The sequence below is a fragment of the Scomber scombrus genome, chromosome 18, assembly GCF_963691925.1.
Source record: "Scomber scombrus chromosome 18, fScoSco1.1, whole genome shotgun sequence".
Taxonomy (NCBI): domain Eukaryota; kingdom Metazoa; phylum Chordata; class Actinopteri; order Scombriformes; family Scombridae; genus Scomber; species Scomber scombrus.
The window spans coordinates 20496384-20756360 of record NC_084987.1 but is presented as its reverse complement, the minus strand read 5'-3'; the positions used below and the strand labels follow the sequence as shown (position 1 = coordinate 20756360).

Here is a 259977-nt window from a genome sequence, read left to right as displayed (position 1 = left end):
ATCTAGTCCTGACTTGCAAGAATAAAGTTAGACAGTGAAACTAGTCCCTTTTTCGGCAATATGTGTGTTTAATTCACCCAATCTGCTTTATTCTGAAGACTCTTATTGAAAGCAGAGGCGGGGGAGCGCTCGCATGGTGAGAGGGGCAAAGGTCACGGGAGGCAATAAAAGTGAAGGCTTATGTGGAGCTGATAAACATTGTCTGCTATAAAAGCAAGGTGGATTAAGTCTATAAAAGTCTTGGCTGCTCGTAAACCAGCGTCACCTCATTTTCAGAATTCTTTTAATACGAAGGTGTATCAAATCAAAGATGTACACAGCAAACAGAGCCTGTTATTCTTATGTGTTGTCTTATTTGTTTGTGTGTAAGAGGACCACTAAAGCTACAGTTTCGTGTATCAAAGTGTTTCTGAGGTGTTTCAAATTTCACCTGCTTGTGAAAATACCCAAAAATGAAGATTTTGTACATTACAGGAAAAAGCTTTAATTGGTATGTCTATTATTATAGTGTGTTAACACCATGTTAATCCGAGCAGAATTAAGTCAATTAATCAAAGATATTATAATCTGACTTTTACAGTATTAACAATATTTTTATGATCTGGTGTTTGATTATCGGTCCATCCTCTTATTGCCAGTCCTAAATCTTCCTTTTCTATCACTCTGTGGTTGAATTGACTTTCTCACACTTCTCTATGCTCTTTGCTTCTCTGCTTATGAGCGGAGTAAAAAAAAGAAAGTAATACAGATACAAGTTTATATGTAAAATATGTCAGACGAGGTATAGCTTTTTGTGTTAAAAACATTTCCCGCCTCTTCGGCGATGACCGATTTATTGTGTTCTGTTTGGTTTCCCTTAACAAACTCACCATTTACACAAAAACGCACATCTTTGTGATTCTGACACACAAAACAAACAACATTATTTGGACCCATGCTGAACATTTCCAACTGAAGCGTCCACCTTTCCAGTACATCATCTCTCATCTTCCTATCCGGCAGCCACCTTACAGGGTTATAAACATCTTAAGCAAACACACACATATGACGTTGTAATAGCACGGTTGGCTTGGGGCACAAAACCATTTAGTCCCATTACAATTTCAAGTGAAGAGGCTTTTCCGTCTCAACACACCTTGGCACATTATCGGCGATGTGTTAAAAGGAACAAGACTCTTGGTTTTATTGTCTCACAGTGGCTGTTTAATAGCAACTGAATGCTGTTAACTGTGGCTGTTATTGTTAGTCTGAGAAAATGACTCCAACGCGGCACTTTCCCCTCCGCATGTAAGTAGATAAGAGGGATGTTTTAATGGAGGCCTTCCATCAGCTCAAACAGGTGGATGAGCATGTAGGCCACACAAACACACACACACACACACACACACACACACACACACACACACACACACACATACACACACAGTGGAAGAGTGCTGAGGTGAGAAGAACATATTGTAACACAACCTGAAATAAGGATCCCATACAAAAAAAGTCAAACCTTCAGCAAAATTTGTAGTATAGAATAACTTTATGAATAGACCAGCACATTTTGGCTTGCAGCATTCATCAGGGTCATCAGGATGGGTTATGAAGTTGTTTCTATACTACTACTAAGTTTTGCTGAAGCTTTGACTTTTTTGAACTTGTTTCCCTTCTCCATGCACCTTGGAAGTAGGTGAAACTGTGCCAGAAACCTCTACCCTGCTTCTACATAATTATTCCTTACAAAACATCCTGTCTTTGTTATGCATCTTACGTCCCATCACCTCCTCGACCGCATTACAAATTCAGACAATGATTTAAAAGATCGGCAAGTTTCCACAGATACTAAAGATGCCAGGCTGAGAAAAGTATACAAAATGATGCAAACAGTGTGACATGTGGAATTTATTATTTGTTGTCACAGTGCTGCCATAAAACAATGCCCTTTTGTATTTGGGTCTCTATGTGATATAACTGGAACAAACAGAAAGGACATTGTTTTATTGGCAAACAGAAAAAAAACAATCATCTTCCATTTATTCTGACGCCTTAACATTTTCATATTCGATTCGTACAAATACTGTGAATATTTGAGGCTTCCATTCACCATCATTGAAAACATGTTTGTTATTTGAACTACGTATTATTCTGTCTGAAAATAGTCCCCACCAAGCTCACTTTTTAAATCTGTCTTAGAGACATTTGCTAAAAACTACCCAGCTGTTTTTTTTGTTTTTTTTTAATGAAAGTACACATTTAAAAGTTTTCAAGAAGATTTACATCTCTAGAAAATCAATGGGCTTGGGTCTGAGTGCCACAGACAGAGTAGGGACGACAGCACTGAGAAACTAACTCATTGTTGATTTTGGACTTTAAATGGGATTTCTTTAACAATAACAGAGAAACAGACAAATACCAGCCTTATCCTTTAAATAAAGGTTAAAGCTCTAAGACCCCGTCTGCTGGGACCGAAGAAAACATGGGGATTGAGGTCAGTGTAGATAAGAAGAAAGGCTAATGATTAATATGTTTATGATTAAGCTGTAATTGTCCTCTGGTACCTCCTTCCTCCTACAATTTGAGCATATCAAACGGCATCTTACTAATAAATCAGGAACATAAATTACTGACTGACCTTGTTGACATCAAATTGTTTGACTTTGACCACATTAAAGACCAAAGCTCAAACATAACTATCAAAACACACCCACACCTATATATTCAAGTACCCTACATATGTCAAAATATGACCAAAAGGGGTCATACGACATTGTGTTCTAACTTTATCGCTTATTTTAAACCTTAAGTCCATGCAGTGGTGTTTTATGATTGCAGAGAAGATAAAACATACAAGCCTTCTTGTTGCAAAACTGCCCCCGTCATTCCTACAAACTGTTTCATATGTTATTATCTAACAAAGCTATCTGGTGCTCTCAAGTTTTCTGGCTTTTGATGTCTTACAAAAAGCAGTGTATAGTCGGGTCATATTCCAGATGTCTATGAGTTGTTAACAGCATTTTTCCCTCTAAACTTCTCACAAGGTATTATTTCAATAAATGTTTAAATGACCAAAAACTGCAAACAGATTTGTGTATCATAACTGTTTTTTCTTCTTTCCTCTCCCATTAATCATTTCATGACCCTTCAGATTCATCTGCTGACCATTTGGAGGGGCCCGACCCCTAAGTTGGGAACCACTGGACTGCTTCTTCCACTAATGGAACATGTAAGATAAACATGTGTTGTTTTGCAGGCTGGAGGCTGTTTGCTGTAGGAGAGTCAGCTGATAATCACCTAAATCCACACAGTGTGAACGACGCTGGACTTCATGTGTATTTGTAAAGAGATGGTGAGAAATGCAGTGACAGTATTTAACAGTTCTGCTCTGAAACAAGAGACTTATAATTTCACCTTGTCTTATATATATGTAGTATCTGCTTTGTTTTGAACAAGCACAGTGGCGCTCCTGTGTGGTGCTATCTCTCTCAAATTCTGCCCTCTTGTGGATATTCTGGCTCAGTGGAGACAACATGCTGCAAAGAAGACATTCTTTTCCTAAAAGATAATATTCTATTTAACACATTTTCATACAGATCACCTCATTATTAAACTATCCAGGTTCAAAGTCATTGAGAAAATAGCTTTAGATTTTTTAGCATAAACCTTTTCTCTTTGGTCATGTTGAAGTGGGACTACTGTATAGAGTTTCCAATTATACTAATACAATAACATGGTATTGACTTGATTAATTCATGTAAGACACTTGTGTCTATACAGATTCATTAAGCACTGTACTGTAGCTCTGCACTGCAACGTGTCACTGCTGCCTGGTTTACCACTGATAGCTGTGAATGTAAGGGACTGAAATGCACCCAGTGAAGTATAGTGCATGCAAAAAGTATTTATAACAGCTAGGTGTGTTTTATGGGCTCAGAATCTTTACTACACAGTGCAATCTAATGTAATGTGATCTAGATTGATCTAATCCAACCTAATCTAATTTAATTTGAATTCAATATAGTCTACTGCTATTTAATGTTTAGTATTTTGAAGAAATCTCTAATCGCATTATCAACGTTTTGATTATGTAATGTAATGCTATATAATCAAATCTAAAATAATTGAATAACAATAATTCATTTTAGATCATCTACTCTAATCTAATTAAATATAATGTAATACAAAGTAACCTAACCTAATCTAACCTGACCTAATCTAACCTAAACTGACCTAATCTAACCTAATCTAGCCTAAAGTAATCTAATCTAATATAATCCAATGTAAACTAATCTAATCTAATCTAATCCAACCTAACATCATCTAATCTAATATAATTTAATCTAATCCAACCTAACATCGTCTAATTTAATATAATCTAATCCAACCTAACATCATCTAATCTAATCTAATCCAATCTAACATCATCTAAACTAATCTAATCTAATCTAATCCAACCTAACATCATCTAAACTAATCTAATCTAATCTAATCCAATCTAAAATCATCTAAACTAATCTAATCTAATCTAATCTAATCTAATCTAATCCAACCTAACATCATCTAATCTAATCTAAATCTAATTTTATCTAACCTAACCTAACCTAACCTAACCCTATTTAAATCTAATGCATTATGTTATAATATAATATAATATAATATAATATAATATAATATAATATAATATAATATAATATAATATAATATAATATAATATAATATAATATAATATAATATAATATAATATAATATAATATAATATATCTTTTGCATTCATTATATATGTATACATGACATGTATATATACATATATTATATATATATATGTATACATGAAATATACATATATATATATATATATGTATACATGAAATACACGAAATATATATATATACAAGAAATAAAGACATTCCTGTTGACGCACTCTTCAACAGCAGTGAGAGCACCTCTGGTTGCCTTCCTTAATTTAGTTTCATCAGTGTCCCTTCTGGCACAGACTTTATGGTAACCTACTAAAGATGGAGATAATTAAGTCTCCACTGGATACAAGACTGTAAAGTTTTAGAGAGCGCCAAACAATACAAAAGTCTGCAGAAGCACATGGATTGCTGTGATTGCTGTTATTTGGGTCTGTAATTGAGTAATCAAATGTAATTTCAAGGCAATTTTTTGCAAATTTCTAACTTAATGTTGCACAAATCTGTGTGTACCATTACACAATATACTCTTTTGTATTGTATTTTCTATTTATTTGCTCTCATGCATGTTTTAATATGTATTAATATGGTGTCCCCTGCTATAATAATGCTCCTTCTCATTGATAAATACGGTATTACTATTCTACTAAACAGTGTCTGTGCTTCATCCATCACTTCCACTCGTTCTCACATGTAGGTAAAAGGTTAACTCTTCACTGGAACGTACAGCGAACTGCCCCGCCCACTTATCGACGTCACTCCTCATGTGATTGGCTGCCGTGTGAATGACAGCGTTGCAAAAGAAACCCGACACGTCCAGCATGCGGTGTTTGTTGAGGTGTTGAACTAAAGCCGAGCCGAGCTGAGCAAGCAGGACTGTGCTCCAAAAGTAGAACCATAACGGACTGTCAGCTCACATAAGAAGACTTATCAGCCATATTTTAATGTCGATTACATATTGAATGATTTATTTCAACTGACTGCTGAATATCGGGGTTTTTTCTCTCATGTGAAGGGTGAAGGAGTATTTTTGTGTGTGCGTTTTGGACGTGAAAGGTACGCACTGTCAACCAAGACAACACTTTAAAAAAGAAGAGGAAATGGATCGCCTCTCGTCGGACCGAAACATCCTCTGTCTGTTTGACGTGGATGGGACTCTAACACAGCCGAGAGAGGTGAGCTCACGTCCAATCAATAAATCAACAATGTGTTCGGTTATTGACTGTTACTGTACAGGCTTTCGTAACAGCTCCTCTGCAGCTGCACGCTCCATCGCTTATATCATGTTTATTTTCTTCTTTCTTTTTTCTGGAATGATTTTCACGGTGCAAGCACACTGTGTCCTAGAGAGCTCACACGATCCCTCTTTCAATGTTTTCATGTTTTTAGATTTTAATGTCATTTTCCTGATTTTTCCTAGTTATTATGTAATGAGTTCTGTTTGCATTGCATTGGTTTTGATTGGGTTCACCTAGGGTAACTGTGTGTGTGTGTGTGTGTGTGTGTGTGTGTGTGTGTGTGTGTGTGTGTGTGTGTGTGTGTGTGTGTGTGTGTGTGTGTGTGTGTGTGTGTGTGTTAGAGAGAGAGAGTTAACCCCAGTTAATTGGGGATGATTTGTCCAAATTGGGGACAAAAGCTGTGTCCCTAATTTGGAAAAGGCAGATTTTGGGGTCAGTGGGTAAGGTTAGGTTAGTGTAAGTCTCTAGGAAATGAATGTAAGTCTATACAATGTCCCTGAAAGTGACTTAAGTAAACGTGACTGTATGTCTGTGTGTGCTTGCCCAGATATTACATAATGCAGCCTCCTTTGTGTGCTACTCAGGCATGTTTTCCTCTGTGCATATGTTACAAAATTGGGGATCCGTTCCAAAATTGCAATACCAGAAGTCACGTCCATTGTTCTCTGTTCTCTCTGTATTATAACAAGTGAATAACATAGTGCAACACACAGATTGTTCCTTTAAATGATGGTACTTGTGCATGCATGTTCAAGCCTGTGTGTCTATGCGAGACAGAGCTCCTCCAGTTAACACAAACCGATGACATGCTGTGCATTTTAATGTCATCTGCAGAAAATTGACCCACAGCTGGATGAGTTCTTCCAGACTCTGCGGAGGAAAGTGAAGATCGGCATCGTCGGAGGGTCGGACTACTCCAAGATAGCAGAGCAGCTTGGGGAGGGAGATGATGGTGAGTCACAGACAGCTTCAACACTGTACATCACATTGCATGACCTGACACTTTTTTACTTGAACCTCTGCTTAATTGGACGCCAGTCCACAGAGAGTTGATCTGAGAGGATGGGCTTTGGGAATAATTTGGGATTATAGATGTGCCAGTTACGCAGCTGAAGAAAGAAAGCATGATTACACAAGACTTTCCCTCACTTTATCTGTGCAGCAGTTAAATTGGAAAGGCTAATAATTGCCTCATGATGACCAACTGTTGCATTTTAACTCATCGTCTCATTATATGGTTGCACAACAGCACATAGGGAGCCACAGTTCAAAAAGTGAACACACTAAACTCAGTCGCCTGTGCTCTTGCTGATGCATGAGCTCACATGATTCGGTTCGGTTTACGTCCTCTCAAACCTGCTGCTAAAACACACTGTCCGTCACGCTGCAGCTCCAACGACATCCCAGCTGGGTTGACACATGACTGCATGAGCAGGCACGAAACCGGTTTATCAGTAAATATTTGGCTACAAATGGAGCGCAGACATATTGTGCCAACGGGGAGCAGTGCAGTTCCATAACCGGGCCAAGTGTGCTAAAGGTGAATCTTTTTATACATCATGATGCATACAATCACAGCTGATGTTGGCCTGTCGAAAAAGGCTCTAAAATGATTCTGCACTGGGGTTAAAAATCTAATGCAAGCTGTTAATGTTGTTATAACATTGTGTTATTACAATATTTTTATACTTATGATGAAAAAAGTTAGTCAATTTTATGATATCATCAGTTAAATGTGTTAAATCCTTTATTAACTCAATAATCACTCAACAGTTTATTCCTAAAATAGGTTTAGTTACATTTTAAACCCATTTATCATAATTTGTAAGATTATCACACTATCCATAGCTTTAACATGCCTTAAACCTGCAGGATTATGTAGTTTCCTATATGACTTCTGTGTTATTAAAGTGATCAAAGTCTCTGTCTCTGTTGACAGAGGACACACTGGCCAGAGTGGGTGCTAAGGTCAGACAGATTAAACTTGACTTTTCCAGGCTGTGTTACGTACACAGTAATCTGGAACCCGTTAAATATAGAAGGCTATTCTCTTCCTCCGTATTTAGAGGATGACCCACTGTTAATTTAGCATGAGTACCGCATGAGAACTTTAAGTCACATGTCTCTTGTCTTGCAGTGATAGACAAGTTTGACTACGTGTTTGCTGAGAACGGGACTGTGCAGTACAAAGATGGGAAGCTGCTCTCAAAACATGTAAGTGAACGTACGAACCATCCTCTGGTAAAATTATAGAGCAGCACATGTTTGAATTTACTTCACAGTACAATAAATCCTTCATGTTATAATAAGACAACTTAGATGATTAAGAATACTACCTACATTACCTCTTCCTATTTCTTCAATTGTGTGTTTCATTTTTATCCCCACAGGCCATTCAGAACCAGATTGGTGAGGAGCTGCTGCAGGACCTGATCAACTTCTGCCTCAGCTACATGGGGCTCATCAAGCTGCCAAAGAAAAGGTGAGACGCTGACCAAAATCACAGGAAAGTTACACCAACAGTTACGTCAGCACTCAGGTGGACACGCCTGGATGCCTGATATGCAGGAATGTCACATGTCTTGATTCATCAGCACCAACATTTTTATAGCAGAAAAAATGCAGAATTTATATGTGGGACAAGGCTTTGAATTAATGTCAAACCAAATCTAGGTTTCTGCCTCTGTTAAGTCTTTTTAACAGGTAACTTCTTTTAACGGAATGTCTCTTCTTGCCTGCAGGGGAACATTCATTGAGTTCAGGAATGGTATGATCAACATTTCTCCCATCGGTCGGAGCTGCACACTGGAGGAGCGAATCGAATTCTCTGAAATCGACAAGGTGAAGTTTTTCATCATTAGAACATTATTAGTAACCAATGGGCATGCGTGGTGTTAATGGTACTTTTTATTTGAGGTGCCGTAAAGGCCAAATTCAACAAAACATCTGCAGTGTTTGATAAAGAGGTGCAATCTGTATTAGTAGATCAGGACTGTCTGTGTGAGAGGATTTACCACTTTGCCTCCATTGCAATTAACTTTAACCAAGAATCGTATTAAAATGCACAGTATCAAGATTCAGCAGCCAAACAAACTGTATGTTTATACACATCAGGCACTGACAGTCCTGGTTGGGCCACCTCCCCATCTCTGTTTCATGACTTGTTCAATTAAGCAGAGAGACCACAAACAATGTTAAGCTTTCAGGACAGTTTAACAGGCTCTCCATTGATGGTTCACAGAGCCAGGCGATATGGAGGAAGCAGAGGAGGCGAAGTTTAACCCTTTCAGCTGCTTGCTAACATTTTTACAGCTGAATCTTTAGCTAAGTTCACACTGACACGTGATGTGATGAAGGTGACATAGAAGCAAGGAAAATACTTGTCTTTAGTGTTGATTGTGCAGCAGCAACGTTGGCAAACTGAACTAACTGTTTTCATTTTCCCCACAGAGAGAGAAGATCAGGGAGAAGTTTGTTGCTGCCCTAAAAGAGGAGTTTGCTGGGAAAGGACTGCGGTTCACTAGAGGTGAGAACCGAAAGCTTTAGAGGCGAACTTCACATTTGGGAGAGCCTTTGCTGAGCCTCACTGAGCCATGATCGCTTCATTTCTGGCTAAAACTTTACAGCAGTGTTTCATCAATACTTTACCTGAGTGCTGCTGAGTTATATATTGACTGTTTTTAACTGACCACTAAGTAAAAAGCTCCAAATAACATTTTAGCTTCTCTTTGAACCAAGTGCCATGATAAGATTGGGTTACATTTTGCATGATTACTTATAAAAACTGCATCCTGTAATATCCTAAAAAGTAGAATTAGTTCTTTTCTTTTTGAGTATTAGTGGTCAGACCAGTAACAGCATCACTGTTTTTATTCCTGGAGTGTTTTTCCTCCAGGAAGAAAAACAAGCTCATCAGTATTCAGTGTGTCTGTTTACAGCAGTGTAGCTCAAAGACCAACCAGTTCCACAGCATATCTGCCCACTGTTTCTTATCTCTGTTGAATAAAAGAAATTCCAGGTATTCACACCTCTCATATATGGAGGAGCTTGTGCTGGACATTGGAGCCCCCACTTATCTATTACACACACACACTGTTCCCTCTCTCCCTGCCACTGTAAGGTAAATCACGTACTCTCTGTTTGCTTACGTGCTCGGCGGGTCGTTAGCGTCTGCTGATGATGCATGAAGATCGTTCACAGTTCAGACAAACAAATGAGGCGGAGAAACTTGTTTTCCTCAAGACTCACCCCTGCCAGTTCTTTTATCCTATATGAATAATTCATCATTTTCTTACAGCAGGTGAGATTTATTTTCCCCAGATGATATTATTCACTGAGGTAGAAAGCAGTTTTTTGTGCCGATTGCGGCGGTTTCACAGTTTTCTCTGTTGACTCTGACACCGAGGAAACGGGCTCATAGGTCCGGAGGATGTACGCAGTTTCAGATTTATTTGTTTACTCTCCTCACTGTGTATCTGTTTCTGCACGGCTGCCCCTTGTCAGCTGACACTGCCGATCCCTGCAGAAGGTGTTGGGGTATAAACCCGACACTCTTCCTCTATCCATTCTGCACAGAGTGTACAGAACTGAAGGGACACTCTGTTTTCAGGACACAGACTGATGATCTGAGGTGAAAGCTATTACGCTTATTATTACATGATAAAGATCACACAGGGGAGCTGGTGTAGATAAAAAGAAGACATTTTGTGTGTGTTTATTTGCATACATCCTGTCCTATATAAAGAGAATTTTAATTTCTGTAGTAACTGTCATTTTTCATCAGATTTGCCATTCATATTTTCTTTATTTTTCTGAAACATTTTATATTTTTGCCTCCTTTTGTCCAACATTAACCAAAAATGCTTTTCAACCCTAATTGATCAAGTTAGGTTGTGTAATAAATGTAGGTTTGTTTACAGCATTCAGGGATTAAGAGGTTTCACAATCAAAACACACACCCATCTATGCATTGTCAGCTATTCAGGAATGAAAAAACCGCAGGGATGGGCAGGCAGTAAATGCGGTTCATCTACTGAGATGTTTATGGTCTGAGGTTGAAGGAGTTTTGGAAGGAGGCGTGTGGAGGGTGTGTGAGGGGAAACGGCCTTCTGATTGGCTGGATGCTCCTCAGCTGGCGCTTTAGTCACTGGAGCTTTAAATGCTCCAGCTGTGAGACGAGGCAATGAAAGGAATTTAAGGTGGAAACGGGGGAAGGGCGAATGAATCAAATGGAAAGACAATGCTGCAGGGAACTTTGCAGCCACATGTCACGGTTCAGAGGTCACTGCGGTCATTTAGACTAACAACTGAGCTACAGCACTGTTTATTTTACTCTTACATTTAAAAAAAAACACAGTTGTAATGAAACCCAGACTTGGCTTGTGGTAAATGCAAGATTTTCCAAAACACATATTGCAATAATCATCTTCTCTCTGCAGCCAAAGCCACACAAATCACAGTTTATCCCTGGAATGCTTGATTTTAGAAAACTCAAAACACATTGGGTGTGTTTGGGCAACGCTTTTCTCCAAGTCCAGTGCGTTTCTCTGCAAATAATTCTCTCAACTGTCAGAACAACACAGGTCTGTCCCTGCACAGCCTCCATCAGTCGCAGTATAAATAATGAGCACAGCTATGGGAGGTGTTCAGTGTAAATACAGGTAGAACAATGCAAAAGGGAAAGTATTGAGCAGTGTATTGAATGTACTGGTTAATAAATGTCACACAGTAAACGCAGCATTGACCTCTTTTGTCCACTCTCTATTGAAAAATTAAGCAAATATGTGACTGGTATCAGGTGTCATTGTTCTCTTTAAAGTAATCCTAAAGTACACATTGCATGAGTGTGTCTGTTTAAACCTCTATTCATTTATTGTTTGTCCTCTTGAGGGCAGCACAACAAGCTGTAAACAAATCATTGACATGCTGTCATTCTTTTAAGGTAAACTGTGTTGTTTTTTTTAATGAGCGGCTCCCTGTTGTTTGTCTCGTGCACACATACAAGGATACACATGCACACGCCTGGGTGCGTAAAGCTCAATGTCAATATAACTTTTTGTTTGTATGCAAGAAAACTCCACAGGGTATTTGTTTTTTTGTTTTTTTAAAGCAAACTGTTGTCCTATTTACACATCCAACATGTAACTGGAGTTTCTGGCTACCAGACAGATTGAATTCAGTGAGTTTAGCTTCTTTGTTGAAAGCAGCTGCTGCTGGATTATGAACGCAGTGAGAGTGAAGCGTGGATTAAATGTGCACTAAAACAATGACCTGAAAGACAATAAAATGCTCTGTATGGATGAAAAGAACTGCTGAGTCAGGTGATAATTATCTGCGGCTTTGTCACCGCGTGTGTCACCTTTCACATCACGCCTACTAATTTATTCCGTTGTCGGCAGCTTTAAGATGATGATGTTGATGACTGTTAATTGTGGGCTTCTTGTTTTAGGTGGTCTCATCAGCTTTGACATCTTCCCGGAGGGCTGGGACAAGAGACTGTGTCTAGAGCTGCTGGACAGTGAAGGCCTGGACGCCATCTACTTCTTTGGCAATGAGACGTCAGATGTAAGTGCAGCTGCATGTTGAAATGTTGTCAGGAAATGTGGATGCAGTGCTATGATAGAACCTATGATACGTACTGTATTTGGATCCCCTGAAGTGGGCACAGATACTGGCACTGATCTATATGAGATTATTGAACATCCCGTTAGAAAACACTCACAGAAATCTGCTGCTATAGAAGCTTCTACTGCTGTAAGAAGGTTTTTCCACCAGATTTAAGAGCATAAGTGAGGTTGGGTAATTATGCTGGGTGATAAGGCTTGGCTCACAGTTATCGTTAAGAAATGCAATGAGGTTAAAGTCCAGACAGTCAAATTCTTCCACTCCGAACTCAGAAAAGCTGTTTATGGTTTGTTTATGGCTTCCTGGGAACCACAAAGTTAGAAGCATACAGTTGTTTACAGTCTGCAGCATTAAGACATGTACACACATACATCACATACATGCACAAACACAGTCACAGAATCAGTGGAAGGCATTGCTTTTCATTTAGAATCATGTTTGTCTTTTCAGAATAGGTCTTTTTAGAATAGGTTTTTGTCTTGCAGTGTTTTATTTATTTATTTATTCATTGTCTGTAAGGATTTTTTTCTTTTGCGGACAATGAAGAATATCGATCTAATTGAAGTTTAGGGATCTTGTAGTTTTAACTTATCTATTTGTGGACAGATGGCGGTCCATGACAGTGCCACGCTAAAAATCAGTACAACACCTAGCCTACTGCTGAAATATTTGTCAATGGAGATTCCATAGATGTATGAGAAGGGGTGTCCACATACTCTTGGCCACATGGTAATTATGATTATCTAACAGAATTCAACTAAATTTTCATCCTAACATTTGTTGCTGTGCAGCAAAACGACATCACCACATACTTTGCTCTGTGAGCATCACAGATGATGCAGATAAGAACAGAGGCAGCTGCAGTATGTTGCTGTAATCATGACTACACGCCCGTAAAGCCATGCCTGGAGCGCTCAATCAGATAAAACAGAGGCCATCGACTGTTTGTCCAGGCTTAGGGGTCAAAGTTCACGGTTGTACAATAGATAAGGAGAGCCTCGGATGAAAGAATGCGAATCAGTGTGAAAACCAAATCAGCCCACTGGTTTATCATTTTCATGACTCTCTTTTCAGGGAGGAAACGACTATGAAATCTTCAACGACCCGCGGACAATCGGCTTCACAGTGTACTCCCCCGAGGACACGGCCCGGCTCTGTCGGGAGCTTTTCTTTGACGCTCCACCACACGAATCCTGATGTCTTACACTCCCCGCACCCCTACCCCGCCCTTAATCCCTTTCTTTACCCACAAAACCCCTCTGAACTCTGGCCTGTTGGTCCCTGATGGTAAGATAACCAGAACATGGAGCCCAGGCTGTTTTATGAACTGCTGAAAGATACCACTACTGATTTTTTCCATGTTATTAATATCATTATTGAGTGTTTTAATTACATTTTTACCACACATCCCTCGGAAATGTTACACGTTGATGTACGTTCAAGTGTTTTTACTGCAGCTGAGGTTTTAGTACTGTACCAGAAGATGTGTTTGACTGCAGTGTCACGCCACGGCAGTGTGTAGCATGTAACGTGAAAGTAACCAAAAAGCTCAGAGATTATAAAGCATTTTGGTAGTATTTAAAGTTAATACTCCACATAATGTATAGAATAACGTACCTGCTTCTGTTTTGCACTAATGTTGGCATCATTTTATACCAATAGTTGGTATATTCTTGTTGGACACTGCTGAAGGAAGTGATAAGAGAGATAGAGAGAGAGAGATAGAGAGAGAGAGAGAGAGAGAGAGAGAGAGAGAGAGAGAGAGAGAGAGAGAGAGAGAGAGAGAGAAGAACAGGTGAGGAAGCCTATTGTTTATTGTTTTGTGAGATTTTTGAAAATGAGATATAAATGAAGCATTAAAGAAGAAGTGGAAGAAGATGCATCTTCATATGAATCATTCCAGATATTTAATGTCATTACAGCGCTCTGAAGTGGATGGGATTCATTGATGGTTTACTGTGTGATCCCCTGAATGTCAAATGTCTGTTTTAAACTCACAAAGGTTCTGTAAATAAAAGGAAGAATATAGTTTATTTTGCTTGTTTTGCAGCTCTGGAAAAAACATGAACATTGCATTGAATTGTCAGGATTTATTCAATTTATATTAAAAACAGAACTGACTCAATTAATTCATCTTGACCAGTGAATTAAGCTACTGTGACCAAGTCACTCTACAAACTTTAACCAGTCGATATGCAACTTTGTATGTAAAATATTTTTATAAGTCGAATGCATTCTGAATAATGGATGAACATATGTGTTGATGCTTATTGATTTATTCCTTTCTGCTCATTCATGCTGTTGTCAAAAGCTGCTTAAAGGGTTTATTTTAACAACTTGTGTTAAAACTGCTACTTTTCATTTTCCCATAACAAGTTAATGTTTTATACTATTGTCATGATTCAGAAAAATAATGACTCCTTTAGATATTATTATAAAAATGAAGCTTTTGATGAGTCAGAAACATCAGCTGCACTCCTGTGTTTGACTGTAAACACTAAATATCAAAGGCTACGATGATCATGTAGATAAGACTATGATGCACAGAAAATGAGCCTGTACAGTACAATGTGTCCCTGATGCTAATGGTGGGATTGGTCCAGCTGTTTTTCAGTCTTGTATGGATAAAAATGTCATTTTGTGTCGATTCATTGTAATAAATCTTTTTTGATATCATTTCACTGACCTCAGCGTATTTGACCAAACTGGGCTTTCACCCAAGAAAGGCTTTTTGTAAAATGTGAAGCACCTCATGTAGCTGGTTCATACTGTAACTCTTTCACAAATTCATTGCCCACAGTGTCTTTTTCAATGCTACCACTGGGGGTCACCAGAGATGTCAAATGTTACATATACAGACACTTCACAAATGAAATACAGTTAAATTGGCTTTTGGCTGTTAAACACCACACTTTTTCCTCCCTCTCCACAGTGCAGGAGGGCAGGAGTGCAGGAGGGCGACAATATAAAACATCCAAATCAGACACAAACAGCAGCAGTATGAAATGTGTAAAACCGCTGTAGTAACAGATATTGCAAGCAGATGGCGCAATAGGTAAATTGCAAAACATGTCACTGGTACTTTCCTGGCTGCAGATGTTGCATGTGTGCATGTTTACAGTCATCACGCTGAAATCATTTCATTGTTCTCAGTGTTAAATCTTCACCATTAATAATAATTAATAATAAATCAGTTCTGTTTATTAGCTCTGTTGTTGTTTTCATAGTTTTTTGCAGCATGTGTTAAGACACTCTTGTGTTATAAGGTACTTTAAATAAATGTTGATTTGATTCTTCTTGGCACTGTTGGGCTAACAGCCTCCTGGTTATAATCAGAATGACCAGTTATGTGTTGCACATATAAACACCATATCCTGGTTTCAGTGCTTGCAGGTGTGTCATCAATTCAAGTTACTTTGAAGTTAGCCATTCATGTAAAAATAAATGATGTTTAATAAGGATGAGCAACATGTTGAAAGTCAGTTATCGCTTTGGTTTTCCATGACTGGCGATCAGACAGAGAAGCTAAATCCAGCAGAATAACAGATGCTGCAGAGTTCAAACAGCCACAAGCCAAACTATGTTCATTCTCATTGCTGAGGTTACTCAATCAGTACAGATTTAAGTAGCTGAGATATCCAGAAATCAGTGCATTTGTTTTAGAATAGTAATAAATGAATAAAGTTATCAGTTGTTCACTTATGTTACACTTTGGCAGGACATGTGACTATTGTCAAAAGCAAACCTGTTAACCAGAGCTCATACCACTCTTCCCCATTCTCCCTCACTTAGTGTCAGTGGATACCTAACGTTCACAAACAGCTAAAGAAACAGCTTCCACCAGACTTGTGAATCATAAAACGCTTTAATGTTCTTTCAAGGCTCAGTAGAAGTAATCGTGAGGATCACCACCACAGTGGCTCGTCCACAAAAGAAAGTGTCCTTTGATGTGACAGAAACAAACAAATTCAGGCAGTGACACGTACAGACACACAAGATGCATAGAGACTGTGGAACAGATATTATAGAAAATGACATACAGTACATTATATAACAGAGCAAAACCTGAATAACTACAAACAACATTTCTGTAATAATGATGTCTATTGGCACCAACTATGGAGTCATGTAGTTCACCATCACACTGACTACTCTCAATGAATCACACACAGATACACTGTTTTTCTAATCATAGAAAAAGAGATTTAGAAACAGTTTTTGTTTTTTGTTTTTTTGTTTTTTTAAATTCGTGGCTTCAGATTTTCAAACTGGACAACAAATTGAGTAAAACCTGATGTCTTTAGCAATGTGGCAGTTTCATAGTGGAAGTTCAAATTTGTTTAAGTGCAAGTTTTGAATGTGTTACAAAAAACAAAGAGCTTGCAACACATGTGAGCAAATCATCAAATAAATAATGAAAATAAATAACCACAAACGAGACAATACAAGCAAAGATATGCATTTTTCAGGAAAAATACTTTTCCCTTCACAGTAAAATATGTATACAGTATATATGGGTTTTTTATGTTTGAAAATGCTTAGGTTTAAAGGACAGTTTCACCGTTTGTCAAACCTAATTTAAAATAATAGTCAGTTAGAGGTTTTGAGCTCCTGACGGTTATAAAACAACAACTTGAAAAATGAAGAACTCTTCCTTTAATGTGGTGGTTCTGCTTCAGTTCTGGTCATGCTTTTTCTGTTCTTCTGAATTTCTCTTACTCTCCTCCTGACCTTCAGTACATTCCCCTTACCATTTAAAAATAAAACTTCCTCTTTTTTTTGGTCTCTATGGTCATGTTTCTTAACTGGTGGCCTGAAACCCCAAAAAAGCAGTTAAATCTTCCTTTGACTTAAGCAACACAATCATTCAACATCTCTTCAGCCACGATTTCCCAAACTACTTGCTTTTACATCCATTATCTCTGTTGTCCTGTCTGTTGAATTCAAATTTGTACTCATCTTTCCAGTCTGCACTTTATATTAAAACAGCATAGGTTGAGATAACGAGTCATCGGACCAATGTTAGCACCCAACATGTGATCCTAAAAACTTTGGTGAAGTAAACAAGCGCGTAACAGCTGCAAAGAAGGGAAGTAAAACCGAACTCAGCCTTTTCTCTTAAATTGCTCCCTTCCTTGCTCGAACACTCAGCAGTCATGCCTCAGTTTGCAGATTTGCACCACACAGTTTCCCCAATGTTTAATACTTTATACAGCTGATCTCTAGGAAAGATTAGGCCCACAAGCTCCTCTGGGTTTCGATGTTGGATCCCCTGCTGATCACTTTATATCCCCATCTCACATTTGACTTTGAACAAAAAAAAATTGAAGGAATAAAACAAATGTGACTTTTTCCTAACAATGCATGACTATCAGAGTAGTAGACAGACAGTTTTAACATCTGCTCTGTGAGTATAAAACTGTCATCGCCTACTACAGCTGAATTTATTGACACTTATTAACACTCGACACTTTGCTGTGTAGGTAAAACATGTTTAAAAAAAGAAAGAAAAAAAAAGAATTCGAGCACAGAATATAAGCTAATCAGTCCCTCAACACCTCAACCCCCCACCACCACCCAGCCTTGCCCAGCATCACCCACCAGGCCTAGAGGTCAGGCCTACGAGCTCATGATCTGCCCGGACCAGGTCTCGTGTTTCGTCCCTGGGTTGAGATGTATGATCTTCACCTCCACCGCCTGCACCTTCAGGTTTTTCGGCGGGACCCGGGACACTTTGTATGTAACCTCGTCACCCTCAACTGGGACATACTCCCCCTCGATGCTGAAACAGAGAGTAAACATGGTGTTTAGCTTTGTAAGGTCTTGTTGTTTAAAGGGTTACAGATTAGGCGTGACCTGAGAAAGTGCCATCACGAATAAAATTACAGCCTACTTAACAGACACAAACAGGATGCATTCATCTGTTTATTAGGGGGGAGGAGTTTCACTTTCATCCTGCGAAAATGTGTTAATGCACAGGTGGTGATTTGTAACTAATTGAATAACAGAAGAAAATCCCTAAGAGATGTGATAATTAATCTCATGTCCCTTCTGCTAACGGCCCTCCAGTTATTTTGCGACCCTTTGAGGTTGCCTGACTGGAGACTGATTGATTTAAAGGAAGAGTTATGGAGAGTGAGATAATAAGATACCATTCACATACCTGTGTCACGCATGAAGCTACAGCCAGGAGGCGATAAGCTTAGCTAAGCATTAACACTTCATGCAGGAGGAACTAGCTAGCCTGTCTCTGTCCAAGTTAAAACATCTACCTACAAGCATCTCTTCAGCTTATTAATTTACACATTGTAACTATTTGAATGTATTTGTTAGCAAATTTTCTGACTTCAATCCAGCAGAGACTCATGAAAGTCACCGTGCGTGGCTCTTGTTAGCCAAAAATTAGCTACAGTACAAAACTGACTTTATAATCCTGTTTGTGTATGAACTCGACAAACTAGGAACAAAGTATAAATAAACATGCTTTAAACGTGCTGGTAGGCATATTTTTAAACTTTGGAGACAGCCAGGCTAGCTTCTTCCTCCTGTTTTCAGTCTTTCTGCTAAGCTAAGCTAATGGTGCCAGCTTCAACACTTTTTTTTCTCTTTTGCTGTCAAAAATAACACGTTTTTAGCCTCTATCTGCAGTATTTGCAAGGCAAAAAAAGGAAATGAAAACATCAAATTGTATGCCTCCAAAAACCATAATCACAACAAAATTTAAATGCAAAACTCAGACCTTTTTTGTCTTCAGAAATAAATACCATTTTTGCATTTCTCTCAAAAACATCTTCACATCTGTGTGCCAAAAATATTGTCTGAATGTGTGACTTTAACAGGTTGCGGAACAGTTTCCATTTGTCCACACACAGACTCGAGAGTGGTATCGATACTCTCATCTCACTCTATGAAAAAAAAAAGAATCTGGTCCTACAAACATATACACATCTCTGCTACAGCACTTGTAATGAGGACAAGTAACAAGACAAGATAAATGGAGTTTCAGACTCACGATGCAAATGTTTGGCTATATCATCCTGCATAATCTGTTTGGAGACTTGGTGTAGATTTGCTTTTGCTAATGCTATAGTTTGATATACTGCTTGTCCTGAATTTTAAAAAAAAAGAAAGAAATACACTCTGAAAAAGCTTTGCCAGTAAATAGTGTGGTTCACTGAGTTCTTACAGTCCTGTAAGTTGACACAGCAGATCTGCAGTAGGTTTTTGTTTCTGCTTTAAATTCAGCTCATGTATGCTGTTATTCTCTCAGTCGACAGTTGTGAAACGTGTATGATTTTGTTGTCTAAGAGTGTGTTCAGTGTTGCTGCCACTCACTCTGATATGTGAACAAAGATGTCTTCAACGCCGTGGGAGGGTTTGATGAAACCGTGACCCTGTGACCTGGAGAAGTTCTTACACACACCCTTAAACACCGGACCTGACTGAGCACGTACCGTACTGCAGGGCGAAGAGAGAAAAACAATACAATTCTCAAATTAAGCATAAAATTACAAATTTCAGTACAGTTTACTGTTAAATTGTTTCAGAAGAGCAGTTTAGAACAGTTTTTTTCTTTTTTGTAATAGAGTTTATGGCTCAAGCCCTGACCAGACAGAGGAATGTAGACATTTATATGAGGTGTCATCAGTCTGAGTTAGTCATATCAACTGGATAAGATGGTAAGTGCATGATGATCTTAATGGTAATTATGAACAGGGGGAATGATTATAGCAAGAAAAACCTGTTTCAGTGTTCATTTGGGTGCCTGAAAAATTGTGAACCCCTCCTTCAAAGGACCTGTAAACTTATTCTCTCAGCCACTTTTTAACTTTGAGCGACGAATATCTACATGAATTCAAATTGCTCTGCCAAAAACTTCACTTAAGAGGTTTCTGCATTTGTGTTCCTGTCTTTGCTTTCTTCACTGGTTTGAATCATAAACTGGTGACAGTTGTTATTTGCTCATGTTACCCGTTGTGTCAGTCCATAATTATAAAACCACAGTCCTCACGAAGCAGAAGAGACTTTGAGTGATAAACTCTTAAGAGATAACAAGTAAGGATATTCTAACTTTCCAACTGTTTATATAGTCATGAATATTTCATATTAGAGAAAAGCATGTCATTTGAAACCAAGTTTTTTTTGGGGGGGTTTAATATTATAAATGATTTACTAATGCTTTATATATAAATTATTACCAAGTTTTTGGTTGTCAGCTAAAGGGATTTTCAACAATCTGGCAACCCACACGTTGTTGATATTATTGGCTTAAACTGATCCATAACACTTAAGTAAATCATTCATTAATCATTAATAAAGCCATTAAGTACACCTTTTATACAGACTGCCTTACTTAGAACATCATATGGAAAAATGTAGGGTGTAAAAAGTACAATAGTAAAAAAATGTCTTTATAATTTAGTTAAGTAGATGTAATTGAGTAAATGTCTACTTTTCACCATTGACTAGTGGTTAATAGACTAATCATTTAAGCACAGGCTGGTCTATAACTACTTACGCTGAGTAGGTGCGAGTGCGTTTGGTTGGCAGCGGGCTGGGCAAATCCCGAGGCAGCCCCTGCTCCGCCCTTTCCTCCCATACCCGGCTCCCTTCCCTCAGGAAGGGGAAGGAGAGGGTGAGCGAGGTGTTAGGGGAGCGCAGCGGGGTTCGAGAGGGAGACGTGAGGCTGGGGTCTGCCATGTCAGATGTGACAGGAGGAAGATGAGGATGGGGGAGGATGGTGTGAATGCAGTGTTCTTCCTCTCAGTCGGATGCTACTGCTGCTGCTGCTCCTTGAGCCACAGGCTGCTGATGAGCTGCTGACACTGCTGTCTGTCCGCTGTAGTATCTGAGAGTTTGTCTGCTTGGAGAGGCCTGCCTGGGTGTGGAACACAGGCTCAGCGGTTATCCAGGTCAGCACTGTCACTTCAAGTCTGTCAGAAGGGCTGGCTGTGAGGAGAGAGACAACAGTGAGTGAGTGAAGGAAGATGAGAGAGGTGCCGTATGGCTTTAGACTTGATTGGAGTAGGACCAACCAACAAAACGCCTATTAAAGTCAGGAATCAAGAACAATTTAACCTTCATCCTACTGGGGTCCTGAGGAACACCAAGAATAAACTACTCTAAGAGACAACCAACACAGAAAAAAATATTTTAAAATGTATTTCTTCTAAAAACATTATTATTTATGTAATTAATTTCATCTGAAAAAACAGATTATTATTATTTTAGGAAAGTTACAGTTAATTTTGCATATTGTGTAAAATGAAAATTTAGGCAGACAGAGATCATGTTTGTGTCTACTGCATCTGTAACCATCCCCTTTAAAAAATAACTGACAAGGTACCATTCCCCATGGTATGTGAAACTTTAAATTATGACCATCAACTCAATGAATAGTTCCGTCTATTAAAACTACATTGGTGGAATTGGGTGCTTTTGAGTGGGCTCCCCCAGGACTCCACTACATTGGTATTTTTTTAAAAACAGTCATTGAAACAGAACCAGGAAACAATGATATAAGTCAGCAGGAATAAACTGATTGACAAAGTCATGAAAAATTGGAATGATGAATTTCCCCTCGGGGATAAATAAAGTAATTTTGAATTTAAAGCATCTGTAAGATATGACAGTATAAGTATACCTCTGGGGTCGGTGTGTACCCCAGCCAGATTAGCACTGAGGGACCAAGAGAGAATGCCTTTTTTATTTTTTACCTGGTGTCTAGAAATATATTGTTCTACCATTTTATGTCACATTTACTTTATTGGATTAACATTTCATCCAATAATATAGACGAGGTGACATACCTCATTTTTATTATTCCTCATCTTCAGTCAAGTCTCCTTAAAGTCTTTTAAATGAAGTCTCTTCTAGTGTTAAAGGGGTACTCAAGTTAGTAGCCTGCTGCTCATCCATTAAGTTGAGGGACTTAATAGGGATGGACTTGATGATCAAGCAGATCAGATCAAGATATCCTGACTTCTACTCCATAGCACGGACTCAACATTTCCCATTGTACAACCCAATAGTATGTTTCCATTAGATGTCAGACCGTCTGTGTGTGGTAGGCTAAATGCCAACATCCTTCAAAATCTACACCTCCAGTGTGTAGCACAGGCAACATTTGTTGACTCGAGACATCATCAGGGTTATTGTTTGAGACATGACAAAGACCCCTCCAGAGCCACAGAAGACACAGATACAACAGTAGTACTCATGACGAATTGAGATGCAAAATTGGTACCCCGTTACACCTACCTGGAGTCTTTGGAAGTGTCCCTTTGGCTCAGCTGCTTTATTTCACTGCAATCCCACATGATTATACACCATGGTTTATCTTTTAAGCTATACGCATAGTATTAATAAATGCGGAGATTAAATTTTCATATCTACTTGCCTTGCATTACTGTACTGTGGATTACAGGGTACTACCTTTACGGTGTGTATATATATATATATACAATATCAAGAGTCACACAGTATGTTCCTAGTTTATTATTAATCTTATTCAGACTTGCTATAGTTATTCAATTATTAATGGATTTGTATTGTATTTCATTCTTGAACTACGTCATTTGTTGTATGATTTACGTGACTAGGCTACTGTAACACTACAATTATCTATCTATCTATCTGGTTTATCCCTACATTGATATTTTCAAGGTTAGGTTGAGAAGGCCACTCAATGATAACCTGTCAGTACTCAAGGTTGAATTCATCCCAGAAAAAAACATTAACACAGCCGGGCAACAAATATACAGTGTGTGTGTGTGTGTGTGTATGTGTGTGTGTGTGTGTGTGTGTGTGTGTGTGTGTGTGTGTGTGTGTGTGTGTGTGTGTGTGTGTGTGTGTGTGTTTGTGTAGGACGTTTTTGTTTTTTTACGCCCACTCCTCCCCTGCATGCGATGATGCAGGCAGACGCGTGTGACGTCAGAACAGCTGCAGAACGCCACCGCCTCTGGTGGTGCGTTCGTGACGTCAGCGCCCCTTTCCCAAATGAACAATTACATTTAGCTTCAGTAGTACTAGAGAAATAATAACGTAGCGTTACCACTGGATACAGTGACAATTAAAATACACAGTGTCTGTTACAAACTGACTCTCAATGTAAGTACTCCATAAAGACAGACATGTATCATCATAGGAACTACTGTGAGTGGATCAAAACATTTAGAGACACCCAGAGTTTACACTTCATGTACAGACAGCTACAGGAGAACATCTGGATGTGCGGAACTAAATCTAAAGAATTAAGTGGGTGGAAGCTCCCTTGGTCCGGGTCAGGAATGCATCTCTTCCCAGTAGCCTACCTATGAAAAGACACGACCCGTGTGTGTGTGTGTGTGTGTGTGTGTGTGTGTGTGTGTGTGTGTGTGTGTGGAGTTTGTCCGTTGATTCCAGCTGATTTCATTCACGTCACTCAAAAATCCTTAATATAAAATCTCTATTTTATCTCTTTGCATCCCCCCTGTTGCATCCCCACTGTTACAGCCTACAGCGACCCTTACAGAGATCAATCTGGTTCCCTGCTCCTATCTGTCCAATTTATAGAAATACTGTGTGGAAAGCGTAAAAACAGTCAACGCTGCTGGACAATAACTTAAGACAACAGCAGGGTGACAGGTCCGTTCATACAGACGAGCAAAGACCAGCAAATAACGGCCGAAATGTTGACACCGACAGTCCTCCATACAATCAGAGACATCCTTTAAACATCGCTCTCTTTCATTCAGCTCCTCTTCTCTTCCAGTTCCAGGCATGCAAAGCAATAATTGTCCCGGTATAATAACAAAGCCACACTGACACACTCCCCCCCTGCAGCCACATCCACATGCAAATATTCACAGAAATGTTACTTACTGCAGGTAGGTTGAGGTCGATCAGTTTGTGCGCGAACGTGTGTGTTCAAAGTCGGTGTTGATTATATAACCAGTAATTAAATAAATAAGTCGACCAAATCCGCGCAGAGCGGCGGAAAACCCTGATGTGACGGTGTGATGGCTCCTGAGTCTGCGCAGCTGCCGGAGATTCCGATGGCGTGATGCGACTGTGTGTGTGTGTGTGAGGGAGAAAGAGAGAGACAGAGAGAGAGAGAGTGTGTGTGTGTGTGAGTGTGTGTGTGTGTGTGTGTGTGTGGGTGTGTGTGTGTGTGTGTGTGCGGGGTGCGCAGACAATGACTTTCCTCATTCCTTGTCATGCATGTAATGTGTTGGAGGAGATGTGTGCTCAGTGTAGTGGACATCACACTTGTGTTATTTCTCCTGCCAGTGCTGTGATTTTATTATCTTCACATTGCACTTCCTGTGCAGCTGTTTTTGAGCTGTTCTGTTACAGATGTTGTGTTATTCGGTAGACCGGACACCAGTAACACAATGAATTTTGCATTGTCCAAATGTATCTTCTCATAGAATACTCAGTTGCTAATGAAAATCACCACCCTAACCCATGAAATGTCTGAGATAAGACAGGCTGGTAACTGTATACTGTCACAGAGTCTGCTGTATAAATACTTATTTTCATGGTAAATGATTTCATTGTTTTTTTCCCTCAGATTTCTGCAGGCAATATGTCTGCAGGGGTGGTGATGGGTCACATGCAACCCATCTGTTTATGTTAATAAAACTCTGTAGGGTCTAACTTAGTTTGAACACAGATCATTGAGACAAGCATCAACTGGTGCCGTTGTCACATGAAACACAGCTCACTGCATGTCTGATTGCACAACAAACACAAATGTTTGCATGTATGTGTGTGTGTGTGTGTGTGTGTGTTGCAGACTAACGCTGACCATCATTAGGAGTGCAGATCTGTTATAAACAAGTGGGACCTTCACTGCCCTTCAAACTGTAGGATTTAAAGGCTTGGAACTAATCCCTTTCGATATACTTCCTATAATCACACCAAATGACAAATTCACGAATCACGACACTCGCGCTGATGATACGCCTTTTTACTGCGAGACAAAACAAATACAAAACGCTGTTAAACAAACTGAAATTGTGTGAAATAAAAACTGGTGTGGCGCTATTATTTAAAATAAAAAGCATATCTTTCAAATATGACTCCCAAAATGTTTTTTTCTTTGATTTGGATTATGATGCCACAAACGCATTAGACATCTAACCCACACATCAATTAACATCAACAACAATGTCACTCAGCCTCATTTCTCTTATCTTGATTAACTACTAAAACTCAGAAGGGCAACTTCCCATTTTCACAGAATCTTGTCTTTAGTCTAGGACTAGTCTTAATCTCTCTGAGAAAATGGACCAGAGTGTCCAAATCAGTTCTTACATCATTAAGCACCTGAGACGTAGGTGCTGTTTAAAACTGAAAACCCAGTTTTAAACCGCACCTACTTTGTTGAGCTGACTCTCATAAAGTGGTGATGCTATTATGATTCAATAGATTATATGATTCAAATGATTAATGACTTCATTTATTCTTGTTTCCTTTTTATTTGGGGTCAAACTCTCATGTGAGATGTACCAACTGAATGTGAATGTTCATCAATCAACGGTAAGTTTTCCATGTTAACATGAAGCTGGTATATAAAGGTCAGTATTTACAATAAAGTCCATCTGAGTGTGGCAGATGTGTCATGAGTCACTCTGACACCAGCCTGATCTTGTTTCAGACGGCAGCTCCAATTTGTCTCTTGACTCTGTCCTGTACTGAAACAACAGGGCTCGGCGTCTCCAGCCGACCGGCCCGATCAGTCACGATGGTCAATCTGTTGGTAAAAAAAACCCCGACATCGTTGTCTTCCTCTGCGGCGCTAATTGTTCCACCATGACAGCAGCCCCAGCCCCGGGTCACAGATGGTCCCCTGAAACAACACCACTGGGGGTCAGATGGTTGTGAAGCTTTTGTTTTAGCAGTTTAATAGTTTTCTGTTTGACCTGGTGATGTAACAGTGTGTTAGTCATGAAGTGCGTTCTTACAATCAGAGTGTACGGCGCCTCCTTCTTCTCCCCGCTGACCTCTGCTGGCGGCGCCGTCGACTGTCCCGGTTGCGGCGCCGTTGCCGTCGTCGCAGTGGCCGGGCCCGTAGGTGACGTGTCCACGAAGACTTCATCTGTCACCCGAAAACGGATCTCCTCTCCTTGGTCCATGTAGAGGTCGTGGGCCCCCTCGTCCGTCTCGTACTCCCAAAGCCAAACTTGCTCTGCTTCATCGCTGAAGCTGCAGCTAAGGAAGACTCAACACGATCACTTCTAGATATCAAATATTATGTGGGAAAACTGTTGCTGAGATGAAACCACAGCGCTTCACTTCATCTGACAGAATAATTGAGGCGAGGATACAATTTTGCGGGTTGTTGAAGAGACTCTGGTGGAATGAGAATGTCATCAAAGAAGCCCATCGTCACTGTGGATCGGAAAGGTAACAGACTGCAGTCAGTGATCAGTATCATTCAGACATTCGACAACATTATATTTTATTTTTTTTAAATATAATTAAACTTAAGAGAAAATATGAACATACAAGAGAAAAGACTGACATCTTCAAATACTGCATGCACCAGAGAAATATTTTGAGCACCTTTTATTTCTAGTTGCAAGTGATAAACACCCTGAAATCTGTAAAAATATAAGTGAGCCTTTTCTGTTTTTCCTCAGAGTAATTGAAGGCATATTTTCCTCCATGATGAGCCAAGTGTGACTCAGCTAATATTAAAGCTGCTGGCTTTGCTGCTTGGGATTCACAGCAAATGAAAGCAGAGCAGACAGGAAGTGCAGGACTGTTACATGAGACTTTCATACTGTCGATGTGACATCTCTGCTCCACACATAGTACATCTTAGTTACATCTTTGTACCAAATAGCTCCTCAGATCCCAGACTCATAGGTCAGTGTTTGAACGCTTCACTCATACTGACTAAGGACAATCTGGGGCACAGTTCTCGCTACCATTCAAGATATTGCAAGACTACTCAGATCCTAATGAGACTCTTCTTTTGGTTGTTTTTTTAATGCATTTAACCAGGTTACAATTGTGTAGACAGCACAACTGAATGGATACAATAAGGCAAAAAGGTAAAAGTGTTGTCTGCTGCAGCTGACTAATTACAATGATGTAGTTATATTAAGTCACAAAAAATGACGAATTACACTTAAATATGTTCCTTATAATCAAATTACTTGATTTGTCAATTCACAGAAAATGATACATAACTATTTAGATCATTAATTATTCATGAGGTAATTTTTCAAACTGAATTTTTTATTTCCTGCTTCTCCCATGTGATGATTTCCAAACCAAACACTGGCTCTAGAAAGGGTCTTTTGTGTTTTTCACAAGACCAAATGACTAGTACATAAATTGAGAATATAACCGTCAGCATTTTCTTTTCATTTTTAGGTTTTTCAGAGTGAATTTATGAATATATTTCTGGAGATTTAATCAAACACGCTGAAATGAAAATGAGAAAACTCTGACATTACCATGAACTCCCTCCTGACTGCAGTACTTGATCTTGCCGACCAGGATCTCATCGAGGAAAGGGTGGAAAACAACATACCTGAAATGAACTGAGAGAAGAAGCAAGGGAACGAATCAGTGGGTTACAGTCAGAAAACAGTCTGTGAATCCTCATTGTAACTGTAACCTTAGATCTGAATACTAGCAGCGGCTCTTTTTGATGTCTGAGCCCAGCCTGTCTGAATATCACTGTGTGTCTTTCTACCCTTAGTTTGGTATGAAAGCCTCTGATAAGCACCACATTTCTCCAGAATCACCCATCACAATGAAAGTAGGTGGGTTGAATGACCCTCACATAGGAGGGCATGTAAGAGCGTTTCTATTAGTCTGATAATGGGATGGTTTCATTTCTACTTTGGTAGCATCCTAACACCAACTCTTTTTCACTATTATTGTGCTTATTGTGTGAATTATGGTGCCAATAAAGCACAAAGTCCACTACACATATTAAAACTAGAATATTAGAGGAAGGCTTAAGTTATGACATGGTTTGACAATGTTTGTGAATTCATAAGAAGGAATAAAAGTGCATTTTTTAAATGAATGAATAATCTCACCAAGAGTGTGTGCAGATGAAATAAAGATCCTCATTCAGTTACATGCTATTGCAATCAAATACAACAGCTCTGCACTAAATTATACCTGAATGCAGCTTATATATTTTCAGTTTTTGTTGACATGACCAGTAAGGTGATCATTCTATTTAATGTTTACTATTGAGGTCATAGTGGGTGATGGTGGTGTACTAGAGTGCATTATATTGAATGGTGTTCCTAATATTTTGCCCCCTTTATGTAAGTTAATGGGGTGGACAAAATATAAAAATGAACTTCAAAAAAATATAATTTATAGCAGAGCTGTTGTATTGGATTGCATTAGCTTGCATAGATGTAACTAATGAAGTGGCCAGTGAGTGTATGTCGTCATCATACCTTTGGTGTGTGAGGCTCCATCTCCTGGGAAAATATAGGAGTCCTCCAGTTTAGTGATGTCATACAAGCAGATGCAGAGGCCGACATTGTAGACCACCTGAGGAGCAGATACAGCTGTGCTCAAAGTTCAGCTTTACACAGTTGTGTTGCTTCATTGGTAACTGAAGTGTCTCACACACACTATTACACACTCTCTCACACACCTTGTTGGCCAGCTTCTTGTTGAGCTCCTCTGCTATGGCGTCGTTCAGTTGTCTCTGAAAGTTCCACGGAGGGATCCTGACCGTGTCGACCATCTCCACCAACACAAACATGATGTAGACTGTGAGCAGGTACTCTCTATAACTCTATCACAGTCCCACTCTCACACACAGAGCAGCGCTGCTACAACTACCGGCCTGAACTGTCAGCTGCCGCTTATTTTCAGGACATTTCTTGCTTTACTTAAACACAACAAGTGCTCAAAATCCAGCTAGAGACAACACGCAGAGGTACAATAATCTGCACCATAGTCAAACACATCCATGATGTTTCCACGTGATTGTTTACGATAGCGACGTTTTTACGACACGTCGCAAAACTTAAAGGCACAGTGTGCTGTTTTTTACCCTTTGCATTACCATTATGTACTGTTTGTTTTTTCATAATTTAAAAATGTTCTTTAAGGAATTTGAACATTATGCTAAAACTATATCTTCCTTAACACTTAAATCAATTATTTATCCTGGTTATTTATTATCTCTGTCTATATTAATATTTAAATAGCCTATTTGTTATTTGTTACCTATTTGTTTTCTATATATACTATAGTTTTCTATCCTTTTTTTTGTATTTTTCTATGCATTTTAAATTTAATACAGTTGCTTATAAACATTTTAAACTATGTATTTACATCCGAAGTAAATTAAATCCATTCATGTAGTTCACTTTAAAGCTTAAATTAAAGATCATTTATGAAATTTCAATTCTTTTTTAGCAGTTTTTTCCCCACTTATTTAATTAAGGTGTCACAATGTGAAGTTGGACAGTAAAACAATATGTAATTGAAGTGAAAAACAAAAGGAAAAGTATTTCCTTGTCTGTATTACATGAGGTGCAGTGCACACATGTACATTAAACACATGTAGTTCTATGACCACTGTGCTTTTATGTTATCTATACACAGTGCATGTCAGTAGTAACAAACATCTCCTGAGCTACTTTTAGTCCCCTTCATTAATCATTGATGCACCCAGAAACCACCTCCTACTGTGCACTTTAAAGTTGTAAATATGAGACAGATTTTTTTTTAAGAAAAAGAAACAAATAACTAACATCTGAACTAAAAACTGAACACTGACTAAAATATAATACCATGATATAACCTGGTAACATGCTGTGTGCATGCCAGTCAAGTTTATACAGTGTATTGTCTTGTATAGGTGTAGTAAAGTTAGTTACAGTCAATCTACAGTAAATATATATATATATATATATATATATATATATTACAAGTATATAAAATACATGTGTGAGTATATTTAAGTACATACTGCACAGGTATGATAATATTTCAGAATTGTGTAGATGGACATTATTCAATAAACAAGTGAATATCAGTGAATGCATTTCAACACTTAATGGCAGCTTATTAACTGAACTGAAACCCATTCTTCCTCAGCTGCCTGTACATGAATTGTAACACTACAATAATGATAATCACATGATTGTATTAAATGAGGAACACAACAACAGCCACTTCAGAATTTTATCTTTATTAATTTACCGTTTATATTGTAAAGATGTCAAGATATTGGATGTCTTGCGAGCTATAAAACTGCAAGCATTTAAATCATCTAGTTTTACAAAATCAAGTTGAATTTTAAAACAGGAGTGTGAGGGGTATCATCACTATAAATAACATCTGTTCATATGAAGCATGTTAAAGAACTGATTTCAAACACATCGGAGGAAGCTTGACCAAACGAAGCACACCTGAGTACAAAATGACACAATGGGCATGCTACCACACAATGTCTTCATGAACATCATTATTTGATTTGTCACTTTACAGTGGTGCTTTTTAAAAACTCAAAGACCTGAACCAGTGAACAACAAATCCATATCTTACATCACAGTATAAGCAAAATGCATCACAAGCTGCGCTTTAAAATGTGCTAAAAGAGGAAAGTTGAAATGAATCAGTATTTTTGAAGATGATGAAATCTAATCAAGTATGTGGGGAGAAAAAAAAACACCCTGTACATATTCAGATTATTATGGACATGGTGATATTTTTTCAAAATTCACATGTAAATGGGCCATGCACAGCAACAACAACGTCTCATGGATAACCACAACTTCCTCACATCCATATATTTTTATTAGGCATCTTTGGCAGTTTAATTCTGACAATCTGACGTGGAGTGTTTCACCACCGAAGTGATGAGTGTAATGGGGACATAAAACCATTTTTGCGATGATTCTCAAAGTGTTTAGCGGTTGATTGTATGAACAGCAAAAAGTCTTGAAATCAAGGACTCAAGGTTTCAAATCTTCTCTGTCCCGGAAAACTATGTGAAACTAAAAATTAAGACAAACTAAACTAAAGCCTTCATGAGTCACCTTTTCCAAAAATATAACAAGTCCCTTTTCTCACTGTCAAAACCCACAATCCACCTGTCAACTGGTTCGTGAAACCATTAGATTAATGGAGATTCACTTTAAAAATGACGACAGAAGGGGGACAATACATTACATCTTGTTTCAAGAGTTAACTGCTCTCATTTAGATAAGCAGCTTACTGCATGTCTCTTGATCTCTATTTATTTATTAATATATATATCTCTTTATTATGATATAATACTTATATACACGCCCCTATACAAAGTGCAGCTATATATCACATCATTTACACACAGGACCAAACTCAGTGACGTTTAAATATATGTGGATTAACCTCAAGCAGTGTAATTATCAACTGTCTGTAATTGTAATTGTCAAAATGAATGATAAGATATTTATAATAGACTTTCTGCATGATGAGGAGCTAAACACCAGCACTACTCCAACATAACAAAGCAGCAAGGACCTCCAACATCCCTATGCCCATAAAAATATATAACCACGCTGTTTCAGTGGCGCACGCTATGTGTACATCATGACATCGTTACCAAATCTACTAAAAGAATGATCCTGAATCTAAATCTTTCTACTGTCGAAGGATTCATCGCACGCAACGAAGATGTACACTGAGGATTAAAACATTTTGCGAAGGATAAATGATGCATGGTAAAGCACACCTAAAAAAAACTACGTTGCTAATTCTACAAAGTGCTAGAATCCAGGCGTCTGGACACTAGATTGTGCGTTAGTTTGTGTAAGAAGACAGGAGGCCGTCTCATGCTATGGAGGACCAAACCTCAACCTGGAAAGAAAAAACATTCAGTTCAAAGACAAATACGCCCTGTAGTCTCACATTACAGCTACACGAGGCAATTTCACACACTGGCATCTCCAGATGAAAGTGAGGGGCGGCTGATAAACACTGAGACACTATGTTAGCGTGACGTCTGAGCCGGACAACCTGCTGATCTGTGAGGCTTTAATCTAGAAGGGAGACTGTACAAACAATCTACTATAGAGGAGTGTTTATTACACTGTTTTTCAGGTGCCGGGGTTAAACGGGGGTTAATCTGCAGTGCCATACTCTTCTCTTTATTTGCTAGAGATCTGATCCAGTGCAGCTTTACTGTCTAAGAACAAAAATCTGATAACAGCCAATTGCAACAAACGTATCAGGTTGTGGTTTGGCCCGCATGAGCCGGCCTGAAAGCTAGGCAGGATGAGCAAAGAGGGACAGACAGCTTCAAACACAGACCGATGTTAACCTGATCAAATCAATCATGCATCACACACACACACACACACACACACACAAACACACACAAACACAGAACAAAGTACAGATGAACATTTAAAAAAATGGCAAGGCCAGCGCTACCACACTAGCGTTTTGTGCTCTAGCTGGTCTAGAGACCACCACACAGGAAAGTTTTTTTAACACAATGGAGGGTTATGTGATGCGAGAACAGAGAGCATGGGAAGAGCAGCAGGGAGTGTAGAGATTCACGTGCTGACCGAAATGTACCGGAGTGAAACCGCACTCGAAACGAAGTGGAGCAAAAGCAGCGTCTCAGACTGAGTGAGAGCACAGTGGGCTGCAGATGTACTACGACTTATGAGCACGGGGGCCGAGGGACTTTCGCCGCTGATGTTGTTTACAGTAAATAAGTGAGCCCCGGTGGTTTGTTTAGAGAGTGGTTCCAATCAGTGGTGACCGAGGAAACATTTGTTCAAGTCATTAATCACATCAGAATGCAGCGAAAACCCCCGTGGCTCTCTACAGGAGGAACCATTTGGCATATTATAGCTACAGATAACCTGGAAAAGATTCACTTTTCAGGTGTGGAGATTACAAAGGAAAATATTACATTCATATAAGTCAGCTTATTGAGCTGTTTGGATGGAGATAACATTACAGAGGTATAAATTTGTAATATTTTTCTGGTCTTGGGCTGGATTCAACAGTTCACACTTCACTGTCTCACAGCTGTTTTTGGATATCTTTATCTATACTCAACTTAACTGATTCAGGTGTGACTTTAAAACCAGTGTGGCTGATTATGCACAATACAGTAATGTGTTTTTTTTAAAGATATACAGTGATACTGATCTGTCATAAAAAATATCACGTGAAAAATTGTACAACTCCCTTCGATGGAGAAAGATGAGCGTTTGTGTATGACACAGACGAAGCGCTACAGGGTTACGCTCGATGAACAAATAATGCTTGACGAATCCGATTTTAAACGGAGGAGTGCTGCCAGTATAAGCGACGCTGCCTAAAAATGGAGACACACCGCTATGCTTCTCACACAAACATAGCTAAGATTATGTGCAAATGTGTGATTCTTTCTTTCAACCGGGAAGTGCTTTCACAGTAATCCTGTCTGTGCATGTGCGTGTGCTTGTGTGTGCGCTTTTCATCTGTACAGCGACCTTGTGTGTGTATGTGTGTATGTGCGTGCGTTCTTTCTTTAACTGAGCATGACTACAGCTGTCCCTAAACCAGATCTGGTTACTATCTACCGTTCACGCCGTCTCTTCCTCTTTGCGAAGCCCCACTCTAGGCCCACATTTCTCCCCCTTCTTTAACCCACGCCAAGGCCCCTCGACGGCCCCCTACGGGCCCTGCCTCCCATCTCTCCGCCAATTACTGGAGCTCCTTCATCCTGTTGAGGGCGGAGCCAGCCTTGAACCACTCGATCTGGGTCTCATTGAAGGTGTGGTTTAGGGTTATGGAGACCTGGCTGCCATCGCTGTGCTTGATCACTGCTGACAGGGGCTGGAGGAGGCAAACAAGATCACGTATGAGTCATTTACACAGTTCTCCTTCACTCCTTACCTTCCTCCAATCAGGGCAGTGAATAGTTGGAGTGCTTACATGCATACTAACTCTACTCACAATTAGAGCCCGACTGATATATCAGTGAGCCGATATCATCAGTCTATATTGATCCATTACAGATATATTGGTATTTATGTCGTCTGATATGAGCTGATTTTTAAAAAAGAATTTATATATGCATTATTTAGTGTATATTTGATCCTTTTTCTTTAATCAAATTTAATTCAAAATTAATTAAGAAAGTTATTAAAGTTTACTGTTTCAGTGCACTGGTGTAATTTCATACAACAAAGTTCATTGTTAAACTGTCAAATATCATATCTGCATTACTTTGTCACAAGCGTTTAATAACCACATCTGGATCATTGCAAAAAAATGTGTGTTTATGTATATTTTCTATAAGATTATTTGCCCGTACAGCGATATCAGAATATTTACTCCTTAATAACAGTATCAGCATCAGTCTCATAAATCCAGTATCAGTCAGACCCTAATCGAAATACTGGCTGAAGAATTTCAGGACAACTTTTAGCGTCTAGATAATGTTAAGAGAAGCTGGGATGTATTTTGGATCAATGTGTCATTACTGCAGAATATTTCTCACCTTGCCGGGAACAAAAGATTTCAGCCCGGTGATTGAAATATGGTCATCAGGGCGAATTTTGTCGTAGTCGCTGGGGTCGTCGAAAGTCAGAGGCAGCAGGCCCTGCTTCTTCAGGTTAGTCTCTGTACGGAGGACAAAAGATTGAATAATTAAAGAGATATTGACTCGTTCTGGACTCTCTTTTGCGTTTACATTTACACAAAATCCATGCAGTTAGAAATCTTTTTCTTTAAGACCACGTGATGTTGAAAAGCTTTGTAAACTGTATTAGCTATAAGCAACATTTTATGTTGTGTGTTTCTGGAGGTTGTGATGAAAAACAAATGAAACACATGAAAAACATTTCCTCAGATCAGACAAGCTTTCATCCATCCTTTTACCTACAGCCAGCCTTTCAACACTCTCCTATATGCAACAAAGCTGCCACTAATGGACTGTATTTATAGCTTGGAGACTCTCTTAGACGCTGCGGGAGACATTCTCATTCTGGCACACTGTAAACATGTCAGACTAAATAATCATCAATTTGCTCTGGACACCAATCACATCTATTAAGATCTTGCTTCCCCGCTGCCTCTGCCTTCCACAGACAAAATAAACTAATGGTTTGAGTGTAAGCGTGATAAAACTGCGCATGACTCCAGTGATGCCAGGATAACTTTAAAATGCAGGAGACAGTTTGATGGGTTTTTTTTCTGAACATACCGTGGATTCTGGCAAAGCTCTTGACGATGATGGCGCGTCCTCCCAGGTGTCTTGGCTCCAGAGCAGCGTGCTCTCTGCTGGATCCCTCTCCGTAGTTCTCATCTCCAACAACCACCCAGTTCACTCCGTTGGCCTGGATTGCGCAATTGAGCAAAGATAAAGGAAACATTTACAAAAATGCAACACTAATAAGCATTTTGGTTGGTGATTTTTAGCCCTAACAAGCATTTTAAACCGATGTATCATCCAGAAGGTGTAACACAAACAGTTATTTCTCACCTTGTAATGGCGAGCCACGTCGGGCACACCTCCGTACTCTCCAGTCAGCTGGTTCTTGATCTTGTTCACGGCATCGTTCTCAATGTTAACGGCGCCGATCAGCAGATTGTTGGAGATGTTGTCCAGGTGACCGCGGAATTTCAGCCAGGGCCCGGCGGCGCTGATGTGGTCAGTGGTGCACTTTCCCTTCACCTACAGCCGCAGAGGGACACAGAGGAGGTGCAGTAGGAGATATTAAGGACAGGGATAGAAGAATGAAGACACAGAACTTGACTGATGGCAGTTTAACACTACACCCTTCATATCAGTCAGTGGCATTTTGTACAAAAGTTTTTCCAAATCAGTCTAGTGATGACAACCCTGGACTAACAATAGACTGGCTGTGATTGGTGCTGCTCTCCTCCTCTCACCTTGATGAGGACCCTCAGGTCTTCAAGGTCTTTTCCACTCCACCTGTCGAAGGGCTCCAGCAGCTGCAGACGGTTGCTGGATGGGCTCACGTCCACCTGAACAACAGCGAATCAGGGTGAGACGTTTAAAACTTCTTTCAAGTATATTTCCAAAAGAACAGACAACTTCTAGATCAAACTGAATTTTATATGAACACCAAAAAGGAAACAATACAAGCCTTGATCATGCTGTTACTGTGCTTGCTCTTTCATGTACGTGTTCAAACTCTTTTTGGGTTATGACAGAAGATGTTTACCTAACTAAAAAGTCTTTAACATCAGAGTTGTCCCTCTTTCTGGGCTGTTGACAGTACATGCTGCATCTTAACAGTGAAATCACCTTGACTGCGCTGCTCTCAGCTGGAGGATGCTGGTAGGTGTCCTGACCCGGGTCGAAGTCTTTGGAGGGGAGCTCGTCACCAGTGGGGGGCTCCAGCTTGAACTTCTCTCCGTTTGGAGCAGTCAGGTAGTCAGTCTCGGGGTTGAAGTTGAGGGTTCCGGCGATGGCCATGGCTGTGACAATCTACATTAAATGACATAACAGTTACATATTTATTAGATCAGTTTAGATCACCAAAGAGAGTAAGGAATATAGAAACAAGGGTTTTTTATTGTTAAGTACTCCACTGATACACACCCACTAAGATGTGTCTATGTAAGTCTGTGTATTGATGACCATGTAATTATGGTAATCATGAATTGAGCTTGAGCTTGTATTTTGCTCGTCATTTAACCTGCAATACTTCTTACCTCAGGGGAGGTGACAAAAGCATGAGTAGCAGGGTTAGCATCATTCCTGGCAGTGAAGTTCCTGTTGAAGGAAGTGACAATGGTGTTCTTCTCTCCTTTTTTCACATCCTGCCTGAAGAAAGTCAAAACACAGCACGTGTTAGCTTTATATTTTCTTTTCCCTGAATTTTATATTTGATACTATGAGACCCCTACTAAAAAGAAACTCCAGGGGGGTCATTAGGAATAATACCAAACAAAAGGTTGAAGGTTTGTTGCGATAGTAAGATATTTTTTTCTGGACAGAACTGATCCACAATGATTCTGCTGCTAGTGGGGGAAAAAATTAAAATTTCCAAATGAGGTGCATACCTGTCCCACTGTCCAATGCAGGGTCCACAAGCATTGGCGAGTACAATTCCACCAACATCACTCAGGATCTTGGCCTGTGAGAGGGACGACATGAATTTGTGAAACTGTTTCCTGCATCTTTAAACACAAAATATACTTTAAATAAAAAACACACTAGGACAAACTACCAAAATAATATGTGTCACTCCCTAAATTTAACTTTATGTAGCGTGAGATTCAAACTCACATATCCGTCCCTCTCGATGGTGGCTCGGATCTGCTCAGAACCAGGGGTGACTGTGAACTGGGCCTTGCACTTCAGACCTTTATCCAGAGCCTGCTTGGCCAGAGAGGCTGCTCTGCCCATGTCCTCGTAGCTGGAGTTGGTGCAGCTGCCAATCAGACCTGCGAGAGCCAAGTTCAATGTTTGCAAGAGGAGAACTGAGAACGAGGAAGCTAAAGCCAAGGAGTGTGCGGTTACGGTGGCATCTATTTTTAATAACACACCTTGCATATAAAATGGAAGGAAAATTGTTGAAGGGGAGACGACACAAAAGACAAGCAAGCCTGTATTGGCATATCTTGACCATTGTTACTACACTCCAGTCATTCTGTCAATGACTGGAATTACACAGTGCTCATTCTGGTAAGACACTTGAGAAGACCATCAGCTATGTGACACAGCTGTAATGTGACCGCATCATATCTGGTCAATAACACAGCTGGTAGGAACAAAGGAAGAAATATCAAATTTCACCAGGTGAAGCATTACAAATTAAAAATTGTAAGCTTATACACAAATACTGACCGACTTTAACCTCCAGGGGCCAGCCGCTCTTCTTGGCGATAGCCCCGATCTCAGACACAGGGTGGGCCAGATCCGGGGTGAACGGCCCGTTGATGTGGGGCTTCAACTGTTAGAAAAGGAGAGAAACAAGGCCTCATGAAGGACAATCATAATGTAAGGGGAAGTTTGAGCATGCTATAAATATTGCTTTCTAAATTTGAAAGCTTATATTATTACATTAAGAAGCCTTATTCACACACAGAACAAGACAAGGCAAACTGTGTGACTGAATGAGAAAGAGCAACAGGTGCTGTGTGGGGGAAATATTTGTGTTTCTCGGGTCATTCTCTGGTCATTTTCTGTCCTGGGAGCAGAAGGTCCTGACCTGTCTCTTTCCGAGCCGTTCATCTCTCTGCCTACTGAGGTTGGATGGGATTAAGCAGCTGTTTTTGATAAGGCTGGCTGTATCCTATGGCAACCAAGGTCGGGTGGAGATATATTGTGTTTCGTGCTGACGGTCAGACACGTCTCCTCTTAAAACGAATTGCATATGTGCGTGTCTCGTTTATAGTTCAATACTCAATAGAGGTGTATGAAGATTATTTGGAGGTAGTAAGAAAAAGGATTTGGTGAAGGGTTTTAATTCCTTGTCCGGAAGTAGGCGGCAGAACTGAGTGGCAGACGGGTGCTGAGAATGAGAAAGGAGGAAACAGCTCTACAGAATTATTGGAAAACAAAAATATAATATACTTATATAATATAATAAGTATTACATTCTATGAAAGACATTTTGCCGCCATTCTGGGAAGTTTAATCTGCTTTGAGATCCAACATCACACAAGTGGATGTTTAATGAAAGTACGCTGATATTTTTGTATAGTATTTTATAAAAACAGTATAACAGCATGTACTACAGATGATTACTATGTAGTCCATACTGTATAGAATTAGTATGTAGTATGGATTTGGGACAATAATAATGTCTGGTATTACATAACAGGAGTCCAACATGTTTTAACTCACCTCACTCAGGTTAATCTCAATGGTCTGGTCGTATTCGCAGCCTTTATCAGGAACCAGGTCATCTTGGAACTGATCAGCCAAAGCGGCAATCTCTATGGTAGGAGTGAAGAAGGAGACAAAGATTAAGGTGAGACACAGTGAATCGACTGAAGAGACTGTAAACAATAACTAACAGTAAGAGACTGACCCCCACGGCCAGTTTTATCCAGGTATGTCTTCATGCGGTGGTTGTAGGGGAAAATGGACGTGGTTGCTCCAATCTCAGCGCCCATGTTACAGATGGTGGCCATTCCTGAAAAGGGAACGTGTCACTGTGACTTTTGTGATTTAAATATCTTAACACAGACAATGCTTTTTAGCAGCGTGATGTATCTGATAATTACCAGTGCAGGAGATGGAATCCACTCCAGGTCCATGGTACTCCACAATAGCCCCAGTGCCACCCTTCACAGTCAGGATGCCAGCCACCTTCAGGATGACGTCCTTTGGAGAGGTCCAGCCAGACAGGGTGCCTGTCAGCCTCACTCCAATCACCTGAAGCACAAACATATACAGGCTTAAACACACGTAAAGATTTGTGGAGATCAGTGGTTGAGAACAGGGTAGAAGTTATGAAAGTCAATGAGATTAAAATTGATTTACAAAATGATGCTAAGAACTCACATTGGGACACTTGAGCTCCCAGGGGATTCCAGCCATGACATCCACGGCGTCTGCTCCACCCACTCCGATACAGACGGAGCCCAAGCCACCGCCATTAGGTGTGTGGGAATCTGTACCAATCAGCATCACTCCGGGATAGGCATAGTTCTCCAGGATGATCTATTGAAGGAAAGTGAGTCAGTAACACATTTTCCTCTTGGGACTTCAATATTTGCTGAACTGCTGAGATCCTGCGAGGTGTAGAAAAGTTTGTAAATCCATTTATAAAATCACTACAATTTCAGTGTGCTGTACCTGATGAATGATTCCAGAGCCGGGTTTCCAGAAGCCAACTCCATATTTAGCTCCAGCAGTTGAAAGGAAGTTGTACACCTCCTCGTTTAGTTCCTGTGTTAAGAGTGATTAGGGAGAAGACAGTTGAGCCATTTACATACATTAATATCCTTCATGTAATCATTAAAGAATACACATGGCTGCAGCACTTCATCCTGCTATTTAACCTGACCGCTAGACAGGAAGAGAAATGACCCTTACCCTAACCCACACTGACTGGATCTACTGTGATCACAGAAAACGGTTAAAGGCAACTGCATCTGCAACCACATCACTCCCTTCTGCCTGAGAATCAAAGCCAACCAATATTAAAATGATCTTAAACCTGCAAGAATCTGACTTGCCCTTGAAAAAAATTTAAAACTATTACATTTCTTACAATTTATCTTAAAAACTCCAATACATTATGCAATTCTGTCATTTCAAAATATACTGCAATAAACAGTATTAAAGTTGTCTTAAAATCCAATTGCAGGCTATAAACACCAACTGAAATAGAGATGTGCACCTGTTGCCAAACCCACTGCCAAACCCTCATAAAACGCTGAGACAAAGCCAGAGCCTGTGTGTGTGTGTGTGTGTGTGTGTGTGTGTGTGTGTGTGTGTGTGTGTGTGTGTGTGTGTGTGTGTGTGTGTGTGTGTGTGTGTGTGTGTGTGTGTAAAAGCTTGAACCAGCAATACGCATGTTAGATAATCAAAGACTGTCTGTCACTTGAGGAAGTGTCTGATCTGGTTACACTGAAAAAACATGGCACAAAATGATGCATTTGATTTGATTAAAAATACTAACAAAAGGGATTTTTTTTTTCATCTGGTGTTGAAGATTTGCAATCAATGACTGTACCATAAAATATAACAACCAAGGCTGACATACTTGCATTAATCCTTCTTATATCCTTTTTTCCCCTCTTACTCATCCTCATTTCCTCCTTTCCTCCCCGAATGACCTCATTCCCCCCGCTCCATCCCCCTCTGCCTGTCCTCACCTTTGCCCTCTGCAGGTCCTTAGCCCCTCCGATCTGGGCCTCAATCAAGTGATCGCAGTGGATGGTGGAGGGCACGGCCACCCTGGCCAGACCACTGCTGATGAACTGGAGCATCGCCATCTGAGCCGTGGCATCCTGCATAGCCACGCGGTCCGGACGCAGGCGCAGGTAAGTGCGGCCGCGGTCGATCTCCTGGTTGACCGGATCATCCAGGTGACCGTACACAATCTTCTCCGACAGAGTGAGAGGCCTCTTGAGCCTGGTGGAGGGGAACGGTAGAAAGATGTGGTGAAAAAAAAAAAGGGGGGGGAAACATTTTTGGGTTGTGTTTGTAGAGTCAGATATAAAATGTTTCCCCCCTTGATACAAGAATGTTTAACATCAAATTGACCATCTGCCATCATACTCTAATGCCTCCATGCTTTCATCAGTTTGGCCCAATAAATCTGATATCTACACAAGCATTGTCTTTGAATTATGTAACTAATGCCTGGGATTGGGACAGAAAACATTTCGGGGATGTCATTTCCTCTAATATAACGTCATATAACAACAAGAGAAAAGACTTTTCCTATTCCTGGATTACAGCCGTTGGCCAGCTCAGTAAGAGGGGAACACCAGGTCATCCAAAGTTAGCTCAGCGGGCCCCGCTGGCTCTGACACTTCAACGCTGTAAATGTCACAAGATTTACTGTGCCGCCGTAATAAACACCAGCCATTCCTCTTGAGCCTGAGCTGCGTTCAACAGGGACTCTGTGTGTGAGCGCGTGTGCGTCTCTGAAAAGGGCGACAGCTGACCTCTTTCGTACAATGCTGATGTTCTCGTGCATCTTCTCATAATTGATGCTGGAGCCGGGCTCAAAGCGGCTCATGGCCACTTTGGCCTTGGCGTTGAATGCTGCGGTGACATGAATGCGCCTTGCCCCGGTTCCAAGGACCAGCTAGACCAAGAAAGTAAGAAACAAAAGACAACTTAGAGAAATGGCACCATAAAAAAAGGTTTATTGTACAGTTTAGGGCCAGCACGTTAAATTTTGAGTTAAATGATAACTATGTACAGTAGAGGAAAGGGGAGGCAAATAATTGTGCAAGAATGGGATCATGGGTGAGGATAGTCAAACATGATCTTACACTAGACAATGGTACCAGTAAAAGAAAAAAAGATAGCCTGAAAAAAACTTCCTATTTCAGACTGATGCCAATCTGCCTGTGGACACTATACAAACCATCATTTTTCATTCAGCTTTGTTATGAAGTAAAATAATCAGACAGAAAGTCAATAATAGACTGAATATAAGAAGTTTAATCTGGACACTGCTTCAGATTTTTGATTGTTGTATTTTTTGACATCTTCATGCCAACAGGTCCTATGGGATACATGAGGGACATCTTTAAACCAGCTTTGTTCACACGCCTCATTTCTCTCCTGTAGTGTTGATGCTTAGTGGAAAGTCACTGTGCTCAGAGAAAACTGGGTGAAAGTTTATTCAGCTCATATTGCAGGGGTTAGCCTCTCCTGCTGGACTGTGCTTGATAGTTTTATACACAGGCTGCATTCAACAGTCTCCTTACACTGTTAACTATGTATGAGCAGCGTCAGTGAAGTCAGCACTTGGACCATTACAACACCTTTACGCCAGTACTCACTGAAAATCAGTTTGTTTGATCAAGGAACAATGAAAAATCCAATATGCCTATTTAAAAATGTTACAATGTGATGTTATGGATGGCCCATTGTGATAAACTGAATGTGAGGAAGTCATGTGTAGTGTGATTTTCCAGTGTGCACACATGACTCAGCAAAGAAAACCAGCGGAGAGCTCCAAAAAAGATCAGTGTAAACAAACCAGCAGCAGTGAAAAATTTGAAAAGCTGTTTTCATAGCTCCAGAAAATGTTAAATATGGTCAGTTAGATCATTTTCAGCTATTTCATCTGCAGAAACAGGAGGTTGATGTGTGTTCATCATCGCCTTTGCAACTTAAAGATGAGATTCGTTTTAGTTGACAGCTAAATGAAGAGAATCTCATTTAATCTCCATCCTGTGAAACAAACAGCACTCAGGTGTGTGAACGAGGACACCGTAACACACTGGAAAACTACCGGGCAGCATGTTAAGAGATTAACAGATGTAAGTGGTTAATGAAGAACCTTGCCTTAGAGCATTTGTATATAATGTCAACGCCATACAATGAATGCTGAGCCTAATGATAAAACTCAACATGAAAGGTGACTATAGGCTAAATTGAACCAAGCTGAGACTTTGGCCTTTACTACATTGCTTGCTTGACAGCTGATTGACCTCAGATGGAAAAACACTATGACTTTATCTCATAAAGCTTCACTACAGGAGGATATCACAAACTCTGGCAACTCAATCACATTCCTCAAGGCTTAATCATAAAATGTTATAGTACCTGGCAAACATTTTTAACTCCTTTCAAATCACCATTAATATAATATTTAATATAACAGGTATATTCTTCAACCTGCAATTTCTCCTTTATATCAGATTATAACATTTGAGGTAAATATTGATGTAAAAATAGTTGTTTGATGATTTATATTTTGAAATTTCACTAAAAAAATATTTTGATCATAATTTGATGAAGCATCAACAAAATCAGCAAAAACCTCTCCCAGCTGACAACACATAAAACACACTTACACTGACAGGTTTCTGCTGACTTATGCTCAGCTGAAACACTGATGGAAAGTAGGTCTGTTATGTGAGGGAATTAATGCTGCATTATCACTCACAGCCAACATGACTCACCTATGTTTAAATCCTTTTGTAAACCGGTGTTTACTTAATGTCACGAGCTTTTTAAATGATGAAAACTCAACCACAACATGATCAGAAACACGCTGTTGTGCATAATTCATACGTAGTTAACCGTCGTTAACTACGCGTTAAGATAACTCCGTAACCTTGTGATCACCTTGTAAATATTAGTACACTTTGGGCCCTTTACAGCTTCAGTACAGCTAATGTTGACCCAAATTGACACAATTATAAACAACAACACGCTTTAATATTTGTTGGCGTCGAGTCGGGCACGGTTTATAACGGTTACATGCGTCACTGTCAGGAGTCAAACGGGGACACGGTGACCTGACCGGCGGCGGCTCGGTGCTCTATCTATCCGTGCGGTCGACCGTGAGAGACGACGACTGTAGCACCCAAAACAATGTCTCTGTTAGCACACACCTCACCCACAGCAAAACAGTTAAAAAAGCTCCGTGAAAGTTATATAAGGTTTTCTTACCCGCAGCCTAGTGACAGTCAAACAGTAAGACGCCATTTTGTTCACTGACAAAGATGAGTGTCGCACCGCTGTGACGTCACCAATCCCGTTACTTTACACTGTATTGTTTTATTGAAACAAAACAGCTTTAATAAACATGCTAGAAGGACATTTAGTTGTGTTACAGTCTCATTATCTAGATGTTTTAATAATAATATATGTGAGAAAGCATGAACATGTGTGATAAATATTGCATCAATCAGTTTAACGTGTCTGTATTTTACAATAATAATAATAAAAACGTATATTTATAATTTATCTGGCGTGTTAGAAAGATTCACACTGGATTGCCCAATATAAGTGTGTGATTTTCTGTGGATTAGAAAAAGAAAGTATTTCCAATCTATTTTTTCACTCTATAGAATGTTCTGGATTGACATAGCCCAACGCTCTAAAATAAAAAACCTGACATTAATGTTGAAATAGATATGTTTGATGTAATGCTATATTTAAGTGAGGATACGATTGAAAATAACATGCTGTATATCATACAACTAGTTATTATTTCTGGAAAATTCCATATTCATAAGGCAAGATGGTCAGGAACTAAGGCAAACTTCCCTGTATTTTGTTAATGAATTTAAACCCTATAGCACCATTTTAAATAATATTAAAAACTAAAAGCTATTAATACTTTTAAGTTATTAAGCAAATACAATATGCTGCATGTAACACAAACTATGGCATTGTAAAATGTAGTCTTTTGTGTTTGTTTTTGTTTTCTATTGTCTATGTATGTTTGTGCCTCTGTCTATATGAACATGTGTATGTGTAAAAAGTAACACTTTTTAACACTTGTATGGTAAAATAAAATCTAATTAAATAAGTGTGTCATTATTATTATTATTTAATGTTGTTGTTATTGGTAAAGCTGCATGTCAAAATACATGTATTAGTCACATGTTATAGATTTTTTTGTAACATATTGATGAGAACATGTAACTTGATAACACATAAAATAACAACATATATTTCACATGAATCTCATCTTTTTCTTACTGATAAGCTATATATGTAATGAATACGTGTTTTTATTGTAACATTAGGTACTATATTTGCTTTAATACATAATTATTTTAAGATCTTTGTTTTTTTTTTAATGATCAACCCTAATATTGATTTTGTGGTGTGTGTGTGTGTGTGTGTGTGTGTGTGTGTGTGTGTGTGTGTGTGTGTGTGTGTGTGTGTGTGTGTGTGTGTGTGTGAAATCTATTTAACTTAAAATTTGTAATTATAGAGTCCATAGTCAATCCTATTCATAAGATAGGTTGCGGAGGAAATGTTGTTAATGTATAATAAGCCTTGCTCAACAAACTGACTTCAGGCACCTACAGTACATATAATTCTTTAATCCCCCCTATCACCACATATCATTCAATTAAAAAGGCATTTTTTCAACTGGTTCCAGAAGATTTAAGACATTTATTTTGGTTTTGTCCCCACTTTTGTATTTTTTGGCAAGATGTCTAGTATCAAGTATATTGATTCTGATTTTTTCTTTTCGTATGAAAATGTGTTTGGACTTCTACCAAAGTAAATCAATGCTATATTATCAATTCATATTCATAAAATCTAAGTTTTCCAACCATAAACCATCTTTATTAACTTTCAAAAATGAAATCAAACAATATTTTACAATAATCACATATTCTAAAAATACGAAAGCCATTTAAGCCATTATGTATACCCTAAATAATATTTTTGTGAGCTGATTTATGATACCTGTCATTGTTCTGACCCCATGTTTAGCCTATGCATTTTCTATAGATTTGCCGTGCTGTTTGTTGATCATTAAATAAAGAAAAAAAATAAATACGTATATATAAACATATTGATCAAATTATAAGAACGCCATTTCCCACAAGCCCTTGGTAAAAGTCAGGTTGCTTTAGCTGCTGAGTGGACGCTGCAGCCCAATAATCTGTGGTTCCTCCCGTCTCAGCCAATAGGGACTCTGTTGCTATCACCGCTTATATTTTTAGCAAATTGTTCAGCACCGTAGGAAACTACAAATATACATCCGCCAAATGAGCTAGAGCCTGCTAGGTGGACTTGGATATTTTATGAGGATAAAAAAAAATTATATATTGTTTTCTGTGTGTTTGGTGTCGTTGCTTTTTGAAAACTACATGAATTGACGTTGTGTCCAGAAAATGAGGAGTGACAGGTTCATTTTTTAAATGTTTTTAAAACCAGACTGTGCATTAATGCACAGGGTTAAAGGACAATGGATGCTCTTAATAATTTACTGACAGAAGTAAAGATGCATGGATGATTTTGGAAAAGATAACAAAAAAGCAGCAGCTATCATCATACGAGAAAAGTAGTCCCTGCCGTCACGGGGGTGTGGGCGACTCACAGTGTATAAATACGCCGGGTTGTCAAACAGTAAAGTTTCTCTGGAGCCTCCATGCAAAGTGTCAGCTGAAGACTAACTGGGACCCCCGTCAGCCGTCTGAGAACACGGGCAGCATTTTAAAAAGCAAAATGAACAACACTGAGACTAATATCTACTGAACACCGACGACTTGACAGCTACGAAACAAACACAAGGGAATTAAAAAACAGAGCCGGAGGAGTAGAAATCAAGCTAGGGCATCATCAATAACGATAGGTGAGTAATTAACCATCATTACTTACATTGCATGCTTTGACACCATCACACGCTGCTCATTGTCAGTTGCATATTACCCTTTGTTTTCATTGACATCTTAACCAAAACAGAAAGACTGCACTGGTCCAGCTCTGCTTTTGTTTTTACACCCCCCCCCCCGTTTATATTAGCTGGAGTGACCCTTTAAATGTCTGTGCTGGGGCTCGTCATGTTTATTGTTGCTTGACGGAGGTTGTTTGTGCTGAGGAGGGATACTCTTCTTCACTCCTCAGAGCTCACAGGGCTGCTCACCACTTAATTAGCTTCAGGGTTTAATTTACAGCGACAATTTGGCCGAGGAGGGTTTCTCCGGTTGCATGTGAGCTAAAGCAGTGTCCTTTCTGCTCCAGTGCTTTCTGACTGGCATATGGCAGTAATCCCCAGGTAGACCCTGCTGCCTTATTATCTCAGCTTGTCATCACCTATGCAAAGGCAAAACCTGGATGATATTCCTCCAGTCTCACACTGTGCTTGCATATTTACATCCCATTATGTGGCAGGTAGATGTGCAGCATCCTCACTTCAATGGGTCTCTAAATAACAAACAGTGTAAACTTATATTGGATGAAAACTGAAGTGAGGTGCATTCACAATAATATTCATGCACTGTTATTATATTGGGGTTTTATGATGTGTGTGTGTGTGTGTGTGGCAACCCCCTTACTTCATGCAGGCCTGCTTATCCTCAATAATAATACATCAAAATGGGCTTCTGCTGTCATATATATGTATGACTTTGCCTGTGCGTTTTTGTGCGATCACTGTGGCTCTGGTGCTCGAAAGAAAGCCAACCTGACATGCGGTGGATGCTGTGTGGCACATTTTCAGCACTGATAACGAGTCCATGTAAACAAAAATAGCACTATAGATCCCGCCGTTGCTCTCACCCGCAACAATAGGCCTGTAGAAACGGATCCTTCAAGCTGTGAAGCAAATCTGCAGGTGAGGAATACAAAAAGACACAATGAGGGGAGGGGAAGGATGGAGGAGGAGGAAGAGGAGGAGGACGAGGAGGAGGGAGATTTCTGGACCTGAAAGATTAGGATGTTTTTGTTAAAACTGCGAGCCGTGGTTTATGATTTTGAGCGTTCACCGTGCTGCTGAAAGAAGAAGCCTGCACATTTATAAACGAGCTGTTTCTTCTAATGTCATTGGATGACATTGGATCTTGGGTATGTTGCTGTGTTTTTTTTTTTTTATAATAAAATGTACAAAACGCAATGGGTGCTGTAGGTAGCTTAGCTGTGTCTGCACTCAAGGTTTTTAGCAGTGATGGCTGTTGCAGGTCATGGACCGGTAGATCCTCCTCAACTCAGATCCTTTTTTAATTTTTTTTAAATTCAATCCCTTTAACTCAGGTGGTAGAGAGGAATGTGCTTCCACAGATGATGCAAAATGGGGCCCTATTTATAACCCACTCTGGCCAACCACCACCCCCCACTCCCCCCCCCATTTTATCCTTCAATGTCACCTTTTTTTTGGCATGTAAAAGGAAAATGTAAATCTCGTCTTGAGCCGTCACTGCTGAATCCTGCAGGCTGCGCAGCTTTATCTGTAATAACATTAGAATTGTCTTTTAATCGGAGGCGTCTTTCTAATCTTAGCAGCCGAATCCCCATCTGGCAGGGAAGTGAATGTGAGTGAATTGTTTTTGTGTGTGTCTGTGAGTTTGTGTGTGAGTGTATGTGTGTGTTTGTATGGGGGAAGGGGGGAGGGGAGGGGAGGGGAGGGGAGGGGAAGATCGCGTGCACTGCATGGTGGGAAATGGTGTTCCACTGACTCGAGCGACTGTTCTGCCATTTTACAATTCTTCCTCACTGAGTCTTACTCCGTCGTTGCATTTTCTTCTCCCCCTTTTTTTGCTTCCTAATGTTTGGTTCAGTCGGACTGTGCGTGGTGGTTGAATGAACCCCGTGTGACTGTGCTAAAGCGTTAAGCAGGAGGCGCTGCATGCGATCCGATTCAGATTATAAAGGATTTATGAAGCCCACAACACAGCATCTGTTACATCCTTCGGTACATTCTGCACTTGATACAAAAACAAAATAGAAAACAGTGCATTTATAATTGCTGTGTGTCGTCTAATTTGATTCCTAAAGGCATGTGCTGGGTTTTCCAATCGCCTCCCCAAGCTGTTTAAATCTATGTTTTTATGGCTTTGAAGTCATTCCACAATAAATTCAACTGTCCAGTTTCTTACTTAAATCAATGTTATACCTCAGAGGTCAGTATAGAAAAACGTCTCTATCCATATTGTGTCAGGCAGTGACACTATATCTGGTCTCATACCTGCAGGTTTATGTATTTCTTGCTTTTATTAGGGTCATGACCTGTATGGAGGCCGGAGTGTGCCACTGGAATGATTACATGTATCAATAAGTTCATACATATACTAACCTTTTCCAACAGGATGTCAACCATTGTTTGTTTGTTTTAATTATTAGTGACCAGAAGTGCGTTAATTATATCATATTTCTTTATTGTTTTGTTTTATGTTTGTTGGTTTTTCAATGTGTGGAGAAAATGAACTCAATAATATGCTAAATCCAGTATGAGTTTTCTTCATCATATGTAACCTCAATTAAAAAAATAATGTAAGTAATACTTGTTCAAATGTGTAAAATCAAATTAATAATAATAATAATTAGTCCCTGAAAAATTACATTTATTTTGGTGGCACACTGCAGCCTCCATACAAACAAGGCCCCCCCATTAAATGTTACTAAAATTAACTGTGTACAGTTGCATAACTCCTTCTCTTTTGATCCATCTCCCCTCATATCTTCCTCTGGTTCATACTAGGTAAAATGACTGCTTTTTTCTGTTTTTCTTCTTCACAGGTGGGACCTGAAAACATCGTTGGACACCTGTGACAACCACAAACGGCTTGCAACCTGCCGCCCCTGCCTTCAAGGTGCCTTTACCATGGTGACGATAAAAAAATCATACACTTTACAGTAAGCCAGAGGAAGAACCCCTTGTTGCAGTTGCGTTGCCTCACTTTCAGCACCATCATCTTTAACACTCTGCTCCCAAGACGGCGCTAATCCGGTGCAGCCATGCATCTGGAAGTGAAGGTCGCCCTCAACTTCATCGTGTCCTACCTGTACAACAAGCTGCCTCGGCGTCGAGCTGACCTGTTCGGTGAGGAGCTGGAGAGGATACTTGTGTCTCGTTTTGAGGGTCACTGGTACCCCGAAGCCCCTCTTCGGGGTTCCGCCTTCCGCTGCATTCACCTCGGAGCGCCGAGGGACCCCGTGGTGGAGTTGGCCGCCAAGAGAAGCGGACTGGACACAGAGGAGGTGCGCGCCAATGTTCCTGCGGAGCTCAGCGTGTGGATCGACCCGTACGAGGTATCCTACCAGATTGGAGAGAAAGGGGCAGTGAAGGTGCTCTACCTGGAGGACCCCCCAGGCCTTGGGTGTGACGTTGAGAGGGTGGAGGGGGTGATGAGAGAAGGAAAAGGAGACGTAGAGGCGGAGGAAGCAAAGAGCCTGGGGTTCAATCCAGACGCTCAGGTGTTCGTGCCAATTGGAAGCCAGGCGTCTCCCGCCCTCATGCCGTCGCTCTCGAGCTCTCCCACACCTCTGTCCGCCCCGTCCTGCCCCGGGCTCTTCAGCTACCCCAGCTCCAGCACGCCCACCGACCCCGCCGCCCACTCCTCCAACACCTCCACCCCTTCTCCTCCCAGTGGTGGGCTGCCCTACCTCTCCACTCAGCAGCCGCCCTCCGCCCTCCCCGCTGCCCGTCCCCAACCCATCACCTTCACCACCGCCAGCTTCGCCGCCACTAAATTTGGCTCGACCAAGATGAAGAAGTGCAGCGGGGCGGGTTCGGCGGCCAGCTCCGGCGTGGCGGTCGGCGTGCCGCCCGCCCAGAGGATGCTCACCCGCTCTCCTACCACCATCTCGGCTCCTGAGCTGCTCAAGCACAAGCCGCTGTCTCTCTCCTTGCACTCCCTCGGAGGTCCCATCCCCAGCCAGCTCTCCCCCAACGCCAAAGAGTTCGTTTACCCAGGTTCCCCCGGCCCCCTTTACTTCGACGCTGACACCCAGCCCATTCAACCTCACGCCAGCCCTTTCCAACCCCCCCACACTGTCAGCACCCACCCGTCCTTCGACCCCTTCTCCAGCCCTCCTCCAGCACAGAGCGTGGGCATCGGCAGCAGCGGAGGAATCTCCTACATGGAGAAGCCGCCGTTTGTCGAGGGTTTAGGAAGCTACAACCTGCAATATCCCAGCCAGTCCTTCCAGCCTGTTGTGCTGGCCAACTAAGCCTTCATTTGTAATGAGAAGAATTGTTGTAGGAGGAGTTGGGTTGAGGACAGCAATGCTCCAGATATTTTCAGTTTTTCTAACAAATTGTTCTAATACTAATACAAGCTAAGAATTAGTTTTACTACAAAGATTTAAAATACCACGTCCACTGAATATTTCACGTGACTCGTTTTGTTCCCTCATAACCCTCGACCCCACCCCTGCACTTTTGTCCACTGCTGTTACTCGTTACACGTTTAAGTGTGTTGGCTTTGATGACCGGAGCGGGTCGGGGTGATGTTACCTGTTTACCTGCAGTCGTTGCCAATCTCTTATGTTTATTGTTTTGCATTGAATGTTAAATGTGGGAGACTTCTTTTTTTTGTTTTGTTTTGGTTTTTTTGGACTCGTAGTCTAATGGACCCGGCTCTAGTAAAGCTCCATTTTGCACTGCACTGTCATGCTGTGAAAAAGGACCTCGCCAAGTCCTGCAGGGAACGACGGCTGTGGAAAGCTCAGCACTTTGCTCTGCAATCTGCTCTGCCCTACTTGCCACAAATACAGAGAGGGGGGCTCTGCTGTCTCTGAGTGTGTGTAGTCCTGTTCTGTTTTGTTGTGGCTCAGCGTGAGCCGGAGACTCAGTGTTTGTACGGTGGGCCCATTACCCTTGAAACGCACTTGTGCACGGGCACGATTTGACTCTGTTGTCGTCACCCACCCCGTGTATATTAAAAACAGTTTATAGTCAGCTGGAGTGTATACATGTCGTGGGTTTAAAGGGAGGATCGGAGGGGGGGGGGGGGGCAGGCAGGCAATGTAGTGGAATGTATTGTACCTGTCGAGGGGGGGGGGGGGGAGTTGCAGCTGGGAAGGTCAGGGAAACCTTGGTGAATGTGGGAGGTAAATGAATCTTTGCATTTTAAAACAATAACCATTAGCTAATACCTCAGTTCCACACACACACACACACACACAGATGCAAGCTATGGCTTCGTAAATCTTTACAAATAGGTAGCACATACACAAAAAAAAGATCTGCACACACATTTCCAGTCAGCAGTGTGTGAAGGTGAACAGGCGGAGAAGAGAAGGGGGTGAGGGGGGGAAGGAGGGGAGGGGGATGCAGCAGTTAAGCAGCAGGGATTGTGATAAATGGCTTAGCATGACTTTGACTATGAAGGAGCGGTTTTCCCTCTGCACGGTGAGGAGAGAGGGAGATGGTAGAGAAGAGGGAGACGGAAGGGAAGCAGCTAGAGAGTTGTGTTGCCTCTGTGGCATCCAGGGTGTAACGAGCTTAGAGAGAGAGAGAGAGAGAGAGACACTTTAAAACCCACAGCACGTTTCTGGTGAGCTTAAATGGTATTGAAGCCAAAGGCTCGCACTATTCTCTTGCCTCTTGAAATTCTTCAGTGATCTCTGTTCCTCCGGTTGTTACAGAGAGAGAAAAGCAGCAGAATCATACAGTGCAGCTCGCTCTATCTGTACCCCCCCTCCTCCTCCCTCCCTCCTCCCGGTTGCAGTGATGTGGACAAAGATGAATGTTCTTTATTGATGTGCGGCTTTTGTCGCTTTTTATTGGAAAGCCTGTCAGATCTCTGCGAGTCTGCTTTTTCTAACATGTAGGTTACTGTAGGTAGTCACTACAGGGGAAGGCTAATCCTTCCTGCCCCCCTCACCACCCACTTACCCACAAGATGTCCATTAGAGCTGTCCAGCACTTTATTACTGGGCTCCTGTTGCTGTGTGTCGCCCACAGACACGAGAGTTAGACGTTCTCTCATTCCTTTTTGCCCTTTGCACATTTAATTCAGCCGTCATGAAAACGCTTTAGAGATTCAAAGAGGAGTTAAGTAGAAGCGAGGAGATGCTGTCGGTCAAGTCCGTTTCTGTGAATGTTTTCTAGACTTGTATCCATAAATGTTTTTTGTATACGATGACCCCCAAGGACCCTTGACTTGTGCTCACGCTGGTATTGCGATGTGACAGCTTGTCATATGCATGCAAGTTTTCTTTCTCTCTCTCTCTCTGTTTTTTTTTTTTTTTAATAGTTTTTCTTTTCAAGGGGAGGGGTGGGGAGGTGCACTTCTCTGTAAATGTTATAATTTGTGAGGGAAAGACACATTTACAGTTTTTTTTCCTTTTTGTAATTTATTTCCAATATTTCTATTTTTTCTTTTTTGTTTTGTTTTTTTTGTTGGCAAATTTGTCACTTACATTTATATAAGTAAGAATTTACAAGTCCAGGAAAATGTATATAGAAAGTTCTTATGTTCAGATTCTTTGTTTAGTTTCTTACATGCTGAAGTTATTTTTTCAGAAAAATAACGTGAATATATGCAAACTGAGACAAAAATAAAGATGTACAGAGTCAAGTATTGAATGTGTATTGTACCTTGTACAGCATTTGTCTAATAAGACGGGTAAATGTATTCACTCTTCAAGTTGGATTTGGAGTTTTTCTGAAGTGAATGTTTACAGTGGGTTTGTGTAGGAAAAGATGGCTAATATCACTTTTTCTGTGCTCCCGTGGCAGTCTGATGACACTGCTCCCTGTTCTCATAGGCATTACATTTTAAACCAAAAATGTCCACTTTTCACATAGATTTTTGATTGCAGTGTCCATCTTTCCTCTTTATATATGAATTCACTGCATATCATGAGGTAACCCCTTCTATTTTTTTGCCCATTGCAGATCCCTTTCTCCTTTTGTTTAACACATTAATACTACTCACTTGGTACCACAAAAATTTGACTTATTTCACCTCATTCCCCCCCCCACACCCCCCCACCCCACTAAATGTGTCGCCCTCTCCCCATCAGCCTGGTCCTTTTGGTCGTGATAATATAGCCATATCCCTGACTGTCTTTGCTTACACAGATGCTTCTCCAGTGCAATGTAATGCCATAATTTTAAATTACCCTGAAAGATTCAAGGGGTTTCTACCTCTCTACACCCTGAGAAAAAAAAAATCCAGTATTCCTATCTGGTGAATAGGAAGACAGTGTTAAAGCAGGTTTGGAAGGATGATGGAAACGAATGTGCTGCGAATGTGATTCAGATCTGTAGTTAGTCAACCCTGGTTGTGATGGCCTGCGGAAAATAAATGGAGGAATTTTATTGTGTGTTTAAGGGAAAAAAAAGTCTTGGAGATTTGAAGTCACATGCATGTCCAAAAGTGGGACAACTTTTTTTTGTATTTTTTATTTTTTTTTCCTAAGCAGTTGTCAGATGATTCAGTGCAAACGAGGTGTGCCGTTCAGTTTCTTCTATGTACAAATCTGGCAGGTGAGAGGCGCGAGGATGTCAGCCATTACTTCAAAAAAAAAAAAAAAAGCAGTTTTGTGTTTTTACACTTCAAGTAAACAGATCCCGCGTTTTAAACACGCCACAAATCAGCTGTGAACGCAGGCTATTCTACAATCAGGGTTGCGAATTAATGAAGAGAAAAAAACAAACAAGATTTTTGTATTCTGATGTCCTTTTGCTTATATCAATGTGTGCATTTTATTTTGCACTTTGGAATATTTCATTGTCATAAAAGAAGTTTATTTTCTATGTAAAAAAAGAAAAAAAATTTAACATTTAAGAGTAAAATAGATATAATTAAAAGTTCAGATGATGTATAAATATAGTGCTTTCTTTCCTGCCTGTATTTTATTATTTTTCCTATTTTGTATCTGATCTGTACACCCTGTAGATGTATAATGAATCTTTCACTACTGAAATGCAATGACCTGTTTCTGTGCTGCCCCTCGGGAATGGGGAGTTACTACTGCAGTTTCTTATTGTATCAGATTCTTTTTTAAGTTTGTAATAAAAACAGATTGGCAAAAAATAAGCATGGAAAATAAGCTAATTGTGTCATCCTCATTGTCTTGTGGGTACAAAAGCTGCGTTACGTTATGTGACTAAATGTGGCGTGACGTGAGTCTTCCGCTCGCTCATAGATAAAGCCACTTCTTAGTGCCCATGTGTGTCATACTCGGTTAATGTGGAACATATTGCAGATCAAAGATTATGAAAAAGTAGATCCCAGCTTTCGTGTTGAGAGAGAGAGAGGGGCTCAGATTGAAATGCTGGAGCAACGTGTCCTCTTATTCCAGTAAACAAATTCAAGTAATGTTTTGATCAATAATTCAAAGCTGAAAGATGAAATTCTCAAATGGTGAGGAGCCAGATTGCTCACCACCCACCTCAACTGGACTCATCCCAGCTGATATTACTTTACATTTCATCATCCAGCGCTCAGTCTGTCTCTGTCTGTCTGTCTGTCTGTGTGTCTGTGTGTCTCAGTCTCTGTGTCCTGTGTTGTGTTCTCAGTGTCTCTGTTGGATGCAGCCATGCTGTTAGGTTGGCTGGCTCATGTGAGGCAAACACACGGGGGCTGTGCTTTCTATAGTAACATGTAGTGGTGTGACATTAATATGCATGGCTGGGCTGTTCCTTGGCTCCCCTCCACATCTTCATCACCCACTCTCTGCATCCCATCTCCCTCCCTCCGTCCGTCCATCGGCTCACACGTCTTTGCTCTTCAACTGCATCCCTGTTCTCCTCCATCTCTTTCTCCATCCATCCCTTTGCCATCTTGTTCGCCCCACCTCACTCAGCACTTCAGCCCCACCGCCTCTCCCTCCACCCCATTCTCCTTCACCCCCTCCTGCTCTCCCCTCTCCTCTTCTCTCCTCTATCCCCATGCATCCTTCCTACCACCTGATCCTTTCCTCTCCTTGCCTTCCCTCCCAATTCCCAGAGTCCCTCCCTTTCCTTTCTCCACCCTCCCCTCCCACCACAACCACTCCCCCAACACAAACACACCCATCCTGCTGGTCTTTGAGGCTGCTGCTGTTACGCAACGCTGCTCCCTTGTGTGTGGATGTGATCATTACGCAACATCTCCTACTCCTCTGGAATACTGATGAGCAGCAGGACTGAGGCGAGAAGGTACAATGCAAAGAAAAACAAAACAAAACGTCTGAGAGAAAAATACATTTTGTCTGTGTTATATGTGCATTTGGGGTCGTGCAGGTGTGCAAAGATGAGGATAATGATAAAGACGCCGCCGCCATTTGTTCACACACTGTGCCGCTATTGTTTCTTTGTCTCACAGCAGCAGCAGCAGCAGCGTGTCTCCCATCAGAGCTGCTGCAGCTGGTCTGTGACTCAGGCAAGGTCAAAGTGAGAGTCCACATGTCATTAAATCTCAATTTATTACATATGCATGATACAAGATACAGTTAGGACACAGTACTGCAGTTTCATGTATCTTGTACATGGTTAGGACAATACAAAACATCCAACAAAAACATATGTTTATATAAAAAAGAGAAAAAGAAAGCAAAACACCACTAAACAAATCAAACTTTAGAATTGTTCTCAATAGAGACGTTTAAATATTCTTTTCAGGAGTATTGTAGCTACTTTTAAATAGTAAACAAGGACGTCATTGATGCGAAGCACCCAAAACCAGTGGCAGCTGTTTCAGACCAGAACCTGCAAACAGATGTTCAAACCTGCAGATGTAGAAATGCATATCTAAAGGCAAAGAAAACAATGCTGCTAATTACTCACATGTACCAGCTGCTGGTAGAGCAGTGCTCCTGCATTTTTTGTTTGTTTTTTTAATTCACATTCTGAGAGCGATATTTGTTATTTTACATGTTTTATGGATTTTAACATCCAGATGTTTTTGTTTTTAACTGGTAAAATATATATCTCTGACAGGTGCATGCTCAAGTTTTACTAATTTTTTTGATGATGAATGAATAAAGAACCAGACGACGCTTCATGTTAGGTTACTGTGAAATAATAATGTTCAATTGTCATTATTTTAATGACAATATGTTGTGTAATTACCGTAAAACAATATTTCCTACAGCTGGTGCAGGTGTTTCAAAAATTGCAATTACCGTCAGTGTCTGTAGGTGGAGACAAAAATGTCTATATCTGCATGTCTGAAAGCTGCAAATGTTGTTTTCCTGTAAACCTGTAGGACCTGCAGGCTGCGTGTTTGAGTTATAAGCCAGTTCCACAAGGCGCTTCGCATCAAAAAAAGGTTTGCTACATACTGTATGCTGTTTTATAAATGACCTTGATTTATTGTCTGCTAAAAAGACTCTCAACCAGTACCTTTAATCAGCTTTTAGTCAGCCCAGAACTATTTTAATTCTGTTAAAAAAAGAACTACAAGTTTGCATTCATCCACTACACTGATGTATAGACAGCATAATGCAGTGTATGTCAAGTCTGAATGTCGATGCAAAATGAAACGCATTGCTAAGAAATGTCTGTTACAGTATATTACACCATCAGGAAAACTGAAACAAACACAGAATCTATCGAGAAAACACAAAAGCACCAACTGGTCCAGTGTATCTAGATATAGATCAATCTTTAGTAGGTAGAAAATAATCCACACAGTGATCAAAAGATGCCGTTTTCAGCTGATGGTCACCCCAAGATCAAGCACTGACTGCACAAAGAGAAGGGGTGCTATTATACAAGTCATTGAGGCCAAGACGTTCTGCTTTATCTTGAGACAAAGCTGTACAACAGACCATGAATCTACCCATCCAAAAACATGTCTAGTTTTCAGTGATGGTTTACAGACATAAGTACACTTGGTGTAAAATATTCAAGAAAAAAAAACACATTAAAAAAACAAGACAGATTTTACTGGGTTTCATGCATTAGGATCCTAGACTACATAGGATCTAAACTGGAAGCACAAATGGGCATTTTTTTCTATTTAGTACGCCATTGCAATTTTACATACAACATCATCACTGAAATAAAACAAGCATTACATAACAGAGTATTATTGCCACATATATATTCTCTTTCCAAGATTACAGCGATTATGAGCACAAGCTGACCGATCACAAAATCTGCATCAGCCAAAGACACTTGAGATATAGAGTCCTATAACAGTCTGTAACGTATTTACTAATTTAGACACAGACTCAGCTGCTTTGGCAAAAAAAGAACTCAATTCATCAACTCTGATTCGAGGTTTTGCCAAATGGAACCAAGCTGCGTTTTTGTATGTGCTGTCTGCTTCAACCAACACCACTGTGTAGCCCTGCTGAACTCTTAACCTTTCAAAATAGGAAGTGTTGGATGAGGTAAATAAGAGTGTGCCCTATTCTCTGAATGTTTAGACACATGTATATACTGTGTATATATATATATATATATATATATATATAGAGAGAAAATGAATCCCATATAACCATATAAATCTGTTTTTAAAACAAACATCCAAAAGCACAGTTTACCCATTAAAGTCCCTGCTTAGTCATTGGTTTCATTTGAAGTATTGTTCCTCAAAAGGAAATAGAATAATCTGACATATTGTTGTACATCACAATCAACAGATGCATTATTACCATCAGAATAAATACAGCACTCATTGACTATTTGGCAAATATAAGGAATAGCATTGGGTTAATAATAAAACGCACAGTCTGAATCCCTGTTTTAGGAAATAACGACTGTGAGACAATCATTTATTTACAAGATTTAGAAGCAGTCAACTTTGGGCCTGGCTAAATCTTTGAGAAAAAAACCCCAAACAAAACACACACACACACACACAATCCAGCCATCACTACACCATGACTCGGCACGCAGTGGCTCTAGCGCCCTCTACTTGCAGTGTGCAGTAAAATAAACATCCCTACATATAAACATACCCCTCCACCTGTGAGGGCCCTGGATATCATCAAACCTAAGCCTTTGACAGTGACCTGCAGGACAAAACTCTACTGCTCATTCATCAACGCTAAAAAAAACAAAAACATCATCTTTTACAGAAAACCCCAACTTTGTCTTCTTTAATAAAATCTTGTTGTGGGGCTCTTTAAGCTGATCTGAGGTTAGTAGAAAAGGAAACTGAAGCACAGTAGCTTTAAACTGTGGATCATGCATGTTTTTTTTTCTTAATAAGCTACTGTGTCTCCCACATTGGTTGTGGTTAAGGTAGACACCTGCCACTGCTATATTCTTTTTTTTTTTGTTTATTAAAGAAAAAGTGCAAAAATGGATTACACACTGAGTTACGCACATTTATGTGGTGCAGGGAGATGGCTATACACACAAATTGTTTTTTGTGTGCACGGAGGCGTGCATGAAGGAAGAACTGTGACTGAATCACGTCACTGACAGACTCTCCTCCCTTTCTCCTCTGCTGACCTAAGGTCATTACTTCCCCTCTCTTCAGGCTGAAGTACAACTGTCAATCTCCCTCCTGCTCCTGTATTCATCTGTTGCTCTCCTATCACATGATGAATGAATCATCATCCTTCTTCTGAGCCTCAGCCGGAGTATTTTAAAAAGACGTACAGACACAAACATAAGTGCAACACAAGGAAAAGTTAGGGACGGGAAGTGTGCACCGTTCTAAATACACGACTGACGTTACTCATGCTTTGGTCCACTAAGAAGAAGTGCTGTGCAGTGATAAAAACTGAATTGTGTAGTATTTAAAAAACCTGTGATTCTTTTGTACCAACCTGCTCTTTTCATATTTCCTGATTTTCTCAAAAATCATCTTTAAACAGACCATGTTTTCCATGTGTGTTTGACCATGGGAGTATCGTCCCCTTCCTTTCAGAGTGTAGGAGCCAGGCGCTCTCCACAGGCCTTCCTGTGACCACCACTCCCAGACTGCCTCGCTGCCTGCCAGTTTGTATCCAAGACTCCAGCGTCAGGTGGAGCTGGAGCATGATACAGTGACTGGAGGTCAGCAAAGACAACAGTGCAAATTTTGATTCCCTTGGTGTTTGTATCTGTGTTGAATTCTGCGGGGAAGGAAGTTTTGCTTTTGTCTCATTGACACTTCTTGGATTTTATTCTAAGTTCTTTACAGCGGGCCGTACTTAGCCTCGTATCGGGTCAGAATGTTCTTGCAGCGACCACAGTCTTTCCGCAGCTCAGACACTTGCTGCCTCAGCGCAGCGTTCTCCCGCTCCAGGAAGGAGGCACGCACCGTGATCTGGTTCTCCTTCAGCCGCCTCGCATCGCGAGAACGCTTGGCTGCCACATTATTCTTCTTTCTCCTGCACCAGTATCTGTCATCCTGAGGGAATGAGAGTGAATGAAAAAGAGATAAATGAAAAGAAATGGTAGAGATGTGGTTGACCAACATTAGTGAATTGAAACAAATGAACATCTGTGTTGTTCAAACCCTCCCCCCATCTTTGGTCTCTAATCTACAAACAACAAACCATCATTCTATTTGAAAAGCTTTAATCTTCACTGACCAGAGCACTGAGCTGTACCTTAAATGTCCCCTGAAACACAATTAAGGCTGTCTACTGTCTACTCTCTCTAATACCACATTTCATGTCTGATTTTAACATGTTACTCCCAAATCTAAGCCTTCAGCTGGGTTGAGATCTGGTGACTGTGGATCTCATAGCCAACACTATTCTGTAAGTCTACGTGCCCTGAATGAAGGCATTTAATGTCATTTGTCACCCTATATATCAAGCTTTTGGTTACTATGATATTTACTGTTTCTTTGGTGCCTGATATACACTGTAGAAATTATTACACCAGCCTACCTTCTGCTCCTCAGGAACAAACACCTTCTTGGCCTTCTTGATCATAGGCTGCGGTTTGAGCTCCTCGTCAGAGAACTTGTGTTTACGTGGGTTGAACAGCTCTCCCCCCGGCACGCTGGACAGGACCAGGTCTGTGGGATCCGGTTGGAAATTAATGTCCACTTCGATGGCATCTGGGTCGGCAGGGGAGGGTGACCTACGCTCGCCAGCATTACGATCTACAGGTATAATGAGAAATTGCTTTGCATTAGATCACTGCATTTTGATTAGGACTGAGCTTAGATATTTTTCAACAAAGTCCTGACGATACCAACTTTTAGTTTGGGGGAAAATGTGGAGACATGAAGCATTAACAGGTCACAGTGGTGAGTAGTGGTCTTTGTTAGAGGCCACGTGCCAAATATATAAAAGCTATATGTGCTCAAAGGTCAATGTTTCGGCTCTGTGTCTATATATGCTGTTCTTAGCTCATGTTACAGCAGCATCTGCATGGTTAGAGCAACTTCAACTACACAGTACAACTATACAACTACAGACTGCAGCTGAAAGGGTCCAGTATTCAGCTTATAAATACATCATGTCAGAGTATGTGCCTGAAGGAATTATTTTTCTTAAGTAAGAAATAACAAGTTTAAGGAACAGACTAAAAGAGGAATAAAAACAACAAGTTATCATAAATAAAGAGGAAATGTATGTAAAAAAAAAAAAGAAAAAACATCCACAAAGAATCCCCCTAAGCTATCCAAATGTTTAACAAACCCAATAAATCTAAATTACTCACTTGTTTTCTTCTCCTTTACTTCCACTGTTTCAACTGGTGCTGCCTCCTCGGGCAAAGACTCCTCCTCTTCTTCCTCTTCCTCTTCTTCCTCTTGTTCTTCCTCTTCTTCCTCCTCTAATTTAGCTGGTTGCAGCGTAGTGACTGTCACCGGCTCCTCTGCATCCGAGGTGACCGTCGAGGTGGCGGAAGCCGAGTGGGGAGATGCCGGGGCAGAGACAGAGGCTGCAGCAGAAGGAGTAATAGTGGTTGTAGCAATAACCTTGGGGATGCATTTGCCTTTGAATCCCACTGAGGTCAGAGTCTTCTGCAGCTCCTCCTCCTCCAGGCTCACAGGGATCCCGTTCTCCAGGAGGAACTCATCCAGGTCCATGTACTCCAGGTGGAAGGTCTCCCCATCGTATGGAATGGTCTTCTCCCAAATAGCTGGGGTCAGGGAGGCTGATACTCCACCGCCGCTGCCGCCAACTACTCTGGAACCTCCAACGGCACTGGCTGCCCCGGCCCCGCCTCCCTCCACATCCTCAGATGAGCACAGCTTCTCCTTCTCGATTTCTGCATTTAAAGACAGGGGGGGGGGACAGGAGATAAATAAACGCATGCGTGCTGTGAGTGAAATGTGCATACATGACTACGAGGGTCCGTTCAGGGAGTCTCGTGCACACACACGGGAAAAGCTGATGGAAATAGTCAGGAAAGAGGAGGTGTGGCAGTGGTGTGACATTTAACAAAAAAGGGGGTTAACAAAAGATGGGTAACAAATTGAGGGTCTGTCTATATACGATTCAAATTGAGGGAGTAGATGCCTCCATGAAAGGTTTAGGGGAAACAAGAGAATGAACGAGGAATGGTACAGCAAAATATGAAGGGGGAGAGGGGGGGGGGGGGGGGGGGGGTACTGCTTGGTACTGCTTGTTCCACACAAGCTCTTCAAGAACACAAAACACCAGGACACAAACTAGGGACCAAATAACATCAGACAAATGTGTGCAATAAGAAGCCCAGCACTGTCTTTGTCGCCAGGTGTCTTTACAGTGAGTGTGCGCTGCTGGCAAAGCAGCGCAGAGGAGTTGGAACTTTTTGTTCTTTTTTGTTTCCTCGCAGCCTCGGATTAAACTGGCGCCGTGCAACATATGGCACGTCCGTCCTAATCTCACATGATTCACAGCCAAGTCATTTCATCCAATTTAACTGACGGTCCTCCACATAAACATGTTAGTTTGTGCGCATTGAGTAAATAACAACAGAGACAAACTCGCAGAACAGACAGAAACAAAGTCGAAAACTGAACGAGGGGTTTAAACCGTGTCGTTCTTACCGTCGTCGCCTTCCTCCAGGATGTTAGGAGGGGGAATGTCCATAATCTTCTTTAAAACAAAAGGGTAGGACTTCTGTGGAGCTGCCGCAGCGTTAACGTTAACGTTACCGCCGGGTTTAAGTCCCACTGCTACCGCGGCTTTGCCAGACATTGTTCCTGACTGTCAACCTCACACCAAACGATGTTCCTGCGGTACCGAGAGTTGCTTCGTCTGACAGGAAGCAACACAAACAAACTCAATATGGTCGTCTCTTGTTTTTAAAAAAAAACTTCTGCTCCTTTCTAGGCTTGTTTGTCTACATAAACGTTTTAGGACGCAAAAACAACAGCACACAGTCGCCTTTTGTGTCCTCCGTGTCCACCGAGAGCGCTCCGTACAAATTCATGAGTCCAGGTCCCGCCCACTCCGACTATAGTAGAAGCTGATTGGCTGCCCGCGCTGTCTGTGTGAATATGTATTTCAGCAGCTGTGTGTGTATGTGTGTGCGTCTTTGTTTGACGGTGTGGTGGATCCACGACGGCTCATTGGCTGCATAATGTCCACATGGAGACTCAATCTGTGCGTGGAAAACACTGTGCAGTCCACCCGCGGGGAATGTGCACCGCAACAAGAACATAAGGTCTCGTGCAGCCTGAATATGAATATATTGGAATAGGAAAGTGTCACTAAACGTGCATGCAAATTGCAGGAAAAAGATGCAGAGTGCATACAATGTGGACTAAATGAAATCTGACATTTGCACACTTAAGAGTCTGCATCTGCATACACTGTCGTGCGCGCACACACACGCCCCCTTGCGCTTGTTCAAGGAATTTCTGTTCTGTTCTGTTACTCGTGGCCAAACACGTGCCACCGCTCCAACTGCTCTCACGTGAATGTACAATCTGTCTAGGGGCGTGGATTCAAGCACGTGCAGCCCAATGCGAGCTCGAGCTCTTCTTCCTTCTAACAGCTGGCAGGTACAGATCCTTTATCAGACAGCTATTATGTTACCATTTAAATGATTCTATGAAGCTATAATGTTTTGTCCACATCAGTTAATAAGTCACTAAACTGTAAAGTAATACTTTATTATTTTTAATATTTAAAAACATAACTGACGTCGTCCTATGAGCTTATTATTTCACACTTTGTTAACATCTTGCACATTTAACGCCTGCAGTCCTACAACAAAAGGAACATCTCACGTTTTCCGTGCACGCGCGGCAACATCGCACGCGACAGTGAGTCCTCTCCTGCATCCGTGCAGTGAGCGCGCGAGTGTGTCTCGCTCTCCTCAGCAAGATATTTAGGCTCATGTACACGATGTTCGAACTGAATGTCCCCCTCCACAGATTCCCCCCCCCCACAAGTCCACCACAATAACAACATCAGTTTGACATTATGCTGCACACAAGGTATAGATTTTAATGCAGTATAGTTGATAGTGTAAAGTGTGTGTGTGTAACTGTACATTATATTATCTTTAAATTGTATCTCCCTTCGTTGCAGTCCAAATGTTATTTCAAGGCTTTAAGATGTTACATTTCTGTCATGTTAACAGTCTGCTGGCATCATAGACTACAGCTGTGTCCTAACTCCATACTAATACTTAATAACACAGTATACGGTATTCCATGCCAATTGTCATTATAAATTCATGAACACCAATACTGATACTGGTAGTTCAATTTTGACTCAAACAGCTGGATCGGGTATCAGTGACAATGGGCTGATCTAGTATCCGGTATCATTATTTTAATAAATAACAATTTAGTTCATTTATATTTATGTGTGCATTTGTTACAGTTTGTTTTACAAAGTTAGGAAAGCAATGTTTAAGTCTGTCTTACACATTAAAGAATGATCCCAATCTCTTCAACGCAGTGAGGCATGCAGCTTATTAATTACACTGGTATAAGATTTGTACTGGGTATCAGTCGACACCCAAAGCCCAGGTTTCAGTACTGGGACTGAACGGACTGATTGGTGTATAGGAGAATCTATCATTTTTTGACTGTTATTAGTATACTTTACTTTTCAATTTTCCAGTGAAGGCACTAGCTTAGAGTTTGGAGGGTGAAATTGGTACTTAATGTGTTGAGACTGTGTTTGTTGGATCAATATTGATGTGCCAGTCTGGTTGTGTGTGTAGCACCACAACCACAAAACATTCCTTGAATTATGTTCAGTGCCCTTTACTTGTACTTTTGCATGCTGAAAACACACTTCACAGTATTCACAGCTGTTATTCATAACAATAGGAAAAACATTGTGCCTGTGTCTGCTTTGTGTGCACGGTACATGCAAACATCTGCCGGACCTGAGAATGAACACTTCTCACTGCCCTCTAGTGTCTGTTCACACTACTGGAAATGTATTTGTCGTCAAGAAGCAGCACAGACAGGAGTTGGCAATGTGGTTTAAGTTCTGTTTCAGGATAAATGAGAATACAGTTTTGTTTGTATTAACATTCATACTATCTCATCAAACCACAAGAACTTTAACAGCAAATTGAAGCAGTTTTTTTTATTTCAGTGTCTTGTCCACGGCGAGGCTTTGCTGTTAAGCCATTTTTACAAACACCACAGTGTGAATGTGTTGAATGCATGGTGAGAAAGTTCACAAAGCTTCAAAGCTTCCCTGTGTGACACTGTAAGACAATCATCAATAATGCCATGATAAATCTTGTGGTGCTGACTGTGGCAGAAAATGTTGTCTTAATGTCATAATAAATAACAATGATGCATTAGAGCATGCTGTTTTTAAAGAATCTACACTGAAAATGCTGCTTAAAAACGAGCTGAACTTGAGAAGAAGGTGAGGAATAAAACAACCGGGTGTCACAGAGAGGCTGATGAAAACAATATGCAATCATTATGGGTCGCAAATAAAGGAAAGAGCTGACAGCGAGGCGGCGTATCAGTGTCACATCACATTATTAGCTGGCGCAACAGACAAGATGGTATAACAGTTGATCTAGTGATGTATGCAAATGTGTCGAAATCACTGATAATAAACACATGCACGAGTAGAAGTTGGTAGAATGAATTACATTATATAGATGGGGTATATAACTGCCACTTTTAGGGATAACACAGCAGAGTGCATACAAATGCTGAATAATAACATCCAAACTATGCAAGCTGAATGTTTTTAGATAGGTTCAATAAAAGATTTCTGGCCGTTTCTTTATTTAATGTCTTGAAATCTTAAAATTAAGAAAGAAGGGGCCACTCTCCCTGTGGTCGAGTCATTTAAGGTTCCCTATTGGTCCCACAGTCTCTGGTTAAATTACAGCTGAGGACCTTTGCTGAAGTCTAAAATGCCACAAAAAAAAGTATACATCAAGAACTGAGTGCATAAAAGAGATGATCTGATGAAACCCTGAGTGAAGATTGTTTCAGTGTTGTTGCATCAGTTGCAGCCTGACATATTGTGAGTGCTTGGAGAAACAGCAGACAGTCCACAGACATTAAACACATCGCTGCATTTGATCATCAGAGAATGTTGTGAGTCGATCAGAGCATGCCGGACACATTGCCATGGAGACATGATCCTACATCAGGGACATCTGATCTGCAATCAATGTGTTAATATATCCACTCAATATCTGTTGGTTTTAACAGTGACTACTGCAGGAAAAGGGCTGTGTGGGGTGTGTGTTTTGAAGCCGACACATCAGCACGGAAGTTGTCTGCTTGTATATGGTAATAATACTTCACACCCGTAGCAGAGAGAAGTAGTGACAGTGTGAAATACTCTGTTTAGAGTAAAAGTGCTGCATTCAGAAGTGTACCTTCAAGTTTTATTGTATACCTGATAATAAAGCAAAATCATTACCAGTAATGAAATTCTTATGCTTAGAGCCAACTTAACTGTACATAATAAATGAAATAAGTCTACTAGTAATACAAGTATTAAAAAAACAAACGCTTATTAGTAAAAATTAAACAATGAGAAAAAAGAAGGCATATTAAAGTGATTAAAACAGGAAAGGGGAGGGGTAGTACGAGTAAGGTAGCATACAATGGAAATAGTAATAGAAGTACCTCAGAATTGTCCTACAGTACTAAACACAATATAAAACAACAAACTGAACTCCTCTGCTTGACAGAATATGAGGAAATATTCTTCTTACCTGTGTCATCAAATGCAGGGAAGCAGACAGGATATTCAGCCAGGGACTTGAGGAGATCAGGAACGTCGCTCTTGTCTCCAAAAATCATTTGGTTAGTTGTTGTCATGATGGACGATATAAGTATCTGCTTTTGTCTGAAAGAAGAGTCCAGTCGCGGTAGGAGCAGTGTCACTGTAACTGTGTGTTCTCAGCTACTGACTTCACTCACTTTTAACCAACTTTGTAGCGGGTAGCATCACGGGGACGCCTGCATGTGTCCAAACAACTTGTACTGTAAAGAACAGGGGAAGCCGCGCCCTCTATACGCTGTTGATTGGATGACAGCCTGTCAGTCACACTGAAAGGCCAATGACAGCTCAGGGGGTGGGTATAACAACAACAACAACCTGGTGCTGCAGAGAACATTTCAACCCACGCACTGCTGCACGTGAAGCCAGGAGAGGACAAGCTATGGCGCGAGGCCAGGACAACCCGAGCTCCCCGCTCCACCTAGTGGTCTGTTTGAGTAATGCACCGAAAAGATGACGGCATGAGAAAGCGGAGAGGAATATTTCAAAGAGGTCACGGAAAGGAAAGCATACGCTTCAATAATAAAATGAACGAAGACTGCATGATCACTGTCAAACACTGAGAGACAACGCAGCCATCAATCATGCAATTAGGAACACATTTGCACAAAATGTCTGCTGTGAAATAAAGCCAATTGTCTTTACTGACAGTGGAGGAGGTAGTACAATATCACACTGTACAATATGTAGAAGTACTGCAGTGTTATGAGTAAAATGTCAAAAGACCACCGTTTTAATGAAATGTACTTCAGTGTGTAGAATTTAGTGTCCTCTATGGAAGCACATAGGCAGAAATGGGATATAAAATGCATAAATATATTTATTTAGATAAAGGCAGTGCATTCCCAGCCTATATATTGTATAGTCACAGGTCTTACCGGTCTTATCTTCACAAGCTTTACTTCTCATGAAGCTATACAATGAATGAAGTCTCAGGATAATAATTTGGCCAACACCTCTCTGCTGATTCAAATAAGCCTGCAAAACACATGTACAGTATGTCCTAAATAAAAATACCGAAAGTTGAATCAAACCACAAAAAACACATTATGTCTTTGAAAGAGTACTAATCAGATCTGAACATGACCATTTTTATTTGTGCCTAATGGTGAAAAACTTTAAAAAGCAGGTTGCGGAGAGTATTTAATGCATAGTTAAGGCTTTGAAAATCCTCTCTGAGATTAAAGCAAATATCTGGAAATATTCCATTTATCAGCATATGATTCAACTGAGATGCCCCATGTTTACAGTAGTAATGTGACCTATGCAATTAAAGCACTTCAAAATACTCCCTGCTCAAACAGAAAATAACAAAACAGACATTTTACAAGGATATGACATGGATATGAGTATGTTAAGGCTGCAGGTAAGGTTATGTATATGATATTAACCTATTATGAATATTCTGTGATGAACTGTATCTGTGTATATGACTGCTGTGTTTTTTAGAGTGGCACCAACATGAGCCTAAGTTTCACAGCAATGAGTGCTTTTTTTTTTTTTTTTGTAGCTGAACAGACAAAGTTCCAAAGAAAAAGTTCCATACACCATTATTAGAAAAAAATAAAAATATTTACCAATTTCAAGTAAATAGTACATGGTATGTTTCATATTTAAAATGTTCTTTTGATAAATTGAACAGGTTGCTATTTCTCATTCTATTGCTATTGCTCACATCACTGGTTGGTTTTGGTTTTAGCTGTGAAAACTCTTAAGACACTGATAGTTTGACAGTCACAAAAATTGGCTCTCAAAGTCTTTAATCATAAAAAAAAACTATCTTCTTAGTCTTGAAGTAGAAAGTTGTACTTTCCAAAGTCAAATTCGTCAGGCATGATGAGCCTCTCTTCCCGGGCTTTGGCCAGCTTCTGTCGCAACAAATTTCGTCTCTCTGTCCACTCCTGCAGCTCCGCGGGGCTGTGGGCGTAGTCACAGCTCATGCTATCAGGACAGGTTCCATCCAACCTGTCAATCATTAAGACGGACAGACAGAAATCCAACTTTAATGTGAAAAATTCTATGTTAAGATTTTCTAGCAAAACAGTAGATATAAACCTCTACAATGCAAAAAGACAGAGAAAGAATTTTAAATGTTTGTCAATGGCTTTCTCATTGTTTCATTATGTGGACCTCCGACACGTTACAACCTGATCCAATCTGACTTGTATCTTCCCTCATTCTACCTCCAATGTTAATGCCAGCTAAACATTATCAGACCGAATGATCTGGATGGATCTGATAGTGAAACCAGTCATTTCACAGGAGTTGTGTGATGCTCAAAACAATGTATTCACTATTTTACAGCCACATCAGTAGCAGTGGTGTAGGCTGCGGCAAAGCCTATGACGTAAGCAGGTGTCAACAATGTTTTTGTAATTACTAATTTTTGATGACTGAATTTACAGAAGGAAACTGTTCTTGGAAAGGCTCTTACTTGGAGCAGAGTTCAAAGCATGCCCCGGGAAATCGGTAGCTCCACATTAGAGCCTCGTCTTCTCCCTCACAGCTGAACACACGGTCCTTGTGCTTCTCAGTGGAGATGTGCTGCTGCCACTGCCGCTCGCTGTTAGAGTGCTTACCACACAGACGGCAGTAGAGGTCACTCTAAAATACAAAGCCAAAGCATCATGGTTATCTTGTTGCTTACAGATGCACTGTCAGGAAGCACAATTTCTATTAAAAGGACTACCCACCATCGGTTCAGCATAGTCAGTTGGCATGGCGATGTTTTTCTCTTCTGAGATGGAAGGGGAGATCACGGCTCCATCAGATTGGCGTTTCTGGGTGGTTAAGCTCAGCCACATTTCATACATCTGCTGCATATCCCGTACTACAGGCATAGATAACAGTCTTATCACAATGAGGGTGTTCAGTATGTCAGACAACAAATCAAGATCTAAACCAAAGAACTGGGTGTGGTGCTCTTCAAATAAATACTCATGCTCTTTCCTCCAGATTTTTTGCTCATTTTAGCAACATTTCAAAACCAAATATGATGTGTAAATAGAGAAATAGCAATTACAAACACTGTAATAATGAAAAATGCTTAGGTCATAAGTCCAAAAGAAATCAAATGTAACATTCAGCAGGGAGTAAGTATTCATCTAGCACCATCAACAGGCCAAATTTAACAAAGTGAAGTTCTCTGGTTGGTTTAGTTTATGTACACATGCCTGCAAAGGGTTGGGTGGGTTTTCCTGCAGTTTAAATGATTTAAAAACACTATTTATTTTAATAACTCACAGTCATTATTCTTCATATACATCCACATCTCCTTCTCCTCTTGGCTATGGGCAAAGGTGCAGTTCCCAATGTAGGTACATTTCTTTTTGTTTAAAATCTGGATACACACCTGTCAGGAGAAAACTAAATGCTGTTAAACACAGGTCACATATGCAGTACAAATTTGCAAGAGATGTGATATATTCAGCAACAACAGCAGATTGAATTTTTAAAGCATCAGACATGTTAAAAGAGAAATTCAAAAATGTAGGGGGGAAAAAGTCTGTGGGAAAGTCTGTTCTTGATTTAAAGTACTCTTTGTATTAAAGTGTATAAGAGCCGAGGAAGTAAACCTACATCGTACTGCACGGGGAAGTTTTTGGCATGTGGCAACGGTCGGACCTGAACCCATTTACTTCTCTCCAAGGACTTCACCAGCAGTATCGGTCTGTCTTTAGCCCACCTGAAGATGAAGACACAAGAAGAGGACAGAAACACTGAGTGCACCAGTGATTTGTGTTCTGTGGTATCTGTTCTGACTCTTTACTGTGGCATCCTGTAACATGCAAACACATGTTTTTCTTAGGTTAAAGGTTAAAACCAAGGTTTACCTTATGGGCCAGAGGGTTTTTCTTAGGTTAAATGTTAAAAGCCAGGTATAGCTTATGGGCCAGAGGGTTTTTCTTAGGTTAAAGGTTAAAAGCCAGGTATAGTTAAAGGGCCAGAGGCTGTCTTTTCCTGACTGACCAATTGTTCAGAAGGTGGAGTTTTTAGAGATAGGAAACTATATATAGTGTTGTTAAAACTGGAGTAGGGAGAGAGACTCAGATCAGCACCAGGGACACCCTCAAGATTGGATGTTTGACACTGTTTTCTTTTGTAATAAAATCTTTTAAATATACAAGTGGGACGTGTCAGCGGTGGTTTCCTTCTTTTTCATCAACACGAAGAGACAACCATTTTATACTACAGTTCAACCAAACATCCACTAGAGCTGTTTCATGGTATTAACACACGTCTCCCATAACAGAGGAAAGGGGGGAAGAGGGCCTGAACGGTTGTTTTTGCTTGTGAGCGTAATGTGTTGCTTACTGACCGGAATTTCAGGAAGAACAATTGTTATAGTGCTGTCACTAAAGCCAGTGTGTTACTGTCCATGCGATGAATGTATGTAATGTGTCTAATATTCACTCTCCTTTAAGCTGTTTTTGTTCTGTATCAAGTCCTGAAGGAAATATCAGGGTCTTTAGCTGCAAAACGCTCCACGATGATCACCAGCTACTCACTAAATGTGTGTGTCTGGCGTTTGGTGCGTACGCTGAAAGCTATGGAAGTTTTTTAAATGTCAGATTACAGGAATGAATCATTTATTGATTAAAGCTCCAACTCAAAAGACATCAGTCCAAAATACAAACTACACACAAATTCAATATTGAAATAATGAACTAGTGGAGAATGCTTTCCATTATCAGATATATATATTTATTATTTGAAGGTTGGGTTTTACATTTATTTGCTGTAAATATTCATTATTTGATGATGTACACCTTTGTTATTTACATTAAATGTAATGATTAATTGATGTAATCTGACTTTTTTTAAAAAGACACTGATTGAGTCACTGTCCGAGTAATGTGGGTAATGACAAAATAATGAGACTGCAGATACAAGTGGCTGAAATTTGATTTTGGTTGGCAGGGTTTCTGGGCTAATCCTTTATTTAGAGAGGAATACAGGATGTCAGACATCTGGAAAAAGATCTTTAGGTCGTTTGGGGGTCTGATAAAAATAACTCCTGGACACTTCTCTGTGGAGGAATCCTGGGAAGGCCTCACAGTACTTAAAGAGAACTTTCTCTGATGCCACTGTGACCCAGAGCAGGATATGAGATGGAAATTGGATGGATGGAAAGATGAATATGTCTAACTGTGATTTACCAGTTTTATATGTAACCTTTTACCTTTTTGTTCAAGAAGTATTTAGCTGATAATTTAGGGGATCCATCTATAATTAGGTTGTATAGATAATTTTGTAATTGAAGAAACTCAAATTATTAGATACATTTTCCTTCATTTTCATTCTTGTTACTCACGTGTGTCTGGCCTTGGAGTTGCAGTATTTGAGGGTTTTGTCTGGCTCAATAATCTGGCCGTCCCGCCAGCACTGAATACAGACAAACTTCATCTTCAGGTTTGGACTCTTCCCGACTCCTCCTCCTCTTCCGACTCCTCCTCCTGCTGTTGCTGCTGCTCCTCCTCCTTCTCCTGCTGCTCCTCCTCCTTCTCCTACTGCTCCTCTTCCTCCTCCTGCTGCTGCTGCTCCTACTCCTCCTGCTGCTGCTCTTCCTCCTCCTCCTGCTGCTGCTCCTACTCCTCCTGCTGCTGCAGCTTTTCCTCCTCCTGCTCCTCCTCCGCCTCCTGTTGCTGCTGTTCCTCCTCCTCCTCCTGCTGCTGCTCCTCCACCTCCTTTTGTTTTACCTCCACCACTTCCACCAGCAGACAACTGATAAGATGATAAGAGTGATAGACATTCAACAACAGTCTTCTTCATCTTTCACGTTTCATATGCCAAAATCAAATGTGTAACAATCTCAAAACCAGGTTTACTTAACTTTTTAAAAAAAAGTTAGATTAGCCAATAATTATCAATAGTTAATTAATAGTAATAATAATAATAATAATAATAAATATATTTATACATATACACACTTAAAGACAAATTTAATTACACATGAACACACACTGAAAAAAGATTAAATAATTTCTTACTCTATTCACTTTCTGTTTGAACGTGTTCTCGTGATTAGTGGTCGATACTTTCACAATCTCATCAGGACTGATACCTGTAAAACACACAAACACACACACACACACACAAACACACAAACACAAACATTTTTAGAAAAACATTAAGAGGGACTGCCATCTACAACGTTACCTATAAAAATGTTTAATTTTACAACCCTGACTCTCAGTGGTTTAAATATTGTCTTTTAATTCTGATCAACAGAAAAAACGTTCCAGCCAAGCAGTACATTTGGCTAATTAGTGCAACTTAAAAATATCAAATGTCAACCAAATGTGTTGTTTTCATAAGCACTGGATATTTTGCCATCTCACCACCATCTAAAACCAGCACTACTTCAGTGTTAAATAAAATTCAACCACTCTTTCCACTGCACATGTCTGTACCTGTGTCTCGCTGCACCCTCCAGGTTTTGAGTTCGACGACGGAGTGGGCATAGGCGCAGCTGTCTTCTCTCTGGCAGCCGTACCGGATAGCATGGCGGCACAAATCCAATTGGCACAGGACGCTCAGCGGGCGGATCTTTCTGTAGTTCACACTGGCCCTCGCCACGAATGCTAGGCACCTGACGGACACAGAGGAGAAAATCAAAGTGTGTTGAAAGAGTGAGCACAAGTGGGTGAGGAAACCAAGTGACATGTATGCTGTTAACACGCTCACTTATTGGCATCGAAGGGGTGGCGTGCATTCAAGCAGATTGTGGGATTGTCTTTGCACCGCTCACTGATGATCTGTGGTTCACTGTCATAGCATGTCTAGAAAAATAGAAGGTAGAAGTTGAAACCAAAAGAGAAAAAAGGACCAATAACAGAAAAGGACACATTTGCAGAGGATGACTGTCTTCATAAATTAATGTTAATAGATCAATCCAAAATAGTATAGTTGTATTCCATGCTGACTAATAAATAAAAAGAAATGTGGATTTACAGAAAAATAAACAGAAACATAATAAACAAAGATACACAGACATACACATAAGTAGAAATAGAAAGATAAATAAATGAATAAAAATAGAAATGTAGATACATGGATGTAAATAACAGTGGAAAAGTAGAAACAAATAAATAAAATGATATTTATTCCTCATTAGATCACAGCTTTTGTTAATTCATTCTTTTATTATTTTGAACATTTATACCAGCATTTATGTATGAATGTATGTATTAATTAGTCACTTATAATCCTCCATAAAAAAAGACCATAAAGGGATTTACTTAATGCAAAAAAGGTTAAACAGCATCTGTATGGTTCCCTCACTCTTTTACAATATTACTGAACCAATATTATTGTACACCTTAATTTTCAATAGAACAGAGTATGTTAAATGTTTGTAAAATGATAATAATATAAACAATATAAGTGCTGGGGTTAGTACTAACCTGACAGATGAACAGGAACATGCCCTTATGTTCATCCAAAAGTCGTAGAATGCCGTTTACTGGATCGTGTTTGGCTGCTGCTGGTTGAAACAGCAACTTTCTGACCAGCGACCCCTTTCTCTCTTCTGTCCAAACGTCAATCTCCAGCTGGTTGAAGGCAAAGTTGCATTTCTCTCCGTACTTACACGTGCCATCCACAGAATTTGTCAGCTCTGGACATGCAAGAAAATACTGTTTGAACTCACATTTTTATTACAAGTTCCCTCATTAACTGCACAGCCATTGAACTTCAGTAGTTAAAGGACTGGCATGAATTCATTTGTCCATAGTTGCCTCATACCCAACTGTTTCTGATCAATCACAGTGAAGAAAGTTGCCTTATAAAGAGGTTAACTTCCCAAAACTACCAAGGATTGGATTAAATTGGTTTACAGATTAACAGAGTTGTTTGTTTGTTTTTGACCATGTAAAGCACTTTGTGTTACACTACAGTGTATGAAAAGAGCTATACATATAAAGTTTAATTGAGTATAAAGTATTGTTTTCCTAATTCGGAATTGTACGATCCCCAGCCCAATGTGAAGTTGCTCTGTGGGAAGTTCTCCCCAACAGCCCAACAAATGATTGACTACAATTTCCCTTTCGACGTCAGACCAACAGTCTTGTCAGGTCATACATTTTACAACAAGAAATGTGTGACCTTAACCTTCAGTGTGATATCTTGAAACGTTAACCCCTAGGCTTACATTCCAAAGGCAATATATTAGCATGTCAAATACTAAAAAATATCCATAAATGTTTATGTCTTTGAAAAAGCAACAACAACTTGAGTCCTTCACTGCTGACATTACTTCAGTCATACAGTTGACATTTGTGACCCCAAACCTTCACATGCTTGACAGCAAGCAGTAAAACAAAGAGTAGGAACACTGTGATTCAACAAAACAGCACACCCTATGTTGTCATGATACATACAAGTTGCTAAACCTACCATAATGAGCAATGGCCGATACATCACAAAAGATTCTGATGGCAGTCAACAATGATTTTGAGATTCTTACCTTTACAAATGACATATGGTCCAGTAAAGGATTTCCAGCTAGGAAGCGGTCGCACTCTGGTCCACTGTGAAAAAAACCCAGCTGTTCGTCTGCATAACAGAATGTCTTTCTCACAGCTGTGGACCAGATCTGGCTTGTGAACATAAGTATATATCCCTTTACCTGAACAAAAAAAGTGGAAGGAGAAAAAATATTTATTTTAAATTAGAAGATATTCAATTGGTAAACAGTGAGGATGAGACTGGATGATTTACATTTCTGAAAATCAGCAAATGAACACAATGAGTTCATAACTTCATTAACATAATCTGGATTCATCTTTGCACTTTGATCGACCCTTGACCTTTTAAGGACTTCACACATTTGCTTGTCTTCATAAAGCAGTTCAAACCACAAGTTGCTTTTAGGATGTGCTCACAACAGGGCAGATTAAATAACATTCAACTGTCTGGAAAGTAAATCATCACCAGATGAAAAGCAGTGGGATGAGTATGATGACTTATTACACTACAGCTACTGTAGCTGCACCTTGCTGAACATTTGAAACAGGGCTGGAGTGCTAACGTACCTTCTCGAGGGAAACAGGCAGAACAGGCAGGCATGAACTCGTGGGTTTTGGACAGAGAGTTGGAGCTTGTAGCTGAAGCTTGGTTACTCTTCTCCTTTATTGCCATGGTAAGAATAAGATTTCAGTTAATCCCAACAAAACAGACAAAAAACAGCTGGTAACACAAGCCAGACAATAGGTCTTACTTTGTAGGTGTTAGTAGATCGGATTACTGGAGTGACAGCACTGTAAGAGCCTGTGACACCTGAGGAGTGTAAGAACATGCATGAATATGGTATTTCAAATAAGGGAGAAAACAGATATATAGATGGGTCATGAAATGCTCAAAGTGTTTACTTTCTTAAAAGTTGACAAGAAACATACACTATATTAAAAGGTCTATCTAATTTTAGCTGTTATGACATGTGAGCTAAATGAACAGGCGTCCTGCTTTGCCAATGATATATTGAGTTACCAATAAATTATAATCACCAGTGGAGCTGAAATTGGAAAGCAGGTCTAGACCCATTCCCTCTATGGAGACTGCTGGCAAAGCTGCCAACCCTCTTTCCACAAAGGGAAACGAGTCCAAGGCATCGAAGGTGTCAAGCTGGTCCACAGCATTCACACCAATTTTAGAGACATAACCACTCTGACCACTTGGATCAGAGATGGAGTCAATGGAATCTAGCTCATCAAGCAAATCATCAAGAGACTTTTCCTCAGTGTCCAGGTATGTTTTGGACTCCTTAACTTCCATCACAACATCAACACTTGACACTGAGTCCAACAAGTCATCCAAGGATTCAAGATCATCCAGAGCATCCAGCGCCGTGGAGGTCAGACTTAGGTTCGGAGCGCCTGTGACTCCAGAAGAGAAGTTATCTAAGGCATCCAGCCCCTGCGAAGGCGAGATGTCATCCAGGGCATCCAGTGTGCTGTGCAAACCACTTGTGAGCGAATCCAGGCAGTTAAGTGTGCTGACTGCTGAAGTGAAGAAGGCTGGGGGTAGCTGGGGTGTTGGGGCGGGCAGGGTGGGCAGGGTCTGCAGGGTGGGCAGGGTCGGCAGGGTGGGCAGGGTGGGCAGGGTGGGCAGGGCTGAAGGGATGGCGTGTGTGCTGGTGGTTGTCCTGCTGGGGACAGAGAATGCAGCCTGGATGTGGACATGGAAAAAGAAACTAGAATGAAGGTAAATGAAAAAACTTCAACAAAGTGTCACGTTGGCTGAATTTGATTATTTCATTTAAAGATTTTGATGGATTTTGGCTAAAAATAATCAACATAATTCTGATTTCTTTATTCACTAAAACAATCAAGTGTAATGAGAATTTACAACTACATAAAAAAATGATACTCAGGATTTATCCCTTGACAGACAAGATGAGCCTATGAATGAGGCTTTTGTTATGTGGTTAATTACACATGACACAGCCTCTATGCTGACATACATTTAGCTTCTTTTGAGCAACTAGTACAATAAATATGTATATTTTGGCAGACATTTGATTATTCACAGCTCAGAACCTTTGACCTGTAACTCCTCTTTCCCTTGTGTACCCCCTTTCACCTTTAAGCTCCATCCATACATGTAATTCAGATGAAAACCAGACCACAAGTATCATCTATAAGTTAATTAATACAAACAACTAGTCAACACTGACATATAAATAAATGAGAGGAAATTTAAAATTGTAAAAATGGTAAAAAAAAAAACAACTAATCCCAGATGAGTTTTTGTCTGACATAACATAATCTACTCAGCCTTAAACATTGACCTCACTGGTCTGAAGTAAGACTGTAAGATTAAAGCTGAATTTGAGTTCTTAATTTAAATGACAAGTGCACACGGAGTTTTATGACTTCCATTTTTGCCAATGCTGTTTTTGTGTTCTGTGTTTGATTTTCAGTCACTAGCAGATGTTGTTTGGCAGCATAAACGTATCTTGAAATATCACATAGTGGAGCTTCCCATTTTGAGAATATTTCTAAATCTGTATTTTAAATGCATCACCACAACATAATGACCGAAAGCAAAATTCAAGTCTTGACAAACTGATGGTGGTCTGTACAGACAAACGCAGCACAAAAAGTGACTTTACCTCAGCTGGCTCATGCTCATTAGGGAGGCAGTCGAGAAGGCTGTCCAAGTCATCTCCGATCACCTCGGAGTCCTCAAAAGTGTCAAGTACTGAGGCGACAGCAGGCTGGTGGCAGTTAGGAGTTATGGAGGGATGGAAGTAAGGATGCATGCTGGTAAAGCTGACTGAAGACAAACACGAGGGAAGAAAACAACTCAATTATGTAGATCTTGATTCTGTTTTCAAGAACTTAACCATGACAACAGACGTGGAGCACACACGTGATGCTTGTATTGTTAATGCGATACACTTCTGATCAAGTGACAGTCAAGGATTCTCACCTGGTGCGATGCCACCTAAAGGATTTATACCATTTCCTACATTAGCACCAGACACCTGGAGTTGAGATGAAAAGAAGCATTTAAATTACTATCAAGCACAAATAAAATGAAGGCCTGAAGAGAATCAGAGAATATCTGAGGATGTGAGTGAAGGCAAATGAACACAGTAGTAAAAACAGGCGTTTTGTGACACTGAATCAGAGTCAGCTGAAAGGTTTAAAATCTGTTTGCTGGTCTATGTTGCGATTTGGAACGTTGTAGGAAATATACTTTTTTTAATTATTTGATTGTATGGTGGTGAATGACAGAGACAATGTAGAACTTGCCTGGATGGTTTCAGCAGCTATATTTCCATTTGCAGAGCCTCTTATAGTAAGTCCACCTTCCTGAAAAAGACAAGTTAACACAGTGTACATGAGAGGGAAAAAAAGCAGGTGGCGTTACTTATCACTAAGGATCGAATAAGGACAACTCTGCATCATGTCTACATTGGCCAATATGGTGATACATATTGTTCTGGTGGACTGTAAAATATAACACAAAATTCAATCTGGGCACTGCTACTGGTTACTAGGGATGTCACGATTACCCGTTTTCATGATTAATTGCGGTATTAAACTTTACGCTTAGTTAATCGTAACGTGTCCTAAATACCGTCAATTTCCAGAAAATATTATGCTGGAACGATACTGGTACATCAGCGCAACTCGCCCGGAACGAAAACAAAGTGAGACCGCGTGTCACCATTGTGTTGCTTTGTTTTCGGTCCGTGCAGTTGCAGACGGAGGCGTCCCAAAAAAGCATGGAAGAGGAAGAGCTACTCCCTCTGAATAAACGCTTGAAGTCAACCGTGTGGGATTTTTTTGGCTACAGTGCAACGGGACAAATTAAGCCGCATTCACGTAATGTTACGTAAAACCGAACATGTCTCATAGTAGTGCAGTAGTAGTTTCGCTGTTTGTACGCAAACATGATTGACGCAGTGTGAGGTCGATTCCTTTCAAGTCGTCAAACAGTTTCAGTGTCACTGTGCAATGGCCTGTATAAGAAGGGTTGGGGAGTTAGGCGTTACGTATTTAAAATACAAAATACGAGTAACTGCATTCCGTTATAGCTTCAGTTTAAATTGGTGTATTCAGAATACATTTACTTTCTTAAAAAAGATTACTACCCCGCCGGCGGGGGCAACAGCGCCCCCTATAAATTAAAACGTCTCAGGGCAGTTAAACAAGCACGAATATAGTCATATGACACACCGTAACTCATGGAATAAACCGTCAAAGAAAAATCAAAACAAACTTCCCATTGTAAATTTACAACTACAAACTATGTCATACCTTCGCTGTTTTAATAGTTAAAAGTTGTGTCTGGTCACATAATATTCCTAGTAACAGCTACTCCAATGTCTCTGGATCCTTTTGAGTCGTTTCAAGCCAGCTTCCATTTATTTACATGGCATGGAGGATGAATTGCAGATAGCCTGCCTCGTCGTCCTCAATGCGAACACACGGTCTTTGTCTCCATCTAGTGGTTGAACTGTGCTATTTTGACAGATTTAATCAACTGCCATAGACTGTATATAAAATGAACGTATCATCCGTGACGTCACCCATTGTTTTGTGGACTGCTGCTTGGAAGTGAATAGTTTCGGATCTGGGCAGCGCCATCTTGAAAATTTCCGGTGCATGCCGGGTAAAAACCCCCCACAGATTCTACTTATATGGGCATCAGGAGGAGCATGAGGCGCCCTCCTGAACCTGTGAACCAATCAACCTGTCAATCACAACGTAGCCACGCCCTAATGCATACCCTGCTTTATCTTCAAATATAAAATCAGTGAGGCCAAAATTTCACAAATGAACATCATACTTCATTGAAGAAGGCTTTACACTAGCAATTGAGACAATAAACACATTTTGAAAATGTTTACTGAGGTTAGAAATCAAGTGAGAAGTTGGTGAATTCTCCATTGACGGAAGTCCTTTTGACACCAAAACGGTCGCCCCCTGGTGGCCTTTTGATAGATTGCAGTTTTAAGTTACTTCCGCGTTGGCATCATTTCAGAGGACTGGAACTCCCTGCCTGCCAACTGCACTACTTTCTAGACGGCGTGAACTTTTATTAGAGGTGTCAATCTTTCATATTGCCCTTTCTGCTGGAGCCCAATTTTTTCTTAATGCATCAATATTAAAGAATAAAAATTTTAATTTTAATTTCCCTAATTTCTGAGCTGTGGAAATTAATAAAGGTAAAAGAAATTGAAGAATGTTGACTCTTTGATGCTATTTTTCTTTAAATAGTATTAGTTGCAGGAAATAACGTACCACATTTGTGTTTCGTGTATTTGCATAACTTTTTCTCTGAAGACAGGAATAAGATCGCTCTCTAAAGCAAGTGTTAACTAAAATCAGTGTCCCAGATAAACATGTTCAACTAGACGATTTTGAAGTAAGCATTCATTGATTGTTTACAGTGCAGATGTGATTTTTGTTTAATTCCAAATCCATTATTATTATTTTTCTTGTACGGTTTGGTTACTTTACATTGTTGCTATATTATTTTGTTGTTAAACTTCTTAACGTTGGTCCCTTTCTTGAGAGATCCAAATTAGCACTACCAACACATTAGAGATTAATTCGTATGGGCCTAAACGGCCTGATCTGAAGATTTGGACGAGTAAAGATTATAAATTCAAGAGATGAGAAGTGTCTTTCAGGAGATCAAAAATGATCAACTTGGATTTATTCAGTACAAAAGCAAAGTACGAAAAACAGAATCCACCAAAGATCTCCACTGGAAATTCAGACCCTGTCCACTCACTCCTCTCCCCAAAGGACAGTCGTCCTTTAATATTCCAGAGAGAGCAATTATAGTCCTGTCAGCTATCTGCACACATCATGCATATATTGCTTAAAAGCATTTCATTGGATATGTGGCACATGCAAACATAATACTCAAATGTAAGGATGCTATCATAACTAGTTAATGTGGCTGTTCAAATAGTGTCTGACCTATTTTAAACAAAGATCCCCTGTATCCTGTCTCCTGGAAAGCCCCTAATTAGCAGCAGTTCTAATTGATAGTGGTCAAACACAGGTCAGAATAGCCGCACATCACATTGAGAAACAAGTCAGCATACAAAAGTGTCTAACAGCAGATCTTCAACTGGTAGGTCCAGGTGTCATTAAATATATTACAGTGTGTAGGCAACTCTCATTATGAAAGTCGGAGATCGTTCCCTGGATAATAGATTCAAACATTGGCTGCAGTCAACAGACACAGAAACAGACGGATGCTTTAACATTATTCACTTGCATTCCTCAGTGAATAAAATATAAACAATTATCATTTTACTAACCTTTGCGCTGATGTAGGGCTTTCGATTTTTTAGTCCCAGTTGGATGGCCAGCTCCTGTGCGAGCTCATTCACTTGTTTGTCCTACAAAGAGTTAAACAGAAAAAAGGACAAATGATTCATCTGCATAAGATAGAAGTCTGTGTCTTGAAATTGATCCACAAAGGTTGTATTGCTCCTTTTCCCCCCTATTAATCTTGCTTTGAAAAATGCATTTACTGTTCATGCAACCAAGCTAACCAAGTGCACAAATATTAGTATTTCTCCATTCCAAGCTGAGAGATAATCAACTTGGTAACAGAAGTTGTTTATGACTACTGAGCAAATTCTCTGATATGAAGGCCATGAGATATGACTAAAAGCCCCAAAAACAAGAAGAGTCTAATGCATGGTATTATGTGTGAACAAAATTTTATAGCAATCCATCCAATAGTGGTCAATATATCTGAATCAAAGTGAGACATTTAAACCAAGTGACACTTTTCCTTCATTATCTTGTGAACATCCTTCTCTAAAAAGCAGTGCTATGCATGAAAATAACAGATTAACACTGAGGTCCTTCTGACAGCATTTTCCTAGATGTATCAGCATCTCCTCTCACCACACGAGTAATGAGCATACAGTCCATGGTGCAGTTGTAAGCCTCTCTGTACTTCCCAAGCCCCTTTAAACAAAGCGCCTTCCTGTACAGAGCCCTGCGACTGTCCTTGCACACTTCCAAAGCTTTGTCGCAGTCCTTCACGCCTCGATCATACTCCCCCTGTGGAAAACACAAGGGACGAAAATAAAGGACATCATGAACAATTCCTAACTTAGCGTACTCATTGAGGAGGGTTCCTTGCTATGCAGATTTAAACTTCGTGGTCCGGTCCTGCTAAAAAAACACATCTAAATGATTAAGTGCAGGCCAGATTCTTTTAGGGTTAGTAAATCAGATGATAATGTTTTTAGTGACAGCTCCACAGTTTAGACGTGAGGGCTGGTGAAGACAGAAAAGTCTCCTTTGATGAGAAGGCAAAATAACTAAGTTATATACTAAGTTTATTGTCAATTTATTAATGAGTCAAAACTCATGGAATTCTCTAAATTTCCAATTATCAAATTTTACTTCTGAATTCACAAATTTAGAAATAATTCTGCGTTGTGTTCTGACTGAAAGGTTTTATTTTTGTCTTTTTTCTTACTCATAAGGAATGCTGAGTGTTGCAGGTCAAAGGTTTTCCCAACTCCTAAGGTGGTTGAGAATGACCGAGCTAAGATCCAGACTGACATACTGATGATGGCTAACCAACTGGACATCATGTTAATTGACAAAGAACATAAGACGACGATGGTGATAGATGTAGCGATCCCGAGCGACGGCAACATCGGGAAGACGGAACACAGGAATCTCGAAAAATACCAAGGGCTGAAAGAGGAGCTAGAAAAGATGTGAGGAGTAACAGGAACAGTGGTGCCAGTGGTAATCGGAGCACTGGGAGAGAATGTACCAGCAGAAGAGTGCAGTCCTAGGAACAGCTAAGATACTGCTCAGAACCTTCAAGCTCCCAGGCCTCTGGTAGAGGACCCGAGCTTGAGGAAGACACACCACCCCCCATGGGGTGAAAGGGGGATTTTATGTATGGGTACCCTTTGTTTTTGGTATATATTTTACAGCAGTGTAATCACTAAAGTGTTAAGATTTTTTTTTACACATGAACGTGGTTATGGAAGTAACTGTGTGGATGATCTGAATTATATTCCAGCTCAAACCATTGCACTTCCTGTTTAGTTTAGACTAAAACACGTCTAATTACACGATTTATGCCAAACTGAAGAGTAACCCCACAACAACAACAACAACAAAAACAACAGGGGTAAAAAAAAAAAAACAACTGCAAATTTAAGGAATGAAACCTGCAATCAGTCAATCTAATTAAGATAGACAACAAGTTATTACTGTTTCATTTTGCTGTTAAAGGCTTTTTTACATCAGTGTTGTACAAATAAGAAGACAATTTATATGCTCATAACTTCTCTGGTTATAAATGCAGCACAAACAGAAAAACTCCTTCAACCAGTCTTCATTATTAGTTGATACACGTTCATCTGTTTCCACAGATGCCTGACTCATTTGCGGTTCATATTTGGGTGTGCAGCGACCTGCCAACATCTTCACAGGCGTCTGTGTCAGCTGCACTAAGGGACACTGAAACCAACTCTTTGATCATTTTGCTGAATGACGCATCGTCTCCGAAACACACAGCAGTAAATGTATCTCACCATACTCTGGTAGGCGGTCGCCCGGTTGACATAGAGGCTCTCCAGTAAAGCTTCAGGGATCTGGATGCCCTCTCCTGCAGCATAGTGTGACACGTTCAAGCCTTCACTGAAGTCCCTCCTTGCATGCTCCCAGTCTCCATCTCTGAAGAAGGCGTTGCCCTCCTCCAGTAGGTTGCACACTAACTGCGTCATGAAATCCTGACAGGAAACAAGAAGAAAGGTAGAGAGATACTAGCAGTGTGTCCCAAAACCTTTTTACTCATTCTCTCCTACTCCAGGGAGAGAAGAGGAAGCATCACCAATAACTGCACATTAGTTATCGAGGAACAGTCTTTTATGACTGATGTATAAGCAGCGAAGAATTAATAAGTACATTTACTCGAGTATTATACAAGTAGAGTTTTATTAATTGAATATTTCCAGTTTATTCTACTTTATACCTCCAATCCACTGAAATTCAGACAGAAATATCGTAATTTTTTTACTCCACTATGTTTATTTATATTTACAACCACTATGGTTGCTTTGATTTTGCATACAAAACATGCGATAAACTTATAAAATATGATTTATTATTGTAGGTTTAATACTCACAGGGGTTTTCAGCTATTGTGTTTGATTACACAATTATTACTATTGATTACTCAGGTTGGAGTTGAGCAAAGTAATGCTAGGATTTAAATGAAGTAACTTATCCTGCAACAAAACAGGTGGCCCCTCCAAGGTCAAAATAATACTTTTCTAATCTTGTTGAACAATTGATACTTAAGTATAATGTTGAATGTGTGACTACACTGTTGTATGTCTGTAAAAGAACATAATATTTTTTCCAACACTGCAGTACAAATTAAAACAGACTCCAAGAAGAGAATGTGAAAAATGTTCAACTGTCCTGAGTGAGAAAAAAAAAAAGTCCTTGATTTACATGAAGCCAAGAATGAAAAGACAGACTGAAGGCCGTGGGAGGTCTGCAACTTCAGGAACAACTGAGAGATTATTACGTGTTTTTAAACCAACAGAAGAGAAGTGGAGGCAAGCTGGTACCTGATAGCCCTCTGGCTCTGGATAAGCCAGCGAAGATCTGAAACACAAGAAGTAAAGTTGTTCAGAAAAGTACTGAAGCAGCTTCTTTACAAAGGATATGAGGCGTTCAGGGGCAGAGTAGTTTCCTTTTAAGCTGTGTAAAAAAGAAGAAACATCCTTACTGAATGAATGTCAGAGCTCTGTTGATGTCCTCTTTTCGCCTCTGCCTTACAGGATCCATGATTGTTACCTGGAGAAAGATAAACACAGCGGATAAGTAGCAGAGACTGACTTATGTTGAGTTTGTGGTGCACATGAACATGTAGCTTGTTTACGCCCACTTGTTTCAACAGCAGAAAGCTAGAAACTGTCACTTGCTCGTCACATGGTGCGGACTCATGTTCATACTGCTATTATGTTATTTATCTAGCATGTGTAACCCATCGAGCCTGCGTGCTTTTCACGGCTGTCATGGCGCGATTGGGCCAACTTCTAGACACACCTACCTGATAAAGAGAGGAAGTTCATTGAACCGAAGCAAAACTTTAGAAGCGTGTCATTTTGTGTCCGAGCGGAAGCAGAGCGAAAAACTATGAAGCAGCAAACATACGGAGAGAGAGAGATAGGTAGTTTAGTGCTGCTCTTGTTCAACAGCGAGGAGGGAGAGAGCCGTTCCCAGTCCCCGTTTGAGTTTCGATTCCCGGCGGCAGCCTCGGTAACGTTAAAGATAGGAGCCAGCTACACATCTCAACACTGGCCCTTTAGGGGAACTTTGTGCGTTACCCTCAGTTCAGTCTGTCAGGAAGTCAACACAATTTACGTGAAAAGACGTGAAAGTTGATTGGTCGTCCCATTGCAACGTCTGCCTCCACCATTTTGGACTAAAGGCACTGAAATCAAATATAAAAAAGAGGGTTCATCAGTTCAGACAATATACAATACATACTAAACAATACCATTATTTAAGACAGGTGTTTGTAAAGTTGCTTTTCAGTCATAGACATTTTAAATAAAGGGTTTCTGTTATGGAATTTAGTTTTATGGATGGAAGATTTCGTTGATATAATAAAAAGATAATAAATAAGATATCATATAGCCACTACTAAAAAGCACAACTTTATGACATTTTTTGTTTTATTAACAAGTTCACAGAAACAGCATATTAGTGATGGAGGAGTTTGAAACACGCATCTCGAGGTCTGTTTGTGAAGTTTCTTGAAGATAAAGTCCAAACTTTTTTCTGCCGGATATTTGGGACAAACCTTCCTCAGTAATTACATATAGGATGGTGACTATGTCTTTGAAAGAGGGATCTGATCTTTCTGTTCTGTTCAGGTTGAAAGGCTGGATTAAAAACACAATTTCCCTGTTTCATTCAAAGCCAAAGAAATGAGGTGGTTTAGTGTTACCCTTAAATAAGATCACACCTTTAGGAATGGCTTCTATTACAAAAACAAATTCTTGACTTCTTTAACTGTCTTATTATAAATTAACTTAATCACACCAGAAAACATTCCGCCTATAAAGTGTGGCACAAAAAGTAAAACACATGTTTTCTATTCTATTGTCATATAATGCCACTACCTAAATGGCCTGTGTGGAACAATGGGAAAGAAATTATACATTTACATACGATAATAACTATTTGCTTACTTATTCATTCAAATATGTGAATGAATCGAAACTGAAATGTGTAAAATATTAATACAGAATTTAATTTAGTAAACATCAAAAGTTTCTCTGATTGGACTACAAATCCCTTAGTTCATAACTCTGATTGGACTACAAATCCCTTAGTTCATAACTCTGATTGGACTACAAATCCCTTGTCTCCTGTGCCTGCGGTCGTGAGGCAGGGTAGTGTGTGCTTTTGAACGTCAGGGGCGAGCGGGAGTGTGTCACTCGACTGGATTCAACAAGCACAGCAGTGTTGTGGTAATGTTGATATTAATTCATGTCGGGAGAAGACTAACATCCGTTCATAGACACATTAGTGACGAACTGAACCGCGGACCGGAGAGGTCAGACTGAGGCCAGCGCCGGTAACGTTAGTCAGCCGTTTTATGACGACCGACCGGAGAGGCCAAGCCACGCTCGGTGCTAGCTAGCCTAATACATGTCCCACCTAGCGAGCTCATAACCACCACACCAAGTGTATTAAGTGTCTAGTAAACGAAACGCTACGTGTTATACTACTGAGGCGACAGGTGCTTTCAGCAGTCAGATATCACACTGTTTGTGTTAGCATCATGTTAGCAACATTCAGCTAACACAAACCACCTGGGCTGCAGGGAAAATCTACCCCAAAACGATTTGAATAACAACCTATAGTGGTGAATGTGGACCGTAAAGTCGGTGTGTACGAATAAAAAAACGTCAGCCTTCACATACTCTTCTAGACCAATTGAACGACGAGTTAACGCCACTGACTTCAGCCAAGAACCATGTTCAAAACAGTAAATTAAATTTGAACTGTACAGTAATATCGTACAGTCAATCTAAATACAGTTTTAGGGTGGATTTTCCTTCAGTGAAAACAGCGCTGTCAGCTGTTAGTGTAGTAGAAAAGTGGACCACGCTTTCCAGAAAAAAACGAGGTAGTCACATCCAGAACTGCTCTCATATATAACAATGTGTTCTGGAGTTTAAATGACTGACTGAAGGGGCAGTGTTTTAGTTCGCAGGTGTTCACAAGTACTACCTCTTGACACAGGACAGGACTGGTTGCAAGCACCATCATTAATACAAAACAGTAAAAAGTCAACTGTGTTTGTCCCCCAGGTGTCCCCATGGCGACAGACATTGTTGCACAGTTGGCCGACTCTCTGGCCAAGACTGGAGTAGAGGATGGAGAGCTTAGCTACAAAGGCCAGGGAAGAAAGCTGGATGATGCCCAGTCAGGTGAGTGTCAGCTGTCATTGTGTGCCAACAAACCTCATGTGCGTTTAGATTCATGGTTGCATCCCAGTTTGAATTACCATTCTGTTCTCCCCGGTCTCTTCCTCAGTCTGTAACTCTTTTCCCTTTTCCCCCTCTACAGTGGAGGAGATAGTGAAGGATATCCAGGACTTCGAGGGTTTACAGGCTCTGAGGTTGGAGGGAAACACTGTAGGTGTGGCGGCAGCACAGGCCATCGCCAAAGCTCTAGAGACAAAGAGTGAATTCAAGGTTTGCAGTTTTTAATCTTCATTCTTTTTTTTTATCATTCCCATTTGGATCTTACAGCCAAGTTCATCACCTTTATAACACTGTAATGTAGACTTTGTTTTGATTTTTCATTTCAGCTCTAACATATTATACATTAGATTTAACATAATTATGGTTATGAGTTAATTTATCTTAAGTTATCTTTTTACTCTCTCTTTCAGCGCTGTTACTGGAGTGATATGTTCACAGGCCGCCTGCGCTCTGAGATCCCTCCTTCTCTGGTAATGCATCAGTTCCTCTACATTACTGTCCATGTAAAATAAGTTTAGACTCCCAGTCAAGATATTGTTGAAATGCTGCTCACAATTCTTGATTTTTGTTGTAATTGGTCTGGTTAAAAAATCCTCCTCTACTTCTGAATTACACAACTCACCATCTTACATCACCATCTCTCCACCTCCAAACTGTAGCGTAGGCAGGCAGTCCTATCACAGAGAGCTTCTTTACTTACCCTTATTTTATTTGTCTTTCTTTTAAGAACTCACTGGGTGATGCTTTGATGCTGGCGGGCGCCAGGCTGACTGTTTTAGACCTCAGTGACAACGCTTTTGGACCCGACGGGGTGAAAGGCATCGAGAGGTTGCTGAAGAGCACCGCATGCTACACATTGCAGGAGCTGCGGCTCAACAACTGTGGCATGGGCATCGGGGGTGGGAAAGTAAGTCACAAGAACGTCTTTTAAGATGAGGCATGTCTCTGTCTATGCTGCTAGGTAGACTGACAGTGATCGACAGGCTGAATGACCTTTGGTTAATTGATTAAGGTAGAGATTTTGAAGTGTTTGATTTATTGAAACAGAACTTGAAAAAGGCAAAAATGTTGTAGATTGTATATAATAGATATTGTTGAATGTCCACCGATGGTTACATGGATATCATCAGAGTGTAACTCGTCTGTTTACGAACTCCTCAGATCTTGGCTGCTGCATTGACCCATTGCCATGAAAAGTCTAGTGGAGATGGCACCCCTCTCAGCCTGAAGGTGTTTGTTGCAGGAAGGAACCGACTGGAGAATGATGGAGCCACTGCCCTCGCTCAAGCCTTCAAGGTACAGGACAGTACAACTACTCCTTGAGCTTTGAGCACTTCACTTGTAGGCTTGCAGAGTACTCTGTGGAAACATAGCAGTAAAGTTTATTCTGATGATAATGGCCACATTGTCACATGTTGCATTTGTGTTCCATCACAACAGTTTTGAGCAACCGACTTACAGTTAATTTCAGTTCATTTCAAATAATGATCTCAGTCCAGTTTATATAAATGTAGTTATGTTGTCTTTTAACTACTTGATCTTATAATTTCACTGTTCATCAAAGCTGTTGAATCTGTTATTGTAAATAAACTGCTGCTGTTCTGCTGTAGGTAGAGTCATTTTCATCTTATAACTACTGTTTGTGTTGCTAGTTGATGGGCAGTCTGGAGGAGGTTAATATGCCACAGAATGGCATCAATCACCCTGGTGTGACAGCACTGGCCATGGCAATGGAGAACAACCCAAACCTCCGCATCCTCAACCTCAATGACAACACATTCACTGAGAAGGGGGCTATCGCCATGGCTCAGGTATGGTAACATCAGTGATTAGCATCATGACTTTGGTTTGTAGGTAGATTGTTGACAGTGGAAAAACCCCAATGTTGAAATCATTTTTTAATGTTTGGCCACAAACTGAAAAACACAGACTATAATACCTTTTTTTTTTTTTTTGTCATTAAATAATGCAGTAATGAAGAAATGACAAACATTTGATCGCTGTCTCCGTCTTTCATCTCTGCTCTCTGTCTGTGTGTGTGATTGAGCTACACACAGGCAGAGCAGAGAGGTCACAGCGGACAGGATCATGAATGCAGTTGCTTTCACTCAAAATCTGGCAATGCGGCACCTTCCCGCAGGGTTGTGTGGAGGTGTGGGCATGTTTATTTGTGCTGTGAAACAATCAGAAAATAATGCTTCATTTCTCTGATTTGCTTTTTTATTCTTGGTAGCGCCGCTCCCTCTCTTCAGTCAGTTGCTAGTGCACTCTCTTTCGCTCTGGTGGTGCCGTTTGATACTCCGCAACCTACAAATAAAGCCCTAATTTTTTTCTTGAAAGACTGAGACAATGAGCTGGTTAAAGCTCTGTTGCACATAGTCAGACATGGTTGTTGTATTTCTTCATCTCTGCTGGAGATGGACTAAGTCTCCTTTCTAGGTTTGATTTTTTTTTTTTAAATATATATATCTGCATCCTTCACAGGGCCTGAAACACCTACGCAGCCTCCAGGTGATAAACTTTGGTGACTGCCTGGTGAGGCCAGCTGGAGCTATAGCTATGGCAAAAACAGTTTCAGAGGGACTACCAATCCTGAAGGTGAGTGAGTGTGTTGAGGTATTAATGCTAGATCCATGTAAAAAAAAACAAACAACTGGAGTAGAAATAAGTAGGCAGACTAACACACACACACACACACACAGACACACTCCTTTTGAACTCCGATTATTTTTCTCTCTCCCCCTCTAAATCAAATATTCCATAATGGTTTACAGGAGCTCAATCTGTCATTCGGTGAGATTACAGAGGAAGCTGCTATGGCTGTGGCACAAGCAGTGAAAGACAAGGACCAGCTGGAGAAACTGGACCTAAATGGTACAAATCCACAATGAGCTGTCATCCTTTCCCAAACAACAAAAGTCTGAGGAGAGATGTTTGGTTTCTTTGGTTATTCATTTGTTTTCTTTCGCTACACTCCCTAAATGCTCTCTTTGGTTTGCAGGAAACTGTTTAGGAGAGGATGGCTGCAAAGCACTGAAAGACGCCCTGGAAGGCCTTAACAAAGCTGAGCTTTTAGGATCACTCAGGTAATCATGTTGGACTTTAGGTCTTGTTGAGTCTTTTAATAAAGTCTGTCTTTTCATTGTGTTCAGAGATGTGTGGACCTGGAACACACAGACATTATGCTCAATTTAGAGTGTCCAGTATGTGTGCGTGTGTGTGTGTGTTGACTGTGACCTTACTGATGCACATTGAGCCCAGGTTTATAGAATTATTGCACAAATGTCAACAATCTTAACAATCAAAGTTATTACATCATTTGAAAGCTGTATACAAAACATCTTTAACTTTAAAAGATAAAACAGCCTGTCACAAGTTTTTTTTTTTTTTTTTCTTTCTCCACAATATCGAGCCCCGTCTAAATCTCATCTGTACCATTTTTAGTCCTGCTCTTCTGTTTGATACATACACTTCGCGCTCTGGTCCGACTTCTTTTGTATTTCGTTGAATATCACAATCATCATCTCATCCCAGAAAGAAAGACAAAAAACTTCACTAACGAGCTGTATTTTCATTCGCCTCAGTGACGACGAAGGCGAACCAGAAGATGATGATGACGAGGATGAAGATGAGGAAGAGGAGGACGATGACGAGGAAGTGGATGAGGAGGAGGTAGAAGAGGAAGAGGAAGAAGAGGAGGAAGAGGAAAGCAGTGGCAACAAGGTCAGATAAATCCACTCATAATCCTGCCTAATGTGCTAAAAGAAAAAAGTGTATCATTAGTCACCTGACTTTTAAGTTTAAGCGAGTTTAACGCTGTTGCTGCATGACATCCATCTTAATATAATTATGATTGTATATAATTAACATCCTAACATCTCTCCTCTCCTCTTCCCTTTGCAGTTGTCCACTCCTGTATCAGCACCACGGCCGCCGGATGTCTCCTCCTTCCTCAGTTTTCCCTCTCCAGACAAACTGCTTAAACTGGGGACCAAGAGAGCGTTTCTGATAGAGCAGCAGGTAAACACAGGGACGACCCCACGAAACCAGCTTTAGTTTTCACCCTCAGATCTGTTACAAGATCTGCCAAAGGCTAAAAGAAATTCCTTCAGTTATAGTAAGGGACATTTTAGCACAGATTTATCCTCAATGCAAATAAACAGATTATCATCCTTAAATCAGTAAATCTTTCTTCTTTTCTCTGTGACTAGGTGGATGTGACAGATGCTGCAAAAACAGCTGAAGCCTTCCTCAAGATTGCGTCTGTGTACAAAGAGGAGAACAATGACGTTAAGAATGCAGTGTTGGAAAGTATCGGTGAGACACTTTGAATGCTTCCCTCTTTGAAAAGTGCATGCTTTCTGTTTATTGATTTCTTTCTTGTTGACCGTGTTAGAATATAACTTTGTAATTGTTGTGTTTTCCCCTTCACAGACGCTCTTCTGAAGAAAGCTTTTTCCACTCCTTCCTTCCAGGGCTACAACTTTGTATCATCTTTGTTAGTGCTGCTCGGACTTCTTAAGGTAATCTGCACGTGTTTATCAGAGTTTGTTAGGATACACTAATATGTCTTTCTTCTGATGTCTTTCGTTACCTTTATTTTCCCTACATTTACCATTTTCTCTCGTCCTGTCTTCTACCGTCTCAGAGTGAGGACAAGGTGAAGCCTGTGCTCGTGGTTCCCGGACACCTCCAGGCCTTGGAGCACGTCGTGCGACAGGAGTACTTCCCCAAAGAGAACGTGGCCGTACTGGAGGCCTTCATGTCCCGGTAAGGACGTGACAGAATGAGCCAATCAGCATGAAGCCCCCCCAGGTACAAAACATGCAATCAGGAATTGAAGCACATACACAAATGTTGTTGCACTCGGTGTATGTTGTAACGGAGGTGTACACACTCTGGTGGTTGCTCATATTGGTGCTGGAATGGGTAAACAGGCAATGCTGGTTAGTGGGATTAGTTTATTTGTTGACAGTAAGATAATGGAAGAATAACATAATTTATTGTAATAATTTGATGATGTGTGTGTGTTTATATTGACATGCTTTATCATTCACAGAAACAACAAGTCCCTGGACTCATGTTGCAATGCTAGAAACAACCTCCAGTCAACACTGCAGAGAGTCAGGTCTGAGAGCTGAGGACTGTGGATACACATGCACACACACACATACACAGACTGTATCTTGACTGTTGGACCTTTCTGGAAAACGGCACACATGAGCCCAAATTGGAAGCAAACGGAGCAGAGCTGCACTTGAAATGAACAGAAAACTCACACTTTGCTGTGGCACTGCTGACCTTCACAAGTTCAGCCACACACACATTTCATTCTGGACTCTGGACTGGCCTTGAATACTTAATATTTTGAAGTAGATAATGCTCTTATGGTGTGGACTAACCGAGTAGCTTCATGTACACTTGTATAACCACAGGACAGCACTGACAACTTTTATCCTCACCCTCTTTGCAAGAAAAGCCTTTGTTCTCCACGATAACCCAAAAACGTGTGTTGTCTGTGACTGACTGAAGCACAGATTACACTCTGATGCAGATTAGATCAGCTCATGTCAGCGTTTCACTCTGAACAGGACTGATCAGGGCTCGACGCATCAGCTATTGTACATTTTCTATTTCACATTTACCTTTTACTATTCAGCTGTTTTATATAAAAATGTTTATTAAATTCATGAATATGGTCAAACAAATATGTAATTAAAATATGTATTGACTGGTAAATATTATGAGAGTAGGCCTGTAAAGTACAGTTGAACTGTTAAAAGGGATGAAATGTATTTTCTGCCTTCAACAAGGCACACATTTTTGGGGGGTGTGAAAATAAAGATCATTTGAGTGTTGGATGTCCTCTAAAATCTTTGCATATTATACATATTTATTATTTACCTCTATAATGTTTGATTTCTGGTCAAGATGGTGCATTTGACTCAGCACAGTGGGTTTATAGAGGAATTAGACTGATCCTGGGGTCAAAGAAGTAAAAAGCCTACATGCCACCAATAAATCCTTTATTCATTGTTACATATTTTATAAAACAAGAATAGTCAGTATATCTTGATCATATCAATAAATGCAATCATTGTGGCCAACAAGTACAGTCATTAGTTTCTTGGGTTTCAGCCTCTAACTGGACAGAAAATGTAAAGCCAAGGTGTTAATTTGCAGTGAGGGGCACAGGGATCAGGGGTCACTGCAAAAGAATTTCCCAAAGCCTTGTTTGTTAGCCTGCTGGACCCCAGACTCCAGTGCTGGACACACTCCGAGGGAAATAAAACGGAAAGATAACTAAAGCGAAACCGAAGATTCACATATAATCCTGTTTTTGTTTTTATTAATTCATGTTATCAAGCAAACTTTGATGGTGTGACAGACTGTGTTGAAGGTAAGCCAGGTTTTTTTAATCTTTTGAGTTTGATTTTTAAAGTCAGTCCTCCAGCTAAGACTTCTGTCCTGATACTGTTGATGTGATTGTAATGCAGATTAGAAATATTAAGAAGTAAATACAGTATTTGAGGAACCAGCACTTTGTTTTTTAAATAATTTTTCCATTTTTTTTTTAGACAAAAATAGCACGGCAATGTTGAAATACAATCCATTTGTTGAAACTGAAAAAAATAATTCATGACGTTCAATTTTAAATAATGAAGTAGTATCATTGATACTTTTTAATCCATTGCATCATGAGATACAATTCCACCCAGCAGCTTCAGTCTAAATACTGGTCCGTATGTTAATTAATTGTAACAATTTAAGTATAAAGTGACCGAACTGAATTCATATTTATTTATATGTTTAAACGCTGTTTAGTTCTTTAAGCACCCAGCTTTGGTAGAAATGTTTTAACAGCATCTTTGATGTTTTGATGTCATGTTTCTAATCTGTGTTTTACTGGCACAGATGCATTTCTTCTTTGCTGTGGTCTTACTGGTGAGCTCAGCACTAACTTTACTGGTGGAATCAGGAAAATGTCCCAGAGTGTGTAGCTGTGACAGCAACAAGCTCACTGTAGCCTGCGTCGGCAAAAACCTAACAGAGGTTCCCCCAACGATAGACGAGGTGAGGAATTCTCTTTCACTTCACACTCATTTGTTTGGTGCATTTCAGACATTTTGATATTTGCATCTTTATCCATCCAAATGTTGTAAATGGGCAGTCATTTTTTAAGACCTGCATGCCTTCATACCTCTGTACAGTTGCAGAAGCATGTAGAAGTTATGTGTCTTGCTCAAGAGATCTTCAGTGATAGTTATTGGGAAAACAAAGAGTGGTGCATATTCACATAATATTTTAATTGATTTTAATTGATTTGGAACAATTTGTAGAGACCTGTTTTAGTTTGACATTAAAAGGTCTTTTTTTGCTTAAATCTGCTTTGATACAATGCTACAAAACATAAAAGAAGATGAGTAGACTACTTTATACACATTGTACTAATCTTTCATATCAATTGCATCTCTCTGATGTTATATACGACTATCAGAGAGAAACAATTCTAGTCGAGGACCACCTTCTGATTTCAGTCTCGTCCTTTAGTTGTGCTTCACTTCTGCCTCAGATGTTTCATCCACTCTGTTCAATCGCCCTCACAGATCACAGTGAAACTCGACCTGAGGAATAACAACCTGCAGGTGCTACCCAGAGGTGCGTTTGTCCTCACGCCGTACCTCACCCACCTCAACCTGCAGCGCTGCAACATCATCAAGGTGAAGGAGGGTGCTTTCCGGATGCTGGGCCGTGTTGTCTCCCTAAACCTGGCCTACAACAAAATTGACATCCTTTACCAGGTGAGAGGAGGGGGCTAAAACCACAATACTGGAGAGTTGATATGTTTCATGTTTGCTCAAAAAAAGATGTGAGGGTCTCTTATTTTATTATTCCATCCCTTGCTCTCTGACTGTTGCAGGAGTCCTTTGATGGCCTCTCCTCTTTGAAAGAGCTGTTTCTCGATCACAACCGTGTGGAGGAGATCCAGCCTGGAGCCTTCACACAGCTTGGCTCCCTCAACTTGCTGGCCCTTACCCACAACCAGCTGGTGTACATCCCCAATATGGCCTTCCAGGTACTCAGACTGTTTTATAATCACACACACATTCAGAAACACTGACACGATAATCTGCTCCCCACAATCAATGATTATTTTTGGCAGTACAATCCTACAACAGTCTGACTTCTCCTCCAGGGCCTGCAAAACATCAAGTGGCTGCGTCTCAGCCATAACTCCCTTAACAACTTGGCACCGGAGGCGTTCACTAGCCTGTTCACTCTCAACCGCCTCAGCCTGGACCACAATGAGCTGCAGTTCTTCCCCACTCAGGCCATGACCAGGTAGAACAATATGAAGGATTATTATGGTCATTACACAAGAATTATTTTTATATTCTAATGGAAAACAGGACTCACGACATCTCATTAAAAAAAAAATCATAATTTAAAGTCCACTCTATACAATGTGGCTCCAAGGATCTCTCCTCTGTTGCTCTGTTTTTTCAATTCCAAGATCCTTTTGTAGTTTTTTTTTCTCGTCTGAATTGTGTATCTAAGGATGAAGAGTGCTGTAAAACCTGCTGAGGCAATTTGGTAATTTTGGTCAATATAAATGAAAGGGATGGGTATCATTTTTAAAAGTACAAAGGTGGTGGTAATTTCAGCCACTAGGGGGCATAAATTACCTATGAGCCTCTGTTATTGAATCCCCAAACCTCTCTGCAAGATGGGGCATCAAGATTAGGTAATAATACAAGCGTTGCCTTAAAGGATAAGTCTTGCAATATTCTAGATATTTTCTCATTATCAATAAATCTCATGAAAAGACCAAAACCAACAAAGAACAGATTCCACTATAAAGTACTGTGAGTGTATCCAACCTCATATCTTAAAAACACATCACTGAGTTACACCATTACATTGGGTGTTCATTAATTTCCATGAACAGTATAGATCATTTTGACTCAATCCCATATACCATCCTGATGAAAATAGTCCCCAAAATAGAAATAGACACAATGATGTGCTGTTTGACTAACTCTTGATAAAAACTACAGTCCCCAGCTATTTTAGGAAATTATTCATCCATTTTTTAAAGAATGAAAGTATACATTTGTGACTTGTTTTAAAGATTTATGTTGTCAGTGGAAAGCAGTGGCCTTAAGCGGATCCAACAGCAGTGAATTTGTCTGAGGTCACATGTGTCATCCAGCTTTTTACTTTCCTCTTTTTACCATGTAAAGACTCCGTGATGTCACACGCCTGGACATGGGTTACAACTCCATGATCTACCTCGGGGAAGAAGCCATCTCCATGGCGAAGCTCACACACCTCTACCTCGACCACATGTCCCTTCAGGACCTGTCAGACCAGGCTGTGTCCCGCGCCCCGCTCCTCTCCCACTTGGACCTCAGTCACAATCAGCTTCGTTACCTGGAGCCTCTCTCAGGCCCCAAAGAGCTGACCAGACTCAACCTGACGGGTACAACTGTGCTCTGATGTTTTTGTCTTTTAAGTGACTCTCATGTAGTTTGAAGTGAATTTAAAAGAGATTAAAGTCACCTTTAATACATGTTCATTCACTTTTCTTGAAGGAAACCCTATCTACTGTAACTGCTACATGCGGCCCCTGAGGGAGTGGGCACGTGTCGGTGGTGTGAAGCTGCTGGGAGCCTGTGCTGGACCTCCCCACCTCTCAGATGAGCCGCTACTGGCCGTCGCTCCTCTGGATCTACGCTGCCGCAACAGAGGGGATACACTGAAGGATGAGTTTGAGGAAGACGATGAGAGCGCAGGAAGCACCCCGCCCACAGCCAAACCCAAGCAGAAAGTCAAGTGTCCAGTTAACTGTGACTGTGATGTGAGTGGGGGGGTTTTCTTCTGTGTGTGGAGACAATATTTCACTTTTATGGAGCAGATTTTGTGGACTTCCACTCATATTAAGTAACCATCTCCAACATTTGCTAATTTTCTACAAAAAACAGCAACAGAAGAAAACTGTTAATTGATGATATGGAGTACATACAGTGTGTGCTACAAGTCAGCTACTACAACAAGTGCATTGTCAACATTATAGAGTATTAAATGTTATAGTGCAAGATACAAGAATGGACTCACAACTGATAAAACATGGTGCAATGTAAGTGATTAAAATTCTAAAATTATATCCATCTTGACCTACTATAACATTAAAATATGCCTACATGTTCGTGAAGCAATTAGAATAATTATATAAACTTGAATTTATAATAATTTATCATTTTGGAAGGGGCTACTCCGTATAATGAGTCAGTTTACTTTTGATACTTTAGAGGGACGCGATGCACGTTTTTAAAATGAAGAAATAACAGTTTTCCTCTTAAAAATGAAAAGTTGATTTCATGACTAATAAAATCTACATTACTCCATTAAATACAATTAGTGTGTTTGCTGCTACAGCTATACCTGGTCTGGTATGACCAGTATCTCAAGGAGGCTAATATTAACTAATGGTAGTAAACCTTATATAATTATGACTGTGTTAACACTGTTACACTACATTCCGATTTGACCCTCCCAGATTGAAGCCCAGCATGCCACATGTGAGGGTCGAGGTCACACCAAGGTCCCACGAGGCTTCCCCACCAAGACGCAGCTGCTTGACCTGCGCAGCAACCACTTTCACTACCTTCCCACCAACAGCTTCCCAGGCAGCGGCCAAGTGGTTTCTCTTCACCTGGAATTCTGCAAAATCCACGAAATCGAAGGTGGTGCCTTCCGGGGAATGAAAAAGCTGTTTTATTTGTATCTTTCTGACAATGACCTCACATCCTTGGACCCCGAAGCTTTTGCTGGAGTCCCTGAACTCACCTACCTTCACCTGGAAGGGAACAGGCTGGCGCAATTCCCTGGATCAGGTCAGCGGCCTCTCAAGTCAAATCTGGTTGCATATATATTAAATTTACAGGAATCTCCATATGTATTGTAACATTTATAAGAAACACAGGCAACTGACAGACATTTTCTATCTCTTTGTGTCTCTCCTGTAGCTCTGGCACTCCTACCAAGTCTGTTGGTGTTACACCTGGAGCGAAATACCATCTCAAAGCTAGAGCCCACTGGTTTGCTGTCCTCAGTAACCCCTAAGCTCATGGAGCTTTACTTAACCAATAACACCATAACTGATATTGCCAAAGGTGCTCTGGACTCTGCTTTCCTAGGTACACTTCACCTGGATTCAAATCAGTTGACGGAGGTGCCAACCCACGCTCTGTCTGCGGCCCCTAATCTGGAAGAGCTCAAACTGTCTCAGAACTCAGTTCGCTGGGTGGGACCGAACGCATTCCAGTCCCTATCACAAAGTCTGAAGAGGCTTAATATGAACCACATGGGCATGGAGAAGGTAGGAAAAACATTGTTTAACCTAACAAAATAGTTTTTTTTCCATATCTTACATGTCCTGTGCATCGTGATTATGTTTTCTCATGTGTTCCTCCTCTCACCACCTCTCCCTTTCTGAATAAACTGTCTTCATTTCTTGGTTCCATCTAAAAACCATCTCATTTCTGGTGTAAAAATATTAAAATACATTTTGATACCATGACCATGTCAACACCTCAAAAAGCAGAACATATTGCTGATCATCTTTTTATAATTGTACCACAATCCAGATGTCCAGGGATGCTCTGGCAGGTCTGGGCCCAGGACTGAAGGCTCTGACTGTGAGGGGAAACCAGCTGGAGGAGCTTCCTGACTTGAGCCCACTCACCAGCCTGGAGGTGGTCGACCTGCAGGACAACCCCCTGCTGTGTGACTGTCCTCTGTTGCCGCTACGCAGGTCAGGACAAATTAAATTATTTGGTATTAAAATTAAAATTTGATGTAACACTTTCGGAAATAAAGTTTGCAAGTTTTTGAAATTATGGCATTTCAGGCTGGCGTTCACAAGTTTTTAGTTTGGTGTAACATGCACATAGCTATAAAAAACATGATATAATTACTCTCTGTCTCTTTGTCTCTCAGGTGGATGGAGAATGTGAGCTTCGAAGTGACGGCCACCTGTGGACACCCTCCTGAGCTCAGAGGTCAGAAAGTCAGAGACGTCCATGTCTTCAAGGCCTGCCCTGAAAGCAGCTCACCTTCAGACAAGAAGGTTGTTGTGGCCCCCCCAAAAGTGAAGAACCCCAAACTCTTGAAGGTTCCCGGACTCAAGGCTAAACCCACAAAGATCAAAGCTAATCAGCCCAAACCAACCAAGAATCGGCCTCAGAGGAAACCTGTGACACCAGCAGTGACAAAAAAGAAGAAGACAGTACTAAAATGATTTCAGGTCATCTCTGTGTTTTATGTCAAAGCTAGCTAGCAGAGCTAGAGTTACAGTGAAATGAGATGTAGTAAAATAGAAAAATAAAATAAAGCGCTTAAAGCATACAAGCAGTTGTTGATTTCTCATGGATCATACATCATACAATCCACACTGCACGTCACACTTATACAGTCTGTGTACTGACATATTACACTTACATGAAGAGGCTCAAATTCCTCTAGTCCTATTCTACCAACAGCTGAAATGTGGCTGAACGACTTTCTTTCAAAATCTCTAATGCTCAAAAACATGTTTGCTTCTTGTTACTCTATTTGGATGTTTGACCTTCACTGTGCAGAATGATGTGTGTGCACAGTTTGTTTTCACAGTCATCTGCAGAAAGTGGAAAGTTTCTCTGAGCTCATTGAAAAACTATATTTCCGCTCTTTTGCTTAAGTCACCTGTGACATCACCTGTGGAGATTCCCTATTTGAAGTGAAGTGTGAAGAGATATTCAATATTTCTTTAAACTATATGACTGTACAGTTTCGCTGATGGGAGTCAACGGTTCCATGGTGTAATGGTTAGCACTCTGGACTCTGAATCCAGCGATCCGAGTTCAAATCTCGGTGGAACCTAACTTTTCCTCCTCTTTTTACTGCACATCTCATTACATACTACTGAAATTATCAACCTACGTTAAACAACGTGATACAATGTTTAACCAACTCCTCTCCAGAGTGAGCGTATGATGGCACAAACTGCTACAATGAGGGATTAAAGCGTAAACGTTAGCAGACGGAAATCTCCGCATTTCTTCCGGGGCGGTCACTCAAAATCTCTTCGTTCAAGATGGCAGCAGCAATGGATGTTGATACACCGAGCGGCACAAACAGTGGGGCAAGCAAGAAGCGGTTTGAAGTAAAGAAGGTATGTATACATACAGTAACTTGGTGCTGAGTTGTGAACAAACTGTGAAATCTTTAAGCAGCCCTAAACGACAGTTAACACAATTCAATGCAATTAGCAGGCTAACGCTAACCAGCTCATTAGCGATAGGATAGTAAGCTAGCTCGCTAGTCGTTACCCTTCTCCATACACGGCATGAATGTGCACTTCTGTTTTTTGTAATGTTAAATGATTTAATAAGCATAACGTATGATGGTATGGTGTAAATACAAACCCCATTAACTAACCACTGTGTAGTTACGTTGACCAACGATACAGAAAGCCATTTTAACGTCAAACCAAACGTTAACATTAACTGAACGGCAAAGCTCCCGGTGAGCTAACGTCATATTAGCTTAGCTTAGCCGCCTTTCCCGAGGTTGATGGCTCCCACAAAGAGTTAAATCCATGAATTATAATGTACATAATATATCTATGATCCACAAGTAGTATGAGGCAACCTAAAACAAATTATGGTTGAACTTTGTGTTAGTTTATTAACCGGCGGTAACGTTACTAACGTTAACCAAACATTTTGATAATCCCAGATTAAAAGATAACGTTCAGTTCTTCAATTACATATGTATATTTTTTAAAAGTGTAACAATAAAATAATAATATCAGCTGGAACAGTATAATAATGTCAGTAAAATCAGTATCCGTATTGGCATAGTGTTTCAGATCCTGAAATAAATGTTATATAAACATAAGATTATGATACATCTTAAAGTCTGTATCCTCTGGTTAAAAAGCCACTTGAAAATATTTTTTAAACTATATTTTTTTTAATCAAGTGAAATCAACAAACCGTGATACACACATTTCTTTCTTTCTTTCTTTTAAAGTTTTTAAATATCCCCTTCAGTAGTCATCATGTCACATAAATCCATATGTCCAAGTTTCGACAGTTCCCACTTTATGCCTTTTGGTTTTCAAACCATCTTTTTAAAAAAGTGTAAATCTCAGAATTTTGTTTACAAACTCACAAATAAGGTGAGGTTTGTGGCATTCATCTCTAAAACTGTCCATCAGGTTACAACAGCTGATTCCATGTGTTATACTGTGCAGATCTTATATGACATGCACATATTTTCTTTAACATGACATTTAAATGTACTTTTTTCCCCACCAGTGGAATGCTGTTGCGCTGTGGGCCTGGGACATTGTGGTCGATAACTGTGCAATCTGTAGGAACCACATCATGGATCTCTGTAAGTTCACTTTCACACAGTTTTGGACTCAACACTGCTTTCCTGATAGACTGTGTGAACTATTAATGATTTGGTCAGGGGCAGCCACTATGAAACTTCACATTAACAGGGAAAAACTGTAGATTGTTCTTGTCGCTAGTAGGGATTATACGACAGTATGGCAGACCTTATGTAGTATGGTACAGTTATAATCTGAAAGGCAATGCCTGTTCACTGTAAAGGATGTGACTTCAACTGTAGTGAATAACACTGATTAAAGGTGAATTTACCAACTTTAAAGTGTTCAAGCAAATGAAAATGTTAGTATTTTATTTACAGTAAGAAGAACTGCAGATCCCTAACTTGGTTGTCCTGTCTAATAAAGGAATAAATTATTTGGTCCAGGTTTAGTTTTTACAAGTTGTTAAGGTCATGTCTGTTTGTGAAACAGTAATTTTTGATACATTTCTCTTCCCCCTCATTAGGTATAGAGTGCCAGGCTAATCAAGCTTCTGCAACCTCTGAGGAGTGCACTGTTGCGTGGGGTGTCTGCAATGTGAGTGTCCATCAACTGAAATACATTGCGTGGGCTGAAATAACATTGTTTTTTACCTTAAAATACAAAAAAAGTTTTCCAATAAAAGCTAAATGTCTGTGGTTTATCCCAGGTAACTTACACATTAATACTGGAAAAAGAAAAACTACAGGTGAGCAAGTTGACCTGTTTCTCTGATGTAAACAAATCTTGAACCCTGTTTGTTTTTCTCTTCCTCAGCATGCGTTCCATTTCCACTGTATTTCTCGTTGGCTGAAAACCAGACAGGTGTGCCCTCTAGACAACAGGGAGTGGGAGTTTCAGAAGTGAGTATCATTAATTGGATATTCAAGTGTCATCCTCGGATTAATGGCATTGAGTGTCTGTGTGCTACTGTAACAGTGTACTTTGGTTGCTCACTAGTAGCCTCAGACAGTGAAAAGTTGTGAATATTTCCTGAAATGAACAGATGTATTGACACTGTCCTCTCTCTCATGTTTTCACAGATATGGACACTAGCTGGAAAATTGCTGACCTCCTTTTTGGCTTCTACAAGCGTCACCCTCACTGCTTTTTTCTCCCCTCCCACTTGTAAACCTATTTACGCCTATGTCTTTGTTTTGGTATGTTGTAAGTACACAAATAAACATAAGAATTGTGAGAACAGATCTTATTTTTTTTAGGAGTTTCTGAAGGTACAATGTACTGTAATGTCATGTACCATGTTCAATAAAAATGGCTCAACATTTGCAAAGACTCACCTTCCCGACTATGACTTGGTTAACAGTTAAACTACATTTCAGTTGACTGAAAGCTGTTCTCGGTTACAGGAATCTGCTTTTTTAGATCAGCTCTGATGCTGTGATACAGAGCCAGTGAGAACCGGAGCAGAGCGTGTGTTACAGAGCAGTAATCCTCTGGCTGAGAGACAGATGCCCCGGGCGGATTAAGTAGCCTGGTGACCCAATCTTGCCTCTGGGTCTGATTTATATCATTGCACCTGTAGAGACTGCATTTTATACTCAGTTTCTGTTAAAACCAACAAAGTAACAGTGGTATTAGTCACTGAAAGACAGCCAGAAACAGTTGCTTTATTAAATATGGACTGCAGCTAACAACAACTTGTGTTATTGGTTTAAGTCCATATGTGAAAACATCTTAGGAAAAGAACCTCATATTAAATGTAATCTTTTTAAATCGCCTTTTTTGTCTGACCAACAGTCCAAAATATATTTGAAAAGCATGTTTGGTATTTACGTTAAATTACTGTTAAAACAATTGATGAGAAAAACTACCATTAACTTTCAATTCAACTAATTGTAGTTTTAAACCTGTAGCTCCATTATCAAGTCTGGATTCAAGCTGATGTCAAAACTCGTGAGATCTGGCAAAAAAGTTAAGTGAAAGAAACTTCTGAATTTGGTCTTAGATCAAAAATATTTGGCATTCTTTTACCCATGTAATTTACATCAAAACATTTTTCCCCACAAAACTGCATATGAGGCTCTTGTAAATCCCAATGAATCCAGCCTTGTTCCATCTTATACTGCTCCCACACCAGCAGAGCCATTAAAACCTTGGTTCATTGTACTGTACAATGATCGGACCAGAACAGATCTGTTCTCCAGAGTTACACACAGGTGGCAATCTAACAGAAACTGTGTGTTGGTGCCATTTTTTTTAATGCAACAGAACTTTCAATCAGCCATAAATGAAGGAGGCAACTGTTTATCATGTGTACTGTGGATAAACGAAGTACTTCTCCAGTCTCCTTCTGTGCATCACAGAACATAATATTCATGCACGAGTCATTTCAGCCAACTGAGTATTAAAATAATCTGTAACTGTTCTCACTAATGGGAAACCTGACATGCACCCAGAGATAATCCTAAACAGTGTAATAAATGAACTATATAAACAATTAAATTGTTAAAATAAATCAAAAGAAATAATTTTCAGGCCTGTTTCACCGTGCTAGTTAATGGCCTCCAAATGAAATATTCAGACATAATTGATCCATGTTTTTAATGTAAAGGAATCGAAAACCAGCTGAGCTACAAATAAAAGTCAAACCTGCTTTACAGCAACAGAGGTTTTATTATTGTGAATCATATTTCCAACAGGGTCAGACATCACAATGAGTAACACTTTTTTTTTTTGCATTTATAATAACATCTGAAAACAAAAAGTGCAGACGTTGGTGGGTTTTTTTGTGAGTTTGGCTCTGTTCGGAGAAAGAAAAGACAGGTCGCTAAACCGTTCCCACTTATCAAATGGCTGTAAAAATGTTTGCTAGCTAGCGTCTTAATGCGGGAGTTCCCAGTTTAGCGTTTCCAGATACAGGTTAAGAAATGTCAACCTGTGGTTAAGTAAAGTCCCATTTGAGACGAGTCAGACGGGGGTCGTCTAAATATCAGACCTGACTCCTAACCACCTGGTTGCTTTGTTGAGACATTATTAAGTGCCGACAGGCTGATTAAGAACATTTTAAAAGTTGCCCCAGTTTCTCTACATCACATCAACTAACCTGTCACCCAGCTGCCCTGTCTGATCTGCACACAGTGGAATAATTGTTGACAAGTGTTGTGGCTTCTCCAGATTGTTTCACCACAAGTCCTTTCCCCCCCTTCCTCCTATCCAATTTGGTTTCCCTGTCTCGTCTACGGCTGCGGAGGGGCTCCAAATTTGGAACTCAGCTTGGTGACGAGGGCCATGATTTTGGGGTTGTTCTGGTATTTGGAGATGTTGGCCGGGTTCTGTGCCACATCCTGGAAGGCGGTCATCACCTCAGGGTCCTGGAGTTGAATGTAGAAGTGGGACAGGGTCGTATTTATTCACATTAACGTAAATGACCAAAATACAAATAATTAAATGGAATACACAAAAAAACACTCCATGAGTCCACACAGGTATTTTCCAAATTGTTGGGCACCAACAAGAAAAATGTCCCAGTTAGTCAGAATGAGTGATGGTAATAATGCATTACCTCGTCTGCCTCTGACAGTGCAGCGGCCGAGCCAGTGCATTAGATCTGTTCTGTGTAAACAGGATTTCACTCTCTACCTTTTTAATCTCTTTGGGTTGAAATACAGGATAACTCAGAGTCCATCGCCATGCAGCAGTAGCAAAGGCTTAAATCCACATGTTGTGCTGTGTGGGATTAAAACACGTTCCTCCTCTCTCTGTGTAAACTGAGATGAGGAGATTTCTGAACTCACAAAGTCCCATCGCAGTGTGAACGATGAATGCTGGCTGCTTTTTAAACATTGATATTTGTGTAGATTAAACAATATATCATGTGTTAATGAATGAGCTTTAGATACACTGGTAATTTTTTTTTGTTAACTTCAGACCTTAACCTCTTATCTGAACTCCATATTTTTATATAAGAGTTCTCATCCAACACTCAGCTAGAAAGAGAATAACCATATTTCCCAAAATGCTGAACTACTCCTTTAAAATCTGTACAATATATACATGGGACATGGCAGTGGAGGGATGAAAATGGTTGAAGTTGAGCAGTATAAGTCACCTTCATGGCGTTGAGCAGCTCAGGATCCTTCAGGAGATCACCCAGACCAGGCATGCCAGGAGGGGCTCCACCTGGGAATCCAGCAGGACCTGCAGGGTGACAATGAGATCGAGTCTCTGTAGCAGCGCTAATTATTATGCTTACAGGTGTTCTATCAAATCTGTCTGATGATCAAATATTTTATTCTTTTCCCTCTCCTATTAAGACTTTCAGAGTGTCTGCTCCCATCATGCAATGAACCAGCGTTTTCATTCTCCTACCTGGGAAAAATCCTCCACCGGATTGCCTGGCTTCCTCCTCCTATTGAGACACATAACAAACAATTCAGGATAAAGTTCATGTGAGCAGGAACTCTGACTTAAAGGGCCATTACCTCTATTTTTTAGAGTCTATAATAGTTAAATAATTATATGCAGGGAAACTCTTCTCTCACCCTCTGAACACGCGCGTGCTCCTCCCTTGCTTTCTTTACCCGCTCTTGCCTCTCCTGGATATCCTTCTCTTCCTTCTTGCGCTCGTACTTGCGTCTGTGCTCCATGATTTTGTTAGCCTGAAAACGAAGAAAAGGCGTGACGAAAATAATGCATCACAAACTCACATCGGGGACAATCTTTCTTTTCCTGCCAGTAATGAGTTTCTGGAGCGATCAAACTGCGTATGTGCATCAGTATCATGTGAACGCAACTCTTCCTCTCAGCTTGCACATGTGGACGTGACACATCTGCATCAGTTACTTCAAACAGGTAAAAAAAAAAAAAAGTTTTTGCATACAACATTAAAGTGTACTGTACCTTAGGCTGGACCTCCTTCAGCATCGCACTGGCGTCTTCATCGTAATCCAGTTTACAGGCTGTGGCCAGATCCTTGGCTGCGTCCTCCCAGTGGCCCAGCAGCCTGCAGCACACACACGGTAACAAGCTCAATATGACACCAAGTTCAACAAAATGATAAAAGCAGCATTGAAGGCACAGAGAAAAACTGTATGGCATTGAAAAAAGGGAAGAAAAAAAAAATCACTGACAAAAGGCTCTTATCCCCTTTTCATGATGACAATCTTCTCACACTGCGAGATCAGTCACATGAAATCTATGTTACAATCTGTGTCAGGCTGATATCCATTTTGAGGCATGGTGTGATAACAGACTGCTGTCTAAGTAAGACGAAGTGAAAAAATGTAAACAGAAGATGCAGAGAGACATCATCTGGCTACACTCCTCGTGTTTAAAAAAAAACCCAGCTTTGGCTATGACTTTATTCACAAATTGTGACAAGTTTACTCACTGTAATTGTTTTATATACACGCCATAGTTCAGTTGGTGGGTTTGGAGATGTGGGTGATCGCAGCAGTTTCATTATGAGAATCTAGTTAGTCAAACGTTCCTGGCAATTTGATGCGTTCAAGTGAAACTGAAACTAGAACTTCCGGGTTTTGTTAATACAGTAAGAAACCCTCATTTTAAATTTGTACTAACATAAATAACTAAAAATCCAGCTTTGAAACATCACTGTACTCAATAGTCTGTCTTGTTTACTCTACATATCCAGAGAAGGACAGCAGAGAAAACAGCTGAAAAGTTTGTAGTCAGACAAGATTTCTTAGGACAATTCTGCTACTGATTTTTAAAAAACAGAACGATATATCGGCCAATATCCTTTTTAAAATTCTCTGAAATTTGTTTAACAATTGTGACAGGGAGAAGTGCTGAGCAGGACATTTTACAGCAAAAAAATAACCGTGTCGTTACTTCCTCATGAACAAATTATAGCATGGTGACAGAATTTGCCATATAAACCGATACATCTGCCAATGAGCTATGAGTGAATATTATAAACATAAACCAAAGTTACAATGATTCAAGTACCTGCGCTGATAAGTTTCCATGGTAACTGTAGTTTTTGTTGTGTTAGTTTCTAAAAGCAGCTGCTATAGCCAACGCCAATTTGTCTTAAAATATGGAGAGTATCAGTATCTTTGTATTCATGTAAAGATATAGTGTAGGGAGTTTGTTTAGATAAATATAAAATGTTCTGTTTAATATAGCATAAATCTAAATATTAAGTAGTAAAACAAGTTAAAACTGATAGTACACTACATGATTGACTGTTGACCACTATATATCAATAAAAGTGTACCTGTGAGCTTTTCCCCTCCATTTGTAAGGCTGAGCAGAGTCTGGGTTGATGCTGATGGCTCTGTCACAGTCTCTTATGGCGGCGTTGGGTTTCTTCATCTGGATGAAGACACTAACGCAAAGAGGGGAAGAGTACGCATTTAAATGTCATTTATTATTTTGAGGAATGTAACAGAGGCATGGCTGACACTTTGATGATCTGCCACAAACAACCGGAGGACTCTCACCTCGCCCTCTTGGCGTACATGATGGCTACACAGGGGTTCAGCTTGATGGCTTCTGTAAAAAGATCCAGAGCTTTCTGCAGATCCCCTGCAAGAAAAAGAAGGAAACAAGCATTTGAGATAATAATTTAAACCCAAGCTTCAGCTCTATTTAACTAATTAGTACAGAAACTGTGTCTACAAGCACTTTCCACTTTCTGAGCCCATGATCAACCTACCTTCACCCAGAGCATCAATGGCCGCTATCTTCTTCTCATTGGCCTGATCCATCATCTCCTCTGTGACCTGAAGGAACAAACAGACATAATCTGTGTTAAAGGTTTACTTATTTTACAAGATGGGAATCTCCTTAAACTGTTTTGATACAAGAAAATATGGAAAAGAAGAATATTTTACCTCAATATTGTCAAACTCTCCCATCTCCTGTGGTTCATCTGTGTCTGGTTCGATCACTCCCTCTTGGTCGATTTCTGAAAAAGCAAACAATATCCAACACCATTCTATTATATTTGACCTTTTTACAGATGTTTTAATCAAATTCTCTATTTACAATTAATCAAATCATTCAACACTATGACCTGATAAGCCCCCCTCAGCTTACTGTTACATGTTCTAAGCCCACACAGACAGTCATTTTAGACTGCAAAAGCAGCTGTTTTCACAGTGAAATCTATAAAAACACTCACTGTACGACGCCTGCTCAGCATCAAACCGTTAGTGACTAGTTGGTGAACAGAGTGGAGCATTGTTCGGCTTTAGGAGCCAGTGGAGACCAAACGCAGAGCTAAAAAAAAAGGGGGGCGATATTTGTCCGATGGCTAAAAACACAACTACAAATGCATTCTGATGTTGCTCCGTCACTGTTGGAAGTGTAAACAGGCAATTGTTGGCCAACACGTTAAAGTGAATGTTTTCCTTACTATTAGACAGAGATAGCTAACATATTTTATGTTAAATAATCTATTAAGTTTGCCACATGTGCTCATCTGAACGACAGACTGTAGAAAAACATGAATAAATAGATAATGGTACAACTAGTCTCTCCACAGGAACCAGGCTTTGATTCCTGAGTGCAGAGATGTGACTGAGGACACATGCTCATGGATGAGATGGACATACAGTACCTAGATCACTCTCCTCGCTCTCGGACCGTAAGGGAGGCTCGGGCTCAGGTTCTGCAGCCGATGTCGGGGGAGGACCACAGGGACAGCCCCCCTGCAAGTTAGAGAGCAAGTGTGAAGACTTACTGGCGACTCATTAACTGCCAGAACTCTGCACAATTTCTTGATTTTATGTGTGTTTTTGTTTGTTCTGAACTGAAAATATATAACAAAAAAAACAGAAAAAAGCAAATGATAAAAAAAATGTCAAAAAGAACAAGAAAAATATTTCAGTAGTACCTGGCATCTATCCCTGGTCTTAGGTGGGGGAGGGATGGTTGCACCCATGCTGCAATATATAATGAAGGATTTAGTGAGCAACATACATTTCCATTTCATGTAAATCGACGTATCATTTCAGCTCTAGTCTATTTAAGTCTGCATATCAGCTTGGAGGCACAAAGGCATAACTGCTATAGCTGCAACCAAAGATTATTTTCAATTATCAATTAATATGCTGATTATTTTCTCAATTCACTGATTAGTCACATGGTCTATAAATGGTGAAAGATGCCAATCATGGTTTCCCAAAGCCTGAAGTCTTGTCTTATTTTTGTCCAGGCCGACAATCCACAACCCAAAGATATTCAGTGTACTATCGAAGTAACCAAAGAAACCAGAAAATATTCACATTTAAGAAGCAGGAAACATTTCTTCCTTAGATTAGGACTCAATGTGATGATTAAAAGGAGCTGGCCATTCATTTTCTGTTGGTCGACTGACTGTTGCAGCTCCAACTCCATTCACTTTCTATATATAAAACATGTGATTGGCTTCTACACACACACAGGGGTACAGTTTGTACTGGAGGGGTGGGCGGGACAGGGCATGTGTTTAGCCTGCAGTTTGAGACTTCATTCAAATACTCCAGTGACACAATGAAATAATAAGTCACACACACACACACACACACACACACACACACACACACACACACACACACACACACACACACACACACACACACACACACACACACACACACACACACACGGGGGGGATGTATTGCTCTGAGGTGTACCGACCTCTCCATCCAGGTCCGGAGGAAGCCCATTTCAGGCAGGTGCAGGACCTCAGGATTGGTCCCGCACATCTGCACGAAGCCCTTCAACTCTGACACTTTCCGTGCGTCCATGCTGCTCTGTCACGTCCAGCACACACAGCGCTGCGTGTGGGATGAAACAGAAAGGAAAACCTTAAATCAAGTCTGGCTTTGTTTACGGGCGTAGCTGCTGAGGATAATACCAGCTTTAGCACAGCATGCTAACGCGCAGGGATTGAATGAGCGTGTGCTACAATCTCATTGCCTCACATAACAACAAATGCAGTTCAGGATGCAATGAAGCAACCGTGCACGACAAGCTTTAACACAGGCTGCAAGGACAGAAGTTTCTAGAAATGTGAATCCGTCCGTGACGCGATGACTGTTTGACGCATGATGATAACATCGTGTAGCTAAGCGGTTAGCTGCAACACAGGCCGCAAATGACTGACAAATACGTCGTAGCTGCAGCGATAAAGCTCAGTAATCGAAGGGAAACGCACCTGATCGAAGATAACAACACTGACACCCGTAAAGAGAATCTGCACAGGAAGGCTGCAGTCGATATTAGCGCCACAACACTGCTTCACTGGTAGTGGCGTCGCTCTTGTGTTTTCATTCAGGCAACTTGTCGGACAGACCTACACTGATAGATTTTATATGTTGCCCTGAGTGCCGCCTGTCAGGCATAATCGTGACACAGACGCCCTGAATCACGCCTAACAGGAACATGATAGCAGTATGCGTGCCCTGAATCAGGTCTCTCAGGCACACTGTCAGACAGTTTCATTATATGTAAAGAACTCAAAAATTATTAATATGTACATTTGGGTAATTTCAGAAGTTTAACAGCTGGAATCAAGATGTGTCTCACTTCAATGTAAAGTCCATTCTCAGGCTTCAGGTTTCCACATCACACTTGTGTAAGTTGTATATTGAACTAGAGTTGGCTTCTGAACTATTTGGGATGTCACAAATAATGCTCATAGGCCCACCACTTCAGATCTGATTTTCAGTGAGCTCAGAGAAACTTTCCATTTCCAACAGATGAATGTGAAAACAAACTCTGCACATATATCATTCTGCACTGTGAAGCTCGAACATCCAACTGATGGAACAAGAAGAAAAACATATTTTTGAGTGTATCGGGCGACTTTAAGTTAAGTACATTGTGATTTGTTGCCTTGCAATCGTCTATCACATAAAAAAAAATCTAATTAACCTGTCAAAGGCCTATAATTATACCATCACTTAAAAAATCATAACTTGTAGCCTTACTTAATTTCATCGGTGGATCTGGTTGTGAACTGTAGACTACTTCAGTACATGGAAGGCTGTCGTGTTGCTGTCTCAGATATTTGGTTTCCAAACCAAATATACTGGATAGTGATGACAATCATTCAAATCTATGATCATTTATGTTTTTCAAATTTGAATTCCAGGCAGCTATCATCTCAATGAAATGTGAAAAAAGGCTGAGGGAGTGTTAATAGTAAATGGACTGCACTTATATAGCATCTTTCTAGTCTTCTGACCACTCAAAGCGCTTTACACTACATGTCACATTCACCTATTCACACACATAAGGTACCAACCTGTTCATCAGGAGTCTAATCATTCACACACACACTGGCACAACCATCAGTGTGTGAGTTTGTGTTCAGTATCTGCACAAACACTTTTAACGAAGAAAATAAAGGAGAGGAGGAAGGAGAAGGAGAACAAAAACAATGGAATCCCTAAAAAAGGAGGGTGGTAAGAAAGTGAACATAAATGAGTTAAAGAGAATAAAAACATTGATGTGGTCCTTTAAAGTTATCCTCAGGATTTGGATTAGCCAATCACAGCACAGGAGCAGGGATTGAGGACCTGGCAAACAAAACTCAGGGCAGCAATTTCCCTCAAACCCAACAGGAATGAATGCAGCTAGCAAGCGTTGAGTAAACGTCCGAGGTTAAATGTCAACCAAAGGTAAAGAGGCATTTGTGTGGTGCTATATGAGAAGATTTTAACGTTAGTGCGTCGCCACAACATATCTCTATGTGTGTCCGTCCATATCCTGTGTTAGTTGAGCTCTGTGTACTGTAGTTTAGGGTTAGCCGCATGCTGTGACTGGTCCTGTCGTCGAGCCGCAGCTACAATGTTGCCCTCCGCCTGTACCGCGGTCCGGTCTGCTGTCAGGCTGCTGCCACGGACAAGCTGGAGTCAAGGTGAGCTCAGTCTGGTGTTGTTATGTTTTCTGTCTTATCTAAACGTTTATTCATTCATTATTCAGTCGAAAAGCGAGTCACCCAATTCCTCATTACAACACCCAGCTGTCTTTTACCTGGGGCTCCTACTCAGCTTTCTCTCAAAAAGTTATTTTTAACTCATTTATTGCATTACAACAAAACAGCATAAAAAGTATAGACAACTGTAACGACAGAGGATAAGAAAAAACAATGTTTACACATTTAAAACCTATTTTAATGTGTGTGCATTTCAATGATAAAACTAATTCATCATATTGCAAACATACAGACGGGGGACAAATTCAAGGAAAAACCGGTAAGGTCTGCATGCTTGACCCCTACAGTGAGGGGATCTGGTGGCTCTGTTGTGGGGGGCATTTTGCTGACATGGTTTGGGTCCACCTGTCTTGCAAATCAATACAAAGCTATTTTAAGAGATCACCTTTATCCTACCTGATGGGAGTGGTCTCTTCCAGGATGACAATGCCCCCATCCATAGGGCACAAGGGCTCACTGAATGGTTTGATAAGTATGAAAATTATGTAAATCATATGCTGTGGCTTTAACTGTCAACCCAGTTAAATGGGCCATATGTATAGGGCCATCATGTTAGACAGGGCTCTCCGCCACCATCATTTAAACATCAAATGAAGGGAATATCTTTTGGAAGAAAGGTGTTCCTCCCTCCAGTAGAGTTCAGAGGCTGTAGATCAATGCCAAGGAGCACTGAAGCTGTCCTGGAGGCACGTGGTGGCCCAACACCTTACTAAGACACTTTATGTTGGTTTTACCTTGAATTTCTCACCAGTCTGTACATAGGTGTATATTACACATGTACATAGGTATTTTGTAAAAAAATATTGTGGTATTGGATTTCGCCCAGCCCTAGTTAAAGCTGCTATGTGCGAGACTCTTTAACGTCTGTGTTGTGTTGCTGTCTGTAGGATGTGTGTCATGCCCTTGCAGAAACATTTCTGTGAAACCAGGAGGTTTGAAACCAAAGGCCCTTCCTCCTCGGTACCTGGGCCAGCCCAGCCCTTTCTCTCACCCACACATCATCAAATATGGTGAGTATTGTTTACAGTGAAGTTTAGTCCTAGTACAGTAACACTTTTTAGGGAAAAGCTGTATATGTTGCATGGTCTTTAGTCAGATCAGCAACAGGCTGATCTTTATATAGGTTTAGATAGTTATTTCTTTAGATAGGATTCAAGCACACATAGTACAGTATGAGGATCAGGAGAAAACCACAACTTGACATACACATTTCAGCGCTCTACAGTCTACACTTAATGTTACATACAAAATAGTAGCGCAGAGTCTAAGTGTCAACGATGAGCTGTTGTTGTCTGATCTCTGCTCCACAGGTGAGGTGACCCCAGGCTTGAGCCAGACAGAATATGAGTTCCGCAGACACAGACTGGCATCACTTATCGAGGCCCAGCAAGACAGACTGGGACCCTCTGCCTCCTCTGGCAACCACGTGGTCATTGTTTTGTCCCATCCGACCCGCTACATGACCAATGACATCCCTTATCCCTTCCACCAGAACCAGGTGTGGGTTCAGTTTAATCTCTTTGTGCTTCTTGGTTGTTAAACGTAACAGGAAACAACATATACTAAATAGTAACAGTTTTAAACACATTATTTTGAAGCAGGAAGCTTCAGCTACACTTTGCTGTTATGTTTGTAAGTCATTGTCAATTGGGATACAGATTATTTTTAATTTGAGCAATTAACCAGGAGCCACATTTTCCCCAGGATTTCCTCTACCTCAGTGGCATGTTAGAGCCCGACAGTGCCTTGGTTCTTTATGGGAAAGGGCGACCAGACCAGTCCATCTTGTTCGTCCCCCGCAGAGACCCAGGGAGAGAGCTGTGGGACGGGCCCCGCTCAGGGAAGGATGGGGCGGCCGCTTTGACCGGCATTGAGAGAGTTCATAGCACAGAAGAACTGGGTGTTGTGCTCAAGAGCCTTAAAGGTAGGTTGATGGGAGTGTGAGGACGCAGGTCCAGCAGGAACATCTCTTCATATGACTGACCTTGCTGTCCTTGTTGTTTTTACCTCTCATGAAAGTTTTCATGTTTCATTATTTAACAAATCTGAGTCAAAGTAGATTAAATATAGCTTTTTTTGACACTGATTAACAGCAAAAGACCCTTTAATGTTTAAGTGACACAGTGAAATCCCTACAAAGTGATTTTAATGAACTATAATATAGTTTGGATAAGTATTTAACCCCTTTAAGCAGACACACCTAGATCAGAACAGATGTGTAAAAACCTCATCATGAAGACAAAGGAACACTCTAAGAAACTCTGGAAAAAAAGGTGATCGAAAAGCGCAAGTTAGGGGATGGACACAAGAACATTTCCAAGTCACTGAACAATACTTGGAGAACAGTTAATTCAAGCATTAAGACATGGCAAGAGTGTCGCCCAGCTGTAGATCTGCCTAGAGCAAGCTGTCCTCAATAACTGAGTGTGTGTGCCAGAAGGAGATGAGTGAGGGAGGCCGCCAAGAGGCCAATGACAAGACTGAAGCTCCTAGAGGCTCAGATTGGAAGAGACTGGAGACAACAACTGTTGGCTAGGTTGTTTTACCAGTTGCAGCTTTATGGAAGAGTGACAAAGAGGAAGTTACTCTTAGAAAAAATCAGCTACAGTTTGCCAGAAGACACATGAGAGACTCTCAAGTACAGCTGGAAGACTTACTGGTCTGATGATACCAAAACTGATTTTTTCAGCTTTCAGTTAGATATAAGTCAAACACAGGTACATCATCATAAATATAACACGCCCACTGGGAAGCTTGGTGGTGGCAGCATCATGCTGTGGGGACGCTTCTCTGCAGTAGGCCCCGGTAAGCTAGGGAGGATTGGGGATCAAATTAATGCAACAAAATACAGAGAAATGCTGGAGAAAAACCTGATGCAGTCTGCTAGAAACCTGCCACAGAAGATTTGTTGAAAATCAAGAAAATGTGCCCAAGCATAAAACTAAAAGCTTTAGAGGAACAACATAAATGTCCTGCAGTGGCCAAGTCAGAGCCCGAATCCAGTTGAGAAGAATGGAGAAACACTGCAGTGTCCAGATGTGTCTGCGTCTAGTTTTTGTCATTCAATAAGATGTTTTAATGCTTCATTTGAACAGCCACAGTTTATGAGCATGTTTTAGTGCTCAGTAGGTTTTATTAGTTGCACAAGAGCACTGACCATAATTATTAAACACTAGTTAACAAAGCAGTGGGACTTGATGGACACAGCATTCACTTTCTGCTCACCCTGACTCAGTCCATACTTCATTGTTAGACCATTATCAGTCTTTCAGAAGAAGGTTTGATGAAATTCAACCGGCTAATGCATTGTGTGTTTAATGGAAAACATCAGTGAATGGTTAGTGGTTTGAACTGATATTGAGATGAGGGGTGATGGACAGACTATTCTCTAAAAAAAACAGACAGTAGCACAAACTAGTTAGAAGTAGCTTAACTTTACTGTTCTACGCCCTCTTCTAGGCACTCTGTTGTGGTACGACACTTCTCAACCAGCCCACCCTCGGCTTCACCAGGCGCATGTGGCTCCCGTGCTAGAGGCAGGGCCAATTGCGCATTCTCTCAGACCCCTCTTACACTCTCTCAGGGCCATCAAGAGCTCAGCAGAGGTGGCACTCATGCAGGAAGCAGGTCGCATCACTGCACAGGTTGGTATTTAATTAACTTATAGAGTCATAATAGTAGATAATTACTAAGAAATGAAAGCAAGAAATGTAAGAATTTTCATTGTTTGGTATTGTAATTTAACAGTGACTCTTTATTTCTCTCAGTTACTGATTGGTTTACAATGTTATATATAAAAAATCTATCAATCTCTACTACAACATTCATATAATAAGAAAATATATCTAATAGCTATAGTTTATGTTGTTTTTAGCCTATGTTTTTTTTTTCCCATGCTGCCACTGTGAGGTACCAAAGTGGGAAATGTTGATCATCTATACATGGATGTTTTAATTTAACACTGTCACAGAGATTCATGTAGAAGTACGTATTCCAACTCAACTCCTTGTCTTTCAGGCTTTCAGGAGGACGATGGCTCTGTCTTGTGGAGACGTGGATGAAGCTGTGCTCTTTGCTAAGGTTACCGATAATCTCTACATGGCTCTTCATTACCTCTTTATTTATCATGTGTGCCCTGCTGTGATGTTGGTGTCTTCTAATGATCTTCAAAAAAGTGTTTTCCATTGATAGTTCAGGCAATTCAGAAGAAACTATTATTATTCCTCATTAGAGCGACCTGGACTTGACTGTCAGATTGATTGAATTTATTTGATATTTTCAACATTGAAACATCCCACACTGTACTGACAACGGCTGATTAAGATGTAATCATTGACAAAAACACAGGAAATCCTTTCCTCACACAAAAAAACCAAGTTACTCAGAGAAAACGGGGTTACCAAGGAAATGAGTCAGATTTCTCCGCCGCCCCCAACTAGTCAAATATTCAGCTGTGAAAACCAGTTTATTTATTTACTTTGTCAGTTTGGACTTCAGTTGAATTTAGAATTTTAATACGAGGATAGATCGTTACTTGTATAACAATATTTTCTTTCATCCATCAGAAATACTTTTCCAGTCTGATGTTTTTGATCAACTTTGGATAAACACAGTTTGGTTTCTGGCTGTCTGAACTCTGCTGGATTTAGTGTCTCCATCTGTTCACCAGTAATCGAAAACAAGAGTAAAAGTACAGTTAATGCTGTATTTACCTTCACTATTCTCTCTCTCTCTCTGTCTCTGTCTGCTACTGGATATAATATAATTAACATCACATCTTCTTCCAGTTTGATTTTGAGAATCGGATCCATGGCGCCAACTTCCTGGCTTATCCGCCTGTGGTTGCTGGAGGAAATCGAGCCAATACTCTGCACTACATAAACAACAACCAGATTATCAAGGTAAACCATATAACAAAGGTGTTGAATGTGCTGAAGGATTTGACCTCTCATATAAGGTGTAATGAACACACACATTAACCATCCTGATAATGAGAAGTGGTTAATACGTATATAAAGTAATGATTCAGTAGCACAAATGGCTCTCACACTATTTTCCCTCTTTCTCCTCTCTGCCAGGATGGAGAAATGGTGCTGCTCGATGGCGGTTGTGAATACTTCGGTTATGTCAGTGATGTCACACGAACATGGCCAGTGAATGGAAAGTAAGTTTTGACAAAGTAATCAGAAATTGTACTCAAACAAAAGCAGCAGTTGATAAGTATATCTGATCAGGGTAACTGTGCAGAGTCACCAGAGGTAGGTTTCTTGAAGTTGGATGGGAAAAGCATGGCTGATTGTGAAGGGGCCTCTCTTGAATGAGCCTGACACACTGAAACAGGAACTAGCTGTTTCATAAGGCCAACTCAAAACTACTGTGATCAGACTAAATCATGCCTTGTGTAAGAACTGCTTTTCAACAATAAGCACAACAGCAATCAAAGTAAAAAGAGAGCTTTTGGCATCATGTTTGTAGGGCAGCGGTGTGATCAGGCTTTGACAATGGGGAAAAAATGAACACATCACCATTTGTTACTCAGCTTGTTATCATGTCACTGTGGGTTTAAGTCCAGTGTGAGTCATGTCAGTTTTCTATGTATCAAGTGCTGAAAATGTATGAGATGCAGCATGACATTAAATAACTTTGAAGCATCAAACAGCACCCTAGACACATACTTATCTTAAAGCAACATAATAAAATAAGTATTTATTTTAATATCCATAACAGAGTCAGATATTCAGTAGTCTTTACGGTTTGTTGTTCAGGTAAACCCATGTGACTCAGTTTGCTTCCATGAACATGCCCAGATAATTATACCTTATAAATCGGACTTCAGATGTCAGATAAAGTTTCATCTCAGGACAGTAAAGCCACACACAGTCACACAAAAAGATAATAAAAAATAGGTAAAAATAAATAAAACATCTACACATAATAAGGATACTTGGTAAATATTAAGATCACTGGTCAGTATTGACCATGAGGATTTTAATTGGATGCCAAACTTTTACAAGTGGCACTGGCTTTTTATTTAAACTCTTCCAAGTGTAATACATTGCTCCGTTCCCTAAATCCACATTTCAAAGATGCGCACAGGCTGCTCCAATTCTGAAGTATAGCCTTTTATGCTAATACTTCACATAATGAAACTTCCTGTCATTGGCATTTATTGGCCTTATTCAATGTGGCAACCAAAATGCCTATGAGTGGATTTTTTAAAATTATGGCAGCTCAAGCATTTGACAAGAATTCAAATGGCTGAATTTTGGGGGCATGACCACAGAGAGTGGAACAAAGTGCCCTCAAATCTGTTACATTTATTACAGGTAGGAAATATGTCAGGGTACATCTTGTGTAATCTTGATTTTGTAGGGTGGAGCATTTAGCAGTGAAAGAGACAGATACTTTCTTCAGGAGACCAAAGACCAAAAACCAACTGAAAGCTAAAAGGAGAGTGAATATTGTCCAACATTCACCATTTGACCAGAAACATGATTCCAAATAGATGTTATTGTTACTCTGCTTCTGCTGTAAATAACTTTATGTTAACAGAGTAGATGTTTAACAAAAGGTCACTTTGCGTGTTTGGTGCGTCGCTACAGAATATGTAACCTTAACCCATATGTTGAATATGTATACATGACTTTCCGGGCTATGGTGAGAATCAGCAGAGGCTCAAAGCAGTGTCTAGTCACTTATGAATTGAGCGTGTTGAGTTGTGGCTGAAGCTTTTTACACCCACCCTTCATACAACACAGAATCTTTTGGCATCTAAAGTCACAGTAAGCTAAAGTCAAAATGTTACTGTTACTGTTACTGTAGAGCTACATTATACTACAACACTACACTACATAAAGTTCATTTTTATCTTTATTTTTTGCATTGAATAAACAGAAATCAATGTTTTACATTAGTCCTTTTATAGACTTTATACATGATTTGTTTTGAAAGCTTCTGGGTCTCCAGATTTTAGGGCCTTTTAAATTGAATGAAAACATCACATCACTCTTTGTGTTTTAGCACTTAGCATACCAACAATTAATGCAAAGACATCTCTTTTTTTGATAAATATCCTTTATTGATTTTTCCATGACAAAGGCAAGAATACAATAAATGTCATGAACACCAGAATTTACTTACCCCATCCCACCCACCCCCAGACCCCTTGATGCAAACATATCTTAACTGTCTGCTGCTCCCACCTCCTTCCTGCCAGGTTCAGCCCTGCCCAGGCCGAGCTGTACGAGGCTGTCCTGGAGGTCCAGCGCTCCTGTTTGTCTCTGTGTTCCCCAGGCGTCAGTCTAGATCACATCTACAGCACAATGCTGGCTCTGCTGGGACGACAGCTCAGGCAGCTAGGTATCATCAAGGCCAGTACCAGTGATGCTGATGTTCTGAAGGTAATTATAGTCAGAGAAATTGCACATTTCAAACTGGCTAGTGTTTTAAAAATGTGAAAACAAATGAGCAGTTCTTGGCTTTTGGAAAACAAAGTTGTTGCTGGAGGCGTTCAAAGCTAAAGGAGTAGTTTCACAATTATGATTATTTGCTTTTGTTGGTGAGAGTTGAGATACTGATACCACTCCGATATGTACACTCAATATATAGTTAGAGCCAGCAGCTAGTTAGCTTAGCTTAGCATAAAAACAAGGAAACAAGGGGAAATTGTTAGCCTGGCTCTATCCAAATACATCTAAAGCTTATTAGTTAACACTTCCTGTGTTATATCCTGTTTGTTTAAGCTGTACAAAACTAAAGTGAAACAATTACAATTTGTTGTTATTTGCCCAACTGTTTCTTGGAGTGTCCACTGGTTTCCTGACAACTTTTAATCCCTGTGAAGCCATTTGCTGGCTCCAATTACATAGACAATTACCTGTATGTAGGGTCAATAGACTCTAGAGAAGCATAATTACCCACATTTCAGAGTTTGCAGGTCTTTCTTAGTGTTTAAAGTGAGCAATGACACCTTGTCTTAATGGAGAGTGAATGTGTTTTATGCATCCAGCTGCTAGAAGGCTTACATTCAGTGCTGTTTTTAAGGCAGGTATGTATAAAAGCTGCTTCAGGCCTTAATTTTGTTTATGCTCATCCCAGGCTGCGCGGCGGTACTGCCCACATCACGTTGGTCATTACCTGGGCATGGATGTCCATGACACTCCTGAGCTGTCCCGCTCACAGCCTCTACAGCCGGGAATGGCCATCACCATAGAACCAGGTACAGAAAAATTCAACTTCATCTTACTCCCTTGATTTATTGCTTTTTCTTAAAGATGTGTAGCTGTGCTAGAACATGAAAGATCCTTTTCTCTTTCTTTTTTCTTTCAATTTGTGTAGACTTGTATTAGATGGTTGGATCCATAACGTCCACCTCCTTAGAGCTCTTTTTAAAAATCAGTTAATAAACTTTTTTGTGGCTCATGTTATTCTTGTTTGCCTTTCTGAATTTGCTACTCTTCTCCTTTTGTCTCAGGGTTGTACATCAGCGAGGACAACGATCAGGCCCCAGAACGTTTCCGCGGCCTGGGTATCAGGATTGAGGATGACGTGGTGATCCAAGACAAGGGAGGCCCTCTGATTCTGTCGTCTGATGCACCGAAGACCATCGCTGACGTAGAGCAGGCCTGCGCCCAGAGATAGGGCAGGGAGAGACAGACAAGTGACCAAGTGAGCCACAGCAGTCGATGGCAGGCAGTGTGCTGTGATTTTCAACTGTCTCCACGGTGATCACGTCATCAGGCTCAGGGCCCAGGTACATGAAAGGTGGGAGCACACTGTGGTTTGCAAGACTGTGGTTTTAGTCTCAGCAAAGCCGCGAAAAATGTAGAAACGTGGTGTGGAGGATCATTGATTTTTGTGGACGATGATCTGCCTAAGTATTCAAAGCAACACAGGGGATTCATGTTTTGTTGGCAAGTTCTCCCACACCACTGTCTTCAGTAAAATTAGCTGTTGTCAACATGTTACTGAACAAGATGCTGCACCCATTACACTTATCAATCCTGCAGAAGACTGTAAGTTCCAAAGCAGAAAACCAAACATGATGTTGTTTCCATATATCTACAGTAAACGTGGATTTAGTTACAGTGTTATAGTCTACGTAGTGGTCGTGTACTACATTGTTATGTCAGGTACAGCGATGCCAATACATCCATCAAGTATTGCAATGGTGCTATCAGCAGGTTAAATATGATGCCTGAACTCTAAATTAAAACCTAGAAACATCTGTTAACCTTTCTCATCAAGACTGAACCCAGTGTTAACCATGCCAGCATTTTTTTTGTGACAGACTGATGAACCAATCGCAAAAAAATGTCAGCTTCTTTAAATCAATTTACTCCACACCATGTTGTTCAGTATGACCACCATCATGGCTCACCAAGATATGGTGCTATGTTTATTGTCTCACTCAAATAACTTGTAAACCCTACATACACACGCTTAATTTCTCTCTTACACACAAAAATACACAGTTGCTATCATTCAACTCGTGCCGCAATACACAGGATCTAAACATGTTGAACATTCATTCACTGTGTTGTTTGAATGCTCAGAAATTACATGTTTATGCTCACAAGTAATGAATAAAGAGGACTCTGTCCCAAGGAGGTGCTCCTGATAAATCTGGAATGATAACGATTATACAAATGCACTGAAATCATTTCAGAAGTATACATTTATAAGAGATTGTATGTGTGTGTTCTCCTTTAAAGAAAATTGTGTATATGTATTAAAAAGATCTCTATTCTTTCATAACTAATAAATTATTTTGGTTTGATGCAACTTACTTATGACGACATGATGGGAAAAATGATGATGGTGATAATAATAGTGGCTGCATTGAAATTAGATTTGAACAGGATGGAAAGTTCCCCTCAGTTTTTTGGAGATGAAGATGGACCAAGACAACCTGTCCCTTATCTTCACTTATGATGCGATTAACAGCGTCATTCTGTACTTGGTTGCCGAAAACTTCAAGGGCCTGAAAACAGCGTGTAAGCACTGAATGTGTCTGTGTGAACTGTATGTAAACGTCTGAAGTCAAAGTTGGACCAGGATTGGCTCCAAACTAGTTGTGATGTCACAAACAATTATTGTATGCTCACCCCTCAAAATGTTCAAACATTCAACTGCAGGAACAAGAAGAAAAACATATTTTTGAATGGAGGGAGACTTCAGAGTAAATGTAGCCCAGTAATACTGCAATATAAATATATATAGGTCCTGCATTTAAACTTCAGTTTAAGTGAATGTGCAGGAGAATGTAGTTAAAATATCAAAAGTAAAAGTAGTCATGTTGAGTTGTCTTCTTCAGAGTTTAATATAAATGTATCCTTGTAGAATAAAATGCATAATATTTGCATCTACTATAGTTTCTGAAACATCAGTAATGGAATTAGACTCTAAAAACCTGTCTATTCAGAAAGGCCTTTTCATCTCAACTTTTAATATGATTATTATTATTATTTTCTTTAAGTTTTGTGTTCTGTTATTGATACCGCTGAACTTTAAGATTCACTATTGAATGAAAAATCTGGTACAAATAAATCTGTGATGATTATGAGTATTATTATTATTATTATTATTGAATACACAAGTACACAAAAGTATAACTTAAAATAGTAGTAAAGGTAGCAACATGAGGTGGTGAGTTTGTAGCAGGGCATTTCAGTTTTATTAAAATAACTCAGGAAAATACTTGCATAGCATTTTGTTATTGTAATGTTTTCACAAAATGTTGTGTAAACTTGAGAATATGTACTTAGTTATTTTCATCGCTTCTTTATGGTAAATTATTATCTTCTGTATGAAAAGTGGAGCTCCACTGTCCCCTACAGATTGAGATCGGCGACTGCCGACAGAGCGACGAACCTCTTTCCGAACAATCCCGAACACCTACGAAGACAACCTCCCCGCTCCCTCCCTCTCCCCCTTCACGCCTAATGTTGCTGTACCTCCAACCCTCCCCCCGTATCAGAGGAGTAGAAACAACAAGCCGCCATTTTGTTTGTCGGACAGACCGTCAGAAACAGGAGGAGATAACCGAGAGAAGGAGCGACTCCGGCGGCCGACGACACGCCGCTCCGGGAACTGCTGGGGGGAAGAAAAGAGTGGCGAAATCCTGTCCGTGTTATCAAGAGAGCGGGGGGAGAGCATCACCGAAAAGATAAGACAACAGTGGAGGGAAAAAACCGAGTCGGTGATATATTTATATATATATATACATATATATATATATATATATATTTGTGCATGAGAAGGAAATACTCCGAAAAATCCAAGGAAGGGGGTGTTTTGCGGAGCGGAGACGGAGAGAGGCGGAAGAGGGCTATAGATATTATAATAACGAGGAAATACCTGCGAAAACGGGGGAAAACATCAACATGAAAAATCATTATGTGTCCGTCGCGGAGGAAGGAAAGAGCCCGCATAGACAATTATATAAATAAATTGCTGCCGGGCAGAAGGGAGAGGTGGAAAGAAAGACGGGTTTAAAGAGAAGGGGAAATTGCCAGGATCAACACGAAGGGGGGCATTCTCCATCACAAAGAGTCAATGAGAGGATTTTGCAAGCCCAAAATATTTTAGGGGGGTGTCAACATTATTGTGCCCATCTGAAGCGCTCCGCTTCCGAAATAGCCATAATTTCTTAGCGATCCATCGTCATTTTTTTAAATCACATTTTCGCCTGCCGCCGTAGCTCTGCTCCTGTTTTTGATAAAGATTGCTCCTTTTTCTCTTCGCTTGCACAGCCAAGACATCCTACAAGCAGTGAGTGATAGGTGTATTTTTGCGGAATATTAATTACTCTTTGCATTATCAGAGATTTCAAGTGTTTTAAAAAAAATCAAGCGAGAACCGGAGGAGGAACCTCATCTGGAGCACAAGATAAGTAAACCCCCACCTCCTCCTCCTCCTCCTCCTCTCCAGATTGTCCTCTGCAAAATAAAACTAATTGGATCAATCTGACTGCCCGCTGATTGGCAATTAGTGCTGTGATTGCCCTCAAGAACTACGCTGTCAAAGAAATATAAAGTCTGCATCCAATCGATTGCACAAGATCAGTGATTTTTGATAAGATTTTCTATTATCAACCTTTACCTACCCTGCATACTGCAATAGGCAGAAAAGGAGGGTTGCAACAACTAAATGTGCAATATTGAGTCCGCTCTTTCTGACCCAGTGCCTTGCATGGTCAAACACTACAGTATAGTCACCATGCACATGCAAAAGGAAACTCATGCATGGGATTTTACATTCGGAGTAGATTTTCTTTTTATCTAAGTAACTGCAAGCCTGGGACTTCAATGTTTTCATCTTTCTGCAGAGCTGTTTTATGCTATTTATTCAGTTGCTGTTGAGCCAATGCAAGTTGAGTTTTTTTTTCTCAGTATTGCACTTGAGAGTACCGCTTCACGCTTTAACTGTATTTTAAAACCACTGCCGGTCAGTCTCCACACACCGGTTGATTTGTAAATCTGTGGCATGGACAGCAGAGAGATGACTGATCCGGTGAGAGCCATGTTAAATGCAACTGAGGGTTTCCGAGCTGTTGCATGAGACCTGCAAAAGTTAACACAGGAATACACAATTAGCATTTCCGTGCCCTTACTGAGACTCTTCACTGGAGCGTTTCAGACCTGAAATACAGGATTTCTCCGTCGACTATGGCGGACAAGACTGAGTGCAGCACGGAGGACGGATCTTGGGACAGTTTTTGTGTCGCAGAAGAGGCTACATGAGGTTGTCAGAGGGCCGCACGCTTGCCTTTTTTTTTGCCGACTCCACCTTCCCACCTCCTCCTGTTCAAATCTGAAGAAACAAACTCTCCGACAGGGGAGGGGGACTGACTGATATCTGCAGAGAGGAATAAACCGAGAGGGAGAACTGTGAGGGAAACAGTTCAACATTGCTGTCCTCTCCCCTACCGTCCCCCAAGCGGTGGGGGAACGATCAAAGCATATGTTAAAGGGATAAGTAGACACAAATAAGGAAAATACGCCTGCCCTCCGTGGATCTACAGCATTTTTTTTAATTCGTCAAAAATATGGCCGATAATGTCCTGGAGTCCGGCCCGCCTTCAGCCAAGAGGCCCAAGCTGTCCTCTCCAGCTCTCTCAGTGTCTGCCAGTGATGGAAATGGTAAGTTTATCGCATGTTTTGTTTACTTTTTGGATAAAAGTGTAGGTGTAATAGTTGCTGGTCAGTCTTGAGGTCCCTGCAGAGTTTGCACTGCAACTTACTTGGACTGACACAGAGTTGCTCCATAACTAAATGATTTTAAACGTGCACGTATTGGTAGCTTTATTTTCAAAAAAGGGCTAGTCTGGTAAGTTTGGATTGCTATCGAGAAAACACGAAGTCTCGTTGTAGCTGGCGCCAGGAGCAACTTTCCAAGAGTGATGTTTTGATGCGTTAGCCTCAACAGGCTAACTAGCTAAGGACCAAATGATCCTCCTCCAAACAATGGAAGAGTCGAGCCACCCCAGTTCGCTTCAACTTTACTAGCTTCTTTAGAATTTAATACATCGGAAGGTCGAGAGCACAGCCACACATTAAACACCAGGCGTCGTGAATATTTCATAAGCATGGAGACCAATGCTCGTTTCAAAGCTAGCTTTAGGAGAAAGTAACGGGAACCGAGCGAGCTAGCTAACTAGCCGCCGGCTCAGCTGAGCTCAGTAGCTGGCTAGCAAAGGAAATAAGTGATTAATTAAACCGTATTGGTCACCACAGCGACTTTTTCAGTCGGAATTGGCCCTTTCAGTGGCCGCAGAAGAAAATGTGTGGGGCCATGAATTTGGTGGACATGTGTTAACAGTGGGGATACTCTTGTTTTAGTGAAAGGTTGTCGTATACCAGCTAGCTATTGTTCGACACTTCATTAAAGTTGCGCAAAGCCTTGTTGTCCCACTGAAGATGCAGCTTTGCGTCCGTTTCAATTTGGTTACCGCGTTGTAAGTAAAATGGCCATCTCAGCCATCGTCTCCGAAATGCCTCTTCTCACGTCTTTTGTTCAAAGGCGTTTAGTTTTCTCAATTGTGCTACCGACGGTGCCCATTCTTGTTCAGCCTCCATTGTCTGCCTCTGCACGGTGACAATGCGCTGCACTTTTTCTAGTTTACTTTTCAAATTCAGCACTTAACCAAAGCAAACCACTCAAATGCATTGTGAATTAAGCCACAATTGCAAACGAATAAACCCATTAATTTGCACAACCACAACGATTTAGACATTTAATCGATAATGAGTACGTATAACTTACCACAAAAAGTTTATAGAATTGTGAAATTATATGTTAAAAAGTAGTGGCCACAACTCCAGTTATCCAGTTGTGTTAGAAAATGAATGAATATGAGTTCCAAAAAAAAAAAAAAAAGCTCAAAGCATGTGCAATTTCTCACAGTATGTGAGCTCTTAATGCAGTAATACATGGCAAGTTTGTACACGAGGACAGAGGAAGGGTTACAGCAAGTATCATGCATGAAGTCAAACACAGGCACGGCATCTTCACACTGTAACATCAATCTTTAGTTGGGATGTTAACATGCCAGAGGCCGTTATAGAAAATCAAACATGCATAATGTTTTCATGGGGCCATCCATAGAGAACAACTTGGTTTGTGATATTACAGGGAAGATGTCAGTTTTTCCTGTATCATGTTGGATTTTAAGTCTACTTTGATTGATTGAGTCAATGTCCTGCAAAACACATTTCCCCTTTTCTTTTGGCTCCTTTCTTAGTGGATATAACTTAAGTCTTACACCTTCCTCTATTTCATGCTCTCACACCACATAACTGTGGATCCAATGCACACACCTACCTAGTGTTTACCCCTCTGCGGCTTCTCACCTTGACCCTACTGCGTTCACTCTCCATGTTTGGCATCCCATCAAACCACAAACTGATGCCCAGGAGAGAAGCCCAGGCTGTGAGAGGCAGCTACTGCTGCACTGCCTGTCTAGCTGTAGGTCCCAAATCAGTAGTTGACAGTTTTCAAAGTGGTGTCAGAGCCGTGCCACACTATAAACAAAAATTATGTTAATTTAATTATTAGTCTTGAAATATTGTGGCTGTGTTCCTAAATTTTCATTGAATTTTCTGAGCTCTTGCTTTGTGAACCAGATCTTTATTTTTCTCTTTTTTGTGCCTAGATTTTGGTTCACTCTTTGACTTGGAGCATGACCTCCCAGACGAGCTCATCAGCTCTCCAGACCTGGGACTCACCAATGGAGGGGATGTCAGTCAACTCCATACCAGTCTTGGAGGGATCGGTGTGGGAGGAGGCCAGGACGCAGCTGCAAAACACAAACAGTTGTCTGAACTCTTGCGTGCTGGACCACCAGCTCAGCAAAGTGGTCCTACTTCCAACAGCACAGGACCCGGGGCTTCCATGGGGATGATGGGGGGTGTCAGTGTCTCTGGTGGACCTCAAGGCATGCCCCCCCAGGGACAGCAGCAGCAACCTGGATTAATGCAGCAGGTTGGGATGGTGGGAGGGGTGGCAGCGCTAAATCGGGCAGCTGCCATGATGGGTGCCCAGAAGAGCAACGCTGGGCAGCAACAGCAAGGGCTGATGGCGGGGCAGGTGATGAACGGCTCGCCGAGAATGGGTTACCCCGGCAGTGCAGGCATGGGTAACAATGGTAATCTGTTGGCGGAAACCCTACAGCAACAGCAGGGTGGTCAGCAAATGGGACCTGGCGGTCAGGCAGGGTTAAGGCCACAGCAGCCCGGGGCACTGAACAAGGTAAGCACACAAGGACCATGAGTTACACTAATGTCTCAGAAGCAACTATTTTATTGCTAATTTAATTTTAATTTAATCATGGTAGTTTGTGGTTTTTTGACTGAGACTAAGAGGTTCCAGATGCTCCTAAACAAAGTACAGTTTTGGTGGTCTGTTGAATCCCACACCTGTATGTTCAGATGTAAAAAGATTGTATCTTATACAGAAAAGATGTAGTTTTTAACAAGTTTAAAAAGTACATTTTGTCTTTCAAGTGCAATATATTATATTTCAAAGGACAATATTTAGACAAAAATTAAAATGGGCTTTTTAATTTAAGATCTATCACAGGGATTTAGAAGAAATTGGAACACATTTAACGTGTGCAGACATCTTTCTAGACTTGATTGTAGCTGTACGCTGATGTCTCATGTGAGACAGCTGAAGACGAGTTCTCCAGAGCAGGTGTAGGTTCAGGTATGAATGTGATCGTGTGTTGGACTTACAACCGGACCACTGTTCACTCTGTGGTATTGATGGTTAACCTCTTTGCTTGTCAATATGCCACATGATGGTTATGATTTGGTAGTAAGGCTGTGAAGGCAGTGCTGCAAACCACTGTGTTAACCATGTAGGCTGATTTATGTTCACTTAAAGCTCAAATGTAAAAGTGTAAACAGTTTCATGAGTCTCTCTTGGTCACATAACATCAGTTAACAAACCACTCCACTTTATTGCTCTTATTGGAGCCTCCTTATTGGATCCTCACCCATCAGTTTGATGTGCTGCTGTTAAAATCAGGAATAGTTTGGCCAGATGCTGAAGTGGCTGAAAATAGTAGTCAGTGACCTTGTTTGCAAAGGTCACATTTAGATTGTTTCTGTTTTTAATTTACTGCAGAGAACAAAAAAGGTCAGGACAAAAAGGAAGTGATATTGTAACTGTACATTCACAACATACAGTCATTATGTTATATTACTAGTATTTTTAAAGTGGTTCCCTGTTGTCTTCCTAGCACCTTTTTCCTCAGTGGCATTGTCATAGCAACTTTCAAGCAGTCTGTAAGTTGTTATACTCAAACCGAAAAAGTTGACAGTATAATCCCTCCCGTAATTCTTCCTTGAATGTCTGTCTGAATACCGGTAGTCTGGCTGCTTAAATCATGCCGTCATAGATCATAAGAAGTAATTTATCTGATCTGCTAAACAATTTATTTCTTCATCTCCTGCTTTGTCTCCATACTGTCCCTCCTCCTCTTCCTTCTTCCTCCCCTCTCTCTTTTCCCCGTTTCTCTCATTTTCTTTCTACTTCCTCTCGCCCTGCTCTCCAGATGAATATGATGGCCAACGCGGGCCCCTATGGCGGTCCGTACGGCCAGTCTGCTGGCCAGGGGCTGCCTGGAGCAGGGCTGGGCCCACAGCTCCAGAATAAGGCGGGCCTGCCCAACAATATGGCCACCCAGTTCAACATGGACAAGAAAGTGCCGCCGGGTCAAGGAATGCCTGGGATGGTAGGATTTATGTATAAATTACAGATTTTAGACATACACACTTTTTCATAAACCACGTCTGGTTTGGATGAGTTTTCAATTCTTAGTTAAAGGATAAGTCTATTGGTATTCTGTGCTTTTCTTCATGTCAACAAAACCTCACAAAAAGACAAAATCACACAATGAATTGATGCTACAAACTAGTATTACCTGCAAAACCAAAGCTTTTTACCTCTGTGCTTCATTACAATGGACATCATGGGTGCTGTAGTTTATCTCGAGTTGACCCCACAAACATCGCCCTGCTGCTGTAAATGTTCAATAGCTCATAAAATTAGTGGCTGAAAATAATCACCATCAAATAAAGATTTGCGTCTACAGTAGAGCCAATGGGCTTGGGACTGAAAGCCTCAGTTTACTTAAGCCAGAGTGCTTGTTTGAAACTCACCTCGACATCACACTTTTCTGCTTTGGGGACTGCATGAAATTAATTTTTTTAACTTCGCAAAACTGTCCATCAAACCCACCACATGCAGAAGTGAAACAGAATGCTTTCTGGATTTTATCTTTTTTTTTTTTTTTTAAAGTCATCAACTGGTTGCTTCCATTAATTTTTATACGTACGAACGACCTCATCTCTTTGACATGAGGCGCTTCACCTCGCCTTTGAGCATGCCCGTTTGGAATAGCTGTAAACTTTTGCCTTCAGATATGGTCACCTTGGTAAGTCAGAAAATGAAGGCAGACGTACACACCATAATATAATGTATTGTATATTGAGCCTTTTGAGCGGGGCCGTTATGAAGCCTAATAACCTCGAGGGACTCAGTGCAGCGCTATTGTCATCAGTCCGAGGAAAATTGCTAACACACCTGCGTGAATGTGGTTACATCATCTTTGATGTACAGCTAAAGATATCAAACGCAGAATAAAAGTGGCCATCAATCTCGGAATATAAAATCCTGTTTTCCTGATTTGCATTTGTGACTTAATAAAGCTATTGGTATGTTATAAGCAAATGATTACGTGTGTGTGCGTGTGTGGATGGATGAGGTAGAGAAACCAGTTTCTCCACTAACAAAAACCTCAGACAGTAATCAGAGTCACAGTCAAGTGTTCAAACCGGGGCTTGTTTGAAGAGCCGAAACATCCTTCATGCGCTCTGTGTGATCAATGTGACACTTCAGTGACAACGATTTCCACAGCACTCTAAAAGACAACATGGCAACATTTTGAAAGAGAATTACATTTTTTTTGTACTGTTAACTTCAGCTGATTTCTGACTGTATCTATCTGGAAATGAGCTGAAATATAAACTACCTCTGCACCATTGTGAAACATGAAATGCTGCTTTTAAACACCTGAACAGGTTAATATAAGTGATCAAAATATTCTGTGGTGAGATATAAACATCCAAGCTTAGGAGTTGTGGGAGGCGATAGGTCCGCCCCTCGTTCTTGTTCCCACATGTCCTCAATCATCACTGATCATGGGTCTTCAGGTTGCTTAAATATAAGAGCTGTGACATTCTCATCTTGATTTTTTTTTTTAGTCCCAAAAAAGACGTGTGTATATGACTGAATAAGGAAATTACTCACTCAAAAAACTTACACTCACTGACAGAATTAAGAGGAAATAATGTGTTAACTGATTTACAGATGTATTAGACCTACTCATATGGGAAGCAGCCTGGGCTGGCTCCTCAGGTTGATAGGAGGGAAGTCATCCATGTGGTTGTCTTGTGGGGGAATTCAGTAAAGAACTAGCTTAAATCATAATTACAGTTACTTTACCTCCATGCAAAAAAAATCGTATCTTTTTAAAGTGAGGTTTAAGATGAACCAAATGCACCAGAACTGGCCGGTCAGGTTGCAGTGAAGTCACTGAAGGTTATTACCGTCCTTGTCTATCAGGTGTTAAAAGAAACATTATGGTGTTATTATTACAGTATTTCAAAAGCTCATCAAAATGATTTGGATAAAAGTTGAACATTGGGGAACTATTGATCAGTCTATAGATGTGATCATTTGTTAGCACAGCACCGTTGCATTACAAGTTTGTTGCTATTTGGCTTTATATTTTAAGGTTGTTTTCCTGATTTAATAAAGAATTACTAGAAGCAAATTTCCGAAATTGACTTTCTGGCTTATTTCTACAGAGATCATTGTAGTGTGTTTAATTCTTAAATATTTAAATTTATTAGACATCACATGGTTCAGTGTAAGGTAAATAAATGGCCGCTATCTAATAAATGTTTAAATGTTTATATGTACCTGTATTTTTCTTTGTAACGCTCATCTTTACCCCCTCTCTCCACTTTGTCCATAGGCCCCTCAGCAGCAACCCGCAGCCGTCGGCGGTGTATCAGTCGGCGGAGCGGCAGCAGTGGGAGGGGCTCAGGTTGGGCTAAGTGCCGTAGGGGCTGGTCCCGGCACAGCGCCCCCTACGGCAGACCCCGAGAAGCGGAAGCTGATTCAACAGCAGCTGGTCCTCCTGCTCCACGCGCACAAGTGCCAGCGGAGGGAGCAGGCCAACGGGGAAGTGCGGCAGTGCAACCTGCCCCACTGCCGCACCATGAAGAACGTGCTCAACCACATGACTCATTGCCAGGCTGGCAAGTCCTGCCAGGGTGAGTCTGCTGAATTATGCTGATTACTAGTTTTATGGTGTGTGGTTTATATCAACACTAGGGAGCATTTAAAGCTGCAATGCATCTGCAGCAATTCAGTTTTTTTTCTTTTTATTCCTTGTTCTTGTATGTTGTTTATATCCTTCTTGGTTTGCCGCCCATTTGTCGTTGTATCAGAGTGAGTTATTCTCCTTGTAGCTCGCTGGCCTACTGTAATTTTTCCTCCAGCTTCTGTCATTGAGTCTCCATCTGGATGTAGTTTTATGGTACTAAATGACTCATACAATAACTTTCTTAGTCTCTGGCTTCTCTCTCCTCCTTCTGAATCTCCTTTTCCTTTTTTTTTTTCTTTAATCCTTTTCTTGTCTCATCATTCTTCTCCCTCCTTCACTGTGTCACACTTGCTCATTTCACTTGGCTTCCCTTTCTGACCATCTTCTCGCTTCTTCTCTTTTTCTCAAACTCCTCTCCATTTGTCTCTTCTCCTGCAGTGGCGCACTGTGCCTCATCCAGACAGATCATCTCTCATTGGAAGAATTGCACGCGACATGACTGTCCTGTGTGCCTGCCATTGAAAAACGCTGGTGACAAGAGGAACCAACAATGTGAGTGTTTTTCATGTGGCTCTGATCATTGAGTTATTACACATTATATTATATATTGTAACTGAACAGTAAAATCCATGAATCCTCACATGCTCATCCTTTTTATTACTGCTCTTCCTCTCCTCCTCCCATCAATCATCTCTTCCCATCACCACAGCTCTTGTCAACAGTGCAGGGTTGGTGAACTCTTTAGGTTCGGGGGTGCCAGGTGGACAGTCCAATACGCCGAACCTGAACCCTCCCAACCAGATTGACCCCAGCTCCATAGAGAGGGCCTATGCTGCTCTCGGCCTCACGTACCAGGGAAACCAGATTCCACAGCAGTCACCGCAGGCCAACATGCCAAACCAGGGGATGCCAGGGCAGCCTGGCATGAGGACTCTGAACACCATGGGTTAGTTTTTCCGTTGTGTGTATCACAAATTATGTGGTAACTTGCCAGAGCTAACAATTTTTTAGCTGAAATTAAAACATGGAAGAAATTAAACGTTCGCTATGTAATCATGTGCTTTGAAATTAGATTAAAAATGTTATGTTTATAAGGTAGAGGTGTGTTTTAGCTCCTCAAAATGATGCCAAACCAGCTGAGAAATGATGTGAAGAAGCATTTTAATACAGTGTTTTCAATTAATGTTGCTGGCTTAAGTGTCATCACATGAATGTATGTGTTGAACATGAAGGTGGATTCAGTGATTCTGGAGAAAGATTGTTAAATACGCTTTTTGTCAAATTCAGTGAATATTTCCTCATGGGCCACTTGTTGTCCCTTCTGTGTGCACTGAAAAAAAAAATTGGGTGTTCATACTCAGCGTTGACTCTGTAAAAGAGAAACAAACACATCAGCAGGGCGGCGTTGATGTTCACAGGACGCGGGAGAGTCAACGGAGCAGCTGTCCATGTGACAACGTGACAGTTTTCCATCTCCAGCAACCGTGTGTGTGTGTGTGTGTGTGTGTGGCAGGGGGGCATGACCAAATCATACAGAAAGTGTTTTCGCACGGAACAGATACGCTTCCATTTTATTAGATATATCAATCCACACTGAATCCAAGACAGTCTCACGGAGACCCCCACATTTCTTTTACGCTCCGAATCTGTTTCTGTCACGTTTAGTGAAGCGTAATCTGAGCAGGCAGCTGTTTAAATCACACAAATATCCTGCTTGTATGTACGTGTTTTCAACTTAACTGTATCAATGAATCAGTAAATACAAACACTAATGATTTCTTCCCGTGGAGCCGACATGCAAACTGTTTTGGGTCAGTAAGTGTCTGCTGTCAGTCGGCCTGGTGAAGATTATCCGGCTGTTCTCTCAGCTCTGCAGGAGCTGCAGCTAACAGGCAGCTGCTTCTGTGGACATAGACGCTGAACGCAGGTCAAGTGAGAAGTGGGGAGACCACAGAGAGGTGGAGAGTGTGGATGGAGTGTTGTCTTATAAATTTGTTTTTGAGCTTGTGATAAGTGTGAATGTGTGAGGAACAGAAGTGACTCTACAGCTGATGCATCAATCAGAATTCCGCCATATTTCTCTTTAGGTTGTTGCCTCGGCAATGTGCGTCTGTGAATATGGGGGGAGAAACATATGAAGGAGCATTATGGGAGGGGTGTATTTGTTTGGGTGTTCAAATGTTAAGTTTTCAGAATGAGTGACTCTACCTTTTTTTTAAAGAAATGTAACAGGTGTTTGTATACGTTGACTTTCTCACAAGTTTAATTTTAAATAGCATGTGGATGGATTTAAAGTTAACATTAATTTAATGTGCATTGTGGTTCCTTGGCTTTAAAACAATGTATCTTATGTGACACATGGCACATAAAGACCATAAATACCATCATCAGTGTCTCACAATTTAAAAACAATATCCTTCAAAACTATTACTAACTTTTTCTTTACAGGAGGAAATTCTATGGGAGTGAATGGTGGAGTGGGGGTGCAGTCCCCCAACCAGCAGTCCGCCCTACTGCCAGACGCCATGTTACACATGAATGCCCAGAGGTAGGATTGCCTTTCGTTGGTCACAACTATTTACCTTCTCTCAAGTCAGGCTGCTGTCACATAACCGACTACAGAAAATTCTCTAAATTAGCTCTGCATTGGCTCAAATCTTACTCCTCTCACCCCCTTCTTGCCTGTCTCCCCCCCCCCCCCCCCCAGTTTGATGAATGACAGTGTGGGCAACCTGGGCTCCATGCCTACTGCCACTCCTCCTTCTGCTGCAGGCATGAGGAAGTCTTGGCATGAAGACATCACGCAAGACCTCCGCAATCACCTTGTTCACAAGCTGTGAGTCTGCAGAGTCTTGCAACTGCTACCAAAAAAACAAAACAAAAAGTCTCACTAGGAGGCAGGAGCTAATGAAATGAACTCATTTCAATATTGCATCACATAGAGCATATTTTTCAGCTTTTCATGTCAACTTAATTGTAGTTGTCTGAAGGAATATGGTGTAATACAAAGTGTCCTTGGTGTGTTTGTGTGCTCGCAGTGTGCAAGCCATCTTTCCCACGCCCGACCCAGCTGCACTGAAGGACCGGCGGATGGAAAATCTGGTGGCTTACGCTCGAAAAGTAGAGGGGGACATGTACGAGTCAGCCAACAGTAGGGTAAGAAACCAACACTGGCAGAGTGTGACCATCACTTATTAGTTAAGAAATTAGGAAATACATTTATTTATGTTATGCATCACTGGGATGTGTCCTGTAACGTTCCCTGTGCTTCATCCACTCCAGGCGGAGTACTACCACCTACTGGCTGAGAAGATCTACAAGATCCAAAAGGAGCTAGAGGAAAAGAGGCGGACACGGCTCCAGAAGCAGGGCATGATGCCTGGCCAGCCTAGCATGGCCTCTTCAGGCCTCCCACAGGTGCCTCCCAGCATGGGACAGCCACCCATGGTCCCAGGACAACCCCCAAGTAAGTAAAAAGACTTTTATCACTTTTCTGCAGCCGCCTTTATACAGCCTGGTCAAGGCGGGAATGTTGCGTTGTTATTCTACCTCATTTTTCTGTATGAAACATATGGGGACATTGTTGTTTCACCATTAAACAGCCAGTGGAAGTATTCACATTACTGATTGATGTTTATGTAAAAGTCCAGCTGGCATGGAAGGACTACACTCACCAGTATAAAAGGGGCTTATGTGTGCATAGACACACACTGATGCACGCACACACACTGCTGGCATGCACAGAATAGAAAAGCAATTTGAATTTCACGTTCATGTTTTCTGGCACGCATCTGTATTGACGTTAAACACTGTTCAAAATGTTCAAGTCTTGAAACGAAGTAGATCTTGGAAATGTGTTGAAATGGAAAAAGAGAGCAAACACACCTGCACACCACTTGTTACACATGTATAATGAAGTTTGTTTGTCTGACTTTAGTTTTTTTTCACCCTTTTTAAACATCTTGTAGTCATTTTTGGTTTTACTGGTATTCAGTGTTCCTGAAGACAAAATATGTGATTTGTGTAACTCTTATCACCCTGTCAGATGGTCCTCACGCTGATCCGTCCATGGTCCGACCGACAGGACCAAATCAGATGGTCAACAGAATGCAGAACCCAGCAGGTGAGTCCTCCCATGAAGTGTAAATGACATTATTACAAATACATGTTGAGCGGCCAGACTTGAAGAAATGTGTTTTTTAAATGGGAGGTTCAAATGATGAAATGATTTTAAAAATGTAATGCTGAAGTAGAGGAGGATGTGAATGAAATTAAATGAAATGAAATCTGTAGAATATATTGGACACCCTGTTACACAAGCTTTTAAAGGGACCCCAGGGCGGGTGATGTTTGGAGGATTAAAGGATTGCTTCACCCAAACTAGAAGCAAATATTTTCTTCCGTGGTATTGAGCCATACAGAAAGTTTTGATATCATTTGTCCAGGTTTTGAGATATTTGTCCCTGAAATTTCTGATGCCAGCCCAATACAACACAGGTGAATGGGATTTCTTTTGTGGCTTTTACAGCTTTGAAAAATTCTATTTACAGTACCAATCAAACATTTGGACACTCCTTCCCATTCTCCTCAGTGAGAAAATGAGTCCAACTTTTGACTGGTACTGTATATATTTCAGCAGCAGCTTGTCTCTGCAGACACGACATCCCTGTTGCAAGAACATTCATAGAGAGTTATAACAATTGTGTCAAAACAGCTACATTTTTTTGCCTCAGCATGTAACTACATTTTACCAGGTTGTGTCTGGTTCAACTGGCTGTGTTTTTATTTGTGGTGCTTCTGCTGCTAACGTCAGAAAACAATCCTTATCTCTATTCATGATTATTCATCTTATGGTATCAAATTCAAAATGCTTCCACACTTAGCTTCTCAGATGGTTTGGTGTCACAATTATCTGTTCAGGAGATCTGTTCTCGCTGGTTTTCTCCATTTTGTGTTTGCAAAGAGATCAATAATGTAGTGTTACTGACGGCAAGCCTTTGGTGTTTTTATTATTTGTTGTACATCTCTCATTTTTTACCTCTCACTTTTAGGAATGAACCAGTTTGGTCAGATGGGGATGCAGTCGATGAATCAAAGGTCGACACCTCCTCTTCCTCTCAATGCTCCGATGAACCAGGTTGGCATCACTGCTTTTACCACCTCTATAAGATTAGTTTTGAGTGTAAGAACGTACTGAAAACAGAAAAGGCACAGGAGAAACGCATTTAGTGTATGCAACTTCACACTTTCATCACAAATGATTTGACTGCCATGCAACAGTAAATGTGACTATATGACTGTTGGAGGAAATGGTCCTTTTATTTATCCAAAACATCTCACTTCCCTGTTGTCTTGTTTCCAGATGGGTATGGGAGCAACAAGGATGGGTCAGCCTAATGCCACACAGTTACAAAACCAGTACCTCCCTCCAGGCCAGTTTCCAGGGTCCAGTCCTGGACATGGTTCTGGTCCTGTTGGCATTAACCAGCCAGGAGCACAGACTGCTGTGCCACCGGTAAGGATTGAGTGACAGTGGTACCCGCTAACGTGCAGACGAGTTTGTCTGCAAACATATTGTGAGATGTTGAAACCAGATGAATGTGTAAAAGCAAACGAGGATGAACAGAGGCATACACTCTTAGAGCTGCTTTTCAGGAAATGATGATTAGTGTTGAATACTGTATAATTAACTGAGCTGTCTTTAGGCATATAATTCATGACAGCTGTGAGAGATAGATCAGTTATTATTGGCTCTATCTACAAGTTTTAAGATGGATTATTTGTGCCTTTTGAGGTCACCTTCTTTATTTATTTAACTTTATACAGTTTACCTGGTAAAACCTTTAATTAGACAAACCCATGCTTTTGTTCTTTTATTTTTTGAGTTGTTTTTTTTATATAAAAATGATTTCTGTTCTAGTTGAAGATCTGTCTGTCTTCTTGATCTGACCTCTGTGTCTTGTCGTCTGTAGCAGAACCAGATGTCAACGCCGCCTTCCCACCCAGCCAGCAGCCCTTCGGCACAGTCTGCCTCTTCTGCTCCAGGCTCTGGAGTCTCCGCAGGCTCCATGGGGCCTGGTAGTGTCGGCGGTGCTGGGCCTCTTTCCAACCTGCCTCCATCCTCCACCCCAACCCAGCCCAACAGTTATCCTCATTGCCCCTCCATCCGAACAAACTCCCCCTCACCAGCACGCAGCTTAACGCCTCAACCCCATCAAACGCCTCCCACGTTACATGGCTCTCAGACCCCACAGCCACTGACGCCCGGCACACCCCAGCTGCCCCCTCCACAGCAGCAACAACAACAACAACAACAACAACAACAACAACAGCAACAACAACAACAACAGCAGCAGCAGCAAGCTTCGCAGCAGCCGCCATCAGGGCAGGCAGGGAACTCTGAGAAAGCAAATCAGCTTCCACAGCAGACGCATGGGGGCACGGCTTCCTCAGGCCCCCAAGCAAGTCAAGCTTCTTCGATGCCTACCCAGAATGCTCATGTGCCATTGCAGCTGCCGCAGACCCCAGTGAGTGGATCGCCCTGCCTTTTCCCCTCTACCTCCAACCACTGTTTTTTCCTTAAACCAAGTAGTTTCTCACCTAATATGTTCGTTTTACAAAAGGGTTGTTTCCTATATGTCGATTCTAAACCTTATCCCATCTCTCTCCTTTTCACTTCAGATATCTCCGAAGCCTTCTCTGTCCGTAGACGGCCAGGTATCCTCTCCGGCATCGGTCAGCAGCAGTACCAACCCCAGCTCCCAGCTCACCTCGGCCGATGGCCCCGCCTCGAGCCAGGAAGACGTCAAAATGGAGGTGAAGAAGCAGGAGGATGATGAGGAGGAAGGGGCTGAAACCCAAGGAGAGGGCAAGGCTCTGGGGAAGATGGGCAAGGGTCAGCCTGATGTGAAGACGGAGGAGAAACCAGAGGTAAGATTGTCCACATTGGCTTACTGACACTGATCTGGATGTCTGAAAATCCTGGAAAGTCATAAAATGTCTGAAATGATTTTTAAAAAATTAATTTAATTTTTAATTAAAAAAAAAAAAAAAATCTTATCTGAATTTCAGTTTAATAAGTAATCTCTTTGATAAATGTTCCCCGCAGATAAAGAAAGAGAAGGTAGCAGGAGACGGGTGTAAAGGCGAGCCCATGGACACAGCATCATCATTGTCGGTTTCATCGTCAGTAGCAACAGGTGAAGACAAGAAGCCTGAGGTGAAGAAAGAGCCAAAAGAGGAAGAGGATGGGTCAGGGTCAACGGCCAGCACCAGCTCCCCCGCCGGCTCTCAGAGCAAGAAGAAAAGTGAGTCTGAATGTTTCATCCTCAAACAGTCATTATCTGCATGTTAAGATAATGTCAGTGAGTTATTTGAATTTTCAGTAGTCAGCAGAGGTGGGTGGAGAAACCATGAAGTAGTAGTAACAATAGAGACAAACACCAAATTAATTCAGGTAGTGTTCTTCATGTCGACATAATTCTTTCCATATTTGTCTCTCTTAAGCTTAATTAGATACTGAATACAGTCACACCATCTGCAGTATGGCTGATATTTACATCAGGAGAGAAAGTTTTGATACTGAAACGTAGTTAACAAACAACACTTGCTACTCTCTGTCAGCTCAGTGTCAGCTCAATGCTCTGATGCACTGACCTCAGACCAGCATTCACAACTGGTGCTTGTCGGAGTCTGAGCTGTGCTCTGTCAGCATGAGCAGATAGAGCTGTTTGAAAGCCGATAGAGAAAAAGAGGGAGGTCAGGGATGGTTTTTCTTGTATGGATCTCCTGTTGATAGCAAGATAACCACAGAAGACCTGAGATCAATAGATCAGCAGCTTCTTTGAAGTTTAAGAAGTTAAAAACAGAACAGACTGAAGTTGATGTTGATTTGAAATGACAAATTATGTCAAAGTAGAGCAGTGTAACAGAGTAGATGTAACCCATTATTACCCACCAGATCATTGTTACCACGTCCCATTTGTATTATTTTTTAAAGATTTTTTTTTTTGGCCTTTATTGGATAGTAGTGAAGAGACATACAGGAAATAAGGAGAGAGTGATAGGTATGACGTTGTGTTTACATGGCATGCACATTCAGCTACCAGGATGCTCCTGCATTTGTATTATCAAATTCACCTTTATTCATCTTTTTTGTTTTCTCTTCTCTCCAGTCTTTAAGCCGGAGGAGCTGCGTCAGGCTCTGATGCCCACCCTGGAAGCTTTGTACCGGCAGGACCCTGAGTCCCTTCCCTTCCGTCAGCCGGTGGACCCCCAGTTACTGGGAATACCCGTACGTATTCGAACTAGTAACAAAACTAACCTGGTAAGGGACTGCACTGGCTGCCATTTTGCTTCAACTCCTCTGAAAACGTAGTTTTTTTTTTCATTTGTTTGTTTTTCCTTTTTTTTCATCTTTTAATATTTTTTCTCTTTTGTCATAGCTGTCATATTTTCAAAATTTGTTTTATATATCTGCTTCCAGTTTCTTCAAACTCTTAGTTTATTTTTCTCCCATTGCATGTCAGAAGTTAAGAAAATGAGATTTGGAAGTGTGTGTGTTTATATGTGTGTGTGTGTATTGCGTGAGCGAGCGAGTGTGTGGTCTCTTTTCTGAAACTTCTTGTCATTTGTAAATCAAAGCAATGACTCTTATGAACATTTGCCGTTCCTTTCATGAACTTGTAGTGAAGAGCAGTTGAGGACAAAAAGTAAATAATGTGTGCACCTCAAATATAAAACCACGGTTTGGCTGATTGAGACCAATTTTGACAATTTATCACTGGGTTTGGATGTGATAACCCAAAACATTACACAGTTTTACATGACCCAGACATCCACAACAGAGCATCAGGCCTAATTAATGAATGTCTGATTGTCTTTCATCGCACCCCAAATCATTTGCTATAAGCTCCAACATCAGTTCATGAGCCAATTGCTTTCATTTATCATTTAATTTGTTTGACTTTTGCCTTTTTGATCCATCCATTTTTTTTAGGTTTTTTATTTGAATTATGATTTGTGTAGCTTTCATCCTAGTGGTCCATTGCTAGCTTTCTAGTTCAGTTCCTCACCAGTAGTAGTGTGTAAGTGTTCAGGTGGGAAGTGTGTAGAGGTGGGACAATACCTGAGATTCATTATGGTGTCAAATCTGTTTGCACTAATATTCAGGCAAAAAACTTCATTATATTGATAACCAACCCCCCGCCCCCCCCCCCGCCCCCCAGCCTCATTAATATATCAAATTTAAGGCATTTTTCGAGCTGTGTTGAGTGAGCACCTGGCTATCAGCTCAACAGTCGAGTGATGCGACATATTTATCTCATTTTTCTAAACACTTTAATTGTTGATATAAATTTGGCTCTGTTTGTTGAATATGTGTCACTTGTGTGTTCATGAGTGGTTCCACTCAGAGATGAGGGACTGTTTTCTAACTCTTGTTGCCATGGTGACACTGAGATGAACCCTGCTCTTTGAAATTCAAACCCCCCCCCCGCCCCTTTTCGTTTTTTGTTTTGTTTTGTTTGGTTGAATCTCCAAAAGGCCTTTTTTCTGCTCCTCGCCGTCTCCTCCGCTGCTTTCTCACGCAGCAATTTTTAGTTGGAGAAGAAGCAGGGCGGCAGATGACGGGAACAGAATAACAGCTCGGAGACTCGCTGTCCCTCTTACATTTGCCTCACCTCAGCACTGTTGGCTTAACTCTGCCACTGTATTGCCACTCCATGCTGGCGCTGTTAATGCCAACCGCTGTGTTACTCAGAACAGTAAATCTCTGTCTGCCTGTTGCTGTTGCCACTGCTCTGTTCTTCTTGGTTTTGCACCCTGATAACCTGGCGGGCCTGAAAGCTTTGTGAGCTTTCAGGCCGCAGCATTGATTGATTCCCCCCAGCTCACTTTCAGGACAAAATGATAAATAATGATTTCAGGATCACAAAGCTGGGCTTCAGTTGCAGTAACATGTCAAATGAATCTGTAGCTCATTTTTAGACCTCTGATTGTAGTTCTCTGAGCGGCAGAGGACCAGGCAGACTTGTGGCGGTCAGCCGGTCCCTGTTGCCAGCACAGATAGGGACTTGAATTTGAAATGTAGGGTGCAAAGCGGAGAGCTGGAGGGCAGAAGTTGTCATGTCTCTCTGTTTGCACGCGAACCCTCTTCTCTGCAGCGCTCAACAACATTGTCCCCCTGCACCCTCTTCTCTCCCTACTCTGGTCCCACCCGGTCGACTGCGATGCCTGATGATGATGATGATGATGATGATGGTTCTCTTCTTCCCCATCTCTCGCATCTCGGCCCCCCCCTCCCCCCGGAACGACCAAACCCTCCCACCGTCTCGCTGCTCTTTCTTCTCACCTCCCCCTCCCTCCCTCCCTCCCCCCCTACTTCTGACCCTCCTCAACTCTTGAACTTTACCTCCAACGCCACCCCTTCCAAAACCAGGACTACTTCGACATCGTGAAGAACCCCATGGACCTGTCGACCATCAAGCGGAAGCTGGACACGGGACAGTACCAAGAGCCGTGGCAGTACGTGGAGGACATCTGGCTGATGTTCAACAACGCCTGGCTGTACAACCGCAAGACGTCCCGCGTCTATAAGTACTGCTCCAAGCTTGCAGAGGTGTTTGAGTCGGAGATCGATCCCGTCATGCAGGGCCTGGGATACTGTTGTGGGAGAAAGGTGAGGCAGGAGGAGGTTTTATTTTCAGATGTGTAACATATTGAGTTTGTTTCCAGCTTTCTTCAGACAACAGGTTTTTCTAACTTAACTTTTTCTTGCTTGTCGCCCTATCGTTCCAGTTTGAGTTTTCCCCCCAAACTCTATGCTGCTACGGAAAACAATTATGCACCATCCAACGAGACGCTGCTTATTTTAGCTACCAGAACAGGTAAGGGCTGTCGACACATTGGAGCACAAGCACACACACACACACACACACACACACACACACACAACACACACACAGACACACAGATCACAGATGTATTTCTTGTTGTTATTTTGCACATTGATTATATTTTCTCCAACATATTATCAATATCAACCAATCAGTGCAATCACAGATGAGTTGTAATTTGGCTTCAAATGGTTACCCCCCCCCCCCCTCCCGGCTCCATCTCCATAGTCCACGTTTTAATTTCCATTACGTTTTCATTTATAAAGTGGGCTCCTGTCTTCTTCAGCAGTTTATTCTTTATTTGTTGGACCATTGCTTCCCCCACTGGCGGAGTACACACACAACACATGACGGCTTGCATTTTCTGCTATTGCTATTATTCACTCGTAGAAATAGATAGGGGGGGGGTGTCCATTCACTAGAAGAACGGCTCCCACTTTATAAATGAACTGAAAGGATGATGGGTCTTTGTTGCTTTACCATTTTATTTTAATTTATTTTCCTCATCCACCCTTGGAGACTTGTATCCTCGCCCCCCTCCCCCCCTTCCTCCTCCACAGCTCCTAGTGGTCTCTCATGTTGCTGTAATGTTGTTGTTGTTTACCACTGGACGTCTGACGCTAATCTTTGCTTTGCCTTGGCTCTCTGTCCTCTGTTGGTTGTTGTTCACATTCTGTCTGTCCCCTCCGTCCTCCATGTGCCCCCCCCCCCTCCCTCTCTGTCCCTCCATTGTCCTCGTCTGACCTGTAACTTATTTATTTCACGCTTTTTTAATATTCATTTTGACCTCCCTCCCCATCTCCCCCTCCCCCTCCCTTCTCCCCTTCTCTCCCTCCTTTTTTAACGCTTGTGATGTCTGCATTGGCCTGCTTTGGTGTGACCAATCATCCACTCCGAAATTTACGCGCAAAATCAAAACACCCGCCCATACAAAAAACCTGCATCACGATTGGCTGCTTCCTCCTGGCGACGACCTACCTTGCCCTCTGCCTCCTCCTGTGTGTCCGCCCCCTGGCCTGTCCTGCCCTGCCCTGATTGGCGGCTGCTTCTTCGTGCCCTCTCTGTGATTGGCTGTGCTGATGGCGAACGGTGTAGTTCACCAAAATATGGGCTTCTTGCTGACAGGTACCACTTCTGTGAGAAGTGTTTCAACGAAATCCAGGGCGAGACTGTTTCCCTGGGGGACGACCCCTCCCAGCCTCAGACGTGAGTACCATCACACTTTAATTTGTCTAGTAACGTTTCTCCAGATGATCCGTGAGCTTGGAGTTATAAGATTATGTCTCAGTGGAGATGAATTAGCAGCATTAAAGATGAATGTACAAGCTGACAGTTTCTGTTAGATTTTTTATTTTTTTTAAATATCTAAACCCAAAAGTTTCTGGTTAAAAATGAGATCAGATCAGCATGAACTTTAACTGTATTCTCCTTTTATTTGCACTTAATTAACTTTTAATGGTAAAAAAATCTCAAAAAAAAATCTCATTCCACTGTGTCCAACACTATCATATAATTTATATATTCCATATCAGCCTTTTGCAGCTTGTCATTAAAGCTATTTAGTGTGGAAATATTCAAACCCTATGTATATTCTACATGTCCTCTAGCCTATTTTATGTACATTCTCCCTAAATTGAGCATATTTGGTATTTTTGGAAACTATATGATCTTTGCTAGAATTGAAAATAATGTTGTGTAGCAGCAGTTTTTAGTGACTGACTCACCAGCAGGTGATTGAAGTTTAAGAGGTTAAAGGTCATGAATCATAGGGATTTTTAGTTTTAGTTTAAATAATTGTTTAAAAAACTCCTCAGTTCTTCTTTAATGTTCACTTTTATTTATTTATTTATGAAATGTGAGAGAGAAATTCTCTTTTTTTATGTGGTGACTTCACATCACCATCTTACACAAACTGTTTAAAACCTTTTCTGACATGAGTTTATAACCCTTATCTTAGGGGTGGGATAAATTATCAATATAATATGTATTGCTGATGTACAAAGTCTACAGTTTAGAGAAGATGACTTTGTTGTGTTTCCATACTGGACATAAATGAGCAGGAAGAAGTGCTTGTTGGTTACAGCAGTTTTTTTTTTCTGATCTTTTCCGCAGGTCCATCAACAAAGAGCAGTTTCAACGAAAGAAGAACGACACACTCGACCCCGAGCTGTATGTCTTCTTCTTCACTCATGAACTTAACATTCTTTCAAACCACAACTGAGATGCTGAAAGATTTATTATTTTTATGTATTTGGTTTAGATGACATTAGCATATTTTTAGTTTCATGTTTTTTTTTAATACACTTTAAGTACTTTTATAGATAAGTAATAAGATTGTAGTAATTGTCAATTCTGAATGATAGACATTCATTTAGCAACTTTGTGGCTCCCATAGAGGAGGGAGCAGGATATTTCAATGATGCGTGACACGTGGCCTTATTAACTGCATGTCTGCTTTTTGTCTTCTCGTTGTCTCTCCGCTCAGGCTTGTGGAATGTACTGACTGTGGTCGTAAAATGCACCAGATCTGTGTCCTGCATAATGATACCATATGGCCGACAGGGTAAGCCAGCTATCTTACACACACTCTTTACTTGTTTCGTGGTCTGGAAAATAAATTTGGCCCGTCTGTATTCTTTAAAAAGGTTTAGAATAATTTAGAACATCAATAAAGCTGCTGAAAAAGTAGAAACGTTAAGTCCTAGTCCACATGAAAACGTTTTCACGTAGCTGTCAATTTGACGATATGTAGATCATTACATCTGGACTGAAAAAGTCTGCCAGGATGGCGGCAAAACACAAACACAAAAGTCCTGAAACTCGAGTGTCGGTTGAGAGTCTCTCATTCCTCAGAGTTTGATCTCTCTTCATGTGTGGTCTGTTAGAATTTGCTTACATCTTTTAATTACCGAGTCATTAAAGTTGTTTAAAGAAAGGGAGACTGACTTGAAAAGCAAGTCACGTCTTGATTAAAGCCACTCAATCACTGTCGCTGGTGCTTATTGTGACAGGCTAGATGGTAACCTGCAGATGTAATCATTTTACTATTTATTTCCCCCCTCACCACAGCTTCGTATGTGACAACTGCCTCAAAAAGGCCAATAAGACACGGAAAGAGAACAAATACGCAGCTAAAAGTAAGTGGAATAAGTCTGTGTTTCATGACTGTGTCATCCATTTTCATCTCAGGTTTTGATCTCCTTGTATCTTTGATTTAATACCAACTTTTGTGAAAAGTCAAATTATATTAGTGATTTATGCTATTAATTCAATTTTCTTTTTACTTCATTCAATCCCCAAGAATTCAAATGATTCTTTTGGGAGTCAAATTCAGGATTCAGAAAATCAGGAGGTTTTGAGCAAGATTAATACCTGCAATCAATGATGTATTAAACTCAACTGCCATTTGTTGTGTTAATGGGCTTTTCTCAAATAAAATAAAAAAAGGTCTGTTTTTGTTGTATGTATCTGTTGTCGCTTCTTTGTAATGACCATGACAGTATTAAAATGATTGTAATTACACATCAAGTGAGCTCTGTATTCCACCACTTTCCTCACCTGTCGTCTTGTCTTCTGCAGGGCTTCCTCAGACCAAGCTGGGGAACTATTTGGAGACACGAGTGAACGACTACCTCAAGCGGCAGAGCAACGAATGTGGCGACGTCACCATCCGTGTGGTCCATGTCTCAGACAAGGTGGTTGAGGTCAAGCCGGGCATGAAGTCCAGGTGGGAGGCTGAATTTTACCGCTACTGGTGTGGCAAGCACCACTGAACATATTTAAAAAGATGGCTTACTGATTAAGTCTGATATTTGTCAGTAACTCAGCAAAATCCTGAATGTAACAGGAAATACTATTTTAAGTAGTGTAATCCCTATAAACTGATCTCTGCTTACAAATACAAAGTCTGTTGGCAACAAGACAAGGTTTTGGTACCAGAAGAGTTCTGGTTTGTAGTCAGATTAGTATTGATCATTCTTTTTTCAGCAGTTTTTTGTTGCATGCAGGTAAATGGTCAGTTTGCAGAGCAAAGGAGAATGCATACGCCACGTCTCAATTCTGACAAACTTTAATGACATTATAAACATATAATTAAACACTGAGTTTTTTTTCAAGCTTGTAAAAGTTGAAGTAAACAGCTAGCAGCCTATTGTCTCAAAATAATCAGCCACCCTGCTCTCTACATATCGACATTAGCCATTGAAAAACCCAATCAGTCATAACCAGGTGCTGATGTGTGAGGGGAAAAAACTCAGACCAGGCTGAAGTTGGTTTGATAATCATTATTTACACATGTAGATTCTGTATTGAGTTGACGTTAGTTTAAAGTTTGCAGCAACCAGCTGCATTTGTCTCATCAATGGCTGTGATCAGGCGAGGCTGAGCTTCTCTGACTACTAGCAACTGTTCCTCCATGCCGCTGCAAAAACAAATGTACAAGGTTGTTGTTGCTAGGCAACGGCTGGTTGGCCATGATGCACAGTAGCACAGGTAACGGATGAATCCCAACAAGAAGTCTGTAAGAAGCAACTGAATGGAGAGTTTGTTTACTAGAAGGTGTGAAATATTGTGAACAAAGGTTGGAGCAGTTTTACTTCAGATGCATCAAATTGATTCAGTGCAGCAGCCTAGTATTACATTTTAAAAGCTAAAGCCGCACAGCAAAGTTTGTGTTTTTTAATCAACTTTTTAATACAAAAGTTAAATATTATAGTATTAATGCCAATTCCTAATCAGTTTGAAAACCGGCTTTTAAGTGTTTTCCACTAAATGCCAACAATAATACTGCAGTCCAAACTTAAGTGGACAGCCTTTTCTCTTTTCTGGTTTTGTTCTACGTCCTGGATAAAGTGTGTGCTGCATTTACAGTAAATATCCTTTCAGTTGTTGCAGGAGGCTTGTAATTTGTTATAAAATTCCACCCACTGGTTACAGACGTGCGTCTCATCTGGCACCCAGTCGAACCAAATACTTCATTCCTTCACAGCCTCAAAACTGCTACTCTGTCAACAAGTCGTCATTGTGTCAGTTCTAACCAGCTAATTACGACTCACACATTAAAGTCACTGCACAGCGGTCATGTAGCTTTGTCGGACTTGTTAAAGAGATGAAAACATTATGGTGAAGAAAGAGCAGGGATGAGTGACTGATAATATTTTATGGCCATCAGTATAATTACAAAAATTCAAGATTTGGATATTTAAAACAATATTTGTTTTTGCTTTCTCCAGATTTGTGGACAACGGCGAGATGTCCGAGTCTTTCCCATACAGAATGAAAGCCTTGTTTGCATTTGAGGATATCAATGGAGCAGATGTGTGTTTTTTTGGCATGCATGTTCAAGAGTACGGCTCCGACTGCCCGCCTCCCAACCAGAGGCGAGTGTACATCTCTTACCTGGACAGCGTGCACTTCTTCCAACCTCGACATCTCAGGACTGTTGTCTACCATGAGATACTGCTCGGCTACCTGGAGTATGTCAGGAGGCAGGGGTAAGAGCAAAACTTAGACCATGTCAACATCTGAAAGGGGTTGTTTGTATTTTTTGAAGTTAGGTTATATCAGGTACATAGTCAGTGATAACCAGTAGTAGCTGGCAGTCTGTTTCCCCCCATTTGGGGAAGCAGGCAGAACAGGGTGCAGACCACCATCTACTACAGGTTATACACTGGCTATGGATGAGTAACACATACAACCCTATTTCAATATCTGAACTATCCCTTTAAGATAGACAAAGTTTTCAGTAGGATGAAAATGATCAAGGAGATGGAATACAAGGTAATGAATGTATTTCCTTTATATTAGCCTCAGTTAATAAAATACACATCTCCCTGTCTCAGGTTTACAGCGGGTCATATCTGGGCCTGCCCACCCAGTGAAGGGGATGATTACATCTTCCACTGTCACCCAACGGACCAGAAGATCCCCAAGCCAAAGCGCCTGCAGGAGTGGTACAAGAAGATGCTGGACAAGGCTGTCTCTGAGCGCATCATCCATGATTATAAGGTGAGACTTGTTTTCTGTTAAGTTACTGTGAATTAGTGTTTTTATTACAGCAGAACAGTCAATACATGGGCTCACCCAGAGTCCTTAACATTGTCAATGTGTTGCACAGTATGAAGACTTGTGTCTCTCTTTCATAACTAAATTCCAAGATATTCTTAATGCATATTTTCCCAGTCTGCTAATATGTATATTTTGAGAAAATAATCTCACCACAAGGTACGTTTTACTAGCTGTTCTGGAGCTTCCAATCATATACAGATGTTCAAACTTCCTGTGTTTTTTTACTGAAAACAAATCTGAAAAATTGGCAATTTTACTGAATTCCTTGAACAAACTCTATCGGGTGATAGATTCACATTATTGAAAGTCACTTGTGGTGAGTACTGCTATTTCCGAAGTCGGGAATGAACCAGTCTTTCCTCAAACAGTGAAAAAGCTAAGAGGGACATTTACAGCATTACACTGAACTGAACACTTGTCTCTCGTCCCTCTTTGTCCTTCAGGACGTCTTCAAACAGGCAACAGAGGACCGTCTGACTAGTGCCAAGGAGCTGCCATACTTTGAGGGCGACTTTTGGCCCAACGTGCTGGAGGAGAGCATCAAGGAGCTGGAGCAAGAGGAGGAGGAACGGAAGAGGGAGGAGAACAGTACCTCCAATGAGAGCACAGATGTGAGTAGAGTAAGAGTCGTTACTTGCGGGGTCAGAATCAATTTGGTCACACAATCCTGATGTTTTTCATGGCCGTGCTTTGTATTGAAGTTGTCATTAAAATGTTCACAGACCACAAAAGGAGACAGCAAGAATGCCAAAAAGAAGAACAATAAAAAGACAAGCAAGAACAAGAGTAGCTTGAGCCGAGCCAATAAGAAGAAACCAGGGATGCCCAATGTTTCCAATGACCTTTCCCAGAAACTCTACGCCACCATGGAGAAACATAAAGAGGTTTGTGTGTCTCATTGTGTTGTAGCAATTGATGCTCTCTCTTTTATTGCATTATATGGTATAATTATAGTGTAAGAACATTACGGTAACTTGTATCATCAGAGTTGTGATGTTAACTTCACTCTGTGAATGCAGACAATTGAAATTCTGCTGTTTAGCAGCTACATTTGCTGCTGCTGCTGTTTTGAAAAGTTCAACTGTTTTATAGCAGAGTGGATACAGTTTATACTATGGCTACAACAGCCTATAATTAAAGTATCCTTTGTCTAACCTTTACTGACAACAGACAAAGAATAGATTAAAGAGGCTAAAACCTATATTTTAATATTATCAGTGGATCACATGACTACTTGTATGTGAAAAGTCTAGCTTGTTGTGAACGAAGGTAAAAGCGTTGACAGATAATGAATTAATCTACAAACACATTTATAGAAACCCTGGCTGTTTAAGCAGGGCCTGAATCACACAACATCCTCAGACTGTTTGATAAACTTACAGCTGATCTCCTCTTCTCTCACTGCCAGGTCTTCTTTGTCATCCGCCTCAGTGCCGGCCCCGCCGCCAACTCACTGCCCCCCATCACTGACCCGGACCCCCTGATGGCCTGTGACCTGATGGACGGCCGCGACGCCTTCCTCACTCTGGCCAGGGACAAGCACCTGGAGTTCAGCTCTCTCAGGAGGTCCATGTGGAGTTCCATGTGTATGTTGGTGGAGCTGCACAACCAGAGCGCGGACCGCTTCGTGTACACCTGTAATGAGTGTAAACATCATGTGGAGACCCGCTTCCACTGCACTGTCTGCGAGGTGAGAATCAGAACCTGCTGAGATTTAGATTTTCCCCATTTGCATTTGACTTGGGATGAAACTGCAGCAAAAAGGCTGTAAATATTTTAAATACTGTTTTCATCATCAGATGATGAAAACCTTAAGGGCCCACAATAAACTAGATTAATTTTAAACTGAGAGGAAACATGCTGGTGTTTATCACAAGACAAAAACAGCCTTTAGAAAAACTGCAGTCTTGTTTCAGGTTTGACAAGATAAAGCTTTTTTAACAAAATAATGATGAATGCTTGCACAGATGTAGTTAAGTGCTTTCTGGCATTAATTAATAAGCCCACTTTGTCACTGAAAACTTGGAGATCACTTGTTTAAAATATAGACCATCCCACCATTTCTGTGACTGGTACATGTCACACACAGGATTCCTTTTTGTATCTTTTTGTGGATCACTTTTTTGCTATTTGAATTAACTAATATATAGGAATACAATATGTCAAAGCACAAATCTACTGGGTTTCATGAAAGTTAAAACATGTATTTATTCAGACAATAGAAACCTGGTAATTTGACAGATGTGCTTTTTCCCCCTCTTTCTTAAATTTCTTTTCTTCCCTCCAATTTGGATCATCCAGTTCCCTTACACTGCAGTCAGTGTCAGTGCTAACTGTACTATGGCTTCTGGCCTACAGAGGGTGCCATTATACCCTTTATACACATGGAGTAGACAGAAGTCTCCCACACTGGTGCCTTGACCAACCAGTAGGAGCTGCTAGTGTAGTGAATAAAAACATGATCCCGAACCATCTCCCCACCATTGCCAGTTGTGGTCATTACAGTTCCAAGCCAAACTGACTAAATCAGGGTCTCTGCAGTGGTGGGCTACTGTGATGTTCCCCTGTTCTACCTGTGAACCCAAACAACTGTTTTGACTGGAGTGTCACTCCACAACCTTCCCAGATACAAGATCCCAAAATCAAGGAGAAGAAAAGGCTCAGTCATGTTTTTTTAGGTGTCATTGTTGCATAAAGGGAAAGTAGTGCAAAAGTGTAGGCACTACACAGTTTCAAAATGTCGTGGCTGTGCAAGCTGATGTATGTCACATTGTTTTTTGTTTTCCTGGAAAGTTTATTAATGAAGTGCTTGAATTCATATTAATTTTCCCATTTCTCTTTTTTCCTTTCCTCATCAGGACTATGACTTGTGCATCACCTGCTACAACACTAAAGGTCATGAGCACAAGATGGATAAACTGGGGCTTGGACTGGACGACGACAGCAACAACCAGTCAGCCGCAGCTACCCAGAGCCCTGGAGACTCTCGCCGCCTCAGCATCCAGCGCTGCATCCAGTCGCTGGTCCACGCATGCCAGTGCCGCAACGCCAACTGCTCGTTGCCGTCCTGCCAGAAGATGAAGCGTGTTGTTCAGCACACAAAAGGCTGCAAACGCAAGACGAACGGTGGCTGTCCCATCTGCAAGCAGCTCATTGCTCTGTGCTGCTACCATGCCAAACACTGTCAGGAGAACAAATGTCCCGTCCCGTTCTGCCTGAACATCAAGCAAAAGCTGCGGCAGCAGCAGCTGCAGCACCGGCTCCAGCAGGCCCAAATGTTAAGGAGGAGGATGGCCAGCATGCAGCGGGTGGGGCAGCCGGCCGGAGGGCCACCAGGAGGACCTGTTGTAGGACTTCCATCACCAGGGAACAATGGCACCACTGCACCCAGTACTCCCACATCTGGTGGAACCCAACCCCCAACCCCCCAGACACCGACTCAGACCATGCCTCCTGTCCAACAGCAAGGAATGGGCCCTGGACCTGGAGTCCAGCAGCAACAGCAGTCAGGTGGGATGCCCTCACAAGGTGGAATGCCCCCTCAGCACCACCTTCACCACCAGTTCCAGCAGATGGGGGGTGGAGGCAGCGGGGCTGGGGGGATAATGAGCTCTCCCCAGCATCAGCAACAGATGCTCCCTCAGGTCCAGCAGTCACAGCAAAGTGGGGCAGGAGCAGGGACCAACCCTCAACAGCTCCAACAGCACCACAACAATTTGCCTCCATATACCAGCAGACCTCCGGGCTCCTCCCCAATCCACCAGTCCCAAGGAAAACCAGTTCTTGGTTCTGCAACACCTCCCCATCAGCAGCTTGGTGGCGCTGTCATGCCTGGAAATGTTGGAGGGCAACAGCCTCCCAACCAGCCCCAGAGCCAGCCTCCTCTTCCACAGCAGCAACAGCAAACAGCTTCCGGCCCTCCACCTGCAGCAGTAGAAATTGCTATGAAGATCCAACAGGTAGCCGATGCTCAGAGGAAGATGGCTCTGCAGAGACAAGCAGCTGCAGGCTTGATGCCTCCTCACCCCCATCACCAACAGGGTCAAGGTCAACAGATGACCATGGGACATCCAGGGCAAGTAGGAATGGTTGGACCCCAGGGCATGCCACCACAGACCCAAGCAGCAGTGGCAGCTGCTCGGGCACACATGGATCAACAACAAGGTGCTCCTCCAGGGATGATGGTGGGTGCTGGTGGGCCCATGCAGCAGCCCCCTCAGCAGGGTAACCTGCCCCAGGGCCAACACAACCCTCAGGTTCAGGTGCAGCTGCAACAGCAGAGGATGGGTGCTCCACTTCAAAACCCACAACAACAGCAACAGCAGTGGGCAGGCCAGGGGATGCCACCCCAGCAGAGGCAAGCTATGATGAGCCAGATGGGCCATCCGGCCATGATGGCAGCTCAACAACAACAACAACAACAACAACAACAGCAACAACAGCAGCAGCAGCAGCAGCAAATGCAGCAACAACAGCAGCAGCAGCAGCAGCAGCAGCACCAACAAGCTCAGGGCCATGCTGCCTTGATGAATATGGCACAACAACAGCAGCAGCAGCAAGGTGCTGGTGGTGGGGTACCCGGGGGAGCTCTCCCTGGAGTTGCTGGTATCCCAGGGGCCGCTGGTGGGAACATCCCCCAGGCAGCCCTCCAGGACCTTTTACGGACTCTCCGCTCGCCTAGCTCACCACTTCAGCAGCAACAAGTTCTCAACATCTTGCGATCTAACCCACAGCTCATGGCTGCTTTTATTAAACAGAGGGCCTCAAAATACAAGGGGGGGCCTGGGGTCCCAGGTGGGATCCCAGGTGGGATCCCAGGAGGGGTCCCAGGTGGGATCCCAGGAGGGGTCCCAGGAGGTCCTGGTCCCACAGGGGGTCCTGTTGGTAATGTCATGGCAGGAGGAGTGCCGCAGGTGAACATGAATGCTGCAGGTGCCGGCCAGCCAGGGATGCACATGGGGGGCCAGGGAGGGACGAATGTCAACATGGCTGCTATGGCCCAGCTGCAGCAGCAGCAGCAGCAGCAGTTACAGCAGCAGCAGCAGTTACAACAACAGCAGCAGCAGCAGTTACAACAGCAGCAGCAGAGGCCGATGCTCAGCAGTTTACAACAGCAGCAAGTGGCAGCTCTCCAGCAGCAGCAGCAGCAGCAGCAGCAGCAGCAGCAACAGCAACAACAGCAAGGTGGAGGAAGAGGTATGCAGGGCCAGGGGCCACAAATGGCAAATCTCAACAGTCCCCAGTTTAGAGAACTGCTCATGAGGCGGCATCTTCAGCAGCAGCAACAACAACAACAACAGCAACAACAACAGCAGCAGCAGCAACAACAACAACAACAACAGCAACAACAACAGCAAATGGGAGTGAATCATGGCCAGTTCCAGCAGCCACAGCCACCTCAGGGGCAGGGCTACATGGGACAGCCTGGAATGCAGCCTCATCCAGTGGGAGGCACACCTGGAGGCCCACCTCTAGGTCCTCAGCAGCCTGGTGGTCCCCCGGGCCAGCAGGGACAGGGTTACCCAGGGTCGGTGGCGCAGCAGCAGGCTGCACTGCAACAGAGGCTCCAGCACCAGCACCACCTCCAGATGCAGCAGCAGAATGCCATGGCTGGCCTGCCAGGTGGTGATGCAGGGCCAGGTGGAGGGGCTGTAGGAGGTCCTCAACAGCCACCTCAAGGCCCTCAGCCCACTCAAGGTGGCCCTCCACCTCAATCCTCTCAGGCCCTTCTCCAGCAGGCCCTCCATCAGAGACTGCTCCAGCAGCAGCAGCAGCAACAGCAGCAGCATCTTGGCCCAGGGGGGTCGCCGGCTCAGCACAGCAATCCCATGAGCCCTCAGCAGCCACAGCAGATGGCTCAGTCCCCTCACCCACACCTGCAGGGCCAGGCATTGTCCACGTCGCTGGCTAACCAGGTGCGATCCCCACAGCCCTCACCCAGACCACAGTCCCAGCCGCCACACTCGAGCCCGTCCCCACGCATGCAGCCTCAGCCCTCCCCACATCACATTTCCCCCCAGATGCAGACAGGCTCCCCACACCCGGGCCATCTGAACCAGCACCACCCGGGTATGGTACAACAGCAACAGCCACCGACTCAGCAGCAGCAACAGAACTCAATGGATCAGTTTGGGTCGGACCAGAGCGCTATGCTATCTCAGCTGAGCGGTATGGTGGGGCTTCACGGGCCAGGGGGCAACAGTCAGGACCCACTGGGCCAGAACATGAATCACAACCCTTTGGACATCATGTAGGAATTCTACTTAACGTGTCAAGTTGAGCTGAAAAAGCTCCCGTGATTCTTCGCACAAACTGCACTCACCCAGGACAGTGTTATTGTTATTACTTAGCCTTTCTTTTTTTTATACTATTATTAAATGTTATTTAAAATGTTTTCAATAAAGATGCATTGAACTGAACTTCCTATGGGAGATGAACAATAAATCAAGCAGTCATTAAATAAATTAGAATAAATAAATTGTAAGTTATTGCTGTTAATATATTTTTTTGCCAATTGTGGACAAAGAGGGGGGACGGTTTCTTTAGCACCCCACCCCCCATCCCCCCCTCCACCTCCACCTCTTGCAGAATACAAGAAAGGTAATATTTTCGGGGTTTGGGGGTAAATAGGGGTACTTGCCTTTTTTTAAGAAACGTTTTTAAGATTTTAAAAGTGGACAAGAATTAAAGAGGAAATGATTTAATGCAAAGAACTTTTTTTTTTTTGTTTACCTTAATTCATTCTGTCTTTCAGTTTTGCAGAGTGATGTGGATTATTATTAATGTAAATCCAAACAATGATGCATATCTTCCTTTTTTTATATGTTTGGGTTTGCTTTATTTATTGTTTTCTTTACGGGAGGGTTGGTCAGGTGGGGTGGGGGTGTCATGTACCCTAAGACTGCTACAATTCGTATAGAAATATATTTTTGTTATTGACTGTTAAGGCGAGGGGAGGGGGGCGGGTTAGTGGATATTTCATTTCACTTTTGATGTCTTTAGTTGGGTCTGTCCAGGTGGGATTAATGAAATGTCAGTGTTTTTTTTGCAGTTGTTGAGGGTCTGCTGTGAGTTTGAGATGTTGAACGGACACTTGGCGACGTCCCAGCCAGCTTCTGTTAACGGACATCTATCATGCTGGAAGGGACTCTTCCCTCGGAAACATGCAAGCCCTCTCCCTCGAATGTGTGTGCACTCCTTCCTTTTAAAGACACTTAAATACGGAGCAGTGGAGGCTTGGGGAGGGGGGGTGCATACCTGTGTGCCTGTAACTTTGTGAGTACATGGGCTGGGATGTGAAAAAAAATGAGCGGGGTGGGCTCCTTTTTAGTGTTTTTTTTTTGTTTTTGTTTTTTTTAGGATTCTACTGTTTGGAGTAAACAGAGGATTATTGATCCAAATGAACTGTGTTGCACAGAAATGAGGAGAAAGGAGGAGATATGAGCAGTCGGTCTCCGTCTCTTTCTGCCTCGTCCCCTTTGCTGCTTCCCTTGGACTTAAAATCCCCCCTCCTCCTCCTCTTCTGGGAGAAGTTGCTCTCCCACTCCCCAAACTCCATCCTCTTTATCTTTCTGCTAAGAACTTTGGGAGTTTAATTTAATATTTTTTACTGTACAAAGGAAACACAAACTGTGGACTCAAATACTGTTTTTTATAATAAAATGAAAATTACCAATAGTGATGTGTCATGCATGTGACTGTTTGTTAGTAATAAGATCAGGTATTTGATGAATATATGATAATCACCACCCTTTTCATGATTTTAGTACTATTTATTCATTATCATTACAACAAAGAATCAAAGGAGATGTGTGGGGTTTTTTTACACTTAACAGAAAACAGACCTATAAAGTGATCTGATAATACAAATACATGACTGCACAAGAATTAAACCCATTTAATCAGACAACACTGGAAGTATATATGCAAGTATTTTATATTCGTAGAGACTTTGACATTAGTGTTTTTCTATCAGTGTTATATCTACTTTGATTCAATGTACAAACATAAAACTAGAGCTGCTAAGATCAGTCGATTGGCAGAAAACTACTGTGAATCATTTTGAGTAATAGTTAAAAATCTCTGGTCCCACCTTCTTAAATATGAACATGATGTTTTTGTTACACAAAAGACAAAAGAAGACATTGAAAAATGTCCTGACACTTCTAAAGACCAAACAACTAACTGATTAGTAAAGGAAATAATCAACAGATTAATTGATGATGAAAATAATCATTTGTTGCAGCCCTAAAATCATACATCACACATCAACCTTTAAATAAAGACTACCTGCTGTGATGCATTAAAGCTACCTCTAATTCCCTTCAAATCTGCATTTATCCATAATCTTGGGTATTAACTTTCTTTTAGAAATATGTTGTGGAGATTTATTTATTTTTGGTCAAAATATATTCTTAAACATCTGCCATGTCATTGCATTTATCCTGTCATTAAATGAGTCAGTGATCACAGCTGGTTCACATCCCAAAGTCCACAGAAGCTGAGCAGGAACGCTACACACACACACACACCGAGCTCCAGAGAAGGATAAAAAGTGTAATTTCCCCTTTATCAGCTCGCCCACTCCTTCACATTCAAAGGAGTATGCATGGTAAAAGCTGATGAATTGTAAATGTTTCTTGTTAGTGTCTGCCCACACACTCTAATCCCCCACTTCCACTGCACACTTCTGACATACTGAGCCCATGAATCACAGACTATTAAATTGCACTCTATGGCGTCAGTTACAGTAAATTGTATTTCCTGGGAATGAAATGCCCCCTAGTGGCGATACATGGAAGCAAGCTGGTTCAATGATAGGGCAGTAATAATGCAGGAGGAAAGAAATGAGAATTACTTTTTACAGATATGATAGTAGAGTTTGAGTAAAATAGCTGTTCTGACGCCAAGGTAAAAAGCTGCATCGTTCAAAATAGTAACATTTAGTGAGTTATATTTCTGAGTCTGACTTTAAAGATTCTTTCTCTGGATTTGTTGTGCTGCTAAATAGTGTCCCCAAATCCAAAGGGATCATACATCAAACAAAGAGCTGCTGTGTGTTGACTTTTAGGCCTCAGCAGTCAGCTGGGAGGCAACTTTGAGGACACTGTTGCATAAAATATTTGTATATCAGATCTCTGTGACATAAAGACTTCTCACCACCATATTTATAAATATTTGTAATCCTGCATGTTAAATAAGCTCCAGGAGGCAGTTATTTCAGCACATATTTATTGGAAATGCAGTCAAAATAAAAATTCATTATTCAGAGAGAAGACATGTTTGACAACCCATCATTGTCAGAGAAGGACTAATTGGGACACATACGTGACATAAGTTAGTTTAGCTTATACGTGTGACATGCAATAAATAACAGCTCACTACTGTCTGACCTAACGTATCGTACGTTTGCTTCCATTTGCACATTACCCTACACAGCGTTAACAGCAGCGGTGTAAACTGATGCCTCCTCTTTTGAGATGCACAAAGGCTAGTGAAAAGAGTGGACTATCAATTGGTAGTACAAAAATAGAACCAGATAGCATTTCATACTTGAAAAGTAAAAAGACAGAGACAGCAAAAAAAACACAACTGTGTACTTCTTTTTTAATTTTTTTTTGTGCATCCCTCCTTCTTGAAACACACAACTTCATCTAAGCGGCGGGCATTAGTTCTTTCCTTTGCTTTTACTTCTTTTGTGACAGAAATAAACCTCTTCAATAACACACAGGACAGGGCTTTGTGCGTGTGTGGCACAGACTGACAGGGCATGCAGTTAGCTCTGTGTGAATACTGGAAAAGAGCGATATCATTACAAAACATTATTCGTAGGAAAAAGGAGCGACTGAAACAGGCCCCGAGAACAGATCTGAGTATGAGACTGATGTCTGGAAAGCACTGAAGACGACTGGAGAAAGTAGCTGCATGGAAGTAGTCATGTGGACTGTATTGTTATAGACTCGACTGCTGTCTCACCATCTGTCTCCCGCTCTCAGTAAACTCAGCGGCTCCAGGAAGGAAAGCTGCCACTGAGATCTATTTCATCTGCTGGATTGCAATGTGAAAATGATCTTAGCACATTTTTTTTTTTTTTTTGGGGGGGGGGGGGGGGGGCCTCTGGCTTCCTATCACTCCTAATAAATGAGCCACAATGATAAAATGACCACTCATTTTTTCTTCAAAGGCAATAATTTCTTCATTGAACTCAGCAGGAAATGAGTGTAGCTTTGTAAACATGAAGAATTATCTTACATATACGACTATTTACATGTAGAAAATGAGTGGCAAGTCTAATTATGGTTATATTGATCTGTCTCTTCATTCAGAAGCCCCTAAAGAAGCCTTCGGCCACCGTGGCTTCTTTAATCGTCACCGTCAAGGAGTTGATAGTCACTTTTGTTACAATCACCTTCCCAAGATGCTCTGCTTCAGCTGGATCAGTCTGACTGCCTAGTGTTGTCATAGTAACGCTCTGATTGTCGCCTCTCACTTCCTCGATCCGTGCCTCTGAAGCCGCATAGACAGCGGTGGCATCACCTACTGCCTCGCTGCTCTCCTGAACGCTCACTATCAGCGTGGTCGTGTTGTTTCTCTGACAAACGTCACCCTCTGATCTGTGACTCAGACACTCCGACCCTGACACCATGCCCTCCTCACCTATGTCCCATTCTGACCTGTTGCCCAGGGTAACGGCATCCCCTGGTCCGGCCTCAGGCACGGAGGCGCTGTCCTTTGATTGGTCGCACGCAAATGTTTCGTTGAGTCTTATTTCAGACGTCCCACCGCCTGCTCTGTCAGTCCACATCTCTGTGCCTACTGCTCTCAGGTCGGCCTCCACCTTTTCCTCCACCTCCATCTCCAAGTCCTGTCGCTCCAGCAGGGGCGGGGAGCTGCACTCGGACTGACCTTCAAGACGGAAACAGACATTTAGCTTCACTTATAAAGGTCAAAGGTCATGACTGGGTGACTGGATTTCTAAAGATTGACTTGACAAACCGTATAAACTGTCTTCACGTCTCTCCTCAGTGGTGCCTTCAGACTCCTGCTTCTCTTCTTCACTGGTGACTCCCCAGTCCTCCTCCATGGACTCCTCTTTCTTCCTGGGTGGATGGATGGGTTTGTTTGAGGGTCCATCTGGGCCCAGTTTCGACGCCCTAAACTTGCTCCTCCTCCTGGCTTGACGACAGTACATGCTGCCCCGCTCGCCCTGGTCCACATCTGTGCTCATGGAGCGGGTGAGGGAGAGGCGCAGTCGGGGTGGAGCCTTGTCTGGGAGCTTGTGGGCACTGCGGAGGTCCATGGCAAAGATGTTCTGGGACAAAGAGAAGGTGACATGTTAACAGATGAATCATTACTGCGTTCATTTTAAAGGTGCTGTATGTAGAAATCAGAAATTCCTTCTCAGGGGCGCCACCTGTGGACGTTAAGCTTGTATGTTTGACAAGAGACTGTCATCACTGTGGTTTATTTTGACTCAATCCTATAGAAAATATCCTGCTGCTGTAAACACTCATTAATAAAAATGTGTATTAATCCATCACTAAAAATAGTCCCCAACAACTGCACTACTTATTACTGTTTGATATCATTTTGATGTAAACTACAGTGCCCAGCTGTTTTAGGAAATTATTAACCATCTTATAAAATGAAACTATTTATTCGTGAGCTGTTTTTAAAGATTTACGTCTTCTTTGAGAACCAATGAGCTTGGAGTCTTGTGCCACAGGTTAAAGTCACAAAGAAATGGAATAACACATTGTTGGTTTTGGGCTTTTCAAGAAATTGGTTAACAGTAACAAAAATACAGAATATCACCTGCTTTATCTGTTAAAAGTAATTCCCCACTTTTTAAAAATACAAATGTTCATAAATCAACTTGTGAGTTATTCTGCAATTAACAGTTTTGATTACAACAGCATAAGTGAAAGAAAAAGCAAAAGTGTCAGTTAAGGTCACACCCTTTGCTTAAGAAAACATGTTTTTTTAGTTGCTTTGCATTCTGGTGTGTTTGATTACTGAAACTTCTGTTGCTCTACGTGACTTTCAGACAGTTTTGCACAATCCAGACCATGAAATGGGCCCAGAAGGACAACAGAAAGTGAAACACTAAGTGCTTTTATTAAACAATGGCTCACTGTTTTCAGGGGGATTTTTTCTTTGATTTTCTAACTACTGAATGTTCTCACGTGTTTAGAGACATATTGCTGTAATTACAGGGGCATTCCACACATTTAACACATTAAATACTCATATTTGTAGGGAGCTTTCCAAAGTAAAAAAAAAACAAAACACCTGGATGATGTCATAATGATGTCATCAGGGGTATCTCAGCTTGGATTGAGACTAAATTTTTAACCGAGCTACATTACAATCTGGAGGTGTGAGATTAAAAGAGGTGAACATTTGGAGACCTTTTGAGTTGCCTTGTGGGAAATGTATTATCCAGTGTTTTTGGAGCAAGACCCATACTGGACACTTATAATCAAAATATTTGAGCCTCTGATGTTTAGATTTTAACCATTGTTGCTTCAATCTATCTTTTGTGAGTCACACATCTTTAGGGATGTGTACTACTAAATTGATGGAGTACCCCTTTAATTGATCACAATCAATGGGCACTAATGTTATTTTAACTGCTCATCTCAAACAGCACCTGTCTGAGGTCTCAAACAGGCTACATTTTTAACCCATCTGTCAATCATGACCTGACTAAAGGTTGAACTGTTTTTAAATAAACGCTGCACTGAGCAGTCAAGGGTTAGTGAAGGTTTGTAAGACTAAAAGAAAGAAAAGTGTGGCTACCCGCAGCACGAGCCTCCTGGGTCTGAGTCCTTTCCTGCGATAGGCCAGAGCTCTGACTTTCTCCTGACTGGATGAGACATAGAAACACGTACAGAGACAAAGAGAACCAGACAGTGAGAGACAGAACATAAAGAAAAACCAAAAAGTGATTTGCAAGCTCTCAGAAAGTCTTCTGCAATTACTCACTTCTCTTCGTAGGCCAGAACCAGGCGAGGGTCCAAAATATTGTCCTCTGGTTCCCAAGTGCTGTACCTGCCAACATAAACACACATAGGCTATATTCAAATACTTCGTTCTTTCTTAATAGCTATTTTTCCACACAGACACGGAGCTTGGATATCATGGAGCATATTTGGGAAAGGCCACTGAGTTTATATTGAGGGGATGAGGTCACTGGATGATGACTCAAGGCTTACTCACTTTGGGGACCATCCCTGCCATTTCAGTAGGTACTCCACATTACCCTGAAGAGAGAGGAGAGAGAGAGGAAGGGGAACATTTAGAGGAGACGCAGCAGAGAATCGAATACATTCACACAACCTGCACTTCTAATCTTATCCAGTGTGATGCAGAAACAAGCTGCTGCTGCACACAGAGAGAGAGAAAAAGGGACGACTGTAACTTTAAGGTGTGGAGGGAGGGAGGGTCATGGATATTTTTCTCCCTTTCAAATGGTGTTTTTCTGGGGGATGACGTCAATGACAGCGGGGCTGGGTAGCCTCCAAACAGCAGCTTTTCTCTCGCATCGCAGTGACGTGACTGCACATGGCTACGCGGGCCGGTTTCGACAATGCACGGGCTCTATGAGAGGAGCACCGGTGGTTTGGATAGGTGGGGCCACGGGAACATGTAAACAAGTCGGTGTTGCGCAACGTTCAAGTCTCACCTCCTGAGCAACCCCGAAACAATAATTACAGTCATCCCGATTGAAAAAAGAAACTGTATTACTCCTCCGATGCTTCACAGTCCGACGCAGCGTGCATTACTATGATATTACATAACTTTCTAATACTACCCGATGAAGGTGGCGTCGCACTACACTACAATTTCCATTCATTTACGGAGCAGTGTGCACGTATAGGAAGAAGGGGGCATGCTGCGTTAAATACAGTGTGTACCCCTACACTCTGCGTTAAAAGCGTGAGCGCGTCATTCCACAACATCTCCTCCGCCGTTTCACCATCACGCAGCAGTCACATTACGCAGCAGTTTCATCCACATACCCCACCACTGCCTCCCCTCGCTGGCTGGCGTCAACTAAATAAACTGCGTAGCTCCCTCACACACCGGCCGTATACCCGTTTTCAGGATACACACCCCCTTTTCCATTTTTTTACTACAGCTGCGTAGGCTGCTTCAAAACACGTTCACGCTGCAGCATCTCAGCCGCTGCACAGGAAGGTTACAGGGTGCGAGCCGTGCAAGCAAACAATGTTAAACTTTGGCTCAGCTGCATATAACAATAGATTAGAGTGTTACATCTATTTAGCGTAAAGTGGGGGTAAACTGCGTAGCATAGTTGTGTCCTAGATGTTTCACAGAAAACTCCGCTTTTTAGGCTAAAAAGCACAGGGGAAAATAAGTTATGTAAGTTAGATGGAGTGTTTAACCAGGCGCTCGCTCACCTTTCTCACTCTCTTCTTTGTTATTGACTCCACAGCAAACACTTGGTCTCCTATAGATGACAGCTCCATCGCCGCGCGCTGCTCCACACGCTCCAAAATAGAAAACAAACTGGCTCTCAGCTGCTTTTTCCTCTCGCGAAGTGTTGAAATAAAAGTAGTTCAAGAGTCGCGGGGGAAACTGTGACAAGTGTCAGCGCAGCGGCTCGCTCCCGGTGTGAGGACTTGTTTTGCGTGCTGTGCCTTATGCGCTTCTCTCTCAGCAAACTCCAGCTGCCTGCCTCTCTCACTTTTTAAAATCTGCGACACATCAACAGTGGACACAACGCGCTGTTTTAAGTCGGGCGCGCCCCCTTTTCATTGCGTAGGGCCGAGCCCCCAGAGCAGGCGTGCGCCCACGGGGCCGCGCACGCAAATTGGAGCAGAGTGCAGAAGAGGGCCAGGAGGGGTCTAACATAGGGTTGTTGTGAAACTACTGGTAGGGGAGGGAGTGGAAATGTTCTAAAGTTTTGTTAAAAGCAACAAACACTGTTCCATTTATAGCCATTTTACGAACATTTCTGCATTTAAAATAAAGTTTTGTTTCCATTACAGGGGTTAAGACTTACTTCATCCTTTTTTCATTTGTTTGAACTGTAAAAAACAAACAAACAACCATTTCTTTTAGTTAGGTCTAAAGTGACATGACTATGTTTTAATTATCTGCGAAACTTTTAATTATATTGTTCATACTTTAAAGGAGTAGTTTGACATTTTGGGCAATACATGTGTTGGATTTCTGGAGTAAGACGATATGACTGATACCACTCTAATGTCTGTATAGAAAAAATGAAGATACAGCCAGAGGCTGGTTAGCTTAGCTTAGCATAAATACTGGAAACAGGGGGAAACAGCTAGCCTGGTTCTGTCTAAAGGTAACGAAATTAGCCCACCTGTACCTCTAGAGCTCATTAATGAACATGTTAAATTTAATTTAGTGTAAAAACAACAATTAGGTGTTTTGCAGCTTATGTGTCAGACTATTTCTTGACACAAAGTGGTTAGAAGGCAACCTCCCAGGACGTAAATGGTCCTGACCAAAAAATTGTCCAACACATAACCTCCGATTGGTTTTGGTATGAATTACTAATGTGTATAATTAGTGACGTTTAGAGGTGCTGGTTGGTGGATTTTGTAGAAAGCCAGTAATTATTGCTTTAAAACATTAGCAAACAGAACATGTCAGTCCAACCATACCTTCAAAATATGAATTCACAGGTGAAATGCAGCCAAATGAGGTTGTGTGGTGAGAAACTGAAATCCAGCCTGAGCATGAAACATCGTGTGAGCTCATGTATTTTTATGTAACATTAGTAAAGGCAGGAAAGATCAGAATCTGCAATGGAAATGAAAGCCTTGCTTCACTCTCTGGTGGAAATGTTCACCCCCCCAGCCATGTTTGATCCAAATTTGGAACTAAACAGCCAAACACTGAAAGTCTTAATCTTACATCCTGAGTGAAAAACAACCAACAATCTGCAGCGAGGGCAGCTGAAGATGAGGCTGAGTAGGTATAAGGACACAGATACAGATCTCAGTGATGACTGCTGATATGTTGAAGCCCACATTTATTTATTTATTTATTTATTTATTTTTTACCAATGGCTGATTCTTAAAATCCATGACCTCACACACGTACCTTTTCACCTGCCGCTCTCCCAGCCCTCAGGTGGGAACAGCTCATAAAAGTGACTACAGTGGAAAAAAGGCTCAGAGCCAGATTCCTATTATCTGTCATTAGGCCTGGTGTGTATCAGTTTACAGTAAAACTCGCTGTAACTACACACAAACACACACAAACACACACACACACACACACACACACACACACACACACACACACACACACACACACACACACACACACACTCTCACTACACATGGTCTACAGTCCATGGTCTCTCTGCACCTGGAACACTTGCATCACTTACGGGCATTGGGTGTCATGGCAACTGTTTCTACGGGAACCACTGAAAAGCTGGATGATGATGAGACAGCAGGAAGAGTTGCTAAGCAGTTAGTGAAGAACAGTGATTCACCCATACTGACCCAACTGTGACCTTTGACCTCTCAGTTGTGAGAGAGTAGAAACAGACCAATTAGAGGTTATCATAGTGATGGTGTAGCATCTGTGGCATCAAGTAGAGAACATCATCTTATGGTGATTATGCTCTTTATAGAAAAAGTTCAACATTTTGGTGAATATGTGTATTTGCTTCCTGGCAGAAGATTGATACGACTATCGTATCTGAACGTTAAACAATAATAACCACAAGCAGTTAGCTTAGCTTAGCACAAAGAATGGAAACAGATGGAAACGGCTAGCCTGGCTCTGTCCTAAGCTTACAAAATCCTCTTTTCATTTATCAATGAAAGTGAATGTTTTGATTGAATTCATTTATAAGATGCAAGAAAACAGCGAAAGACGCTTTTCACAAGAATGAAAAATAATAATAATAATAATAATAATAATAATATGAAAAATTAAAGGTAATTAAGTCAACTTTAACCTTAAACCAGCAAATATTAATATGTGGGAAGCTGCAATCAGCTGATCTTTTCTGCTGTTTTTGTCTAATAAATAGCTGGAAAACAATTATATAGTTATCAAAATAGTTGCTGATGAATTTTCTGTGGATTGTTGAAGCTCTTATTTAAATCATCATGCTTCTTCTTCTCGTAGAGGGGTTGCAATACTTACAGCGTCTGTAGGAGGATGTTTAATAGTTTGGCAACTTCACTGTATTTGCATGTCTTAAAGAGGAACTCTCAAGTAATTCAGTGGCTTCCGTAAAGCGGTCAGAGTTGTTATAATTTACCCTCCACTTCTCTGCCTTTACTCTAGTAAATTCAGAGCAAAAGTCAATCTAAATACCTAAAATCTATCTATCTATCTATCTATCTATCTATCTATCTATCTATCTATCTATCTATCTATCTATCTATCTATCTATCTTTTTATTCCTTTTTGTTTGGGTTGTCTTTGTTTGGGCAGATTTTTAAAAGAAATGGTTGAAATCTGAGCAGCAGAGGTCAAGGTACCCTGACTTCAGGTCTCCACACCTACAGTTTGTCACAGCGGCTTTCTGCTATAATGTTGTCTGAAGCCTGAGCCTAGATAACCCTGATGACATCACTATGACATCAGCAGGGTTAATGTCTCACACTTGAGAGTAGTAGTAGTAGTAGTAGTAGTAAATCAATCTGAAACTTCATGCGCTCCTTTAAATGACAATGCCATAATACTCCTAAAAGACTAATAGTGAGTTCATAGTGATCTTATAGAGGTTTAATCCTCACTGAAGCTATTGTCATCATCAGAGGTGAGTTTACACAATGATCCTGCATGATGGTGATAATACAGCTCCTGCTCTTTCTATCAGGACTTGTGATGATTAATGGAGCTCGTTGATGTTTTGATCCTCTATTGTACCCGTCTAATACTCCTACAGGGACCAGAGTTACGGTATATGAGTGCAACGAGTTTTCAAGGTAATGCGGGATGTAAAGCTGCCAGCGCTTTTCCCGTAAGGAGGAGGTTATCGCTGCAATTCAGAAAAGACAAACGGCAGTCACATGACTTGTTATCTGCCCGGATACTACAGTAGTGGAGCTGGGAGCTGAGCTGAGTTGAGGACGGAGCGGCGAAAAACAACTCACACCCACATGTTATGACTCACGTATGAGTCACCAAACGTGCCAGTAAGATCAGCACTGCTTCCCTTGGAATATCAACAGAGGAGGGAAAAAAACAACATTAAGGCAACTTACAGCCTCATACCGGGAATCCATGCGTTTCTCTTTCACTTTTTTGTGTAAGTTACCCCGCGGCTGTCAACTGAGGCACTTCTGGGAAAATAAACCATTTCATTATTTCGAGAAACAGATCTGTTAACATTCAACATTTGGTAACAGTTAGACCCATAAAGTGTGCATTTGTGAACTGAAACAGTCAGGATCAGTGCTGGAAATTAACCACTACTACTACTACTACTACTACTACTGCTCAAATATTTATATTACCACAGTATATCCATTTCATGCTACTGTATACTGAGACTGCACTGCATTTCAGAGGTATTGTACTTTTTACTTCACTATATGTATGACACAGCCGTAATCGAAAGTGACTTTGCATAATTTAAAATAAGCTACAGAACATCATATGGAGTTATAAAGTGCAGTAGTTGAAATGAACAGTGCTCCAGCAGTAAACTGCCACTTATACATGAATGTTTCAGTGTTAATAATACGGTAATATAATGTATAATAATACAACAAGCACCATTGTATGCATAAAAAGTAACTTTTGATAGCCTACTTAAATGTGTTTTTATGTCAATACTTATAGCTGCAACGTTTAGTCATCAGTCAGAAATGTTTTTTTTCATTAAGTCTTTAGAAAAAATACAAAACATTCTACTGTTTTAGCTTCTCAGAAGTGAGGATTTGTTGGATTTCTTTGTTTATATGATTGTAAACTGAATATATTTGGGTTTTTGGACTGGTCAGACAATTTGTGGACCTGAGACATAGGGAACATATGATGGACATCTTATAGATAAAATGGTCAACTGATTAAATGAACAGTGTGACATTACTACTTTTACATAACTAAAGGATTTAGGTAATGTGCTTATGGTAATTTTTCTCATTAAACATTTTAATGCCTAAGTTATTTGAATCTGGTTATTCTTTTAGTAAAATGCATCAGGGATAAAAGTTTCGATTTATTTGTACTCATGTTCTGTCGCAAGAAAGACATTTTGAGTTTGTGGTTTTTTCGGTAGATTCGTGGGCTGAAATCTGAACCAGCTGAAAAATGTGCCTGACCAAGAGAAAGAGAGGGGAGGGGAGGGGAGGGGAGGGGAGAGGAGGGGGCGTTTCAAACTAAATCAAAACCCGTAACATCAGCCTGTTATTGCAAAACTTCCATGACTATAAAGATATAAATAACAAAGGACAGTTACATACATTCAACTTTATTAACTTTCATCAATATTAAAATAGAAATCTTTGGTAGTGACAGACTACCAAGAGAGAAAGAAAGTTATTTATCTTATCATATTTACAATGTAAAAACTGATTTAGCTGTTCGCCCCAACAAATCAACAAATGTAAAATGCTATTAAAGATATTGAGTGATGGTGAAAATGATGAAAACCAACAGTCAGCACATTCATAATACAGCGTTAATTATGAATAAACTGTGCGCAAATATGTTGTTTTAAAATAAACATTGTTCTTCCATTGAACCCAGCACTGCTTCTGTTCCTCCAGCTGCTTGGTCAAGCTGGATAATGAAAACAAAATAGACAAGGGATTAATGGAATCTAAGACCGGCTGAGTAAATTTCCTATAAACTCTCGAGTCCCTTCAGGTTACAACGGCTACAAACACCTACAACTTTTCAAAGCAGTCCGACTCCTCAGAGTACTCCCTTCTTCCTTTTCTTCTGGCAGCGAGACAGTTCAGACAATCAGTTTAAAACATACAGTCTGTTTATGAATGCTGCACTAAGCTTTAAAAGTACAGCTCAACATTTTGGGAAATATGCTAATCTGCTTTCCTAAAGAGTTAGATAGACTAGATATGTATGGTACAGAGGTGAATGGTTTCAATCTCTTGTCAAGAAAGCAAATAAGCAGATTTTTCCCCAAAATGTTGAATCATTTCTTTAAGGTTTGTGTATGTAAATTGGCTGGCATAAAAAGTTAACTTGACCCCCAAAAATGACACCTGACTTTTCTCGGAGGGGCCTGAAAATCTTAAACAAGCACACAGCAGATCTTAGAAAGCAGATTCCAGTTTATAACTGACCTGAGACAGAAAATGTCTTACACATTCCTTGTCTTTATTACAGTGTTGACAATGAGATGCAAAAATGTGACCCTGAAATGCAGTTTCTCATAAAAGCTGTTTCAACTCAGGAAAGGATGCAGGGTCCGGAAGAGATTTTATGGTACTTAAATCAGAGTTGCTGCATATTTTGAAAAAAAAAAATATATATAAATCTGATACAGGCTGTAAGTCCACAAAGCTCTGGAGCAGTCTCAGTGGGGATGTTGAACCACAGGCAGCTGTCACCGCTGGGGGCAGGTGACTCGGGTGTGTCCCGGCAAATGGCAGATGCCGCAGGTACGTGGTTTCTTAGCAGCGGGGGGTCTGTTACCGCCAGCATCTCCCGTTATCCTCCTTCCCTTCTTCCCTCCGTCTCCACCGCCGTTAAATGTGACACCAAAACCACCTGACACAGAGGAGCAGAGGTCAAACCCTACATGAGCTGGTTTTATGCCACTGAGTACAAAACATAAAATACTTTTCTGTTTTTTCTGTGTGCTGTAGGAGCCGTGTCAGTTTGGTAAATGAAAGCCTCAAGGTCTCAGTGGGAGTGTTTGAGTCGTGACAGCTTTTCTTTATCATTAAGTAAGGACGTAGGTGAGAAGCATCTCTCTCATGTTTGATCTGAGTGTTCGGTACATCTTGTCTGCTTTGCATGCGGGCAACAAATATGATGTGTTTTATTGAGCTGTGAGAAGTAAATGAAATACACTACACATGTCTGCCTGTGGTACATTGCTGTGTAAGGACTGATGAGTGTTCTTCACTTTAATGTGAAACAGTGTAAGTTTGTGATGCAGAGACAGTAAAGTGTTATAATCTGATAAGTGTCACACAACACAATCAAATGTGCTCTAAAAATGTTAAAGTCCTTTGTATCGAACTTTTCTGAAACACTAATTTAGTGATTTGAAAGGTGATTATACTCCTTGATGCAACCACGGTGTTCCACTGATCTATTTTTAATACAAAGTAGCCCTTTTTTTAACTTGACGCAGCTGGTCTCAAAATGTCTCACTTAGTAACAAGACTAGGGCCCCAAAACATGCTTTACACTCAAACGAATGCACACGATTTGAGATACGCAAGATTGATCCCACATGTCGTCTTTTTTTCTGGGGAGACACCTGAAAACTCTTTACATTGTCACAAGCTCAAGCTGCAGTCGACGAGAGAGCTGCCCCCTTTCATTCAGGCTGACCAGTTAAACGAAGCTTGTGCTGAATTTTGTCACCTTCATACAGACAGGAATTCTTCTTCTTCCTGTGTGAGCGACTCGAGGTTGCACATTGTGCCTTCTCTCTTTTCTTTTTTTCTGTGCAGTAAGTGCAGCAGTACATGCTCCTCCACTCCATGCTTGTTTACTACTGTAGTCATGGAAGTGCTCTGTTTGACTCTAAGTAGCCTATATTACCTTCTTGAGAACTGAGATTGATCCCCCCCCCCCCCATTGCCCCTGCTGTGCAAGGCGCAATTTCTTGTGCTTTGAAGTCAATACTAATGAGAGCATGTGAACATACTGATGTTTAGCAGGTGAACCATCTTAGATTAGCATGTTAGCATGCTGACATTTTCTTTTTAGCAGAAAGAAACAGCTGAGGAAACCGATAGGAATGTCATTATTTTATGAACAAATATAATTACTGGATAAAGTGAAATTTTGACCTGATGATGGCGCTACATGAACATCGAAGGCATCACAATTCATCCTGAGGAGGACATGAATGTGTGCATCAAGTCTGAAGGCATCTAATAGTTGATATATTTCATTGCCGTTCCCAGACATCCACTGCCAGCATAGAATTCAAAGGATATTCATTTCAGGCTTCAGGGTAAAAACAAATAGAACAGATATGTGTGTGTGTGTGTGTGTGTGTGTGTGTGTGTGTGTGTGTGTGTGTGTGTGTGTGTGTATGTGTGTGTGTGTGTGTGTGTGTGTGTGTGTGTGTGTGTGTGTGTGTGTGTGTGTGTGTGTGTGTGTGTGAGTCTTACCTGGTGGCGGTACATTCTCGTCAGCCCACTGGAAGAAGCCACACTGCTGTTCTCTCGGTTTCCCGCAGGTGTGGAACGTTCGACCCTTGTTTGGACCGTCTTTTTGCACCGTGCGTGTCACTGCTGCTTCATTACAGTTACACATAATCTGGTCCCCTTGTCCTCCCGCAGACCCAACCTGGTCCCTGCCTACTCCGGGGGGGTTGTTCCTGAACCCCAGTGAAGGCCTCGGAGGTTGGGAGGTCATTGGCGGTGGCAGCGCAGGCCCTCGACTCTGCGGTGGCCCCTGCTGACTCGGCTGATCTGCCCACAGAAAGAAGTTGCAGCTCCCGCCGTTGCATTTGTAGAACTGGCGCCCTTGGTTGGGACCGTCTTTGCGCACGGTCAGGAGGAGCGCATCCTGACCACAGTTACACACAATGACATCACTGTTGGTGTCTGCGCTGATGCCGCCGCCACCTGGTGGAGGCCTTGGCTGCGGGGCCCAGGAGGGGACAGGTGGAAGGGAAGGTCGAGGATTTGATCTCGGGGCTCTGGGTGGCTCTGCTCTGGAGGGTCTTGGAACTGGTGGACCACGGTCCTCTCCTCCACCTCCACCTCCACCTCCACCTCCACCTCCCCCTGCTCGGAGGTATTTCAGGTCCAGCACCTCTCTGAGTGTCTCGTCGCATCCGCCGATGCAGCCGACAAATTCTAAAGGCATCATGGGAGGTAGGCTGCCCCTTCGGAAATTGAACTTTAACCTGACGAATGAAGGACACACAGGAGACAAAGCTTGAGGACGTCAACCTCAGGATAAAAACCAGATGTGCAATGAGATGTGCTGGACTGGGCTGGGATGTTTGGCCTTCATTGTGTAGAGTTATGTGAGTACAGAGTTTGAGTCTTCAAATCTTATGAACAGAGCAATAATTTCCAAAATGACCACCATCACACTTATTAGAGGACACAAATTCAGGGATTGAGACCATAATTAAAAAACAGTTGTCAGTTGGAGACAGGGGTTCTTTTATGGCAGCATCTAGCGACCATTACTGACACTGCACTTCAGGGTACGGATTCAAGCTGTGATAGTTACCATCTGCTTTTTCAGTGAGGGAGTCAGTTGCTGTTGCACTTGACCACAAACATTTAGTTGAAAAGAGGGTTTGAAAGTCTTTAGGGTTAAAATAATGGGCATCAACCTTCCTTAGTTGAGTGAACTGGTGACCCTTGCACATGCAAAGAGGGGATTTATTTATTTATAGTTGCACCTTAAAATAAAATGTAACGACATGTCAAATCCTCATAAATAACTGCAAGGATTATCTGAGCTGAGCCAGCAGTTGAGCTCCTGTGTGATGCAGCACAAAAGAAAAGGTGAGTCGATGATGATGATGATGGTCCGTCAAATAGAAAGATGATGAGGAGTTTAGAATATAATCCAATTTCTTTTGCAGACTTATTTGTCTTGTATACATTTTCAGAATCTTTTTAAATCACCATAAAAAACTTTTTAAGGAGCTTGTATGTTAATATTTATTTGCATGTTCTGTCCATCTGGTGTGTTAAATGAATCTATAAATACAGCAGGAGTATTAACTATGGGAATTTGCTGAAATGTAAAAATGTGACAATACTGTGTACTTGTCCTGTAAAAGCAGTGCATCAAAAAGGGGTTGAAGGAATCTGCTTTTCACAATTTGTGTCTGTAAAACAAAAGTCGAGATGGTACAGCAAGTTGCCGTGGCGACCAGCGAGGCGGCAGCGGTTATTACTGCATGCATCTGCTGCATCACAGCATCTGAAAGTTATCCAACACGCTGTAACTGCTGGGTGAAATCTGATTTTTGAAAAAACCCACTGATATTGTTTTAGTGTAAGTGCTGTAGTTCAACTCTGAGCTCTGTACCAGATTGGTTGCTATGGTAACAGATGCTGTTGTGGAGCGTTTTGGCTCGCTGCTTGCGAGCGTGCCCTATATCTGGACCGAGCTGAGGCACGTGCTTGAGGGGTTAACGCCCACTGGTGTAAACAACAGTTTTGACAAGTTTCTCTCACTGGTGAAGCCACTGAGAGCCTCGTGTGTGTTTGTTGGAGTGAAGATCAGCTTCCACGGCTGACAACTCTGAGCTCCCACACACTCTTCTCAATAATAAAGAAATATAAGCTGTGTGTTCATGGCAAAAACAGGCACTTGAAATGAAAAGAAAATGTTTTGTAAGTTTAATATGTGTGGACCTATAGGTGAATTGTTTCGAGAGGAGATTATGTGGACTAATGGATCCCTGACAAAACACATTTATAACACATAAAAACGTTGTTCACCTTTAGAACATAAACAGCATAGAGGTAAGATGAGCGGATTGAGGGCATGGCATTGAACAACACTGCTGTTGTGTGAGCCTTAAACACTCAGCTATATAAAGGGTGTCCATAAAGTCTCTTTACAATTTAACACATTTATTACAAAAGCAAATAAATAGACAAATCTGTGGAAATTGAATCATTTAATAAACGTCTATATGGGCACCGTTAGTTGCACGAAGCACATCAAGATGGTACTCGATTTCTTGCCATGTTCACTGTAGCATAGCCTCAATGGTGGCAATGGCATCAGTGATCTTTTGCTTCAGGTCGTTGATGTCCCGTACAGTACATAGAACAAATCTGATTAACATATCTCATCAATCTTTTGTAATGAATTTTTTAAATTGTAAAGAGACTTTGTGGACACCCTGTACAAGTTTGTTTGTATATTTGTTTTGTTTGTTTGCTTTGCCTTATCTGTGATATCTGTGATTTGCAAAAAGGAAACAAATTGAAGTACTAGATGTTTAAGATCTGTTTAACTTCTGTATGCCATATTATGTATTTCTTCGAATAAAGCATATACTAAAAAAATAAAATAAATACTCAGCTATGAGGACATGCCACCAACTGTTATCCTAAACTACTAATCTTCTATTTCACTACTGTCTGCCTGGTTGTTTGCTTCAAGGGTTAATCCACTATATTAATATTGCACTTCCATTCAACTGAGAGACTCATAAGAGACACATTAAGGATGACTAAGAGTCCCACTAGCAGCTCTGTGATGCTGTATTTAAGCTGTCATTATGGCTCAAATGAAGGATTTGTCAGAAACCTCTCCCTCATGTTTGTGATATGGGAATATAGGGAGATGCGTCCAACAATTTTTGTAGTTTTCCAGAACAGACAAGCGCCCCCACTGTACCAGCTCATTCTGAGAATACGGGCACCTTCGGGCACAGTGGCATCAGCATGCTCACAATGACAATGCTAACAAAGTCCAGCAGAAGCTAGCAGGAATGCTATTTATTTGAAGGTGTTGTCTTTAGCCCCATGGTGGCACTACTTATAAAGTTATAGGAGCACAAAAGATGATCAAGTCTTAACTAACCCTGATCTCATGAAAGATTAAAAAGTATAGTATGCAGGATTTTCCTAAAAAAACAAAACAAACCCAACAATGTATAGACTCATAATACAAAAACAATTTCTCTCAATCATCAGTTATGATCCACTAGAAGTGAGTGGCCCGTTTACATCACTGTCTCCTCTGCTCTGCGTCATGGATGTATAAAGAGCTGCAGGTCTGTGTCTGTCTGACCGAGGGAGGGGCTGAGACACACACACACACACACACACACACACACACACACACACACATACACACACACACACACACACACACACACACACACACGAAGATAACCACTGTGAAACAATCAGAAAATAATGTTTTATTTCTCTGATACACTGCTTTGTTCTCGATGGAACCAATCGCTCTTTTCATTCACTTTCTAGCTTGCTCGACCACCGCTGCTCTCTCTCACTCACTCACTGTGGTGTTGAGCCAGTTTGGAAGGGCCAACTTTGAATCTTTGACTGTTGTGTATTTACAAATGGGTTGGTTTGAATGGAGCACAGCTTTGTGAACTAACCAGTAAAAGAGTCCAAAATAAGATAAATACTCACATGTGAACAGGGTGTGGCTGACAGGTGGGACAGATGCTGCTATCTCTGCTGACCTCCAGCACTGTATCAGGGAACCACACTGCAGTCTTACAGTCCGGGAAGCCCACACAGGACAGGTACTTACTGCAGGGGGGCGGAGACAGAGTGGGGAGGACAGGTGGAGGACAGTTGTTAGAAAGTAAAACCACAAAAGCATACATAAGAAAAATGGTTGGAGAGGTTGAAGGTGGGGGTAAAGATACAAGAAATGCAGAGTCTTGTGATGATATAGTTTAAGCTCTTTTCCCTCGTCTCATCTCACCTGTTTCCTTCCTTCTTCTTCTTCAGTACCATGTCCCGCCCGCAGTTAGGGCACTTTCTGACCGGCAAAGGGATATCCATGTCCTGCTGCTGCTCTGCTTCAGTGATCTCCAGAGCTGCACCCAGATACGGCGACAGGGCTTCATCTAACCTGAGGCCAAAATAGAAAATTACTTCTTCCGTAAGTGACAACAACCGGCAGCCTGCAGTGATTACAGGACGGGTGTGACTAATCCATTGACGTAATGCTACTGATTTGGGTACAGATGATGCGTCAGAAAGACATAAATGTGCTAGAAGGTAAAGAGTGACTAACTTCTTTGCCTTCCTGACAGATTCAATGAAGACAGTCTTGTATTTCTGGATGTGGTGCCGCAGCACGTTCAGTTTGTCCTTCCTTCCCACTGATACCTCCTTGAGGTCCGCTTCCAGTTCAGAGCGTAGGTTTGGTTTAGACATCTCATAGCCCATGGAGTTATAACCTGAATGAACACGACAAAAGGAGGCTTCAGCATCAACGCAGAGTGTGTGTTAATTTCATTCATCAAGTAGTGTGATCATTTCACTCTCAGTGATGTGAAGTTCATGCTTTGTCCTTTCCTCGTGCCAACTTGTAGGAGATGTGATCATATACAACAAAACAGAAGGTTAAATGCTTATTTAACACGCTAAAATTAAATTACCCCCAACACTCCTTTCCGTACTGTGAACAGCACCACTCGGCCAGACAAATACACTTAAAGTTGTTCTTTAATTAGCTCTATGTGACAATGTGTCATCTTTCTCTGCTTTCCTGTGGAGGGGTCATCCGTAGCATGTGGCCCCACATCTCTGCAAACCTCAGAGCAGGAAGGGGGACAACCCCTGGTCCATTCATTGGTCCATCATGCAGCCTAGACCCTGTGTCATCTCTGTTGTGCGCAGTTAAAGTCCATTTCTGATTTCATTGTCCTTTGCACAAATGACTGTTATCACGTGGAAGTGCTTTACTTAGATTTTTATTTAATAGCCTATTTTTATTTCAAATACTTTATATGGTCTATGGGTGAAGCAGCAATAATAAATCACCATGAGGGGGATAGATTGTTGTCCCCACCAAGGATAAAAATAACTCAGCAAAGGCAGGGATATACAGACCAGAGGAGGCGAAATGCCCCCCCCCCCGGCAAATTGCATCCTGTGTATGTGTGTACATACCCTCCACCAGCCCCATCCCGAGCTCTCCGGGGAGAAACCTCTGGTCTGCTGTCAATCCCACGTACATGCGACTCTTTATAGTCTCGATGTGATCTGCGTGTGTTGCATCTGTGCCTGTAATACACACAATTCACACAGGAACGTTTTAGAGATACAAAATCATTTCTCCTGTATTTTCCTCATAAAAAGTTCATAAGTAAGTGTTTGTGAAATTAGAAACACTCTAGAAACATTAGAAACACAGTCTCCCATGTGTGTACGTGTGTGTGTTTGAACTCTACCGATGCCGTGCTTCTCCATCAGTGAAATGAGGTCGGCTTCAGTGAGCAGCTGCGGAGGACTCGTCTGTCCGTCCACCATCTCGATAGCAGAAGGCTGGAACTGGGAGCCTTGCTCATACACTGGAATCACCTGCCACGAACAAAGCGGGGATCCTGAGTTAACGTCCGTGTTCATTAAGTCCCCCCCAACCTTTTTTTTTTAATAGCGAAGCCTTCAGATGAGCACCAACAAACAAACACACACACCTTGGTGCTCCACCTGTCGTACGGGTAAACGTCCAGGTAGTTCCTTGCAATGATCATGAGTCCCGATGCAGAGAACTTCTCCCGGGCGATTTCTATGTCCACCACAGTCTCCTTCCCCACAGCATCCTGGGATACACAAGCCAGGAAGTGCCGGACGATGAACTCGTACAAACGACTTTCATTGCCCTGGACGCAGAAGAAACAGAAAATCATTGCTTCATACAGTTTATCGTCCTCAAGATTGTTGACTGAAGTTCACAAACTGCTCAATAAATAAAAAACAAAAACAAGGTGGCAAAAAAGCTCTTTATTCCTTTTTGCCCTGAAAAATGCTACTATGATTTACTATGATTAAAAATGAACATTTTAGTGGCAAAATCTGACATCAACATGTATTACAAATATACAATTGCATATATAATTATATTACAAACATATAACTGTACAAGATGTTTGTTTAGACATGTCCCCAGAGGCTGGAAATTGCCTCTGAGAGGTAAAAAATAGCAAATATCTATGAATAAATGAATGAATTATGTACAAAACTGAGTTCCTGTTTTTGTGGACTTACCTGCAGTGTGTTGGTGAACTTGGTGGGGTGTATGGGGGGATGGGCTTCGTCAGAGTTCTTGCCCTGTCGCGGGTTGGGACCCCCGGGCTGTTCGAGCACCCGCTGAGCGAATGTCCCCCAGTCCTGACTATGCGTCTGCAGCTCCACCAGGGGGGCGAGAGCCAGGCTTGCAGGGAAGCTGTTTGTCTCTGTACGGGGGTAACTGATAAACCTGAGAGGAAACAAACACACAGTCACAACAAGTCATCTTGGCACCGCACAAACGGAGACTTTGGAAATGTGACATCGCTGGTAAACCCTTCCTGAAAGACACCACACTGCCAGATGGCGCCTTTTTATGTACAAAAATAAGCACATCTTTGAGGTGCTTCCAAAGTTCAAATGAGAGATTCAAAATACTAAGTGTTGATGAACTGATAAGGACATTAAGCATATAGACCAAGACAATACTTTTCTGTGTGTCCCACATTGTAGGCAAAATAAAGTAGACAGCAGTGAGTAAATGACCTAAAATGCTGCCTGTTCAAAACTCAGACACTCACCCTTTAGTGTAGAGCTTTTCTGCAATTTTCATGGTCTCTTTGGCATTTATTTTCAGCTTCCGAGATACCAGTTTCTCCATCTCCTGTTGGTTTAGAACAGAAAAGATAAAGATGAAGATAAAGGACTGTTGAGAGTGGGACAAAGCAGCGAGTAGGTTTACGACTCAGGAGACAGAAGCTGACAAATTAAAACTGTGTGCTGAGAAAACAACATTCATTTTGTAACATAAACATCCACAGCCTGATTATGTATGAGAATGTGCATATGTATGTGTGTAGCTATTTGAATATATATTCTTACCACTGTGTCCAAAGGCAGCGGCCTCCACTTGCTCTTGGGCTTGCTGGTTACTGAGGTGACTGTTGCTATGGGATCCTGGAAATGAATAAACTGATATTCTCATGTGCACCTTTTTACACGTGGCTTTTAGCACATTGTATTCAGGCAGGTTGACAACACATTCAAATATAATGCTTTGTCCTGAGCTAACAGCTGCAGCTGCATTCTTCCTTTAGTTAACAGCAGATACACAAACAGGAGGCAGAGAGGGGTTTGATCTGCAGCACTGGTCACCCCCAACCTCAGAATAGTTTTTGGGATGCAGAAACAAATCAAAAAGTGAAAGAAGAGTTTGGCAGCTGCTTTGTTTCCTGACGATTGATGAACTTTTAACTTTATAGGGATCATCATGGGTGCAAATAGGTCTTAATCCAACAGGGCATCATTATAAATGGTAACAGGATCTTTCAAATTAATACATCAATCAAAGACCAGCCGGTCCAATTTGCATCAGAATTGTACCAAATTGTGATGGTCAGCTGTTTGAAGCTTCAATACTTCCAGACAGGTGCAGAATGGTTAGGCCACATTAAGATCATCTTTAGCCCTGCATGAAAAAATACAGCCCCTCATTCATATAAATGAGCTTTACTAACTGTTAGTCACTAGTATTAACTATTGTTAACCACTTCAGACTCATTGATCTGTTAATAAAACTTCCTTCCTACTTTCCTTATAAACACAGCCCCTTGTATTTTTGAAGGGCTGCAATTAACTTATTGCAACTTAATTATTTTCATTATTGATTTATTAATCTGCTTATTGATTTTTTTCTTGAGTATTCATTTTGTCTATACAATGTCAGAAAAGAGTGAAAATGCCTGTTTTAATACCCACGGTCAAAGGTCATGTCTTTAATTATCCAACTTTGTCGGACAACAGCTCAAAATCCAAAGATATTCAGTTTACCACCATGTGTGACAAAGTGAAGAATTATGTCATCACATCTAAAAGGCTCAATCCAGCCAAGTTTTTGCATTTTTTATTAAAAACAGACTTTAATGATAATTTGGTTAACAAAATAGCTTATTAATTTTCCGTTAATCAATGGGCTATTTACAGTCTGAATGCTGCTTAATGAGAGTGAAACCATATCAATGAGAGGAAGAAGATAATAACTATAGCTCCATAGAGATGGATGATGATAGGTAGTAGGGTTGTCACTACGAGTGACATTGGGTATAGTATAGAAAATTAATTATAGACATTCCCCTGTTGATATAAAAATATGAATTAATTAACAATTTGGAGACTTCTTTAGTGCAAAGATTTAATTATCAAATATGTAATCATGCATCTCTAAGTTTAGTAGAGATGCATGTGATACAATTGTAGTAATTTGCCTTTATTTATATATGTAAAGGCCTATATTATATTTTCATAATCACTCAACTGTGACTTTTTCTGTTGATTATCTATTACTTATCAAAAGGAGGGAAACAACCACATCCAGATTTTTGACAAACACCAGTGTGCAGTGACGTACAGTATTTGTGTTATCTGAATTTGGCTCCTGATAGTTACATCTTGCACCGTGGCAAACAGTGAAAACCAGCTTAGTGATAATTACACCCTTGTCAGCTTTGAGCATCTTGGCAAACAACAAGTGTGAGTGTTTTTCTGACGGTCATGGATTCAGATGGATTCTGCTGCATTAGCAACGGCAGTTACAAAAACATAGGATGTACTGACACTATCACACAAAGTTAAAATGACCACCATGACTACACAAAGAGTGTGTAGGTGATAATAATAGTGGCTGAGTGGTATGATAATAACTGCTTATATTGTCATTGTCTCCTCATACATACATTGTCATTATAACTCTTTGTGCATGTAGGAGGAAAGGAGATTTGATATTGAGATATTGCAGCATAGTGGGGTCTGGTCTGGTTAGCAGTAAACACGGCAGTCAATGTAACAGTGAATGTTGAGTATGAGCTACAGTTTGAAGGGGTTAAAGTTAACTACATCTTAGCACTGAATCTTTAAGTAGGTTTTACTGTGCTTCCTGAACAAAGTCAGGAGGCTGGGGCAAATTGTTTCAGACACAGCAGCTTTTGTTAAAATAATGTCACTCTAAAATCTCTGGCTGATTTACTCTTATTTTTCTTATGGTCTGATGCCTTTTATGACTTTTACCGAAACCACTGGAACTTACAGGAATGAAAGAATGAGTATACAGAGACAGACTTATGGCGACACTATATTAGTCCCACTTTTGCTGGGGACCCCCTGGGGATTCCTGGGCCCCACTTTGAGAACCATTGATGTAAAGGGTTTGAACGACCCTCGAAATAGAAGGAAAAAAAGAAAAGAATCGATTACTTTTTATGCCTAGAAATGAATCATACTGAGTATTAGAATGTCAAATTCTTTTAGGTTTAGGATGTGGGACAGACTGTTACCTGTACGAGGCTTAATACCACCTTGTTAGGGACATGGCAAATGCTGTGTTAGGGGGAAAAATAATCCGATTGACTTCAATTTCAAAAAGGCTAGAATAAAGGAAGAATGTAAAACTAGAAAAAAGTAGATAACCTGGAAAAACAACAAAGAAAATACATCCGTTGAAAATCTCCACAAGCCTAAAGAGGCTAAACATAAACTTAAAGATCTTCTGTTGGAAAAAAGATTGAAAGAAATGTAAGATTCTTGAAACAAAAATACTACAAGCATTACAACTAGGAGTAGAGCTAGCCGCCTCTTGGCACCCCAATTGAGAAAAAAAGTGTCACAACAGCCCAAAAATCAGCGGAACAAATAACACAAGCCATTCCTATATAAACCATGTAAAATTTCAGAAGCCTTTGCTGCATTTTTACAAAGATCTACACTCAGACAAAAAAAAACTGAAAGCAACCCACAAATAATTGATTCCTTACTAAAATCCACCAAACTACCTAAAATAGACCCTATTTCATTTTTAGTGAGTTTATGGACAGACCGATAACCAATAAGAGGAAATTGAAGATGTAATGAGAACTGTTGTTGGCTCTAAAGAAGGTGAAAATCTCAGTGAGGACAAAAGAACAAAGATCTCATGAGTTGCATCTCCTAAAGGCCAGTTGCATTATTAAATATAGACTGTAAATTGTTAGTTTCTATTCTAGCTAAGTGAGTGGAGTCGGTTATACATCCAGACCAGACAAGATTTATAGTCATTGCTATCTGCATTCACTGACTGCTTAATGTTATGGAGTATAGTAAGAAGTACCCAGATCCCTGCATGGCTTTAGCGGTTGATGCAGAAAAAGCATTTGACCGTGTATCCTGTCTGTTTCTATTTTGAACCTACACGCTATGACTGCTCCTTTTAGCATTAATCACTGAACAGCTGACGCAGGTGATACGAGATGATATAATTGTCAAAGGGATAGAAATCAGCAGGAAATCCATAAAATGTCTCTATGTGAATGACGTTTTAGTTTATATATTGGAACCTCTAAGTTCAGTCCTGAGGCTGATGTATTGCTTGGCCAAATTTGGAAACCTTTCAGGATATAAAGTCAATGTTAATAAAACAAAAGCTTTAGTTCTGAACTTGCTTATCACATACCAGATGAGAGCATTATTTTGTTCAAGTGGCCTACGGAAGGTATATATTTGGGCACGACAATACAACAATATAAGTAATATAAGACAAACTATAATAAATTAATTCAAGTAAGTTAGTCTGTACTCCAATTCCTATATCAAACGCTCCATTCACTGAGGATAAAGCCATAGAAGACACACTATGTAGATGGTAAATAACTACTCTTATAGTTCGAAGAGTGGTGCAGCGGACATTTGGTCTCCTAAGTGATGTACTGGTGTTGGCAAGAATTGCTCATCTAAAAAGGTTTTATACCCCTAAAATTACATACAAAAGATTGAGACACCAGTTAAAGATCAGGAATTACAAACATTTGAAATGTTGTCTAAAGCATTTAATCTGTCAAGATAAGATATATTTTTTAAGATATCCTCAAATAATATAATAGTTTTTTGCTCTAACATCCAAATTGAAATAGCCTGAAAAAATATGATTTCCCAACTGAACAATACGTATGATAAAAAGATTCAATACAGAAAGCGCACAAGAGAGCAAAATCCAATCAATATAGAGCATAATCTAGTATGAAAAAAGAAAATACCCTACATATTAAATAAAAATGGGAATGGGGGAATTAGAGAGGAGGTTTGGGAAGGTATCTCTTTAGAAACTCAAAGTCACTTTATTTACTCAAATGTATGGAGAGAGTTCAGTGGAAAACAGTTTTCCTAAGAACTCCCCACATACTTTCCAAAATAGACGCCAGTCAACAAGAGCATGATGGAGGAAATGCGGAGAGAAGTCTACAACAATATATACTTTAGAAGGGCTTTCTCTTGGATAACTTTTGGAGGGAGATATTTGATTTACTTGATAAAAAATATTTGGTTTTCAACTACTGAGGCACCCATCGCTGGCCATGCTTGAGGCCTGAAGCAGTGATGAGCAGGAAAAAGATGAACTGACTGTGTATTCTTGGCTGCTGCAGGCCAAGAAAGCAATAACACTGAGCTGGCTTAAAAAAGACCCTCCAACGTATGGCGCATGGCAGTCAGTAGTTAAAGGAATTTACACAATTGAAAAAAATAACTTTCATGCTGAGACTGCAAAATGCACGATTCAAAAACTGATGGTCACCTTGGCTAGAAGTGATGGAAGAAGGATGGAGTGAGGCATGCTTGGAACACTTTTGGGTTTCATCAGTTTTTATTGTGAGGAGTGTTCTGGTGATGTCAGTGTTATGGTTTATATTATTTTTGGTTTGAATCTTACTTATTTTTTGTTGTTGCGCCTTTTAGTTTTGTTTGGTTTTTTTTTATTGGCTAACTAATGGTTTTATAAACAGTTTCTGAATAGCACTGTCCCAGAGATAGAAGTGATGAGTTGATGAGGGGGCGGAGGGCAGTGGATGAGGGTAGGGATGAAGATGTGCATGTGTAGGAGGGTGTTTTTGAATATATATGTGGCTGAAAGTAGAGGTGAAAGTGGCACACAAACGGATTGATTGAGAGAATGAATAACGAAAGGGCTGAGTGTAATTTGTTGGTTGGGTTGGGGAAGTGGCGTAAAATTGTGAGGATAGCGACAGGAAAGTAAAGAAATCTATACATGTTACAAGTTTTTGATTTTTTTAAAGTAAAATTTAAAAGAAAAATATTGTAATAACTAGAATATGTGTTTGCACAATTAACGTAAGGTTGAAAAAGAGAGGCATCCAGCTCATGTGATACTGAGAAAACAGAAGTCATAAAAGTGTTATTCAGACCCATATTTTACTTTGAATTTCCTGTTTTAGCAAACAAATCTCTAAAATACTGAGCATGACAAATAAATGTCAGAGTCATAATCTTTGATTTTGTGTTCATTTTCCAGTACAAATAACTAACTAAGGGCTCCACTGTGAGGATGGAGAATCTTGTGTGCAGTTGTACATAAGAAAATGTGGTTTAATTAATTGTTACCAAGGTAAATGTGACTATTAACTTTGATTGTGTTTTGTTACTCTAGACTAGTGACAATCAAGTCCCATCCTCACATATGTAAGATTAGTGACAGTTCAATCTGCAAAAAATATAATAATAATTCAAAAAGTTCAAAAAGAACATATTAGCGCCATGTAAATGCTTAGTGTCATCATTTGTATCTGGTTGGAATAAATGATTAATGGAAGATTCATGTGAAGGGGGTTAGCCCCACAGTTAGCAACAATGGGTTAGCCTAACCTAACAAGTTGACTGACTGCCCCCACCCCTCTGATATTGGCTAATGCTGGTCAGTATAGACATTTTGATGTATCACCCAGAAGTATTCTTGACTTTTTAAATGAAATGTATAAAATCACATCCCATGTAAGCAGTTGATCCGAAAACTTCAATCAGAATTTAAAAAAGGGATGCATCACAGAACCTCAGATTTGATTCAATAAGAACAGCAGCGATCTCACTAGATACAATTTGTAGTAGATGATTTACATGTTGTGTGGACTGTTTTAATTCATTATAGCATTCTAAAATTCCGATTCATATTTAGACAAGTTAACATACTCAGAATAAAACATAAGGTCACACACCTCCATGCATATCTGGTACAGCACCAGGCAAGCTGTGTGGTTGAAGAGTCGGTTTCTCGTCCAACTGAACTCTACAACGTCCTCCTCCACCTCGTGCATCACTGAGACAAAGTAAAACCCAGAAAACAGAAGGGAGGAGTGAGACTCTGTATAAAACTGGATCTGTGTGTCTGATCGTGGCAGATTTTGTACCTTTGATCTTGTAGAAAGTCTCAGGTATGAAAGCCTGGATGGCTTTGAAGCGCTCCACCACAAAGCCAAGAGTGGGAAACTGACAGCTGCCGTATGAAATCAGCTGATTGGCCAGAGACTCTGGAAAGATCTTCTGCAGGCGAAGGGTCTGGAAGCGAGTGAAGGATGCACCTGCAGATGATGAGCACAGGAGAGAGAATTAGTGTATTAATACGTCTCTTTGCACTGTGCATCACAGTGTGAGGGTGCTACCTCACCTATCCGCAGGTCCAGCTCCTGGCGGACATCCACGGCATCGCTGATGTTAGAATCCGGCTCAATCAGAGTCTCACAAGCTCTCTGTATGGAGTTTGGGGTGATCTCAGAAAACTTTGCCCGGAAGACTTGTAAATTTGGCTTCACTAAAAAATACATGTGCAAACACAAACAAACACACACACACAAACATATATTGTTAACAGGAGCTTTACGCAGATAATTATACACAAAACCTTCTAGTCTCTGGCCTTTATACCATCATAGAAACATGGGTCACTCATTCCCCCACACAAACAAGACATACTACTATGTACTTTACATTTCTTTAAAGGAATTTAGTTGCACATTCACACAAAAACAACAAACACATATTACAATCGTACCTGCTTTACAGACATCTATGATTTCAAAGCCGATGTTTTCTCCCTCTCTGTCACAATCAGTCCAGATGACTAAGGCCTGGCACTGCCTCACCTCTTTCTCCAATGTCCGCTACAGAGAAAGAGGCAAGAAAGAGGATTAGATAGAGAGTTAAAGTTTCATTAAAATCTTTCAAGTCCATGCCTGTTATCTATATCAATCATTATTATATCTGAAAATGGTGGCCTCCTACTGCTAAGAGATGAAAAGACAATAAAAGTACATCATCTGGGCTGACCTTGAAATAAAGAACAGTTGGTTTAGTTTATCCTGGTTTTATGAATATACAGTCATTCTGCAACAGCACAACTTATTGGAGAGAAAGGAAAATTGAAATTGGGTTGGGAGTACATCCTGGTTAAAGGACTATTACAATCACTTATATCACACACACACAAACACACAATGCAGTTACAGCAGGAGTGACAGGTCCCATAAATTCATTACAATACAAAGTAAAGATGTGTTTTTGTGATTCATTGCAGGACAGTATATAAGCATACCTTTATTTGCACCATGTTATCTGGACAGTACTTCTCTACTTCAGCATCAAATAACAGCACCGGATTACAACTGTGCCTTTGGAAAGAAAAGAAACACACAATCAGCACTTAGTGTATAAAAAGTAAGTATGTGTATGATATACAGTTATGCACACAGGCCTTTTTTTTTTTTTTTTAAACTTACCATTTCTGGTATGGCGCTTTAAACTCTTGACCCAGTAAATGGCCTGATACTGACGTCATTGTTACCGTCACATTCTGGAGCAAGACGGGGAATGATGAAAGCAACAAAATCAATGACAACATAAAACATAAAACAACATATCAGACAAATGCAAGTGTGCATAATATTTAATTGTTTCACTCTATTCACTTACCTGACCAAAGAGATGATATTCATATTCATAGATTTTGTTAAACTTTGACAGCCCTTCTCTCTGAAATGAAAAAGAAGGCCATTAGTGCTGACGTAAAAAAAGAGAAAAAAATAAATAGGAGGAACAGAGGATGCCATATGTATTTATCATTTGTCTTTTACAGCTTGATGGTCTTTTCTTCAGACTGAGTCAGAGAGGCACTAAGTCAACTCTATGGTCATTCTGACACTGTAGTTTTATATTTGAGGTGTATTAGATTATTTTGTCCAGTGTTGCTGTTATTTTGTTAACCCAGAGTTTTATTTATCCCATTTATGTAATCAAGCACCTGCAGGTGGACAGTATGACAACATATGTAAACTGTGACATTAATGTATCTACTGTCAGAGGCTTTGATAAAGAACGGGTTCACCGTTTTTCATGTCTGCTTTAAAACAATAGTCAAGTGCCTAAATGAACATCAAATATGTTTTTCTTGCGGTAATCATTCCTCCTGTTCTTTCTTGCTATGAGGAGGGCCCTCTTCATAATGCACTTACAATGTAAGTAATGAGGGACAAAATCTTTTCTGTGCAAAAAATGTATTTAAAAGTTCATAAGAAGCTAATTTGAAGCGTTCAAATTAGTCAAATCAAGTATGGCAGGTATTTTTCAATATTACTGTCCAAGGAAACACAAAGAAGTAATTTGATGCTAAAATGACTGTAAATGTGGCAGATATCCACTTGATATGACAAACTCAGACTGCTGAAGCCTCATATAAGCTTCAAATAAACTTTTAAATGACTGTGTGGACACACTGTGGATTTTGTCCTCCATCACTTCCACTAGAAACACATTTGAAGGAGATCTTTTAACAGCCAGTATGAACAGGAGGAATGATTACACAGAGGAAAACATCTTTTACTGTTTATATAAACACCTGACTGTTGTTTTAGGTCAGACTTGCAAACCTTTAAACTTATCACTCTGTTTATGCACTGAGAAGCAGCAAATTCTTTATGTCATTTTAGCTGCACTATTCGACTAACTCAAGGTGAGCTGGAGTTGTTTGAGACAGGACTAACCCTCCTGGACCTCCCGTTGGACATGATCTCTGAGATGCCTTTGGCTGCATCGTTCTTCTCGGCGACGCAGAGGACCCGGGTGATTTTACCACGGCCCCGGAGCATGTCTGCCGGCTGCGGTCGGTCCTGACACCGGCTAATCTGCGCCGTACACACAAACCTCCTCCGGACGTCTGGCCAGTGTAGTCCCGAGCGAAGCAAATATCTACCGAGGAGATTCAGTGCCAGCATGCCGTATAGCTCTCAAATGAGGCGGCCTGTCCTCTAGGCAACCCCGCTGCTGTCTGTCCACTGTGTGCTAGCATGTTAGCTCCGGCATCCACATAAAGCTACTACCTGGTCCCAAAACACTTTTACAAAGAGCTAAAAAGTCCTCACCTTTTCACTAACTTCACTACCGATTAACCAAACAGGGACAGAACAACGCTAAGCCTTTAAAACATATAAATAAAACATTAATATGAGACTTATTTTCTTGTTTACAAACTCGGCGCCCGCCTGTCAAACACTACCGTAATCACGGTCGTACTGTCGTAAAAATACTGGTACTACCAACGGTCTCAATAAAATCAATAAATGTTTTTTTAATATAATATATATAAGTACATTCAGATTGGCAATTATCTACATATGCAACATGTGTCGGATTAATAATTATACGTTGTATCGATAAATATATGTTTAATTAATAGTACTGTCAAATTACAAAAGGAAATTCCACCCTAAATCAGAATTTACATTTCTCCATTTAATGATCTACAAACCTTCATTACCACTGAAGACAGTGAGCTAATGTCTTCAAAATTGTCTCTGCATATTTAACATTCAGTTCAGTATTTTGTATAGTTTGTATATTTACAAAAATACATAAAAATAGGATTCAGTATTACACAAAACATTTAGCCACACATGGCAGCATAGAGACACTGAAAAGGAGCTTCTTGTCAGGGAAATAAAATGATCATACTTTATTTTATGCTTTATATGTCCATAATTTTGGACTCATGGACAGACAGAAAATATGTAATTTCATGTTAAGTATACGTAAAAGAGAGACAATGGTGACAGCCATGTATTTTAGATAAAAGTTGTTGAGTTAATAAAATGTTGCTGTTTATCAAATTAATTTCAGGATACATACTTTATTATCAATTTAAGATTATTTTTATATAATTTTTTATATTTTTTATACTTAATAATTTCAACAAAAGTTGAAGAAAATTCAACTGCACAACTGACCAAAAGAAAAAAAGATGTTTGGGGAAAGGGAACTAACTCATAACATCAGTATGGCAATAAATTACTTTATTGTAAGGGCTCATTAATCTTTATTGATATTAATAACAAACAATAATTACACCCAAATTAAACTTGTTTGAATGTAATGCTTGTTTGTTATTCATTTATTAGTAGTAGCTATAATTTATTTACTTAGATTTTGGTTTAATTTTATGAGTCAAATATTTTCACTGTATCTGTGAAGTAGCTCCAGGATTTGCAGTCATTTACTCTTTGAAATGTGAACAGTTCAAACCTTTTCACACTCTAACAAAATATGTGAAAGTTGTTGTTTTAGGGTGGATTTTCTCCAGACGGGAGGTGGGTTTGGTCACCTGACAAGACTACAACCAGCTGGGTAAACATGGCGTCTGTGTCTGAATGTGAAAATCAGATATAACGGCTTCTGTGTGTTAGCGGGATTTCTGTGTGTCCGTCTCGCCGCATTGAAGCTGAAAACACAGAGACGTGATGGACTCGACGCATGAAGACCTGATGAGGAGGAGCCCGCTGCTCTGGGGTTTGTCTCTCTGTACAGCATCAATGGTCTGATGCCTGCTCGGGAGTCTGTGACTGGCGCAAGATAATTGCTTTTGTTAACAGGAACCCTGACTTGTATTTCTGCTCGTTTTTATTTTCTCAGATTAATGTAACGCTCCCGTTCTGTGGACTGGTTATCTGCAGGGGTGCAGCTGAATTTCGGGCCCCTTATGCTCTGGGACACCCCCCCCCCCCCTTTTTAAAAAAATATATATATATAATCTGTCTTGTTTTTTGTCTGGACTCTCCATCTTCTTTAACCTCTCTGTTTAAAGTGCAGTCTGGACAATGTGAGGGTAGAATGATCAGTCTGAGTGTCCTGTGTGCTGCTGCGCTCTGACAGCTGGTTTATTAGCTGAGCTGCACTGTGTGTTGTGTGTCTCATGCCTTGCTCAACAACACCACTATGATAGGCTCACCTGACCTGGTGGCTTTCACTAAAGAGGACGAGTATGGGCAGACCAGTCCCGACCCCTGGGCTCTCCCCGAGGAGTTCTCTGTTCCCCTCTATCCGCTGGCTGACTCCAACCCTTGGGCCAAAACCTCCTATGCCAAGTTCACCAAAGACTTCATCCTCATCTCTGAGTTCTCTGAACAGGTGGGCCCTCAGCCTCTCCTCACCATCCCTGATGACCCTAAAATCTGCGGCACCTTCGATCTCAACTACTTCTCCCTGCGCATCATGTCAGTGGATTACCAGGCCTCCTTCGTGGGGCATCCACCCGGCAGCGGCTACCCAAGGCTCAGCTTTGTGGAGGACTCCAGGGTGGTGCTGGGCGACTCAAAGGAGGGGGCGTTCGCCTACGTCCACCACCTTACGCTTTACGACCTGGAAGCGAGGGGCTTTGTGCGACCGTTCTGCATGGCGTATGTTTCAGCAGATGAGAGGAAGATCATGCTGCAGTTCCAAGAGCTGTCCCTCCGCTTCTCGCAGGCCTCTGAGTGTCTGAAGGCTGGAAACAGAAGAGCCTTCGCCAAGGAACTGCAGAGGAAGCTCCGAGACCTGGAGTAAGAACTTCAATACTGCCATCCCACATAGATAGACATAGATTGAATAAGGATCATTTGTCTCGTAACCTCCTGATCTTACAGTGCAGGTTTTTTAGTGTGTCATTTGTCTCTGTTGTGTATTGCTACTTAGTTACTCTGATGCTCCTCTTGAGGAAAATGTTCAATCATGTCGACGTCATGACCCATTTGCGTCAATAAGTGTGTGTTCTTTCCCTCAGGTACACTCACTCGGTGCTGCAGAGGGAGGAGGGTCTGCAGAGAGAGGCGGGCCCTCAGCGCATGTACTCCGCTCACGCCGTGGAGAAGGCCAACGAGCTTGCCAACGTGGAAAAGAGCATCTATGAACACAGAGACCTGTTGAAACAGATCAGCTTGTACAATCGCCGCCCGCGCCGGGACCCTCACGCCGTCACCTGCCAGAAGTGTATGTCCGAGTGCTTGAGCGAGTGCGAGGCGCTGCTGGACAAATACGCCAAGCTTGCCAACCCCTTCAGTTACAACAACAAAGGGGAGAAGAGGGAGGAGGGTCAGGCTGATGGTGGAGGAGGTGATGGAGAAGGGGACGAGGAAGAGGACGAGAGCGTTAAACGTAGGCCGTCCTACACGCCACAGCTGATCAAAGCTAAGTCCGCCAAGTGTTTTGACAAGCGCCTCAAGACACTCCTAGAGCTGTGTGAAAACACTTTCTACAGCGCCACCGTGGAGCTCCTGAAGGAGACGGAGAGGAGTTTCCGAGGCGACTTGTGCTACCTGCACACACGCCGCCTGGACAGGGCGCTATGCAGGAAACAGAGAATTACCAACTTCCTGTTTGAGGAAGACCTCGGTGATGACGATGAGGACGAAGGGAGAACACTCAGACCATTCTGTGCTGTGAACCATGCCGTAGACAACTACTCACTCTTAAACCCTCCTCCTATAGTGCTGGGGCCAGATCATTTAGAGCTCGACTCTTTGGAGCCACCGGACCCGTTAGACCCAGCCTCCGAGACCAGCCATACTCAGGAGAGTGAGCTTGGGCTTAGGGAGAGCCACCTGGAGTCTTCCCCTTCAGACCAGACTCTGGAGACCCAGGAGAGTTCGGAGGAGACCAAAGGCAGCTTTAGCAGTGACAAGAGCGGGCTGGGACAATCCGAGAGGCAACAGAATCTGGCTGGTATGAAGTCAGAAGCTCCTGATCCTGATCCTGACTCTGATTTGACACCGGACCCAGACCATAACACTGACATGGAGAGGGAGAGCAGCAGTGAGGAGACGGAGACCACTGCAGGAGATGATGAGGGTGACAACAAAGAAGACCAGACGCCCACCTCTTTACTGGAAGTGGTCTCTGGGCTGGAGGCCAGCAGGGAGGATGTGTGTGAGGGAGAAGCTGAGGAGGTGTCTGATCTGCTGGTTCAAATAGACACGGCATGCTGTATGGCCCAAGAGGGTTTCCTTTATGAGGCTTCTGCACCAGAAGCAGTGCCTCGCCTGAGCCAAAACTCCCACCCACAGCCCCTCTCTCAAACGCTGGTGGTCAACCAGGAGCCCCAGGCCCAGATTCCACTCCAGGACGACTATACTGTGGGTTCCCCGTGCTCAGAAAGCCCCGCAGCTGGGCTGGAGCTGCCTGTGGGGCTCCTGGGAGATGCTGTTTCCCGCACCTCAGTGGAGGATGGGTGGGACTGTACCATGAGTGCTTCTACAGGGTCTGACCGGGCTGCCTCACCGCTCGGCTACGGAGGGACAGTGACCCTGCGTCAGAGGAAGAAGGCTGGACAAGGAGCCTTGAGGTTTGTGCGACAGTACCCGTTTGCCATGCAAGCTCTGTGGTGTCTGCTGAGTGGAAGGACCCTGGTGGTGCTCGGGGCAGATGAGGGGAGGGTCCGCCGCCTGGTTGCTGCTCTGGCCCTCTTCGTGCCCAGTCCTGGGAAGTGTGGTGAGAGGATTCAAGCTTGGCTGTCCTGCCCATTCACCCTTACTGACCTGCAGAGGTGGAAACTCATTGGATTGCAACGGTATATCCAGTTTGTATTTTAATTTAAAGCATTTAACAAAAACGTATGTACAAAGCTTACAGAAAGGGCTCAACGCAGAATAGGTGAAACAAAAGATAGATGATGTTATTAACATTTACTTAAACATTGAGTTTGATGACGGAGTCTCATTTGTAGCTTGTATCACAGTACTACTCTCCTGTTACTTATCTGGTATGACTCAGTTGCTTATGACTCACAACTAACTATTCACATCTGTCCTCCTTTTTTTCCCATTCCTTTCTTTTCAATCTCAACTAATTTTCTTTATAAATATGAGTGGGCTGTGAAGTATTTTACCTTCAGAGAGGAAAGTTGTAGGCGCTGAGAGATAGACACACACAATGGAGGAGGGTGTCAGGTGGGATTGTGACATTTCTGATTTTCAATCCAGTAGTTATGTATCAAATGATTCACCAAGTACATGTTAACGTGTTTTCCTCATATTATAAATGCTACATCATTACATACCAAACAGAGACCAACTTATACTATTTTTTTATTTCAAAGTTTCACATTTAAATTATATTATATGCCTACTTGGTTGAACATAAGAAGTAATTGAGAAAGGCACTCGGCTGTATTAAAAATGTACTTAATCGTAACAACACCATGAACATTGAACTGTAGATTTTGTTCATTTGTACATCCCTACCCTCTTAATGTTGAGCAGACATGTCCACATAGCTTTATATTAGCTATTTGGTGATAATGATTGAAAGGGTCAAACACACAAGGTAACAAATAACAGTGTCCATAGAACTATAGAATTCTTACAGCAACTATAATTGCTGTAAGAATTCTGCAAAACAATTGCTAAATATAACATGTGATGAACTATGTGCAGATTTTGTAATGTAATGTAATGTTTTGGTAGAGCTCAAGTGTCACTGTGGAAGTACAGTTAAAATACATGTAAAGAAAAACAAATGATGAACATGATGGTAGAATTGGAATTGCAGACTGTACTTACTGATGATGTGTAAACCCGATGGGGTTGAGAATGAATGTCTAATGGAATCAACTGAAAAAAGGGTAGATCTGCAACGATTAGTTGATTAATTGATTAGTCAGTGGACAGAAAATGAATCAGCAACTATTTAAATATTGAGTTAATTGTTTTAGTTATTTTTTAAACAGCACTGCTAAATATTTGCTTGTATAAGCTTCTCAAATTTGTGGATTTGAAGCATTTCCTTGTCATACATGGCAGGAAACTGAATATATTTGGATTTTGGACTGTTGATCGGACAAAACGACAAATAATCAGCTGAATCATTGATAATGAAAATAATCGTTAGTGGAAGTTTACATTCTTGTTTGGTCTTTTTTCTTCATTATTACTGAAGCACTGAAATTTACAACTTTGTTGGTTTAGCTTTAGGATTAGAGTAGTTAAAAGAACATTTTGAAATCAATAATGGTGGAAGTGGAATAAAAATGATATGTTGCTGACTTTACAAATATTTGTCTCTCTCTCCCCCAGAGTGGCATCCCCTGTGGGCTCCAGCATGCTTTATTCGCTGTCCCGCTACAGTCGCTACATCTCCATCCTGGATGCAGACCAGAAGACCTTGCGCTGTCCACCATATCGCGGCCAACTTCTTGCCAACATAGCCGACCACCGCACCTACATCCGCCGTGGTTCCACCTACTTCCTTCACGTGCAGAGCACTCTCTGTCGCCTGGCAGCCAAGGCCTTCCTGTTTACCTTCACCCACCACCTGCACCTGCCGGTGAGCTCTACGGAGGGTCCAGAGGGCCTGGAGGGCCGACGCTGCTGCTTCCTGCAGGAGCAGCTGGGGCTGGGGGAGGAGGACAGCCACATACTGCTCTACCTCAGCCAGCTCATCACTCATCAGTACCTACAGCCTGCCAACAGGAGCAGTGCAACAGCACCTTGTTTTAGTTTTAACTACAGCACCAGCGTTTTATACAAAATCTAATACTATACTGGGGAGGAGGATTCACACACTAATTTTAGCAGGAATCACCTGTGATCCTTTGGTTTTCTAATGGACCAAAGGTGATCTCAATAAGGTCTAAAATGATTTTAGTTTCAGAGCAAACTGGTTTTGTTTTATCTGTGTAATCTTTCTGCCTTGCTATGTTTTCTCTGGTCTCACTCTTTCCTCTGTGTGCAGGAAAATAGGAAATAGAGTGAGAAGTGAATGTCAGTGAGTGGCGTATTGACACTCACAAACACACACTCACCCACACACATAGACAATGTTGACAGAAACAGATGAAGGTCAGCTCTACTTATTGAGCCATTTGTGTGTTTTTCCCCTCCATGGAAATAAATGTTACTCGTGCTGGCTTTTATTTAAGGTCAGCCTACGCTCACACACATTATTTTCTCATCTTCGAAGGCTCAATCCATCAAAGGCTGTCTGTATGTCGTAAGTGCTGGTCCGACCCCGACCAGCCTGCTAACAGGTTAAATCACAGCTCTGTCAACACCCAGCAATCACTGAGCCATTTTATCAGCTATGATACAGGATCGTCTGAACTATAAGTAAACTGTTTTTTTCAGGATTGCTGTAACAAACTCGCAAATGCTGAAATTTTCCGCCTGTAGAGATCAGACGTCTCTCTGAATCTGTCCATGATAGCATAATGGCAGCGTGTAGGCTCGTTACAGCTGGTTTTGTGACATGCCTCTCTCTTTGAAAACTAAAAGGCACCACATAACTTTCAAAGGACAAACCCTCTCTGAAGCCTAATCTTTGATTATTTTTCTCTTTCACTTTCAAAACACTTTCAGTTTTCTCTTTCATACATTTCTTCTCTCTCTATTTCTAATTTTGCTTGTTTGAATGAATTCTTGACATTCCTGCATTAATGGATGAACGTCCATTTTTTTTTTGTTCCAAATGGTGATACGATGTTGGATTTTAGCTGAGTAGATTTGATGTTTGAGAGTATGGAGGATACATTGCCAGAGGCTGCTTGGTTGGTTGTGATGCATGAAGAGAAGTGTATTTGCTGTGTGAATTAGATCCAGTCAGCTCCGCGTGATAATTGCATGTTCAGAAGAATAACGTCACCACACACACACACACATAATCACCCACGAAGGGCCAGCAGCCGCCAAAACCTGCCCATATTATCTGCTGGTGGGCATTTTCATGCATATGACTGTAAACAGTCAGGAGAATTTTAAAGCTACTTAACCTAAATGTATTGAATTTCACTGTTGTCTTAAAGTTGTGTGAGAGTATTGTGGTGTCAGCATGAGACTGTCTTGTGCCAGGTTGAATTATCGTATTGATAATATTTCTGTTTTGTTATATTTGGAGGAACTGACTCGGACGAGCTGCTGAACAGTTTGAAAAGATGTTACTGAGACGGTGTTTTGTTTGCATAGATTTTATTATGTGACACATTAATTCCTTGTGCCATCAAAAACAAAACTTTAACACCTGATTGAGGACAGTTGCCTTCTGAGCGATCCCTTGTTGGATCTGCGTCATGAACAAAACTCAACTGATGTTGATCGTTATGCTGACGACGCCCTGATTTTTGTGATTGAAGGATGATTGAAAGCTGCTCAAGTCAGAAATCTGTATATTTAAATCGGCCAGTGAAACAACTCTGAAGAAGCATCTCTGATAGTATTTTAGATTTTACTGTCCCTCACTGAGTGGCTATAATTCTGTATCTAGGATGGTAACTGTACTTGTGAATGCATGATCAGAGCATTGATGTGAAAGGTTGAACGATGTTGGGATCATGGCTGCTGTCCTTCCTACTATGAAGGCAGATTTAGGTTTTAAGGCATATTTGTGTGTCACTGCACTGACTTGCCTCAGGCAAATGCTTTTAACTATGAAGAGTGACCTCACATTTTAATCACATCTTATGTATTATTTCATTTTTAGTGCTATTTTTTTTTTGCATGTAACGTCTTTTTTTTTTTTTTAAACTGCTTAAATAACACATTTTTCTGCTCAGATGTTACAGCAGTTGTTTTACCAGCTATAGTCCCTCAAATGCAAAAAGGGTGAATGTAATCTTAATAAGCCATACCACAGTGTGCTTAATATGTTGTCACTCAGTGTCCTTAAGTTGCCATATCATGTCTTTCTGTGCACCTTTTGTATGACATCATGAGGGGCCGGTGATTTCAATAGAGCACGTTGTGAATGTCTTGATGCTTTTATGTAATGTTGCTGATATTCATTTATTCCATTAAATTATTTGACTCCATCTCTGAGTTGATCCCTCTTTCAGTCAGTAGTTACTGTAGGTCAGAGTATCTGTTGTGTTGTGTGTGCCAAATCTCGCTGTGAGATGTAGGGAGGGGCAGACCGGTGCAATTTACAGATTAAACATCAAGACTCCAACAGGCTCCTGTCTGTGACACTTGCTTTAGCGATGACGAATGTGCAAGTATTTAAGGTGTCATGAATAATAAACGCTAATCTGTGAAGACGTTTAATTGCCCTGCTGGAGCAGCAGGATGAAAGGTGACGGCAGAAGAAAAAGTGCCAGTAATTGAAAGAAAAACATTTGCAGCCATCCTGTCATGTTCAGTCTTGACTGCTGAGAGTAAAGATTATCTGCAATGATTCTGCCTCAGATGAGAGGATAAAACAGAAACAATTCCCCCTTGTGAAAAGTTTTATGGGAGAAAAACTAACTTTTATAATATTATACCTATTCCTGTCTCCAGCAGCTGACATGGTTGTGGCCTGTTGTTCCTTAGATTTTTGAAAATTTCAAATCAGTGTCGAACGCGTCAACATTTTTTTCAGTAAATATATTTCCAATGAAGCCATTTACATGAAATTTTCACCAGACTTAGGTATTAATTGAAGAAATCCACACATAAAAACATTAAAGTCCATAAATAAAGTTATGTGTAAAAACGTAGAATTACACAGGCAAAAAGTATTGAACACACTAAGAAAAAGCAGTACACCAAGGCAAGGAAAAGCAAGAAACCAGCGGAAATCTGTAAGTAGTTATAAAGTAATTCTACCTTCTATCTGTGCAAATTAATATCAGCTGGGTTAGTACATATTGATGAGCTATAAAAAGGTTTTTTGTTATCAAGGTGTCACACAAGAAATATCTCATGATGGGTAAAAGCAAAGAGCTCTTCCAAGAGCTTCGCAACCTGATTGTAGCAAAGCATTTCAATGGAACTGGTTACAGATGTAAAACTTCTGAATTTACAGTAAGCACCACCAGGGCAACATCTGTTGAAGGTACTAGAGATCAGAGTTCACAAGAGGCCCCCTTGTAATCTTCTAGATTTAAAGACAATCTGTTTAAAAGAATGGGCTAAAATCACACCTGAGCACTCTTGAGTCTTGAAGCTGTCATTACAAAGGATTATCCAATAAATATCAGTTAGTGTGTTCAACACTTTTTTTTTTTTTTTTACACATAACTTTATTTATGGACTGAACACAAGGACTAGAACAGTCTTTAAACATCTGTAGAAAACCATGTTATTTATGGATTTATGGTAAAAGGAATTTAACATTTTAATATGGGAATACTAACCTCTGAAATTCAAAAGATGTTTGCTGTTGAGATTCAATTCATAAGATGACATATGCTTAGAGATGAAGAAAAATAAAACTCTAAATTGGGTTTTAAACTTTCAGAAGAGCATAAGAGAACAAGTAAATCTGAATTGTTTTATTTAAAATCATACAACAATGAAGAAAAGTTTCCAGGTTTGAAGCAATGACATTTTCAGTTTTGTACAAAGAAAACAACTTTCCCTCCCAGTACTCCTTCACAGCTTGAATGACGAGCCTGATCCAGAAACAACTAACCTAAACATCTTTAATTGACTTTTTCAGAAAATAGGGCTTCACACGGGTTTATAGAAAAAAAAAGACAAAACAAATGTAATTAGTACAACATGGACCCTCTCGATGTATTATCCCTGCACCCCCCTTGTGTTGAAAAGTAGAACAGTACTTAATACTGCTCTCTATAAAGGCAGTTGAAGATGATTGGGAAGAAACCAGTGACTGAAATGCTTTAAAAGGTTGTGATAGTACACAGTCGGGAGGCCGGGTGAGCCCCGATGTCCAACAGTAAAAGGATGTCCAAAAATTGCTCTCAGCCAGAGCATCCTCTGCATCCACAGTGGGTGCATTCAATGATCCGTCCCTGCAGAGAGAGAGAGAGAGAAAAGGAACAGCCACATTTAGACCACAAGGACACATCTTACAAGAAAATCTTACTTTTAAACATATTTGCACATTTTTAAAAGTATTAGGATTCAATTATTTTTGTTAATGATTAAACAGATGACTTAAGTGAGACTTACGACTTCCAGCTTGCTCTTGGGGACTCTGCAGATGCAGTTGGTTCCAAAGTTGGTGTCTCGTGTTTGGATGCAACGCAGGCAGCACAGGTTCTCGTAGCCCTGTTTCTTCCACTTGGCGATCAGGTTCTTGTCTGCATAGCCCTCCTTTATACAGTACTCATACAGCTCTGCCAGGACACACAGAAAGACGCTGGGTTAGTGTCTAGTACACAGAATAGAGCTACAAACTGGGTTTCATATGTCCAGTCAAGTGCAAATATTTAAAAAACAATAGAGAACATGCTTTTTGCAAGAGAGGGAAAAAAAAACCCATACAACAGAAGTATCAGAGACTTGGAAAATGTCAAATTCTCAAGAAACTGTTACTAACATATGGGGAAATTCGTGTTGTACAGATTAAGTTTTACTCAAACCCACAAAAATGTATTTTCAACTTTAGTCAAGTTAGTAAGTTCCCACAGATACTAAATTAGTCATGTTGAATTACAAGGAAGGATTCAATAATAAGCTGAAAAGAGAAGAAAAAAGAGGAAGAAGGGAAAGAACGAAGAGGAAATGGGGAACGTTCAAACCCTGCGTACCTCTGCTGATGGCTTTCCTTTTGTAGAAGAGGTCATAGATGTATCGACTCCGCTGATGGTGCAGTCGGAAAATTGGCCAGAGGGATTCCACCTTTCGCTTCCCCTCGTGAGGCTCTGTTTCAGCTGAGACGGAGAGAAAAACCCAGGAGAGTAAGAAAAGAAATGTGAATAATGCCAACAAGTGAAGTCACGTCGGATATAATGCCTCAAAAATAGAGTATGTCTCATTACTGAACCCCTCATCTATTGCTATAACAGCCTCCACACTTCTGGGAAGGTGTTTCTAAATAATTCTGGGACCTGGCTGGAGGGGTTTGAACCCATTCAGCCAGAAGAACATTAGTGAGGTTGGGCACTTGCTGTGTGATAAAGTCTGGCTCACAGCTGCGGTTGCATTTCCTCCCAAAGCAGTTGGATGGGATTGGTTTAAGGCCTCTGTGGAGGTCAGTCAAGTTCTTCCACACAAGACTCAGAAACCTCACTATGGTCCTGGCTTTGTGCACAGGGGACAATCCTTGCCCGAACTGTTCCCACAAAGCTGGAAGCATGTAACCGTCTAAAATAAACATTGTACTTAGAGCTGCAACAATTGACTAGATATTAATCGCCAACCATTTTTATAATCAAATAATAGTTTCAGTCACTTTTTAAGCAAATTAAATTTTAAAAAACTGCTGTTTTTTTACTTCTAAAATACGATGATATAATGCTTTTCTTAGTCATACATGAAAGCAAACTGAATATCTTTGGAAAATAAAACATTTAAAGACCACTGACTTACGGTATAACAGACACTTTAACTATTCTTTGAAAATAACTGGCCGAGTAATAAGTACTGAAAATAATAGTTGCAGCTGAGTATACAGTAACAGTAACAACATTCCCTTTAGTAGGGAGTAAGTGAAAGGGTAAACTACCAGATGAACTGAAATCAGTACCTGTTTTCATGTATGAATGTGTGTATTTGTGTGCGAGTGTCTGTCGTTCATAGGCTACTTTTGGTAAAACACTGATTTTTGCGTCGGTGGTTAAGATCACGGTTAGCAAGTCTCCATGAAAGGAATGTAAATCTATGTAATGTCCCCGAAGTGACCCAAGTCAAAGTGTATGTGTTTGCACTTTTTTTGTATTTTTAAACATGACTTTAACGGACCAGTGTGTAGGATTTAGTGACATCTAGTGTTGAAATTGCAAAGTGCACCCACCTGAATACCCCTTCCCCTCCCTCCCACCCAAGTGTGTAGGAGACCAGACGGTGGCTGCTAAACTCCTGACAAACATGACAGTCCCTCTGTAGAGATAATGGTTAGTTTGTCCATTCTGGGCTACTGTAGCAACATGGCGGTGCAACATAGTGGCCTCCTTGGAAGAGGACCCACTTCTTATGTTGCTACGGTTGCAAAAACAACTATTTCTTATTTTCATGTGATTAAACACTAATTAAAACAGACTTATGAATATTATATATAAATCCAGTCTGCTAGATGCCATTAAAATCTACCCACTGCACCTTTAAAACTATTTTATCATGTTGGTCAGTTGCCTTTAAGCTGATTTTAAGCAACTTGAACGTTAAAATGTGCTGTACAAATAAAATGCACTTGACTGCACTCATGTAGCCAGGGAGTTTTTTAAAATAGTATTACCAAAACGTCTAAAAGCTTCATTTGACTTGCAGCACCAGACAATATCCCAGCTAAAGAAAACACGCAGTGAAGGCTGAGATGTTACAGTTGCCCAACACGCAGCTTTTACCATAATCTTCTACCGGCTCACCTTCTCTCATTTTCTGATCCAGCTCGTCCAAAGTGGGCTCAATGAGCTCCCAGCCGTCTGGAGGCGGCTTCCGACTCCTCTTTACTTTGGGCATGTTGCTGTGTTTTGTATAAAAGAAGAACAAAAGCTCCTCCGCTGTTTTGATCAAGCGAAATCCTCGTCTGGTCCTTTACCTTTGACGTCACACAGAAGGGGGGGTCCTATTTCACCTTATCGTCTCTCGACTGACGTCAACGCGTCAAACTAGATACACATCTGCCTGCATTTAATTAACCTGTTATTTTTCTCAGATTAACATGATTTACACGTTTTTATAAACACGAATGTATGTTTGACATGTTTACTGAGATCAAATGAAGGCAGATGTATTTCTGTCGTTTCTGGCATATTGCATCACTTTAGTACTCTAGCAACTTGCCTTACGATAAACACCATAATAAGTGCCTTATATTTTATGGTTCACGTTACTTAGGGGAGAAGGTGGGACTTTTATAAAGACAAAAACACACAATTGGAATTATAGTAGCAGATATATTTGCTTAATGCTTGGAATATTTTCTATATTGAAGATTTGTGTACAGGCAGATCCTCGGACAGAGCGTACTTATAATAATATTGTGCTGTGAGTTTAGCAGCTGTCAGTTCGTGCTGCTGCTCTAACGTTGATGTTTTGTGTCAGGATTTAGTTGTCAGAGTGGTTTTAATAAAGTTTTTCGTGTGTCAAAATGCCCAAAGGAGGTAAGACTGATCTTCCACGCTGCTATTGTGTGATAAAATAATGTTCTCTGCATCTGTTGTCAACAGACAGCGAAACTAAAGTTGTTTTTCTAACTTATATGTCAGTGCTTTGGGTGATATTTAAACATGAAACAAGCACTGACAGCCTATCTGCTTGCTGTTCTTCACATCTGCTGTACATATATGTAATAAACATATCTGTGTGTGTTTGTGTGTGTCTGTGTGTGTGTGTGTTTGTGTGTGTCTGTGTGTGTATGATGTCATTTTTTATTATGGTCATCTGCAGGCAAGAAAGGTGGCCACAAGGGTCGCATGCGGACGTACACCAGCCCAGAGGAGATAGACGCCCAGATGAAGGCAGAGAAGGAGAGGAAAAAGGTTGGTGGGAAAAAAACAAACCCATCAAACTGTCCCAACCTCCACAGACAAATGTTACTCTCTTGGTCTCAGTTCCAGATGTAGTTTCATACTGGGTATTCTTATGGGAAATATTTAAAAAAAAACACAAAAAACGTCTGGACTTTTATCTTTAAAATATCTTCTCACTTTTTAGTTTTTCTTTGTCTTAAAAGACAGTACTGCCAGTGCATGACTGTTAGACACCTTCAGGACAATATGATGTGACAATTTTCACTATTTAATATCATTAATCAAAAGTATAATCTGCATTTACAGTGTCGCACTTGATTATTGAACATTATTAAATTCATTTCTTCAACTGTTTTATGAATCCGTTTGTTTACATCTATTTTCAAGCAAATGTTTAAATCATTTGATGGTTTCAGCTTTTCAAATGTGATGATTTGATGCTTTTCTTTGTCATATATGATCTTAAATTGAATATCTGAACATTTTAAGCTCAAATGTCACGTTGAGACATGTTACTGTCAGTGTGTGAATAAACGCAGCCCTTCTTGAATACAAAGAGGATATTGATACCTGAAACCAGCAGTGAAATATCTGTGCATCTGTTCAACTTTGTTCAGATGTATTTTTAAATGACTTTTTTTCTTTTTTTGTTGTTGATGTTTTTGATGATCAAAATGAATTCTTTAAATGTATTACCATGTTTTTAACATGTTTTAAAAATTCTTTAAAGGAATTCTTTTGAAATGAATCTCTTTTTTTTGTTTTTCGTACATACATAAAAGTAAATTCAATAAGTCTGGGCCCCTGCTGCTCATTTTTAAAATTGAGCTGATGTTAAAGCAGTGAAAACTTTGCTTTTATTTACAACACTTTTGAAAGAGCTGTGTTGATATATGTTTATTTCATTTTGTTCACCATTTATTAATTAATGCTGCTCCTTTATTTTCGTTTGTGTGTTATTGATCTGTTATCCATTTCATGTTTGTGTCCCCTGTTTTTAACTCGTATGTTGTTTTGTAATATGACATTTGTTTAATGAAGCTTGGGGGAAAAAAGGAAAAGGTTGTCGGAGTACAATCTAAAGGCTGTCCAATCACGTGCCTCATAGGGAAGAGTGTGTGCAGGATTTCACTAAAGGTGCAGTCCAGTGATTTAGGATTGTACTCCCATTAAATTGAAGGACTCACAATAGACAGACTGAAAGAATTGAAAGCAAAGTCTGATTTCTGCCTATTGGCTATGCTTCAAAAACGCTGGATTCCAAAAAAGCTGACACACTCAGAGGCAGGAAGAGGGTGTATGCTGTGTGTTTGGGTGGAGTAAAAATGTGTTGTGTATATTCTCTATTGTAACTGCAGATGTTTGACTTGATCTTTTTCGTTTGTTAATGTCTTCTGTGTGTTTCAGGATGAAGAAGAGGGTGCAGCTCAGACTGACGTGGCGGAGGACAAGCTAACGGCATCGGGATCAGAAGACAGCGATGATGAAGGTTCCCAGGTATCGCCGCACTAAACCTGTCACTGCTCCTCTCAGGCAGTGACTTCACATTAACACAGACTGCAGTAAGAAAGTGTTATTGGTACTATATTGTCTTATATGTGCATGTGTAAAGCACAATGGAACAGCATGCATCGAATTGAGTTACTGATACTGTGAAAACTCAGGTAAAGCCTGGCTCATATAGAGTTCATATGTATATAAAATGAACATAGAACACATATATTCAATGAATCAGTGAAGTCATGCTTACTCCTACTATGAACATATTCACATGAATCTAGCTCTGCTGTCTGCATGGTAGTTTCTTAAGAACATCATAGTCATGTTGTCATTTCAGCACTCATTACATTTAGACAATTCACTTCACGTTGTCTGAGCTGTTGTGCTGTGTTTGCAGAGGAGGAGAGCGGGCGTGGAGGGCTTGATAGAAATCGAGAACCCCAACAGAGTAGCTCAGAAATCCAAGAAGGTGACGCACATCGAGCTGGATGAGCCCAAGCAGCTATCAAGAAGAGAAAGGTGTGTGTTTTGTCTCATATTATCAGCTAAAAATGTAACAGTTAGCACATTATCATGACTTATATCTAAAATACTGTTGATTTTTCTTCTATCTTCTGCTTATAAATTCTCAGTGACATTAAGTTTCTGTAATATCAGTTAAAAAATGTTTATAATGACTTTCTTTATGTCATTTTCTCCACCTCCACACACACACACACGCTGCTGCACAGAGAGGAGATTGAGAAACAGAAAGCGAAAGAGCGTTACATGAAGATGCACTTGGCAGGGAAGACGGACCAGGCCAAAGCTGACCTCGCTCGCCTCGCCATCGTCAGAAAACAGAGAGAGGAGGCTGCAAAAAAGAAAGAAGGGGAGAAAAAAGGTAAACTGTGATTATCATACACTGATGATAAATATTCAGCGCTTGATTATAAGACTCGGAAGTCATAATGATGAGATAATGTCTCTTTCTTTTATGCAACGTGCTTTTGTATCAAGCTGATTTTCCGTATGTTTTATTTTCTCACAGCAAAAGATGCAAAAGAAGCAGCAGCAGCAGCGGCTAGAGGAATGAACTCCCTCTCATTGAAATGATGCAGAGTATTTAGAGCCATTTTCACACATCTATGGACTGGCGCAATATATATATATATATTTGACTATTTTTAAAGGAAGAGCTATGAAGAGTATTTCACTTTACTGTAACATATTACCATTTGGAAAATGGTTAAGGAGAAACCGGAGGAGAGGGGAATGGAATAATGGCAGCGTTGATCCCTCCAGGAAGTAAAGCTACTATTGAGAACACATCGGTCTTCACGTACACTTGGAATGAACCCCTTCTAACCTATGAGCCTGTACATGAAATTAATGATGGTATACTGATCATTGTACAACTGCAACTTTGCTTACTGAGCTTTGCCACTAAGTTTCTTTTTTTGGGGGATCTGACATTGTATATAACTGAGTCATGAAAATATTTCAGATTAATATGATGAAACCCATAAAATGTGTTTGCTCATTTCTTTATCAGGTGTACTCTCTTGTGATTGGCTTAAAACAGGCTTTCCCAACCTCAGATGCAAGAGTCCGTGTTGGGTCCACTGATACGAATATGGGATGAGTCAATAAAGTCTAAGCAGCTTTGAAACAGCATTAAGCAGATAAAATTGATCAGTATACAAAACGTAATTAAACTTTTAAATAATTAAATCAAAAAGAGTTAATTAGATCAAAGTAGATTAAGCAGAAGTCTGTCAGCTAAAACATCAGTATCAATATTATAACATTATCAGAGCTGTGAAATACACACATTCTGCTGAGTTTGAATTACAATTCATAACAAAGAAAAAGAAATTAAAATAATATTACATATTTTAATGAGATGTTACATTTTTAGGTCGAAAAGCAGAAACATATAAAAATATTTTAAAGGACCTCCAGACATGATTCCTATTTAAAAGGTTCACTATAACCTTTAACTCATTTAAGATCATAGGAATAATATCTAAACAACATATGTTCACATTATGAGTTATAGACGTATAAACGTATTGTTCTGTATATATAAGAACTTATAGTTTTCCTCTAGCATGTTTCAATATTGAAGGATTTAAGGTTTGTATGCAATGAACGATGGGTAGCCATAATCATAAGGACAGCATTGATTGATTGATTTGAAGTATGAAAAAAAAGTTTTATACCCATAACATCTTTATATATTATAGCCGATTATCTTATATATACAGAATATATATGTGAACACACCTTTTATTTCCAGATGTGGTTACCAAACACTTGTGACAAAGATATGTCATGGAGGCGGTGATATTTTACAGTTGAAGAATAAACTTCATTTTTATAAAATTACATCAGTGTTCTGAAACAGTAAACTTCACTAGGAATGTAATATGTATATATTAAACTAACTATTTTTCTATAGTATTAAGTCTTAAGCAATTAGGAAATAACACTACCCAGGAACAGAAATTGTTTTTCATAGTGTAATAAACTGGAGTAGAAAGAGAATCTGAGAAAATTGACATAGTTGTAACTACAGTGAGGAGACCTGTGTGTGTTGTGGTGTCTGGAAAATGTGTGGGAGGGTTGTTATTGTTTTTCAGTCAGTGATTTTAGTTTAAATCCAGTAGTCGGCGGTGATGCAATATTTTGGAGGTTAACCGCCAATTATCACATAGAAGAAGAAGAAGGTGCTGTCTGATTGGTTGAAAGTTTCGCGGACTTTATCCTGCGTGAAGAGGCAGTTTTTTTTTGTTCCGCCTCGTGCACTGACTGACAGACAACAGCGGGAGCATCCTCTCTGTAGGTGAGTCACATACTAACAATGTAAAATATATACACATTACCAACCTGCACTTCATGTCTGCAGCTAGAAATACATTTTTAAACGCGGCTCACCTCTAGTTTGGTGTTAAAACATAATTGGTGGGTTTGTTTGCTCTGCCAGGTTGACAGCTTGTTTGTTTCCTTGTCAAAAGTTGATTGTTGGGTTACATACAGTAAGCGGGACATTTTTCTGACTTTACCTGTGGATATTTTAACGCTAGTGGCACATTTCTACTTCTCAGTTCGCTCTAAAAGTTTATCAAACGAACCCACTTCACACGTTGTTATTGTTTATTCCCTTGCTATCGACTTTCAGGCTCAGCAGAGCAGATACAGGTAATAAAACTCATATGACAGGTGGCCTGCAATCACTTTGTAGACAAGACCAGCAGCCTCGGGCATAACCTTAGTTATGAAAGGTTTTGCAATTCATTTGCTCACTTATTTTGTCTATGCAATGGTTCAAAGTTTAACTAGCCAGAGCTGGAGGGTTGCAACACAGCTGCAGACTGCAGAGGTTCTGTTACATGTGTCTTGATCTTTGGGCTGTTATCATTGATCTGTGGTAATGGATCTGTATGGCAGTTTGTCAGCAGCATCTTAAAGCACCTTTCTAATACTTTTTTATGCTTGTGTATTTTTGTGATTCTTATCAAGTCTTTAAATAAATGTAAGAATTATCCTCTTCCATAGATCTCTGTTTTCCTGGAAAAGCACCAGCATGTCTTTGACAAACAGCAACAGCGTGAGCAAAGAAACATGGGAGTCGCACAACAAGATGATGTTGGAGCCTCTGGCCAACAATGACTCTGAGGTTTGTGTTCAGTAGATTTTACAAATACAAATATAACTACATACAATACATGTACAAAAGACTAGACTGGGATAAACATTAACAACTATTTCAGTATTGATTTAAGGACAGTGTGTTTGTTTTTCTCGCGCGAGTAGTGTTGACATTGCAACTTTGTGGAGCTAAAAAAAAGATGATTCTCATTATTAATTTACCCACTCACCAATCAAGTCAAAGTTTATTTATATAGCACATTTAAAACCGCCTCAGTTGACCAAAGTGCTGTACAAGCTGAATACACAAGTTAAAATAAAAGAACAATTATGAGTATGATAAACATAAAAACACAATAAATATATAAAAGCAATGATAATTACACAATAACATTCAGGATGTCAAGCTCAACTAGGATTAAAAGCAAATACAAGAGGTGAGTCTTAAGCTATGATTTTATAACTTTCTAGGGTATGAACAGTTCGGATATTGTAAGGTAGACTGTTCCACAATTTTGGAGCAGCCACCTGTCACCTCTGGTTGTGAGCCTTCGGTTGACCTCAGTGGTCTGACTGGAGCATGATAACAGGGCAATAACAATAGTAAATGCAAATACCTGACATGACTCATCTCTATTGCACTTTTATGCTCTGCTACTTTTGTATTTATTTTAATTTATATGTGATTGATAGAATTTGCTTGTTTGCACCGGAGGGGACAGTAGTCCAATTTCGTTGTACCTATGTTCTTGGTATGATTGTGCAATGACAATAAAGACTTATTTTATATTATCTTAACTCAGATAAATAGGGTGGTGCCATTTCATTAAAAGCTTTAAAAACAAGTAATAAAACGATTGTACAATTATATAAAAAAGCAGCACATCTTCACACATGAGAGACTGGGAACTTGATCAACTAATCAACTCATCAACTGGTCATTAAATTTCTAGACTTTTCCCATCTCATTATTGCAGTTGCAGTTAGACTGTGGGAGCAACCGATAATCATAAATAATTCTCCATAAAAGTATGAAACAGAATAAATGACGCATTTTTTTTCACAGCAGAGCTTGAGTGAATAATCTTTGTATACATTTGTGCTTCAGGTGTTCTCCATCATCAAGAAAGAGAAGCACAGGCAGAAGTACGGTCTGGAGCTGATAGCGTCCGAGAACTTTGCCAGCAGAGCTGTTCTTGAGGCTCTGGGTTCCTGTATGAACAACAAGTACTCTGAAGGATACCCTGGACAGAGGTACAAGAGTTAACTAAGTTTGCCAAATGATTTATAAAGGAATGCATTCATGCTTCATTCTACCTATTGGATAACAAATAATAACCTGCATGATGTGTGTGTTCAGGTACTATGGTGGTACAGAGCATGTTGACGAGCTGGAGAGACTCTGCCAGAAAAGGGCGCTGGAGGCCTTTGGTCTGGAATCAGAGAAATGGGGTGTCAATGTGCAGCCATACTCAGGTATCAAATACTAATTTAACATCTAAATTGTAACACTTTAGTTAGAGCTCTTCTCTGCTCCTCACTTTTTCCATCTCCTCTCCTCATGTCTTGTCTTGACCTACTTTTGTTGATGCTTCTCTGCAAAGGTTCGCCGGCCAACTTTGCCGTCTATGCCGCCATTGTGGAGCCCCATGGCAGGATCATGGGACTGGACCTTCCTGACGGAGGTCACCTGACACATGGCTTCATGACTGAAAAGAAGAAAATCTCAGCGACCTCAATCTTCTTTGAGTCCATGCCTTATAAGGTAAACAGTCACATGCACATTGTTTATGCACACTCAGACACATTTCAAGAACAATAAATGCACAGTATTTATTAAAAATTCAGTTAAACTTATAGCAGCATTTTAACTTTTCTCTTGTTTCTGATCCTTTTTTATCTTAGTGCTGTTTTCCTAAACAAGCTATAAAGGAACATTTAGAGTTTGTCATTGTTGCTTAAGAACATTGACTAACATTTTATGTTTGGAGTAGTTGCATCTTGACTGTGGCGATGAAGCTAAACAAGATTAATTCTAACTGCCTACATTTTCCTCATTAGTGCAAGTATGTGCACATGGCATTGGCCTGTGGCTCCTTATAAAATGTTGGAAACTCAATAGAAGAAAATGTTTTTATTCTATGCGATTTCAGTGTTCGCTGCCTGTTTTCCCCAGACAGATCGTTTGAGTCCAATAGGCTTGTTGCCAAAGTACATTTGTGTATTTATTACAACATGATCTGCTGTTTTTAGGTTAATCCAGAAACTGGCTACATTGACTATGACAGACTGCAAGAAAACGCAAAGCTGTTCCACCCAAAACTCATCATTGCAGGTACTACAGGGGACACACACACACACGAACAAACACAGACACACACAGGCAGTGCATGCTTGTTTAGTTTTTAGAGTAAAATTTTGGTTTATGACCAAAGAACTGAACTGAGTCTTTGATTTGTGTCTTCTCTTTTAAGATTGGGAAAATGTCCCATATTAAAAGAAATAATAGATTGCCTGTAAAAACAAAGAAGCTGACCAAAAAAATGTCATTCACCCCTCTGTCTTTTTCTCCTCCAGGAACGAGCTGCTATTCCCGCAACATTGACTACGCCCGCATGAAGCAGATCGCTAATGAGAACGGTGCATATCTGATGGGAGACATGGCTCACATCAGTGGATTGGTGGCAGCTGGAGTTGTGCCCTCGCCCTTCGAGTACTGTGACATTGTTACCACGACAACACACAAGACGCTGCGTGGCTGCCGATCTGGAGTTATATTCTACAGGAAAGGTAGATGGAATAGGACAGCTTTTTCAATAACAAACTGCTTACTTTCCTTGTGATTTTTTGTACTTTTTTATACTTTTTCTCTTGCTTTCCATTTGACCTTCCTCTCTCTGTCTTTCTGCTTCCCTCTGCCAGGTGTGCGGAGCGTGGATGCAAAGGGAAAGGAGACTCTGTTCAACCTGGAGTCTTTGATCAATCAGTCTGTGTTTCCCGGGCTGCAGGGAGGACCACACAACCACGCCATCGCAGGTACACCTCGCCACTATATTTCTCTCATTTGCCTTTGTTCTCTCTGTTCGCTCTGAACAGCTGTTCTGTTTCAGCAGCATCTGTCTCATTCAGGTCATGTTTTTCACAGGTGTTGCTGTAGCTCTCAAACAGGCCATGACACCAGAGTTCAAGGCCTACCAGTTGCAGGTTCTTGCAAACTGCAAAGCTCTGTCCAGCGCCCTCATTGACCACGGTTACAAGATTGTCACTGGTAAGTGCTACAGTGCCACTCCACAAACACAGTTGATTGAAACTTATATGTGATAATTATTTGTTTAAAAAAAGGGTTATGATTTCAGTTTTTTGTATTAATGGTTTAGTTGAAAAAAAAAGCCTTTGTAATAGCAGTTTTATAGCTTAATGGTCTGTATATATTCCTAATGCTCTCTGTGTGTGTAGGCGGCTCTGACAACCATCTGATCCTGCTGGACCTGCGTAGCAAAGGAAGTGATGGAGGACGAGCTGAGAAGGTTCTGGAGGCCTGTGCTATTGCTTGTAATAAGAACACCTGTCCAGGTAATGTGTTTTAGCACTAATATGCAGTGATAAAGTAGATGCAGCTTGGTTTCCATAGAAATGTAGCCCTTACTGTGCGCGTGTGTGTGTGTGAGTGAATGTAGCTATTGTAAATGTTCCTATTAAATGTCTTTTCACTTCAGAGCGCCATTCTAACTTTTTCACATACATCTCTTTGTAAAGGGGATAAGAGTGCTTTGCGCCCCAGTGGTCTGAGGTTCGGCTCTCCAGCTCTGACTTCCAGAGGTTTGGTGGAACAAGATTTCAAGAAAGTGGCCGAGTTCATTCACAGAGGTAATATTTAAAAGGCCCTTTATTTCTTTTTTTCAAAAAGTAGAATCTCCAAGATATTCTCTGAGAAAAGTGTTCAAATGACGGTTTAAATGATACTGTTACTGATACTTCTACATCCTGCAGCCATCGAGCTGACTTTGGAGGTGCAGAGAAGCCTGGATCCCAAAGCCCCTCTGAGGGAGTTCACTCAGGCTCTTGCCCAGGGAGAGAAGTTCCAGCAGCGGGTTGCTGAGATCAAGGCAGAGGTGGAGACTTTCGCTGGTACTTTCGCCATGCCTGGCCTGCCTGAGCTGTAGAGGGTGGCACTTCTTCTGACACTGACCGGCTGCTGGACTGATAATTGTTGCTTATATGATAATGACAATTTTGGTGGTGTGTTTTGTGTGTATATTTGTTGTTACTGTACACCTGTGAAATTGTCAACGCTCAAATCGAGACAGTTCCTTGTTACTACACAGCAGACATGGATAGTCTCATTACAGCTTGGAGCTGACTTGTCTTTAATGGAAAGATGTGTGTGCTGAGCAGACATCATTGTCCTCTTAATTGTGCAGTATTATCACAATGCTGTTTCACGTTTCCTTTCCTCAATTGTTGCATTATATGTTACAATTACATTTAAGCTTTCATTTGATAGCTATCTCCATTACCTTTTGTTTTAAGTTACCAATTTTAACAGTTCTCACAGGCATCACTGCAGATTGAAGCACAAAGAATGACGATTAGCTTCATATATTAGTGTCCTGGATTACATACTGTATACAGACACACAGCTTAATAGACAATAAAACTGCAACTGTTTAATAATAATAAATGAATCACAGGCTTCTGTTTGATATCTTTCAATTTGACTGCAGACTCCTTTTAAACTGAAACCTCTGCACACAGGATGTTCCTTTCTTGATAGAAATATTCTCACTCTGTTATCACGAGTTAGCTAAATACACTCCACTTCACAATGAGATGAAAAGCACATCTTGAGAAACACACAGCCCCAAAAACTCATTAAATATGAACTACATCCCTCCTGTCATTACATGCTGCACCTTCTGTTTATATCTCTAGATAATATAAAGCTCCTGTTTTTAGTTTCCTAGAAGCAGCTGAATGTCTTGATACACTGAACCCAGAATTTAAACAAAGCATTTAGAAAGACGTTTGCATGAAAAGCTGAATCAATGTCCTGAGATTAAAATGGGATGGGTTTTTTTTTTTACAGGGCAAAGCAGCAAAACTTAACCCATCCATACGTATGTGTGGGTATACAGACGGATGACAAATTAAAGGAAAAATCCACATACACTGTCTTAGTAAGGTGTTGGGCCACCATATGCCTCCAGTACAGCTTCAATGCTCCTTGGCATTGATCTACAATCTCTGAACTCCACTGGAAGGATGAACTTTATTCTTCTAAAAGATCTGAATTGAATTGAACCATTACCTATTACATAGGTAAAGAGTGAAGCAGAAGTCTGAAGCTTAAGAATTAGATATCCTATAAACTGCAATCTAGCACTGAACAGTGAGGCAGTACTGTGCCACAAATGTACCAAACCTCTCTGTGATCTGTGAGCATGTGTTTTAATACTATTCTCCATATCAACAAGATAGACAAGACACTTAAAAAATTACACTCCGGAAGAATCACATGACGACAGATCTGGCTCTTGATGGTAGAACATAGAACACTGTATTTACTCTCCCATACAAATATGTGTTGTTCTCAAATAAAATGAATTTTTATTTACATTCAACAATGCTAAATTCCCCAGCAATGAACAATTTGTCATTGATCTGCTCATTATTATAGCCAAATTCTACATTCATAAAATGTAATTCTTAAAGAAATGACCATCCTATTTGTCTTTTAAACAAACTGACCTAAACATTTATTTTCAAACGCAACTAAATCTAAAAACCTATAATCAAAAATTAATCAAAACTATTCATTTATGCAAACGCAGGAATCACATGACACTAGATATTACAAAAAATTATACAAAAAAGTTCAGGTGATGGTAGGGTAGAGTGCTTTTTCCCCCCAGATTTTTCGAAAACACTGTAATAAATTGGAGAAAGAATATAATAGTATTGTAAGTGTGTTATTTACACTCCAATCCAGAAGGTGGCAGTATTGCGCTTAACGCTGTTTGCAACCACTGTCAGGTCAGATGTCAACCTGCGCGCCTCCCATCCACTATTAAGCAGCCCTGTGACAAATAAACAACTTATAGAGCAAACTTTGTATTGAAAAGCTCCGGTAAAGTCACAAATCGCAGCAGCTCCTGGTGTTTTCTACACCGTGGAGCTCGCTGCTTGTCTTCAGCTCGTCAGTTAGCCCCGGCTAACAGCTAGCTCCGTTAGCAACATTACTAACAGGCTCAACTCCGAGCTAACTAACTGTAAGTGACATTTACCTGACGGGAGCGCGACAGACTAAAAGCAAGCATGCAGGATTTACTGGCCACCGTGGATCACATCAAGTTTGATCTGGAGATCGCTGTGGAGCAGCAGCTGGGGGCACAGCCGCTACCCTTCCCCGGCATGGACAGTAAGTGCTCGGATGCTAGCTGGTGCTTGTTAGCCGCTGTAGCTGTGAGGAGACTGTGATCAGAGTTACAGGTGAAAGTTTGTGTCTTTGTCCGCGTTTATGTGATCCAACCCCATTTTTGTCCCCACAGAGTCCGGCTCTGCTGTGTGTGAGTTCTTCATGAGAGCAGCGTGTATAAAAGGTAAAAAATCAATCAATAAATAAACACTACATGACAACATTTCAGCAGCGCTGCACTGAGGCTCATTATTTAGAGGCACCTCCACTACTGCCACACATGAAGCACATCACTACATACATACACTGGACAAACATTTTTAAATCTCTAGAATCAAGACTGATTTTTTTATTTTTTTTAAAGAAAGGGATATTACAATAATTTAATATTTAAATGCCATGAAAGTGGAGATTTCACAAGATGGAAAAATTATGAAAGCAGCAAAGGAGACCGTAATCTTATATTTTTCATAATGCAACCAATGATATCCATTCATTATTCTATGCATGCATATAAAGTAAGGAATGAATGAATGAGAGGAACAGGAAAAATCTCCAGTTTCTCTGACCTGGAAGTGTTCACACAGTGTTTTAGATTAAAGCGGAGTTTCCATTTAAGTGGTTAGTGATTTTTTCAGATTGTGATGCACATGAATATTCCCACTGATATCAACATGATATATAGTTCTTGTTTATTTATACTGAAATACTGAATCCGACACGTGTGACGCTTTCTGAACCACATGTGCTTGGTACTATTATGTATTTGTGCATCTTCCGTCTTAATAGATGCATGTTGGAGATGCTGGTGGGAAAATACAGATGACTTAGTTCTCTTGTGTTGTGTTTTTTTTTTCCACTCGCAGGCGGGATGTGTCCGTTCCGTCACATCAGCGGAGAGAAGACGGTGGTGTGTAAGCACTGGCTCAGAGGACTGTGTAAGAAGGGAGACCAGTGCGAGTTTCTCCACGAGTACGACATGACCAAGATGCCCGAATGCTACTTCTACTCTAAGTTTGGTCGGTTGACTTGATGTTGCACACAAATCACACAGATGAGCTCAGTGGTTGTATCGCTGTTTTAATTTGTACGTTGACCCTCGCAGGTGAGTGCAGCAACAAGGAATGTCCGTTCCTGCACATCGATCCAGAGTCAAAGATCAAAGACTGTCCCTGGTACGACCGAGGCTTCTGCAAACACGGTAAGTCCTGCTGTGTAGTGGACATGAACTCTACAGCAGTAATGATATTAACACTTCCTAAATGTGTTGTTCATGTGCTGGTTTGGATTTATAAAACTCTCGATTTACTATTGTCCATCTGCGTTATTCTTACATTTCTGTCCTTGACTTCCTGTCTCAGGTCCCGACTGCAGGCACAGACACACAAGAAGGGTGATCTGTGTGAATTACCTGGTTGGCTTCTGTCCAGAAGGAAAATCCTGTAAATTTATGCAGTATGTTCCATTTTTATTTGATTTCCAGATAATAGAAATGTGCAAGTTAAACAGTAAAACATACTTTGGGATATATCTCTCTGCCTTATTTATGGGATGAAATGTCATCTACAGTAGTCAAATAATAGATGCAGCGATGGAAATAACATTAGGTGGTGACGTCACTCTGCAGTTGTATAGATTTAACAGTGAGATGTTCTTCCACAGTCCTCGTTTCGAGTTACCCATGGGTGCTTCTGAACAGCCTCCTCTACCGCAACAAGCCCAGAACCAGACAAAGGTAAGCCGTTACAAGCTTTATGTAGGGGAAACTTCAGTGAACTTTTCCATTTCAACATGATAATAAGGCTGTGAGACTTTTATTCTTTGTTGCTGAACAGCAGAACAAAAAACACTCTATCTCTCTCTTTGCATGGTTTCCTCCTGCAGCCCGTGCCCACCATCGGACGCTCCTCGCTCTCTCTAATCCAGTTGACCAACTCCAGTCCAGGTCAGCGGCCGCAAAACCACATGATGAACACCGGCATGCAGCAAAATAACATGGGTTCCAACAGAGGGCCTCGACCGCTGGACCAGGTCACCTGCTACAAGGTGATTCACCTGCATGTTCGTCTGCTGAAAATCTGTTTGTACACACCGGACTTAAAGACCATTGTAATACTGTTGTAAATAACACTGCACTGTCAGCAGTTTTAAAACAGAGAATGATGAGCCGTACATGAAGACTAATTTTAACTATTATGTTAGTTAAGACAGTTACATAACTAACAGCAAAACATACACACAATCTTTTAGGTGTCATCTCCATCGTTCTTTTGCTTTTAATAACAAGCCGTTCATCTCTTCATTTTGTGTCTGTAGTGTGGAGAGAAGGGTCACTATGCCAACAAATGCACCAAAGGCCACCTGGCATTCCTGAGCGGACAGTAACCTTCAGCCTCCACGTCCTTACACCACAGTGCTGCAGCTCGCCTGCCTGATGCGAGCAGATGAGAGGAAGAGGAAGAGGAAGCCCCTCTGCTCCACAGGCTCAAGTTCTACCTAAAAGACTTTAACTGCTGCTCATGTGTGTCACTTCATACACACAGGCAGTAGGGGAGATACACATAACGACTTTTTCTATATTTCGCAACATGCTGATACATGAAAGTGAGAAAAAAGAAAAAGGCACTTGAGGTCACCATCTGCGTGGCTGTGATTGGACGACCTGACTTTTGAGTTTGTCTGAAGTTTTCTATGTTTGTACTGTATATACCACTGACTATGAAAAAAAGTAGGCAGCCAGGGAAACACAACAGGTTGCTGCTTTTTACAGCGTATACTCCTGTTTCCTCGGGTCATGTGACTTAATCTGTGATACCAAGCTACTCATCTTGTTCTGCTACTTTGAATAAACCAGACGGTGTCAATGGAATAAACCACAGAAAATGTGATAAATGCCAGTCAATGTAAATTGCTGTTTATACTTAAGCGGTTTCAATTAATCAGACTCTGAATGGTTTGTGCTGAATGGAACTCTGTACACCTGCATCAGACTTTTCATCCTCAACTACGTATTTGTGGCAAACATTTTAAATTCTCAAATAGTTCATTATTCTCCAGTTGTGTGTGTGGAAGCCATGTACTGTTAAATCCAAATACACACATTTTAACTTAAAGGATAGGTGGAGGGTGAAGCAGTTAAGCTCCAGTTGTAGCTCAGGATTACTTTTCATTGTTTTGTTGACAGTGGATGCAGTCTGAACATATTCCCACAATCTGTGCAGTGTGTACAAATAAATGTTTGTTACAAATTCACCTGTTATACTTTATTTTCAATGTTACTACAATAATGAAGTGCCCACTCTTTATAAAGTGTAACTGCACTCCTGATAGTTAATATCAGTTAACAGTTAATATTCATTGAATGATTGATGCTACATTTGTCACACACTCAAATCATGATACCCAACAGTAAATCTTTATATTGTTTATTGGTCGAAACAATCACATATCTACACACAGAGCTGAGAATAGAAAGCAGGGGAATCTTCATCCCTGAAGGTCTGATGGCTGCTGAAGAAGCTCAGTGGTACTTCCTCGAGCGATCGTGCTCTGGAACAGACAAAGCAAAGGATGTTAAAAGTTCGTTCAAAGGTAATTTTCTTTTCTCATCTGTCATCTATTTGAGCTAATTTGAGACACTGAAGTTCAACAATCACAAGAGACTTAAACTAGTGGCTGAGTTAGAAGTATATTCCTCATTAAGAATTGACAACTTTATACAGGTAAACAGAAAGAAGGAATTTCTTACTGATGTGGTCGTATTCCCACAGGTAGCTGAGGGACACGTAACCAACCAGAAGCATAGCTACACCACCGATGCCTCCCTTCTTCACGTTAATGTACTTGTTGTAGTATCTGTCGTGGCCTGGAAGAGAAAGAGGTAACAAAAACAGCATAAACCAACTCAGTTCAAAACACTGACGGTGTAGCGTAACTGAGTGTAAAATCAGTCCAAATCAATACTATTTGTAAACATTTTAAATCTCATGTCATAAATGAACTTGCTCAAACATGTTGATGGTGATTGCTTACAAAAAAAAAGAATATATGAGACACCCCCTAATGTTTTCCTCTAATTGTAAACAGAGGTAAAAAGCTTCTTATTGATCCGCATCACAGTTTTAGTCAGAACAGGTTTCCTCACCCCTGCGGACGGCTGCGATGATGCCATTGGGGGTGAAGTCCCGACCTCCGAGCCAGGTTCCCAGCTCGCCCAGTTTCACCTCCATCAGCCGCTTCTCAATTACGGGAACTAGTCATAGATGGAGAAGGCAATGACAGTCAGATTACACATGATCCATACTGAGAAAAAAAACTTGCTGTAGCTCTGGCAGTTTGCTCTTATTTAGACGTACAGTGATGAAATGAAAGACATCAAACTAACAAAAAACTGCTGTGACCCCATTGCAGCTAATTACTATTTTGATACACTAACTGAAGGCCACGAGTGCTTTTGCGTTGTACAACACTTTGTCATATTTAGCGGGTGTTCATGAACAGCAAGTGGATGATTTAAACTGAAGAAAACATGAATGTCAAATAGTGTTTGAGCTGTAAAACTCCTGCATTTTCTCCACAAGTTAGAAGAGTCTGTGATTATGTGTTGCATAAAGACCTGAACACAAATCAAGTAATTCTTTTGTAACAATTTTGACATGAAGAAAAGCAAAAAGGTTCTCATATCTGAAGCTGTTGCACAATATTCTGATTGAGAACAGAATCAGGATTATGTACGACTCTTGATTTTATATATCACTGTTATTGGAGAACATTGTCTTAAATAACACTGCTCATCCTTTAATCATTAGTATTTTTGATGTTTTCATACTGACGTCCCCCTCAAATCAAACGTGTATCTGCTTCTTGTTCCTTCAGTTGGATGTTTGACCTTCACTTTAAAGAGTTTGCTCTCATATTCATCTGGTGAAGGTAAGCTACTCTGTGACTACCTTACATCTCAGTTTAACATATGTACATACTGTACCAGCATAATCTGAGACATCACATCATGCTCCAATATGTCATTTACACAAGTATGAGGTGGACACTTTGAACCGCGAGGAAGCATAACTGAGAAATAACTCTTCAGTGAAGTAGGAGACATTTAGTTAGTTTTAAAGTGAAATGTTTTGTATATTCACAGATTATTGCTTTTACAATGAGGGAAGACGATTAAATGTAATTTTTAAAATTTTAACAATGTGATTTTTTTTTGTTGAAAAACGATATAAAACTATCAATATCCCCAACAAAGTATTGTTATAGGTCTTAAAACATGTCCTAAAGAGGTCAACTTGTCAATGTCCACCCCTGGAGCCCTATCTCTTTACCAGAGGTGAGTAGCTATGTTGAATCAATGAATGGTGCATTATTAATCCATTGCAAAGTAAAGCATAGTTTCTCGTGGTTTGTTTCTACGGTTTTATCTTGTTTTATGATGAAAAACGACGAACTATCAAACGTTTGCGGGCTGTGTTTGCAGCTACCGTGCAAGCTACAGCCACAAGACTGTTACATAAATTAAAACATGCATAGACGACATCATTATGACAGCTTTATCACAACTACGAGTCAAATGTAAAGTTTCTGGTCACAGTTAAATGTCAAAAAAGCGGCTTGAAGAGGAGTTCTGACAGATAGTCTGACAATGACACGCAAAGTCCTTGACGTGACTCAAAGGATTGACTGCGGCCTTCAGTCACACAAACATCTCTTACAGACTCATTAACTTCATTAACGACACAAAAACACACTTAGTCTGTGAAAATGTTCACTTATAAACGAACGAAAAAGCACAAAATGAAGGAATAAAGGGATTATTTCAACAGAGGACACGCTATGTTACCTGGTCTATCCGCCATCTTGACTGCTGCAGACGATCCTCGCTCGCAGAAGGGAATGATGGGAATGAAAGGACGAAGTGCATTATGGGAGGAAATGTCATTTTTACATATGTCCGCTAGAGGGCAGCAGAATAATTAAAACAGAGCTAGAGTTTTTAAAGCGTCACGTTTTTACACAAAACAGAAAGCAACAACTGTTTGTGTTCAACAAAAAACTGGAGAAAGCAGATTTGTTTTAGACCTTTTAGATCTGTGGATGTGGAATTTCCCAAGACTGATCAGCAGCTGAATTATATGGGTAATATTGCTATCTAAAACACACATCCAAATTACGTCAGATACATCAATCTGTACATTAGCAAATATTTTCCTATTTATAAAGTTTTGCATGACTAGCCAAAATGAATTTGAATGAGCACACTGAGGAAGCAAATTTATTGCACATTTCATGTTTCCTTATCACTCTCTTGTGTAACTTGCATACTGGACTTTGACTGGCAAGCTACAGTAAGTGTGATCCTGCTTTTTTGTACACAAATAAGTATAATTGATTAATGCGAACATGTGCTGCCTACTGCAGTCAAATTTAATGATGAGGTGAGAAATACAATGGAGGAGATTATTTCTAACATCATCCCATCAAGTTTTCTATTTTAGGGTTGTATTCAGAAGGACACAATTTTATGAAAAGGGAACATAATAGATATTTGCTTTTAATCCGGAAGACTCGCACATAAAAAGACTAAAAGACCAAGTATTAAATAAATTGGCTAGGCAGACGCTATTAAATCTTCCATTAAAATAGGTTACATATTAAAAGGTAAACAGGATATATTTGAAAAGGTTTGTGGATGATTTGTTGCTAGAATAAACACTGCTTTATATAAACCTTACAGAAGTTTTGTGTGAGCTCTCCAGACAGAAGGGCAGCCGCATTTATACATACAGTATGTATATAAATTACGTTTTTGAATGCCTTAATATACGCTTTCAGTTGTAGAGGTTTGCTTTTTGTATTTTTGTGCAAACAAAAGGCATTGAATAATAGAGTTACTGGTTGAAAACAACTGTGTTCACAGTTAATGTTCTGCATGAGTGATTGTATTGTATTTACACATTAATATAATATGATTTTCTTAGACTTAAACAATAGGAATTTACCATAAATATTTGCCTCCATATGTTTTTAATGAAGATCTTCCCAAGAAAATTCATAGAAGGAAACAAAACAGTCACAGTAGATGCAAACATTACTCTCTATATTCAATGTGTTATTTAAAAATGAATTACATGAATATATATAACTGATTATGATATATAGTGTTGGGTAGTATATGAAAGGAAATATATCATGTTCTGATACCTCAGTTTTTTGTTAAGCCCCCATGATAAACCTCTCTCTCACAGTGTCAGATCTTATGTTATTTGAAATAGTGACCTGAAGGGTTTGCTACACTGTTGTATTTCTCAAGGTCTCCTAACACTCTATCAAACGAATCATTTTTCAAGAGAAAGTAGCCGATCAATGAACCACACCACAGCCAGCAGCACTGCTATACATAATGTACCCCAGGATATAGTTAAGGTCTTACTCAGGCTGGTGTTTGTGTCGGTTCAGGGCTCTTCTCCACTCGCCCGTGGATCAATACACCTTTCTATGTCTCTCTAACACACACACACACACACACACACACACACACACACACACACACACACACACACACACACACACACACACACACATACACACACAGTAAATTAGTGTCTAGTAGTGGTTTTGGCCTTCATCCAAGACCAAGCAGCAGCCTCTTTCTTTTATTAGACTGATTTTCCTGATTTGCTGTAATGACGTTAGATGTCCAACACCCAACCCACTTTTTTCCTCTCTGTTTTTTTCTCTCCTTCTCTCTACCTCACTAAGCACACACACATACACACACACACACACACACACACACACACACATACACATCTGTACTCACCTTTGATGACTAATCAACGTCTACCTAATTTGGTTATTTTTTGTAATTAGGGTAGAGTACAAGTAATGTGTGTGTGTGTGTGTGTACGGTTATGTAGGTGGATACATGAATACTGTGTGTTGAACATGGATGAATCTTTACCAGGTTTAGTCTTTGTTGAAGATGATTCAGCTCACTTTACTTAATGTTGGCCCAAATGTTCCTTTTCTCTTCTCTTCTCTTCTCTTCTCTTCTCTTCTCTTCTCTTCTCTTCTCTTCTCTTCTCTTCTATTCTCTTCTCTTTTCCTCTCCTCTCTTCTCTTCTCTTCTAGAGCCCATTCTGCTGTCATAACAGTAGCTCCGTTTCCCCCCCTCTAGTATTTCTCTTTAAGCAGACTGTACATTTAGGTGAACCTGAAACTATACTTATTATACTGAAGACTTATTCTTAAGTCTTGGATAATGTCATATTAAACCTTAAAACCTACTTAGACGAATACATTGAAAGACCAATGACCTTGAAAGTGAATATAATTTAAAGAAAAAAAATCCTACAGCTATTGAACTGCTTCTTTAATCTGCAATAACTGATTTTTAGGCCATGTGGAGCAGCGGAAATAAGCTGTGAACACAAGATTGAAATATTATCAACTTTCAAGTTGATATGACAAACGATTTAAAGGACTTATTCTAAAGTAACAAAAACAAAACAATCTTATTCTCATGGAATTAAACACTAAGTAAAACATACCTGTGAATATTATATTCTAATTTTGCAAAGTCCATTCTACTAGATGCCACGAAATTCCATACACTGCACCTCTAAAGTCCAATATTCAGTCTACTTTTTGCTCTGTTTTCTCCAACTCCTGAAGGAAATATCTGTCTCTTTAGCTGCTAAATGCTCCACCATATCCACTAGTCGCAAACTGTCTATCTGGTTAGACTGACCATGATAGACTGAATCAAAACAATGGGCACTTATTTGATTGGAGCTTAAATGATTACGAGCTGCCCAAAATTTTACTTGCACAACCCCATAGATCTTTTTCACAGTGAACATTTTGACATAAAGCTGGAAAAGCACTGGTGGACCTGGTAATATTAGTGATGGCTGAGTTCCACTCAAGTGTCCAAAGGGTCATAAATATGGTGAAACTAAGTAGAATTCAGCCATCATTAATGTTATCAATAACACCTGTACCTTTCCTGCTATGATGTGTCAAAAAAGTCTACTGTGAAAAAGGTCCAAGGGGCAGAAAACAGTCTGGTCAACTCTCCTCTCCTCCTCTCTCCTCTGCTTATGAAGGTCACACTCAATCACACACTGTGTTGAACCAACATCTTGATTTACACCCAGAGCGGCCCAGAGACTCTAATCCAATCTTACTCTGTGCCACTGAGAAGCCAGCACACGCCTCCAGAGGTGGCAGATTCCCAAAACACCTACACACACACACACACACTCACAGAGGCAAACATACAGAGCCATAAACACACAGTCTGAAGACTGACACGCTGAGCAACCACACACAGACAGACAGGTACACATGCACACACACAAATTTCATTTTGGCTGTAAAGGTTAGCGGCAAACACTGTAACATAATCGCATTTACAGAGTAAACCCATAAGCAGAAATGACCCTGTGTCCAGGGTTCACCTGCTTGTTTATTAGTTTTGTGTTTTGGTTGTTTGTTTGTTGTAGTGCTGCCTTAGGCCTCAGTGCACTTCAGTGGGGTCTGTACCAGCTACACACACACACACACACACACGCACACGCACACGCACACACACACACACACAGACACACACAAAGACAAAAGCACGGGGGGATGGATGATTTTATTCCACCTCAAGAGGCAGGTGCCCTCGAGGTCTGCCAGAGAGACAGCTCTTTGAAGCTGATGGAGAGCGATAGAGAGAAAAAGAATGGGAGAGATGGAGGGAGGAGGGTTAGAGAGGGCGTTGGTTTGTGTGTGTGTGGAGGGGGGGGGGGTGGCTTAGAGGAGAGACAGAATAGACAAGGCAGGGATGAAAGAGGGTGAAGGAGGAAAAGAGATGAAGACCGTGAGTACAAAAGGAGAAACTGGCAGCGGAAAGAGAATGACTGGAATGAGGGAGATGAAAGATAAAAGGAGAGAAAGGAGGAGGGTTGTCTGCACACGGCTCTCTAATACACATGACCTTTAAACAGCCACTCTTCCAGTCGCACAGTTCATCCATCCTTCATAAATCTTCCTCCTCATTTTTTTTAGATTTTTCTCCTGTTTTCTTTACAATTCCTACCTTTTCTCTTCTCTCCTCCTCTTTCTCTCCTATTTTTTTGCTCATCCGAAACGGTTTGTTTCCTCTTTTTTTTCTCTCTCGCACACTCCTCTCCTCTTCATATCTACTCTTTTGCCCTCTGCCTCTCTCCTCTTTTCCTCTGGCAGCAGCAGGTTTTCTCTTCACTTGCTCCCTCTCATCATGAATGTCACTTTCTCCTCCTCCTCCCGTCTCTTCTTCCTCCTCTCTGTCCCGGTCGAGAGCTCGCTGCTAAGCAGACGAGAAAATATCAGACAGGCGGGCAGGCAGGAGGGATGGATAGCTTTTGGGTAATGGATTTATCAACTCTCCTATTACCACAATAATCTTATTAGAGATATGGAAATCATCAGGGGACCTGCTAAAAGGAGCTTGTTGGCCTGATGAGGGTCTCAGAGGAAACCTTTGTGTGTGTGTGTGTGTGTGTATGTTCATATGTGAGTATCTGTGTGAGACAGATATTGAGAGATAGAAAGAGAGAGAGGGAGAGAGAGAGAATGTGTGAGGAAATGCTCCACAGGGACCATTTATTTCCTAACAGCGATAATGGCTTTAGCCACTAAATCAAACTTTCCCATTCACTTTCACTCACACACTTAAATGTAATGGGCGCTAATGGCACGCTGACTAATCGAAGTTACACAGCACACGAAGGTACATGTGCATAGAAAAAGGTTTTTTTTTTTTTTTTTTTTTAACTCAAAGCATTTACATTTGGCATTAAATGTTCAACACAGACAGAGTCTCAAAGTTGCAAACAGAGCCAGTGCACATATTTGAACACTTCTCAGATATTCTCACTGATGTCTTTCCTTACAGTTTGAAACATGCTGTGGTTCATAAACTTTTTAAAGAAACCTGGTACCTGTTGTACAAGCAGCATATTGTACCAATTTGTCAGAAGTTTTGTGAAGCTGAGTTTTTCTCAGGAACATGCAGAAACTCTTCCACAGTAGAAAGTCTCATCAATTTTAATCTCTATGTAGTTTTCTCTTTCTGCCCTACTTGGATTTATTAATTCCATACCATGTACCATTGTCTCTGCTATGAAGCTGTTATTAGAAATGCAATAATTAGCTAATTCATCAATAAGTCCATCAATAAAAAAATTAATTGCCAACTATTTTGATGATGGATTAATCGTTTTGAGTCAAAAATGCTCAAATTCTCTGATTCCAGCATCTTAAATATGAATGTTTTCTGGTTTCTTTGTCTTCCGTGATAATAAACTGAATATCTTTGGGTTATGGACTGTTAGTTGGGACAAAACAAGACATTTGAGCTTTGAGGAATGGTGATCTATATTTTCACTATTTTCTAATGGATTAACTGAGAAAATAATTAACAGATGACTTGATAATGACAATAACCATTAGTGACAGCACTAGCTGCTATATATCTCTATAAATCTCAACTGCACCACCATTAGATAAAGTACGTGCTGTAATAGATATCTCTACAGCTTTGCATTATTTTGTCAGTTACAATATAAAATAGAAGCAAAAATCTTACAACTGCATGCCTTGATTGATCTATTTACTTGATACAACATTAACAGTAAACAGAAGAAATTAAATCAATATGTGATGTAAGCACATTTTGCCTTTAAAACAGCAGCAGTTCTCTGCACAGCTGCACACAGTTTTGAAGTACTTGAGAGAAGTTGCCATAGTTCCTCTGTGGATTTAAGCGTCTCAGCTGCTTCTGTTTCTTCATGTGATCCCAGACTGACTGATGTTGAGATCAATATGACAACATCCCTGACTTTTCATCAATTTTTCCAGGGTTTTTATGACTAAATACCTACAAAATTAATTAAATTCCCATCATGTCTAGAAAATATAAATGTATAAATGTCTATCACACTAAACTTTAAAATTATGTAACAGTGTAACTTGTTATCTAATTGACCACCACTGGTCAAAATGAACTGACAGTGTTGTGTGTGTGGAGAGTAAAGGTGAATTAGACCTGGCTTTAAGCCTCTGCAGCAGATTAGATACAGATTGGTCTTATTGCTTTACTGTGAAATACTGCAGCTGAGGATAGTGAAAAATAAAATTACATTACACACACACATTAAAACACACACCGAGGTACAGGGACAGGCACGAGTGCACATATGCACACAAGCTCACACGCAAGAAGAGGTGTGTAATTGAAACGGTAAAGGGGCTGGTTGTTACGTAGCAACCTTTAATAAACAACCATAAGATGGAGGCAATGATAATGAGAGACAGAGAGCGAGTAAGGAGTAATTGAACTGTGGCTTTCTGAGTGTTTTTTTAGCTTTGCTTACACGGTGTTGAGTTTTTATAGCAGGGATTTGTAAAGGATGTGTGTGATAGAGTACAGTGTGTATAACAAAGCTCTAAAAGCTGGAACCGACTGAGAGAAAAAAGCACACACACACACTCACACAAACACACTTATACACTCACACACACAAACCTCTCCAGAGACCATGGATCAGGTTTGAAAAGGAATCAGCAAACAGAGCAGCAGAACTGTGAATAGGCGTATCTCGACCATGAAAAATGTATCATCTTATTGCTCATCTTATCTTTTCTCATCTATCTATCTATCTATGGACATTTCATGTTATTTTTTCAAATTCTTTGAATGTATAGTTTCAAAATGAGGACATTACACTGACATAGGATGTTGGGTAACTTGGGAAATACACTTATTGTCTTTCTGGTGGAGAGTTGGATGAGGAGATCTTTATAGAGCTGCAATGATTAGTCAATTAATTGATTAGTCGACAATTATTCGATGGTTCAAGGGACTTATATATAATAATTTGTTGCCTTTGTTGATCTTTCATAATATCAAATTGAATATTTGGTGGTTTTGGACAAAGGAAGATGAGATGCTACATTAGGCTTAAGGAAGTGTTTACAATTAATTGATTAATCAAAAAAAAGAATTGTCAGATTAATCAATGATGAAAATTATTGATAGCTGCAGCCCTACGTATATCTGTCCATTAAATATGAAGCTACAGCCTACAGCCAGTTAGCTTAGCTGAGCTCACCAGCGGTAACAGCTGACCTTGCTCTTTCCAAAGGTAAAGTGATGTGTAAAAACATCAAGTTGTGCTGGGCTTGCTGCATATGTGTAAAATCAAACAAAACAATAAGCTTTTTAAGGGTTTTTGTTACTACATTTATGGTTCAAGGTTTATGGTCAAGATTAGTTTCGGATTTGGATTTAAAATTTAGGTTTAACACAATGGGATGAATAGGGATGAGGGATAAAGATACATATGATATAGATGGTTCTTTAAAGAATACACAACTTGTGTGTGTGCAGTATGTACATGTGTGTATTAAGTATGTGTTTGTGTGTCAGATAGCATAAAGTAGAGACGCTGCTACGCCTGTGATGTCATGTAATTCCAGCCCAGAACAGATCACAGCTAAACATAACAATAGTGTGGATTTATAACAAGTGCTTTCCAAGTGCTCAAGGCGCTTTCCAGTTTTCACAGCTTCTTAGAGTGTGTGTACGTGTGTGTGTGTGTGTGTGTGTGTGTGTGTGTGTGTGTGTGTGTGTGTGTGTGTGTGTGTGTGTGTGTGTGTGTGCTTGCGCAAATGTAAGTACGTAGTGGTTTGCATTGCATGAGAGAGAAAGATATGGAGATGATTTGTGCATGTGAGAGCAGTGAGAGATTATGTGCCTGTGTCAGTGAGTGTGTGTCTGTGCTACCGTTTGTGTCGCATACAAAAATAGAAAGAACGCAACTGTGTATGTGTGCGTGTGTGTCTGAGTGTGTGAATAACAGCCAAAGAAATGTTCTTTTGCTGGCTTTTGTGTATTAGATAAAGAACTAGAGATGTCTATTGTGAGAGAAAGAGAAATTATCTTTCTGTGCATGTGTGTGTTTGTGTGTGTAGTGTGTAATGTGTAATGTGTAGTGACCAAATGAGACAAAAGCTGAGCTGAGGCCTGAAATCAGCTATTCTACTGCAATACAGCGGATTTTATCCCATAAAAAGCTGTAACAAAAATGGTGTTTTGTCACAGTATATTTATTTCAATAGCTGTAAAGGAAAAATGACCCACAAGCACAGAGATGTTCACAAATTTTGACAGCTGTGATAGCAGAAACTGTAGAACACCGATCAATATTGGGTCAACCCTTCAATTCTTGTCATGTAGTTTGTAGTTAATCATGTACATGGCCGTAGATACCATTGAGGACACCGAGGTCATGTCCTCTGTATTTTTTTCTTTTCCACCCACTTTTATCATGTCAACATGAACATAAAGGGTTTTTTTTCAAAGAAGAGTAAAGTAAGTCATCACTGGTAGTAATCAGTTAACTTCAGCTAACTACACCTGAGTCTCTTATGGACGGTAGCTGACTAATAAAAGCCTGGCTGTCTCATTTATAAACTGGCTCATAAAACTGACAAATATTCTACTTTTTGAGGAGTCATCTTTGGCCTGCTGCTGAGGGCTATTTCCAGTTTCACAGACTGATATTTTGCAGTCAGTTGTATTTACATTCAGTATTTATATTCAGTATCATTTGTTCTGATTATAAACATGAAAGAATAGATACTGCTCACTAAATAATGATCACTCCACCACCTCTCCTGACATCTAGGTGCAGGAGAGTGAGTCAGAGACAGGTGCAGGGTGCAGGGACAGTGCAGAGATCATTTGCTGTGGTGAGTGATGAAAGGGATTTGACAGTTTAGAATAATTTTCATTTCAGTTAAGGTGCCTTATATGACCAATAAAGTCAGAAGAGTATCACATATTTGAAAATTTGATAACTTAATCTCGCCTAGGGCACCAAAATAGCTACAGCCGGCCCTGGCTGCAAAAGATGTAAACTGCGACTTGAAAAATCGCCAGAAATATGTTTACATTTGTGAATTGGACTTGACCCGATTTTGAAAACTGTTCATTCATTGGATGAGCCCTTTTCTCCCTTTCCCAGCAGGCCGTGCTCCATTCCACATTTTAAGAACAAACAAAGAAAATAATATATTGCAGTTATAATTTTTAAATATACAACCATGGAATTTGTAGAATACTGAAATAGGAGATGATTTAAGTTGAAAAATTAGAAGTGATAAGAAAGAACTGGACCACAAGAGTAAGCATGACTGAGCAATGCACAGCAAGAAAGCGGTATAAATACATCGTGGATTACAATTAACTGATATATAAATTGCAGTCTTCTTTTTGACCTATTTGAAACATCCTGGCTACGGCCTTGATCATGTAGTGTCACAGAAGCTGTTGAATCAGATTTTGGTACACTGAAATCACATATTAACATTTGTGACTCTATAGTTAGAAGACTGGCAACATCACTGCTTGTGCAGTAAATATGAAGCTACAGCCTGGAGATGGTTACATTAGCTTACATAGAAATTGCTTGCTCTGTCCAAAGGTAACAAAATTCACCTACTAGCACCATTATCGAATTTCAGCCTCACAGTAACACATTTTACAGCTGGGCTGTTTGGGCAGTCCTAGTTTATTAACTACAAACAGTGAATATACCAACTGTACAGATGTTAAGCTAGCTAGCAATATACACGCAACATCTGCTATTTCCCTCTTCTCTCTCTACTTTATCCACTTGTCTCTGTATGTATGTTTGTGAAGCAGATTCATAACTGCAAACTTATTGTTCAAGTTGAAAAATTTTGGCCCATTTCTTGGCCTCAGTTTGCTCCGTCTCGGGGAAATATGTCTCCAGTTGTTTCCACTCGCATCTTTCCTTTGACTTCTACAGTTCACCTTGTACTTGGCCTAAACATACCTTTACTTTAAACTATAACAATGTTATATATATATTTTAGTTCTTAAACAAACAAAATATACATTTTTTACAATTTAATACCTTTAGACAGAATCACCACAGTTTCCCCGATCTTTATGCTAAGCTAAGCTAACTGGTTATACATGCTGTAGTATCATATTTAGCTAATTGAAAAACATGAGAGTGGTGTAATTCTTCTCACTATTGGCAAAGAAAGCAAGTGAGTGTATTTACACACATTTTGAACTCTGCCTCAAATATTACAGTGACACCATGTTTGGTAACAGCTGTCAAAATAAAGTAGCCAATTTAATAAAGCTGCAATTCGAAGGTCACAGAGCGTGATGGGTCACATAATTTGGTATAACACCTCTAAGCTCTTACTGTGTGTTAGGAGAACATTTCTTTTTCTCTCGTCACATCTCAATAGAGGCTCAATTGAGTCGATAGAGTCTCGCTGCCTCTTTCTTTCTCAGTGTACCTGTTCCCGCCTGCTATACGCCTCTCTACTTTCATTTTCCTCCAAATCCGCTCAGTTACATCACATACCCACATACCAATAGAGTACACTCTGCTCTTTCACTACAGAAACCCCTGCAGTGTGTCACAGCTTTCTGTACTTTCTGTGCAAACTCACTTTCTTTTTTCCTCCCCTGATATCTGTTCCTTCCTCTCTAACCTCAGTCTCTTCATCTCTGAGGAACCCATCTTTGCTTCCCTGTCCTCAGACACTGCAGCTATTCTTCACGTTCATACATTTTTTTGTCCATCTTCATCCACTCTGTCATCTCTGCCCGTGTGAACTCTCCACCTGCTCTTTCTTCTTCATCTCTCTCTCTCTCTCTCTCTCTCTCTCTCTCTCTCTCTCTCTCTCTCTCTCTCTTCCCATCTGTCTCCATCCCTCGATCCCTCTGCCTCTGTATTTACACATGTTCTCTTGCCTTTCATCCCTGTCGTTCACCTGCCCGCCTTGCACATCATTACCTCCTTCTTTTTTCCTCTCAGTGCCTGTTTCTCTCCCTCTTTCCTGTCTTCTTCTAACCGTGTGATAGTATTAAGGCCCCCACCTGTCTCTCTCTCTTTGAATTTTTGTCATTTCTGGAGGCTCTCATTTTCATGTAATCATTTCTTTAATTTGCCTATTTCCCTGCCTCTTTCCCACAGTTTCACACCAAGTCTTTTTTAATCTCTTTCTCCAGAGGTGAGCGGAGGTGGTGATAGGCGGTATAGTACTATCAGTATGCAGAGTCATGGCGCTGTGGCTCTGCCGTCATTGATTGAACCAGCAGCTAAATATAGACACTGTTGATGCTCAGCATCTTTACCAGGCTGGAAGGAGGGATGGATGAAAGGATGGAGGGATAAATACAAACGCACCCAGACACACACACACACATGCACACACTGGTACACACTCTCACTTGCAGACACTCCAGTCTATACATTCCCAGAGGGTATTGGTTGGACAGAAAAATAATTCCATTTGAGTGAAGGAGGCGTAACATTGTCTGACCTTTTTACACATTCATAACAGAGAGCTGCTGAGAAAAATATTTATGGGACACACACACACACACACACACACACACACACACACACACACACACACACACACACACACACACACACATATGCACATGCACGATAGCATGCATGCATGCACACACACACACACACACACACACACACACACACACACACACACACACACACACGTAACCAATTGGCAGTAACTCATTCTTTTCTGGGCTGATTGCTGGAGGCTAAAACAACGTAACAAACTATTACTATTCAACATGCACAGCATAAATTCAGAGCTGCACGCCTCCCCAAAAGCTGAGCAGAGAGGAAGAAAAAGCTACCGACAGACAGAAATGGAGAGCTAGACAGGCAGGATAAGAGACAGACATTTTGGCAACTCAATTATAACCCTGACAGACAGACAGGTGAAGTGACAGGCAGACAGGTAAACCCAGCAGCCAGCTAAACAGATAAGCAGGCAGACAACGAGACAACAACGCCCTCGTGATCCAGAGGATTTTACACAGATTAAATTCATTCCAAGAATGTGTTTCTGGACAAGAGTCAAAACGCCTGATGTGCTGCAGGATGGGTCTGTGTGTCTGATAGGGAATAGTTTGGTTGATATATTGCAACCATTCATCGCAACCGTTTAGTGTTATTTTCAGTTATTGTCCTGGAGAACGATATGGAACTGAAAGGGATTTTGAAATTAGGTATAGCTATGATATATTGTATTAATATTAACTTATCATGTGTGCATTGTGGCCTGATTTAAAAGAAATGTGTAATGAGTCAGATGCTGATTTTATTTCATGTTGTGTTTTTCAAATTCATCACACAGTTAGCGTCGCAGCCCTCTAATGGACCAACTAAATATAATTTCTAAGCAAACATATTAATATGTATGAGTTCATTTCTCTCTCAAGCTTAACCAACATGCAAAAATGTACATTCTTTATCTAGGTGTGATACTACTTAAAATTTAAAACCTAATACAAAAACAGTCAACTTGTTTAAGTCACAACAGGTTAGATGTAATGTATGTTCCACTGCAGGGCTTTTATAGTAATGCATGAATAAATAATGTAAATCTGCTAAATCATAGCTCTGTTCACTCTAAATCTGATATAAAAGCTATAGAAATTCACTCACAGCTCATAGCGCTGCGTTTTAAGGATGATAAAACTGTGAAACCCTTTTTTCTCTCGCCTCATTTATTATAATATAATACAATTTATCATCATTCTTATCCATAAAACCACTTTCTGAACACACTGTCCTCATGATCTGATGTCTCACTTAGAGGACAAATTCCTGGAGATGTCAGATAAAGTAAAAGTTGTCGATCCATGATGCAAAGAAACTCTTTCCCCTCTTAAATCATTACAGGAGGCCTATGGATCAAATAAACTACTCTCAGATGAATGGCTTGACATATTCTTCATTTTTAAAACTGTGCAGAGCATACTCGTAATGTATATAATGTGGAATACCGTATAATAAAGACGTGCCTCTCTGACATGAAACTGTGATGCTACTTAATGCAGGTGTCATTGTGTAGGAGTGACAGTATTCCTATTGCTGCTGATCTGATCTGACGTGTAGAAAAAAGAAACTGCAATTTGCATTTATAAAACATCTGTCTTTGCATCGACATAAACGTTGTTACTGTAATTGCTGCTTCACTGATCAATTTAGTCTTTTGTTGTACGCCTTCTTATCTTTTCATATTTTTCCATGTGTTTAGGGCTCTTGCATTGTCTTTTTGTGTGTGTCTTCCTCCATCATGATAGAAATCACTGGATTCATCTGGACTTGACACCAAATCAGAAATGCAAATCCAACCTATCTTAGGGAGCGCTCTCTCTGCACATTCTTAATAAGCACAATATTATTTTTAATTCAGAACTAATCCAATATTCTGATGGGATAAGCCTTTTGCATGATGTACTCATAGACTGTATATAAGAAGGATGTACTACACAAATTTGATTCAGCTGATCTTACTTTGATGCGATCTGTGATGTTGAGCCAAAAGTCAGGTGACCTGGATTTTACCTTTTAAGGATTTTGATCTTATTAGACAGTATACAAAGACAGAGATGCTAAAAATGGGATTCAAACCCACAACCTGCAATGAAGCTGCAGCAGGTCCTCGGTGTATTGTTCTCCACTGACAGTACACCTAAAGAGACTGGTTATACCATTTAGCTAATTCCTGTCTGCTGGTGCTCCTCTGTGGCAACAGTGGGGGTGTGCAATATGACGAAGCCCCTGCCAGTAATAAAACATTAACATATTGAACTGAACTGATAAAACTGTCAATCATGTTGAGGCTCCAGTGCCAACAGCTAGTATTGTGTCTGTGTGTGTGTGCGTATGTGTGTGTGTGTGTGTGTGTGTGTGTGTGTGTGTGTGTGTGTGTGTGAGAGAGAGAGAGAGAGAGAGAGAGAGAGAGAGAGAGAGAGAGAGAGAGAGAGAGAGAGAGAGAGAGAGAGAGAGAGAGAGAGAGAGAGAGAGAGAGAGAGAGAGAGAGAGAGAGACAGAGTCTGTGTGCTTGTGTATAGAGAAACAACCATTTTCCTTTTCTATATACTTTGGTCACTCGTGTATTTCATCATGTCGGTAAAGCCAAATTAAATAAAAAAACAAATGACAAAAAATTGAAAAAGAGAAGCAAGAGAAAGTCTCAAATGAAAAAACATATTATAGATTATTCCTGCTGGTCCTCCTGGGATTTCTATACTCAATTGTGGACTCAGAGAATTTAAAGTGATCTTATCCCATTTTTATGTTATTTATATGTCTTCTGTCGTCATCATTCTTAAATATACACATTTGGTCTATTGCTGAGGATTCCTGTCTGTGGTGTAGCTGATTACTTGTGATTATTTTTGTCTCTTTTTCCCATGAAATCAAATGTTTTAGTCCCCGTTTAATACATGCAAATAATGTTCACTAAATTATTCATCACTCTGAACAGGGGAAAAAAAGTTGTTCAACATTTTCCAACATACATTTGGTGGGTTTCATCTTCGAGTCTAACAGCGCTTTTGAAAAAAAGGGCTTATTGCAAAAGCTGAACAGCCAGAGGCAGCACCCCCTCCCCTCCCCTCCCCTTTCCTCCACCTCCCCCTCTCTCCTCCACCTCCTCCGCCCCCCTCACTCTCCTCATCCATCCATCCATGCCTCCTTCTCTCCGCTGCTGGATGGTGCGTTAGGAGGGCTTCCCTTCTGTCCGATGGAGACGGACTTTGTGTAGGGACCAGGTCCGCCGAGGATCCGCTTCTATAAGAGCCGAGGGAGACGGAAGCAGAGGGGGAGACACGGAGGTAAGGGGTCCATTAATAACCTGTTGTTGGTGGAAAGAGGGGAAAGCGCGGTGGTCGTGGCAGCAAACAAATACAAAAAAAACGATTTAAAACCCTTAAACCTTTTTGGACCTGGACGGAATCGTTTTAATGATGAATTAGAAAGAAAAAAACAGAAGAAAAAAAAGAGAGAGCATCTTTATGTTGCCCCCGCTGCTCAGCCGTCGAATTTTTCCTTTGATTAATTACAATTGTCAATTTCCTCTCTGTATAGTAATCAATAGGTTGCACGTGACTTTGGAGTTAATGCATTTAATAACCAAATGATTTATTTCCTGCTGGAGGCGCAAAATGTGGTGATTTTGATGATTTTGTTCACTCTTGCAAAAAACACACCTGTTCCTTTTGTCCCTGCCGGAGTAAACAATAGAAACTGCAGCGCGACATTAGACTGCAATTCAATTACGGTCGCTGGCTGGAGGCTTGTCCTTTTAATTTAAACGAGGAAGGCTGCGAGCGCCTCCCTAAGTCAGCAAATGGAAAGTCTCCCAGCTGCAGAACATGGGGTGAGGCGCTATAGTGAGCTGCCATCATTATTAGATTTAAAACAACCACTCAATAACCACTTTCACTGCTTTATATTCACTAGAGAGCCTCAATTGAATCACCTGTTTCCCTGTTTCTCTGCATGTGCTAGGGGCCATGCCAGGATGAGCCCAAATTACAGAGATGATAACCATCTTACATCATCACATCCTGTCTGTTTCTAGACAGCTGGGGTTTAAAATAGGATCACTCTCTAAACACAAAGCAAAAACGGAGCTGATTTTGCTTCAATTTGGGGGCCAGGTTTGAAATCTAATGCGGGGCATCAGAGGTGAGCCTCAGTGAGGATGTGTGGTGACAGAGGGGTTTGTGTAACCACACACTCACACTCACACACACACACACACACACACACACACACACACACACACACACACACACACACACACACACACACACACACACACACACACACACACAGTGTATACACCAGATGAGCTTTTGTGCTTTTGTGTGTGTATGTTTGCATACAGAACAATGTCAATAGCTATTTATATTGATCTAGCTTGTAACAATAACATTTTCCTCAACAGTTTCCAGTTGACTGGAGAGAATGAAAGCAGGTTATTGAGAAGCCGTATCAGCTGCTGTAATGACAGAAGGGAGACCTCGTGAAGAGAGTATAATTCAAATGTGAGGAGGGTTGTAGGCACACTTTCAGTCACACTCTCAATAGTGGGTGCAGATATTTGGTCACGACCAGCGTTTTGTTCGCATCTTTTCTTTTAATTTTTCAGTATTCAGTATCGTATTTGGTAGATTCATGTCAGCTGATTTAAAACTGCTTTACTGTTTACTGTTCTAGTCTCGCTCACTCTTCTGGTAAAAGACAAAATCTTAGCCAAACAGATAACAGATAATGTAGAGCTTCAGAATGATTATTTCCATTCATTATTTAACATATCAAATGCTATTTTTTTTTTGATAACTTTCTTTATTGGAAGCAATTCCACAGGTAGCAACACATCAGTACAATGTGACATAAAGGACTTCCATTCCAACATTTTTCCCCATTTTTTACCCCTCCCACAATCCCGACCCACTCAAAGGTGAACAGTTCTATGAGTCCAATAATATGTAAACAGTACAGAGTACATACAACAAATACATGAATAAGGAAAATGATAAGGCAGGCAAGTAAATGAAATTAAAATGTTAAAAACAAGAAGAAAAGACAAAACAAAAAACAAAACAAAAACCCCAACAAAAATAGAATAAAATATATGAAATTAAAATAAATAAATAGGGGGGCTCAGTCGTCACAATCAGGCAGAGATGTCAAAGATTCAATATGATTTAAGAGAGGTTTCCAAGTCTTTTCAAAATGACCTAAGGAACCATTGAGGGAAAATCTAAGCTTTTCAAGTTTAATGGACAGTAGCACTTCTTTCACCCACCTACTATGAGATGGAGGTTGAGGGTGTTTCCAATTAAGAAGTATGAGTCGCCTAGCCAACAGGGTGGCAAAGGGAAGAACAGTACGGAAAACTTTAGAGGCAAGAGGCTGCAGGGGGGAACCAAATAGGCCCAAGAGAGGATCAGGAGATATAGTAGTGTTATATGCTGTGCTAAGAGTATTAAAGATTTCAGACCAAAAAGTGGCAAGCTTGGGACAGAACCAAAACATATGGGAATGGTCAGCTGGAGATTGTTTGCACCTATTACATGAATCAGTTACATTGGGATAAATCCGAGATAGCCTCAAATTGGTGTAATGAGCTCTGTGCACAACTTTACACTGTAGGAGGCCGTGTCTTGCACACATTGAAGAGGAGTGAACCAACCGTAAAACTTGTTGCCAATAATCATCGGGCAAAGTGGTCCCAAGCTCTTGCTCCCATGACTCTTTGGGACCGGAAGCCGGGGTGTCAATAGCAGAATTAATGAGACCGTAAATATTAGAAATTAGCCGCTTTTGTTTAGGATCAAGAGCCAGTAATGAGTCAACCAAAGTTTCAGGGGACGACTAGGAAATTTGGGGTTCTGGTTCCGAATAAAATGCCTTGCCTGGAAAAAACGAAAAAGGTGGGATTTAGGCAGGTCAAATTTTGTTGAGAGCTCAGAAAAGGACATAAAGGTCCCTTATCAAATGCTATTTTGGTGAATTAATCAATGGATAACATTCCAGGTTGCATGTTTCGTCTGATTTAAAATCCATAACTCTAAAATATTCAATATACAAAGATTTGAGAAACTTGAACCAGTGAATGTTTGGTATTTATGCTTGATAAAGGACCAAAAGGATGAATCTAATTAATAAACTAATTGATTTTCTCTTATCTTCTTTTCTCTTCTCTCCTACAGTAACATATACATTGCATTGCCTGTTCACTAAATGCACAGCTGCATTTTCGCCCACGTCTCCCTCTCCTTTACTGTCACCCAGTCATGCATCCTTTGTCACTGTTTCTCATTTAGTATGCCTCACACACACACACACACACAAACACACACACACACACACACACACACACACACACACACACACACACACACACACACACACACACACACACACATGCATAGTAGGTTTCTTTGGGGTATCTAACCTTGACTTTTTTTCACGCTTTCAGTAAGGATGTGACAGATTGTTTTTTTCTCTCTCTGCGTCTTCTTCTACATTTTGATTCAGTTTCTGTTTCCTGTTGTGCAGATCCTCCATCCTCTGAAGGTCTCCTGCCTCTCTTCCTCACCCACTGCCTGAACAGGGTGTGTCTCGGGGATTGTGTTATAACATGCACGCTCCCAAGAGTGCATAGCCTGTCAGGAGGAGTGTTTAGTGTGTGTGTGTATTGTGTGTGTGTATTGTGCGTGTTTGTGTGAGAGTTTGTGTGCGTGTGTACGTGTAGTGCAGAGATGGGCACGGTGGGAGCGGAGCGCCGCAGGCCCACACCGGCCCAGACGCCCGAGGAGAGAGATGTGTGGAGGGATGGAGGAAGAGCGGGATGGAGGGATGTGGGGAGAGAAGGCTGGAGAGAGGGAAGAGAGAGCGGAGTGGTGCAGAGCTACAGCTTCGATTCGTACCAGCTGGAGGAGGAGGAGATCAGTAAAGATGCCCCGGAGCGAGGAGTGCTGGCTCTGTCCGAGCCTGGTGAGAGAGTTTCTGACTATATATGTGTCTGTGCATGTGTGTATGTGTGCACTGGTTTGATAGATTTAAACGGTTTTCCACCAACATTTGTCCATTCTACTCTAAATGTAAAGTACAGGAAGTGGACAGAACTCATAAACAAATATACATATATGTTTATGGTGTAAACATAACAGAACATCATAAATATCTACAGTAATATTATCCACATTCATTGCCTATAATTCCTGGGTATAATGCTGCTAACAAACAGGCAATTAATCAAGTACTTGATTGACAGAAAATGTATCTGCAGCTACATTAGCTCTACATTACTGTTCCCCTGGGGGAGGAATATTTTTGTTCCTGTCTGACAATGTCGAAATATGACAAGTGCAATATGTGTCCAGGGTGCTGCCATTGTTAGCCATTGCTTAGTCCCTGTTATGATATCGGTCCACCAAATGTGACTTCATAAATGACTCAGTTTTGTGATTTTAATCACTGGGTAACATTTTGAGTTACAGCAGTTTTGACCGCTTGGTGATTTTCCATCACCACTAGACTCATGAAAGAGAGACAGCTAACACAAACTACAAACCTTCTATCTGTAATGTGGGTTTGCAGTTTTGCAATGACTCAACAGGTGCTTAAATAACACTAACAGTAACACTGAAGCTAGTAGGAATCATTGCTAATATTAGCAAGCAAACTTAAGTAGCTACAACTCTCCAAGTGGAAGCTGTTAGCCTAGCTTGCTAGCTTTGACTCTCATATATTGAATGCTGTAAAGGGACAGATATCTTAAAAATACTATCAGTTCATTACTAATACTAAAAGGGGGGGGGGGGGGGGGTTTATATCCATGCTCCATTCAGTCTCCTAGCAACATTGGCCCCCAAACTTCTGATTTGATTAACGTGGCCTTTGTGCAACCTGAGTAACCAGGCAACACAACAATTTTCTGTTAACAGGAATGCTTCCTGTGTTTTACATACATGTTCCTTTTTCTCTCTCTGTCACTGCTAATATTGTCTACCGCCTCCATCACTCAACACACAGTCGACTCTCTTCCCACCCAGTCTCACAGCCGTTCGAGAAATAGTGATGAAATTGAATCTGAAGATTTGTGTACGTGGGCACAAATTTTCCTTTTTTGTGACACTTTTTTACTATGAACACTAAACGACATTACTCAACATTTCATCACAAGATTTTATTCTTTCTTTTCCTCAATTTAGTTTTATCAGTCCGCATCAGTTCGGTGGACGGACTGGAGGAAACACAACCTGGAAGTATTTTCTTCACTGTCATGGTGTTAGTTTTTTTGTGTTTTTTAAAATTATAGCTATTTTTAATATTTCTTAACACAAAAACACAAAAGTGTCCTTGTTCATTCAACAATATCATAAGTTAATGTTAAGACCATCAGTTTGAAGGTGTTAGTTTTAAAAATATCTGAAATAAACCAACAATTTACTTTTTCGTAACATAAATCATCTAGATGCAGGGTAAATAATAGTATATATATATTTAGTAGATATATCTTTTTACAACCCTATTTGCAACCCTGCTTGGAAAACCAGAAGAACTACAACTTTGGCACTGATTTGTATGAAGCTACATGCCGTGGCTCTAGGGAACTGTAGTTGTTTTTTTGTTTTTTGCTAGAATTGGAAGTTGTTAATTCAGAATCGAGAGTACAGTGAAGAGATTAAGGGGATGGCAAACACATTTGAGTCATGTAGCATTTATAGTAACTGACATGAGTGCTTCATGAACGGCCGTGAGGCTGAGTGGGAAGAGAGTCGACTGTGTGTTGGTTGATGGAGGCGGAAGAAAACATAAACAGTGACAGAGAGAGTAAAAGGGACGTGTAACACAGGAAGCATTCCTGTTAACAGAGAAGTGCTGTGTTGCCTGGTTACTCAGGTTGCACAAAGGCCACATTAATCAAATCAAAGGTGACCAAGGATGCACAGCGAGGGCCAATGGTGGACTCAGGATGTTTCAGGGGCAAGGGTGAAAAAGAAAATTAAGGTGATCTGATACATTCAATGGGAAGATGAATCAGCAGAGAACAACGATGCATGTGTTGTAATAAGGCTTCATCCCTGATTAAGATGGACATGTTATATGGTGACTCAGAATATAAGGAAACACACCTCAGCGATACAACGAATGGATAACATCTGAAGCAGCGTAGGAAGAGTGGAACACCTTCAGTGACAACGCTTAATTCATAAGCAGTCTTGAACAACTAGGAAGCTCTGTCATTTGTCTTGCTTTTCTAGTAACTTGGGCTGGTAAGGCTCTGACATACAGAACTAGAACTGCATTAGCCTTCATGCCTTTGTCATGTATGTTGTTACATCTACCGAGGAAGTTGCTTTCACTCCTCTGTTTGTTTGTTAGCAAGGTTCTCTTCCAGATTTCATTACAAGCTTTTGTCCCGTGTGCTGAATCCTGTCCTGATTGTAGTGAAAATGAACCATTCAGATAATAATAGATAACATGTACAAGCTCCAATTAGAGCTGTTTGTATGCTGTAAGACTTGACTGGACGTGAGGCTAGGAGGCAAAAATGCTGAGGAGAGCTGACTTTGTGACACAGTAATGTTTAAAAATCCTGCACTGAATGTATTCTGTCTTTTTGGGTGCTGCCAAATTCTTATGAATAATTAATAACATAACTGAGACGTGTGCAACAAGCTGCTGCTTCTACCAGAATAGGATGTAGAAGATTCTACATTATCAAAACAATCAATTCATCTACATGAATTAGTAGATCAATAGTTGTTTTTTAACTCTCTGAATCAGTGAAAACATTCTGATTAAATATAGGCTTTAATTCCTGCTTTCATTTATTAAAAAATGCCCTGTCTATTTTTGTTAAGTATTTAAGAGTTTTATTGATGTGTTTTTACTTGTTTATTATCATAAATGATGGATTGTTGATGTCATCTGACCTGTTTTAAAGCAGATGATGGAGAATGCAGCTGTCACTGTGAGAGGAATTTGTGATTTAAAAAAGTGTCTGTAAGCTCCTGCAGCTTAATGAGAATAGTAGCTGCTGACAAGGCATTTCAAATGACTGTAACCTCTCTGTTATCCATCTGTACATTTTTATTATTTACTAGTAAGGCACCCATAAAGAACCTCAAGCTCACCCATTACAACAGCAACTCACAGGGAACTGTATTATATCTTATTTATTTAGAGGGCACGTCATGTTTTCTCGCCTTTGGTCTTTACAAGGTATTGCTACATTTTCTACCACCAATAGGGCACCAGTGAGGGCACTTCATTACAAACTGTCACACATACAACATTTCATCCTGGTTTACACATAACTAAGAAAGTCATTACAGAAATTGAGTATGTTTTCTCCTTATTTGGGCAGCTTAGAGGACATTTCATCATACTGTGAGGGCACCTTAGAGGCCAGTTTCACAATATTTATGTCCTCTTGGGTACCTGTAAGGGTGGTTGCCCCACTTCTGCTCCACCTTAGTCTACTAGTGGCGAGGGCTCTAGGCAAAAACCTTGTCTCGGCTCGCAGTCTCTTCATCTTCTCCCTCCGTCTCTCTTTTCCATACCTCAGCATACAGCCATCAATATAGACAGAGTATGCAATCTACAAAGACACTGAGTCTGCCTTTTCCCTAAAGGAAAGAAACACACAGAGATATGATAATTCAGACTCAAACGAGTGAATCCATCCCAGGCTGTGGTTACAGTCCTGCTCAGCTGCTCTGACAGTCTGTTTCTCTTATGTCAAAAAGGGGAAATCCGTTCTAAAACACTCTCATATTGTCAGGGTTTTTTTCTGCATGAGATGTCAGTCACAAAGTGTGGGCGGTGCTGCTGTGTCCTCTTCATTGGATTTTCCGTTAATGAGGTTTGAGCTTCTGCAGGCAATGATCTTTACTTCTGTCTGTGCAGCCATGGTGACATTCACATCTCATGCTAACTACACAGTTTGCTTTATTTTGAACAGAAATGCTGCTGTAAGCCTGATCCACACGGCTTCCTTTGCTTCAAAGGTTGTTTTTTCCTTAACCTGAAAAAGACAAGCTGAAGAAAAAGCAGATATGTGAATGCTTCCAAGAGCTGTATGTGGTGCATGTATATATGATTATAAAAACTGGCACATGTTAGGATTATTTTTCTGTTGATAGAGTTATTGATTAATCACTACTCCTTGCAGCTCCAGCACATATTTCTAGGGAAATACTGTTGATCACAGAAGGGCTAAGAGTAGGTGACCATCCATTAACAAATGAAAAGGAAAGTAGTTTATTTGTTTCAGTTACCATGATAACAAAGTGATTAAGAGTAAGAAGTGAAACAAATAGTCTCAAATTCCTGTTTTTTTCTCTTCCACTCAGCTGTAAAATCTAAGTGCTCAAAAATGATTTATTAGCAGGCTCGCAGGATTAGGAGAACACATTTATAAAAAAGACCCTGCATATCACATTTCAACTAAAAAACTTTTTGGGCAGCTAGTTCATGATCAATAATTCTTCCGATCAATCCTTCACCAACTGGAACAAACTCCTCCACTGCATTAGCTGCTCCATCAGCAGAGCTACTTCAGCTTCATTTATCCTGATTAACTTTAATGAAGATCCAGTGCTCTGGCTTCAGACCTAATTCAGATGTTTTGAAGTCGTTCCCCTCCCCAAGCTGTTTGAGTTTGATTTCATACTGTTTTAATTCCCTAACCTTTGACTCCCTCTTTTCCTCTCTTCCCACTCAGACTTTGAGGAGCCGATCCCTGACGACCGTTACCATGGCATCTACTTTGCAATGCTATTGGCTGGAGTTGGTTTCCTGCTACCCTACAACAGTTTCATCACTGATGTGGACTACCTGCACCACAAGTTTAAAGGTATAAATATGTACAATGAACTATATAAATCTGTGCATTGAGAGCACATGGATTTTCCAGCTGTAACAATGAATGGACACACATTCACACACAGGAACAAGCAACCAGACACTATTCATTTATTGTGTGTGTTTGTGTGTGTTTCAGGGACATCCATTGTGTTTGACATGAGTCTGACGTACATCGTGGTGGCTCTGTTGGCCGTCATCCTCAACAATGTGCTGGTGGAGCGACTCAGCATGCACACCAGAATCACTGTGGGTGAGTCAGGACAGGAAACCGCTCAAAGACAAATCTCTAATTGTGAAAAAATTCTAATTATGGCGACTTCTACAGTGATTCATTTATTAAGGACCCTCTGGGAACCTCAAGGTGTATCAGAACAGCATACACAGAGCAAAAATAGGAAGACAGTGGAAAAGACACTCTGCAATAATACTCCTGTGGTTTTTATTCTTAAAATGGGGCTGCCTTTTAAGAGTCCTTTTCACTTAAAAAAAAAAATCTTGCATCACCTTCAGTTTGGTTTGCTGAAGCTTTCAAAAACAATTTAAAAGTGAATTCACTGCGCTATTTAAAGTGGATGTTGCATCAGGTTTGGCTGAGATTTAAATGTGGCCCAAAGTTATTTGTTAAAAAGTTGGAAAGTTACCATCCAGCAGTGTAGATTATTCTCAGTAAGGCACTGTGATATTGGAGACTAACATCATAAAAAACATTAAAGCTGTTCAGTTTACCCAATATAAAATCACTTCTGAGCAAAACAGAAAAAAAATGGTCCTTAAAAATGTATGTCCCCGGAGGAAAAGTTTGATATCTCTGCACATATACGGTACATGTAAGAGCAAGGTTTCACCACACTACCCTCTGCAGCTTAAATAGCTCTGCTTGCATCTTTGAGGAAATGTCTTTTGAAGTATGTTGTCTACTTGATAGCTTGTCTCTCGAATTAATAAACTCCGGATCAGACTGCCGTGGCGGGCTTCAGATCAAAGCAACTCGTGCTCATGCGTCGGACCTGTCAAACACGTGTTCAGTCATGCAGTACACAGAATAACCTGGCTCTGTGGTGTCTCCTCACTGTCCGCCTGTCCGCCTGTCCGCCTGTCCGCCTGTCTCTGTCTCTGCAGGTTACATCTTCGCACTGGGACCGCTGGTCTTTGTCAGCGTGTTTGATGTGTGGCTGGCAAAGTTCACCACCAGGCAGGCTTACATCATCAACCTCGTGTCAGTGGGAGTGGTGGCCTTTGGATGTACAGGTACTACTAATAACAATGCTTGTTGCTATCTATCTATCCATCCAAATTTATAGGGAGACACTTGTGGTAAATATGAATAATATGACTGTATTATAGTTGGAATTGTAGATCATAAAGAAGTTACCATAGATATGATTTTAATCTGATGATGATGGTGGTGGTGCTCCAATTAAACATGTTATTAGCCAGAAAAATAATGAACAAGCAACAGTGTCAACACAAGCAAACAAAGTAGAGAGCTCAGCCTTTAGCTGTTGCTGCTGACTTTTATACACAGCTGCAGTTTCCTTGTCCCTACTGGAAGTGTGAACACACAGTCTTTCAGTCAGCAGTGGATTTTAATTAGAGGAGGTCAAGCTGGCATCTCCCCATTGGCGTGTGGAGGTTTCAGGAAGTAAACAGATTGTGCTGTTACAGTGTTGACTGTTACAGTAGGCCACTGTTTCCACTGATAACCACATCCCCATCCCTCTTCAGTGCAGCAGTCCAGTTTCTATGGTTACATGGGGATGCTGCCCAAGAGGTACACACAGGGGGTGATGACGGGGGAGAGTGAGTACAACCACACACACACACACACACACACACACACACATTTCTATCTCAGCTATCTTTCTCATCTCCTTCACTGTCTTTCTCACTTTCTCCATCTTTTCATGTCTTGTGTTTTTTCTGCTCCCCTCCCAGGTACAGCCGGGGTAATCATCTCCCTGACTCGCATCTTCACCAAGCTGCTGATAAAGGATGAGAGGAGGAGCACGCTTATCTTCTTCCTCATCTCCATCAGCATGGAAATGCTCTGCTTCCTGCTTCACCTCCTGGTCCGCCGCTCACGATTCGTCCGCTACTACACCAACCACGCCCAGGGAAAAGGTCCAGCCAAAGGTCATGACCCACGTGACAATGGGACTGGATATCGGGTTCACCATGATGTCATCACAGAGGACGTCAAATTTGTAAGTTTGTGGACAGTTGACTGTTGACACTTTAGTGTTGACTACACTCTGTGTGTTCTGAATTTACACAACATAGTTCTATGCATTATAGTGACGGTCAGTTTGTCCACCACTTATATAATATCTCAACATCTATCGGATTAAATTTTGTACAGACATTCATATCCCCCAGAGGATGTATCTTAATAACTTTGGTGATCATTTGACTGTTCCTTTAGCGCCATCATGAAGTTCACATTTGTAATTTTTAAGTAAAATGTCATTGTGAGCATGTTAGCATTATAAGCATGTTGATGTTTGCATTTTGCTCAAAGCAAAGCTTGCATTGCACAGTGTGAACTCTTTGCACCACGCATTCGCTTAAGTATCTTGTAAGTCACTCTGGTTAAAAGTGTCTTCCAACATATAAATGCTCCACATTTCATAGATGTGAAAATGACTGCTTGACAACTCTACAGCTGTCAGTGCTGACACAAACTGATGATGATTACTGTAATAAGTGGCTGAAATCTCAATTAACGGCTCTCTATTGTGTAGACTAATGAGGTGTCTACTATATAGGGAGAAGTGAGTGAGTGACTGAGAGAGTGATTTCTGGCACAGTCTGGGTTTTAATATGGTTCAAGCTTTTCTTTCTGATGCACAGAGAGTTGTTTCAACTTAATATTTTGCAATTTTGAATTTTGGCTTTTCAAGTTGGATTGAGAGATTGACTCTTCCACTTGGACCGACAGAATCTCTCATTCAAGTTTCTTGTATATGTTTCATTCATTAACCATTCATAAATGTTGCAACAACAAACCAGACAGGGAGGAAATGTTGGGCCTCTGAACTGCGGTGTCATGCAAGTCCATTTTCTTCACTATTTCAGTGAAAAGTGTGTGTGCCTCTTTTTGTACATCCGTGTGTACTGAGCGCACACACAGGCATGGAGGGCTCTCTCTGAGAATAATTTATTTAAGCTGCTGGATGCTTTTTGGCTGCCACTCAGAAAGAGGGACTGTAAGGGATTGTTTGAGAGGGGCGTCGGTGGGGTAGAGAGGCGGTATGTGTGGGTGATGCGGAAAGAAGACAGAGACAGATGGATTTTTAGAGAGAAAAGGAGAGGTTGAGGCCTCCTACGAACAGGAGAAAATTAGAGTCACAATGCTGAGAGGAAAAAAGGGTTGGAAGAAAACTGCAAAGGCAAAGAGATGAGACCGAGAGGCAGCCAGCCAAAGGGAGGAAGAGCAAAGGATCATTGAAAAATGATAAAAACAAAACTGAAAAAAGTGAGCAAGGAAGGAGAGGAGAGAGAGCAAGAAACCAGTCATGATAATGAAAGAAGGAAGTGATTGAAAAATTACAGAAGAGGAGGTAAATACGTTTTGTACTTGTAGCCTGCAGACATGGAGTATAATATTCCTCATCATTCCTCATGTGGGTGTGTTCAGAGCCTTCAAAGGAGGACACGGCACCTCAGGCTGTCATCTTTTCATGGGTGTGTTTGTATGCCACTGCACAAGAGACAAGTGTGTCCCCCTGTGTTTTACAGTAGTGTGTGTGTGTGTGTGTGTGTGTGTGTGTGTGTGTGTGCGTGCAGGTGGGTGTGTGTCACTTTCTGCATCTGGGGGCTGATTCAGGGAGCCCTTTGTTCTGGTTGCCGGGGGAAACCAAGGCAGTGCTCTATATTATGGGATAATCAAGAAGAGTGGTGCCTTCTGGCTCGCAAGTCCCTTTAATCAACTAATGGATCAATGTGTGTGTGTGTGTGTGTGTGTGCGTGCGTGCGTGCGTGCGTGCGTGCGTGCGTGCGTGCGTGCGTGCGTGCGTGCGTGCGTGTGTGTGTGTGTGTTTGTGTGTGCTTGTGTGAGTGTGTGTCCAGTGCACATATGTTAAAAAATGTGAGTTTGGAAAGAAGCATGAGGAGAGGGACATGCATATATGTTTGGACGACTGGAGGATGTGTGTTTGTGTGTGTGTGTGTGTGTGTGTGTGGCTCCTGTTCTTATTTGCAGTCCAGTCAGAAGTCTCTCTAACATCATTACGTCAACGTGCTCCCAGTCACAGTGATCCTCTATAATAGCTGCTGCCATAAAAAGCTGATGTCATGCAGCCAGGAAGCCATAATTAATGAAACTTAACTAGAAAAAAGTTATATATTTTCTGTGATGGCTACCTCTAGTGCTTTCATGATGAACTATTTATGTTGCTTGTGTCCTTCAAAATCCTTGAAAAGGTTTTCAACAAAATTACAATATTTTACAGTGCATATTTTCAAATTTGCTCTCACAGCCATGAGGAAGTAAAGTATAAGCTAATAAAATTCAATTAAATTTTAATGTGGCTTTTTTGTCTCTCCAATGTTCGTTATATTTATAAATTTAAATTAAAAAGTCTTTCTATCTGTCTCTCTTCAGGGAAATGGTGGGACAGGACCGTGTACTACAGAGGAGGGCAATGAGGACTTTGTCGGTGGGACATATGTGCGATTTGATGCGCCGAAAGCCAAGATAAGGAGGAGCTGGCCTTGTGTCTGCGGTACTGTCTGTTTTCATCACTCATTTCTTTCTTTCTCCCTCTTTGCATCGAATGTACTCACTGCTCAATTACCCTCTGACTCCTAATAGGTGGATTTGAAATTCAAATGCATCCCCTGGAGATTATTGAGAAGAGGAGTGTGTTTTAAAGATGGCCCTTTGTGTCTCTTCTCCATCCAGATATGATCTTGCATCGTTACGTGGTGTCCCGTGTGATCTGGGCCTACATGCTGTCAATAGCAGTGACCTACAGCATCACTCTGTGTCTGTTTCCTGGGCTGGAGTCAGAGATACGAAACCCCACCTTAGGGGAGTGGCTCCCCATCCTCATCATGGCCACCTTCAACCTGTCGGACTTTGTAGGAAAGGTGAGGCACAAGTTTTTAAAATTCTCTTGTCAAGAAGAGCAAAAGATTTGATGATGCTACACAGAGAGAAGAGTGTAAATGTGAACAAGGCTTAAATAAGTGTAATAATGTCAATTTTCTTTTGTCAACCCCATTTATAAAAATTATGTTACATATATAATAACAGTAACCTATAATTCTTACCAGTTCTTAAATGTAATAGTTTTCTCTTCATTGTCTTTTAACAAAAAACTTAACTTATTGCAGATTTGAAGACTTCTTCTCAGTGTGTAGAGGTACATAATTGATTTCAAGTGAAAAGGATATTTTTGACTGACAGTTTAGAATTTGTTTTCTAGCTTCATGTTTGAGAAGTCAGCTGTAGCAGAAAGACAGAAAGGAACATTTTAATTAACTGTTGATAACTGTTGAAAATCTGGTGCAGTGGCTCAGTATTTCATAACTATGTGTCAAAAGGAACTTAAACTCCTAATTGTGGGAACCAGAAGTGGCTGTAATCAATACTTATATATGAACATTGGATCATATTACTACTGTATGTGAAAGTGGTCACTCTTACTGATGAACCCATAGAGACGTATCCCCAGACTTTGCAGTTCCACTTGGCTCTGTGTAACAAGTAAGCATTTTTCAGTTCCTTTTTTGGTTTTCCACCCCACAACTTCACTGTTTTGGTTGATTGTCAGCTTATTTTTTGGCCGCAGCAGGCAGCTGTGCAAACAGACAAGCTAGCAACTAGTTGGTGAACATAGAGAAACATTTAGACAAATATTTCCCTCAGGTATTAGTGGAGACCAAAAACAGAGTTAAAGGGAGAGTAAATATTGAACTTACAGTCATTGGGTGGCCAGAAACATGACTTGCTCTACGTTGTTCCATATCTACTGAATGTATGAATAAGGAACTGTCTCTAATGTTTGAAACTTAAAAGGTGATAATGTGTCTGTATGCTGTATATTTGTTGTGTTTACAGCTAGTTTCTACTGCATCCAAGTGGCCAAAAAACCTGTTTGCAGGTTTAAGATACAACTATTTTAGACTATTCTTAAAGTCACCTGAATTTTTCGTAGTTAATAAGACTTTGAAAGCAAAAAATAAATCAAATAAGTTCATTTTCTTTTATTCAGGTATAATCAGTCCAGACTTACTTGCAGCTGAGCTAAAAGCTCAAAAAGACAGACGTTTGCTTACTTCTATCCAGTTCATAGTTTATAATTTTCTTGGCAGCCAATTAACATATGAGTAATACAGTAAATGTTTGGACTCTTCAGTTTCTCCTGCAAGTAAATAATAGACTGTGTCAACTGGAACATCAATATTCTTCTTTTTTTTTGTGTAATCTCCTCTTTTATGTTCTGCCAAAATTTGAGAAAATATGAGAACGGTCCCCTTTTATCTAATTGGGCATTAAGCTTCTTGGCATTACAAGACAAAGAAAAGAGACAAAGTCGCACTTTCACACTGGAGTTGACCTTGTGAAACGGTTAATGGGGTCGCCCCATTTATTAAACCGTAGAGTGAGGATGTAAAAAGTCTGGTTTATTTTTAGATAATTGCACTTAGCTTGAAGGCTTTATCTATATTTTCATAAATTAGAACTTATCTGGTGTCCTTAAATCATAATTTTGACTTTGAAGGGAAAAGGTTGGTTGAGGGGAAACTTGCATTTTGTTGAAATGAGGGAAAAGAGATAAGGAAGGAGAAGAGAAATTAAATTGAAAATGGGAAAGTAAAATTACGGTACCTCCGAGGTGAAAAATGATGATAAAAAAAGAGCAAGGAACAATGCGGAATTTTTAGCCTCAGAGTAATGTGAGTAATAAAAATTCAAAGGGTCTGATGTTCAGGAAAGTGCAAGTTTATATTTCAGGTTTAGCCACATGCTAGCAGCATGGCTCTATAGAAAGCAATGTCAGTGTGTTGGTCCACCATTTTGGTTCATACTGAAATATCTCCAAAAACTGTTGAATTAATTAACATGAATATATTACACTATAATTATACTGACATTCATGACCTCCAGAGGAGGAATTCTTATGACTTTAGTGATCCCTTGACTATTCAGCAACTGCCACCATGAGGCTGACATTTGTAGTTTTGTTACTACTGGACACATTGCCATGAAATTTGGTACACACAACTATAGCCCCCTTAGCGTAAAATCACTTTGGATATACCTTAAATTCCCTCTACCATCATCATCAGCTGCGCTCTGTGTTAAGTGCTAATTAACAATTATTATCATGATAACAAGCTAAACTAAGATGGCAAACATGATAAATATATACCAGCTAAACAGCATTATAGCTTTGCCTTTGTGAGAGTGTTTCCATACTAGTATACTACTACCACTACTCTCTGTTTTTAATAAAGTGATTGTACATGTAATTTACAAACTATTTACTCATCAAAAGGGATTTAGTGTTACATTAACCTTTAAGCTCTTCTTAGTTGGGTCCTTTAAATTATCTTTGAGTTGCAGAATCCTGTTTCTTTCATCTTTTGTGCAAAGAGCATATACTTCGTGTACTAACTTCACAAAATTTCTGGTGAACAGCAGAATAAAATTGGACTGAAATGACTCCATGTTCTTTCTTCAGATCCTGGCAGCGTTGCCATACGACTGGTCTGGAGGCCGCCTGCTCTTCTTCTCTTGCCTGAGGGTGATCTTCATCCCTCTGTTCATCATGTGTGTGTACCCAGCCAATGCACCTACCCTGTACCATCCTGCTTGGCCTTGTCTTTTCTCCCTCCTCATGGGAGTCACCAATGGCTATTTCGGGTCTGTGCCGATGATACAGGCTGCCGGCAAAGTGCCACCAGAACAGAGGGAGCTAGCAGGTGAGAGAGAGAGAGAGCATACAGTCATGAATGTTTGTTTTCTGTTTCTTGACCAGGTAAAGTAACTTCCTGTAGTCACCTTCCCAGGGGATGGTAGTGCGCCTTTAGATTTACAAGTCAGTCATTGCAGAACCGAGTCTTTTTGGGCACCCCTTCATATTCTCTAGTTCACTAGACAGGAGAATTAAGGGAGATAAACATTTCTGGTAAGGTGTGTCCTTGTCAAAATGTAAGAGGCATAGGTTCGTTAGCTGCTGTTCTTGCCGCTGTTCATGCAACTCCCCAATCAATCAGTAGGCAGGGAGATCTACAATTGTCTGGTATCGTGAGAGTAGTGCGCTTCTGGCATTGCCTTTAGAATTATAAATTGTTGTTTTTAAACTTAAATTTTTGTACAGATTTATACAAACAAGGTATAATATGTCTGCTAAATTAACTGGGTGCTGTTTGTATAAGTGTATTTCCCAAAATGTCAAAGATTGCTTTTACCATCCTTAGTTGAGTTCTAAAGGGAACAACAATGTTACCAGAGAGTTTGAGATAGGTTAGCTTCAAATGTGCAGTGTGTAGACTTTAGTGCCATCTAGAGGAAGAGACTTGCCAGAAATAGAATATGTATGAGTATGTTTTAAGTAGTGTGTTATCACCTCCAATTAAGATTTGTTGTGTTTTCATTACCTCAGAATGAGCCCTTTATATCTACGTAGGGAGCGGGTCCTTTTCCATGGAGGCCACCACATTGCAACGCTATGTTTCTGCAGTAGCTCATAACAGGAAAACAAAACACTGACTCTAGAGAGGGATTTTCACATTTTTCATAAACACCTTAGTTTCTCCTACATGGAAGGGGAGGGAGTGGGGTATTCAGTTGGTTGCAATCTGCAAATTCACCACTAGATGCCACTAATGCCAACACACTGATCCTTTAAAAGTTCCTTATTCTGTGAGACGAGGAAGACTAGTTTCTGGTAAGCAAATAATAAATCAAAGTCATATCAATTCCTCTGAGAGTCTGTTAAGTTCAGTTTACTGATACATTTTAATAATACTTAACTAGAAATTAATTAAATTAGTAAAATGTTTCTTTACTGTACTTAACTTATTTACAGTGAGTCCATCCTCTGTTTAAATGTTCATTTCACTCTGGACAGACTATAGTTTTCATTCTCTGCTGTCTCTGTCTCTCTTCAGGGAACACAATGACGGTCTCTTATATGACAGGCCTGATGGTGGGCTCTTCTGTGGCTTACGCAGCTTACAGCTTCACTGCTCCAGGATCAGGAACACGCTTCACCACACTCAATATACACACACCTGCTAATGCTACAGGGTATTGAATGTCCACATACAATAAAAAACACACACACATAAACATTCATACATGTACATACGTGCAGCCATTTACACACACCAATGGACAGGATTCAAACAAGAGACGTTCCAGCTCCAGAGGATGAGAAGACATCTGTGAAGAACTTTATAAATGTTAAGGACAGAGACAGATTCTCCTTTGTCCAAATCAGGATTTGATTTGGTTTAGTGGATAAAGAAAGCAAAGGAAACAAAAACAAACCCTGGGATTTAGCGGTGGAGGAAATGACGTGAAACAGTGAAAACATAGCCGATCTCACCACTCTCTTATTCTCCAGCCTGGTGGTTCATTGACCCTTCAAACGTTCTGGGTTCTGCGGTGATTAACTTTTCCCTGGAGGTAAAGAACAGGAGTTGGGCATCTGTCAGCGAGCGAACAGTAGCCCTTTAAGTGTCTCATAGTGAATTTATTGTCAGCATGTGTGTGTGTGTGTGTGTGTGTGTATATGCAAGCAGATCAGCTGACATTTGTACAGTGTAAGGCCAAGTGATTTTTTTTTGCTGTCGCTGCAGGGTGCAAACGACCTGCCGTTTTCAAGGAGACTCATGTCATATGTTACTAATGTTACATTTTATGTGATCTCGGATCTGTTAATATTCAAAATAGCGATATGACATAGGAGCGGATTTTTCGGGATCATGTCAGTTGTTTCCTCTTCATGATTTGTCTTCTGAAAATATGATCGAAATCTTTGAGTGATGTGTTCAATCCATGATGATTTGATTCATGTAGTGTTATGTAAATCCTCTGACAGCACTATTTGAAAACTGCAACAAAAATAATTTAAAAGGAGCCTTGTTGAAGTGAAATGGAAGATAGAGCTTCTTTAGCTTCAGTAATGTGATGTATTTCATGGCTTAGCATATACAACGCAAAATAGAGCTGTAGCTTGTTAGCCTCCATTCACACCTCGGTCAGCCATGATATTAGATTTTTTTAAAAGAGGAGGACGATGACGACAGTTTTTGCTGGCGGACATCCAAACACACACCTCTGACCCATCATTTTGCTGTGCTAGCTGCTATAATCCACAAGCTAAGTCACCCCAAATCATATCTGAATGGAAACATTTTTGTTCCCAAGGCCAAACTTGATTGACTCGAAGCAACACTGGATCCAGAGCCATTGATATCAATATACCTTACTTATTTTTTGTTTAAAGCGGATGATATACTGTCATGAGTTTAATGCATCATTAATAAAACTCAGAATCCATTTTCATTAAAAAAAAAACATTAGGCATTTCTTTTTAATATTTCAGTAATTACTATTATCATGTGTATGTTTAAGCAGTTATAATCTATATTTTTTATAATAAGTATATCAAATGACAATATGTAATGACGAAGGCATCCTGGAGCTTTATAGCAAGTTTTAGCTCATTGTTTCGCTGTCCAACTGCAACTTTACTGTTTTGGTTCACTCTTACAGCTCTCATTGTATAGTTTTCAATCAATTGTTTTCACAGAAAGAGCTCTAAAAACCCACTGTACACTACCTGCTCAACACCAGACACAGTTAGTGACCAACAGGAGTTGCTCCTTAACTCCATATACAATATACAGATCTTGTATGATAACCTGAAAAGTCCTTTATATCTACATAGAGAGCAGTTTTCCTGCCATGTTGAACCGCCATGTTTCTACAGTAGCCCAGAACAGTCAAAAGAGGGCCATTGCTCCAACACACTTGGAAAGAGAGGAGTGTTCAGTTGGTTGCATTCTAGATGTCACTAAATCCTATACACTGGTCCTTTAAAATATATTTCATGTTGTGTTCACAACTTGTTTACAAAAAACAGAAAAGACACAAAAGAGAGTGTTCGTGTACATAATCTAACGTGATCCTTTTTTTATTTTGGTATTGATACTATTGATGCTAGTATTGATACCTTACCTTACGTGTCGATTCACGCACCCCTGTTAATGTTTTAGTGTTTTACAGGAAGAGAATACAGAGGAATTTAATATCACAAAACAAAAAAAACATTTCTGAGATCAAGATATAACTGAACAATTAACACAAGGACACAGGATTAGGATTAAAGTGAATTAAAGTACAATTTTCCTTTGCTTATATTCACAAGTGATCCGCAATGTTAAATAAGGATATACTATTTCTTTGAGTTGTAAAGGTTGAGGTTATTATAATTTCAGAAATCCTTAATTTTAGAGTCTAAATCTTTCTAGTTTGTCCATTTAGCTTGTTAGTTTGATTAGACCTAAAAAAAAGATTCAGTTGTTGTCCAATGAGGGTCTGGTATTTATTTTCCACAATGAAGAATATTTTCTTATTATCCTTATATAGTATATATATATAAAAAATGTTTCTGCATTATTGCTGGCAGCTTCTGCTCCCTGTCCTATTTATTTACAGTAAATGTTAAATTCTATTTTGTCTGTTCAGTGAGTTTCACGTCACTTCTTGCACCCTCTGATGGCTGAAAAGAGAACAAAATGTTTGCATGAATTTACCAGATGAGGTATGGTGATGATGATGATGGCTGTGTGTTGCAGTGAGTTTGTTTGTTTCCAGGACTCCTCTGTGTCCCTCTGAACAGTGTCTGTATTTAACATCCATGTAATGATGTGGGATACTAGAGAGAGAGACAATTAGTGCCAAAACTTCTGCCTGTTTCTGATCAGTGTTAATAGCTGAGAAAAGAGTGAATGTAATAAACAGTATGACTGGATGAAAGTTGTAAATATAGAGAATGAAACGCACTCAAGGTAGTGAAGAGCCTTTATTTTCATTCATGCAAACATTTCTATAAAGTATCACACTCAGATATTTTCCAGTTGCATTTAGAAGAACTAGAGTGCTGGTCTCCTTTATTTATTTATTTTCATCCAACACAGAAGCAGCACAGAGCAGAGCTGCCTCATATTCTTAGTTTCCCCACAGTTTCTTGCGAATTTTATGAATTTTTCAGCGATAAGAGGATCTCCTGTCACAGCTGGGCTACAGCACAGTTTATACATTATGAAGAAAACAGGCCTCAGTGTTGAAGCCATAAAGTGCACTACATTATGTAGGTGATGGTTTGAATGGAGCCTAATGTTGGTGCTGTTTGAAGAATGGTAGGATGCCATTTGGGAGCTAACCTCATTACTGTATGCATGTCCCGCTGTGCTGATGGTGCCATATTGCCTGAGGCCTCTCTCCACACACTGTGTCTATCTCTCAGTGGGCTGCTGCTGGGTTTCAAGGTGTTTTTAGTTATTTTTGGTTGGATGTGTCATTAAAGGACATAAAACGTCTCTTTCTCTCTCTTTCTCTCTCTCAAGCTACTTAAAGGTGCCCTGTTAAGTTTACATTCACTGTTCCTCACCAAATTAACTTTAAATCCTGCATTGTTTACATCCATCCTATTAGTTTGCAGTACTCTCTGCCTATACTTGTGCATTGCCATGTTTCTCGCCACATTGCAGTTACACAGACTTGTGTATCATGTCACTCACATGCACAAGGGACCAATTCATACAAAATTGTTCCAGGGCGCTACTAGAGGTAAAAAAAAAAACTCCACAGGGAACCTTTAATGTTTAATTTATAGTTCTCAAACTAATTAAAATTGAGGGGAAAGTTGCTTATTTGCTCTTGAGTGTGAGGTGAATATGAAGCTACATCCAGAAGTTAATTAGCTTAGCTTAAAAGATTGGAAACTAGCCTGGCTCTGTCCAAGGTTAACAAAATCCACCTAACAGCACCCCTAAAGTTCTTTAATAAAAACATAACATTTTGTCTGTCTTATCCGTTAAACAATCAAACTGTAAGTGACAGGTTACTTCTTTTGGTGGTGTCGCCAGGCAGATTTTGTTAACTTTTGTACAGAGCTAGGCTAACTTTTCTCCTTTGTTTCCAGTTTTGCTCAGCTTGGTTAGCCAGCTGGTATCTCCAACTACTTATTTACCATAATCTTCTACATCTTCTTATTGACCACTTGGCAAGTAAACATATACAGCAAGTGTATTTCCTAAAATGTCAAACTATTCCTTTAAGACGAATAATTCATTGCAGAAGCAGAACATTAACCTGGCTTTTGCTTCATGTGAGTCAAATAAAATAACAAGCATAAGTGAGATCCTCCAAACTGGTTATCTCATCATAAAACAAGTGTTCCTTGAAACCAGCATAGTGATGATTAATAAACAGATTTACTTTAAACTGTACAGTGGAGAAAAAAAAAATCTTGCATAATGATGATTTTAATTGTTTAAAACATACAAGATTAGGTGTTTTTGAATTCACAGTCTATGATGAAGTTGATTTTCCTCTCTACTGAATTCCATCAGAAGCAGTTTCATAATGACTATTTTTGGCTGAACAGTTACGTGACTGCATACTATAAACGTCAGGATGATGTAAGAGGGAGAGATTAGATTGTGTAATTACAATGATTCTATGTAAAAGTCCAAACTAGAAATGCAGTACAGTGAGTTCTATTTGGCCTTTTTGCTGGTGACATTATTGCACGGAGGTTTGGTGGGTAATCAGCTTTTGATGCAAAATCTGTGCATACATTGATCAGCCACAACATTAAACCCACTGACAGGTGAAGTGGATAACATTGATTATCTGGGTACAATGGCACCTGCTCTGAGTGATGGTCTGCTGGGAAACCTTGGGTAACTGGCATTCATGTGGACATTACGGTGACACGTATCACCTACCTAAACACTGTTGCAGAACAAGTACACTTCTCCCAGGCCACAGTATTCCCTGATAGCAGTCTCCTTTTTCAGCAGGATAATGTACCCTGTCACACTGCAAAGATAGCTCAGAAATGGTTTGAGGAACATGACAAAGAGTTCAGGGTGTTGCCTTTGCCTTGGCCTACAAATTCCCCAGATCTCAATCTGATCGAGCTTCTGTGGGATGGGCCCGAAAAAGTCAATGCCTTGACCGGTCAAAACTGTTTTGGCTGTGTCATGTATCGACGTCTCTTTCTTTGGTGAGCTGAGTGCAGTAGAGTTTTATTGCTGGCAGTAAATCCTGAGACCATATACACAGACAATGTATATGTCCTCTTTTATACCCAAAACCTGGAAGTGGAAATACCCAACTCCACCAATGGCCTCATGGTCTCATCCAATCCTTACTCAATAACTATACCTCAACTTTGTTGACACGGGTATTTTTCCTTGGTGTTACCCGCCTCCTTTCTCTGATATCAAGGCTGTTCCTGACACCGATATCTCCTTATCTCTTTTCCTTGGTATTTTTAAAACAGGGTATTTCCCTTAGAATACATCATTAGCTTTCAGTAACTCTGGCCTTAGTTTTTTTGTTTTTTTTAAAGATTTTGTCTGGCATAGACACCTTTATTTAGCAATAGACAGACAGGAAACATGGGAAAGAGAGGGGGATGTGACCACCTGCGCGACTGCCTTAGTTTTATTTAAACAAAGTTTCCTTCTTGATATATCTCTTTATGTTCGGTTTCTCTTTTTACTGCATTTTTTAAAAAAATAACAAAATGGTTGTATATTTGGTTACATGATTCCATTCGTGTGATTGATTACATTACACATCCATAGGGTTTCCAACACAGTAAATTCAATTTATAAGTGCACATTCAATCAGCTGCTGTGGAATAACATACATTTCAACCTCTTATCATGATCCCCTCACATTTGATTATCATTCAGCAAATACAACAATCATTGTCAGTAACTACTTATCTTAATTTTACTCCACAACAGCATGAGGGGGATCAACACAATATTTGGTAAGTGGTTTTAATGATGTGGCCGATCTGTAGTATGACCCAAGAATTCAACAAGCAATTAGACACAGTTTAACTCGGAATCCTGATTCCCGGATTGGATGCAGACCTTTGAGTGTTTAATTCCATGGAAAAAGTATTGCTCAACCTATCAAAATACTACTAATATCCTCTTTCAACAC

At 40.7% G+C, this 259977-nt stretch overlaps 22 protein-coding genes and 1 non-coding gene across 29 annotated transcripts; 13 read left to right on the top strand and 10 right to left on the bottom strand.

Annotated features, from left to right (window-relative positions):
• The first annotated feature begins 5572 nt into the window (after positions 1-5572).
• LOC133999642 (phosphomannomutase 1) lies at positions 5573-15121 on the top strand. Its single transcript, XM_062438898.1, has 8 exons — positions 5573-5854; positions 6752-6869; positions 8055-8131; positions 8308-8399; positions 8659-8758; positions 9368-9443; positions 12366-12481; positions 13616-15121. Exons 1-8 carry the CDS (start codon positions 5780-5782, stop codon positions 13736-13738), a joined length of 777 nt encoding a protein of 258 aa, XP_062294882.1. The 5' UTR covers positions 5573-5779; the 3' UTR covers positions 13739-15121.
• Positions 15122-17486: 2365 nt separating this feature from the next.
• On the bottom strand, positions 17487-24519 carry csdc2b (cold shock domain containing C2, RNA binding b). Its single transcript, XM_062439015.1, has 4 exons — positions 24404-24519; positions 21060-21490; positions 19877-19999; positions 17487-18323 (listed from the first exon to the last, which is right to left on the bottom strand). Exons 2-4 carry the CDS (start codon positions 21239-21241, stop codon positions 18161-18163), a joined length of 468 nt encoding a protein of 155 aa, XP_062294999.1. The 5' UTR covers positions 21242-21490; positions 24404-24519; the 3' UTR covers positions 17487-18160.
• A 1015-nt stretch (positions 24520-25534) lies between these two features.
• On the bottom strand, positions 25535-29511 carry polr3h (polymerase (RNA) III (DNA directed) polypeptide H). The gene is made up of 6 exons (XM_062439046.1): positions 29166-29511; positions 28963-29059; positions 27994-28080; positions 26854-26917; positions 26491-26725; positions 25535-26375 (listed from the first exon to the last, which is right to left on the bottom strand). The coding sequence occupies exons 1-6, from the start codon at positions 29274-29276 to the stop codon at positions 26325-26327; spliced, it is 645 nt and encodes a 214-aa protein (XP_062295030.1). The 5' UTR covers positions 29277-29511; the 3' UTR covers positions 25535-26324.
• A 1189-nt stretch (positions 29512-30700) lies between these two features.
• LOC133999579 (aconitate hydratase, mitochondrial-like) lies at positions 30701-44654 on the bottom strand. Its single transcript, XM_062438808.1, has 18 exons — positions 44589-44654; positions 42119-42261; positions 41321-41579; positions 40296-40388; positions 40002-40160; positions 39722-39872; positions 39526-39630; positions 39339-39430; positions 38337-38442; positions 37776-37933; positions 37550-37623; positions 37199-37310; positions 36789-36971; positions 36410-36505; positions 36000-36191; positions 35721-35853; positions 35016-35137; positions 30701-34348 (listed from the first exon to the last, which is right to left on the bottom strand). Exons 1-18 carry the CDS (start codon positions 44622-44624, stop codon positions 34217-34219), a joined length of 2346 nt encoding a protein of 781 aa, XP_062294792.1. The 5' UTR covers positions 44625-44654; the 3' UTR covers positions 30701-34216.
• A 2378-nt stretch (positions 44655-47032) lies between these two features.
• On the top strand, positions 47033-52280 carry LOC133999671 (protein Tob2). The gene is made up of 2 exons (XM_062438931.1): positions 47033-47241; positions 50121-52280. The coding sequence occupies exon 2, from the start codon at positions 50340-50342 to the stop codon at positions 51552-51554; it is 1215 nt and encodes a 404-aa protein (XP_062294915.1). The 5' UTR covers positions 47033-47241; positions 50121-50339; the 3' UTR covers positions 51555-52280.
• Positions 52281-57650: 5370 nt separating this feature from the next.
• Positions 57651-67549, bottom strand: tefb (TEF transcription factor, PAR bZIP family member b). Of its 2 annotated transcripts, none has more exons than XM_062438282.1 (4): positions 67318-67549; positions 61882-62433; positions 61101-61318; positions 57651-60613 (listed from the first exon to the last, which is right to left on the bottom strand). In XM_062438282.1, exons 1-4 carry the CDS (start codon positions 67421-67423, stop codon positions 60398-60400), a joined length of 1092 nt encoding a protein of 363 aa, XP_062294266.1. In that variant the 5' UTR covers positions 67424-67549; the 3' UTR covers positions 57651-60397. The 2 variants fall into 2 exon arrangements, with proteins under 2 accessions (XP_062294266.1, XP_062294265.1); XM_062438281.1 differs by lacking the exon at positions 67318-67549 and adding an exon at positions 63197-63480.
• A 900-nt stretch (positions 67550-68449) lies between these two features.
• On the bottom strand, positions 68450-86102 carry LOC133999112 (zinc finger CCCH domain-containing protein 7B-like). The gene is made up of 23 exons (XM_062438273.1): positions 85965-86102; positions 85641-85708; positions 85480-85516; positions 84436-84633; positions 82775-82933; positions 82177-82257; positions 79145-79204; positions 78819-78873; positions 78499-78662; positions 76892-77552; positions 76606-76664; positions 76421-76514; positions 75853-76014; positions 74792-75003; positions 74073-74167; positions 73799-73977; positions 73376-73449; positions 72700-73109; positions 70965-71070; positions 70629-70737; positions 70079-70215; positions 69820-69989; positions 68450-69350 (listed from the first exon to the last, which is right to left on the bottom strand). Exons 2-23 carry the CDS (start codon positions 85697-85699, stop codon positions 69170-69172), a joined length of 3462 nt encoding a protein of 1153 aa, XP_062294257.1. The 5' UTR covers positions 85700-85708; positions 85965-86102; the 3' UTR covers positions 68450-69169.
• On the top strand, positions 86043-94277 carry rangap1a (RAN GTPase activating protein 1a). 3 transcript variants are annotated; one of them, XM_062438275.1, is made up of 16 exons: positions 86043-86173; positions 88240-88359; positions 88499-88626; positions 88827-88886; positions 89144-89323; positions 89578-89712; positions 90069-90227; positions 90901-91014; positions 91191-91290; positions 91418-91502; positions 92001-92139; positions 92320-92436; positions 92628-92733; positions 92851-92939; positions 93065-93186; positions 93476-94277. In XM_062438275.1, exons 2-16 carry the CDS (start codon positions 88248-88250, stop codon positions 93555-93557), a joined length of 1728 nt encoding a protein of 575 aa, XP_062294259.1. In that variant the 5' UTR covers positions 86043-86173; positions 88240-88247; the 3' UTR covers positions 93558-94277. The 3 variants fall into 3 exon arrangements, with proteins under 3 accessions (XP_062294259.1, XP_062294262.1, XP_062294261.1); XM_062438278.1 differs by having other exon boundaries at positions 93065-93231; XM_062438277.1 differs by lacking the exon at positions 86043-86173 and adding an exon at positions 87311-87393.
• A 987-nt stretch (positions 94278-95264) lies between these two features.
• On the top strand, positions 95265-100736 carry chadla (chondroadherin-like a). Its single transcript, XM_062438274.1, has 10 exons — positions 95265-95490; positions 96024-96218; positions 96338-96493; positions 96614-96759; positions 97662-97900; positions 98013-98278; positions 98978-99314; positions 99447-99799; positions 100068-100234; positions 100420-100736. Exons 1-10 carry the CDS (start codon positions 95302-95304, stop codon positions 100718-100720), a joined length of 2349 nt encoding a protein of 782 aa, XP_062294258.1. The 5' UTR covers positions 95265-95301; the 3' UTR covers positions 100721-100736.
• A 532-nt stretch (positions 100737-101268) lies between these two features.
• trnaq-cug (transfer RNA glutamine (anticodon CUG)) lies at positions 101269-101340 on the top strand. The gene has a single exon. It is a non-coding gene; the product is annotated as a tRNA-Gln (tRNA).
• Positions 101341-101509: 169 nt separating this feature from the next.
• On the top strand, positions 101510-104124 carry rbx1 (ring-box 1, E3 ubiquitin protein ligase). The gene is made up of 5 exons (XM_062438284.1): positions 101510-101632; positions 102783-102861; positions 103326-103396; positions 103616-103701; positions 103882-104124. Exons 1-5 carry the CDS (start codon positions 101555-101557, stop codon positions 103892-103894), a joined length of 327 nt encoding a protein of 108 aa, XP_062294268.1. The 5' UTR covers positions 101510-101554; the 3' UTR covers positions 103895-104124.
• A 1325-nt stretch (positions 104125-105449) lies between these two features.
• Positions 105450-112115, bottom strand: st13 (ST13 Hsp70 interacting protein). Its single transcript, XM_062438283.1, has 13 exons — positions 111969-112115; positions 111449-111588; positions 110664-110712; positions 110388-110478; positions 109660-109733; positions 109482-109548; positions 109267-109351; positions 109041-109151; positions 107699-107801; positions 107341-107457; positions 107168-107207; positions 106908-106996; positions 105450-106170 (listed from the first exon to the last, which is right to left on the bottom strand). The coding sequence occupies exons 2-13, from the start codon at positions 111556-111558 to the stop codon at positions 106036-106038; spliced, it is 1071 nt and encodes a 356-aa protein (XP_062294267.1). The 5' UTR covers positions 111559-111588; positions 111969-112115; the 3' UTR covers positions 105450-106035.
• Positions 112116-113425: 1310 nt separating this feature from the next.
• xpnpep3 (X-prolyl aminopeptidase 3, mitochondrial) lies at positions 113426-123662 on the top strand. The gene is made up of 11 exons (XM_062438279.1): positions 113426-113675; positions 114641-114763; positions 115064-115251; positions 115458-115677; positions 117213-117397; positions 117771-117833; positions 118541-118654; positions 118832-118917; positions 120970-121153; positions 121851-121971; positions 122227-123662. Exons 1-11 carry the CDS (start codon positions 113606-113608, stop codon positions 122391-122393), a joined length of 1521 nt encoding a protein of 506 aa, XP_062294263.1. The 5' UTR covers positions 113426-113605; the 3' UTR covers positions 122394-123662.
• Positions 123663-124745: 1083 nt separating this feature from the next.
• Positions 124746-158285, top strand: ep300b (E1A binding protein p300 b). 3 transcript variants are annotated; one of them, XM_062438271.1, is made up of 30 exons: positions 124746-126895; positions 128908-129503; positions 130813-130992; positions 133300-133600; positions 134092-134205; positions 134363-134599; positions 136102-136201; positions 136361-136489; positions 136692-136809; positions 136936-137119; positions 137699-137776; positions 138705-138790; positions 139016-139168; positions 139629-140180; positions 140335-140583; positions 140762-140960; positions 141828-141979; positions 144092-144331; positions 144451-144539; positions 145674-145754; positions 146661-146717; positions 147034-147111; positions 147618-147685; positions 148128-148275; positions 149780-150040; positions 150389-150554; positions 151058-151225; positions 151337-151498; positions 152023-152304; positions 153473-158285. In XM_062438271.1, the coding sequence occupies exons 1-30, from the start codon at positions 126802-126804 to the stop codon at positions 156866-156868; spliced, it is 8718 nt and encodes a 2905-aa protein (XP_062294255.1). In that variant the 5' UTR covers positions 124746-126801; the 3' UTR covers positions 156869-158285. The 3 variants fall into 3 exon arrangements, with proteins under 3 accessions (XP_062294255.1, XP_062294256.1, XP_062294254.1); XM_062438272.1 differs by having other exon boundaries at positions 139626-140180; positions 141828-141946; XM_062438270.1 differs by having other exon boundaries at positions 139626-140180.
• Positions 158286-160715: 2430 nt separating this feature from the next.
• On the bottom strand, positions 160716-165299 carry cbx7a (chromobox homolog 7a). Its single transcript, XM_062438977.1, has 6 exons — positions 165041-165299; positions 163836-163879; positions 163602-163667; positions 163416-163482; positions 161610-161925; positions 160716-161519 (listed from the first exon to the last, which is right to left on the bottom strand). The coding sequence occupies exons 1-6, from the start codon at positions 165107-165109 to the stop codon at positions 160936-160938; spliced, it is 1146 nt and encodes a 381-aa protein (XP_062294961.1). The 5' UTR covers positions 165110-165299; the 3' UTR covers positions 160716-160935.
• Positions 165300-171133: 5834 nt separating this feature from the next.
• top3a (DNA topoisomerase III alpha) lies at positions 171134-191587 on the bottom strand. 2 transcript variants are annotated; one of them, XM_062438303.1, is made up of 19 exons: positions 191529-191587; positions 188225-188284; positions 188032-188105; positions 187848-187923; positions 187308-187416; positions 186924-187067; positions 186667-186837; positions 186475-186575; positions 180329-180403; positions 180028-180110; positions 179486-179696; positions 178915-179100; positions 178669-178798; positions 178388-178501; positions 177507-177672; positions 177192-177341; positions 176891-177013; positions 172910-173652; positions 171134-171323 (listed from the first exon to the last, which is right to left on the bottom strand). In XM_062438303.1, exons 3-19 carry the CDS (start codon positions 188088-188090, stop codon positions 171160-171162), a joined length of 2805 nt encoding a protein of 934 aa, XP_062294287.1. In that variant the 5' UTR covers positions 188091-188105; positions 188225-188284; positions 191529-191587; the 3' UTR covers positions 171134-171159. The 2 variants fall into 2 exon arrangements, with proteins under 2 accessions (XP_062294287.1, XP_062294286.1); XM_062438302.1 differs by lacking the exon at positions 191529-191587 and adding an exon at positions 189292-189770.
• smcr8a (Smith-Magenis syndrome chromosome region, candidate 8a) lies at positions 190944-198341 on the top strand. Its single transcript, XM_062438305.1, has 3 exons — positions 190944-192117; positions 192339-194120; positions 195625-198341. The coding sequence occupies exons 1-3, from the start codon at positions 191516-191518 to the stop codon at positions 196082-196084; spliced, it is 2844 nt and encodes a 947-aa protein (XP_062294289.1). The 5' UTR covers positions 190944-191515; the 3' UTR covers positions 196085-198341.
• Positions 198342-199778: 1437 nt separating this feature from the next.
• Positions 199779-202968, bottom strand: bud31 (BUD31 homolog). The gene is made up of 4 exons (XM_062438301.1): positions 202794-202968; positions 201018-201140; positions 200437-200603; positions 199779-200276 (listed from the first exon to the last, which is right to left on the bottom strand). The coding sequence occupies exons 1-4, from the start codon at positions 202885-202887 to the stop codon at positions 200226-200228; spliced, it is 435 nt and encodes a 144-aa protein (XP_062294285.1). The 5' UTR covers positions 202888-202968; the 3' UTR covers positions 199779-200225.
• Positions 202969-203415: 447 nt separating this feature from the next.
• Positions 203416-206930, top strand: pdap1b (pdgfa associated protein 1b). Its single transcript, XM_062438300.1, has 6 exons — positions 203416-203531; positions 203818-203909; positions 205308-205397; positions 205798-205919; positions 206132-206283; positions 206431-206930. The coding sequence occupies exons 1-6, from the start codon at positions 203519-203521 to the stop codon at positions 206493-206495; spliced, it is 534 nt and encodes a 177-aa protein (XP_062294284.1). The 5' UTR covers positions 203416-203518; the 3' UTR covers positions 206496-206930.
• A 1202-nt stretch (positions 206931-208132) lies between these two features.
• shmt1 (serine hydroxymethyltransferase 1 (soluble)) lies at positions 208133-213746 on the top strand. Its single transcript, XM_062438299.1, has 12 exons — positions 208133-208227; positions 208941-209061; positions 210142-210287; positions 210394-210509; positions 210638-210798; positions 211287-211368; positions 211611-211823; positions 211956-212069; positions 212179-212301; positions 212490-212606; positions 212790-212900; positions 213024-213746. The coding sequence occupies exons 2-12, from the start codon at positions 208969-208971 to the stop codon at positions 213194-213196; spliced, it is 1449 nt and encodes a 482-aa protein (XP_062294283.1). The 5' UTR covers positions 208133-208227; positions 208941-208968; the 3' UTR covers positions 213197-213746.
• A 1333-nt stretch (positions 213747-215079) lies between these two features.
• On the top strand, positions 215080-218694 carry cpsf4 (cleavage and polyadenylation specific factor 4). The gene is made up of 8 exons (XM_062438297.1): positions 215080-215451; positions 215582-215632; positions 216315-216467; positions 216554-216649; positions 216810-216903; positions 217111-217183; positions 217333-217494; positions 217765-218694. The coding sequence occupies exons 1-8, from the start codon at positions 215349-215351 to the stop codon at positions 217831-217833; spliced, it is 801 nt and encodes a 266-aa protein (XP_062294281.1). The 5' UTR covers positions 215080-215348; the 3' UTR covers positions 217834-218694.
• A 163-nt stretch (positions 218695-218857) lies between these two features.
• Positions 218858-221431, bottom strand: atp5mf (ATP synthase membrane subunit f). The gene is made up of 4 exons (XM_062438298.1): positions 221294-221431; positions 219593-219700; positions 219197-219313; positions 218858-218997 (listed from the first exon to the last, which is right to left on the bottom strand). Exons 1-4 carry the CDS (start codon positions 221307-221309, stop codon positions 218969-218971), a joined length of 270 nt encoding a protein of 89 aa, XP_062294282.1. The 5' UTR covers positions 221310-221431; the 3' UTR covers positions 218858-218968.
• Positions 221432-235370: 13939 nt separating this feature from the next.
• Positions 235371-257423, top strand: slc29a4a (solute carrier family 29 member 4a). Its single transcript, XM_062438295.1, has 11 exons — positions 235371-236203; positions 239442-239879; positions 244621-244752; positions 244900-245013; positions 245883-246011; positions 246489-246563; positions 246699-246967; positions 249367-249487; positions 249667-249854; positions 252455-252695; positions 253887-257423. Exons 2-11 carry the CDS (start codon positions 239645-239647, stop codon positions 254030-254032), a joined length of 1650 nt encoding a protein of 549 aa, XP_062294279.1. The 5' UTR covers positions 235371-236203; positions 239442-239644; the 3' UTR covers positions 254033-257423.
• The last annotated feature ends 2554 nt before the right edge of the window (positions 257424-259977 follow it).

Excerpts from the sequence above, each read along its gene's own strand:
- LOC133999642 (XM_062438898.1), top strand. The coding sequence starts at position 5,780 with ATGGATCGCCTCTCGTCGGACCGAAACATCCTCTGTCTGTTTGACGTG. Across the intron at positions 6,870-8,054 it reads GCTTGGGGAGGGAGATGATG|TGATAGACAAGTTTGACTAC; the intron begins GTGAGTCACAGA and ends CTTGTCTTGCAG. Across the intron at positions 9,444-12,365 it reads AGGACTGCGGTTCACTAGAG|GTGGTCTCATCAGCTTTGAC; the intron begins GTGAGAACCGAA and ends TTCTTGTTTTAG.
- csdc2b (XM_062439015.1), bottom strand. The coding sequence starts at position 21,241 with ATGGCAGACCCCAGCCTCACGTCTCCCTCTCGAACCCCGCTGCGCTCC. Across the intron at positions 20,000-21,059 it reads CGCACTCGCACCTACTCAGC|TACGGTACGTGCTCAGTCAG; the intron begins GTAAGTAGTTAT and ends TTCGCCCTGCAG. Across the intron at positions 18,324-19,876 it reads ATCTTTGTTCACATATCAGA|CATCGAGGGGGAGTATGTCC; the intron begins GTGAGTGGCAGC and ends TCTCTGTTTCAG.
- polr3h (XM_062439046.1), bottom strand. The coding sequence starts at position 29,276 with ATGTTTGTGTTGGTGGAGATGGTCGACACGGTCAGGATCCCTCCGTGG. Across the intron at positions 26,918-27,993 it reads CAGTCAGGAGGGAGTTCATG|TGACGATGGGCTTCTTTGAT; the intron begins GTAATGTCAGAG and ends TCCGATCCACAG. Across the intron at positions 26,376-26,490 it reads AGGCGCCGTACACTCTGATT|GGGACCATCTGTGACCCGGG; the intron begins GTAAGAACGCAC and ends GTGTTGTTTCAG.
- LOC133999579 (XM_062438808.1), bottom strand. The coding sequence starts at position 44,624 with ATGGCGTCTTACTGTTTGACTGTCACTAGGCTGCGG. Across the intron at positions 36,192-36,409 it reads ACCTGAGGGTCCTCATCAAG|GTGAAGGGAAAGTGCACCAC; the intron begins GTGAGAGGAGGA and ends CTGCGGCTGTAG. Across the intron at positions 34,349-35,015 it reads AATCTTTTGTTCCCGGCAAG|CCCCTGTCAGCAGTGATCAA; the intron begins GTGAGAAATATT and ends TGCCTCCTCCAG.
- LOC133999671 (XM_062438931.1), top strand. The coding sequence starts at position 50,340 with ATGCATCTGGAAGTGAAGGTCGCCCTCAACTTCATCGTGTCCTACCTG.
- tefb (XM_062438281.1), bottom strand. The coding sequence starts at position 63,347 with ATGTCTGGCAAAGCCGCGGTAGCAGTGGGACTTAAACCCGGCGGTAAC. Across the intron at positions 62,434-63,196 it reads CCTGGAGGAAGGCGACGACG|AAATCGAGAAGGAGAAGCTG; the intron begins GTAAGAACGACA and ends CTTTAAATGCAG. Across the intron at positions 61,319-61,881 it reads AGTAAAGGAGAAGAAAACAA|ATCGTAATGCTGGCGAGCGT; the intron begins GTGAGTAATTTA and ends TTATACCTGTAG.
- LOC133999112 (XM_062438273.1), bottom strand. The coding sequence starts at position 85,699 with ATGGATCCTGTAAGGCAGAGGCGAAAAGAGGACATCAACAGAGCTCTG. Across the intron at positions 78,663-78,818 it reads TTTAGGTGGCATCGCACCAG|TCAGCTTTACCAGCATGCAT; the intron begins GTGAGAATCCTT and ends GTTTGTCTTCAG. Across the intron at positions 73,110-73,375 it reads TCAAACAGAAAGTGAATAGA|TTGTCTGCTGGTGGAAGTGG; the intron begins GTAAGAAATTAT and ends TCATCTTATCAG.
- rangap1a (XM_062438275.1), top strand. The coding sequence starts at position 88,248 with ATGGCGACAGACATTGTTGCACAGTTGGCCGACTCTCTGGCCAAGACT. Across the intron at positions 89,713-90,068 it reads CCCTCGCTCAAGCCTTCAAG|TTGATGGGCAGTCTGGAGGA; the intron begins GTACAGGACAGT and ends TTGTGTTGCTAG. Across the intron at positions 90,228-90,900 it reads GGGCTATCGCCATGGCTCAG|GGCCTGAAACACCTACGCAG; the intron begins GTATGGTAACAT and ends CATCCTTCACAG.
- chadla (XM_062438274.1), top strand. The coding sequence starts at position 95,302 with ATGTTTCTAATCTGTGTTTTACTGGCACAGATGCATTTCTTCTTTGCT. Across the intron at positions 96,760-97,661 it reads CCCACTCAGGCCATGACCAG|ACTCCGTGATGTCACACGCC; the intron begins GTAGAACAATAT and ends TACCATGTAAAG. Across the intron at positions 97,901-98,012 it reads GACCAGACTCAACCTGACGG|GAAACCCTATCTACTGTAAC; the intron begins GTACAACTGTGC and ends CTTTTCTTGAAG.
- rbx1 (XM_062438284.1), top strand. The coding sequence starts at position 101,555 with ATGGCAGCAGCAATGGATGTTGATACACCGAGCGGCACAAACAGTGGG. Across the intron at positions 101,633-102,782 it reads AGCGGTTTGAAGTAAAGAAG|TGGAATGCTGTTGCGCTGTG; the intron begins GTATGTATACAT and ends TTTCCCCACCAG. Across the intron at positions 102,862-103,325 it reads GAACCACATCATGGATCTCT|GTATAGAGTGCCAGGCTAAT; the intron begins GTAAGTTCACTT and ends CCCCCTCATTAG.
- st13 (XM_062438283.1), bottom strand. The coding sequence starts at position 111,558 with ATGGACGCACGGAAAGTGTCAGAGTTGAAGGGCTTCGTGCAGATGTGC. Across the intron at positions 110,713-111,448 it reads CTCCGGACCTGGATGGAGAG|CATGGGTGCAACCATCCCTC; the intron begins GTCGGTACACCT and ends TATATATTGCAG. Across the intron at positions 110,479-110,663 it reads AGACCAGGGATAGATGCCAG|GGGGGCTGTCCCTGTGGTCC; the intron begins GTACTACTGAAA and ends TCTAACTTGCAG.
- xpnpep3 (XM_062438279.1), top strand. The coding sequence starts at position 113,606 with ATGTTGCCCTCCGCCTGTACCGCGGTCCGGTCTGCTGTCAGGCTGCTG. Across the intron at positions 114,764-115,063 it reads CCCACACATCATCAAATATG|GTGAGGTGACCCCAGGCTTG; the intron begins GTGAGTATTGTT and ends TCTGCTCCACAG. Across the intron at positions 117,398-117,770 it reads CAGGTCGCATCACTGCACAG|GCTTTCAGGAGGACGATGGC; the intron begins GTTGGTATTTAA and ends CTTGTCTTTCAG.
- ep300b (XM_062438270.1), top strand. The coding sequence starts at position 126,802 with ATGGCCGATAATGTCCTGGAGTCCGGCCCGCCTTCAGCCAAGAGGCCC. Across the intron at positions 136,810-136,935 it reads ACGAGTCAGCCAACAGTAGG|GCGGAGTACTACCACCTACT; the intron begins GTAAGAAACCAA and ends CATCCACTCCAG. Across the intron at positions 141,980-144,091 it reads CTAGTAACAAAACTAACCTG|GACTACTTCGACATCGTGAA; the intron begins GTAAGGGACTGC and ends TTCCAAAACCAG.
- cbx7a (XM_062438977.1), bottom strand. The coding sequence starts at position 165,109 with ATGGAGCTGTCATCTATAGGAGACCAAGTGTTTGCTGTGGAGTCAATA. Across the intron at positions 163,668-163,835 it reads TGGCAGGGATGGTCCCCAAA|GTACAGCACTTGGGAACCAG; the intron begins GTGAGTAAGCCT and ends TTATGTTGGCAG. Across the intron at positions 161,520-161,609 it reads ACGTGAAGACAGTTTATACG|GTCAGTCCGAGTGCAGCTCC; the intron begins GTTTGTCAAGTC and ends TCCGTCTTGAAG.
- top3a (XM_062438302.1), bottom strand. The coding sequence starts at position 189,522 with ATGCTGGCACTGAATCTCCTCGGTAGATATTTGCTTCGCTCGGGACTA. Across the intron at positions 180,111-180,328 it reads CGCTGCCTTTGGACACAGTG|GAGATGGAGAAACTGGTATC; the intron begins GTAAGAATATAT and ends CTAAACCAACAG. Across the intron at positions 178,799-178,914 it reads ACGACAGGTGGAGCACCAAG|GTGATTCCAGTGTATGAGCA; the intron begins GTGTGTGTGTTT and ends TGTTCGTGGCAG.
- smcr8a (XM_062438305.1), top strand. The coding sequence starts at position 191,516 with ATGATAGGCTCACCTGACCTGGTGGCTTTCACTAAAGAGGACGAGTAT. Across the intron at positions 192,118-192,338 it reads AGGAAGCTCCGAGACCTGGA|GTACACTCACTCGGTGCTGC; the intron begins GTAAGAACTTCA and ends TCTTTCCCTCAG. Across the intron at positions 194,121-195,624 it reads AAACTCATTGGATTGCAACG|AGTGGCATCCCCTGTGGGCT; the intron begins GTATATCCAGTT and ends TCTCTCCCCCAG.
- bud31 (XM_062438301.1), bottom strand. The coding sequence starts at position 202,887 with ATGCCCAAAGTAAAGAGGAGTCGGAAGCCGCCTCCAGACGGCTGGGAG. Across the intron at positions 201,141-202,793 it reads GGATCAGAAAATGAGAGAAG|CTGAAACAGAGCCTCACGAG; the intron begins GTGAGCCGGTAG and ends TCTCCGTCTCAG. Across the intron at positions 200,604-201,017 it reads AAGGAAAGCCATCAGCAGAG|AGCTGTATGAGTACTGTATA; the intron begins GTACGCAGGGTT and ends GTGTCCTGGCAG.
- pdap1b (XM_062438300.1), top strand. Across the intron at positions 203,910-205,307 it reads CAGAGAAGGAGAGGAAAAAG|GATGAAGAAGAGGGTGCAGC; the intron begins GTTGGTGGGAAA and ends TGTGTGTTTCAG. Across the intron at positions 206,284-206,430 it reads GAAAGAAGGGGAGAAAAAAG|CAAAAGATGCAAAAGAAGCA; the intron begins GTAAACTGTGAT and ends ATTTTCTCACAG.
- shmt1 (XM_062438299.1), top strand. The coding sequence starts at position 208,969 with ATGTCTTTGACAAACAGCAACAGCGTGAGCAAAGAAACATGGGAGTCG. Across the intron at positions 211,369-211,610 it reads CCCAAAACTCATCATTGCAG|GAACGAGCTGCTATTCCCGC; the intron begins GTACTACAGGGG and ends TTTCTCCTCCAG. Across the intron at positions 212,070-212,178 it reads ACACAACCACGCCATCGCAG|GTGTTGCTGTAGCTCTCAAA; the intron begins GTACACCTCGCC and ends TGTTTTTCACAG.
- cpsf4 (XM_062438297.1), top strand. The coding sequence starts at position 215,349 with ATGCAGGATTTACTGGCCACCGTGGATCACATCAAGTTTGATCTGGAG. Across the intron at positions 216,468-216,553 it reads CTACTTCTACTCTAAGTTTG|GTGAGTGCAGCAACAAGGAA; the intron begins GTCGGTTGACTT and ends TGACCCTCGCAG. Across the intron at positions 216,650-216,809 it reads CCGAGGCTTCTGCAAACACG|GTCCCGACTGCAGGCACAGA; the intron begins GTAAGTCCTGCT and ends TTCCTGTCTCAG.
- atp5mf (XM_062438298.1), bottom strand. Across the intron at positions 219,314-219,592 it reads CATCGCAGCCGTCCGCAGGG|GCCACGACAGATACTACAAC; the intron begins GTGAGGAAACCT and ends TTTCTCTTCCAG. Across the intron at positions 218,998-219,196 it reads GTGGGAATACGACCACATCA|AGCACGATCGCTCGAGGAAG; the intron begins GTAAGAAATTCC and ends TGTCTGTTCCAG.
- slc29a4a (XM_062438295.1), top strand. The coding sequence starts at position 239,645 with ATGGGCACGGTGGGAGCGGAGCGCCGCAGGCCCACACCGGCCCAGACG. Across the intron at positions 249,488-249,666 it reads GAGCTGGCCTTGTGTCTGCG|ATATGATCTTGCATCGTTAC; the intron begins GTACTGTCTGTT and ends TTCTCCATCCAG. Across the intron at positions 249,855-252,454 it reads TGTCGGACTTTGTAGGAAAG|ATCCTGGCAGCGTTGCCATA; the intron begins GTGAGGCACAAG and ends TTCTTTCTTCAG.